Source organism: Chelonia mydas, chromosome 4 (assembly GCF_015237465.2).
Source record: "Chelonia mydas isolate rCheMyd1 chromosome 4, rCheMyd1.pri.v2, whole genome shotgun sequence".
NCBI classification, from domain to species: domain Eukaryota; kingdom Metazoa; phylum Chordata; order Testudines; family Cheloniidae; genus Chelonia; species Chelonia mydas.
Window position 1 is genome coordinate 134,127,911 of NC_057852.1, and position 247,388 is coordinate 134,375,298.

The window sequence follows — 247,388 nt, forward strand, 5'->3', positions numbered from 1 at the left end:
AAAGCACAAAAGACACATGCTAAAATAAAAGATTTTTAAATATTCTCTTTATGGTACAGAAAGGACAATGATTTTTCTCATTTTGTCAACAGAATGACTGCAAGCCTCAGCACCTTCAGAGCAAAATGCAAAACCCAGCCTTCCCTCAGTACTGAGAATGGTTCATTATAGTAATAATACCAACAAAATATCTCCTTCTGAAGAGTCCCTACAGAATGGAGGCTGGGGGAGTGGGTGGTAAGAATGAGAAAGACGGATCTTTTTGCATTCACTTTAATACCGTGGTAAGATGTTTAAATACCAGTGGTCAGTGCAATATAAGAACCCAATCAGCTTAATAGATTTTAAAACCAGAAAGGACCATTGTGATCAAAGAAAGATTATAGCAACTTGGATGCTACAGTACTTGGAAAAGTAATCGGTAAAACATTTTCAGATTGAAGTGTGATTTATAAATTGTCCCCTTAATATGGACAAGCAGAGATCGCTGATTAGATGGTTGCCTAACAGCCCTGAGAATAGAGCGATCCCTTGTAATAAACATAACTGGTGTTCTGTAGCTACAAAGCAGGTCATGTTGCCAAAGGCAAGATCCATTTTATTTTATAGGTGAACTAATGCTTCTTAATTCGACTAAATCTCACCAATACTTAGCAAAGGCTCAAGGTGCTTCATTCGGTCACCATGAACTAAGCATGGACTATCAGTTAACTCTAATTTTGCACTCCAGGCTGCCCACTTGAAACCCGTTCAGGTGAAGGGCTTGTATGGAACTCCAGTTATCCCTGCCCAGGGGCTTAGGGAAAGGCACAGGACCTGGGTATTTGCTTCCTTGCCATGATTTCATAGAGGACAAAGGAGTGAGGTTACCAGCGGCAGAATGTTATGCTTAGAGACTCCAGCCCCACATAACATTATCAAAAAGACAGTCGCTGCCCCAAAGAGCTTACACTCTAAGGGAGCACAGCGTAGGGGTCCAAAGTGAAAGTGAATGCAGGCGTGTAGCTTAACAGGGTGCTAGTGGGGGAGACGAGTGTAAACAAGGCGTGTAAAGGAGTTATCGTGGATGGAGGAACGATGCAGACACTAAGCGCTGTCAATTCAAACGAAGCGCTGCCGTCTTTAGAGCAAGCATTCAGGGCTGTGACGTTATCTTAGAGCAGGGGTGGCCAACCCATGGCCCCGGAGCCACATGCAGCTCTTCAGACGTTAATATGCGGCTCCTTGTATTGGCACCGACTCTGGGGCTACAGGTGTCAAGTTTCCAATGTGCCGGGGGGTGCTCACTGCTCACCCCCTGGCTCTGCCACAGGCCCTGCCCCCACTCCACCCCTTCCCACCCCCTCCCCTGCGCCTGCCGTGCCCTCGCTCCTCCCCACCACAGGCTCCTGCACACCACGAAACAGCTGACTGGGAGGTGCAGGGAGGGAGGGAGGGGAAGGCGCTGATCTGCGGGGCTGCCAGTGGGCGGGAGCTGATGGGGGGCTGCTGACGTATTACTGTGGCTGTTTGGCAATGTACATTGGCAAATTCTGGCTCCATCTCAGGCTGGCCACCCCTGTCGTAGAGCGAGGCTCTGCACTGAGGTGTGCATAAAACCAGCGCCTTCTATTCAGCCCTTCCCCTTGGCCGCGTTCTGGCTGATCTTCCGACTTCAGTGCCAAAAGTGAGTTGCGCCCCACAGAGCCAACACAGCTAAGGACGAGGGAGCTGGATTCTGCACCTCCTCCTTGGGCCTAGGATGCTTTATCCTGCTCCTAACACACTTACCTCCTTGCAAAGCTATTTAAGAAGACAGTGCTGGAGGGACAGGATTTGAAGACAATGGACTTGCACAAGTGTATCTAAGAGCATCATTGAGCCTGCAGAAATTATCACTAGTGATGATCTGGGATGGGGAAAGAACCCAGCTTGACTCAACTCCCAGGTTGAGTTCTCCGAGCTGCCAATTGGGAGGAAAAATTCTTCTTATTTATTAACGGAGCATCGTTAATCGGAAATTGCTGAGATGCAGTGAATGTGGCACCTCACCACGTCATTCTGAGCCAAGCCCCATTTAAGAATCGCTAAGAAAGGACACATCATTTAGTGGGCAGCACCTGGACAGCATAGCTGGGGATCCAGACTTCTGGGTTCCTTTCCCAGATCTGTCAATAATTCAGTGAGACTTTAGGCAAGTCACTTAGCTCCCTTATGTTAGAAAAAGGTCCATGGGTTGTTTACACCACAAATGTTCAGGACCTTGGTTTTCGGTCTCCTCGAAAAGACCCCATTCCACTTGCCCAGTGCTTTGTTGGGAAACTGGTTCTGAGCTGACTTGCAAGGGAAACCACCACCACCTAAAACACAGATATCACTTCTTGCAGCACCTAAAGGTTACTTGAAGGTCTCTCATCTGAGAACTGGGTCTCCTGAGCATAGCACCTAGATAGCACAGTGGGTGGCAGATATTGGGCAGGTAGAGTTCACGGGGTCACGGTCCCAGCTGATTGGCTGCAGAGAGAAGCCAGACTGTTCCCAGACCCCAGCTGCTTGCGCTATTTGTGTGAAGAGATGGAAAACACCTTAAGCTGCTGAACAGCATCTCCCCTTTGGCAAAGTAAGGAGCAGGTGTGACCATCTCTGAAAGAGATCCTGTTCTCTTGCTCTGAGCCAATGTAAAGCCTTGAAGGTGCGGCTGGTGCCAAACCTTACTAATGGCACAGAGCAGGGAGTTATCTGCAACAGGATATTCCCCATCCCCAGAAGGAAAATGGAAAAAAGACGCTCACTAGTACTGGTGAAATAGGCCTGCCCCTGGAATACGCACACAGTACTGGAGAAGAACACTCAGGTAGGCCTGTTCTTATCCCTTCAGAAAGTTGAGGATTACTGGGCTACTGAGTACCAGATGGATGGCCCCAGGGTGGCAGGTGCTGCAGATTCATGCGCTCCTAGGGGGAAATCCTGGAGTATGTGAGCAAGCAGCGAAATAGGAACCAAGATCCAAATGGGCAAATTTACTCCCAAGTGCCATTGCACAAGGGTCAGTGCAGCTACTGTCCATGAATTTGGCCCAGCGTGGAGAGAGATGGTCTCTGCAACATGCAGGAGTTCCAGAGGTGACATCAAGTCGTTTTCCAGGATGGCTTCGTGTGTACCTTTTGGGTATGGGAGTGGGCTGCCTGAGCTGTGGCTTGGCTTGAGTTGGAGGTGGCTGGGTTCTGTTAAGCTCTAGAGAAAGGGAAATTAAGAGCTATGTATGCTGGAATCTCCTAATGCCAGGGACTGTACCTTGGAGAAGACCTGAGGTGCAGGAGGCTTGAATAGTGCTGGATGGCTCAACTCATTGGAAACACAAACCTGTTCATGCCTGGCAGACCTAATGGGGTGTTTGTTGCCTCTGAATTTACTGAATTTGCATATTTTATTTTCCAATAATTTATTATTTACAGTAGAGTCCAGAAGTCTTGCTACAACAGATTATGTATTATTTTCTGATCCATATGGAGCTCGATTCGGATCTCACATCAGTTCAAACCAGGAGTCAGACTAGTTTAATGGTGATGTGAGAACAGTTTCACATCACCATTACATTGGTCTGACAACCCTCAGCAAATGGAGCTCCAGCGTAGATGTACCTTAGGATTACTCAGTAAGGATGCTGCTTGTAAGGTATACAAAGGGGTTACACACTGCTTGACTTGATCCATCTTAAAGCTGTACTACCCTAAAAAAGGGGCACAGGAAATGAGCCAGGGAAGTCGACTCTGACCATGACAATCGAGTGGCAGTATCAAAGTATGTATATTGTCCTCCTGGGAGAATTTTGCACCACGGCGCATGTGCAGAATTAGTATCTCCTGCAGATTTTTTGTTTCCCCTCAGAATAAGAGATTCTGACAGGGAAGCAAAGGGACACCAAGAGAGGGGTTATGTGCCCCTCCCCAGCAGTGGTCCTGAGTGGGCATGTTGGTTCGGGTGTGGGGTGTGACCGGTGTGGAGGGGCAGGCCTGGCCCTTGTGCTGTTAGGGTTGGATTCAGCCTTGCTGCCAAGCCTGTGTTCACGGGTAAGGGGAGGCTACTGGGTGATCCCCCATCTCCATGCAGCCAGTGGCCTGTGCTCCCCACAGGGAAGCAGCCCCAGTGTGCGCCCCTTGCAGTGTGCGTCACTGCACGTGCCCTGCAGAGGTGTGGGGCTGACACAAGCAGCTAGGGGAAATTGCAGGGAGCCTTGGCCAGGGGAGTCATTTAGGGAGGGTGGGGGTCACCTGCTGCCCCCTGGGTTTTGCACCGAGGGCTGCTTGCGGTGTACACCCCAGGCCCAGGCCGGGCGCTTACCTGCAACACTGCACAGGCAGGTCCCCTTCTCCGGGAGCCAGGGTTCTCCAGCTGCAGTGGTCAGTTTCCTCTGTTGCACAAAGGCCTCTAGGGGTGGGGCAGGCAAGGAAGGGGTCAGCCGGGAGGGAGCACAGGGGTGCCCAGCGGTTGTGGTGAACAGAGGGAGCACAGAGCCCCCAGGGATGTGGGTGGGTGGGTGTGAGAGAGAGAGACAATCTCCAGGAGAAGGGAGAGATGAGGGCATAGGGTTGTGCCCTGAGGGAGGGAGCAAGCAGTCAGTATGGGAGGAGCAGCTGAGGGAGAACAGTCACTGGGGCAAGGATCATGGGGCAAGGATCATGATGGAGGTGGAGCTGAAGAAGAGTGTGGGGCTAAGTGCTGCTAAGTGGGTCTTGGGGTCTGTTTGCCCCCAGAGAAGCAGGGAGCACCCTCACTTCTCCCTGGGAAGAGACTGGGGACAGATCCCACTCAGCTAATGCATTCTCTCAACTGACTAATCTGCTCTCTGCCTTCCTTCCCATCTCTCCTTTTTTAGGGTAACTTATACCTTGATCCTGCAGTGAGGATCCACGGGTGTGCAGGGGACTGCCCACCTAGAGTTCATGCCTTCATCAGATCGATAACGTGTGTGCAGCACTTCATGTAGAGTGCGCTAGCATGCTTTGTGGGCATCATCTTTTGCAGGAAGAACTGAGAATTTTCAGTACAGTTTTGTTCGATAGTGATTAAAATGAGCAATTTAAAACAACATTCTACTTTAATGTCGTTTTGCTGTTTGGTCTTCTGTAATGTAATTTAAATGAAAATCCAGGATTATAATTGAAATTCAGGGTATTGGTTACCAAGTATTTGTAAGTTAATTTTCATGTGTTTAGGTTTAGGAAATGCTGAATAGTTATTGTGACTTTTCTGTTATGTAGTTTAAATGAACTATTACTCAGAGTTCTGTATTAATATGCCTAGTACGGAATCTATTTGTCAAAACACATTTCCTGAAATCTTTTTTTTTTTTGGGCTGTATAGTTACAGACATATTTGCTGATAGCTATTTTGGAACAAAATTACCAAAATTGAAACTGGTGTGATTATATTGTGTTACATGCAGAATTTTAAAATAGTGTGTGCAGAATTTTTAATTTTTTGGTGCAGAATTCCTGTAGGAGTAATATTAGCAAAACCCTCCAATAGCCACTTGTTCCCAACATAGCCAGGCTATGCAGGTGACAAAGGGTATCTGAGTAATTTTCCTGATTGCCTTTTCTCAGCAGATACCTGTAAACTGCAGCCCCATGGATTTACATATCTGAATTTCAATTTTTGAAAGTCTGTATAGACTGCAGAGTAGGTTACTGTGATCACCCCTTGAAAATATAAGGCTCTGGGGAGAATGTTCCTTTGTATCAACTTGTTTTTTTCCTTCACTTTTAGACTGAGCTCTGAAAAGAAACTCAAAAGGCGAGATCATTAGGAAGATTCACAAAGAGACCAATTACAAGGCAGAAAAAAGTAACTGACTTTAACCATAATTTTATTAAGGCGTAAATGTCTATCAGCCAGACGGGAGCCGGTCCTGTCACATGACAAACAGAGTGACATTGTGTGTAATGCAATGGCTTCTCTACAGTTCGTATGAGCAGAATGAGATCATCATCAGAGTTACTTACGCACTAATTCCAGCTCCTCTTTCCATTACTTACTGGTCTTCAGAACAGGGGACCTGTGTGCTCTTAGCACCGCTGGGAAATTGCAGGGAGTGGGGGCAGGAAAGGGGAGAAGTCAGGTAGCTTGCATGAATTCAATCACAAGGACTTCACGTGGCCCAGGACTGAATGGCTACTTGTCAAATATTGAAATGGTTTTAAGTGACAGGGAAGCTAAACTCACAGTTCAAAAGGCACCTATGCTAACCACTGAGCCGGTGGAATGGTGAAGTGATGGTGCATGATTGGATGGATGTCAGTTTCATATAAATACATTTTCCTTGTTAAAGAAGCGTATGGCTTTATTATCCTTGTAACGCTTTGCTCTGGGGCGATGCTCTAACCTCCCCGCTACTTTGTAAGCATAAGAAGACAAAGTCCTCTTCAGAATTATGTGCACTCATCTGGCAAGCTCTTTAAAGGACCACGCCCTTGTACTATTCAATACAGGCAAGTAGAACAGCAGCGGCTCCAGCTCTCCCTGGGGCCTTTCAGCCAGCCATTTCAATAGCAGTGCGCAAGAAGTTAAAAGTGGACCCTCAGCACGTCATGAGCGGAGACTGACCTTTTACAATTCATGCACAGTATCGTTAAGGACTTCTGCTTTTCAGCTAAGCAAGGACGACACAGGAGGTGGCCGCAGGGAAGCTGGTAAACAGGCTCCGTTTTGAAATAAGAAGAAAATGTTCTATTACAGGACGCGCATCCTTGAACCGGCCGGCTACTGTGCTCTGGAAAGTTGAAAGAAGAAAGTTTTGTCAATGTTAATGCAAGTCAGTTGATCCTACAGCAACCGTGGCAACACGGTGCCTATTCCACACCTGAAACTCTGGCACAAGATGTTAGATGGAGGCTATCAACCCGATTCTGAGGTGAGGTGCACCTACAAGCAGCTAGAGCTGCAAGCGCTCACATTATCTTGGGAAAGGGCCCTGTTTTCCTTATAACAAGCTACCATGTCAAAACTCCAAGGATATTCCTCTTGCTTCCTAGCATTTCTGCTTGGGAAGGCTAGATCAAGGTGAAGTTTGGTACCACCAGAATTTTATTGAGGACGAAAGCTAGCAAAAGAATTCTTGCTTTTGTCTAGGCTAAAAATCACCCCTTTTCAAACACTGGCATTTGAGTACTGAACTCGGTCTCTGTCAGACACCTGCATGGGTATCATACTCCACTGTATGAAGAACTTAACATATTTCCTTAAATACCACTTTGCTTTTTGTGCCCATAATGCCTAGAGCGGGCTATTCAGATTCCAGCTCAATGGTGATAGCTGAACAATAGAACACACTGCTAGTGAAAGCAGCTCAGAAACCTGCATACACTATGGGAACTGCACGTGGTCCCCCGTCTCCTCCGATGGCACAAGTTAGCGTCTAGCATCTGATTTCTGACACAGAAAATGGGCAACAGCTTCACGCAGCGGATGAGGAAGGATGGTCTAGTGGTCAGAGCGCTGCCCTGAGATTCAGGTTCAATTCTCTGCTCTGGCACAGACTTCCTGTGTGACCTTGGGCAGATCACATAGTTTCTCTGTGCCTCGGTTCCCCATCTGTATAATGGGGATAATAGTACAGCTGTGCTTTGCCAGGGGGTTGGGAGAACAAAGCATTAAAGACTCGGAGGTACTCAGATGGTTATTGCTAAGTAAGGCTTCTCAGGAGACACTTTGGGTAGATTTACGAACTACTCTATGTCAAAAGAAGGGGAAAAAATGCACAATCCAACCTGTGGGAGTCCTTATTAAATTATATTAATACAAATTCTACAGCCTACCATTGCGCTTCTGAATGCCAAAAGTGAAACCAATTGGTTTGCTGCTTACCAGCTGGGGCATTTGCATTCCACGAACTGCTGCAGCCCCCCTCGCTATGCGGCTGCTGCTGGCCTTTTACCAACCTAGCTGTAAATGATGGCCTAGAGCTGAGTGCAGAGGTCAAGGCAATGTCCAAGCTTTCGGACAGCTTCTGTTCATGAGAGACTGGACCTGCAGAGAAAGGCATGAGATCTAGAAATAGCCGGGTTTTGCAGGGGGAGGCATCAAGGGACAAAATAAAAGCTGCTTTGCTACTAAACACATTCTTAATTTTGAAGGGATGGTCTGAACATAAGACAAAAGCCTTTTTATTTCTCTTCAAAACAGTGTCTTAGGGCTGAGTTAACACACGACAGGCCAGCGTGTGAATCTACAGCGCAGCTGCGCACTAACATCCCATGTGGTCACTGCTATGGCCCAGTGAAAGGCCCGGACTGCGACACGCAAAAGGACTTTTCAACTCTCATTTTACTTTTTCCCATGTCATGTGGTGGGTGAGTATGCAGCCAGGAGAGCTCAGTTCTGACTCTGCCATTGATTCACTCTAACTCTTCGTGCCTCGGCTTCCCCACCTGTGAAGTTGGGATACTGATACCTTGCCCAGCTGGGTAAAGTGCTTTGAGATCTATGGAAGACAAGCCCAACAGACATGCTACGATTTATTTACTTTTATTGCTTGGGACTTAAACAGAGGACTAAGGGAGTTAGGTGCCTGAATGCCATTGAAGTTTAGGCCCCGATCTTGCAAATGCTTATGTGCCTGCTTAAAGCCTGCACTTCAATGGCATTCAAGCACCTAATTCCTTTGGGCCCTTTTGAAAATCCCAATCACCCTTTCTTTACTTCTGCATTTCGCTCAGCTTGGCCAGCTGACGCTAGACTGTTCAGTTTCACTTTCCGGTCTTTAGGCTCTAGCTCAGCACCATGGGTTTGGTTTCTAACACCGATGGGGAATGTTTAAACCAAAAAGGAAATGCTGTTTGGGAGACTGGGAGAGTTCAGATCTGAACAGTGCGGCTTCAGCCCACCTTTGACATTTTCATGTACCTACTGTGGACGAACGTTCTCCATGTCACCTTCAGCCCAAATCCTATTTGGTTTACATTAAGCCTTTGCAGAATGTATTCAAGAAAATTCAACTCAGCTCTTCAGGGAGACAATCCTTCTGTGTTCAACACTCTCATGTGCTGTATGTGGGCCAGATTCCCTAAACTTCACTGCTTCCGTGGCTCTCCACTTCTCTTCAAATTACCCATGCCCACGTAGTCTCTTCTCCCTTGGTTATTCAACTTCATTTACCTCTCTTTATCTGTGATGTTATTAAATAATGCAGTAACTATAATTATGCCACACAACTGATAAGAAAGATGCAGAGCAAAATGGAAACGCATGCATATAAAGGGCTGTGTGTGTTCTGGAGTAAAGCCAGAGTTCAATACATTCTAGGTATTTCTGCACAAATGAGGAAGGAAATAAATATGCCAAGAAAAATGCTTTACATGGCCGAACATGCCTGGAGACAGCAGGCCTATCATCCCCCTTGTGCTAAGCTGATCGTTATAGGACAGAGACTGAACGCGCTACTTGTTAAGAGAATGAAAAAGCAGGAGCAGTAGGTCCCATTCTGGAGGAGCAGATGCATTTGTCTTGTGCTTTAACCACAAAGCGATCCTTCCCCTCCAACCAGTGTAACTGGCTCAGCAGTCAAAAAGCTTGAATGTGCTGTCAATCCACGATTGCTATCCAGCACCCCACGCCCAACTTTACAGGATGGGGAGCCCGAGAGGCTGCCTACATTACAGCAAGTGCAACCCAGCCAGAGAACCCACTTACAACATGGCTATCTCCTGGCTTGGTTGACAATGACAGCTTGTAGCACAGAAGGGACCTAAACGGCATGTTAAAGCCTTGGATGATCAGTGGGACTGCTCACCGACCCAGGGGTGCAAGACTGGGCCCATAGTTGGTGACATGACAGCTGGCAAATGATTCACGATGACGAGCTCATGCCCAATGGCTCTGCTCACAGACATTTTTCTAACAGAGCGGCCAATACTGAGGGGGGCGATACCAGTGTCAAACGGCCCCCCGGACACTTGCTACAGCCCATTTTTAGCAACTGTAAAGGCTTCTCCTTTGGAAATGTCCTCTCTGCCTTAATCACCCCCAGTCCATGGGTAGTACCTTCCCCTCCAGCCTTTCAAGCGCTGTCCCTTGGCCTCTAGAACTTCACTCTGATTGGACACACACACACACTTGCTCTTTCTGCTAGCCATTGGTTTTAAGGCTTTACGCTCCCTTGGCAGGGACATCCATCAACACAAGCATTTAGTGTTACTGACTGGGATGTGACAAGTGCTTCTCGAGCTGTGCTGTGTTAAGTAAATGCCACTTGTGGGAGAACGGTTAGGAATGTAAGCAGCAGAAGGGTCAGTAGAGCACATTTGTGATTGCCGTGACCTGTGTGAGCAGCCCACACATGATTCTACAAACCAGTTCATTCGGCGCAGGGAAGATATTTGAGAGTTTTCCCCATTATGGGGACGATGGGCCAGCACGCTGCGTGCCTGGGCTAGTAAAATCCCCATGATAATTTTTTTGCACAGGCTGCAAGAGATGATTTTCCAGCAGAGCAAAATTTGTCAATGAACTGAAAATGATAGGGACAAAGGAAATAAAAGACTAACGGAAAAATTAAGTGATCTGAACCAATTATGGGCAAATAAAATGGTGTAGATTGACACAGGCAGAACAATGAGGTCATGGACTGAAAAACAAAACAAAACAAGTAAAATCTGGCTATGAAAGAAAGAATGTGCTGGGTAGAGGAAAGGGGAAAGTCCGACATGAATGACACGCTAAAACCATTTCCATAATGTTTGGCAGGAGCAAAAGACAACAGCCTCAAAAAGCGCCCCTAGGTTTTGGTGTGAGAATCTGCAGGAGATGCGAGGATTAAGTAAAACCACATTTGGGATGGCGTGTGGGACTCTGGTCCTGGGAGATCAGCAAGGTGAAGAAACAGTGAGAATTAGGGAGGCGAGTACCTGTCGAGCAGTCCATTTGGGCCAAAGGCGAGTCACTCTCCGTTTTCATTTTTTTAGCACCGCTCTCGGAGGTAGACATGGCTAGTAAGTTTGTGGTAGAAAAATAAGAGGGTTCTACGTGGTTACTGTCATCAGGGCTTTGCTCCATACAGTCCATTTTCCTTTTCAGAGAAGACATGGTTAGGGAAGAAGGTGTGACCACCCCTAAGACCTGAGCCCTCCCGAGGAGGTTGGTGCCCGGGATGCTGTGCTGTAATAGGAAGTGGTCTATCCTCGCCTTTAGAGAGGGGTGAGGGAGGGGCTGGGAGTGTTGGCTAAAGGCAACCCCAGTGAAAGGATCGCTGGGCACCCGACCCCAGGAAGCCTCACTCCGGTTGCATTTATCCAGAGTGCTCTGGTCGATCACCTTGCCAGATGGCAGCAGCATTGGGAAGGGCATTATCTCCAGAGTGATGGGGTCCAAGAACTCTTCAGGGATATCCTGAACAACATCGACCAGCTTCTGGAGACTCTGCTGTTCGCAGTCGGAGTTGCTTAAGGGCACACACTCGCTTTCCATTGGGAACATGAAACCGGCACTCTGGATGCCCAAGCCCTGAGCCAGGCACGCAGAGGCCACTTGGAACACGCTGTCCATCACTTCCTGCGGGCATGACTTAGCTGGCTGCCCCCAAACCTCCAGTCTTTTAATGCAAGGGAGGCCACCTCCCGCTACGTGGGAGATGCAAATTTTTAAGTGCGATACATTGCTCAGTGAGGCAGGGCCTTTATTCCATAGGTCTTGAGATGCAGAACCAGGGTAGAAGACAGCTTCCATCTGATGGAAAGGAGGCCTTGGCTTGAAGCCCCTATGGCTGAACGTCACTTTGCTTTGATTTTTTAGAATGGCTTTACCCACTAGTGTGAAAACGTCTTTGTCCGACACAGGCTGACCAGCCAGACCTGAGAACTGAGACTCGGGGCTGTTCCAAGAGCTTTTGTTCAATGAGGTAGACGTGTAAATGTCCAGCCCCGTGAAATTCTGATACCCGCCCGATGAGATGTCTATGTTAATCCTGCAGATTTCTATGTTGAAGGGAAAGGAGAGAGTAACATGGACTGGGGGCTTGATGAAATATTCACTGCGAAAGCCCCGGTTTCTCTTTGCAAGGTCTTCAGAGATGAGGTTTTCAACTTCATAACCATCAGCAGAAATCTGTGTTTAAAGAGAAATGAGAGGATACTGGGCTTGATTTGACCCAAAAGAGGAAAGTGAGTTTGCAACCACTTTTACAGAATTTTTGAGGCATTAAATGATCAACTGCGAATAACAAAACTTAAAGGATAAACTGTGCGCTCTTGATTGTCTCCCCCAGGGCATGTGTTCCTGAGTTGTTAGTCTAGGGGTGCTGGGCTCTGCAAACCCATTTGGTACAACAGTGTTGCTCAAGACGTTAGAAGCATTCACCAATTATGACAGTGCAGCTTTAAGGAAATGAGAATTTAATTGAAAACATTTATTGTAAAGGATTTTGCCGTAAATTCATTTTAGACTAAAATATGGAGGAGAGGCTAAATTCAGCACTGATGTAAGAGCAGGCAACTTCACTCACTTAATTGCAGTCACCTTGCTTGTACAGACCAGCAATGTAATCAACCCCGTCTAGGAAGGGTTTTAAATACTGTGTAAATAAATGCTGCGTTTTTCACAAGACAAAACCCAGGTTCTCTATTGTTTCTGAGATGCAGTTTGGGCGGCCTTGCCATTCAAAATAGGCTTTGAATTAAGAACTAGGTAATCTCTAAGGCAAAGAGAAAAAGATATCTGTCTATATTAAAATGTTGACTGTGTAAGCACTTGAATAATGAAAACATTACCTACCACCTTTCATCTGAAGATCTCAGAACTAATTAACCCTCAGAACTCCCCTATGAGGTGTAACAGTGTTATAACACCAATTTTACAGAGAGGTTAACTGAAGCAGAGAAAGGATAAGGGCCAAATTTTTCAGAGTGACCTCCTAACTGGGGGCCCAACCTGAAATACCTTGGCACTGATTTTTAGCAGTGATGAGCACCCACAACTCTAAACGAAGTCAACAGGAGTTGCAGGTACCCAATACCCCAAATTACCAGATGCAGAAAAAGAACCCATGAGTCCTAACTCACCATTATACCACACTGCCCCAATTCTTTGCAATAAGACTGGTTAGCTTTGAAGATGAGTCTTGAAGACTTGAGGGGCTTTCACAAAAAAATGTTATAAATTAAAAATAAATTGTCAACACCCGCCCCCAAGCAATTCCACCCAGTTTTGCAAAATTAAAAAATCCTGTTGTTTTCGCTGTAACCTACCTGACCATGGCCCTTTAAGTGTGATGCCACAAGAGCATCTCTCTGCACATTACACGGAGATAATTCCAACAGACACTGCTCAGGTGTTTTCTGGGGGATTTCACCACAGAGCCTGGTGAGTGAAATTGGTTGCTTTTTCTTAGAAAGATTTGCATGAGCATCTGAGAATGCTCTTAAGCAAACATTATCTCAGACACAAATGGTGTAATGAATGAGCACTCCTTTGTCTACTCTGTCCAGCAGAGACAAGGACTGCTTATTCTCTCCACCTAACCAAGGGATACCAGAGCCGACCCTATGCCTTAAGCCGCAGAAAACACAATGCTTTTTTATTTTTACCTTGTTGCAGTGAATTCTTGGCTTGAACTGTGGGAGGCAGATGTTTATTACCATCTTTGCAGTTTGAGGACTCAACTTCCAAGCATCAGAGTCAGCTAGTAAAACTAAAGGCAAAAGCAAAACATAAATGTTAGTGAACAGTGGAAAATAGGAGGCTCTTGTGTAAACGGTTCCTGAGTCACAGGTGAATCGCAAGTCTGACTGCTCACAAAATGCAGTTCAAATTCAAGTGGGTGAAGCTTTTAGCAACTCAAGAGAAACCCAAGTGAGCGTGTCATAGGTGATTCTGGGTTAAGATGCAAGATCAAGTTAAAATCATTCACGATTCAAAGGAGAAAAATATCTGAGAAGGAAGCCTAGGGAATGAATGTTTTTATGAAAATTCTAATTTGTAAATAAAGCAGTGATTAGATGCAAGCCTTATCAAAGGGGAGTGTGCTCTAGAGAGGAAGGGTTTGGTAGGGACTTAGTCCCTGCCCTGCCATCCACTCAACCTGAGGGAGTTTTTCAAAAGATGCCTAACTCTCAGCAGCCTAATTCCCCTTTGTGTCTTTGCAAATCTTCCCCGCTAAGACGTTGGTCAAATTGCTTAACCACTCTGTGCCATAGCTTACACTATGCTCCTAGACGGCTAGGGCACTGATCTAGGAGTCAGAAGGCCTATTCTCGTCTCTGCCATCAACTTGCTGCGTGACCTTGAGCAAATCATTTTACATCTCTGTCCTTGTTTCCTCTTCCATCCTGTGCCTGTCTTGTCTGTTTAGGTTGTAAGCAAGCAAGCCGGGGGGCAGAAACTGTCTGGTAGTAAAAGGTCTAGCACAATAGGATGTGACATCTCAACCAAGGAATCTAGCTGTTACTGTAATGTAAATAAGTAACAATGCACAGTGGTTGCAAGGATAAATGTTTCTAAATGCTCTGAAATCCTCAGATGAAAGTTACTCTTGAATGCAAAATTAATAACCATTATTTAATAGCTGCTCTCTGTTATCCAACAGATCACTTGGTGCTTTTGGAAAGGAGTACTCGTGGCACCTTAGACACTAACAAATTTATTTGAGCATAAGCTTTCGTGACCTACAGCCCACTTCATCGGATGCATCGAGCTGTAGCTCACGAAAGCTTATGCTCAAATAAATGGGTTAGTCTCTAAGGTGCCACAAGTCCTCCTTTTCTTTTTGCGGATACAGACTAACACGGCTGCTACTCTGAAACCTGTCTTGGTGTTTTAGGGAGATCAACAAAATTCTGAGCACTGATCAAGTCAACTCTTTCAAACATGTTCAGAAAAGGAAGCCAGGAGAACACACAACCTTTTGCATTCAAAGAACTAAACAAACTGGTTAGACACGATTCTTTTTAAAAGTAAGAATTTTAACCTCTTAATGTGGGCGTAAACCTCATTGCTTGGAGCAATCTTATAACCACATACTTGCAAATTCTATCAAGAAAAAGGAGCCCTTTAAATGATTTCCAATTGAGGGTATTTGTTCAGCCTAACTGGATTTTTGCAAGCGCTTTTAGGTGTACAATGGGATTATAAAATGAACTGAAATCAGGTCAGTGTGTAATGCTTCTTATACCTGTCTAGTAAACGTACAAGCATAACACAGCCTGAACACTGATTAAGTGCAGATGTCAGAATACAGATAAATGGTGACGTTGGCTCTAAAGTCCAAATTCAACGTAAAAAATATCTCAAGTCACCCATGAAAGAGTGAGTTTGAAGCTTATGTTACAAATGCCTGTCTGATAGTTTTTGGTGGATCAGGCTGTGTTTGTTAAAAGGAGACCAGTGTGCTCACATATAATAAATGTCAATTTCACGTAAGATAAACAGAGAGGCATTTTCAAGTCTCTATTTAGGTTAAAAAGTGCAAGGTCTACAATCTATAGCAGTGCCAGGCTTGCTGCTGGAAATACCATCTCTCGAAAAGTAGAACTCTGTGTACATCTGTCCATTCCTGATCATGAAAGATCCCACCCCGTTCAGCAACCCATCTCTGGCAGGGACTAGCACTACATAATTGAGAGGAAGGCACAACTCATTCCATAGTGCAGAATTACGTGATAGCTTGCTCATAAGGGAAATTTCTTCCTAACCCCAGGCACTTTCCTGCTAGCTTCCATCCTAGGTTTAAATCCATTCAAAATATGTTTTAGCCCAGTGGTTTTCCAATTTTTTTTCCTGGGGCCCAGTTGAAGAAAATTGTTGATGCCCATGACCCAACGGAGCTGGGGCTGAGGGGTTTGGGGTGTGGGAGGGGCTCAGGGCTGGGGCTGAGGGTTGGGGTGAGGGCTGCAGCTGGGAATGATGGGTTCAGGGTGTGGGAGGGGTCTCTGGGCGGGGGCAGGGGGTTGTGGTGCAGGAGAGGCTCAGGGCTCTGGGCTGGAAGTGCAGGCTCTGGTGTGAGGCCAGGGATGAGGGGTTTGGGGTGCAGGAAGGGGTTCCAGCTTGGGGGGGGAGGGGGCTCAGGGCTGGAGATTAGGGCATGGGGTTGGGGCACGGACTTACCTCTGGCGGCTCCCGGTCAGCAGTGCAGCCAGGCTGTAGAGGCAGGCTTCCTGCCTGTCCTGGTGCTGTGGACCGCGCTGCACCCCAGAAGCAGCCAGCAGCAGGTCTGGCTCCTAGGCGGAGGCATGCAAGCGGCTCTGCGTGGCTCTCGCCCGCAGGCACCGTCCCGTCCCGCCCCCCAGCTCCCGTTGGCCGAGTGCAGAGCCCGTGCTCGGGGAGCCCCGTGGCCCCCCCGCCGAGAAGCTGCACCCGCTGCTGGCTGCTTCCGGGGCGCAGCGTGGTGTCAGAGCACGTAGGCACTAGCCTGCCTTAGCTGGGCAGCACCACCGACGGGACTTTTAACACCCTAGTCGGCGGTGCTGCCCAGAGGGACCTAGTGCCTGTCATGCCGTGACCCAGTACGGGGTGGCGACCCGAACTTTGAAAAACGCTGTTTTAGCCTGTCCATTGACAACACCCCTAGTACAGTGTAAGTGTGTAGGCTTTTTTTGAATTCTACTAAGCTTTTAGCCACATGGACGGAATGTTGTACAACTCACGTAGGTGACCACAGAATAACTGTTTCCACTGGAGTGATTTCTGACTGAGGAACAAAGTGCACTTCATAGTAATTTTGAAAAGGGGGCGTGGCACCAAAAAGTGCACAGCTCACAGCAACAGACACGTGTGAGATGTCGCTTAATCTTCTCTTCCCTTATTGAGAGGTGTAAGGAATATGCTGGTTGAGGGGCAATCCACTGTGAGGTAAGTGACTGGATAGAGCTGTGTGCGTTTTGGTCAATGGGCAGCTCATATTCTGCTCAGTTTAAGGACTGATTTCCTTCGAGCTGAAACATGAGAGATTTAAAATAAATGGTGCTACTATCTGAGATAAATGTTATTCAGCTCAATAGGGTATCAATAAGCTTCTCAGGCCTGTTAGCAGGCACTGTATCTTCTGTATGCAAAGGGTGAACTATACCTCCACTGAGGAGTGGGAAAAATTACAACAGAAGTAGGATGGGGGGGGAACCACACCCCCATCAATCCTTTTAAACCCCAAAGTAGTGATAGGTGGGACTGGTAATATCACTTGCTGTTAAGGTTGCCCATCATTTTGTGTCATAAGATCTTTTTCTCAGTTGCTTATAACTTTGTCCAACTTTAATCATTTGGTTTTCCATACTGGGTGTCTGTTTCAGGCTTGAATATTGTGTTTTAAATTTCAGCTGGAACAGTTCAGCTGTTTCTGAAAGCAAGACTGGGAAAAACTACGATTTGCACATGTTAATGGCTATGTTTTCTTTGAAAAGCTCTAGTGCCCCCATGCTTTGGAGCCAGGGACTCGAAGTTTGGCAGGGGAGTGGCCTTTGGGCCAGGGATGTGCTTTTTGCTGTTCTTGTGAAAATCTGCCCAAATGTAGCCAAATTAAAGCCTTTCAAAAAAACTTAAGTTCACACATGCTCAATACAGACTCTATTTTAGCAGCTAAATTCCACAAAGATTCCATCCACACTGGGCGTGCTCCAGCACAGAGATGGACAGGACATTCCCTGCTATTGCAGCTCTGGGCTGCTGTGGACTACGTTGGATCCAAGCACCTGAACTGAGAGCAGGAAGACTGTCTCTCCTGTGCTCTCAGGGCTCTCTCTGTTGGGCCCAGGGAACCTGACGAAGCAGGTTACTTGATTCAAATGCAGAGGGGACAAGAGCGAGTAGATTGGAGCAAGGAGCATGTTGGGATGTGGTGGGAGGAGAAGGCTTGGATTGGAGACTGGCAATGGAGTGGGGGGAGGGAAGACTGGAATTAGCTAGGCAAAGAAACTGGGAAAGAAACTGAGTGTGTGTGTGTGTGTGTGTGTGTGTGTGTGTGTGTGTGTGTGTGTGTGTGTGTGTGTGTGTGTGTGTGTGTGTGTGTGTGTGTGTGTGTGTGTGTGTGTGTGGCAGTGGGGGGGATGATAAGGAGCTAGTAGGTGGGGGGAGACTGGGATTGGATGAGGAGGTGGGAGGAGACAGGGACTAGCTGGACAAGAGGGGCTGAGAACCAGTGGGGTTGAGGGGAGGGGAGACAGATCCGATGAGGAGTCAGATAAGAACTGGGTTTGGCTGCACAACAAATCTAGGACAAAGAGACAAGTGAACACTGAGATTGGAATGAGGCCATGGAGGGAAATTGGAACAGGGATCCAGTGGGGACGGGGAACATGGGCAGCATGAGGGACAGAAAATAATCAGATGAGGAGCCTGGTGCGGAGGGAGAACTGGGAATGGCTGAGCAAGGAGACTGGGAGGAAGAGTCCAGAGGGGTGAGACTGGGCCTGAGGAGTGGAGACTGGTACTAGCTGGGTGAAGACATTGGGACATGGTAAGGTTGGAGGGGATGGTGCAGAAAGGATTGCACTTTGGGGGGAGGGAATGGGTTGCACAGGCAACCATAATTCTGACATTTGTTTGTGTGTGTAATATCACAGTAAGATCTACTGCCTCTACTCCACTGAAATATATCTAAGATTATATAATATTGCAGGATTGTCCTGCTGAAGCCTAGGATGTCTGATGAGTCAGTGTGAAATGATGGAATCCCCTACAACCATAGCTGAGAGCTCTTTTTGTTCAGAATATCACCAGTTTCAATCATTCAATCATCATATGAAAGAAAGAGTAGAATCAAATGAAGTAAAAACCTTAAATGAACCAAAGTATACCATAGAATCTGTATGGATAGTAATTCCAAGCTCTAACAAGAAGAATATAGCAGTAGGGATATATTACTGATCATCTGACCAGGATGGTGACAGAGACTGTGAAATGCTCACGGAGGTTAGAGAGGCTATCAAAATAAAAAACTCAATAATAAAGGGGAATATCAACTATCCCCATATTGACTGGGTACGTCACCTCAGGACGGGATTCAGAGATAAAGTTTCTTGACACCTTAAATGACTGCTTCTTGAAGCAGCTAGTCCTGGAACCCACAAGAGGAGAGGCAATTCTTGATTTAGTCCTAAGTGGAGCACAGGATGTGGTCCACGAGGTGAATATAGCTGGACCGCCTGGTAATAGCGACCATAAGATAATTAAATTTCACATCCCTGTGGTGGGGAAAACACCACAGAAGCCCCACACTGTAGCATTTAATTTCAGAAAAGGGGACTACACAAAAATGAGGAAGTTAGTTAAACAAAAATTAAAAGGTACAGCACCAGAAGTGAAATCCCTGCAAGCTGCATGGAAACTTTTTAAAGACACCATAATAGAGGCTCAACTTAAATGTATACCCCAAATTAAAAAACATAGTAAGAGAACCAAAAAAGTGCCACCATGGCTAAACAAGAAAGTAAAAGAAGTGAGAGGCAAAAAGGCATCCTTTAAAAAGTGAAAGCTAAATCCTAGTGAGGAAAAGAGCATAAACTCTGGCAAATGAAGTGTAAAAATATAATTAGGAAGAATTTGAAGAACAGCTAGTCAGAGACTCAAAAAGTAATAACAAAAAAATGTTTAAGTACATCAGAAGCAAGAAGCCTGCTAAACAACCAGTGGGACCAATGGACGATCAAGCTGCTAAAGGAGCACTCAAGGACAATAAGGCCATTGCAGAGAAGCTAAATGAATTCTTTGCATCGGTCTTCATGGCTGAGGATTTGAGAGAGATTCCCAAACCCGAGCCACTCTTTTTAGGTGACAAATCTTAGGAACTGTCCCAGATTGAGGTGTCATTAGAGGAGATTTTGGAACAAACTGATAAACTAAACAGTAATAAGTCCCCAAGGCCAGATGGTATTCACCCAAGAGTTCTGAAGGAACTCAAATGTGAAATTGCAGATCTACTAACGGTAGTCTGTTACCTATCATTTAAATCAGCTTCCGTATCAAATGAGTGGAGGATAGCTAATGTGATGCCAATTTTTAAAAAGGGCTCCAGGGGTGATCCTGGCAATTACAGATTGGTAAGTCTGACTTCAATACCGGGCAAACTGATTGAAACTATAGTATAGAACAAAATTGTCAGACACATAGATGAACTTAATTTGTTGGGAAAGTGTCAACATGGTTTTAGTAAAGGGAAATCATGCCTCACCAATCTACTAGAATTCTTTGAGGGGGTTAACAAGCATGTGGACAAAGGGAATCCAGTGGATATAGTGTACCTAGATTTTCAGAAAGTCTTTGACAAGGTCCCTCACCAAAGGCTCTTAAGAAAAATAAGCAGTCATGGGATAAGAGGGAAGGTCCTCTTAATGGATTGGTAACTGGTTAAAAGATTGGAAACGAAGGGTAGGAATAAATGGTCAGTTTTCAGAACGGAGAGAGGTAAATTGTATTTAACATATTCATAAATGATCTGGAGAAAGGGGTAAACAGTGAGGTGGCAAAATTTGCACGATACAAAACTACTCAAGATAGTTAAGTCCCAGGCAGACTGAGAAGAGCTACAAAAGGATCTCTCAAAACAAGGTCACTGGGCAACAATATGGCAGATGAAATTACGTGTTGATAAATGCAAAGTAATGCACATTGGAAAACATAATTCCAATTACACATATAAAATGGAGTCTAAACTGGCTGTTACCACTCAAGAAAGAGATCTTGGAGTCATTGTGGATAGTTCTCTGGGGGAAAAAAAAAAGGTAAAAAAAGTTAACAGAATATTGGGAATCATTAAGAAAGGGATAGATAATAAGATATAAAATATCATATTTCCTCTATATAAATCCATGGTACGCCCACATCTTGAATACTGCGTGCAGATGTGGTCATCCCATCTCAAAAAAGATATATTGGAATTGGAAAAGGTTCAGAAAAGGCCCAAACAAATGATTAGGGGTATGGAACAGCTGCTATATAAGGAGAGATTAATAAGACTGTGACTTTTCAGCTTGGAAAAAAGACAACTAAGTGGGGAGATGATAGAGGTCTATAATATCATGACTGGTGTGGAGAAAGTAAATAAGGAAGTGTTATTTACTCCTTCTCATAACACAAGAGCTAAGGGTCACCAAATGAAATTAATAGGCAGCAAATTTAAAAAAAAAAAAAAAGTATTTTTTCACACAACGCACAGTCAACCTGTGGAACTTCTTGCCAGAGGACGTTGTGAAGGCCAAGACTTTAACAGGGTTCAAAAAAGAACTAGATAAGTTCATGGAGGACAGGTACATCAATGGGTATTAGCCAGGATGGACAGGGATGGTGTCCCTAGCCTGTTTGCCAGAAGCTGGGAATGGGTGACAGGGGACGGATTTGATTACCTGTTCTATTCATTCTTCTGGGGCACCTGGCATTGGCCACTGTCGGAAGACAGGATACTGGGCCAGATGGATCTTGGTCTGACCCAGTGTGGCCTTATGTTCTTATCGCTGGGATTTATGGTCTGCTGCCATCCAATTTTTAAGTTCTCAGCCTTTTTGACTTTATGAATTACACCTGTTTGGTGTACAGCTACAGTAAGGCACATATCTATGCTATATCAAGAGTCCTAGACCACTGGGATGTCAAAGGTACTTTAGCTAATTACCACCTTTACAGGATAGCTACTTTGCAAGCAACAGTTCAGTGGTTGCAGGAGACAGACTGAAGAGATGGTGGATTGCTTGGTCCAACTACCGCAGCTGAGCACCCAAACTGCCACCCATGCAAATCTCCCAGCACAATGCCCCAGTCATCACAACCACCCACTCAATTCAACTGGCATGCACAGAAGCCCCAAACACACACAGACACTCACCTCAGCACACATTCGCCACCTGCACAAATTCATACATCTTCCACAATGGTCACTCAGAGGCCTAGAATGTCTGCTGAGTCAGTGGGAAGACATGGAAACAGCAATAAGGATGGCTGAAAGCTCATTTTGTGCAGCATGTTGCAAGGTTCAATCATACCTGGGCCCTGTGAGAACCAGATGGAATGCTGGAGACCAAAGGTTTGGTGGTGGTTGGACCGCAACAGCTGATGACAGGAAGTGGGACTAACAAAGAAGTGGTTGTGCTTCCAGCCAGAGGCCAATTCTTGGCACAAAATTTGGGGCACGCGTACAAAGGGCAACACTGCATCACAGCACGTGGAAATAAGAGCCCCCATATTTACTCACATAACTTTACCAATTACACACAGCGACAGCACAGGGTTTCTGCTGCTCGCATGGTTTATTAGTATGGGATCCGAAATATAACATGGTATAAAATAAGAGCAAGATGATAATTTACATACTGCATCACAGCACGTGGAAATAAGAGCCCCCATATTTACTCACATAACTTTACCAATTACACACAGCGACAGCACAGGGTTTCTGCTGCTCGCATGGTTTATTAGTATGGGATCCGAAATATAACATGGTATAAAATAAGAGCAAGATGATAATTTACATACTGCTCCAAAATGTGCTAGGACCTTTACAGAGCAAAGACCTATTCCCTGCCCCCAAAGATTTTACTATCTAATTTTAGATGTGACACAAATAAGTATATCAACTAAGGGGACGACGACTAAAACCATCTTTTAATCTACAGAATAGACATGCTAGACAGCAGCAGTACAAGCTCCTGCCACACTGCCTGGTCTCTGTGATTCAACCCTGACTTGTAGGAACCACTTAAGATGGATAGTTGGATTTCTAGGCCGTTCAGCCTTTACCTGTGAGAGTCAGACTGCCATCAACAGGGCTAATTAGTACCAACGTAATTGGGGGTTGTGTAAGGTGAATGCCTCTCCACTGAGAGTGACCCAAGACCTATGTTCCCTCTAAGGCTTTTTGTGTGTGCACACATGCATGAGAAACCAATGGCCAACAGAGCTCAGTCCCTCCCCACGCCCATCCCCCTCCTCTCCAGCACTCACGCGCTCAACCCAGCCCCATACCACTTACCAACTCCCTCACTTTCGCTGTGAGCCCAAGAAAGGGGAAGCCCTGGAATCCTTCCCATACATCCGCAAACTAGAAGAACTGGAAGGAGCCAGGGCACAGGGAAGCCTATTTCCCCAACACCCAGACCAGTGGCTCTAGGTGTGGTAGGTACCTATGGGCAAGAGGTGTCCGTAGCAGGCGACATGTGCACAATTTAGAATTCACTGATTCTTCTCCAGGCGTCCTGACTGCATTGATACATCATCCTGAAGGAGGGCAGGGTTTTCACACACTGAGCAACCAAACCCACCGGCTCTCGCTTGAAGGGAAAAGGTGTTGTGGATAAAAGAGTATGTTACCAGAGATTTTATTTGTAATGGAATCATTCTGGGATCTCCTTACAAAGCTGAACAAGCTTGGGATTTACAGCTGTAGATGAGGCAGCAGGATGAACCTGCTAACATGGTTGTCAAGTCTCTGCCTGCATGCTCTGCCTGCAAAGCAGCAACCAAAGCTTAAAGTAAGTTACTCTAAGAGAGGGGCCATTTTAAACAGTGATGAGAAACAACAGACAGGAGCATTTGTATGGCTATTTCACTCTCTATAGCCAGGCAGATTCCCCTACAGAACTTGATTCAAGCATTAATTTGTCAAACAGCTTTTTGCTGACACTGTGATTCTTAAAGAACCGAGTCAAACACTTTGTGGTGCAGGTAGCTCAGCTTCTCTGAATGGGTCCGTCTGAGCAAAGGAAACCATTCCCAAAAGGGCAGCTCGACTACCACATATCCCATTTTCTGTAGCTGCCTCCTTTTCAAGCTGTGCAGTCCCAACAACTGTTTAGAACCATAGCAATAGTGGTTCCTGTTTGACACCTGAATGGCTAGCTTCACGCCTCCAGGATGAGGCCTTAGCTGGGAGGGACAATTTTTAGGAGACGTCTTTGATTTGGTCAAAGCATTCAAAATGGTGTCAGTCAGAGGAACCTCATATGAAAATGCAGAATGATTCCGAATGGGTGGAGCCTGCTTCTGTTCTACTGCCTCCTTCTGGCTACAAGTCTCTGTCCGAGTTTTATTACCCCCAAGTGACTTGCCACTGGGCTTCCCCTTCAGCAGCTGATTCATTAAGTTATCTGTGAGATGGACTCCAATGTCTTGCAGTTCTCCTTTAGCTCTCGTGGCAGCTTCTAAGTTAAAAGGTAATGGCTTTCGGTCTGTGCCCAAGTGGACCTCCACATCATCTGATCTAGTGTGAGGCAAAATCATGTGGTTTTTGACATACTGGGGTCCACCTAACATTACCTCAAGTAGAGAGACAGCTTCTGTCACTTCCGGCTTTACGCAGATTTCCTTCTTCGCAAAATTCCACAGCATCTCAGTAACCTCTTGCCGAAACTGTGGCGTAAGGCGATTACCTTTGTAATCTGGGCACTCGATCTCTACACTGCCATCAAGAGTGAACAGGTCCTTTCTAAGCTCAAATTTACTCTCCCTGGCTAACTGAATAAACTCAGCACTCAGAGCGTAATCTATCAGGTCATCTAGGAAGTGCCCAGAAAATGCCAGAGCCAACAAACAGGTGAGGAGATGTTCTGGGAACTTCTCAAATTCATGCAGCTTTCTGTGCATCTGGTCTATGAGGCTGGAGTAAAACTTCTCTGCATTAGGCGGCTCATAATTCAGGTATCCGAATGACCACAAGAATTTAGCAATATCTTTGCTACGGCAATACATCACCCTGGAAGGCAACAAAGAGGCTACTGCATTCATAATCCCTTCATCAAGGTAATGCAAGGCTGAACAAGCAAGAGTTATGTGCATGACACCCTGGATGCCTATAGTACCAATCCGAGGAGGAACGACTTTCCCAAGTTGCTTCAAGAATTCTAAATGATCGACATGAGTATAGCGGAACATCTTAAGTACATTCACTAAAGCATAATTGCTCATGTCTGCCATCTGGCCTGACACCTTGTCTCCAATTTTTCTCATGACATGCTCAGAAAAGGTACTGTTGGACTTGAAGAACCCTAAGGAAATGGTGCCCACTTCCTCCAAGTTGAAGGAATCCAAATACTTCAACACTAAAGTCTCCAACTTCTGCATTAAATCTTGGGGCACTCTCCGGCCTTCACCGATGATATAAATCAGCTGAACCAGCTGAGGCAAGGTGAGGTCTTTCCAGTGCAAGTTAACATAGCTGAAGGAGATCTGTAAATAGTGAGGCACGCTGCGTCCCAAGCAGCGCCACAGGTCAGCCACCAGCAGTAGCTGATCCAGGCTCATGTCCCAGACCCTACGGCAAAATTCAGTCTCATACACATTCAGCATGGAGTGGGTTGGTGGAATGGCTAAACGGATAAAGGCCTTTAAAATGTCAGTGAGTTCTGAGATGCTAAACAGCTGGATGTTTTCAACTCCATAACGACACAGCATCATAAACTTAGTATTGGATCTCACCATCACATGCTGCTGCACTGGCGAACAGCTCAGCTTGCAAAAGTATTCCACAATAGTTCCTGGGATCAGGCCATTCTTAAGTACAGTTACTTTATGTAATATCAAGTCACGTTCTTCTAGAGGAAGGACCTGCAAGGTCTCAGACTTGTCATAACTTAGAGATTGGTATTCGGGTCTGTGCTGCTGAAACATTCTGGGATCTTCCTTAGTGTCATAGGCCTCCACATCAGCATCTAGCAATTTGTCTTCCTTGGGCTCCAGCGTGGCTGGAGGCACTGAGCTGGCCTGTGTGGAAAGAGTTTTATGGAACTCCAGATCCAGCAAGGTGTGTTTTGTGCTTGATAGACTTCGAGAACAGGTGATGCTGTACTTATTCTGAAACTGCTTAGCACTGATGGTGGAGAATTCATTTACAAGTGGCCCTTCACTATCTTCACAGTTTCTAGCAGCATTCTGACGGGATGCGGTTTTGGTTCCTGTGTAGGCTGATGGATTATAAAGTACTCTGTACTCCAGAGGGTTCAGCAATCTGATAGAAGCCGCAGCTTTAGCATCGGTGTTGCTCACTTCAGGGCTCTCATCCTCCTTTTGTTTTCTACTAGGAACTCTCTTCTTGGCCCCGCACTTGGTTGTAGTTGAAAATGCAACCATGCTGCGAACTCCGCCTGGAAATCTTCGGCATGTTATCATTGTAGCCATGGATCACAACTTACTGGGCTCAGAATTGTCTCCAGGTACTGAAAAAAGGGCAGATGAAGAATGAGTGGCTTCCATCTATCATGATGCATTTTTAAAAAACATAACCTTTAACAATATAGTAAGTTAGATGGTGAGAGAGACTTGGTTTCCCACATGGTTCAGAAAGAATTACTGAGTAACAGGTGTTTTCCTGCAAGTCAGCAGCTGAGTGTACTGTCCAAAACTACCACACGCAAAATCTACCCAAGATCAACGACCCCAGTTATTTTGCACAATGGAAGACCTGACGCATTATAGAATTGATAGGACTGGCAATGCAACTGTTACAAGTAACTTATAAAATGGCTCTCAGGTTAGGGGAAACATTTCTGTTTCTTCAGTTTGTGAAAGAACCTAAGGTACTTTTAACTCATTTTTAAAACTGATTAGATTTCAAGCTGACAGCATCCCTTTGACATTTTTATAACTCTATCGTCAAAGCTCTAATAATTCCATTAGATTGTGTTTCAAATGACTCAATTCTATTAAGAAGCACCAACCAGAACCCCAGTAGTTCTCAAAATGAGGCCCAAGGATAAGCATTGCTCCACAGATGGAAGTATTCTGAGACTATGTAACGTAAGGTTGGGGTATTGGGATGGGAGGTGGATACAGGAGAGGGTCTCTCTCTTACGAAGTGGTACACAGAATGAAAGCTGGAGTGGAACTACCCTGCCAGAAGGATTGGCACCCTACCGCCAAAACAAAAGTAAATGGCTGTTGTGAGTGACTGTTAACACTGGGAGGGAAGAAAAGCAGCCCTAGAATGAATGGAGGGCAATGAAAAGCACGAGAGAAACCCTCCAAAGTCACAAGCTGCTGTTACACTATCACACACTGAAAATCAGTACTTAGAAGAACTGTAAAGATACCAAAGAGAGTTCCATTCTTTAGGCCTGGGGAAGTTTTCTGCAGGTTTAGATGACGTAGTGCTTCAAACGCTAGTCACCACCTGGGGCCTTGGCTATATGAGTGCTCTCACCACTGCTACTGCAGATGGAAGGCAATGATGGGAAAACTGCCAAAACAAAAATCTAGTGTAGCCATCCTGGGTAAGCAGCCAATTTAGCCTCTTTAGGATGAGTCAGATGGTGATTAGTTACAGCACCAGGTCACTGCTACGTGTAATATATACTTCCCCCGCCTTGTGTGGCTCACCCTGAGGAGGTATTAGACAGCCATCTTCTAGCATTTTCAACTTCCTTAAAAGCTCACTCTCTCTCTTTCATTACTTAGAAGAAAGATGTGTTGGAACTCCAGGATGCCAAATAATTAGGGAAGCCAAAGCTCGGTGAAGACACAACAACAGCAACATGTATTAGCTTCTGTGCTCCTCTGCACAACGGCCTCCGTCCACAGGGAGGGTAAGCTGTTATGGATGCCTTTATGACTCTGCACACAAATAGAGCTTCCTGACTGAGGACAAGCACGTCAAACCCATGACAAGAAGAAGAAGAAGAAGAAAAGCCTAGTAAATGCTTAGCTGAGTTTTATGCAGAATTCCCCAGCGTAGCAGCAATAAAGAACAGACCAGTAGTGCCCTCTCACAATGCTTCATTTATTCTACTTTTATCATTTATCCTACTTTTCTTAGCCATGTTGCACAGGGTGCCTCACTCACGCTTTCTGTCCCAGAAAGAATGGCAACTTGGAGGTGGCAGGAGGAGGTATAGAATAGGAGAGTGAGAAAAGGTGAAAAAACAACTTGGGTGAAGAGATCGAGACCACAGGAGAAAGCAAAAGAAGAAGGGAAATGATTATCATACAAGAAATCAAAGCAGGCAAAAAAAAGATTCAAGAGAAAAAATTAAGGAAAAGATTGCTAGAAAAGAGGACAATTTATTTTTAAAAAATATATTGAACGGTAGATAAAACTCATTTGCAGCTACTCCTGTCCAATACCTTATCTGTGTCTAAACTGCATTGGTTAGGGCAATAACGATGTCTTTGTCCATGTCAGCACAGCACAAAGTTAGATGTCAGTGCTGAACCCAACACCAGCCTTCTTGTAGCAATTCATGCCTTTGGTAGCCCAAGAGCAGATCGGTGCTATGCAGGAGATCAGACACGAGAGCACAATGGTTCCTTCAGCTATGAATCATGGCAACGCACTGTGCTTGGGCCTTTGGCTAATGCTGCAGAAAGCAACATCTCATCCTATGTGTGAGAATGCCACCCAATCCCTGTAATCTATCAGATGCTCTGATAAAACAAACCAAACAACCCCCCCCCCCACCTCCCAGTACACGTACAATAAAAATAAAGCAAATAGCCATTACATATTGGCACAATGCAGGCCCCAGCAAATCCACTGTCAACAGTGAGTAGGACTCTTTTCTCTGGCTTTCCCTATCAATGCCTGCAGAACCCAAGATTTTGTTTAAAAACAGAAACATTTTTAGCTCTTAGGGTTGTCAGGGAATCTTGAGTTGACCGTAACGGACACAGAGCCATCCTCCCAGGTCTCCAGATAGATAGCCTGGAACGGTAGAAATATGATCTGTGTAAGGCCCAAAATCTGGCCCCAGGGCATAGCCTGAGTAGTTAGCATGTATACTGGGAAGCACCTTCTCAGTGGAGGCCCACCCATCTCTGAAACCACCTCCTCTTCCAGCACTCTGCTGGAGCTTGAATTAGGTGAGCTTTGTGGCCCAAAATAAGCTAGTCATTGACTGTCAGACCACTTTAAGTGCAGGATACGCAGGTTTCTTTGCAGTCTATTTTTTGGTCAATTCTGTGTGCTCCATATTAATGATTCCACTAACAGAACGCACACATTCACTGATGCAAGGGGTGCTATCTTTTAAAAATAAATTAATCTACTTTGCTCTTCTATCCAAGGATCTCAAAGCACTTTGCTACCGGTAGTGAACTAACCTTCGAAACTTTCCTATGAGATAGTTATCCCCATTTTACCCAGAGGAAAGCGAGTCACAGAACCAGTCACTATGTGCCCATGGTCACAGAGCTCACCAGAATCATGCTAAGAATCCTGTTAGAATGGTTTGGTATGAAGCTTTGTAAAACAAATCAGAAGTGCTTTGGGAGGTACTATGTAGAACTAAGAGTTTATTCATCAGTCCCTTGATTTCAAATCCATGGAACTAGCCCTCCAGAGAGCCAACAGAAGAACATGGAGAAGAGAAGGAAGGAGAGGGACAGAGGACAAGAAATGCCAAGTCTTGAGGGAAAGACACTTTAGAGCCTTTCTTGCTCATCACTCAACCTATGTTATTCCCATCTTCAAATCCCAACTATGTGCTAGATGAACTTTCAAGCTAGAGGTGTCCTTCATTTCCTCCTCCTCCAAATGTATTTTCTTTTATAGGTCCCTCTGCCCACCACCAGGGATACATGCCAGCCTCAATGCCCCCTTTATTCCTTTGTGCTGCTCACACCTTTGTACACTTTCCTATGCTCCTCTCCATGTGTAAACAGCCGGCCAACATCCCCTCTTCTCTCCATTCAAATCCCTCCTGGAAACTCACTTCTGCTGTGTCACATATGAGAAGCAAGTTAAAGAGCAAACATAACTGGACCCCTCAAGCTGCATGCATGTATGTCTTATGGAAGTCCCAAGAGACGACATTGTCTATCTTATCCTTCCTCAGCCCCTTCCTTCTGACCCTCATTTTGTGGGTCATGCCTAATACAGGCTCCAATCCTGCAAGTGGAGCTGGATGGGTGAACCCTTGTGGACAATGGTTCCAATTGTGCTGATTAAGTTGCAGAACAGGAGCCTCAGACTAGATGTTCTACGGGACAGGAACTGTACCTTTCTGGGAATCTGAAGCACCTAATGCACTTTTGGAAACTCAAAAATTACAAATGTACGCTTGATAACTAACATTAAGAAATCTTTGTATCGTTCCTGCTTGGAGTACATTTCCCATCACAGTCTCACTGCTATGTATCAGATAAGTTATGTGTTATACCAGGGCCCGTGGGACCATCCTGCCCAGCTCTTGAGCTCCCAGCAGGGGAGGCTAGCCCCCGGCCCCTCCTCCATTGCCCCTCCTCCCCCGCAGCTACGTCGCCGCACGGGCAGCAGGGCTGCGAGCTCCTGCTGCTCTGAGCGGCATGGTATGGGGGCGGCGGTGATGGGGGTTGGGTAGGGGGTTCTGGGGGGCAGTCAGGAGACAGGGAGCGGTTGGATGGGGCAGAGGTTCTGGGGCGGTCGGGGGGGTTGGATAGGTTGTGGGAGTCCTGGGGCACCTGTCGGGGGGTGGTGGATAGGGGTCGGGGGGCAGTCAGATAGGGAGTGGGATCCCGGGGCGGGGGGTCCTGGGAGGGGGCGGTCAGGGGACAAGGAGCAGGGCGTGGTTGGATGGGTCGTGGGTTCTGAGGGGGGCAGTCAGGGGGAGGGGGTGGATAGGGAGCAGGTGCCAGGCTGTTTGGGGGGCACAGCCTTCCTTACCCGGCCCTCCATACAGTTTGGCACCCCAGTGTGGCCCTCGGGCCAAAAAGTTTGCCCACCCCGGTATTATACACTATGCTAGCCCCATAAATTAAAAACGGAAGGGAAGATATTATCTCCCAACAAACACTAGGAAATTTGGACCCGTCTGTTAAAGTTCGGTGTGAAATTGCACATTTTATATGGGATTCAGGTTTGGTTAAGAGTAGGGTGACCAGATGTCCTGTTTTTAGGGGCTTTTTCTTACATAGGTGCCTATTGCCCCCCACCCCCTGCCCTGTTTTTTCACAGCTGCTGTCTGGGCACCCTCGTCAAGGGCAGGGCTGACGCCTGCAAACCGCGTTGAGGACGGAGGAAAGGCTGGGAGAGGCCCCTTCGCTCAGCAGAGCTGCCCCCTTGTGCGGTCAGAGCACCTGGGGCGGGGACAGCTCCGTGGGCTACCTCAGAGCCAGGGACCAGGGCGGGATTAGATACGGGGCCTGCTGCCCCCTGGCGTCCGACAAGGCAGGCACCGGAGGGAACTGGCAGGCAACGCTTTGGGTCCAAGCGCTCGGGCCCGGCCCTGGGCGGGGTCACCCCGGGAGCCCCTGGCCCACCCTGCGGAAGGCAGCGGGAGCCGGCGACCAGGCAGGAAGGACACACGCGGGAGGCGATGGGCCCCTCGCCCTGCCTTGCCACACGGGCAGCGCCAGCTCACGGCCGGGCTGCGTGCCCGGCCTGGGCGGGAATGGGGGCGGGGGGGGGGGGGCGGCATTCGTGCGCGTGCACCGCCCGGCAAGGGCGGCTGGACGTGCACACGCACGGGCCCCACGCGGGCGGCGGCACCTGCGCAATGGGTGTGCGCGCGCGCGAGGCACGCCCGCCCCGGCCCAGGGCACGCGCAGCACACGGGGAGCAGCAGCATCAGCAGCAGCGCCGCACACGCGCCGGGCGCCCGTGCAGGAGGCAGGGCGCGCCCCGCCCGCACCGTGCGCGCGCTGGCTGGAGGCGTGCGTCTGCCCGCGCACGCGGGGGCCCGAGAAGGGCCCGGCGGTGACAGGGGCACGCGGCGGTGGGTATCGGGGCCTGTCCCCCGGGGCCGGGTTCTCTGCCCGCACTCACCGGGGCCGCGCCGCTCGCTGTCTCCGTTGCCGGGTCTCGCCCGCCTGCCTGGAATCACCCTGCCCTGTCGCCGCCGAACGCTTCCGGTCACCTGACTCCTACGCACTTCCGCCGCGACGGGAGCCGAGCGGGGCCAGGCCGCGCCCGTCATGGGGAGCGCGGTGCCTGCGGCGTCGGCATGGGCCCAGCAGAGGTCGCTCGCTCTCCACCCGGCCGGCTCGGCCCCGCCCCGGCCCGCCCACGGCCTGCGCTTGTGCCCGGCCCCTGGGCGAAGACCGCACCGCGCGCCTGGCTGGGGGCATCAGCGCCAACGGGGGTCACGCCCCTGCCACCTGTTGTCATGCCAACGCCACCTCATGTCACGCCCCTGGCACCTGTTGTCATGCCAACGCCACCTCATGTCATGCCCTTGCCACCTGGGGTCATGCCAGCGCCACGCCATTGCCACGCTTTGTCACGCCTCAGCCATGTGGGGACGGGGTAACACCAGGGATCGGCACCATGTTGCAGAACGGACACTTGACAAAATGAGTTTACTTAGTGATGGGCATTGGGGGGTGGGAGGTATGCCATTGAGTCATTCCCTTTTTTGAAAAATTACCACGGACCTCAGCATTTTTACCATGGACCCTTGTGTCCGTGTACGGACACGTTGCTGACCCCTGGGTAACACCAGCGTCAGGCCAACACCACACGGTGTCATGCCCCCTCCCCCCCACCTGGGCTAACACTGGCATCACGCCAGTGCCACATGGTGTCACGCCCCTGCTCCCTGGGGTCATACCAGCATCACGCTGGTGCCACATGGTGTCACGCCCCTGCTACCTGGGGTCATGCCAGCATCATGCCGGTGCCACATGGTGTCACGCCCCTGCTCCCTGGGGTCATGCCAGCGTCACGCCGGTGCCACATGGTGTCACGCCCCTGCTCCCTGGGGTCATGCCAGTGTCACGCCGGTGCCACATGGTGTCACGCCCCTGCTCCCTGGGGTCATACCAGCGTCACGCCGGTGCCACATGGTGTCACGCCCCTGCTCCCTGGGGTCATACCAGCGTCACGCCGGTGCCACATGGTGTCACGCCCCTGCTCCCTGGGGTCATACCAGCGTCACGCCGTTGCCACATGGTGTCACGCCCCTGCTACCTGGGGTCATACCAGCGTCACGCCGGTGCCACATGGTGTCACGCCCCTGCTACCTGGGGTCATACCAGCATCATGGCACTACCACACAGTGTGTCACGTCATTCCGCCACCGTATGAGGTCAAAAATGTTATGAAAACTCCCATGTAATGTTGCTTCATTGATGTGTGGCTAGTATAAGTCATTGATCACAGGGTATATTAATTTGCAGCGATGGGGGAGGCCTGGACATCCATCTGATAGTCATAACACGCACCAACTACTGCCCCAGGGGAAACCAGCTGCTCCAGACAGATGTGTTGCCTTTTCTGGGGCTAGGACAGGCCGCATTAGCCTGGTGCAGATGTTGCCTCGGCCAGCGGCAAGGTCAGGAGGAAACGTCTAACGGCGGCTCATGCTGGGTCTGAGGCAGTCAGACCATGCCAGGGACTTCGGGGCTTTAAATAGAAATGGCAACGTCAGGCCTGACCGTTGCCAGTGTACAGTCAGCTGGGCAGCAGCCCCCTGGGCAGTGGGGCAGAAGGGGATATTGAGTAGAGCTGCTGCCATGTGAAATAACTATGGTAGGGAGCAGCTGTAACCGGCTGGAAGATGGCGGAGGTGCTCGGGTTGCTGGGAATTCGGTGCTACATGTCACCCGTTCACGTACAGTGTGACGTCCCAGCAGGTGTACGTGAGCCAGGAGCGGGTATCGGAGGATCAGAGCTGCTCTTGTGTGTGTGTTGTAACGAACCAGCTTTGTGTCGCTGAATGAGCATGCCAGCCCACAGGCAAGATAAAGGATCTACTATTGCTGTTATAGGGGAGTTCTCCTGTAGCGCAGGCTGGAGATGTGCCTGTGCAGGGGGTGTGAATCCCAGCTTCTTGTGTGTGTGAGATTTCCCCAGTCGTGTTCCACAACACGGGGCGGGCAAACGGACCAACATTTCAAATTCATTTCAGGGAGAACTGTGACCCTTCCCGATCAGGCCCCCCATGGCCTGTGCTCCCTGTCCTGCCGACCCTCTCCAATCCAGCCCCCAGGCCTGTGCTCCCCAACTTCCCCTGACTTTCACCGATCCACCCTCCCATCCTCCCGACCCTCACTGATCTGACCCCCCGACCTGGGCTCCCCAACCTCCCCTGACCTTTACCAATCCACCCCCCATCCTGTGCTCCTCCCCAACGTGCACAGATCCAACCCCCCCCATCCTGTGCTCCTCCCTGACCCTCACGGATCCACCCCCCCCATCTTCCCGACGCTCACCAATCCGAACCCTCAACCAGTGTTCCTCCTGCTGACCCTCACCGATCCGACCCCCCGACCTGTGCTCCTCTCCCGGACCCTCACCGATCTGACCCCCCGGCCTGTGCTCCTCTCCCTGACCCTCACTGATCCGACCCCCCGACCTGTGCTCCTCCCCCTGACCCTCACCGATCCAACCCCCCCATCCTGTGCTCCTCCCCCAACCCTCACCAGTCCGACCCCCCCAACCTGTGCTCCTCCCCCCGACCCTCACTGATCCACCCCCCCATCCTGTGCTCCTCCCCCGACCCTCAGAGATCCAACCCCCCCTCAGCCTGTGCTCCCCGTCCCTCTGACCCTCTCTGTTCCAGCCCCCAATCCTGTGCTCCCCTTCCCTGTGTGTTCGAGTCAGTGTTAGAATTCAAGGATTCCTGGCCCCCAGTCTTGTGCTCTGCACCCCCCATTTTTTCTAATTGCTTTGTTTGATGCACCCCATTCATTTACGTGAGTGTTGCTTCATGCTGTAAACACTGTGCCCACCTGGGACTCTGCATTTTCATGATGCTGCAAACCCCAGCCATGCAGAATTCCAAGGCAACACTGGGGACAGACCCCAGCTCCTCCAGCTCAGTGAGCACAGGCCCCTACCACTTGAGCTAATAGAGGGTCCCCATCAGCAGTATTGGGCTTATGAGACACAGTTGAGCAGTTCTTATAACCAAAAGAAGCTCGGTGGTACTCAACCTTTTCTGTACAGGGATCCCTCTCCCACCTACTTGGGATCTAGTCAGGATCCACCTTCCATTTAGCAGTAGAGGAAGAGCAAGATGGTTGCAATATCGATACCTCTTCATGTTGCCATGTTGATTACCCAGACAGTGATGGTGGCAAGTGGGCTGAGGCAAAAGAACCCTCTGCTAGCACCATGGGTAGAGCAAGAATATCTGATGGCCCCTCCAGGCGACTCTGGGAAACCCCTCGTCCCTCTTGCTCATCTCCGTGAATTGGGATTTGGAAGTTCTTGCCTGAGTGTGCTGGCTGAACCACAGCAGTAACCGGGGTGCAAGAACCTGTCGGCTTCAGTGACTTATCCCTTACTATAACCCAGCCTCTCCCAGCGAGTCATTATTCATCGTATGCTCACGAGCCCACGTTTCCAGAGCTGGCGCAGCTAGGACAGTGTAAGGCAGCGGCCGGGACACTGACATGACAAGCTGCATCCTGGAGTTTCTATTCAGCCTCTGGAACAACCAGTGTTCACTCTGTGTTCAAGCACCGGGCTCCCTCCAGCCCAATCTGAGCAAAAACAGGACTTCTGGCAGCTGTGGGGGAGAGGGGGGAATTTTCAAAGACATTCGGGGGATCGAAAATCACCTCCTCAAAACCTGAACAGAACAGGTGGGGCATCAGGCAATGGGGCAGCAAACTGATGGTGGCAAGTTGAGCAGCCCGTTCATCTGACCCCCTCACCTTTCCCTCCCCACTTCTCCCCTCCTGCTGGTCTATTGACGGAATCCCATCAGTTTAAGACCTAGTCAGTTTTACTCAAGGAGTTACAAGCGAGTTCAGATCCAACTTCTGCCCTTTGGTCTGCTGGGCAAATTTGGGGGTTTTACCATTGCATTTACCTGTACAGTTGTTCTCCCTCCCTCCCTCACACAGACAGCAGGGAATCTCATTAAGGTCTCGATCCTTCAGTTGGATCCACGCAGGCCTGGCCCTGTGCCCACCTGCAGCCATAAAAGGGGGTGGTCCTTTCTTCCCAAGGGCAGTGATCGCAGGAGGTTGTGTGTTACAGCTGTCAGACAGAAACATGCACTGAAGGCGTAGGGCCTCTCTTCAAGCCTGGTGGAGTGTAGCAAAGGTGGGAAAGGAATGGAGAAGGCAATAAATAACCCTATTGAAGTAAATAGCAGGCAGGAACCTCTCCAGAACAAACATTCCAGGACCCTCCCAGTGCTCGCAGCTCCACTCTCAGGCTCTCAGGCAGAACAGAGGAACAATGATCACTTTGTTAATCCCTTGGTGTCAAATCCAGTGACTTTGGCCCCTCACTACCTGTCCCCTTTTTTCCTTAACCACTCTGCTGAGACATTACTAGCAGCCTTCCCTCCCGGAGGGGTGGTCAGCTTGAGAAACAAGGATGGTGGCGCACATCAGACACGCCAACTGGGGCAGAAGCTGGAGCTAGGGCTGATTAGGATTAGCTCGACCTGGCCTGGATGAGCCTTCTCCTTGCTACAGGTTTCAGAGTAACAGCCGTGTTAGTCTGTATTCGCAAAAAGAAAAGGAGTACTTGTGGCAGCTTAGAGACTAACCAATTTATTTGAGCATAAGCTTTCGTGAGCTACAGTGCCCCTATCTGTCAATCAGGGAAGGACGGGGTGGCGGGATGCACAGACACAAATGGGAGATGGGGCTCCGCTTTCAATGGGAATTGGGTGCCTTAAGGACTCTCCAGTAACCAAATGGTTAATAATATACTCTCCCACCCAGTGCATGAAGGCCCCCTTCTACTACTGTTGACAAATCCATTCATTGAATGAAAGCCAGCAAAACCCAGACTGCCACAAGCTCAGAGCGAGCTCAGGCGAGAGTTTCTTTCTTCTGTGGTTTGTTTTTAAAACCTCTGCGACCTTCTCCCACCCCAGACACAGCTGCTGAGGTCTGAACGCCGAGTGCGTCTGTCCATTCGCTCCCACTGCCCCTTTCCATCTACGAAAATACAGACCAGCCAGAAATGCAGATTCTTAAAAGGAGCCTTTCTCCATTTTATTTTGCTGGAATAAAAACCCTTCACAGTCAGATATTGATCTAGAGAGATAGCTAGAGATACGTATACATATAGATCTTTACATATATATATACACACCTATCTCTATATGGACATATATATATATGTACACTGTAGAAAATCCAAAAGGCAGTGACTCTTCACAACATTATAACCCGATGGGGATGTACAATAGACTAGTCATTGATTGTGAAATGTGCTGGAGGTTCAACAATAGGTTTCTAAATGGATACATCTTTGCTGTACAAAAAGTCCAGGGTTTTTTGTTTTGTTTTGTTTTTTAATTTCTTTTCTTTCAACACATTTACCAGAGGCACAGTTAATGCGATGGTGTCTGAATGTGGACATGAGCCACGCTTAGGTTTGTTTTAATTAAAACTTATTCTTTTGAAAGTATATGTTTTCGTGGATGTTTTTTCCAAGTCTCACTAGATGGAGTTCAGAGAAACCCATCAAAAGTCAACACGGAACACAGGGGAACAGGGGAACTTCTGGTTTGAATTCACAGTAAGAGCAGATAGTGAGTAAGAAACAAAACACACAAGGTCAGGACTTAGCTGCAGAAGATCAGGACTTACATTTACAGTTGGGCCGTCCCAAGTGCTGCCTGCAGGTCTATGTGGATTCCAAAGAAGCCACCTGCGGCTAACCCAACCCCTACCACCAGCACGGCCAGGCTCCAATTTGTTCAGCGGTGGGGTTTTTATTGCTGGTGAACCCAGACAACGTTAGGCCAGATCCTCAGCTGGCCTAAGTTGGCATCTCTCCACCGAAGTCAACAGAGCTATGTGGACTGCCAGCAGCTGAGGATCTGGCTCACTGTTCCTGTAAAGGAACAGACACAAGACAGAGACAAGCAAATAAGCCATGGGAATTTAGTTTTGATTTAAAAAACCCAATGTAAATGCAAAGGCAGGTTGGACACACTCCTGGCAGGTCTCCTGTCAGGGTCCCACATGCTTGGGTGCTCCCAGTTCACAGTTTTTAGAAGAGCAAATGTCAGACTTAGAGAAGATCTGAGGAAGTGCAAATGAAAACACCCTTCAGAGGTTCCAGCTCAGAACCTGACTCTGTCATCACATAAGAAACTGCATAGGCATTTGGTTTGCTCAGCACACTACTAGGGTGTGGCATTTTGCACCAGTGGGGTAGAGCTGCCCATGTGGTTTTGTTCCTCCAGTCATCCAAAAGGAGCCAAGGTGCCATCCCTATAGACTAGAGAAATACAGTGTCTTCCTAAGAGATGGGCCCAAAATGATACTCTGGATCCAACCTGCCCATACTTGGATTCTGACCAAGTTTGGATCCCAGTCCAAAATTCAGAGCTGCCCCGGTCTCTGTTTGGATCTGAATCTAGCAAACTATGGCTGTAAAAGTATGGACACAATGGTTGCCAGTGGGGATCAAACTGGTACCTTCAATGCCATAAACACAAGCCCTCCCGCCTGAGTTAAAGGACTCCTTCTGGCAAGAAGCAGAAAGCTGTTATAGTTGCAGGGGCCAGCCCCTAGAGGGAGACAGGATCATGCATACTAGGGGATTCTGATTGACAGAAATCTGAATCACAGCCCAGGGAAGGCAATGGAAAGACTCCCACTTACTCAGATGGAGTCTGAACCAGGGCTTGGGCCAATGTATTACACAAACGCCGGGGAAACGCCAATCTCGAGTCAAACTCTGTAGCTTGGGCCCATCCCTCATCCAAATGTCATAGTCCTGGCTCCAAGGGAAGAAAGCTTCTTATACGCACCGTCTGAGATTAGGAGCATCTAAAGAAAGGCCCCATCAGAATGGATGGCTCTGCCTGACAGTATTTGGAGCAGGAAACAGCTACAGTTAAATCTTGCTCGACAATCAAATATCTTTGTAAGGGAAAGCCAAGATTGATTTCTTCTGAGAAAATAACCATTCAAATCCAGAGAAGTACAATCCTTGCTCTTCAGGTGCCTTGCCTGACACTGGGCCAAGCTATGGATTTTATTATATATTCAAGGATTTATGATCTAAACGAACAGACTCACCTACCAATTTGAGCCATATCCCCAATGTCTCCAATAGACCACCCTGTGTCTAACTTAGCTCCGGAGCCCTGTCTTCCATTTGATCTGCTAAGAGAGGTCTCCATTAACAAGCTGGCGTTTGCTAATAGTTCCCACATTGCAGTAGTCATGACCGTCATTGTTTCCCTCTTCCACTCAGATCAAGAGTGATCTGTGGGACCTGTGCGGGGGAGGGGGTGGCAACAGCTGTGTACATATGTAACATCTGGCAAATGAAGTTCTAAGGGATCCCTCCCCCACTTGCTGCTCTGCGGTGTGCATGAGGCATTGCACTGCGGCTTGCTGCTCTGTTTGGAACGGTTTTCCAGCACGGTTGCAGCCAGCTGGCTGCAGTTGTAACACTGTTTGAGCCCCCAGCTAATTCACTGACAAGCCATGTGACAATGGCGCATGCTAGGCAAATATAGGCAGAGCATGAGAACTACATTACTTGGGCACTAGTTCGGAGCATGTTATTGGCTAGCACAAGTTGTTCCAAGAAATATCTGCACACACTGGACAGGGAAATCATGGGGATCAATAGTTGTGCTGGAAAACAGGTGACAAGCATAGCTCCCAGAGAGGCAATCCTGAACTGGCCGTAGCTAGCATAGGTCAAGCTCTAAACACAGATGGGGATGACAAGGGCAGATCCTGCTAATAATTTCATGGCAAAGGAGCTGCCAAAGGCAGCTGATTACTAACAGAAGATGGTTCCTAAGAAAAGAAGGGCAATAGTTCCTTAATAGTGGCAGATCCAGGCCTTTCTGCGATCCCCTGTACAGCAGGCACTGAGACTCACCCTGCCAAGGGCTGACTCCAGCTGGCTTGCCAAGCCAGTTGCTAGGAGTTCCAAAGGGAAGGGGAGATGGAGCGATGGCTTGTAGGTGCGACATCTCTCAGGGGTGCTTGCACGGTGGTCCCAGGCAATGTGCTGGGGCAACTTCCATGGTGTTTGGAGAAGGGCCTTGGGGGCAAATGTCCTGGTGGGGCAGAAGTGGTCATGTGTGTGGATTTTGTCTTAGGCTACAGGGGTAAAAACAGGAGAATTCTTCGCACTGTATCAAATGTGGGGCCAACCAGGCCTTCACTGTTGTCACTGTGCTGCACATCCTGGCTGCTGAAACCTGCCCCAGCAGCTCGGTTCCTCACTCCTTAAGCTAATGGCCTATCGCCACTGGGTGCGAACAGCATAGGTCCTATAACGCAGTGCCAATTCCATCCAGCAGTGGGCAGTAGTTCACACACATTAGCCTGATCACTACAGAGCACCCTAGCATGCCCCTTGTGCCAAACCGTGGCCTGCTGGGGCCTTGAGCCCCGCATCAGTCGGTGAGACGTCGCTACCTCCAGGAAGTTTATTCTTTGTGAGGGACATTTAATAAGTTCTCTCCTATGAGGCGAGGGGCACAAGGGGGCAGGGGGGAAAGGCTGCTCTCTTTGTTCTCCCATAGCACTTTCAAAATAGGGCTCTCTCAGGCAGCACGTTATATTTATCTAACCCCTTTCAGATGGAGATCTCAGGGCATCTTACAAAGGCTGTCCCTCTCTGGGCATTTCTTCTGGGCATCCAAGTCTCAGAAGAAGAATGGAGGGAGCTTAATGGCCTTGTCTAGGTGGGCTTTGTGGAAGGCACGCGCCAAAGCAACAACAGGACGTCAACATCTCAGGTTCCCCACAGGACTGTCAATGGGTAGAAGGAACACACAGATAAGCAGGAGAGCAAGGGCCCAATCCAGGGAGATGGAGAACACCCCCCATTCCTATTGGAGTCAATGGGGGCTCGAGGATGCTGAGCACCTTGTCGGATGAGGCCTGTAGTCCAGAACTTAGCTCTTGAAAATGACTTCTGCTCTTACAGTCACCCACATAGAAGTCACAGAAGTTTCTTTTTTTGTTTTGTTTAATAATCATATATACAGAACTAGACCATTATTTACATCCAAGTACACTTGTCTCTGTATAATTTAGCAGCATATAGTATATGATTCGGTTCCTATTTCCGTTAATAAGCACTTCACACACAGAAAACCGTCAGTGATATTCCTACAGTTTTACGCTAGCAACGATATTGTTTGCTTGTCTGTTTGCAGCGATGCGGTTGATCGCCAGTCAGTAGATTGGTGGAGGCTAAGCAGTACTGGGCATAGCTAGGTGTGCAGTTTTAATCTCTAATCCTTTCCCGTACGGCTGTGAAGCCATTACACACCTGCTGCTCTGGAGACAAGCCAAAGCAACGCAGGTGTGACGTCTTAAAGCAATAAAAGCAAAATCATGGAAGAAAAACAAACACATAAAGAAATAAAGGATCCCATTCTTCCCTCCCTTACACGAGTGTAACTCATTTGAGCCAAATCTTCAGCTAACGTACGTCCGGGGCTCTGTGGCAAGGAAGTTATGCAGGTGCACATCAGCCAAAGATCTGCCCTCCTGACTTCAATGGCGTCGTTAAGGATCAGAACCTTCTGCTTGGCAACCCACCAGCAAGAGGCACCTCAGGGAGCTCGCTGGGGCATTAGCTCCGTGCTGACCTGGGAGGGAAGAATGCCCTTTCCTGAATCACCAGCCTAACTTCTGAGTGCACCTCGGGTATTCAGTGCGGCTCTCCCACCGAAGGAATGGAGGGCTCAGAGCTGCGTAGTTTAAGAGATCTGAGTAGATCCCAATCCAAGGTGACATATCTGCAGGAAGAAAGGTAACGACACACGACCAGAGGGGTGGGAACAGGCACTTTCCGCCTGTAAGGTGGAAACTCTCTGCACAACACTCTCTCCTGTCCTTAAGTGGCTCTGTGGTCCCTAAAATCGGCAGTGTGTCCAGCAGAATGAGTCCATTTTCCACCCAACAGTTTTGGTGGGGACTCAGGGAAAGGAAGGGAATGGGATTGTGCACTTGCTGGCATTTCGGCAAAACATCTGCCTACAGGATTCACGGGGTAAGTAACCTCAAAAGGGGGCAACCTCAAAAGGGGCCCTCAGCTACCCTCTTGTAATGGCAACACACGGGTGGGCGTCATACACAAAGAACAATCTGCAGCACCATCACCCTGTAGAAATGGTGACTTTGCTGAGTCTGGCTTGTTAAAGTGTCTGGCTAATTTGCATAGAAAACAGAGCCAGTTAAGGAAGGGGCGGTGGAGTGTTCAAGGTTCAGCTTTTTCTTGGATTTCCCTTTGCACTGGCTGATTCCTATCACAGCCTTAATGTCTCTTAAACATCGCCAGATCCTCAGCTGGTCTAGCTCCGATTTCAGTGGAGTGACACTGATTTACAGTAGCTGAGGTTCTGGCCCAGAATCTTCACCCCCTCCCCCCCCCGATCAACGGTGGACAATGGACATTAAGGGTGGTCTTAAAACACACCACCTGCCTGTTTACTCAAAGATCTGGGATGCTACAATGCATTGGATAAATATGCATTTAGGGGCTTTTTAATGCATGGATTGTTGGCCTCCCTACTCTGGGACACACCTAGGGTATATCTACAAAGCAACTAGACACCTCTGGGTGTGCCAGCCAACTCTGGCTCATGGGACTCGGCTCTTTCATTGCTGTATAGACTTCTGGGACCCCCACAGGGTCCTAGAGCCCAGGCTGCACCCCAAGTCCGAATTCTACACAGCAGTGAAACAGCCCCACAGCCCAAGCTCCCACCCCGAAGCCTGAGTCAGCTGGCACGGGCTAGCAGCGGGTTTTTCTTTGCTGTGTAGACATACCCTGAAGGAGCTTTCAGGAAGTGTACTATTGATCTCATTAGATCACTCTTTATTTAGGGAATGTTTCAAGCCTGCAGAACACGTAAATCTGCAATCAGGGTCTGTTCTGCACTTGTTAGGCATCAGTAGGAATCTCAGGTATGTATTGAGTGGGTAGACGGCAACAATGTGAACTGCTAGCTGATGCTAACACAGGTTAACATCAGGGGTGTGAACATTCTCAAAGGCTGATTGGGGCCCTTTAGAATGATAGGGGGAACTCCTGGCACCACTGAATTCAGTGGGAGTATTGCCATCGAATTCATTTGAACCAGAATTTCACCCCTAGTAATGGAGGAGCTGTAACAGGTCCTGGGGCTCATCCCATTCGGAGTGCGGATCCCGTTCCCCTAAACATCGTCTCGTTAAATGATGGCCTGAAAAATGACATGTAAGGTTGGTCTGAAACCTATTAAAAATATTTGTAGTTGCTCAGCCCTTTTCCCTTCCATCCAAGGAGCTCAGAGGCCTTTGGGAACAGGAATAAATTCATCCCTGCAAGGTAGGGAAGGATGGTTATCCTGGTTCAATTCATGGGGAAACTGAGGCATAGCAAGGTGGCTTGCCCCAGCTCACACAAACAGAAATCAGACCCCCCCCCCCATCGCTTAACTCATGAAGAAGCCTAACTCTGAGGGTTTAGGGCACTCAGCCCGTCACGCTGACTGATGGGGACTCAGGGTGCTCAGCACTTTGCAGGATCCAGCCCTCACAGGGTAGCCGGGTGGCCAGCTCCATTCAAGTCAAGGGAGTTACTCTGCTTTACGCCAGCTGAGGAACTGGCCCAGCTAATTTAAAAGGACAGAAATAGGGCCTAATTTCGTACACGCTTAATTCAGCCTTCGCACACAAACTAGGCATTTGCAGACCCATGTGGCCCAGGTATGGCTCCAACAGGCCAACATGCAGATTAGACACGCCCCACTCCGGGTGCACAGAACGTTTGCCTGTGGAATTGCACTGCCTGCTGCTGAAAGCCAGGCTGCAGCTCTCCAGGAACTGTAACTGCAGGCACCGGGGAGGGAAAACGCCCTGGCCTGGAAACGGCGCCAGGTCCAATGTTCTAGCTGAGTCCTAGTCGCTGGTGTCTGCATGCTGCTCTGTGCACACAGCCTCAGCCCTGTGCACCCTCAAGCAGCACTTGTTATGGCCAACTCTGCTGCCTGGCTGGGGGCGGATTAACGACTGGCACCTGGAAACCTGAGCAGGGACACGATTGCGCCACTAAAAATGGGCAGCACAGCGAGAAATCAAGCTTGCAATGCTAATGCCAGGTCTCGTCCATTGCTAAGACTGGAATGCAATAATGTGCCCTGCTGAAGCCCTTGTCGATGGATGGTGGCTGGGAAGCAATGCCCCCTTCCACACCGTCCTGGCTCTGTAGACAGAGATGACGGTGGCTAAGGTTGCTCCTCTTCATATGACTGGGAGCTTTGCCACTGATCTTGCTCCCACTGACGTCAATCTCCCTCCTACTGTAAGTGCTTCTGCTCCCATAACTGGGCTACAGGGAACACGGCCAGAGCCTGACTCCTCTCTCACAAGGATGTTATACTGGAGTCATTCCATTGACTTCAACGGAGCAGAAACTGATTTAGGGCCTCATCCAAAGCCTGTTAAGTCAATGAGACTCTTTCTACTGGGCTTTGCATCAGGCCCACCCGGTATATTCAGTATGTGAACCCCATCTCCAAGAGCCAGGCCCACTCCTTGTCCTACATAGCCCACCCCAAGACCAGGACAGTGCCATTTGGCCATCAATCAAAGGCCGTTTCTGAGGCAGCTGGCTTGGGTTCGTCTCTGGGACAGCCAGTTTCACAGGTATTTGCTTTAGTTTTTGCCCGAGTGATGCCATATATTTTCTTTGCCTCCCCTAGCACAAGAGCAGCAGGGGGAAAACTGAGGAGCCCTCAAGATCAATTGCTGTTTCCCAGGACAGGCTGCGACAGGTCATCCCGCTAGATGCCTTCACTTGTACAGCAACAGCGACCATTGTCATCCACCAGCACCACCCGTAGCCCATGCTGGTCCCTGCTGGCGCGAGCTCAAAGGGCAAAGTCAGCTGGGAAAACAACAGACAAACTCCCTGAGAACTGGTCAGTTTCCCCATTCTCCAGTGAGCCCTGCTTGCTGACTGCTGGGCTTTCCCCAAGATGTTCTAAATCCCAACCAAAGTTCAACCCCCCCCCACCCCCCCCGAGGAATTGTGAGCCACCAGCTCGTAGTGAGAGCTCAGCTAAGGGGACATATGGAAAATAAGCAGCTTCCATGCTTTTCTCGGCTGCTCTTTTCCCAGTGCTGAGCCTCTCATCCTGCCTTTCTCGCTCAGTACACGCTTGGGCCTGAACTCTCATTGAAATCACCGTGTAGGGCTTTGTGTCGCTGCTCATTCTACACCCTTTGTTCCTTCTAGCTCTCCCTCTGGAAAGGACACCGGGCCTCCTCCTGAGTTACACTGAGTCTCCTGCACACCACTGCTTCCGACTGAGTCCCACTTGAAGACCCCTTTACACTTCCGGAAGGGTGTGACACATCCTTAGTAGGAGACAGAATCAGGCCCATTTATGGCTGAATGCTGCCCTTGGGTCCAGGTGTGAGACTTGGCGATTGTGCACCTGCATCTGCAGGCAGAACTGGACCCCTAGGATTTTCCTACGGCCCCGACTCAGTATGGTTCTTAAGCACATGCCTAGCTGAGGCCTTTGTTGAACTGGGGCCTAACTTACTTCCTATGCGAGGGTCTTAACTCCTGCCACATCTATACAGGGTGCTGATGCTTGTTCACTAGCAGAGCAGAGTCTGCAAATGTGTGGGTGGTTTCCTGAGGCCCTTTTGTAACTAGGCCACCTCGACAGGGAACAACGGCAAGAGGAAATGCAACCCTGGCACCTTTCTTTGGGAATGGGATAGTGTCGCCACCTGGCATCCCCCACGCGTTAATTTCTGGTTTGGACAAACATGGAAGGAGTTTGAATGCTTCTCTGAAGCTTAGTCCAAGTTCTTTCCTCTGGGATCTCTCCTGAGGACTGGGAATTGCTGCCTGAATCACTGGGGATTCCTTATCTTGGCCAGGCCAGAAATACAGGAAAAACAGTGGGGTTTGCTACAATTTGCCATTTCTGCTTCTAGTCCTGGTCATTGCCAAGAAGTGGAAGGGGACGGGAATGTAAATAGCAAAGCGAAAGCACAGCATTTATTCGGAACCTCAAATGCAACTCTCGGGTCATTTTGGGCAGCGGTTGGTGTCGGCTCATTGTACCTCAACTGGCTTATTCTAACCCCTAGTGACATCATGGACCTTGGCAATTGTTAGCAATGCATTTGCTATAGAGACCTATCGGAATAGGGTCAAAGCCTGGTTTCACTGAAGTCAATGGCAAGCCTCCTACTGACTTCATTGGATTAGGCTGTCAGACAAGTATTGTGGAGATAGGATACTGTGACGTGCTGAACTGCACGGTTCTTCTGATCCCAAGAGCTTTGCTCTGTTAGCCAATGTGGCTAAAATGCCCTGAAAAACCCTGTCACTTTGCACTGTTTTGCTGCATGAACTGATAGGGAGGGGCGGGGGGGAGGAACAAATGCACAGGGCAGGGGAGTTGATGATGGTGGAAGGGATGGCAGCATATAGAGAAGTAACAGTCACGGCAGGTTCCAAAAGGGCCACTGGGCCCTTCCTAGCTGTACTAGGAGAAACTGATGTAGCATCATCAATAGTATAACAATGTACACCCACGGTTAGTTTACTTACAGAGCACTGAGGAAGAGAGTAAGGGTGGGGGGTTCTGTGCATTCACACCTCTGGTGAAAAAGCACATTATCCTTAGGAAGATCGCTGGCAGGAGTAGGCAGTACATGCACAGTAATAAAAATTACTTTTATTGACTTGGTCCCGTGTTAGATCTCAGTGGACTCTATGCGCTCCAGCCTGGATGGAGTCCATGGTTTTTTCTCCTCGGTGTAAGGCGGGCTGGTGGCCTTGGTGGTCATCTCATTCACCTTGTGCTCCAGGAGCTGGTTCTTCTGGTACATCTCCACGTAGTTCAGCTGTAGCTGCTTCTGGTATTTGATCACCTTCTCCTTCTCCTCCTGCCACGTGCGCCGCTCCTCCTCAAAGTCCATCACCTGCTGCTCCCGCTGCTGGCGCTCCAGCTTCAGCTCCGTCTGGAGCCGCTCCACCTCCTTCTTCAGGGCAATGACACTGTCCTCGTTCTGGCGCTTCATCTTGGCCTCATCGCTCTCACAGGCCAAGGGGTCCCTTAGTTTCTCGGTGAGCTCTGCATTGAAATGGCCATGGTGCCCCATGCTGGCCAGCGTCTGCTTCAGGCCAGAGACCTCCAGCTCACAGTGGTTGAGTTTTTCCCTTAGCATCTGCACCTCATTCATCTTTCTCTGCAGCTCATTCTCGCAGATCTCCAGGTTAACAGTCTTGGAGCTGTAGGAGTCTTTCAGGGTGGTGATCTGCTCCTCCTTCTCTCTCAGGAAGTTCTTACCTTCTTTGAGCTGAGTCCGCAGCCCCACTATCTCATTCAGTTTCTGAGAGACGTCAGCTTGGGAATCCTTCAGTTGTTGCTTGAGTAGTGAGATCTCACCAGCCTTCTGGCACACCTGGAAGAGCAAGCAAGAGCTATTCACAAGAGCACAACATGTGCAAAAGGCAATTTTCAGTGGCTTATAACTTGGCCAAATCAGAGTGGCTTTTCTTGGGGTGAGCAGGGGGGAACTCCTTGACCCCAGAATTATCCCCCTTCTAAATCTTTTTGTTCCCACTCCAGTGCATGGAGGTGATAGAACTCTTCAAAAAAACCCAAAGCAACATTAGGGCTCGGGTTGCTTATTTGGGTTGGACATATTCCTGGAGGTTTCATCACATGACATAATATTTAATTAAAGATTAAACTTTAATTCCTGGAGGCTCCAGGAGAATCCTGGAGGGTTGGCAACCCTAATTAGGGCAAATATGTTAACATTGGGAAAACTACTTCCTTTCGGCAAACGTTGTTCTTGGAAATGGCTGAAACTCACTTATAAAAATGAAGTCAGCCTGAGGCAGAGACCAGGAATGGAAAATTTCAGCCTGAACTGTTAAAATTTGGTAAACGTGTCAGCAACTGAAAACTGGGTCTGATAATGGAAAGGGTTAGGAAGCCTTAACTACAGGCATCACTGCCAATTCTCTCTCTCATAAATTAAAAAACAAAGCATATGAGCTGTGAATTCAAGGGTTTGTTTAAACACAGAAGTTCCGCCAGTTTAGTTGAAATCGGTTTAAAAACTGATTTACTTACAATGGTGCAAACTATGTGGACACACATCAGTTTAAACCTGACAAACATCAGCTTAGCTGCCACCTACCAGCTGAACCAATATAAACCAGATTTAACCCAACTAAAGAGAGTGCACGTACAAAGTTGCGTCGGTTTAACTAAAATCAGTTTAAGAAGAGGTCACAGCTTTTGTTAATCCAGAGCAACTCGGTGTGTGGACGAAGCCTTGGCTGTATTACCACATGCCATAGAACAGATCAGAAGAAGCCTCCAAATCCGGATGTAACAAGGATAATAATAATTTGCACCAGTTATTGAGGGTGGTTGTGCCATTCTCACAACCTCTCCGCCACCAACGGGAGTAAGGTAAAAGACGTTGACAGAGATAAAAGGCAAACGGGCACAATGGGGACCCCCATATCTTTTCCCACCAGTTCATGAACTTCTAAAATCAGAGGACCCCAAAATGCTTCATGAACCCTAGCTCAAAACATCCCCATGGTATTATCGTCCCACTGGGGAAAATAAGGTGCAAAGAGAGGTTCTATGACTTAAGGATAGGCAGGCTGGGAAGAGAACCCAGTAGGCTGGAGTCCCACTGTTCTGCTGTGGCCATAAGCACAACACGTCTACTAATCTTTGGTGGTTAGCAATTATTTATTCATGCCCAGATTGCTAACGTCTTTGGGCAAGGTGTCCTTCAGTCTATTCTACACGGAGGATTTTATCTGAGTTTGTTGTACTTGACTAACTAAATGTTTTGCTGCTAGGGCCTTGATCCAGCAAAGCACTTGATCATGTATTTGGCTTTAGGCATGTCAGAAGCCCCCCTGAAATTAGTGTTCTGGTGCTTTGGTGGATTGGGATCTGTGTTAACGCGGACTGATGCTTTCGCTCCCCAGGCACGGGTGTAACTAGTGTAATGCTGTTATTTTTCTGGGCCCTTACCTCCCACTTGGTTTCTTCAATCTTGGGAAGAAACTCTGCCTGTTCTTTCTTGAAAGCCACAAATTTTTTCTCCAGCTCTTCTCGCTGTTGGAGAAGTTGCCCCACATCATCCTGGAGCTTTTTTTTCTCTTGCTGGAGCTTGAAGATCTGGAGCTGCAAGGCCTGTTGAGCCCTCTGGGCCTTCTTGGAGACCTGCTGCAGTTTATTTGCATAATTTTGCCTGAGGTCCTCCATTTCACGCTCCCAGATTTTTTGCTTCTCCTCAAACACTTGGAAGATGGCAGCCTCGCTTTTGTCCAGGTTTCTTCTCATCTGCAGGACCTCCTGCTCCTTCTCCCACAGCCTGTCCTCCAGGTCCTGGATAACGTCATCTGTCGAGGGTGAGTGGAAAGGCATTGTTTCGTTCAGATGGTTGAGTCTATTGAAAGAAGAAGTACTCTTGCTTGAAGACCGTCCACTGTCTGAGGTAGATATTCCATTGTATCCCACTGTGTTCTTATCTACATAGGTTGTGCCAATGCGGTTTATGTGACTAGTTGAAGCACTCATTGGGCCAACGTGCTGACTGTAGCCCGTCCCGTAAGTGGGCAAGCTCGTCAAAGAGTTACGGCCAGAATCAGAAAGACCTCCCACTTGGTTTGTAGTCCTATTAAGGCTGGTCTTCTCCAGTCCGCTTTTGCCAGCAGACGGGCTATTGCTGTTGGTGTGATTCAAGCTCTTTCTGTTTTCGGTTATTCCATTGTTCTGCGGCGGGCAGAGATTCTGCATGGAATGGAAGTTTTTAGGAACTACTGGTTTAAAGGCTGAAGGTCTAACTAAGGGCTCATTGCTCTGCAAAGGAAAAAAGAATCACACATCAAACGTAGCCAGGAGGCTTTGTAACAATACACAAAAGATCACGGGCCGGATCCAGAACTGGGGTAAATCAGTGTAACTCTATAGGCTTCGTTAGAGTCAGTGGAGCAACACTGACTTACCCCAGCTAAGAATCAGGCCTCATGGTTTTCTACTGCTCAACTTTGAAAGACACTTGTAGATTTTTTGATTTCATATTTGATGGACATCATGAGTAACTCCTGCCAGTGCTGAGCTCAAAGCACTCCCCTCCCCCTCTCAATCTCTCTCGTTCTGTGACTGAACTGAATCAGGATTTATTCCAAGATCCTACCATTATCCTTTTACGCTCTATTCAGGTGATCACCATTTTCTTCTCTGTAAGAGAAAAAGGTGTCATCCTCCCATGGGTTGGAGTTGTTTAATAGCCCAGATAGAAATTGCTCTTTGTTGAGCGTTATCTTCAAGTTCCATGGTGCTATTTCTTGAGTCAGACTATGTTTTGAAAGACTTTTCTTTAGTCAATAAGGGTGTGTTTTTAAAAGGAATATACCCCCTTTGATTGAACACTAAAGTAAGCCCTTGGACTAGTATGGAAAAAACGTTAGTGATGGCAATTATTTGCTCTGATAAAGTCCAATCCAAAGCTCAGTGAAATTAATGGAAAAGGAGGACTTGTGGCACCTTAGAGACTAACAAATTTATTTGAGCATAAGCTTTTGTGAGCTACAGCTCCCTTCTTCGGAGGCATTCAGTGGAAAATACAGTGGGGAGATTTATATACATAGAGAACATGAAACAATGGGTGTTACCATACACACTGTAAAGAGAGTGATCACTTAAGGTGAGCTATAACCAGCAGGAGAGGGGGAGGGAAAAAACTTTTTGTCGTGATAATCAAGGTGGGCCATTTCCAGCAGTTGACAAGAAGGTCTGAGGAACAGTGGGGGTGTGTGGGGAAAATAAACAAGGGGAAATAGTTTTACTTCGTGTAATGACACATCCACTCCCAGTCTCTATTCAAGCCTAAGTTAATTGTATCCAGTTTGCAAATTAATTCCAATTCAGCAGTCTCTCGTTGGAGTCTGTTTTTGAAGTTTTTTTGTTGAAGAATTGCAACTTTTAGGTCTGTAATCAAGTGATCAAAGAGACTGAAGTGTTCTCCAACCGGTTTTTGAATGTTATAATTCTTGACGTCTGATTTGTGTCCATTTATTCTTTTATGTAGAGACATCCAGTTTGACCAATGTACATGGCAGAGGGGCATTGCTGGCACATGATGGCATATATCACATTGGTAGATGTGCAGGTGAACGACCTCTGATAGCGTGGCTGATGTGATTAGGCCCTATGATGGTGTCCCCTGAATAGATATGTGGACACAGTTGGCAATGGGCTTTGTTGCAAGGATAGGTTCCTGGGTTAGTGGTTCTGTTGTGTGGTGTGTGGTTGCTGGTGAGTATTTGCTTCACGTGGGGGGCTGTCTGTAAGCAAGGACTGGCCTATCTCCCAAGATCTGTGAGAGTGACGGGTCGTCCTTCAGGATAGGCTGTAGATCCTTGATGATGCGTTGGAGGGGTTTTAGTTGGGGGCTGAAGGTGATGGCTAGTGGCGTTCTGTTATTTTCTTTGTTGGGCCTGTCCTGTAGTAGGTGACTTCTGGGTACTCTTCTGGCTCTGTCAATCTGTTTCTTCACTTCAGCAGGTGGGTATTGTAGTTGTAAGAATGCTTGATAGAGATCTTGTAGGTGTTTGTCTCTGTCTGAGGGGTTGGAGCAAATGCGGTTGTATTGTGGAGCTTGGCTGTAGACAATGGATCGTGTGGTATGGTCTGGATGAAAGCTGGAGGCATGTAGGTCGGAATAGCAGTCAGTAATTTTCCGGTATAGGATGGTGTTTATGTGACCATCGCTTATTAGCACCAAAGTGTCCAGGAAGTGGATCTCTTGTGTGGACCGGTCCAGGCTGAGGTTGATGGTGGGATGGAAATTGTTGAAATCATGGTGGAATTCCTCAAGGGCTTCTTTTCCATGGGTCTGGATGATGAAGATACCATCAATGTAGCACAAGTAGAGTAGGGGCATTAGGGGACGAGAGCTGAGGAAGCGTTGTTCTAAGTCAGCCGTAAAAATGTTGGCATACTGTGGGGCCATGCGGGTACCCATAGCAGTGAGACTAGGAGTGGATGGGTCATTACACAAAGTAAAACTATTTCCCCTTGTTTATTCCCCCGCCCCACTGTTCCTCAGACGTTCTTGTTAACTGCTGGAAATGGCCCACCTTGATTATCACTACAAAAAGTCCCCCACCCCCGCTCTCCTGCTGGTAATAGCTCACCTTAAGTGATCACTCTCGTTACAGTGTGTATGGTAACACCCATTGTTTCATGTTCTCTACGTATATAAATCTCCCCACTATATTTTCCACTGAATGCATCCGATGAAGTGAGCTGTAGCTCATGAAAGCTTATGCTCAAACAAATTTGTTAGTCTCTAAGGTGCCACAAGTCCTCCTTTTCTTTTTGTGAATACAGACTAACACGGCTGCTACTCTGAAACCTGAAATTAATGGGAGTCTTTCAACTGACGTCAATAAGCTTTGGATTGGACCCACATAGAGCCTTTCACTGGAGCATCTCAAAATACTTCAAGTATCAGTTCGGCACAGCAAGGTGAAGGGACTTGTCTGAGGTTTCACAGCCAGGCCTGACCCATAAGAGTCTAGCTTCCCTGTTGCCACTAGCCAACTCTTTTTACATGGAGGCATACATCTGTGACACCTGCACAGGCTCCTAAGTGCCTAAATCCCTTTTGAAAATATTTCAGCTCCTAACTCACAGAGACATTGCAATGCTAAGAACGCCTAAATACCTTTAAAAATCTGGACCTAACTCTGACTTGGGTAGCCTAGCAGTGAAAGACTCATTACCAATCCCACGAGGTCCCAGAAGGTAGAGTTTTACTCTGCTTAGCCTCCTGAGACCACTGAGAATTACAGACCAAGACCTGTCCTGTTCTCTCTGCTTCACTCTCTGGATTTGCATCACTGGACTTACGCCCTGCAAGCGTCACAGGGCACCAAGGTATATCGGAATCTTACCTGGTCCAATTTGCCAGAGACTGGCAATATCTTTGGTGGGTTACTGGGTTCTCTGTACTGGGGAGGAGGTGGCAGGTTTTTCTCGTTGTTGGTGGTAACATTCCCACAAATGTCTGTCTTCATCTTCTCACTCTTGCGCAGGTCCCCATTGATGTAGAGGGAGTTGGAGATCTTCTCTGACTTGTAGGTCTTCTCCTCCCCAGAGTAACGGTTAGAGATCTCCCGCGTGGAACAGCCATTCCGTGAGCCATCAGCCTGCCTGCTGCTGCTCTGAGTCCTGGTTCCCACGCTCTTCATCGCAAACTCTTGCTCATTGGCGACTCCGCTGCCCACGCTTCCCATAGTGTTTTGGGAGGCAGATTCAGAGGGCCTGGAGGCAAACGAGGGGAAGGTGTCCTGGCTCTGGTAGCTTGGGTCACTAAGAGCAGACACCGTCTCTAACTTGGCCATGGCAACTCAGAGGTGAAGTTGAGGCATGAGTCAGTGGCACTGAAAGAGAGGAAAAGGAGAGAGTTACTGGATTGCCTTTATTTACTATTTCCCCTTCGCTGAGCACTGAACACAGAGGAGCAAATGTGTCTCTGAGCACTTGGGCTGTGTGCGCTGGGGCAGGAATACTCCCCCTCCCAGCCCGCGGAGCAGGACAGCTACTGGTCTGCACCTGCTCCTGTGACTGTGTTAACTCCCATGGCGGTTGAGACCCTGCTTCTCCTGTGGGAAGCAACGGCTGGTGGATTCCGCTAGCAGCAGATCCACTGACTCTGCTCCTCCCCTCATCTGCCCCTGCCCAGTTCTGTGTGCCTCTATGGGCAAGAGCATGCAGGAAGCCCTGCTGCATAGGCTCCCCAAATCCTGTCTGTCCCCATGCAGCAGAACGGCTCTGGTTCCTCTCCATCTGGGGATCTTGAGGTCTGTGCTCCCCGGAGCTGGAGGAGCAGGACGTGTGCTGTAGCAGGTATGTGTTGCAGCGCTGCCCAACAGCAGTCTACTGGGGTCTGATAGGTTTAAGGTGAGCCAGCTACCGAGTCACTGCTGCAATACTCTCAGGTCAAAACAACAGTCACTGGGGATGGAACATTCCTCCATGGAGGTCCCACCTGGTCCATCACAGGGCTTGGGTGGAATTGTTCCCTCCAGTACATTTTCCAGTATGGTTTGAAATGTCCTAAGCAATGGAACTTCCACCACCTCCCTGGAGAGACTACATGTGAGCTGTAGGAGGCTGTGGAATAAAAAGCTTTCCCCCCATGACAGTCATACTAAAATTTTCCTTTACAAATTTTTACTCTCTTTTTCCCTAAACATTCTCCCTTTGATCACCCTAAACAAGCCCTGTCCCCTTTGGCTGTTTACCCTTCATACGCTTGCAGATGCTTATCTTGTTCCTCCTCGTTATTGCTGAAGCCAAGCTATTGGTATTTAATTCTCTCTCTTTCCTCCTATGTCGGTTTCTCCAGCCTGGTAAACATTTGTGTGGCTTTCCTCTGAATTCCCTCATATGTACCAGCATCAAATGTAGCCAGAGTGTTTTAGGTGTGGATGCACCAGTCCTGAACCTCCAGCCCCAGGAGTCTATCTCCCTCCTCTCTTCAATGCAGGCATCTCACTTGGAACATCTTCATACTAAGTGATTGGCCAAAGAGGTGACCTCATGGCTGCATCCCAGGTCACAGGGGAAAATTCTTTAAATCAAGGCTTTGAGCCTCTGGAGTGATAAACTATGGCCTGTGTTTTCAAAAACAAATAGTGATTTTGGATCCCTCATTTTTTGGGTCCTCAACATGACAGATATTAAATGGGCTAGGTTTTCAGAGGGCAGTTGGTCAGCACTTTATGGAAATCAGGCCCTCTTTAAAAGTGTCTCAAATTGGGTACCCAAAATCACTAGTCATTTGAAACTTTAGGTTTATGACCTTTATTGATCACGTCTGCACTACACAAGCACCCGAACTATGCTAACTAAGCTCCCAAAGTTCTGCCCCATCATGCACGGGGTGTGTGTGTGTGTGTGTTGGTGTAAAGATTAGGATGTACTTTTTATCCTCAATCTCTGGTTATGGTCCTCGTCAGACATCTAGATGTGCGCCCCAAGGACATCGCAATCCATACTCAACCAGATCCTGAAGACATGGCCAACCCATAAAATACAAAGCCCTAGAACAGGTCACTCTAGATTTTGTCTGAATTGGGTTTCTGGGAGGATGACAATTTTTTTTTTTTCACTGAATGCATCCGATGAAGTGAGCTGTAGCTCACAAAAGCTTATGCTCAAATAAATTTGTTAGTCTCTAAGGTGTCACAAGTCCTCCTTTTCTTTTTGCGAATACAGACTAACACGGCTGCTACTCTGAAAAATGTTATACTTGATGACAACACCAGGTTTTCTATTCATTTCAATCACTAGTTAATTCAATAATGTTTAACTTAATCCAGCACCTCATCAATATGAAATCATTTCGATTAAAAAAACTGAAATTCCTTTATTTTGATCACCCTACTGGTTATTACTGGAGAATCTGATCCAATACTAGCTATGGGCGTTGTTTATTAGAAGAGAAGGCCAATATTCTGAATGCAAGGGAAGAAGAAAAATCACAAGGAAGAGCCGTGTGACAATAATCTGGGCCTGGAGATCCCACCCTGGAGATCCTCAATGGAAAGTGACATGTGCGTCTGATCTGTTCATAGCAGCTCGGACACAAAGGGTCAGACCATGCTGGGGGTCTCAGTGGGAGGTTTCATTCGCCCAGGGTGTCATTGCGAGGTTAGCCCTCCCCCAAGCAAAGTAGGACAATTGGTTTTATTTACTTTGGCGAGCCAGCTTAGGTCTAAAGGTCGGCTCCGATACAGCAACTCCTATGCTCCCAAGTGTCCCCTGTTATCACAGCATACTCACGGCTCTGGTTATTTGCACTAAAAATGGAATGGAAAAATAAAAGATTACAATGAGGTCCATGACTTTTGACTTTTATTTTATTCAACTGCATTTCTAGAGACTTTGCCCTTTGCGTTGCCACCACCCTCCCTGGATTCTTCTCTGAAAAGGTGACCTGATCAAACTGCAGCCCTGCAAGTTACATCACCTTGGGCTTGATCCTGCCTAGGGCAGGTGAGCAGAATTGTGCACCGAAGCTCAGTAGAGAAAAACTGATGAGCTGGGCAGGGGACCCATATCACATATTAGTGAGATTGGTGCCAGGTGGCTGTCAAGTCATGAGGCAAGGTCTTAGCGAAAAGCTTGATGCTCAAATCCCTGTCTTCACCCACACCCTGCCCATATTTTAACCCTGTGCTCTTGCGAGTAAGGGTACGAAGGCAAGCGGGGATTCCAACCTGGGGTTCTGGTTCAGGCCTGTCTCTCATTGTGTCCTGTTAGAAAAAGTTTCAGGTCTCCGCTGTAAATAATATCACCCTGATAGCTTTGAGCAAATAAAAGATCCCCAGCTCCTATACAGAAATCCAGTCTGACATTACAACAGGCAGAATATATTTCAAACAGAAAACCCTGCACAGGGGAGGTGACACAGAGTTAGCGGTAGAACTCCCACCCCTCAATGCGACTGCAAAGCAGTGAGGTGCTGTCACTTTTCACCCAATGCACAGTCAACCTGTGGAACTCCTTGCCAGAGGATGTTGTGAAGGCCAAGACTATAACAGGGTTCAAAAAAGAACTAGATAAGTCATGGAGGTTGGGTCCATCAATGGCTATCAACCAGGATGGGCAGGGATGGTGTCCCTAGCCTTTGTTTGCCAGAAGCTGGGAATGGGCGACAGGGGATGGATCACTTGATGATTCCCTGTTCTGTTCATTCCCTCTGGGGCAGCTGGCACTGGACACTGTCGGAAGACAGGAGACTGGGCTAGATGGACCTTTGGTCTGACCCCAGTATGGCTGTTCTCATGTTACCATACGCTACGACTAAAATGTAGCCCCTAGTACTCCTGGTCTGACAGGAGCACTTGTGCTGCAGAGAAGAAGGGCGAAGGACTGAAGAAAGTGTTCATTAATTAAGAAAGCAAGCCTGGTCAGAGATGCTTCTATGAAGTGCCACTTGCTGGAAATGTTAGTGCTTCATTCTAGAAGAACATCCCAGCTCTATCAACAGTTTAGGCCAGGGGTTCATCTTGTGCCACTTGAAATGCACCCAAGACCGAGGCACCCCAGGGAATCCTCCCAGGGAAATCATTATTTTAACATATCAGATAATGGTACAAGCTAGTCTAGGGGTTCTCAAACTTTTTTTTGCTGAGACCCCCTTCAACATGCTATAAAAATGCCAGGGCCCAGTGGGAGCGGGGGTTCGGAACTCAGGGCTGGGGGACCCTTGGGCATAGGCATAGTTCTACTTCTATTGCGGGGGGAGGGGCAAGAGCTGGCGGAGCTCAAGCCAGACCCGCCCAGCGGGGATCCAGGGAGGGAGCGCCACCTCCACCCCCTGACTCACTCAGGAGGCCACTGAGCATGTCTGGGCTGTGGGGGGAACGCAACCAAAAAATATAACTCAAAGGGGGGACTCAGTTCAAAAAGTTTGAAAACCACTCAGGGTGCAGGCAAAGAGTAGCTAGGGGCTGTGTGCAGGCCAGGGAGTAACTCAGGGTGCAGGGAGGGGGTAGCTGGGGCTGTGTATGGGTGGGGGGGTACCAGTGCTGCTTTGGCTTTGGAGAGGTTTGCCAGCTTCAGCCCCACACAACTCCTGGCTTCGGGGGCTTGAGGGGGTGCTGGTATCAGCCCTGCGCTGCTCCCGGCTGGGGTGTGGGGGGGCTGCCGGCTTTAGCCCCACACCACTCCTGGCTAGGGTGGGGGGGCCACCGTCTTTAGCCCCACACAGCTCCTGGCTGGGGCTGCCGGCTTTAGCCCTGCACCGCTCCTGGCATCAGCACCGGGGCTCAGGGCCAACTGTGGGGCTCTGCAGCCCCCCTGAAAGGGCTTGCAGACCCCCCAGGGGGCCGCGGACCCCTGGTTGAGAAGCGGTGATCTAGTTCACTGGAAAGGCAAAACACTTGCTCTGAGCCCCCAGGGACAAGTCATTTCTGGCAGGGAAGGCGTAGCAGTATTCAGAGAAGGCATGACTCCAGCAGAAGCAGGGAGCTCACCCCAAACCTCAATCCGTGGGAGTGCCCCTTGCTAGGACTATGGCACCACTGAGCCCTCCAGCCCATCACTGTTACTAATCAAATTATACAGAGTCACTTTTTAACGGAGTGAAATAAATTAGCACTCGGATCAGTCAGTCCAGTCCCTGGCACTTCTGTAACAGAAAGGCAATGACAAGAAGGTGGATATGCGGAAAATAATAGCCATCAAAATGAGTACTGGGCTGAAGGGTCTGGTCGAGCAGGAAAGATTAAGTTTATTGTGGGTTGCCTAGCTAAGGGACCATCCCTTATGGACAAAGCCTACAGAAGTGAATAGAGAAGGATACCCTCATTATCAGTGTTTAAACAAGCCTACATGAGTCTATAGTAGGGATAGAACACTCTAGGGATTTCAGAGTTATGTCTCCAGAACCCTATTGGTTTAATCTCCACTAAATCCAATGGAATTTTTTTCCATAAAAGCACTAAGGAGAGGTGTGAGCCGATGTAATTTCCAACCTGCTTTAAACCAGTGTCCACACACTGAGAAGACTCAAAGCTCACCCCCTTTCTTGGGTTTGTATTTAACAACAAAAAATTAACAATGATATAACAAACTTCTGCTCAAACCTTCTACCCAGGCTTGGCTGCTCCTATGGGTCCTCCCTCAGGACTGCTGAGCCCACACCCTAAATTCTCTCTCTTTAGGCAGCCAATCCTATTTCTTTAATATCTGGGCAAGGTAATAAGTCGCTGGCTTCAAGGAGACAGCAGAACCCGCACAGGAAAACACTGGTACAAGGGTTGGGGGGAGTATAACAGCTGCAACGCGCACATATGTTTGAAGGGTGTAAACTCCAAAGAGCAAGCAGTTATTTAGGGAAACAGAAGTTGGTATTCGGTGTAATGGGATGAAACTGAGCTATGGAAAATTTAGACTGAAGAGCAACAAAAACAAAAGAACCAAAAAAGCATCCAAGGAGTGAGGTGTACTTGACTGTGGATCAGCTTCCAAAGGCACACATGGAACCTCCGTTCTTTTGAGACAGGATAGCACCATGGAACATACACTAGGGAACAGACCTGCACCAGCAGGGAGAGCTGTGACAGGGCTTCTCCATTCCAGGGTGGGATTTTCACATGCAAGCTGCTCAGCATTGGTCTAACCCTGCTTGCACTGAAGTCAATGGGAGTTTCCCCTGCCTGAGCTAGATATTGGTGCAGGGAGTCTATGTAGCAGTTCATTGCCTTTTGTCCATTCACTTTCACACCGATAGCACTAAGGATTAGGGCCTTTCTTTTTCCCAGCTAGTCACCCTGCTTTTGACCTTGGCTGAAATGGCACCACAGGAGAAACTGTCTGAACAGCACTGGAGTCAGGGTTCTCCCCAGAGCTCCCTGGAGCACACGCTCAGCCATCAGGGAAGGGAGTGCGGGGGGGAGTAGAAGTCAGAGGTGTTTGTAAGTGAGCAGTCGCCCTCATGGCATGCAGTCAGCTCTGCGTTGCTCCGGCCGTGCTAAGACCAGCACCACATGCGCCCTGAACAGACCTGCAACTCCACGCCAAAATGACAGCGAGAGGCATGTCAGGCGACACGCACCTGGCCGGCGACACTCCAAAGCTCCTCTACTCGCGGCTTGTTCTTTTGCTTGATGAGCCCAGCAGCAGCGAAGTGCCTGCCAAGCCCTGCTGGGAAATAGGGGTTATCAGCTGCTGCTGCAACAAACTCAGACAGATGAGATCATGGCAAAGCGAGACAGCGACAAACCACTGCCTCGTTTCTTCCCAGCTTGAGTGCTCAGCTGACTGAGCAAGAAAGAGCTCAGTGGGTTGGTCCAGGGACAGGAGCCCTTACACCCCGGCGTTGCCAGGGATTTTAAGTGGTGACTGTGGGATGACAGGTTGGTGACCAGTGTCAAATAAGTTGGTAGCCTCAGTCCAGTGCACAGCTGCCCACATCACAAAAGACCTCCAGACTGGTCATAACACTGGTCCCCTTGGCTGTCCCAGTTTAATGACCGAAAGCTGAGGGACTGAGGGTGCAATTAAAAACCTGCGGCTGGCCCGTGCCAGCTGACTTGGGCTAAGAGGCTGTTTAATTGCAGTATAGCCATGCGGGCTCAGGTTGCAGCCCAAGCTCTGGGACCCTCCCACCATACAGGATCCTAGAGCCCAGGATCCAGCCTGAGCCTGAACATCTACTGCAAATAAACAGCCCCTTAGCCAGAGCCCGAGCCCGCTGGGACAGGCCAGCCACAGGTTTTTAATTGCAGTGTAGACACATTTGAGGTGGCCCTGCCAGTTCAGGGTGGGGACACTTCACGGTTAAGGCACAAAACATTGTATACATGAAATGAAAGAGAGCGCAAGTGTATTCAAGTTTCTCTTCTTTCCCCATCCGGAACCAGCCATGCCCAGCGTCAGTGAAGAATGCAATGTGTCAGCAGTGAAGAAGATGGGGAGTGCTGGGGACCCTGACCCTGCATTAATGAGAGCACTGCTGTGCAGACATCAACTTGTTCCAGCCCAGAAGCTAGGCTTAAGAGGGATGTCACATGATCATGATGAGGACCACACCTCAGACACTTCCATTCTATGCCCCCTTTTCATCCTGTGTGCTTCTGACTCCTTTGCAGTGGGGCTAGAGACCTCCTGCTGCTCAGTGCAAATTAGCCTTCACTCAAATGTTCTGGTGTAATCATTGCCCAGGTTGACTTGCTGTAGAACTTGAAAAACCTCTGGATTTAAAAGCATGAGCGTCTACTACTGAAGCCAAGGGTGAGCTGAGGCAGTAGCTGACTTAATATGCAAACTAGATACCATTAACTTAGGTTTGAATAGAGACTGGGAGTGGCTGTGTCATTACACATATTGAATCTATTTCCCTGTGTTAAATATACTCACGCTTTCTTGTCAACTTGTCTAAATGGGCCATCTTGATTATCACTACAAAAGTTTTTTTCTCCTGTTGATAATAGCTCATCTTAATTAATTAGCCTCTTACAGTTTGCATGGCAACTTCCACCTTCTCTGTATGTATCTATATATCTTCTTACTCTATGTTCCATTCTATGCATCTGATGAAGTGGACTGTAGCTCACGAAAGCTTATGTTCTAATAAATTTGTTAGTCTCTAAAGTACCACAAGTAGTCCTTTTCTTTTTGCAGACGGGGGGGGAGGGGAAGGGATAGCTCAGTGGTTTGAGCATTGGCCTGCTAAACCCACCCAGGGTTGTGAGTTCAATCCTTGAGGGGGCCATTTCGGGATCGGGGCACAAATTGGGGATGGGTCCTGCTTTGAGCAGGGGGTTGGGCTAGATGACCTCCTGAGGTCCCTCCCAACCCTGACATTCTGTGATTCTATGGTGTAGCCACTAGAAGGGGACAAACAACCACAAAGTGTTAGTGGAGGTTACACTGTTGTGTAACAGTTGCATCCACCTCACTGTGCATCACATAAGGCCTCAAGGAAGAACATGATAGGAACTCCATGACAGAGCTCAGCCTGACAATAAATCCAGCTGGCTCCCAGGCACTGCAGAGACTGGGGTTGTCTCTCTCTCTCTCACCAAGGAAAGTGATGTGTAAAAAAATCAACTGGCTCAAATAAAACTCATCCCATTCTGTGCCTGAGGATTATGCTAATCAGGGAAGACTTTTCATTCAGTTAATTACGTGTGTGTTTAGGAGTAATCTTTATTTCAATGACTTTGGAGGATTTTTGGTCTTTATAGGCCACTTGTCCTTTATGGTATCCCAGCTGCCGGTGGCTGATATCACAGAGTGACTGTAAGGTCCCAGTGCTAGGAAAGGGGAGAGAATGTTACAGACTTACATGCAAAGTTCTCTATCAAATGAGCAGGGTTTCAGGGAAGAAATCCAGTTTAGTGTTATCAGCTTTGTAAATTTCATGGTGACATTTACACTGACTTTTTGAGGGCAAGATGAAGTAACCGGAGAGACGCTTTTATCCTTTTTAAAAAAATGGCGTGTCAATTTAGTGCTGGTGAAAGGGACAGACTGTTAACACTCCCCAAGGCAGCTGTCTCGTGCCAGGCAATGTCTAACACAGAGACACTGAAAGCTGCCCTGCAAGGACCACCTTCACAGCCCCAAGGCCCATTCCGGACTTATGAGTCTGGGTACTTATGTGGCCCTCTTCCCTGTAGTATCTGAGCCCTGCCCTGGCCTCTTTACCAAGACTGCTAACAGCGTGCGATGGTTTTTGTGACGTGGACACTTGCCCACTGAGAACTGTCCTGAAATCCACCACCTGACCCCCTATAAGCTACCAGTCTGATGGCCACCACTTTCAATTACCACCATCCTGGGCTGGCTTCCAAAAGGCATCAGAGACAAGGGACAGATCCTCAGCTGGTGTAAAAACTGCCCAAGCATTAAGTTGAAGGAGCTACGGCAGCTTACACCAGCTGAGGAGCTAACCCAAAAGGCAGTGGGTCCTCGAAGCAACCCCCTGAGCCAGATCACCACGGCCATCAACAAAAGAAACCAGGCCCGGCTCAGGCTAAAGCCCAGGAATCAAACAACTGGGGAGCCCTGCCTCCCTAGAGACACCTGGCCTCTCTGCTCCTATAAAACTGCTTTGGGGCGGGGGGTCCTTTCTTTCCACTGAGTCCAATGGGCAGAGTGCTTGACTCCAAGGGCCTGATTAGGCCTTTAGCCTCCATCCCTACTTTGCATCTCTGCCCTGTCTACCTGGGTGAGGGCTAAACCAAGAGTTAACTCCTTGCCTGCTGGGATTCAGGTCGGAGCTTGACATCTATTTAGAAGCAGCTTTTACATTTGTTTCACACCATAGATCACGGATGGGCAACTGGCGGTCCGGGAGCTGCATCCGGCCCGCCAGATCATTTTATCTGGCCTGCCACAACCCAGCTTGGGGATGGGATCTGGTAGGGAGGGTTGTTGGGGGGCAGAGGAGGACCTTGCACATGTCATGTAGCACTGTGGTGAGAGACAAATGGGACAGAGTAGGGAGCTGGGCCCAACTCTGAGCGACAGGAGCCCTGGGGTGAATACGGGGTGGGCTTGCTCTCCAACTCATCCCAACCCCTGGACAGGACACAACCCATCAAAGCATTTTAGTGGATTTTGTGGCCTTCTCCCACCTTAAAGCTGCCCATCCTTGCAATAGAGGAAAAGCCAAAGGCCTTGTCAACACCTGGGCAGATAGCAGACCGCTGACCCATAACATGCAGCTGAACGACATCCCTTCAAAGTTACTCTCACCACCACTCTCCGCTCTGCGGGCACCCAGAAAGAAGCCAACACCCCAAGCCCTCACACATAGAGACTGACAGCCAGCCCTCGTTCAGAGCCAGATTCTGTGCCCTTCCTTCGGCAGTTCCAGTGACTGCTCCTGGCGTAAAGCGCTATTCACCGAATCGAGCCCTCTGGTTGGAAAACACAAACGCCTACTTCCTGAAACATTTCAAAATAGCCAAGATGTTTTTGCTCTAAAGGGTTTGTCTCCCCCCACCATACCTTTTTTTTTTAAAATGTTTATTTTTCCTCTGGAACTTGAATGGAAAACACGAAGACTGGTATCAAAATGGCTACTGATATATTTGTTTACTGAAAAGTCAAGTTTTGGCAAATGCAACATTTTGCAATCTCCGTCGGTAATCTTTTGCATAACAAAATTTGAAAAGGGTATAAAGAGCATGCCATTTTCCACAGAGAAACTGAAAAACTTCAAAAACGATGATGACTGTTTCTGCCCAATATTTTTTTGGGGAAAAAGTAATTTTCTAAGGGTTAAAAAAAAACCAAAAGACCAGCTCTGATTTTAGGTCAGTTTTTACCTCAGTCCTTCCTCAGAGACACTCCCATGAAGAGAAGACTGAGGTTAAAACTAATTACCTCACTCTTTGGCCCTGTTTGGTTGATTTGTCTCCTTTTGGGATTACAGATGAGTGTACAACGGTCCTTCCCAGAGAACACGCTGCTCATTAAATACCGCAACAGATGCTGTTCTTGCAGTGTTCCCTACCTCGCTGGCAAAAAACAGAAACACAGTTTACATGAGGTTCCCAACTTGATTTCTTAAGCAGAGAGGCTCAGATAAGCTTCAGATCAGCCTGTGACTCTTGGGATGGTTACCTCAACTATCCCAAACATTCACGCAACACAGCTTTGATGTTAGTCACTAAGGAGAGGATCCATGTGGTCCCACTCTTCTGCTCCAGACTGAAGTGCTGCTGGCTGTGAAAGAAGAGTATGATTGATGCATCCCTGGCCTCCCTTGAGCAGAACAGCATGCTCCTGGGAACTGGGCAGGGACAGGACTAGGAACATGGCACAGATGCACATAGCCCCTTTCCTCCAGAGTCAAGGCTACAGGACCTTTGCTCCTGAATGGATGGAAAACACCCGATTTCTAGGCCTGGTCCTGCAGGGCATAGCACGGAGCTACGAAAAACATCTGGAACGAACCTACCAGCTTGGGGACAGGTGTTTGTCATCTGCACGTCATACACATCCCTCACTAATGCTTTGGGGCTATGCCAGGCTCTTGTTGTCCGGCAAAACAGAATTTATTTGGCTGTAGCCAGTTCCCAGGGAGCCTGAGCACTGCCCGGCTGGCACCTTCCCTCCGCAGGGCAGCTCCCCAGAGAGAAAGTGGTCACAAAACTTCTCTCTTGGTTGAGCGGAAGGAGGAAAGATGAGGGTCCCTAGTGCACTTACTCTTGGTCACATTTCATGTACACCCAACGATATGCCATGGGGGCTGCACAAACCCCCAGATACATAGGGACAGCTGCTGTAACCACAAGGTCCGTGACTGATATTACAGCAGAGTCTAGAGGCAATGACTGAGACCAGAGTTGCATTGTGCTAGGCACCGTACATTCACGCGTTAAGAGATAGGTCTTTGGTGCAGGGACTGACAATTTAAATAGAGAACATGGGCCCAGGGTGGGAGAAGGGAAGCATGCTCATCCCCTTTAACAGATGGGGAATTGAGGCACAGAGATCCCAAAGTCACCCTGGAAGTCTGTGGTAGTGCCAGGAACTGATCCCAAGCCTCCAGAGTCTCAGTCCACTGCCTTTCTACCTTACTCTAGTCTCCTCTCAAAAGCTACTGGCATATAGCTGTTAGCTACATATTTACTGCTTCTATATCAGAGCCTTAACCACAAGACCATCCATCCTTCTCTTAGCACTTCTATTATCTTTTTTTATCCCATCTTTAAAACGCTAGATGGCTATTAGAAGCCACTTTTGGAAATGTTGGCCATGATTTTAGGTGCCCAAGTGAGACCCCTTCCCTCCACCAATGCTGCTCTGAACTGCGTTGTGCTGAACCCTACAGGTTTTAAACAAGAGTAGACAGACAGATGCTTTTCTAAAAGATCTGCTCTTGGAATTACTGTGGGGAAATTCTCTGGCCTGTGTTATGCAGGAGGTCAGACTAGATGATCACAATGGTCCCTTCCGGCCTTGGAATCTGTGATTCTATAACCCAGAACATTTCGCTTGTCTGTTTAGATTGTCCCTTCTGTCTAATAGGTTTTAAGCTTGGCCAGCTCTGGAACAGACTACCTTCCATTATACCATGATGGCAACCCACATGGCAGCCTGAAACAGTCTGAGTTACCCTACGGTGATGCAGGGGAGACCCAGGTGAGAAGGCATCAGAACATACCAGCCAGAAGTCATCTCAGACTGGGAATCAAGACCAGGCCTGGAGGGCAAAGCAACCGGTTAGCGACCGACCTGTCTCTCTGTTGTATCCCATCCGCAGCATACAACTGGACCAAGCATCGAGGGGGGAAGAGGTTTTCCATTCATTGCAATCCTCCCTTCTGTGTTATGTTTATCTTAACAGCAGGATGCATCCTACAAAAATGACTAAGACAAAAATCAATATTGAACCAGCTCTTCACCCCCTCCCCAAAAAGGGCATTTGGTTACTAAGGGGCTTTAAATGAAAACCTGGATTAAGAGGCTTTATGCAAACACAAAAGGAGGACAAGGGAACCTTTCCAGAATGAATGTTGATCTAACTTTCCATTTCCGAGTATTTCAATCTGAACTCTTTTTGTGTGTTTAATAAAAGCTGGAGAGGAATTCCTTTGTCTGGATGGATTATACTGGAGCGGGCTCCCCAGCAAATCCTTTTGCAAAAGTGCACAGACTCCAAATTAACTCTCTAATGTTGTGACAGAAAAGATGGCTCTAACAACATCCTACCGGCCCAATATCTAATTAATACAATCACCCTTCTATCTGCCTGGGAATATACTGCATGCCCATCGCTGCAGTAGGAGTGCCTTAAATTCTAAAAGTGGCAAGGAAATATCATCTTGTGGTTAAGATGCTAGATTGGGACTCAGGAGATCTGGGTTCAGTTTCTGGCTCTGCCACAGACTCACTGTGGGGCTGTGGGCAAGTCACTTAATCTCTCTGTGTCTCAGTTTTCTATCTGTGAACTAAGGATGATCAGATTTCTTATTGCCAACCTCTGGTTTATTTAGCACATAAACTCTTTAGGGCAGCAATGGTCTCTCAGTATGTCTTTTTGTGCAGTGCATGGCACAACGGAGCTCCAATCTCAGTTGCAGCTTCTAGGTGCTACAATAATAACAACAATTATGTTGATTTGATTACTCTTCTATAGTCAGATCTGCTTTAGCCAAATTCGTTTGCAAAGTCTAAAATTATTTGAATTTTTTTAAAAAAGCTTTCAGATAAGCAGTTGATCAGTGAACTAGGCCAGATTACAAAGACCTCACTATTTCTCATCTGATAGGTTAATTGTTAACACTGTAACTACAAACAAATTTGGAAGACATACATAGCCTCTGTGCCATTCCAGCTGCTGAAAGGAATCAACCCGTTGTCTGAGGAATACAAAATTCTAATAACCAGCCCGAAAAATTCAGTGAATTTGCATCAAAACTAAAGCATGGGGTCCCTGTTTGATTTTTATAGAATAGGGTTGTTGTCAAGGGTATTTGAAGGTCAAATATCTGCCCCATTTTAATAATAGTTATAATCAATGGAGAGAGTTCTCTGAGGCCTCATTAGCTAGATTTTTTAAAAAATCAAACATTCTATTACCAATAAACATGCTGGCCACATTTTTGTAGGACCTACATAAACATAATATTTAGTGCTTCCTCTGTTGGTTCTACAGCAGTAATTAAATAGATGACACTATTCCTAGAGAGTTGTTCCGCTTGGAGGAACAATGTCTCATTCTGGCATGATGATGTACTGTAGAAATAAAGGTAAGTGATGTTAAATGAAAAGGGCCATGTTAATTTCAGCTCCATTTGAAACACAGAAGTGGAGGGATGAGGGGGAGATAGATTACTATATGGAAGAGGACAGATTTAGTAGAGAACAAAGAGTCTAGCGCAGTATTAACAAATGCTGGAGAGGAAACACAGTTAAAAATCATGAAAAGTAATTTACTCTGTCCCTGCCAAAATGTCCTTAAAAGCCACCATGTAAATCTGAGATCCCTCTTCCCCCAGCACTGTTAGCGGTATCAGTTAGTGGGACCAGACATCGGCCAGTAGAATACTGTTGGACTTGCTTCTGTGTGTCTGTGTGTATAAACTTCCTAGCAGACAGGACACAGACACGAGTCATCAGGTAACCGTACACCAGGGACATGGGGAAGAGAAACTACAACCTCTAGCTTCAACGACGCATGTTCCCAGATTTCAGCTAAAGAAAGAGTCCTGCTCCTATTTCAACGGAATGGGCCCTGATGCGTAGAGGAGCAGCACTACGGTGTGCCATCGAGTAGAGGGAGCACACACACATCCATGCTCCGGGACAGGGTGCACTGGAGTTTAGCTGAAGAGTTAAGCCAAAAGAGTTAAGCCGCTCTGCTATCTCCCGTATTTCGTGGAAGCTCCTTCCTTGCTGGCTGCAGAACTGGGACATTCAGGCCTCATTTCTTTAATGCTCTCAGGTTCTTGTACAGAATGTGACATCTTGACAAACCTCCACTGGATCCACCCAACGTTAATAACACAAGGCTGACATGTACAAAACCTGCAGGTAATGAAGCGACTGCTACTTTACTAGCCTACTGTATGCAGGGATGACAGAGTATCTTGGACTCACTGCATGCCATTCCAGCTGTGCTCATCAGTCATTATTATGGTTAGAGCTGAATCAGAGCAAATCCCAAACGATCATCACTTAAGCTTAGTTACTATAGGCCTGATCCAATGCCCAGTGAAGACTCACACAGATTTCAATAAGCATTGGACCTGGTTCTAAACTGGGGGTGGGGAATAGCTGACTAAGGCAAAACCCCAGATACAACATGCCTCCCCTGAACTTTGGGAGCGTTTGGATAAGAACCTGAACGTGGTGGTTTGGGCCTCGTCTCTGGATTGAAGTGTGGTTCGAGGGAGAGGAAATTCTTTCATCAACAGAATTCTTTACTAAATTCCAATCAGTTACATCCATGCCAACCCCCAGGGGAAGGCAATGGGTTGCACAGGTGTCACTAAAGACATACTCTGAAAGCTTCACGTGACCTGTAGAACCTTTACAACTAGTAATGCTGCATGAGAAGTAAAGTTTCATAGAGTTTAAGGCCAGAAAGGACCATAAAATCATCTAGTCTGACCTGTGTAGCACAGGCCCTTGAATCTCACTGTTGGCTCTGCATTGAGCTCAATAAACTTGCGTTTGACTAAAGCCTCTTCCAGAAAGTCTTGATTTGAAGACATCAAGAAATGGTGACTTCCCTTGATAATGGCTAATCACCCTCACTGTTACAAAACTATGCCTTACTTTTTATTTGAATGTGTCTGGCTTCAGCCTCCAGCCACTAGTTCTTGTTGTGCCTTTCTCGACTAGATTAAAGAGCCCTAAAATACCTGTAATTTCTCCCCTTGAAGGTACTTATACACTGTAATCAAGTCACCTCTCAATCTTTAAGCGCAACAGATTGAGCTTTCTAAGTCTCTCACTGTAAAGCATTTTCTCCAGCCCTCAAATATTTTTGTGGCTTCTCTCTACACCGTCTCCAATTTTTTCAACATCCCTTTTAAGCGATGTGGGCATCAAAATGGGACACAGTATTCCAGTCTCAGCCTCACCAGTGCAGTCCACAGGAGATAAACATCCCCTCCCTCCTGCTACTCACTGCTCTCCTGAACCTGGCAGGGCTCTCAGATCCCAGGCTGAGGCTGCAGGGCCGGCAGCTGGAAAACTCATGGTTTTGCTTGTGGAGTGAGCACGTTTGATCGGGAACCACTGAGGCACAACCGCGGAATCCCACAAAAGCATTTTTACAGAGCCCCTTTTCAGAGCACAATTGTATGTTAAAGGGCAAGCCCAACCAAATAAGAGAACTGCATACGAGTAGGGAACAGTTAATCTTAGAACACAAATTATGACCTTTCTACAATTCTTTGCCCTCAAGTCTAACTGAACTGTTTTTGAGGTTGGAAGAAAGTTCTGAAAGGCAACAGAACCTATGAAAGCCATCATAGAACCACAGGGTTAGAAGGTACCCGCAAGGGTCATCTAGTCTAATCCTCTGCCATGATGCAGGATTTGTTGTGTCTAAAGCAAACAAACTCTGGGTGAAAGCCTGACTCCATTGAAGGCAGTGGCAAAACGCTGTCCCTGCTGTATTTTCAGCCTGCCTGCAACTACACTCACACCTGCAGTCAGCCTCAGTCTCCTGCTCTCCCCCACCAAGAGCTAGATGGCATTCCTGGTACATCCATCACTCCCAGTAGCTGCCATGGGCATTGAGCCTTCATTTCCTGCACACCTGAAACTCCCACTGAAGGAGCTCTGGATGTGCAAGGAACTCAGGATGGAAGCCCAAGTAAGGTTTTCCAATACTCAGCGCTGACAATCAAATCTTACCCATCCAGCTACAATACTTTCCCCGAGAGACAAATAAAAAACAGCACCCTGTTTCATCAATGTCCATTTTCAAAAGTGAATCCCAAGGAAAACAGAGCAAAAGCCCTTTGTAACAGAGCTCGTTGAAAGCCCACAGCCCAGTTGTATTTAGCAGGCTCTCCAAACTAACAAGAAAGGTCATGGCTGTTTGGTCTTTGGCTTTCACAGGGCAAAGGCAGGCAAGAGGGAGGGATTCCACAAACAGCAGCTAACTGAGAACCTGCTCATGTAAAAGGCTTACTGACGTTAACGTGCTGTTTGGAACAGCCAAGCAGCATCTTGCAGTTAGTGTTCAACAAGAAACCGTTTAATGGCAATTGGTAGCAAACTGTAAGCAGGTACATCTGAATTCATTGGCTAACATTTTGCCGTTCTGTGATCTTTTCATCTGAGGAGCTCAGAGCACTCTACATGGATGAAAAGACCTTCACAACACCCCTGTGCAGTACTGTAGTATTTCTACTCACATTTAACAGATAGGGAAACAGGCACAGACCAGTTTTGCAGATTTAGGTTTTCAGGTAGGGTCCTATATATCAGAACCATTCTGCCATTATACTGACAAGTCTCTCCTGTCTGGCACTGGTGAGAGAGACAAGGTGGGTGAGGTAATATCTTTTTTTGGACCCACTTCTGCTGGTGAGGGAGGCAAGCTTTCAAGTTTAAAGCTGAGACTTCTAACTGACTCTGTTTTATGGTTACTTCTTCCTCCCAATTCTCCTGCCCGTATCCTACATGTCTGTTTTGTCCATCTGTTTCATCCTGACACGTTGACTGCAAATTCTTTTGGGCTGAGACTGTGAGTTGTCTTTGCTACTTATCCATACAACACCTAGCCTGGATTCCTGGTTGTATTAAGATAGCACCAATGAACCTCAAACAACAAAACAGAAATTGAAAGCTCCTGGGAAAAGGGTGGAAACTCAGCTCTCTGCAGGAGGATGGACTCAAACAGGATATATAGTTCTGACAGCTCAAACAAAGTCCTGCCAAACAACCAAACTTCTGGGTGCTCATCTAAACTGACCTCCAAACCTTTAGAGAGGTTGAAGCATCAGTCCTTTTGCCAAGTCCTGGTTGGAACTACGCTGAGACTGAGCTGTCTCTTTCTCTCTCTTCACAGATTTGGATGCATTAGGAGTTACATGTGTAAAAATCCCATCGGTGCTCTTGAAACAGACTCTGAAAGATATAAAGAAGTGTTTTGTGAACCACAAAACTGGCTATTGAAACTACGCAAACGAAGTGCATCTAATCTACCGGGCCTTCCTGGGGCAGATATCCCAGTTACTGCCTAGTAGTAAAAGGGCAGTAATTTCCAGGGAGCCATCCTGCTCCCACCCGGGTGTATCAATCAGACTTATTATGTGTATTGTGGTTGTGCCTGGAGGTCACCAACCCGGGAAAAAGGCCCCATTGTGCTAGGCACTGTAGGGACACATACCACAAAGGTAGTCCCTGCCCCAAAGAGCTTACAACCTAAGTAAGTATTGTGCTCACCTGGGGTCTGATGCAAAGCCCACTGATGTCTCTAGGAGCCTTTTTGTTGACTTCAGTGGCCTTTGAATCTGGACTTTGATGGCCAGCCACGCTTCAGATCTGATTCATTATTAAAACTGGGGAAAAGGGGAATCAGGAGCAAGAGACAAATATTCAACAGACCAAGAATTCAATCCAACTCCAAATGAAACGAACCATACTGACTCCAGTCGGACTTGAATCAGGCTCATCTTGACTGACTAACTTGGGTTTCTCTGGATGGGCAGTGACTGGGTGAATCTCTCTTTGGAAAGGGGTGATTTAGAGAGAGTTTTGTAATGACCCCAAAAGACTCTTTGCCATTTACTCTAGTAACAAGTGAGCTGTGAATCTTAAAAATCCCCACTGTCATCTTAGGAGTAACTTTCTTGTGTCCTAAGGTTTTTCCCCTCTTGTATCATGTTTAGATAATTGCATTCAAACAAGAGAATTTCTCCCTGATACATCAGAACCCACTTAACACTTTGTAGAAGAGCCACTATTTTTTACAGGAGACAGGAGCAAGCCTTGAGCACTCATGGTAATAGTTCCCATGGAGCTTTTCGCTAGACTGAGGAGGTTAGCCCCAGATTCTTATTTCGGCACATTCTGTCCATCTAAGCTCCTCCTGAAGTCTCAGCTGGGCAAGTTATTTTTCACTTTCTGTCCTACACAGCTGGGTAGTGTTCAGCACCTCCCATGGCTGAAGGGGCAGCATCATAGTGGCAGAACTGACTCCTGTGTAGCTGTAGGGCGTATTGTAACCCTTCAGATGAAAGGTGCTACACACAGATGCAACACATGACCTCGGCCCTAAGGAATGCCACCCTGGAGCTGGATAATGATCCATCCAGTCTGGTATCCTCTCGCAAAAAATGGTCCATTGCTCAACCTTTCACATCATGACATCACTCTGGACCCTGCATTCAGAGTCCTTCCACAAGTATTTTGTACTTATTTGGGTTTGTTACTGGGTTTCCCTGGACTTCACGGTTGCCCGTGTGACACGCGATGGTCAGCGCTGAACATCATGGTGACAGCAGGGATAGAACTCAGCTCCTCTTATTTCAAGAGCACAGGCCTCCACCATCTAAGCTAAAGGAGACTCAGCATTAACGGTACACGGACTAAGTCACGCAGCTGAGAAATTCCGACTCTCTCCAGAGGGGGACAGTGATACAAACCACACGTGCTAGCCAGTTTACCCTCCTTTTTCCACAGAAAATGGATTTCTCACAATGCTTCCATTATTTTAAAGTTATTTAAAAGAAACAAAACAAGACCTGAAGATAAAAGGTTACTCCCAACCTCTGATGGCTCAGCGACCCCGTGGATACAGAAATCTGCTGCTCCAGGCAGACGACAAGCTTCTCACTCCTGCTAAGCTCTTTGCCTCACCAATGTCTTGGGGCAATGAGTTCCACAGGCTAGCGGTTCATTGTATATAAAATATTCCGTTTCCTCAACTTGCAAACTTGCCCCCTTTCAGTTTCATTGAATGTGCCTTTGTTCTTGTATTAAGAGGAAGGACAAATAGCAGAGGTCGATCCACCTTCTCGAGACCAATCGTTACTTTTTAATGCCTTCATCACTCTCTCTCAGGTAAACAGTGCTAGTTTTTTCAGCCTCCTTTCAGAAGGAAGCAGCTGGAGGAGGCCATCATAACAATGCTTTCCATACCATCGTAACAAACACTCTGTGGACAGGTCACAGCTCCCTTAGGAGACAATCTTGCTCACACGTACTCTCCTGGTGAATAAAATAAATCCTCCCACTCAACTGTTTTCCCTTCCTGCTCCCACAAGCTGTTCACAGGAAGGGCAGCCCCACATCCATGCTCCTTTCCCAGGCCACCCAGGAAGCAGGAGGGGAGAACAGAGGGAGTAGAGGAAGGAGGAAGGGTAAAGGGGCATTAGTGCACTTTTGCCTGGATTGGAAAGTGTTCCTGACAATTATTTAATCATACAAGAGTCCATCGTGCCGTGCAAAACACACACACAAATCCTATAGGGGCTACGTGATGGCAAGCTGGGGTGTAAAGGTTTTTATCAGCTTGATTCTGGATGGCTGCATTCCTCCCAAGCAGAGAAGTCACAAGTGTATTATCCAGATTCTACCCCTCCTGCTGCTCCAAGCATTCCCAACCAGCAACACTTGACCTGATTCTTGCCAGTTTCATAGCTGACCACACGGTTCTGATTGGCAGCAGTGGCAGCATGGGCGCTGTCAGCCTGCAGACTCAGGCAGACAGCACTGCATAAATTTACGCTGTGCTCACATACAGAGGGCCAACTTTGCAACCATGAGAGCTAGGTTTTGTTGTTGCTGTTTTTTAAATGGAAGCCTCCCATGACTCTTTCCCAGCTGCTCCTGCCTAGAAATGGGGAAAGCGTCACCTTCACTTAAGAAAACACGTAAGACAAAAGTCAGTTCAATTTTCTCTTCTGTGCTAGAACTGAGAGAGCAGATCAACTTGTTTCAAGGGCATGCACTCAGTTTTTCCTTATGTGCCCTTCGATCATCTTGCTATGCATCCCTTGGGTTGAAGATGCTTTACAATCACCCAGCCTGTTCTGTCCTAACTGTTGACTGCTGAGGATTTCCTGATCAGGGGAAGGTGTGGAACTGCAAGGGCTTGTACTTGGCTGGTAGGTTCATTGCTTGTACAGGACCACATCCAGTAGAAGGCTGAGACTGAGGCTAAAGTTGGAGAGGGGCTGGGGATGGTGTTCTCCTGGGCAAGTAACTATCTGTGTGCTAGCTCAGTCGCTCAAAGCCCACACGACAGCTACTCCAGATAGTCCACATCTTCAGATATTCCCATTTCTCACCCTGTCTTGGGGGAGGCAGTGCAGCCTAGCAGATAGAGCACTGGATTGGGACTTAGAAAACCCAGTCATTCGATTCCTGGCTCTACCACTGACCTGCTCGGTAGTCTTGGGTAAATCATGTTCCCTCACTGTGCCTCAGTTCCCCCATCTACAAAATGGGATAACAACACTGACCTCCTTTGTGAGGAGCTTTGAGATCTACTGATGAAAAGTGCTAGACAAGAGCTAGGTATTATTATTATGACACAAGAGCAACAGTTTAACAATCAAACTGAACCTAACAGCATAAGTCCTAAAGCACTTATTGATGGTGTTGCTTATTCAGCAGGTGGAGCTCTTCCCTTGGAAGAGATACTCAGACCAGGGCCTCAGGAGGACGTGGAAACATAAAACCAAGGTCCAGGCCACTCTGTACTCATCAAAGAGCCACAGCATGTCTGGCAAAAGTAGGGGTATTAACTTCATTCTCCTTGCTAAATACCAGCTTGGCTATTTACATTCTATCTCTCTACGGTCCCTATAAAATTTCTGTTTATTTTACTTGCTTCTTTCTTTCTTGTCCTTAACTGTTGTTTAGTGTTGTAGTGCGCTGTTCAACAGCTGCCATGTTCCACCCTAGAGGTGGCCACACTGGGAGATCCAAACCGTTCCTGGCAATTGTAAAGTATGGCTACCCTGCAGCTGGGAGGGTGCCTCCCAACCTGGGTAGACAAGACTCTCACCAGTTTTGCTCAAGCTATCACGTTAAAATATAGTAGCGGGAACACTGCAGCACGAGTGGATGGCTCAGACTAGCCATCCGAGCTTGTATCCAGGCGGTTCGCCAGAGCCACTGCGTTCACACTGCTATTTTTAGCGCGCTAACCTGAGCAAAGCTAGTGTGAGTCTTTCTGTCCAGGCTGGGAGGCATGTTTCAAGCTGCAACACAGACATATCCTAAGATGCTTTGGGATTGTCTGGATGACAGCCCTATACAAATGTAAGACTCAAACATTCCTCAGCACTCCTGGGGCCTTTGTGTGTTCCAAGCACTTGACGAACAACTAACTAATCAATAGTAAGGTCCTTATTCAGACTCTACTGAATAGCTAAGCTCTCATCAGGTCTCACACTTTGTTCTGTATGCAACTAGGGTAAGGCTCTAGGAAGGAGTTTCCTAGCTGAGGTCCTGCCAGTGAGAACGCCCACCCCAGGGAGCAAGTAGAAAAATGATATCACAGGGCACGGTCACAATCTCACTACGATGACTAACGTCAGTTATGCCTGCTGAATACAAACGTGGCACTGCCTTATTGCATGGGCCAGTACTGTATGAACCGCGCACACTCGCACAGAACATTTCTAGTTTGTACCGAGGACCTAATTCTACAACAGTGTGGTCCAGACGACGCAGCATTGGACTGGGAATCAGGAGACGTGTGTACTGTTCCCAGTTCTCCTGCTGGCCTGTTGTATGATCTTGAGCAAGTCACTTCACTCTGTGTGACTCAGTGTCTCCTCCCACCCCTTTGTGCCTTGTCTATTTAAATTGTGAGTTCATCAGGGGAGGGACTTTTTCTCACTAGGATATACGTACAGCACCTAACACAGTGAGGCCTCTAGGCATGCCTGTCACGCAAATTATAACTAATGATACAGCCCTTCCTCCCACAAGGGCTGCAAGTTCTGGCTTTTGGTTAACAGAGCTGGACACATTTAAAAAAAAAAAAAAAAAAAGTATCACACTAGCCAACTGAATTGTGGAGACTTTCCCGGGCTGTTCACCAACATTTCCAGACCAGGGCCCATTCCGACACCCACTGAAGACAATGGAAAGGTTCTCAACAACTTCTGTGGGCTTTGGCTCAAGCCATTACAGCACCGAGAAAATATCCCGTCAGCCCCAATGTGCTAGACTCATTTTTAAACACTGAAGCCAAGACTCACGCAGACAGTTTTAGAACCAGCTGCTTATGTTACACATTCTTAAGGAAGGTCAAGTAATCCAGCAAACAGCTCATTGCTTTCCTGTGTCGGCCTTCAACTGCTTTAATAAAAGAAAAAGGATAGCAGCACCAGAAGACTGAGTCGTGAAAGCTGGCTATCAAACTCTTACAGGGGTAAACGCGTTTGACCTTGCAGTAAGAATAGCCCTTCTGGTCATGTGGCCTATGCCCGCTGGGCATTTAATTACAAAAGTCTCCTGAATGTTTAAGGAGAGGGAAACTCTTCACGGGAGCATTGCAGGAACGACTGGGACTGAGACAGGCGTTATAGCAAAGCCCATCTACAGTCTACAGTGTGCCAGGTGAAGAGCGGTGATAGCCTATGTCACGTCAGGGAGATCCTGCTCTGTGCCAACAGCAACTGGACGGAGGCAGCATCTGCACAGTCCTTGGGACACATCCTTTACTCTCCCTGAAGACAGTGGAGCTGCACCAGTTTGCACCAGGGGAAGATCTGCCCTGTGGAGAGTCTAAAGAAATAATCTTACCCAGTAACTTAATTTTGTGCCAGGGTTTTATTTTAAAGCACTTAAAGAAACAAGCAGAAATTGGCAATGTTTTAAATCAGCCTGTATCACAAGGGATCTTGCAATGAGCTCAAAGCTCTGCTTCATGGCAGCTACAATGGGGCTGGGGCACAGGTCCATGGTCTCAGTGCTGCTAAGGAGCGGTAAACCAATCGCCAGCACGCATCCACACCTATTCTGATCGGAGTTTGGTGCACTGGTCAATAAGGCGCAGCCCCAATGAAGCCACCCGAGTGAGATTAGAATTGAGCCCTGGGGGGTGGTTATGTATTGAGTGCTGTCGATGGGCCCGATTCCCATTTCATTTACACCAGTGTAAATCCAAAGCAACACCATGAAGTTTGTGGAATTACACAGGGGGGATCAATTCACCCTTTTAAAAAATTTAATATAACACACAAAGGCCTGCCCAGCCACAGATCCCTATCCGGCAGCGAGGGAAGGAGAGGAAGATCCAGTCAACAGCCATTATCCCCGCTTGACTTTTAGAGTTTAGGGTTAGGGTAGATTGCTTAGTGGCTCCTGCTGTCCCTGAAACCAAGGGAGGGAAAGGGCCAAAAATGGCGGCTGACCCCTTCCCCATTCAGATACTTAGCCGTAAGTGTTATCTGGTGATGCAGGGTGGATCAGATCCCTGCTCTGTTCCCTCCATGCCCAATGTGTCGGGATGCGGGGTGGGCCCTGTGGAAAAAGTGGGATCATTTCCACCCACTCAGAAAGCAGGAAGCTGCAGCCATCGGGAAGCTGAGTTTCTCGTGCCTCACTCCCACATATTGGGAGCGAGGCAACAGCCATATTGGGTCAGACCAATGGTCCATCTAGCCCAGTATCCTGTCTTCTGACAGTGGCTAATGCCAGGTGCCCCAGAGGGAATGAAGAGAACAGGTAATCAACAAGTGATCCTTCCCCTGTTGCCCATTCCCAGCTTCTCGCAAACGGAGGCTAGGGACATCATCCCTGCTCATCCTGGCTAATAACCATTGATGGACCTATCCTCCTTGAATTTATCTAGTTCTTTTTTGAACCCTTGGGTCTTCACAACATCCTCTGGCAAAGAGTTCCACAGGTTGACTGTGTGTTGTGTGAAGAAATGCTTCCTTTTGTTTGTTTTAAACCTCATTTGACAGGTTTCAGAGTAGCACCCGTGTTAGTCTGTATCCGCAAAAAGAAAAGGAGGACTTGTGGCACCTTAGAGACTAACAAATTTATTTGAGCATAAGCTTTCATGAGCTACAGCTCACTCACGAAAACTTATGCCCAAATAAATTTGTTAGTCTCTAAGGTGCCACAAGTCCTCCTTTTAATTTCATTTGGTGACCCTTTGTTCTCGTGTTATGAGAAGGAGTACATAACACATCCTTATTGACTTTCTCCACACCTGTCATGATTTTCAAAACTTAAAAATCACGCATTAGGCCCCTTCCAAATTGTAAGATTGGCTTCGAACTAACAACTTGGTGGTGTTTGTATTTGCTTGCTGGTGTCTGAGCTTTTAAGTTTCATGTTTTCTGACTTTTCCCCACAACCACAGGACCTGGAAACCTATTTATTTTTTTTTAATTGCAAGCTGAGATTCTTTCCAATTTACATGATCCTTCGGCCCAGCAGAAAGATAAGAGATTTGCTGTCAAACCGTGAAATTACAACCCTTGGCACTTTAATCTAAAGTGTGACTAATGGAGACATTATTTCCTTGTGTGGTAGAAATGAGAAAGTGAAACAAAAAAATAAAAACAACACAGCAAGTGATCTCCAGTGAGGACAGACTTGCTTTTTTGCATAGCCAGAGAGATAGGACTTCCCTCACGGGTCACCAGCATGCATGAGCAGAGCAGTAAAGGGACTGCAGAGAAGTGGTGTTGGAGAACGAGAAGATGGGAAAGGGGGTAGGTGTGGGGCTGAAAGGCTGCTAATGATTGTGACTGAGCATCTGGCAGGATCTAGTCCAGTTGCGTTTGTTTTAAAACAAACATTCCAGTTTGCCCTTCAGAGCCACCATGTCCACTGGGGGTGAGGCTTTGATTGTAATCTGGGAGCAACAGCTTTGGCAAGATAGTGCTGAAAGCACCCCTCCCAGCAACACGAATCAATTCAAAAACGTTTCTTTTGGCTGGGTCTGCAGCCCCTTGTGACCTCTGCTGCCCCCGAAGCGCTGGCCACAGCTCACTAGAAACCAGCAACACAAGGCAGAGTCAGCACAGCTCACTTTGAGTCTGAACCCCACATCTCCCGAACGTCCTCCTCCTCCGTCAGCCAAGCGACCCAAAACTGGCCGAGGAATGAAAGCGCGCTAACGAACGGAGTCCCAGGGCCCAGTCAGTTCTCTCCTCCCTGCGGGGAGAAAAATACACACACACACCCCCCCGTGCTTTTCAGCTTTGGAATCTCTCTCTTACAGACTGGTGCTGCTGCTTTCCACTTGGAGATGCCAAGGGATCATTTTGCGAAGAAAATAGTCTTTAATCTGCACGGTTCCCTCCTGGATGGTTCTTAAATAACAACTAGGGTGTGTCTCACACTGCACCCTTGGGCTCAAGGGACTCGAGTTACGGGGCTGTGGTGTACACATGAAAGGGGAGGGTCCTAGAGCCTATGCTCCAGACCGAACCTGAACGTGTACACAACAATTAAACAGCCCCTAGCCCGAGCCTGAGTCAGCTGACATGGGTCAGCTGCGGGTGTCTCACTGCAGCATAGACATACACCTAGAGCCTTTGTCCAGGAGACTCTGGACATGCTAAGCCTCCGTTTTGGCCAGATCCACCCTAGAGAAGTGAACGAGCTGTAACCGAACCCATCTAAGAACGAACGGCTCAGTGAGCCCCCACTAGCCATGCTGAACCGCCCCCAAACCATTATAACTGCAGTGCCCTCTGGGTACCTATCCCACAACGCCCGCCTCGGCTCCCAGCAGAAGTGTATTCTGGGAGATGGTGCCAGGCCAGTAACAGGAGGACTAGCTGTACTGTTTCAGCTTGTTAGCATCCACACTGGGACTAAACTGGTTCAGAATGAACTGGTGAAGCTTTAACCAGGTATTAAACCTGTTGGAAGGCTGGCTGTGCTACCCAACTGTTAGGCCTCTTGGGGCATTTTAGTGCATAGGCACAAAGCGTTCGACAAGCCTTCCAGGTTGTTTATTGTCCCTAGTGTAGACAAGGCATTTGCTGGCTGGCAAATGACAAAGTAGTAATGAAACAACCTTCAATTTACTCAGCATGGGAAAAGAACACGGCCATGTACATGAGCAAAAAATAGCTGTCATTAATACAATTAAAAAGGTGATTTTATACTACCCTGTGTGTCCTGTCCATTACCGGAGAACAGTGATCAGCCAGGTAGGTTAGAAGGTTAAAGGTTCTATCGTGGCAGAAGGAGCCAGAGACGCACGGAACAAGGGTGGGGAGGTATCATTTCCCAGCAGCAATGGCTTGATTTTCAGAGACATTGATCACTGGCTTCCCCCTCTACAGCTCACTTCATCGGATGCATGTAGTGGAAAAGACAGTGGGGAGATTTATATACATAGAGAACATGAAACAAAGGGTGTTACCATACACACTGTACTGAGCGTGATCAGGTAAGGTGAGTTCCTGCTGCCTTGAAGAACTTACAATCCAACTGAAGATAAAGTGGGGTGTAAGACGATCAGAGGGAATGAAGGAGGGTAACAGAGATAGGAGACACATGCTTACAAAGACTAGCGAGGGACAAAGACTAGCAAGCCCTAAAAGTATCGGGCGTGGTTTGCAAAAGTGAAGTCCCACTGGAGTCAGTGAGAGCACAGTTAAGCCAATGGGGCGAGCTTTTGGAAAGCCCACGGTGACTACACAAGGAACGCATGCTACCCTTGATCTCTGTGTAAGCCCCTTCCTGCTATCAGCAGGAGCTCTGCAGTGGATCAAGGGGATTATCTGGTCCTACATCTTCTCTTGAGTAACACCCTGCTTTAGGATGCCGTGGGATTAGTTGTGGAGTAAAATGCTGCACAATGCTCTTAGGACTGTCAGAATCTGGTGCTTTGTAAACCTGGCCCACAGCCCATAATAAAAAATGTAAGATAGATCTTGCAGAAGCTTCCAGGTACAGTCTGATTCCTCCAGGGCTTAGTTTTTGGAGAGGCTAATCTTCATAGATGCATTACTATTTATTATTCTTAGTGTTATCGTAGTGGCTGGGAGCTCTAGTCATGGCCCAGGGCCCCACTGTGTGAGGTGCTGTACAAACACAGAACAAAAAAACGCATGGCCCCTGCCCAAAAGAGCTTCTGATCTAAGTAGAAGACAAGAGATGGGTACAGACAGATGGGGGCGATTACAAGGAAACAATGAGACAATTCCGGTCACCGTGACGGGCAGTGCTCTCTGCACACCAGCAGCCTAACCGTTGTCAAGTTTCTTGAAGGCACCACAGGAAAGGAAGTTTTAAGGAGGGATCTGAAGGAAAACAGTGAAGTGACCTTGTGGATGTTTACAGGGAGCACCTAGAGTTTAAGGTCAGAAGGGACCATTAGATCATCTTTCTAGTCTGACCTCCCGTAGATCACTGGACATTAAATTTCCCTTAGTTAGCCCAGTCCAGAGCCCTTCCTTTCTCCTTCACGAGGGTTGCCAATATCTCCTGGTTCTGTTGGCAAAGAGGGTGGGGTCTTGGCCTTGCTTTTCCAGAAGATCATCACTCTTCAAGCTGGTTTTGTGAAATATATGGCAATGGAGGGGGAGGGGCCAGAATCTCAGTGTACCCGTCTGCTATTCTGTGTCCGTACAATGGGGCGCCCCGGAGCACCCACAGGGGAAAAATGGTGGGTGCTGAGCACCCACCGGCAGCCCCCCCATCAGCTCCCAGTGCCTCCCGCCCACTGGCGGGCCTGACAAATCGGCCCTTCCCCATCCCTCCTGCCCACCTCGATCAGCTGTTTCGCAGCATTCAGGAGGCTCTCGGGGCGGAGGGGGTGGAACTGGGCAGGAAGGAGCGTGGTGGGGTGGAATGGGGGCGGGAAGAGGCAGGGTCAGGTGGCGTAGGGGTGGGGCCTTGGGGGAAAGGGTGGAGTGGGGGCAGGGCCTGGGGCAGAGCCAGGGGTCAAGCACCCCCTGGCACTTTGGAAAGTTGGCACCCGTAGGGATCCTTGGTGCCAACTGGTAAAGGGCACGGGGGTACATAGGGTTTTACAGGGAACCCCTAGGTCAGATGTCTGCATAACAAGTCATCAAAGGGTAGATGTGAGGTCTCTGCTGAGAGCCAGTAGCCCACTGGCCAGCATAACCATTGTGACATGTACATATGGGTACTATATAAAGAGTTCTGTAACTAGACTGAAAAAATATGTTCTTAAGGTCTTGGAGTTAAGAGCTTGTCTACACTTAAAATGCTACGGTGGCACAGCTATGTTGTTTGTCCTTCGGGTTCAAAGAGGACAACATCGGTTGGTTTGGTTTCTGTGAACACGTGAGTGGCTGACCAGGCCAGTGTGAACTACGGTGCTTCAGTGTAAACACTACCTATGCCTATGGGAGGGGTTCTTCCATCAGCGTAGCTAATCCACCTCCCCGAAAGATGGCAGCTAGGGTGATGGAAGAATTCTTCTGTGGACCTAGCATTGTCTACATGGGAACTTAGGTCGACTTAACTATGCCACAACCCAGGGATGTGGATTTTTTACACCCCTGAGTGGCATAGTTATGCCAACCTAGTTTTCTAGTGTAGACCGAGCGTAGGGCAGGTCAGCTGGAGGTGACATACCTTGGAGATGTTCCTTTCAGGTGAAGGTAACTGATACCTGGCTCCCACTCCGGCTATTTGTATATTGCAAGCTTATTTGCATACTGAGCTAGGTGCGAACAGAGAGTGGGAAGGGAGGGGCAGGGTGGACCAATGGGAAGACAGAGTTAAGAGACTTGAGTTCCCTTCTGAGCTCTGCCACAAAATCCCTGTGTGACCTTAGGCAAGTCCCCTGACCTGCTTGTGCCTCAGTTTCCCCCATCTGAGAAACAGGGATACTGCTTGGTGCTCACCTTGGTATGGCCCTTTGAGAGTTCCAGAGGAAAAGCACCACGTAAGTACTAAGCAGTACTGAATCCTTGGGGGCTTGAAGAGTTACCATGAAATGTTCTTGGCACAAGTCAGACCCATGTAAATGGAATAAAAGTTCTAGTGCTGAGGGACAGGTTAGAGAAGACTAAAGGCCAGATTCTCCGTTATGATCCAGCCCCTTTGTACCCAGCAGGTACCACAAGGGAGCTGGGCTGTGGCTGCAGACAGCCAGCGGAGATTTCCCCTGGCAAAGGGAGACTCTCTGCCTAGGGCATCGGAACGGGGGGGAGTCCAGGGGCCAAGGCCTAATCACTTTTTACCAGCCATAAGGGCGAGTGACCGGGGGGGGGGGGGGGGGGGGGGGAGGGGAGGAGGGAAGCAGGCAGAGAGGAGCAAGATCTTGGAGAAGAGGCGGTATGGGGCGGGGCCTCAAGGGAAGAGCGGGCGGGGCCACAGTTCAGGCACCAGTGGACCCCCCCCCCACCTTTAGGGAGCTTCCACCACGCCTACTCTCTGCTGGTATGAAGCTGGCAGAGCTGACCACCCTCACCCCGCAGCATAGGACGTGCAGCTCCTCCACTGGAATAGCATCCATAAGGCCCCTTGCCCAGTGGTGTAAGTAGGGCAGCCCCTCGCTGCTCTAACTTACAAACAGGCGATGCCGTGAGCAGGTAGCTAAAACCACTACCCCTGCTCCTGGGGGCCACCCAGAGACCCAGGGGAGATTCTAGCTCAAAGCCTCCAACACACAGGGAGTGAGAGGGGGCAGTCCAGCTGGCCATATTACCAGCGAGCCATGTACCACCCTAGATCCCTCTATGCTTTAGTCTGCAGAAGAGAAGAATGAGGGGTGATTTCAACTACCTGAACGGGGGTTCCAAAGAGGACGGATCTAGACTGTTCTCAGTGGTAGCAGACGACAGAACGAGGAGCAATGGCCTCAAGTTGCAGAGGGGGAGGTTTAGCTTGGATATTAGGAAACACTTTTTCACTAGGAGGGTGGTGAAGCACTGGGATGTGTTACCTAGGGAGGTGGTGGAATCTCCTTCCTTAGAGGTTCTTAAGGTCAGGCGAGACAAAGCCCTGGCTGGGATGATTTAGTTGGGGATTGGTCCTGCTTTGAGCAGGGGGTTGGACTAGATGACCTCCTGAGGTCCCTGATATTCTATGATTCTATGCTCAGCTTCTATCGGTATCATTGAGGCAACACCATTTGGTGGACTCCGCTTCCCAGCTATGGGCTAAGAGAGACTTATGAGCTCTTCCCCAAAGACGTGCCAGGTAGCGAGCTGATGCTACAGGCTTGGGCACAGTGCGCAAAGACAGACCATGCACATGACAGGATCCTTTACATCCAGAGCCCTCGGCAGTGGAATTCCCTCTCCCTTGTTTTATGCAGAAGCACATTAGTGGCATGTGTCAGGGCTACGTTCAAGGATTGATTTCTTGGTTCCAGAACTGCAGCGTTTGTATCTGGATTTGGATCCAATCTTTCCTGAAGTTCAGGGGAGTCCGGAACTGTGATTTTGATGTGGGCACCTCCCTGCTTTCAAATGACCTGATCCTGCAAGGTGCTGAGCACCTTCCACTCCACAATGAGAACTGAAGGGGTCCGTACCTTCCAGGATTGGGCCCTATGTTTGCATGGGGATTTCCACCCTCTTAGGGATTTACTCAGGCACGTTGCCCAGTTATGGTTAATTAACAGGCCTGATTCTGCCCTCAGTTAGAGAAGTGTGACTCACTGGATGTCCACGCAAGTCACACCCAGGAGCTATGGGCTGCCCAGCACCTTAGTGTTGTTTTGTTAAGGCACCGAGTGGCCTGGAAGGGCTTTGTTCTACAATCACACATGTTTCAGAGTAGCAGCCGTGTTAGTCTGTATTTGCAAAAAGAAAAGGAGTACTTGTGGCACCTTAGAGACTAACCAATTTATTTGAGCATGGTTTCTGCATTGCTCCAGGCTCTCGGTGTCCCTAAACCTCCGACTGCCAGAAGCTGGGATTGGACGGCAGGGGATGGATCACTTGATAATTGTCCCATTCTCTTCGTTTTCCCTGAAGCATCTGGCACTGGGCCAGACAGACCACTGACCCAGTATAGCTGTTCTTACATTCTAAATCAGTGGCTCTCAACATTTCCAGACTACCGTACCCCTTTCAGGAGTCTGATTTGTCTTGCGTACCCGCAAATTTCACCTCACTGAAAAACTACTTGCTCACAAAATCAGGCATAAAAATACAAAAGTGTCGCAGCACACTAGTACTGAAAAATTTCTGACTTTTTACCATATAATTATAAAATAAATCAATTGGAATATTAATATTGTATGCTCATTTCAGTGTATAGTATACAGAGCAGTATAAACAAGTAATTATATGACATTTTAGTTTGTACTGACTCACTAGTGCTTTTATGTAGTCTGTTGTAAAAGTAGGCAAATATCTAGATGAGCTGATGTACCACTTGGAAGACCTCTGCGTACCCCCAGGGGTACGTGTACCCCTGGTTGAGAACCCTGTTATAAATGATCCCTTTGGAATGCAATGAGGAGTCTATTAAACGAGTGAGTTGTGAAAAGCATTGGGAGTGCACGGGCCAGATGCTCAGTTGATGTGAATTGGTGTAGCTCCACTGAGGATCAGAGCCACCAGTCTCATCTCCTGTTCCACAGTGGGACGCGCACCCAGGGCCAGCTGGCTGATGTCTCTGGCGCCAGCAAGCTAAGGTGACCACCTCTCACTCCAGCCCCCGCAACAGTCTCACGGGTAGAGAAAGAAAAAAATTCAAGGTGTGTTTACAAACCATGCCCATTTTCAGATCAAGCCGCCGACATCTCCGCCTCCCTCGCCAAGGTTTTAACCACTCAGTATTGTGAATCCAGCCTCGGCTTATAATTAACTGGGCATGAGGAATTTCAAGGGCAGTGATACAGCTCCAACCTACAGCCCCGCAACACACCACGACCAATGGAAATATTCTCCTTATTCATTTCCCTCCTACCCCACCCTGGATGGGAGCGGCCTGGCTGGAGAATAAGCCAGTTCCTACGTTGCTTAAAAATCTCGCCACCATAAATATTAGACCTTATGGTTTGTATTGGGGTTGCCTGAATAGTTTGCATTTCTACTGTCAGTAAGAATGGCACAAACACTGCAAATAAAAGGCATGACACAGGAACGTGACTATTATCTAAGCCTCATACAACACCTTTCAAGCTGAAGGCTCCCAAAGGACTTTACAAAGCATAGGGTACATTCTCAGTTACAAACTTGCAACTCCTTTGCTCCCTACATGCGGCAGTGTCATATCAGACAGCTGTATGCTCCACATACTCAAAACTTCACTGCAACAGCTCCAAAGTCAGACCCTACTATTCCACCGCCCCAGTCCCTTACCACTTATGCCAAAGCTCCACAAGCTGCATAGGCCCTATGGTACACAGTAGAGCAGTTTTGATTCTCTCCAGTAGAGGGCAGTGGTGCACCCCCACAACACCCAGTTCAGTGCGGTATAAATACATACACACAACCCTACACTCATGTCTCAAAAAGCAGCCACCCCTGGAGTGAAAAGTGTCTGCTGTTTAGAATCATAGAACTGGAAGGGACCTCAAGAGGTCATCTAGTCCAGTCCCCTGCACTCATGGCAGGACTAAATATTATCTAGACCAGTGCTACTTGAAGTGGTGGTCCGTGGACCGGTGCTGGTCCGTGAGCCATCGGCTTCCGGTCCGCACGCACATTGGAAAAAAAAAATTGCCAGTCCCCCACATCAGATAGCTTGAGAAGCACTGATCTAGACCATCCCTGACAGGTGTTTGTCCCACCTGCTCTTAAAAATCTCCAATGATGAGATTCCACAACCTCCCTAGGCAAGTTATTCCAGTGCTTAACCACCCTGACAGTTAGGAAGTTTTTCCTAATGTCCAACCTAAACCTCCCTTGCTGCAAATTAAGCCTATTGCTTCCTATCCTATCCTCAACGGTTAAGGAGAACAATTTTTCTCCCTCCTCCTTGTAAGAACCTTTTATGTACTTGAAAACTGTTACCACGTCCCCTCTCAGTCTTCTCTTTTCCAGACTAAACAAACCCAGATTTTTCAATCTTCCCTCACAGGTCATGTTTCCTAGACCTTTAATCATTAGGCAGGAAATGAAAACAATACCATACCCAATCTTTCCAACTCCTTCACCGCACAAATGGTCAGAACAGCCGTAAACCTGGGGTATGTATTTCCTCTCTGTCCATCACAGTGTGGCAAGGCTGCTCCTGGTTAACACAATCCACTGAGTTGACTGATAGATGCTCTTCCCTTGTGCACACAGGACGGCAAGGCATTGCACTCCTTGTCCAGGCTGGCTGCTCTCTGCTGTTTCCACTCTTCCTGGGAAGCGTGCTCTCTAACAAAGGAGTGCCATAGTGACACCTCACCCAGAGCTTCCTTTAAGAGACTAAAGCAGAAAATGTTTTCAGCAGAAGTAAGCTAGCTGCACGGGTACCTCCACGATCAAGAGGTTTTTCCTTCCATGCTCTCCCAACCCCTGCCCTCGGTGCCTGAGGGGACTGGACAAAACTACATGTTGTAAACAACAAATCACCTGTTACCTTAGCACAGGCACAGAGCTGAACCTCTGGCCCCTCTGATTGGCTAATACCAGGGAACGGCTCCCGCCAAGCACTTAAATTTCATTAACTCTTTCCTTGCAAGACGCAAGCTTTGGAAAAAAAAAATATCAGTGTGGAATTACGCCATGCCCCACTCAGGAGTTAATGCCAAGATTTTACAGAGTGATTCCGAGTGCCTATTTCTGGGGGGACTCAACCTGAGACCCCTTATAGGGGCTTGATTTTACGTGCTCACACAGCCCCTGAAAATCAGGCAACCTAAACTCACTCCTCACGTTCGGAAAACCGGCCCCAAATCCACATAATCTATCGCCCACATATGAGCCACTCCCCTTCTCCCCCTCCCCCTCTCAATGTTACCATATACTCCAGCTGGTCCAATAAAAGACGTCTCTCTAACATCCTGGGGACCAACAGGGCTACAACACCGCATATATACTCCAGTGGCAGACCCACCAGAAAGGATGAAAGATGGCTGAAATAATTTTGGTCACTCATTAATGGATAGTGTAAAAGTACCATTACTTAATTTGGCAGAAAATTTTCAGTTATGTTTAAAAAGATAATTAATTGACGTACTTAAAAATCATCAGACGAGCTTTCTAATCTTAATGGGCCTCAATTTTCAAACTTGAGCACCTACTAAAGTTTGCAGGCACCTTCTGTAAGTTCTGATTCTGAGGCGGCCTAAAGATACATAACTTTAAAACTGCCTAATTTTATTTTCTATGTGACTGCATTAAAAAAAAAAAGTCTCATTACAATCTACAAATTAAACCTAGTCTGACATTTGAGGAATAATATATTTTCCTCATACTCAAATAACTGAAAACAGCTCCGTCGATTTAGCTACACTTATTACCCAGAAAAAATCCCACCCTTTGGGCATTGACTAAGTGTAGAGCAATTCAACCCAAAAAGCAATTTTGAGAAAGTTATGAACAACTGGGGGAGGGGGAATAAAGAGTTCAAATAAAAATAGGAACTTATCCTCATTTATATTGACCACTAGCTATATTGACCATTTGCTCAGTTTATGGGCAAATGTAGGGCTAGCGACAGCTCTTCCTTTAGGCATGCATAGAGAATGTGCAAACGGGTGGCAACTTTCAAAGTGCTGGAATTTCCTTCACCAATCACAAGGAGGTTTGTTTTAGCTGGAAGTGACTGGGCAACCCTTTAAGCAAAATAACAAAAACAAAAACAACACACACACACAGGCACACAACCCCCAAACAAACAAACTCCCTCCTTCAAACTGGCCATCTTTGATTGCAACTGGCTAAGAAAATTTAAAACACAGGGTTCTCTTCTGGAACCCCTCGAGATGGTCAAAGATGGAGAGAGAAGAGAGAGACCATCTCTGAAAGAACACAAAATAGATGGAAAACAGCAGCTTCACTGTATGACCATTTGCAATGACAGAAACACTGATCATGGAATCATAGAAATGTAGGGCTCGAAGGGACCCCACGAAGTCATAACGTCCAGCCCCCTGTGCTGAGGCAGGACCAAATAAACCTAGACCGTCCCTGACCGGTGTTTGTCTAACCTGTTCTTAAAAACCTCCAGTGACGGGGATTCCACAACCTTCCCTGGAAGCCTATTACAGAGCTTAACATCCCTTAAAGTTAGAAGAAAAGGAGTACTTGTGGCACCTTAGAGACTAACCAATTTATTTGAGCATAAGCTTTCGTGAGCTACAGCTCACTTCATCGGATGCATACTGTGGAAAGTGTAGAAGATCTTTTTATATACACACAAAGCATGAAAAAATACCTCCTCCCACCCCACTAGATAAGCTATTACCAGCAGGAGAGTGGGGTGGGAGGAGGTATTTTTTCATGCTTTGTGTGTATATAAAAAGATCTTCTACACTTTCCACAGTAATGCATCCGATGAAGTGAGCTGTAGCTCACGAAAGCTCATGCTCAAATAAATTGGTTAGTCTCTAAGGTGCCACAAGTACTCCTTTTCTTTTTGCGAATACAGACTAACACGGCTGTTACTCTGAAACCTTAAAGTTAGATTGTTTCCTAATATCTAACCGAAATCTCTTCTGCAGGTTAAGATGATTACTTCTTACCCTACCTTCAATGAACACAGACAACAATTCATCACCGTCCTCTTTATAACAAGCTTATCAAGTCCCCCCTCAGTCTTCTTTTCTCAAGACTAAATATGCCCAGCATGTTTTTTTTAACCTTTCCTCATAGGTGACGTTTTCTAAACCTTTTATCATTTTTGTTGCTCTCCTCTGGACTCTCTCCAATTTCTCTACATCTTTCCTAAAGCCTGGGGCTGAGAACTGGACACAGTACTCCATCTGAGGCCTCACCAGTTCCAAGGAGAGCGGGACAATTACCCCCTGTGTTTGACACATGACATTCCTGTTAATATACATCACATTGTTGACTCGTATTCAATTTGTGGTCCACAATAACCCCCAGGTCCTTTTTGGCAGCGCTACTGCCTACCTCGTTATTCCCATTGTGTAGTTGTGCATTTGCATTTTTTTTTAAGTGTAGTGCATTGCATTTGTCATTACTGAATTAAATCTTGTTGATTTCAGACCAAAATGTCTCCAATTTGTCAAGGTCATTTTGAACTCTAATCCTGTGCTAGCAGGAAAAGTGCTAGCAATCCCTCCCAACTTGTGGGGAGCCACAAATTTTATAAAGTGCACTCTTCACTCCATTATCCAAGTCATTAATGAAAATATTGACTAGTATTGGACCCAGGACAGACCCCTGTGGGGCCCCACAACATAGGTCTTCCCAGTTTGACAGCTAACCATTGATAACTACTCTGAGTATGATTTTTCAACCAGTTGCGCACCCACCTTACAGTAATTTCATCAAGACCACATTTCCCTAGCTTGCTTACGAGCAAGTCATATGGGACTGTGTCAAAAGCTTTATTAAAATCAAAATATAGCACATCTATAGCTTCCTCCTCATCCACTACGTCAGCAACTAGGTTAGTGTGGCATGATTTGTTCTTGACAAATCCATCTTTACTATTATTTATAACCCTATTATCATCTAGGTGCTTACAAATAGATTGATTAATTTGTTCCAGTATCTTTTCAGGTACAAAAGATCATCTGACTATAGGTGCTGGAACTAAGATTGCTGCTGTGCCCCCCAGCTTGAAGTGGTTTCCATTATATACAGGATTTACACTTTGGTTCAATGGCTCTCAGCACCCCCACTATACAAATTGTTCCAGCATCCTGCATCTGACTGTGCTATAATTCCTCAGGTCCTCTTTTTTTCTGCTTTTTAAAGATAGACAAACATAGTACCTTTCTCCAGTCATCTGGGACCTCCTCCATGAGTCTCGCCGATAATAGCTAATGGTTCCGAGATTGTTTCTGCTACTTCTTTAAGTACCTCAGGGTGCATTTCATCAAGCCCTGCCAATTTGAGTACATCTAACTTATCTAAATATTCTTTCACCTGTTCTTTCCCAATTTCAGCTTGAATTCCTTCCTCTCATTATTAATATTAATTGTGTTAAATATCTGGTCACAATTTACCTTTTTAGTGAACACAGAGGCAAAACAGGCATGAAGCACCTCAGCCTTCTTGATGTCGTCCATTATTAGTGGTCCTTCCCTGCTAAGTAATGGACCTACACTTTCCTTTGTCTTTCTCTTGCTCCTAATGTATTTATAAAACCTCTTTTTATTATCTTTTATGTCCCATGCTAAATGTAACTTATTTTGTGCCCTAGCCTTTCTGATGCTATTCCTACATGCTTGTGCTGTTCTTTTGTACTCATCCTTCACAATTTCTCCATTCTTCCACTTTCTGTAGGATTCCTTTTTGATTTTCAGGTCATTAACAAGCTCCTAATGGAGCCATAGTGGCCTCTTCCTATTCTTCCTATCTTTCCTTCACATCAGGCTAGTTTGCTGTTGCGCCTTTAATATTATCTCTGAGAAGCTGCCAGCTCTCTTTTTTTCCTTAGATTTTCTTCCTATGGGACCTTACCTTCCACTCCTCAGAGTTTGATAAAGGCTGCTTTTCTGAAGTCCATTGTCCTTATTCTGCTGCTCTTACCCCCTTTCCTTGGAATCATGAAATACAGATTTCATGATCACTTTTGCCTTCAACCTTTAGATTCACACCCAATTCCTCCCTGTTGGTCAGAATCAAGTCTAACCTGGCTGCCCCCTGGTTACTTGCGCCACGCTCTGAAACAAAAAGTTGTCCCCAAGGCATTCCAAGAACTTACTGGACATTGTGTGTTTTGCCATGTTGCTTTTCCAACAGGTGTCCAGGGCGTTGAAGTCCCCCATTACTACCCGGTCTTGTGTTTGAGCTATTCCTGTTCTTTGGTCTAGTAATGTCCCAGTCACCTTCTTTTCAATGGCTCTGATAGCTCAATGACACACAGGCATCCCCACATTCCTGCTGTGTGTAGCATGTGCGTAGGTGTGAATACCTCCCCTCATTCTGCTGCACAGGCCCTCGCAGGACCTATAAAGCCCTACAATGAATTCATACAGAAATCGCGACCTAAAGGGCTGACGGAAGGCCCATTATTTATTGCCACGTGTTACTGACCTATAACCTGCAAGTGGTGGAGTGAAGCTGTTTACAAACTACCCTGCTAAGGCTGATAGCAACAGCAGCAACTCTCCTGGGAGACAGCAAATGGGCCACTTTTACTTCTCTATATTTATTTGTAGAGGTGAATCCAGGGTCAAGTTTGGGCCCAATTTATCTTCCTGAATAAAACACGACCTGATAAAATAGTCACTCTCTGCAAGAGATGTGCCAAAGAGCGGCATCTAGCGTAATGGCAAGTTCTGGCCTCACTCATGGATGCCGGAGATGTCACAAAGGCTGTGTCATGGCATACTGACAACACCAAGAAGTCACAATGCAAAAGTGGCTGAAGTGGAGTCATCAGTCCCTTTCCTCAAAGCTAAAGCCAGGCCAGAATTCAAGGAGACACGAGACAGCAGCAAGTATCCCAGTGACGGTCTGGGAGCAAGTGAGCCAGAAAGGACCAAAGGGTTTATGTCCGGTCGCTTCAATAAAGAATCTTTTATAATCATTTCAACTGAGTCCTGCCTCTTTTCTAACCTGCACCAAAGACTAGTGATGTGCTGGCTTCGTCCAGCAGGACAGACATGTGGCAACTCTGTGTATGAACTGAAAGCTACTTCGTACACATGATAACCTGAATACAGTGAGTGTCTGCTACGTTGCAACCTCTTTAAGATGTATTTCTACCCAAGGTGCACCATGCACTTTCATGCATCTCTTGGCAGTTTTCTTCATTTTTTTTTGACTAACTAGTAAACCCCTTCATTAGGTTATTTCCCCACCACCTACTTTCCATTACAGCCCCACTGTTTTCAGAGTCATACCGTCAACGTCTCGTCGGATACAACTGCCATCCAAACGTTAGTACACAAAGGTGGAAACTTGCCCTGGATCTACGGTACTCCTGGGAGTAATAATACTCACAGTTTTTGCTTAGAATCATTGAAGATCAGGGTTGGAAGAGACCTCAGGAGGTCATCTAGTCCAACCCCCTGCTCAAAGCGGGACCAACCCCAACTAAATCATCCCAGCCAGGGCTTCTGCTCTTACAGCAAGTATAAGGCACATTTGTTATTTCTTCAAGATGGGTTTTATGCCTCAAGTTCAGAACACCTGCGGTGATGGCACTTGTATCAAAGAGGGGTGTGAACTCCAGTGTCCGAGCCAAATCTCAGTGATGGGAACAACCCTCTGCCAAATCCCTCTGCAACCTCACTTGGGCATGGCACTCTTCTTTCCTCACTCCCTTTCCTAACCTCTTGGGTAATGTTGGTGTTATACTGTTAACTAGATACTGCCCTACCTTCTTCTCTGCTGTGGTAGGTGGCGAGGGGCTGCAAGGGAGTCAGCTATGGCTCCCTGGTTCTCTGGCTGGCTCATTCTCAGCGTAGTTTAAAGCAGCCCGAGGGCTGCTCTAAACTACCCAAGGTCCACCCACCAGCTGAGAACTACTGAAGCACTGTATTTCTCCAGCCCCTAGCAGACCTCCCATGCTGGGCTCAGGGGTTGGCACTGGAGCAGGCTATGTTGGTTCTACACCATTTGAGGACTTCCTACAGTTTTGTGCAACACAAGAGGGCTGGAGAAGACTAGTCAATTTGCCCTGCTGTATTGTGCCCTCCGGTATGGCTGCTTTTCAGTGGTGAGTGAAGGGATTCCTGTGATGGATCAAATAAAGTCGGGAGGTCTTGATTTATGCAGATTAGTTGGAAAAACGGCTCGCTCTCTCAGGTATCTCTAAGGCACCTATTACCATTGTATCTAAGCACTAAACACAGCTAATTAACACTAAGCACATCCCCAGGTGCTCTTATCTCTCGGCCTCTCCTCAGTTCCAGAATGTTATTCTCCCCTCCCCCCTTTGTCTTCTCTCTCTCTCTCTTCTTGCTCTCCTGTCTGTCCCTCAGGGTCCCCCATCATGTACTAGCCCCTGGAAGGATTTTGGTACTGGAGGAAGGCTTAGCAAAATGAGATCATGCAATTTCATCACAAGAGAGTCAGGTTTGGGCTCACTGCAATCTCCTTTGGCAAGGCCAGGTACCTCCTGCTGAAAGTGCTATGGTGACTGTATTATCTGACTACCCTCTGGGGGCCCCCTGCCTCCTAGGAATATATTAACTAGTCCATTTCTGACTTCGAAGAGGAACAAACCTAGAGAACCAATCCCACACAGGAACACAGCTCATGCAGCATTGTGCTCTCAAATGCATTTCCTATTGGCATGAACATTACAAATCAAGGAAATCACCAGGTAAGGCAACATTAGTAACATTAGCGCTATTGTAATAATAGCAAGTAATGGGGTGTAAGATGCACATTGGTAGTGGGGGTAAGTTTAAGGAAATCTAAGGGAGTCTAAATGAATTTAAGGTGATGCAATATATACCCAAGGGGGCAGAAGAAAGGTGTAAACTACATTAAATTAGGTTCACCTAAACGATGTTGATACACTGAAGAGGGTTCAGGGTTCAGAGAAGAACCACAAGGATTATTAAACGATTAGAAAACATGCCTTATAGTGATAGACTCAAGGAGCTCAATCGATTTACCTTAAAGAGAAGGTTAAGGGGTGATTGATTACAGTCTATAAGTACCTCCTTGAGGAACAAATATTTAAAAATGGGCTCTTCAGGCCAGCAGAGAAAGGTAGAACCCAATCCAATGGCTGTGAGTTGGAGCTAGACAAATTCAGACTGGAAATAAGGCGCACATTTTTGACAGTGAGCGTAGTTAACCTTTGGAACAATTTACAAAGGGTTGTGATGGATTCTCCGTCACCAACAATTTTAAAATCAAGACTGGATGTTTTTCTAGAAGATCTGCTCTAGGAATTATTTTGGGGACGTTCTATGTCCTGTTTTACAGAGGAGGTCAGACTAGATGATCACAATGGTCCCTTCTGACCTTGGAACTTATGAATTTAGTCCTTACACTTTAGGAGTACAACATTTTAAAAGAAACGATTATTCCATATATTGCTGGAATATGTGGAAACTAAAATCTTGATAATGTGAGCAGAACGCTTAGCCTGTGCGCATGCTGTTGCTGTGCGCTGTCAAATAGCTAAAAGAAAAGGAGGACTCGTGGCACCTTAGAGACTAACCAATTTATTTGAGCATAAGCTTTCATGAGCTACAGCTCACTTCATCGGATGCATTCCACCTCAGGGGCAGTTGCATTTCAGCGAAAGATGAAGTAATTCTCCTGTAGGTTCCTTACTTATTCAAACCCATGTGGTATCGTGTGGCTTTTTGAAGCTCTCTGAGATCCTCAGATAAAAGGCATTATGGAAGTGCAAAGTATCCATTCCTTTAATGAACATGATTTCAAAGCTTTCCAAGCTTAATTGTGACAGCAGTTAATATATAGGTGTAGCGGCTTTAGGAACACACTCATTTCTCTCCTCAGGATTTCCATTGTGTCTTAGTGCTCTCCATCTATAAATAAGTCATAGAGGAAGATGTTTCAGAGAACACAGGAGACAGCACGGGAAAACCCTTTTCCCCAGGCTCCATGCCCACGTGGTTGAAAGACACAAACTTTTGAACTCTGAGTGGAAGGATTCTGAGCGTTCCCAGCACCAAGTTTCTCAGCAAGACTTTGATCGCTTGATTGATATACCCTTTCCCACAGTTGCACTGACTGCGCTCATTCAGACCCTGCTTCCCATTCACTAGAAATCTCGTGGAGTGGGTGGGTTTTTAAGTCAAACAGTTCCAGACTCAGCGAGTTAAGATTAAAAAGCTCCCCATCTCGTTCTTTTCCTGGAAGGTCAATTTGCACTGCTGGCAACGTAGTCCCAGTTTCAGCAAAGGCGAACCCAGACCTGAAGCTAGGTTTCGGAAAAGGACTCTTTCATCTAAGCAATGACATGATCATGGATTTGAACTTGTGCAGCTGAGAGGCTAGCTAGCAAGAAGTGACAGCCAAAGGGCAAAGCTAGCAAGAAGTGACAGCCAAAGGGCAAAGCTGTGACACCTCTTAGGGATTCATAAAGCTGCCTTCACGTTGCTATGAAATAGAAATAAAAGCTCTTGCAGCGAAGAGGTTTACATTGTACAAGAGCATTGTTTTTAAACACAACTTGCCGGTATTGATCCTCCCGAGATGCTGTCAGGTCCCTCCCCTCCACTCCCCTCCCCGGGGCCTCGTTTACGTGATGATTAGTTGGGAAGAGCATAAGCTGGAATCCCTGCCACATCAGTTCCTAGAAGCCCTTTAATGAGAGAGGCTTTTGCCTCATCCCCAGCCCATTAGATCATCCACCTAAGGCCTGGTCCACACTTAACTGAGACCGAACTAGCTGTGTTCCTCAGGGCTGTGAAAAAAGTTTACACATCCGAGCACTGTAGTTAGGCCAACCGAGCCCTTGGTGTGGGTGCGGCTAGGTCGACGGGAGAGAACCCCCGCTCGGGGAGGCGGACTAACTGCGCCGAAGGCAAACCCTTGCGTGGGCGCAGGAAGTGCCCACGCCATGGCACCGCAGCGGCGTAGCTGCAGTGCTGTCACGGCCGGTCACGGTGTAGACACAGCCGCAGCACGGGCAGCGAGCAGGAAAAACACCACACACTGATGTGCTGCTTGAATGAACGGAACTGTGCGAGTTGCTCTTCAGCGCTAGGGGGAAATTGTCTCCGTGCTACAGGAGAACGGGCCCGCAGCCAATCCAAGAATGAGGCGAAGTAGTCTCTGCATTTCTGCTGTCTCGACAGGCTCGATCCTGCAAGGTGCTGTGTGCTCTGCCCCTGACCCAGCAACACACTCAAGCTCATGCTCAACTATAAGCATTTGACTCGTGCCACTGACTTCAGTGGGGGTTTGGATCAGGCCCTCAGTCTGGATTAAATAAGAACCAATTCCCCACTTTCTTTTTGACTGAGACAGTTAAACCCCCACCATGTCACCGGAGCACCTTTACCCAAAATGTCAGCCGAAGCTCTTTGGCGAAGAGGCTGAGAATTATGGTTAGCATTACTATTTGTATTGAAGTAGTGCCTAGGAACCCCAGTCATGCACCAGGACCCCATTGTGCTAAGTGCTGTACATACGTAGAACAAAGACAGTCCTTGCCCCGAAGAGCTTACAATTTCTAATCCCCCTTGCTGCCTCCAAAAAAGAAGCATCTCTCATTCTCATGCCCGCTGCCCTTCCTGGGAGAAGCAGAGGTGTCAAAACACCAGCAGACAAACTTACCTCACTCTGCTTCCAGCCCAGCCAGAAGCATCACACGACATTCTTCCCAATTTTGCAAACTCAAGAAGTTTGGCAAAGCCTTTGACAAGCGTTCAACCTTTTGGGTGCTCATCTGATTTGAGCTACGCTACAAAGACAAGCCATGTCAGGGAATCTGGTTATACGTGTGGTCCCAAGTTATAGTATAGCTTTGGCCTCCGCATGTTTTCCAATCAGGCTTTAGCCTTGATGCTTTCCTGGTACCATCCTGCAGCATGATGCATTTCAATTGTTATCTGTATCAGAGTAGCACAATGCAACTCTCTTGTTCTAGAGTTCTGGAAAACTTTCTGGGATAGCCAGTTTAACCCTTTTATATCAGACTGATTTGTTCATCCTCCTGGTTTGATCATTATACCTGACTGCTCACCACATCCAGAGGGACATTCCCAAATCAGACGTTTACAGGAGTAAGATCTCTCTCTAGCAAAGTCACAGCAAGTTCTCTCAGGGCATTCCATGCCCAGGCAGGTGAGCCAGGTTCTAAGTTGCTCTAATGGGCATTCTTACAAGCTGTTACATTCTTCATCTGCAGCCTCCTGGTTCTCAGAAAGGTGAGACATTCTTTACTACCTCTTATAGTTTGCATGGCAACTTCCACCTTCTCTCTATGTGTGTGTGTGTATATATATATGTATATCTTCTTATTATATGTTCCATTCTATGCATCCGATGAAGTGGGCTGTAGCCCACAAAAGGTTATGCTCAGATAAATTTGTTAAGTCTCTAAGGTGCCACAAGTACTCCTGTTCTTTTTGTGGATACAGACTAACACGGCTACTACTCTAAAACTTTCCTACCTGGGAAATCATTAAAGAAATTCTGATCCTTAAGACTAAAAGCCCCATCATGAACTGCAGTATGGCACCACCCACGCTGATCACACTCTATAGGGTGAAGTCATCCTGACACTACAGAGAGTAAGACAGAGTTTGCCTCCTTCTATGCCCTTTCTCTGTCCGTTCAAACTAAGGCAACAAACTCTTTCTGAATCACATATGAGTGGGGAGTAGAAGCCATTCATAAGAGCATGACCACTACATGCATATGCAAAGAAGGGGGTGAGTTTCAATTCAAATAGCTCGGCTGTGAATTATTGAATAGTGCAGAACAGGTTTAAGTGCAGCAGTTTGCAGCTTTGGATGGAAGGAAAAATAGTACCTGCATCTTAAATAGAGAAAAGCTCCTTTCTCTGTTCAAGGAATACCCAGGACTGCCTGCTACAGGAGGGAGATACAACTGCTTTGGGTCAGAGTAACTAGAGCTGGACGAAATGTTTCGGCAGAAATTTTTTCAAAAGAAACTTTTCAGTGTCAAACTGGAAAAAAGTTTTCAGAATTAAAAAAACCCTGAAAAACAAACAAAAAGAAGTTACGTTTTTGGAAAGCAAAAAAAATTTTTTTTGTGGGAGTGGGATCCCCTCTGATCCCACTGAGGGTTACCAAAAGAAACTACATCATTTGCTCAAGAAACTCCCTGAAAAAGCACAAGAACAAATCCACACAGACACACCCCTGGAACCCCGACCTGGGGTATTCTATCTGCTACCCAAGATCCATAAACCTGGAAATCCTGGACACCCCATCATCTCAGGCACTGGCACCCTGACAGCAGGATTGTCTGGCTATGTAGACTCCCTCCTCAGGCCTTACGCTACCAGCACTCCCAGCTATCTTTGAGACACCACTGACTTCCTGAGGAAACTACAATCCATCGGTGATCTTCCTGAAAATACCATCCTGGCCACTATGGATGTAGAAGCCCTCTACACCAACATTCCACACAAAGATGGACGACAAGCTGTCAAGAACACTATCCCCGATAATGTCACGGCAAACCTGGTGGCTGAACTTTGTCCTCACCCATAACTATTTTACATTTGGGGACAATGTATACCTTCAGATCAGCGGCACTGCTATGGGTACCCGCATGGCCCCACAGTATGCCAACATTTTTATGGCTGACTTAGAACAACGCTTCCTCAGCTCTCGTCCCCTAATGCCCCTACTCTACTTACGCTACATTGATGATATCTTCATCATCTGGACCCATGGAAAAGCAGCCCTTGAGGAATTCCACCATGATTTCAACAATTTCCATCCCACCATCAACCTCAGCCTGGACCAGTCCACACAAGAGATCCATTTCCTGGACACTATGGTGCTAATAAGCGATGGTCACATAAACACCACCCTATACCAGAAACCTACTGACCCCTATTCCTACCCACATGCCTCCAGCTTTCATCCAGACCACACCACACGATCCATTGTCTACAGCCAAGCTCTACGACACAACCGCATTTGCTCCAACCCCTCAGACAGAGACAAACACCTACAAGATCTCTATGAAGCATTCTTACAACTACAATACCCACCTGCTGAAGTGAAGAAACAGATTGACAGAGCCAGAAGAGTACCCAGAAGTCACCTACTACAGGACAGGCCCAACAAAGAAAATAACAGAACGCCACTAGCCATCACCTTCAGCCCTCAACTAAAACCTCTCCAACGCATCATCAAGGATCTACAACCTATCCTGAAGGACGACCCATCACTCTCACAGATCTTGGGAGACAGGCCAGTCCTTGCTTACAGACAGCCCCCCAACCTGAAGCAAATATTCACCAGCAACCACACAACAGAACCACTAACCCAGGAACCTATCCTTGCAACAAAGCCCGTTGCCAACTGTGTCCACATATCTATTCAGGGGACACCATCATAGGGTCTAATCACATCAGCCACACTATCAGAGGCTCATTCACCTGCACATTTACCAATGTGATATATGCCATCATGTGCCAGCAATGCCCCTCTGCCATGTACATTGGTCAAACTGGACAGTCTCTACGTAAAAGAATAAATGGACACAAATCAGATGTCAAGAATTATAACATTCAAAAACCAGTCGAAGAACACTTCAATCTCTTTGGTCACTTGATTACAGACCTAAAAGTTGCAATTCTTCAACAAAAAAACTTCAAAAACAGACTCCAATGAGAGACTGCTGAATTGGAATTAATTTGCAAACTGGATACAATTAACTTAGGCTTGAATAAAGACTGGGAGTGGATGTGTCATTACACAAAGTAAAACTATTTCCCCATGTTTATTTCCTCAGACGTTCTTGTCAACTGCTGGAAATGGCCCACCTTGATTATCACTACAAAAGGTTTTTCCCTCCCCGCTCTCCTGCTGGTAATAGCTCACCTTAAGTGATCACTCTCGTTACAGCGTGTATGGTAACACCCAGTGTTTCATGTTCTCTGTGTATATAAATCTCCCCACTGTATTTTCCACTGAATGCATCCGATGAAGTGAGCTGTAGCTCACGAAAGCTTATGCTCAAATAAATTTGTTCGTCTCTAAGGTGCCACAAGTCCTCCTTTTCTTTTTGCGTATACAGCACTTGCTATTCTGGGCTTTTTCTCCTTGTAGGAAAGCCCTAAGGCAGACAGAGGTTAAGTGCTTGCTCAAGAACACACAGCAAATCTATAGTACAGATGAGACCCCAAGTGTCCCAATTCCCAGGCTTGAAGTCTAACTACTCACCAGCATTCCTTCCTTAAAAGCTTTGGGTGGTAAATGTTCAACAGAAAAATTCTTGGAAGTAGCAAGGGCCCCTTCCCCCCACCTCTATCAAAGATCCTTTGTTGAAAGTTTTTCAAAACCATTAGAACCAGGAAGACCCCCTCAAACACAGACTCATTGAAAGTGACGGCCCCTGGCCTGAAGATCTTACTTTCTAAATAGACAAGAGAGAGGTCCGTATGGAATTTCACTGCTTCACAGCCCTGCCCCACACAGCTACGGGCAGAAGTCTGTGGTGTCGATCTGGCCTCAGGACACTCCTGCTTCCAGAGAGATAACATTACATTACTTGGTCTTAGGCTTGGCCTACACTCAGTTTTTGTACTGCTGTAACTTTTTTGGGTAGAGATGTGATTTTTAACTGGAATAGCTATAAACCCCTTATCGTGGACCATATATACCAGTATAAAGGTGCCGTACATCGGTATAGCTTAGTCTTCTTCCCACACAGGAATACACACTTTTATACCGGTATAACCACATTCATGCTAAGGGCTTATTCTGCTTTTAATATATCAGTATAACTACAGCAGTACACCTTTGTGTTCAGACAAGCCTTTCAATTCTACTCCCAGCACAAAAGAAAAGACCTGATGGTCATTTACACTAAAGCCAGTTTACACTGCTCAGGTTGTAGAAAGGGGCCCTCGGCCTTGTCGACCCGCAAGTCATCCCGCTCTAGTTATACCAGTGGGTTCAGCCCCTGTGTGGACACAATTATCCTGCTATAAAAGTGTTTATACTGGGATAGTTTACTCCCATACAGGAAGGGGAACAAGCTAGTCACGTATAAGGCATCTTTACAGTGATGTAACTGCTTTCACACAAGTGGTATTCAGTACAACTGTTTGGGTAAAACACACCCCTAGCTGAAGCACTTATACCAGTACAAGTTGTGAGTGTAGACCCGGCCGTAGTGTAAATGATAACTAGGCCCCCGAGTGTCCAGCAGTAGGGTAATAAAAGCAGTGTATATCCACTGTAATGCGCAGAATTTATTTTTTGGCCAGGCAATCTAGGTCAGGTTTTAGTTACAGAAAGATAACTTGTGGAGGGTGCGCTGCCAAACTTCTGGCACCATCAGTCTGTTTCTAGAGTTCTGCTCATCATAATTTTCTTCAGCAACAGGGGGAAGAAACATTAAATCCCTCGTTTTCCCCTTCAACGTATTAGCAAAAAAATACATCCCCACTGTGAGATCAGGGTTTCCACTTCTTATTTCTCAACCACGGGAAATGCCTCCATGCGGACTCCATTAGGGAGGAGAGAACCAGTCTGGATTAAATTAAAATTGACCAATATTTTCATGCAAAATGTATGTAAGATCTGAAGAAGTTCAAGGAGCATCTTTTTGTTCTATTGTTCCTGCCGCATTTCCCTGCTCCCTGATGTTGGCTGGGACTGGAAGTACCAAAAGCCCACAAGAGGGGCTGTTCTGGTGACGTTCCAGACTCGGCCTCAGCACCGCATCTCTTGAGAAAACCTGATCTCACCAGACTTCCTGTCCAATTGCCAGCCCAGAGAGACTTGGACAAGCCTCCAGTTTTGGGATATCTATCCGGAAAAAATGGAGCCAACCTCCCCGAGTCAGACTGGAGGGAAACAGAGGGATGGTTCTCTAATCCAGCACTCCCCACAATCCCAAAGGACCCTGGCTGTTTCCGCTAACAAAAGATCAGCAGCAAAACAGTTGATGGTAAACTTTAAATTGCCCTCACTGGTCTTCAGCCATAACAACCCCTTTGCTTCTTTGGAGGCACCTCACTTCAAGCTACCATTTGTCTGAGAAGCGATAGGCTAGCACACGGCCAAAAACAAGCACTGTCCAGCTCCGGGGACTTCCTAGACTTTTGCTATGTAGCAGCAAAATAAAAGCTTTACTGCAATTTTTACCCTCTTTCATAGAAACTATACCCCAGACCACCTTTCAGAATAAGGTCTCATTCCTGCCAAACCTCCATACCTGGAGCTGGCACTGGACTTTAACCAGAGTACTGAGCTTAGAGGATTTGTAGAATTGGATCCTTAAGTGATACATAATAGCAGCCGGAGAGAGAACCTGAGTGACTTGGACCTGGGGGTGGGGGAAGTGGAGAGGATGTTTTCAGATGCAACCTGAAAAGAGATAGAGAGCGGATGGAAAGGCCAGAAAGGCTGTTCCAGACAAAAGTGCCCACAGAGCTAAAGGCTTTTGCACCAACAGTACAAATGCCAAGCGTGTGTGGAAGGGCCCTGAAGTAGGTGTGAGCACATGGACGTTTTAAAAAGAAATCTGGAGAGCTTTTGCCTCCAGATGCCCACACACTAAGGCCCCCGTTCTGCAAACATTTACACACGTGAGTAGTCCCATTCACCCGCATAGGCTCAACACACACGAGCAGTCACATTGAACTCAATGCGAGTGCTCATGTGCATAAGTGTTTGCAAGATCAGGAACTAAATGCACCCAAGTTAGCGCCATCCATATGATCTGTGAATTAAAGAATGTGCACATTAACAAAAGACTCCTGCTGTCATGTTTTGTCTCTCTGTGACAAAAGCTACATGCACACAGAGTCCATTGTGTGGGTCTCCCCTAAACACAGAACAAAAGTCCAAGAGGTTACACTGGTGACAGAACACAGACAGAATTGCTCATACAAATGCATCATTAAAAAGGAACATATTCCCATATGGCCAGCTGGGGTAAAAGACTTTCAAATAGTTCATTCATTTTCCTTCAGCCTCCCATCCACCCAACCCAACATCCTTTCCTCCTTCACATTCCCTGATTACAAGGGCTCTCCCTGGCACCACTGAATTCAAGCCCAAAGCGAGCTCAGTGCTGTTTAGTCATGTAGGAAGATACAGTCCCTGCCCCAAGAACTTACGATCCACAAACCTCTTTATGGATAAGACACTCTGTCCTGCTCACGCTCAGCTCCTTTCCTCGACCACTGAAGAAAGTCTGGTAGCCCCTGCCTCCTTTAATAAGACGAACAGCAGTGTAGGCTGGGGTCCTCAGTCACCAACCTGGGAAAACTGGTCAGGTCAGTTCCTAGCCCTTATACCAAAGCTCGATTTTCGGTTTTCTGTGACTAGAAAGTTGGCAACCCTAGGTCCACAGGGTCTCACCACCTCATAGTTCTCTGCTACAGCTACAGGAACGTGTCCTCCCAGCCCTGTTGGGCCCAGGCTTTCTCCTTTACATCCTCCAGCCCCAATCACCTCATGCTGCCCAGCTGGGTTGGATTTCCCAGCACCTATCTGCTTGCTTGTCTCGTCTTCAGAACAGAGCTGGCTGCTCCCTAGCTCACCCGGCCCTTAGACGGGCAGACGGCCCTGTTACAGGGAGTCAGTGTTGTCCAGTGGTTAATGCATGGCACAGCAACCCAGAACTCTAAGATTCTATTCCCTGCTCTACCATTGACCCCCACCCCCCCCAGCCAAATCATTTTCTCTTTGCCTCGGTTTCCCCTCCTAACCTTTGTGTCTTTAGTGCAAAGACCATCTCTCACTGTCTATACACCGAGTAGTACTTGGGGGCCCTGAAATTCAGTAGGGCCTCTAGCTGCTATGGTATTCAATATTAATAAAATATAATAAGACATAATAAATTATTAGGGTTTGGGGTGAAAAAAGAAGGGGAGCTACCAGAAAATAATGAGGGTGGTAGAACTTGCTCAAGGGAACATGCCTTCAAGGACTCAGATAATAAATTATGATATAATAATGCATATCTATTAAAATTATAATAACCATTTTATATATTCAATTATTAATATAAGCAGAAATCTATATTATAATCTAGTAACAATTAATAACAACACAGCCGTTGTCTTTTGTAATAGTCAGACCAGCATGGGTTGGAGGCAGAACTGAAGGGGGCTTTGATGAATGATATGGAAGGGGACAGGGAGGTTGCTGGGCCCAGGGGAAGAAATCAGTTCAAGGTTTGCCTGAGTAACAAGTGAGACTTTGAGCTGACTCGTGATTAACTACCGCCCCCATCTCCATAACCACCCCCATCTCCACCCCTGCAAGAGAAGTTAATCCCAGGCTACAGAGAGGTTTAGCCTAACATTTCCCAACTTGGCACTTAATTGTAGACACCTCCATAGGAGGGCTGATTTTCACACCACTGAGAGATTAGAACCTGGCCCTCATCTAGAGATTTATAATGAATTCAGCATTCGGTCGGACTGAAATGAAATCGCTGACCCTAAAAATCTCTGTCTGTGGTCATACTGATGTTTTAGCACTGGCGAGAACAGCCGTATCTGATTCTAAGGACAAAGATTTTGATTCTGACCTCACAGTGGCTTTACGCATCGGCTTCAACGGAGTTAATCCTGATTTACTCCAGTATGACGGAGAGAAAATTCAAGCCTCGATTTTAAAGATGAAACCCGCCAGAAGTGAATTTCAGCCCCTCCAACTCCAGGGCAAATCTCCTAGGGTTAAATCTGTTGTCCGCCTGCATCCCATGTCCTACACTGACACTTTGGAAAATAAGCCATGGCCTCTCCATGGCCCAAACAGCTATGGAGCTTCTTCCCTTCTCCAGGAATATACAGATGTAGAAGTTTCCTTCTTCCATCTTTGTCAGAGCAGCATGGCCCAACATGCTTTGAGGAGCAACTGGCAACACATGGCCAATTGTCCCAGCAATACATCTACTAAGTATTTTCAAAATTCAGGTCCATTTCCCCCCTGCCAGTTAAGCCCAAAACTCTTGAAATCTTTAAGGCAGATTCGACGTTTCAATCATGCACCCCTCTCCCCCCACCAAAAAAGAAAAACCCCAACAAAACAAATTGCCTTGGTGCCAATGCCCTCGACTGCTTACCCTGAGTGTATACAGAAATGAAATGGAACCTGTAAAATGCGGAGGATGATTCTCCACGGCCCTGTGTGGTCAGTTACGCCCGGGCACAAATCGTGCTGAATGGGAGGGAATGGCTAAGCAAGGAGCAGGTGGGTGCTCCCTCTGTGGGTGCATAAGGCCATAACCAAGGTGGTTCTGACACTTGGGGAGCAGTGGTGACAGACTGAGAGACTGTGTCGGGGCTTTGTGCCCCAGAGAGCTCTGGTCTGCAGTGCATCTCTCTGCAGCACTGCCGCAGTAGTGTGTGGGAGAAGCAGGGAGCGGCCAGTGGCTCTACGAGGACCCAGGAGCTGTTCCCTGCTGAGCCAGGCCACAAAGGGTGTGATATGAAACTGAGCGGCCAAGCCAGCCCTGCTGGGTCAGAGCAGGGTGAACATGGCCAGGCTTGGTGCTGAGAGTGAAGTCTTCCCCATGGGGGGCGGGAGGGATCTTTCCTGAGCTGAGCTGCTGCACCAGATGTGTAATGGGAGCTCTTCCTGCCTTTGATCCTTCTCAGGATAAAATGCGCACGTCTGATTTTTGCAGCTTCTATTCTTTCCCCTGCTTGGCGATATGGACTCACCTGCAATTAGGGACATGTGTCTGCCAAATGCTTCATGCAGGAAAGAGGGCTATAATGTATTTCACAAACTCCAGGCTTCTTGTTGTTTTTCGGTGCATGCCGGGAAATGAGGTGAGTGCCCAGTGCCTTAACTCTCAACACGCCTGCTTTAGCCAAGTGAATTTAGTACAAGTGAAAAGGTGGCAGAGGAACAGCCCTGGAGACCGAAGTCCCGTGTTTATCCTCAGATACGGCACAGCCCATGCAAGCTTCACCTCCCCTCCCCTCCAATGTGTCTCAGTTCTGATAGTAAAAACCAGCGTCACTTTGGCCCATTCTCCCTTTGGCCTAGCTGCTGAGGCTGCCTATGGATTAGCCCTAGAGCTAAACTGGGCTTTGGTGCGGTGGGGCTCTGACAAGAGTCAGACTTGCCTGTTCCGAGATTCCACCCGAACTCCAGGGTTTATTTATACATCGATGGAAAACAAGCCAGCTTGGTCCAAAAGCCACTTGGCACCAACCCAAGGCTCCAAGCAATATACATCCAGTGAGCGCGGGTTTGTGCGCACACACCTTAAACTACCAACTGCCACTTTCCAGATTATCCAAGTGCTTGAATGGTCATTCCCAACAATTTCCACCGGCTAGCTCCAGCCCTGGCAGTTAGCCAATGCCTAAGAAGCAGATAATCCTATTCCAGTACAGCGTTTAAGGAAGTTGTTTCACCCGTAGCTGTGTTCTCAAAGGTTTGTTCGCTACCATAGAACTCCCTCTCTCTCTGAGGGAGGAATGGTACGAGCTGTGAGGGACTGGAGGTCTCGAATCCAGGTCCGTAGGTCCCGAGACAGTGTTTGGGCTGCAGCTCCCTGGACCCACTTGAGAGGGGGCCACCAGAGCTCTAGCTCATCTTAGGCTTGTTGAACCCCCGTCTCCTGGCCAAATTCCAACTCCAGAAGTAACCGTATCCCTCTAGGAACAAAGAATGCAGGCCATACTTACAGGATGAGGGGGTTCTATCCTGGGAAGCGGGGACGACGAAAGAGATTTGGGAGCCGTGGTGGATAATCAGCTGAACACGAGCTCCCAGTGTGACGCTGTGGCCAAAAGAGCTAATGCGATCCTGGGATGCATAAACAGGGGAATCATGAATAGGAGTACAGAGATTTTACCTCTGTATTTGACACTGGTGTGACTTCTGCTGGAATCCTGTGTCCAGTTCTGGTGCCCACAATTCAAGAAAGATGTTGATAAGTTGGAGGCGGAATCAGAGAAGAGCTATCACAATGATTAAAGTATTGGAAAATATGTCTTTTAGTGATAGACTCAGGAAGCTCAATCTATTTAGCTTAACAAAGAAAAGCGTTAAGGGGTGATTTGGTTACTGTCTATAAGTACCTACGTGGGAAACAAATATTTAATAATGGGCTCTTCAATTTAGCAGAGAAAGGTTTGACAGGACCAAGTGGCTGAAAGTTAAAGCTAGACAAACTCAGACTGGAAATAAGGCACACATTTTTGACAGTGAGGGTAAGTAACCACTGGAACAATTTACCAAGGGTTGTGGTGGATTCTCCATCACTGACAATATTTAAACCAACATTGAATGTTTTTCTAAAAGAGACAATCTAGGAATTATTTGGGGAAGTTCTATGGTCAGTGTTATACAGGAGGTCAGACAAGCTGATCAAAATGGTTCCTTCTGGACTTAATGGATCCTTGCCATGAAACTTCAGAGCAGGAAACCCTGATGACAAAGCAAGATTTCAAGTGCTGCAGGTTTCCCGAAACCCTGGCTACCTAATTCAATCATTTATAAATTATACATGTTAAGTCTGTTGACACAGACAAATTAGGATCTGAGATGCAGGGCTGTCCTATATTCCCTGGGCCAACTGAAAGTTTGGATGGAGAATGGGAATAAGGTCAATGAAATGAAAACCAGGACATTAAATGTGAGTGAATTAAACAAACACCATCTCCTGCAGGTCAGTTCTCAGAGAGAGAACTCACCTCTAGGCACATCTGTTCTGATCCTATGGCCCAGCCCACAGAATGGCTAATGGCTACCACCTCTACCGCACGATAGCTATGCATCCCCAATGCACTTCACCAGCATTAATGAATGAATCCTCCCAGTACCCCAATGAAGTGGGTAAGCATTATCCCTATTTTACAGGTAGGGAAGCTGAGGCAAAGAGATCAGGGGCTTGATTCAAATCTCAACAAAACCAAAGGGTGTTTTTTCCACAGACTTCAGCAGGCTTTTGGTGAGGCTCTGTATGACTTGCCGAAGGCCAGAGAGGCAGTCCATGTACAAGATGAGGATAAGAATGTATGCGTGGTTGGACCACAGTCCAGTGCTCAGTGCATTAAACCAGTGGTTCTCAAACCGCTTCATATTATGGATCTGTTCTTAAGATACCTGCAGGCATGCCCTTGTGAACACGTCCTCGCCTAGCCGTTCCATCTCAGCTCTACATCTCCCCACCAGCAACCGTAGTGCTTGATTACAGAAAAAAGGTGTAAGGATGAAGATGATGTGACAGAAAAATTAATCTGCTTTGAAGCAATGGATCTGGCTACTTGGTTCCCCCCCCATTTCATATCTGGGCTGTGCGTGTCTTCTCCCTGGGTGTGGGACTTTATGGTCTTCTGCACCAGATCTCCTCCTGCAGCCCCTGTTGCTCTGATTTCTCCAGGTCGCTTTGCCGTTTGATTCCATTCTCCTGTGTATTTGCAACCCCTCCAACTTTATCATCATCATCCACTAATCTGCTCAGAGCTGTATTTACACCCACATAAAGGAAATGAAGCTGCAGAGAGAGACAGTTTTAGTTGACCAAAAAAGCCCTAAAAGGGCCATAGACTGGGCTAGAACTAGTCTGGTTGAAAGCATCTTTGTTTGGAGGCTGATGGACGTACCATCATTTTACTAACAGAAGCAGCTCTAGGGACCTCTAGTGGCCATGGCAGATCACAGCCTGACGTGTACTGCACTACAAGGAATAAAGGGGGAAAAGCAACCTGTGACCAGGTACACCTGCAATGATGCCTTAGGTGGGATGGATTTTTGGCTAAGGTTGCAGGATTCCAAGCCACCAGATGGTGGCTTGGCTGGGGGAATCTGCCTAGGAGCTACCACTTTCCAGTACTGCTCGTGGAAAGGCAGATGGGACCAGACCCCAGTCGCACTGAAATCAACAGATCAGGCCCAGAGAACGGTGAGAAACCAGACACCACTCCCAGTTACTGGGAACAGACGGAGGCCCTGGAATTGCCACCAGCTTCTCAAGCAGCTGCCTGTGCTTACGGCCGGGTCTGTCGCTGACCCACCAGACTCAACAAGATCCCATTAAAAGAAGCAACAGTGCTGAGTTTGGGATGAAAAGCTTGGGGCCGTGTGGGAGGGAAGGTGATGGGAGAGCGAAAATTTCCACAGCAGCACAATAACAGTAGATTACATAATAGCATATTGCCTCATCCTCTGCTGCGGCTGGCATCTCTGGAGGAGTAATTACAACTACGCCGCACATTTAAGTAAAATATTATCACATTAGCCTGAAAATCCTATAATTAGCTCTCTCCCAAGCATGTGCCAAGGTCCCTTATTATACTTTTTTTGCCCACAAGGAAAATATTGTGAAATTTTTTAGCGTGACAGACGACTCTAGGAAAACACAAGGAGATGGGGGGACTGCGACCAAAGCTAAAAAAAAAAAAATGAACCACTCCTGAATGGCCACAACTGTAGGGAGTGAGAAGGCGCGGGAGGAAAGAGAACACTATGTGAAACATTTTCATTATACGGATTTAAATGCCTTGCAGGGTTGGAAATGATCAGACTCAGGTCAACATTTGCAAACCTGGGACCTGATTTTCAGAGCACCCACAGCCTCCCATTCTGCAACTGGGGGCCTAAAGTGAGAGCCCCGAATCCCTATTTAAGCTGCTTCGTAAGTGATCCGATTTTCAGAGGTGCCGGTCTCATGGTTCTCCCATTCACAGGAAGGAGATTTGTGGTCTGCTCAGCCCTTCTGGAATATCAAATCACTTGCCTAAATATGGATTTAGGAACCTAATTTTAGGTACCCAGCGTTTGAATATTTTGCCGTAAGAGCCTTTGCAAATGGTACTTTTGCTTTTTAAGTTGACAGATGTGGTGCGATTGATTGAACTTGACTGATGCTTTTTAATATGACACCTAGATAGTACAGTGATGGATACATTAAAAAATGCCTGAAATAGAGCCATTAGACTCACGTCACCTGCTTTTTAAGTGCAGCCACTTTTAATGCGGGACATGACAGCTGGTCTGACAGGGCACAGTACCACAGTGCTACGGTTTAGGACAGGAAGTGAAGAAAAGTGCTGTGCTCAATTGTAATCTCCAGGGAAGGCGATGGGGGTGAACAGACTGGAACCATCTCAGCTAGATTATGGCCAGCCCTACGCCCTGACATTGCATCAGGAAGTGCCAGGAGAATGAGCAGAAGTGGTCAGGATGTCCGTTCTGCAGTTCACCCAAGAGGTGACTCCCTGGCAGTGTCAAGCGTCCCCTGACAGAATGCTGGCTCAGGCATCGGCTCCGTAATGAATCCGATGAAAGAGCATTGCTCAGAGACGCCCCAACAACACGTCCTGCAGTACCTCACTGTTCCTGAAGACACGCTTTCAGGCCGGAAGGGACCATCGTGATCATCTCGTCTGACTTCCTGCACATTGCAGGCCACAGAACCTCACCCACCCACTCCTGTAATAGATCCATAACCTCTGGCTGAGTTACTGAAGTCCTCAAATCATGATTTAAAGACTTCAAGTTACAGAAAATCCACCATTTACACTAGTTTAAACCTGCAAGTGACCTGGGCCCCATGCTGCAGAGGAAGGCAAAAAAACCCCAGGGTCTCTGGCAATCTGACCTTGGGGGAAATTCCTTCCCAGCCCCAAATATGGTGATCAGTTGGACCCTGAGCATGTGGGAAAGACCTACCAACCAGACATCTGGGAAAGAATTCTCTCTAGTAACTCAGAGCCAGGACCGGCTCTAGGCATCAGCAAAGCAAGCATGTGCTTGGGACAGCACAATTCCAGGGGCGGCATTCCAGCCACCCTTTTGGGCGGAAGGGGGTGGGGGGGGGGCAGTTGTGCTCTCAGAGTTTGGGGAAGCAAATTTTTTGCTTGAGATGGTAAAAAACCTAGAGCCGGCCCTGCTCAGAGCCCTCCTGAACTGGTCTCCCACCATGGGCCGTTAGAGATATTTTGCAACTAGCAGTTGCAGACTGGCTACATGCTATTGCAGGCAGTCTCCTCATACCATCCTCTCCATAAACTTATCAAGCTCTGTCTTGAAGCCAGTTAGGTTTTTTGCCCCCATTACTCTCCTTGTGAGGCTGTTCTAGAACTTCACTCCTCTGATGGTTAGAAATCTTTCTCTGATTTCCAGTCTAAACTTGTTGATGGCCAGTTTATATCCATTTGTTCTTGTGTCCATATTGGCACTTAACTTAAACAACTCCTCCCCCTCCCTGGTATTTGTCCCGCTCACGTATTTATAGAGCGCAATCATATCTCCCGTCAACCTTCCTTTGGTTACGCTAAACAAGCTAAGCTCCTTAGCTCTCCTCTCATAAGGTAGGTTTTCCGTTCTTCAGATCATCTTAGTAGCCCTTCTCTGCATCTATTCCAATTTCAATTAATCTTTCTTAAGCATGGGAGATCAGAATTGCACACACTATTCCAGATGAGGTCTCACCAGTGCCTTGTATAATGATACTAACACTACCCTGTCTCTACTGGAAATACCTCACATGATGCATCCTAGGACTGCATTAGCCTTGGAAGTCTCACATCCCAAATACTGAATCCAGTTTCACAGGTACGTATAATCTGAACACCTTTCTAATCTCATCAGACTGTGACCTGGAATAAAAGGTTTTGCTGGCATCTTGCTGAAAGGCATTGCTGGCATCTTTATGACATTTGCACTTTAGCGAGGAACCCAGTGGCAGAAGGTGTGACCCACTCAACTTGCCATCCTGATGTTATGCTGATTCAACAGCCAGAAAACAAACCTTACTGTAAACATTAAGGGCCAATTCTCTGTGTGCGCGCCCATTCTGTGTGAAAGATGCTGTGGAGAGTCCTATGGGCTGGAGCCATCTGCTTCTCCATTGAGCAGGTACAACAGGGCAGCCGCAGAGCAGGTAGGTCAGATTCGATGATCACGATGATCCCCTCTGACCTTAGAATCTGTGAAAAGCTTTGTCACATTCCCTGCCAGCACTTCTCGACCCTGAACTGCCGAGACCGCCTCTGAGGACTGGGGAAGGGAGAGGATTCTTCAGTCTCCATGGCCCACTTCCTTGACCTCTCTGCTAGGGCTGTCAACTGTAATGTGGACATTGTACACTGGGAACTGCACTACAACCACCAAACTAACTTCCCATAGGCCACAGAATGGTCAACAGACAGTGATAACTTTTGGTCATTCACTACATTCTTGGGATAGAGTTAAGAACATAAGAACGGCCATATTGGGTCAGACCAATGGTTCATCCAGCCCAGAATCCTGTCTTCCGACACTGGCCAAAGCTAGATGCTTCAGAAGGAAGGAACAGAACAGGTAATCATCCAGTGATCCATCCCGTCACCCATTCTCAGCTTCTGGAAAGCTCCTGAAGTTGAACCTTCAGCCTATAGACTTAAGGGTCTCTGTCCCTTTACCAATCTGGTCACAAGGGCTAGGTTCTCAGAAACAGTCACCTGAGATATGAATACATGCACCTGCAGTGTGACCAACAGGAAGCTGAAAGCGCAATGACCCGTTTTGTGAAGGACATGTCTTACAGGTGGATTTTGATGCCTGTTCTGGAAAGTTCCACCACAGTGTTTGTAAACATTCAACATGTTAAAACCCTGCTCTGTGCTGCAAGACCAGCTTTCCAGCAGGACAGACACTGCCGGCCGTCCCTATCACCACTGATATCATCAGCGATGGCTTTTTCTTTCAGTGAGATGAGCTCGTCATCACCAGCAGTCGAAATTTGCTTTAGACGAACACATTCATCAACAAAATCAAACGCTCACGCAGAAAAGGAACACAGCAGGGACACACACGGGACCGAAACAAATCCACTGAAAAAGTCCCAATTAATATTTGTGGAAATTATTTTTTTGCATTATTCACCTATTTCTACATCTCTAGTGTTCACACACCTGCCTTCTTTCTACTCCCTTTCCTGGCCCTTCTCTTTTCCTTCCTACAACTCATCATGGTTCGTGCAAGAGCCTTCTCCTCTGTAACTCTGGCCATCTGGAACAGACTTCCTGTAACTATTCCTTTCACTGATTTTCCACCTCTTTAAAAATCCCATGTAAATACAGGATGGGCCCTACTCAAAATGCAGGATCTGAGCAATCCCCAACTTGACTCATCTCTGTTGAAAACATCTCAAATTCCCTCCTCACCTATTAATAGCTTTAACTCTGAATGCTTTAATATATTCTCCATACAATGGCTTATGCCGCTGTTTCCTGTAACTTGTGCCCTTGATTGCCCACTCTCTGGAACTAAATTCAACTCTGTAAACCAGCTGAGAGGCTGCGTTTGTGTGAAAGATGCTGGGCCAAATCAAATTGCATTGTACTGTTTTTGGTGTGTCTGAGGACTGAGAAAGCTACTTGTGTTACACGTGTTACCCAGCTTTGCTTATGTTTGTTTTCATTTCACTCGGTGCCAAAGGACTATTCAGTTACAACAGTGCGAAAAGCCTTCAATCACATTTATGAGAGCACGGACAAAATTAACTGTGCAGATATCCTGCTATGCAGACAGCTCCCTGAGCTATTCCTGGACAAGGCAGCCCTCATCACTTATTGCTACTGAAAGGAAATACCCAGGCTAGGTAGCCTTAGTCAGTCACCAAGCTTCCTGGCAGGTAATATCTCATCAGACCCACTCCTTCTCCAAATCATTAACTCCACAGCAATCGCACGCAATAGATGGGTGATCGACTACGTTGGTAACTATAGGCCCAAAAAGTGCTCGGAGCTCCCACTGACTTCCATGGGAGCTGAGGATGATCAGCACCTTGCAGGCAGGATCTGTGGAAGTTCACTATTATTATCTGAAATGTATATTGCAGGAGTACATGGATGGAGGCCATCCGGATTAAGGACTCATTGTGCTAGGCACTGTACAAACAACAGTCCCTGCCCAAAGGGGAAAAAAATGAAATGAGCGAGACCGGCTGTTTTTCACTGCAGCGCAGTGCCTTGATGGTCTCATGTTATTTTGTCTCCATAAATGGCTCCCTAGGGGAATGGGGATTTGCTCAAACAGAGATATTGATCTTTATCTGCACACTTCACCGTGCTCAGCTTAGCGCTGGTTAGAATTTTTCATTCCAGAATATTTTTCAATGAAAAATGCCCCTTCCCATCCATCCCCAAACAAAAACTTTCTACAAATTCTCATTTTGTTCAACATTTTCAGATTTTCGGACTTAATCCCCGTCCTCCCCAAATCCTTTGTTGTTTTGTTTCCCCTTTTGTCTCCCTTTTTGATTTGTCCAATTTGCCATTGGAGGGGAGGAGAGGAAAGGAACAGAATGGGGGCGGCGGATGAAAAAAAAAATCAAACATTTTTGTGGAAGACTTTTAAAAAAAACAAAGTGTGTTGAAGTTTCCCATGAAAATCAATTCCTATTTTTCAAGCAGTTCTACTGAGCACGCCAGTTGTAGAGGCATGGCGGGAGAGGGGGCAGGGATTTTCCCACAGACACAGGCAGAGGTGGGAATAGAACCCAGGTCTCTGAGCCCCGGTCCAGTGCTCCACCCACTGGACCTTCCTGCACAACCGGACTTTCCTAAGACAGTCCCGCCCCCAAGAACTAATTTGCATAAAATGTGCATGCTCATTGCTATCTCCCTCATGTCTGCCTCCCGCCTTCCCCCCTGCCCCTCCCACTGTCTCCTGTAGGTTCTGACCTCCCCGAGCTCAGTGGGCCATTGGCTGCACCTTCCCTGCAATTAATCCTCTCCCTCTCCAACACACAAACCCACCTTCCCCCTCTATTGACTCTTAGGGCTCAGGCTCCACTTCCCCACAGCCAGAGCCACCCCCTCACAGTGGCCTCGCCTGCTGCCCCAGGGTGGGGAACTCTGCTGCCAGGCTGGCCTGGCTCTGCCCCAGGGAGGGAGGAGCTGGGAGGCCCCTGAAGGACTCTCTCAGCTGGTCCCTGGCTGTGTCTCCTGCCTGGCAGGTAGCCAGAAAGCCTGGAGAAGGCAGGAGAGCCAGAGTGAGGAGAGAAATGCTGGGGTGTCTTTTGGCCAAGAGCCGGAGTCTAGGTCAACCTGCGTGTGCAACCCAAATGCACAGCAATACAGAGCTGAGGTGACAAGTGTTACACAAAGATCAAATCTGCACTCAGGGCCTCAGCCAGGGTTTACATGGCTCAGAACCAGCCATAAAAACTTCCCCCCAGCCCTTTTCCCCTCCCATATTCCCCCTCCTGATGTTTCAGTTTGTACCCCGTGCCCTGCTGTTTTCCCAGATGCCCCCCCTTACCAGGGGAACCAAAACCATCAGCACCACCCATCTCCAAGATGCCCTCCCCATGCCCCCTTGCTGGACAGGGAGTCTAGGCAGAGTTTTGAGCAAACAACTGGATTTCGCATGGCTCTGGATAGCCCGACATTTAGTGCTGGAACATCAACCCTGAGACTGAAATCCTCGGTGTACCCAAAGAGCAGATGCAACACAAGGAATAGCCATGCAAGCTTCCCCGCCCAAGAGCTTCAAGCCTGAACTGGACGGGCCCATCTCTAGGGAGGAGAGGGGAGTCCAGTCTCTGTGGCACATGCAGTCTTTTGACCACCACTCCTCTGAGATTGCCAGCAAAGGTGCCAATCAGCCCCACTTCTATGCACTGAAGATACTTGTCCATTAGGAACCGGAATGAGTTTGCCGACACATTTCACACAGGCAACACGCTGCAACACTGCACAACTGCTAGTTGGGGCTGGATTTGAACCGACAGCCTAGAGGGGAAAACATCCATGCCTCATTGCTATTCCCACCCTGCTGTCCCCAAAACGTCTTTCCCAGCCTCAGTGTGGTATCCTATATCGCCTATGTACCCTAATTAGCGCAGTGGTCTCCAAACTGTGCGGTGCGTCCCCCTAGGGGGGCATGGAGGAACGTCTGGGGGGGCGTTGGGGTCCAGGCCAAGCCCCACGAGGGGGCGGGAGGGAGTGCCACCCAGCCCTGCTCTGTCCCCAGCTCTGTTCCGGCCCAATCCCCCCACCCTTGGCCACCGTGTCTTCCCCCCAGTTCCGCTCCTAGCCCCCAGCCCGGCTGCACCTCCACTCCTGGGCCGGGAGGAGGCGACCGGGGGGGAAGACACGTTCTATCACTGGTAAGGGGGAGGCGTGAGAGTAAAAGTTTGGGGACCACTGAACTAGCGACTGAAGGGTTGCTCAAGAGTGTTGGGCTGCTGCCACTGCATTTAAACCAACGCCAGCAAAATCATAAATAAACACGTTCACGAACTGCAGGCAGATACAAGCACTTGGGAAGACAGGTCAGCCCTGCCTGCATCTCTGAGCTGCTGTAAGTACATTTTCATGAATCTGTCTCTTTACACACAGAGTTCCCTGTCTCTCCTATTCCCAAAGCTCCAGAACTACTTTGTGAGAGACTTTTAACCTCTCGCTAGCTGGCATTTCAGACGTGTGTGGGTGGTGAAGCCAGCACAGCAGAAGACACTGACAACCTCGCAGCGCAGCGGATGTGCTGCAAGAAACAGGTTAGAAAGGAGGACTACAGATCACTGAACTTCCCTCACCAGACATCTCTTTCTCTTGGATTCAAATGCTCTGGGACGGGGTGCTACGTAAGTCTCTGGAGAGGGCGGGGGGTGGCTGGGCTGGGGCAAATGTTTTCTGAAACATACCTGTTATATTCATGGCATACAAGGAGAAGTTAGATAAAAAACAGTACTCTTTCTGAAAGGCTGCAACTTAACACTACTTTAACACACAAGAAAACAGGGACAGACAAAACAGGCTGCTCCCTGAGGCACAGAGGAACAACTCAAGCCACCTTGCTCTAGGCTGGCTCTTTGCAAACTGCCTGCTGAAGAACCAGATTTCATGCTTCCCTACAGAGCTCCCTAGCCTGCAGGCAGGCCCAGGAACTCCCTTAAAACTATAAACTATTACTTTAAGTGTAACACAGTTTTCAATACACTACAGTACTTCCACCTTCTCCGAGAAATCACAGGCTGGGGACAAAGCTGCTCAAATGCAGGTTTTACTGCAAGCAAATTCAAACAGATAACTGCTAGTCCTCTAGACACAAGCACAGGCAAACATTATGGGCTTCGGGCATTTGTTTTTAACAGTAGACTTTGAGAGCGACACCTTGGCTCAGGGGTTTGGTAATGGGACACGAGGCCTTTCAAACCCAGTCAGTAATGAGGAAGAGTTGTTACCAAGCGATGACTGTCCGGAGGCCCACGTGAACGGAGTTTGGGGCGTGGCTCAGTCCAATTCCCAAGTCACAAACACCATTACCACTGGTGCTCACTGATGCCCTTGTGCCCAGTCTCAACCAAGAGGTCAAGGACTGAGTGGGCACCTACCCTCTGCCCCACACAAGTGGTCCATCGAAGTCAGGGTTGAGTCACATGGGCAGAACATGGTGGGGAAAGCGGGTGTTGCTGAGGCTACCGGTGCTATATCTATTCTGTGACTGGAGAACTTCCTTCTCCAGGGCTGCCATCTCCAAGAAACACTTATCTGCTGCAGGAGGTGGTGTTGGTGATTAGGTAGGAGACAGTACTGAATCAACGCTCCCAGTGTGATGTTAGAGGGTGTGAAGATATGGAAGGTGCTGCCTGTCACAGTCCAGGGCAACTGCACCCGTATTTCCCCCTTGGGGTCCATCAAGGGCAGCCACTCTTAGGTTTCTGGCTCTCCAGCCATCATCTCTCTTGGGCAGAGACGTGCATCTCTCTCCCTCCTGCCTAGGGCTTTTCCAGGCTGCACAGTTCGCCTACACTGTGAAATCCCCCAAAATGAAGACTGCCTCAGCAGGCCTGTTGGTACACAATGTGTACTTACCAGCTGTTACAAAGTACCACATGGCCCTTTCTCAGCAAGCATATTTATTCTCAAGGTGAAAGCATTACCAAGGAAACATTAAAAACAATAAAAGAACCTACACACATGCTAATTAGGGTACCAGAGATCACCCCGTCTCCAACAAGGGCGCTGGCCAGTAAACAGCTCTTCAGACCCCACTCAGGGGTTTTGCATTGCTTATGAGTTCATAACTGCTTTGGCTCACAGTAAAGCATCCCCATGAAACTGAGTGTCACTCTTTAATCCAGTTTCGACTTTCTGGATCTGTCCTCATGTAACAGGTGATCAGCAGACAAAAGGTCCCCTCCGCTTTGAGAAGCTACGAAAGCTGAATTTTTGCATACCCAGAGGAGTTGACGTTTGAGTGTACTTCCCCCTTGAAGCTTCCTGGGAAACCCACTTAGCTTTAAAAAGCTCACATTGTTCCAAAGGGTCCTTTGAAGCTCATAACACTTCCCAGGGTTTACATTAGTCTTTGTTTCCTCCATAAAGAAGTTACATGCAATCCCACAATAATACATATACATTTGCATTTTTAATACAATGAATTCCTAAAATACTTAAATGTAATTCAAAAAAGTTTAATTCAATAAGGTTTGTCCAGGATATCCGTCACCCTGCCTTTCAAATAAGAGTAAGGGCATGAGTCCTGGTGTTCCAGCCAAATTTCAACTCAGATAATTACATTTGACTTCCTGCAGCTAAAATATTCCCTTCAGTTTCAATTAAATACAACATGTGCCATTTCCTGTTGTGTACTGTTAAACTGTCACCACTTTGCACCACAGAAGTGGCTGCATTTCAACAGCTGTTAAAGTGATCTCAAGCTTATATGTAAAGCTGTATGTAAACCTTGCAAAGTGCTTTGTGATACAAATGGATGATGTGAGTCATATGAAATGTAAGATACTAGATTATCTAAATTACTCTGTATTTGAGCCTCAGAACTGCATATCATATGTCTATTTTGTGTTTAGGTACTCATTAAAGGCAGTTTTCCCAGGTTGGCTATCGATGCTTTGTTTTTTATTTCTATTTTTTCCCTTCTCTTATAAAGAGATTTGAAATCAGTATGGACTAAGAAGTTGCAAAATATAACCTCCCTCCCCAAAACCCCCCCATCAGATTTCTTCTTACAGTATGTCTAGCATCTCTGGAGCAAATTGCAATTCAGATTCAGGTTGGCAAGGTTTATTGTTTCCCCTTGTAAACTGCCGGTGACCTAAAGCTAGTTTTCGACATTCTGCTATGTTTTGTCCAAGGAGCAAATCGATAAATTTGCAATGATTAATGCTGCCCTGCGTCTGTCCTTGAAATAGGTCTGTCTGCTCGAGAAGAGCCATTGTTTGTTTTAAGAAGCCTTTGATTTTACTTCACCTTGCTTTACCTCTTCAGAATTTGATTCAACAAATATGCAAAAACACCACATATCTGGGTGCTGCCAGATGACAGACTGTTCAGGGATCTTGGCCTTGCAGGTTAATTTACAGCGACGTCATCGGTGGTTGCAACCTAGTGAAAAATAACCAGGGTGCTCATTTCTGCTAAGGTAAACAGCAAGGCTTATTGAGCTAGGTTAATATATCATAACAAATCTGTGATCACCTTCATGGGAGTGCTATGCTGCATGTCATGGCCATTCAGAACTTCAAGTGACAGTTGAGATAATGTTTCCTGCTCCAAAAAGCAAAGGCCTCTGCCACCTAAGAATCTCCACCAGTTGACAGCAGTATAGGGCCTATGTGACACACAGTTGAGCACTACTGATTCCATTCAGCAGAAGACACACACATACACTAGCCAGGTCATTGCAATAGTCCCCAGGCCTGCTTTTCAGAGAACCCAAAACTCCTGTTGAAGTCAGCGGAAGCTGCAGATGATCAGCACTTCAAAAATCAGGCTCTCGTTATCTTCATGAGAAACACATGGCTACTGCTTTACCCCACCCATGCACTTCTCAAGTGTATCAGTGGCTTGTTTATTTGCTGGGAACATTTTAAAGAGGCCGTGAACCTAGAGGTCCAGAAAAATGGTATTCACCCCTGATAAGCGAATCAGGAAGTACAGATTTGCACATGTCCTTAGTTGCTTAACATTGTCCCAGAGTTCAGTAACTTCCTGACTCATCCCACGTCTGCTTTCAGTCATTTATAAGCTAGGGTTTTCTTCTTTTGGAACAGAATGTTATGGCACCAAGCACTAGCTATCAGTCATCATTTACCTCTCCTTGACCTCTAGGTAACATTCCTGCCTAGTCCAAGCTCTTCCCCTGTCGTCTTCTTGCCACACAGGGTACAGAAAACACCCTCGCCTCTCCACCGGTTTCTAATGCACCCATCATCATCGTATCCAGGTGCCACTGACAGGGATTAGCACACTAGGACCATATTCTCTGTCCTTCTTGCTGTGTTTCCGAAGGATCATTCTGGTAGGTTGTGTACATGAGAAAGGATGCTGGGGTTGCTTTTGGCCCCCTTTATTAAGGAGAGGCCTGTACAAAGAGAGGAGTCTTCCACTGAGTACTCTGAAGGTGGCAAGGCTCACACTCAGCCTCATCTCATCTCCAGTGGTAGGGCGCCAAGGACCCTGTATCAAGAATGCCTTGACCCAAGGAGAATTGTGCCCTGAGCTGCTAGCAGCATCATCCCTCCTGACTGTAATCCTCTTGCAGGGGGGCAGAGAGAGGGGGACGCCTAGAGGTGGCTGAAACTAGCTGTCTTCACCTAGCTACCTCCAGTAACCATATGAATGCAGCACCTTTAATAATTCCATTATGCACCAAGAGGATCTTTGGAAAGACAGGTAGTGGAGGACAGATTTTCAAGTTGCTGGGTGAAGATTAACCTGATCACTACCTTTCCCATATATATCATTGGCCGAGGAACTGCCATGGTTAACACCGCTCCCCCGCTGCACTCTGCCCTATATAGGCAGAGATAAGGCACCTTTCCCCTCTAGCGCAGGGGACATCCAAATTTTGCAACCCCCTCGAGTGCCATTTTGGCAACTTGCCAGCATCCTCAGCACTGACCCGAAGCGTCCTAAAACTGCACATAATTAAGTCACCCATCATATCAGCTGGTGCCTGGATCTCCCTTGATAGCAGAGTAGAAATCACTTCCTGTTTGCATATCCCAGTAATCAACACCTGGCCTTACTCACAGAATATCAGGATTGGAAGGGACCTCAGGAGGTCATCTAGTCTAACCTACTGCTCAAAGCAGGACCAATCCCCAATTTTTGCCCCAGATCCCTAAATGGCCCCCTCAAGGATTAAACTCACAACCCTCAGTTTAGCAGGCCAATGCTCAAGCCACTGAGTTATCCCGCCCCCCTTGGTCAGATTTGTCCTCTCATAGGGAGAGCATGGCTGGGGACCATGTATTATGACCCCAAAAACACTTACTTGGTTTGCACCTAATACTTAGGTCGACATAGCCACGTTCTCAGGCATGTGGAAAATTCACACCCCTGAGAGATGTAGTTAAGCCGACCTAAGTCCTGGTATAGACACTGCTAGTCTCTCAAGGGGGTGTGTTTACTACAGCAATGGAAAAACCCCTTTCTGCGCTGTAAGAGGAGGCTACAGTGGTGTAGCTGAGAGCTGCTGCTGTAGCATTACTGTGTGGACATGCTCTTAGACCAGTGGTGGGAAACCTGTGGCCCCTCAGGGTAATCCCCTGGTGGGCCGCGAGACAGATTGTTTACACTGACTGTCTGCAGGCACGGCCGCCCGCAGCTCCCAGTGGCCGCGGTTGCTGAAGATGGCTGCCATCGCACACAGACAGCCTACTTGGTGCTAGAGGTGGCTTTTATGAGGTGATCTATCTACAAAGGATTGTCAGAGAGTCAAAAATCACACACACAAAGAGGCAAAAATACAGTGAGAAACACTGCTCTATTGATTTGGAAACATACACGCTAGCCCCAGGACAGTATGGGATGAGTGAGACGCAGGATCCTGGGAAGTGAAACTGGTCCACCTAGTCCACTGTCCTTTCCCTGACCTTTCCAGTACCACCTGCTTCAGAAACAGGGCAAGAACCCACGTAGCTGGCAGAGGTGGGATAATGGAGTCCCCAGGCAATGTTTCCTCGTGACTCTCTTTAGTCATAACACCTAGGTCTTAGCATTTTTCAGAAGTAGATTTCAAAGTGCTTTACGAAGGAAGTCTGTATCATTATGACCATTTTACAAATGGGGAAACTGAGGAACAGACAGGTGACACAACTTGCCCAAGGCCACTTGCAGAGCCAGGAATAAAACCCCAGTTTCCCACGTCCCAGTCCAGTGCTATATTCCTCCTGCTCACATTGCTCTGAAGAGAAACCAGAGTATTTAGCAGTTGGTTTAGGCCCTGAACAAGGAAGAGTCATATCCCTTCCCAAGAGTTTGCTTATTCTTTAGTATTTGCCATTACAATTCCAGCTACGCTTGCTCTCTGTAGGATTAGACGTTTCTTTCTTGGGTCTGACAGCTGCATGGTGACATCTACGGGGGCCTGGGCTGGGAGGCCAATTTCTCATTTCAGCCCGGGGTCGGATATACTGCGAGGTCAATACAGCCACACTAAGTGCAGAGTTTTTGGTGCAGGCTGTGGGTTGTCTCCTTTGGATTAGACATTTCATTTGTCTGGACCAGCTCTCCCAGGTTGCCAGATGAAAGGAGTTTTTTAGAACTTCCCATGTTGTTTTAGGGGCCAATTTTAAATGATGTCATATGCCAGTGTAATACCGACAGACCCCAGTTGTCAGCAGGTGGGATTGAACCTGGGGCTTCTGGAGCTTAATGCATGAGCCTCTACTGTATGAGCTAAAAGCCAACTGGCTCTGAGCTACGGCTGTAGAGCAGCCTCAGTCGCTCTCAGTTGTCTCGGTGCCACTGGATGGGACAGACCCCCCCCCCCCGCCCCCAGGCGGTGTGTGGGTTACACCAGCTTCATTCTTTAATGCTCAAAGAACAGTCACATTGCGAGCTCTTTGGGGCACGAACCGACTTTTTGTTCTGTGACTGTACAGCGCCTGGCACAGTGGGGTCCTGGTCCATTACTGGGGCTCCTGGGTGCTACCACAATACAACCAATTAATAATAATCAGTGCTCACGTACACGGCAGGGGTATCAATCCAGCACCAAGATCCTTTTCTTGGCCGTGACCTCATGCCACTTATTTCAAAATGACTTGCCTATAGCTGCCTGCACTGCACTTGAAGGGGCCTGAGAGAGCAGAAGGTCTAGTGGGAAGAGCTGAGGAGGGAGCAGTGTTTAATAAAGCAATAAGAGGTCTTGAATTAGCTCTGCATGGGTCTTTAACTTCTTTAGCTAAAGAAAGGCACCTTCTGCAGTCCCACATGACCTCAAAATTAGCCTCTTGCTCGTGAGCTCTTTAGGGCTGGCCCCTGGACTCAGACTGAAAAGGCAATTTGGGCCTGTGCAGAGAACAGGAATTTGACCTCCCTGCGGTGCGGGGTGGACTACGTTTTTACCATCGCGCCTACTGGAGGGGGCAGTGCGGAGGTGTGCTGCCCTGGAGATATTGCAAAAAGGGTGTAGCATGCCTCCCCCCTTCCCAGCCAGCCAGCTCCCCTGGTGCACAGATGGGGTGGAGCCACGGTTCTGATTACTCTCCTTTCCTCAACCCTCTCCCTGCCCCCTTTATAGCAAGTCCCGCCTTGCTAAGGGGCAGGGCGGGGACTAACTTGGCAGCAGCCCCCGTAGCAGTGAGCTATTAGGCTGAATAGCTAGTTCCACCATGGAACAATTTATATTGCTCTGCATGTGTCGCCTGACCTCCAAAGCTTAGAACTGAATGAAAGGAGTATGAGCCAGGGGTTAGAGTGCTAGCTGGAGACCTGGGATCAATTCCCTGCTTTGCCACACACCAAGACCTTGGCAACAAAAATGATTAGGGGGCTGGAACACGTGACTTATGAGGAGAGGCTGAGGGAATGGGGATTGTTTAGTCTGCGGAAGAGAAGAATGAGGGGGGATTTGATAGCTGCTTTCAGCTACCTGAAAGGGGGTTCCAAAGAGGATGGAGCTAGGCTGTTCTCAGTGGTGGCAGATGACAGAACAAGGAGTAATGGTCCCAAGTTGCAGAGGGGGAGGTTTAGGTTGGATATTAGGAAAAACTTTTTCATTGGAAGGGTGGTGAAGCACTGGAATGGGTTACCTAGGGAAGTGGTGGAATCTTCTTCCTTTGAGGTTTTTAAGGTCAGGCTTGACAAAGCCCTGGCTGGGATGATTTAGTTGGGGATTGGTCCTGCTTTGAGCAGGGGATTGGACTAGATGACCTCCTGAGGTCCCTTCCAACCCTGATATTCTATGATTCTAAGTCACTTTTAGTTGCTCTGTGCCTCAGTTTCCCCACCTTTACCATGGGGATAACAGCACTTTCCTACTGCACAGGGGTGTGGTGATGACAAACACATTAAAGATTGTGAGAGGTTCAGATGTTTTTGTAATAGGCACCCAATAGATAGAATGAGGGGGAATAGAGATGGGGGAAATGAAGAAGCTATAATGCTCAGTAACAGCCAAAGCATTTATAAGATCTCTGAAGTAAGAAAGCATATGTGACTCAGCCAAAATTAAACTCGTGGCCTGCATAGTTTGATGGCCTAATTTTCTCATGTTGATTTAACACCTCTTGGCACAGTTCATGCCTAAATTCCCAGAAAAATCCTGAGTTAATCTATAATGAATTAATTCTCAACAACAAGCTCCAAAACTAAAAGAGTTATTTCCCCGACAGAAAGGGAGGTTTTGGTGACTCAGACACTTGCTGGCCATGTTAATGGTTTAAGTTTTACGTCTAACTGTCAAGAACAAGCAGATCACAACTATCAGTAGTGAGTCCTTCACTAGCACTTTGTATCTTCCAACCGCCGCATCACCGTCGTTTGTCCCCATTGTCGCATGAAGGGCTATAGGTTGGAATGATTATCTCTCATTTTACAGAGAAGACAAATGACTTGTACAAAGCCACGAATCAATTTAGCGGGAGCGGTGGGATTAGAATTTAGGGCTTTCGAACTCTCCAGCCTGAGACCATTCCCCTAGACAACTCTGCCTGAACAGTTGTTCCCACATTCGATGGCTACGGAAGTCAATGGGAAGATGCCCACTAAAACCAATGGGAAGGCATTGGATTGGGCCCTTTTTGATTTTCATTAGGACGGGGCAGATTAACTTTGAGAGGCATGGTGGCCTAGTGGAGAGGGTACCGTATTAGGGCTCAGGAGAGCTGCATTCTATTCCCAACTCTGCCACGGACATGTTGGGCACACCACTTTACGGCTCTCTGTCTCATTAGCCCAACTGTAAAAGGGGAATCATAATATTTACTTCCTTTGTGATCTCCGGATGGAAAGAGCGATGCAAAAGCTAGCTATTATTCACATTCCGGGTCTTCTACAGCCATGGCAGAACTTCACTGAAGTCCATGGAGCTCACCAGGGAAGAATTTGGCTCCTGGTCGTTTTGTATTTATCTGTGCTGGGTATTCCAATAACATACCAGAGCCTAAGCCAGACAGCAGTAATTATACTTGATGTTTGATCCAGATCCACCAGTGTGGGCTGGCAAGTTACCATCATGCTGGACAAACAAAAAAAAATACTGTCAGTCAATTTTTTAACCGTGTCCCCAACCCTTTGCAGGTTGCCCGCCTTCTTAGGGCAAAACACTTGGAAATCCAGGGGAATCTCTCCATTGACTTCAAAGGGCTTTGGATCAGAGCTTCAGACAGTCTGCTCTCAGGGACAGTGCCTGGCTTATTGTGGGGCACTGCTAGAATACAACTAAATAACAGTAATACATGTAAAAAAATTCACTGCTTGCTTCCTGTGGACAGCATGGAAGGAGTGAGCGGTTAACCATTCCCAGCTCCTTTCTGCTTGCTCAGAGCAGTGAAAAAAGAGGACGGATGGTTGGGTAGTTGGGGTGCTAGCCCAGGCAGCCCTGCGTTCAATTCCCTACTCTGCCCTAGAGTTCCTTTGGGACTGCGGGCAAGGCACTTAATCTCTCCGGGCCTCAGTTCTCCATCTGTAAAATGAGGATAATACCCAGGGGTGGGGTGAGGAGAAATGAATGCCAAATGGTGAGGTGTTCAGATACTATACCAGGAGTGGTGCAAGTGCCACAGATAGACGAGATTACATCTGGTTTTTAAACTAAGGGGTCGGGGAAAGCCGGCAGGTGTGGAGGAGCGTGTAGCCCTGACAGAGACATTCCTTAGGAGAGGCTCTATTCATGGGGAGTCTCTATATCCTAGCAAAGGGGAGAGGATAGAAGTTGATAAAGTACAGGTAGGCACTGAAGGGAAACAATCAAATGAAAAAGAGTCCCATTCAATTACATCCCATGAAGGCAGACAACTAAACATTGACAAATTTTATAAGTCCTTGTATACAAATGGTAGAAGTCTAAATACTAGGATTAGTCCTGGGGGAATTCTGCACCAAAAAAAAATTAAAAATTCTGCACACACTATTTTAAAATTCTGCAAAATTCTGCATATTTTATTAGAAGAACACAATATAATCACCAGTTTCAATTATTTTGGTACTTTATTTCAAAATACCTGTCAGCAAGTATGTCTATAACAATGCAGACAACAAAAAAGACCCAGGAAATGTTTTCTAACAGATTCATTACTCAGCATATTAATACAGAACTTTGAGTAATAATTCATTTAAATTACAATATAGAAACGTATTTCCAGCTCCCTTTAGAAAGAATTGTGGGGAGTCCAGGGTAACAGAAGAGCTGAGAGAGAGGGAAGTAATTGCTAGGAAGAAGCCTGGGAGTGAACCTGGAGGGCTGTTGGATGTGGATGGGAGAAGTATGGAACAGTTTATTTGTGGGCACGGAGGGATTGTTAGGGATTTGGGGAAATTCCCCAATGCATATCCTGGCTGACCCCTAGCCTCTCCCATTCAGTCAGGGAAATCTTCCCCATCCCTGAGTGTCCCTGCACTCCCAATCCCCATTTAGCCAGGCACATCTGTCCCGTCCCCACATGTTTCTTCACCCCCTTCCCCTGTCCTCATGTGTCCCTGTGCCCCCTGCCATTCAACCCATACCTCAGTGCTGTCACCCCACTAGCTCCTGTGCCCCCATGCCAGTCTGTCCCTCCACTAGCCCTTCTGTACCCCAGTCTATGTGACCCCCCCAGTACCCCATTGTGCCCTGCTCTGTCTGTCTTCCCCATATCCCATGTCTCCTTACCCGGCCCATTGGGCAGGGCGCTGTGAGGAATGAAGACTCTGACCCCTCCCTCTCCCCTATCTGCAGCTGGCTGCTCAAGCACGGAGCCAGCTGCGCTCTCTTCTGGTGTCCCAGCTACCCCTGGTGGGCAAAAGGTGTAACTGCAGCGCCTCTCCAGCAAAATCTATTTTCTGCAGAGAAAAAAATCTGCAGGAGACATGAATTCTGCGTTTGCACAGTGGCAAAGAATTTCTATGGGAGTATAAATGGGGGAACTTTAGTGCCTGGTATTAAATGAAGACATTGATGGTAACAGGAAACATACAAACTTGGTGGAATGATGATACTCAATGGGATGGTAATACCGGGGGTGAAAATATATTGGAATGACAGAGTAGGTCACACTGGGGGGGCACTATATGTGAAAGAAAGCATAGATTCAAATATAGTAAAAATTTTAAATGAGTCAAACAGTACTATAGAATATCTATGGATAGAAATACCATATTGAATAATATGAGTATAGCAGTAGGAATATATACTATCAACCACCTGACCAGACAGTGATGGTGATTGTGAAATACTCAGGGGGATTAGAGAGACTACAAAAATAGAAAACTCAATAATAAAGGGGGATTTCAACTATTCTCATATTGACTAAGTATATATCACCTCAGGACTGTCTGCAGAGATAAAGTTTCTGGACACCATTAATGACAGCTTCTTGGAGCAGCTAGTCCTGCAACGTACAAGGGGAGAGGCAATTCTTGATTTAGTCCTAAGTGGAACACAGGATCTGGTCCAAAAGGTGAATATAGCTGAACCACTCAGGAATAGCAACCATAGTGTAATTAAATTTAACATATGTGTAGAGGGGAAATATCAAAAGAAACCCACCAGAGCAGCATTTAGCTTCAGGAAAGGAAACTAATCTAAAATGATGATGCTAATTAAACAGAAATTAACAGGAACAGTCACAAGAGTGAAACGCCTGGAAGCTGCATGGAAACTATTTAAAAATACCCTAACAGAGACTAAACCTAAACTTATATCCCCATTTCCCCCCAACAAAAAACAGCAAAAGGACCAAAAAATGCTACCATGGCTAAACAGAGTAACAGAGGAGGTAAGAGGCAAAAAGGCATCCTTTGGAAATTGGAAGTCAAATTCTTTGGAGGAAAACAGAAAGGACCATAAACTCTGGCAAATGAAGTGTAAAAGTATAATTAGGCAGGCCAAAAAAGAATCTGAAGAGCAACTAGCAAAAGACACAAAACTAACAGCAAATAAATTGGTTAGTCTCTAAAGTGCCACAAGTACTCCTTTTCTTTTTGCGAATACAGACTAACACGGCTGTTACTCTGAAACCTAACAGCCAATGTTTTTCTAAGTGCATCAGAAGCAGGAAGCCTGCCAAACAAACCATCAGTGGGGCCACTAGATAATCAAAGTACTAAAACAGCACTCAAAGAAGACAAGGCCATTGTAGAGAAGGCCATGCTCCTTTGCTCATTACCATCCCATTACTCCTATTATTGTGGCAAAACTCTAATATAGAGTCAGAGCCGTACTGCGCCAGGCGACCCGAACCTGACTGCAATTGCTGAGTCTGGGTTGGGTGGGAAGACAACCGGACCCGCTCGGGGCAGCTGACACTTCTGTGCTCCAGCAAGTCCTTCCATCCCGATGTGTGAACTACCTAAGAACCTGGGAAGTCTCCTCTTGCTTTCAAACCTCAGTACTTCAAACCCCGTTAGAAATGGAGCCCGATGGGCACGAAACTGCAGCCCCGTTCTCTGGGCGAGGGAGGAGTACTGGTGGACCCAGAGGGGGGAATACACGGAAGACAAAACCTAAACAATCGCCGACATCCTCGCTTGTGCGGTGGAAGAATTCCACTTGGCTGCCCTCCAGAACTCGCTCTTGCCTAGACAGTCTCCTCTAAAAGCCACTGCTAGTCTGACAAACAGCTTAATGACCTTCAAAATGCACTTCAGAGCTGGGCAATAGGAGGAGCTCAAAAGGTCTAGCCTGAAATTGGTGGGCGAGGGGGCAAAAATCAATGGTGTTTATTCCAGTCGATCCAAATGTGATACATGCTCCTTGCTTGGATGCCAGTGGCCAAAACCCTGACCCTTCCAAGCTGACAGCTGCGCTTCACAGCTCCAGCTGAGCTGCATGGTGTGGTCTGAATCCAGGCTCTGGGGCTATGCCTAGGTCTCCATCCCGTCAGTCCTTGCTGGGGGGGTTGGCAAGTTTGCTCTGTTGCATTGGAAGAAATGGTGGGAGTTGTGTTTTGCGCCAGTAGGGGTAAGTCCTCTGTACTCAGCAGTTTCAAGGCTGCATGCCTGCTCCCTTACCAGGTAGAAAAGGGGCAGGGCATGGAGAGGAGCGGGCACGCCTGGCATAAGTGTGATTCTCACTGTGCTGATAAGGTACCATGGGCCTCTCTTCACCCTCATTCCCGCCATTAGGCACCTCTCTCGCTAATGAAGGCACAGGGCCGCCCCCGGTCACTTGCATTCCCTGTCCTACTCCTCACTTTTCACCTTGTGCTCACAGATGCAGAATTCTGCCCCTGCCCTGTGCAGCACCCAGGCCCACGTCCCTACTCTGCCTTCCTCCACCAGCCACAATAAAGGCTCAGAGAGGATGTGCCAGAAAAGTTCTACGGAGTCAGACGTAGGATCTTCTCCCAACTCTGGTACGTACTGACTAACGTATTCCTAGGGAGGAGAGTGTCAGGTTGTCCCTCACAGCCCCAGCCGCAATCAGAGCCTCAGGGCTTGTCTTCACTACCGCACTGGTGCAGCAGTGCCAAGGAAGCGCGTTTGGCAAAGAAGCGCTAAGTCGACAGGAGAGCGCTCTCCCATTGATGTAATTACTCCACCTCAACAAGAGGTGGAAGCTCTGTCAGTGGAAGAGCGTCTCCCACCTACATAACATGGTGTAGACAACTTTTTAAGTAAATGTAACTTACATCACTCAGTGAGGTGGTCTTTTCACACTCCTGCACAATGTAAATTACATTGACATAAGCCATAGTGTAGACAAGCCGTCAGTGTGCCAGGTGCTGTCCACACACATAGTAAAGGACAGCACCTTCCCTATGGAACTTGCAGTCTCAACAGGCAAGACAGACAAAGGAAAGATGATCAGAGCTGATCGGAAAGTTTTCGTCCAAGGAGTTTTCCATCCAAAAATGCCATTTCAACAAAACCAAAACTATTCAGGAAATCTTATCAATTTCAACACTTTGTGTTGGGAGCAGGGGGAGAAACCCTGCATCAGAGAAAACTGACATTTTTGGATGAAAGAATTATATTTTTATATATATATATATATATATATACACACACACACACACACACACACACACACACACACATACACACACACAATAAAGATCAAACTCAAAATGCAATGTTTTGACTGACCCGAAGCAAATTTTTCCCCCAGAATTTTGTTTTGCAACATTTTTTCAAAATTTCAGCTTTTTGTCCCAACGTGTATTGTGGGATGGAAAATCCGTTTTCTGACCAGCTGCAGTTATGATCCTCATTTCCCAGAGGGGAAACTGGCAGAGAGAGATTAAGGCTAGGCCCCCGCTACGAAAAAAGGGTGTTTAATGTCTTAACAAACACATGTGAAAATCCTTGTGGAGACAACACAGATTAGCTGGCTGAGGGAACATGTTAACAATGCCTGCTTTTTCTGAGTGTGGATGTGGACTAAAGCCCAGCTCCTCAAAGATATTTAGACTCCTAACTGCCATTGCAACCAGCTTGCCCAAGCTTAGATAGGAAGCCCGTGGCAAAGCTAAGAATGGAAGATCTGAATGCAAAGTCCCAGCCTGCTCTGTTAACCACCTTTCCTCCCTGCCTTACACACGCAAAGCACATTAATGGAGCCCCCTCCAGTCCTGAACTGCCACCAGCCCTGTCCCCTGCCATTTGTTCACTTCTGCCCCACTCCTTTGCATTTCCTTCCACTGGGCCTGCCCTCCTGGCACTAATTCATCACACCGCTCTCCTGCCCCATAGGGCCTCAGGTCAGCAGTGAGGTGGGGATGGCAGCAGTCCAAGGAGCTGGATAGATGTGCCCAGATTCATCCTACAACCTCTGGGACAGTTAAAGAGCCCCAGGAAGTAATTGGGAAGCAGCTGCACACAGGGCCCAAGAAACCCAATGAAGGATCATGGGGTGACGCTCACGAAATAAACTGGAAACTCGCACAAATGGGAATCTCTGCATGTATGTCTCCCCCCAGGTTAGTCTCCCTTTGATGAGCACCATGTCCTTATCCAAATCTTCCTTCTCTCCTCCCCTCACACATACATCATCCTCTGCAAAATTGTTCAGCAGTAGACTTCAAGGAAAGCAAATGGTGTCTGTGCTGCTGTGAAACTGGCCAGACGGCATCTGTGTCTGAACTGGACGCTCGATCCAGTGTAGATTAGAAACATCTGGGGGCGGAGACTGTTGTACAGCACCCAGCACACACATGGCTCTCAGTAAATCACAGCCTGGCTATTCCCCAGATGAGATCACATCTGCTCATGGCCTGATCCTGCGTTTCTTCTGAATCCAAGCTCACGTTCCAATGGGATTTTTGAGTGTGCAAAGAATGCAGCATCCAACTGCTGCCCAGTTTTCACCTTCACCAGCTACTCTCAGAAGGTAGCAGCAGGGTCCAAAGGGTTCTGGAAACGTCAGACTAGCACTTACCTGCAAACAACTGGCTGCCACAGGTGAACTAGGTGATATCTGCCAAGGTGACGCAGATGAAAGCCACTCCTGCTATGTACTACAAAGCAATTGCATGGGGTGTAAACACTAGCCCTAAAAACTACTCCTACTTGCCCTGGCTCTCCGGAGAGGTGGGTTAAATCTCTGAAGAGCAGCCCTGCAAGAAGCTGAACCTGTATGGAAACAGTGTGACAGGATATTTCCAGGCATTGCTGAGCCAGAGTTGCACCAGGGAAAATCAAATGCAGAGGATTTGAGAAGGCATTAGTGACTCATGCTATCTACGACCTCGCTGCACTCACTCGGAGCTATTTTCAGTTTAAACTGGTTCCCACACATGAAGCTTCAAGATTCAGGGTTTGCTACTGATGCCTGCATGTTTTTCTCACCATTTAAAGAGACACCCAAACACACCCTTTGTTTCCACCAGTGCCAGAACAGGCCAGTAACAAGGGGAGGGAATTTTGTTGTGTGTTTGAAGAGGGAAAACTAAGGCACCTGCCTGGGGATGTAGCTATCTCAGAAGAGAGCGGTAATGGGACACAGGGCTTCTCACTTACAGGTCACTGGGTCAAATCCCACCCAACTGCTAGTGACCTAAAGTGGCTAGCATTGGGTGGTGGCCTGTGTGAAATGTGGTTAGTGTTCTCTGTCCAATGTGGCCACCTGATAATTAGCAATATTGCTGGCAATTTTGACAGAGGGACCAAGGACTGAATGGCCCATAAGGACTACACTCTATCCTTTCACTCAATGTGCAATTGCTTTTTCGCACAACACGGAAAGAGACTGTGGAACTAACTGCCACAGCATATCATTGAGACCTAGAATTTAGCAAGCTTGAAAGAGGGATGGCCGTTTAGAGGGATAACAAGACTATCCAGAGTTATCATCAGTAATGCTAACAATAGTATTGCTCATGTTTCAGAGTTTAAACCAATCTCTAACCATTGGGGAGGAGGACGAGATTTTCATAGCAGGCAGATTATCCCACATCTATCTATTGCTGGGTTCTTACATCTTCTTCAGAAGCATCGGGGGCTGGCCAGTGCCGGAGACAGCACCCTGGACTAGACAGACCATGGCTATCCCTAAATTCCACTCCGCAACGGGATCTGTCTAGGTCAGAGCTGGGGCAGTGTGGGGGAAGCCAGTGCTGCTGCATCTGGCCTGTGGATAAAGTCTATATAGCTGTCCACCGAGCAGCTTTCCCCCAGCACTACAGCAACATTCAGGGGCAAACACTGCCCCCCACCCAGCGCTCTAAGCGAGCTGAGAAGCTCCTGAGAGAGAGCTGGTCCGTTGGGAGGTCTCACAGTGCCACCGACCCGCTGCGGGATCATGTTCTCTGCTGCCTCAATTTCCCCTCTCAGGCTCCTCAGTAACTCACACAAGGTGTTCACATGTCCAGTAACAGCTCCCCCAGGCTTCTTTGGAGGCTAGTTTATTAAGGAAAACAGAGCCCCCCCCCTTTTTTCAGCCTGCTTACTCCCTATGCTCCAGCCTTTCTGCACTCCACAGCCCTGTCCTTGGGAGCTAAGAGTCTTTCTGTAGGGCTGCTTGCATCACCTTTCTGCTCCCTCTCAAGCAATATGTTTCTACCTGGAGTCTCTCCTCTCCCTCTGGAGAGGACTCAAGGGCTCCTCTGCCCTCTCTCTTCATCTCCACAGGCTTCTGTTATCTGCCCTGCCCGCCCGGGTCTGATGTAGCCACCTGTGGCATTACTCATTCTTTCCACCTGGGGAGGCAAGGAAAGTGCATCACAGGCAGGGCTGGGACCCATCACCTCTTAAAGAGGCCAGCCACCCTGATACAGGAGGGTCAAGGGCAAGTCTCTTGGTGCAAAGTGGCTCTATGGTGCTAAGGCCCAGCTAAATCATGTTCCTTAGTAGATGATCCCAATGTGCTTTAGAAATTAGACACGGGTGTTGCCAAAATGCAGCCTCCCTCTGGGTAGGGGACACAGCAGCTGTTTATAGTGCTGTTAACTCCCTGTGATCTGCGGGTTTTGAAGCTATGGTGAAGTTTTCATTCTAAAGGGAAATCCACTTCTGATTGGCTGCCCTTCCCTGGGAGGTGGGACAATGCAGAAGGCAGCCAATCAGAGCTGTTTTTGCTCAGGGGAGCCTCCTTCCTTCAGGCACATGCAGCTGGCTTGCCATACCTCTTCCCCTGGAAAAGAGCTGGAAAGCTCCTGAAATGCTCCAGCCTCTCACTTCAAAGCTGGGGGAACCGTCTCCCGTCCCTTTCAGCTCCAAGCACTGTTGTACTGCACCTTCCATCAAGGATCTCAAAGCACTGTATTAGCATTCGTCCCTCAGGCAATCCCAAGATGGAAGATAAGGGGTTACAGCCCCTTTTTACAGATGGGGGAAATCCACTCTGACAGGGTGTCATAAATATAAAGGGAAGGAGCTGTTAATTATCTCATAGCATTCCCCACCTCAAACTGAAAGCCTAAGGTTTACCATATTAATTCTCTAAAGCCCTTTTATTCCAGAGAATTAAAGGTTTGTCAGTTTACAGCCCAGGGAGGAGATGACGCTGAGTGGCCTGAAGGTGTCTACTACGAAGGGAAAAGTGCTGGTGGCGTGGAAGAGGTGAACCTCTCCATGACCTTGGACATACGCAGCGACAACAGATCAAGGAGCTGTGCACTAGCTACGCGCCGACGTTCTCAGCCACCCCAGGACTGACTGAACGGGCATACCACTCCATTGACACAGGTAATGCTCACCCAATTAAAGTCCAACCTTACCGGGTGTCTCCTCAAGCTAAAACTGCTCTAGAACGGGAGATCCAGGATATGCTACAGACGGGTGTAATCCGCCCCTCTGGCAGTGCATGGGCATCTCCAGTGGTTCTAGTTCCCAAACCAGATGGGGAGATAACGTTTTTGCGTGGACTACCATAAGCTAAATGCTGTAACTCACCCAGACAACTATCCAACGCCACGCACAGATGAACTATTAGAGAAACTGGGACGGGCCCAGTTCATCTCTACCTTGGACTTAACAAAGGGGTACTGGCAGGTACCGCTAGATGAATCCGCCAAGGAAAGGTCAGCCTTCACCACACATCTCGGGCTGTATGAATTGAATGTACTCCCTTTCGGGCTGCGGAATGCACCCGCCACCTTCCAAAGACTTGTAGATGGTCTCCTAGCGGGATTAGGAGAATATGCAGTCGCCTACCTTGACGATGTGGCCATATTTTCAGATTCCTGGGCAGAACACCTGGAACATCTACAAAAAGTCTTCGAGCGCATAAGGGAGGCAGGACTAACTGTTAAGGCTAAGAAGTGTCAAATAGGCCTAAACAGAGTGACTTACTTTGGACACCAGGTGGGTCAAGGAACTATCAATCCCCTACAGGCCAAAGTGGATGCTATCCAAAAGTGGCCTGTCCCAAAGTCAAAGAAACAGGTTCAACCCTTCTTAGGCTTGGACGGTTATTATAGGCGATTTGTACTGCAATACAGCCAAATCGCTGCCCCACTGACAGACCTAACCAAAAAGAAACAGCCAATGCCGTTCAGTGGACCGAAGAGTGTCAGAAGGCGTTCAAGCAGCTTAAAGCGACACTCATGACTGACCCTATACTAAGGGCCCCAGACTTTGACAAACCGTTCCTAGTAACCACTGATGCGTCCGAGCATGGTGTGGCAGCAGTTTTAATGCAGGAAGGACCGGATCAAGAATTCCACCCTGTAGTGTTTCCCAGCAAGAAGCTGTCTGAGAGGGAAAGCAACTGGTCAGTCAGTGAAAAAGAATGTTACGTCATTGTCTACGCTCTGGAAAAGCTACGCCCACATGTTTGGGGACGGCGTTTCCACCTGCAAACCGACCATGCTGCGCTACAGTGGCTTCATACCGCCACGGGAAATAACAAAAAACTTATTCAGTGGAGTTTAACTCTCCAAGATTTTGATTTCGACATCCAACACATCTCTGGAGTTTCTAACAAAGTGGCTGATGCACTCTCCCAAGAAAGTTTCCCAGAATCTACTGTTTAAAATCATCCTTGAGATGTGGAAAATACTGTTAGTCTTTATATACTTGGTAGTATATTTAGAGGTGCATGTGTATTATTAACTCTGTTTTCTCCTAGAGCTCCAGGAAGAAATCACAGCCAGCGTTTCACCCTATCTGTGATTTGGGGGGCGTGTCATAAATATAAAGGGAAGATAAACACCTTTAAAATCCCTCCTGGCCAGAGGAAAAACGCTTTCACCTGTAAAGGGTTAAGAAGCTAGGATAACCTCGCTGGCACCTGACCAAAATGACCAATGAGGAGACAAGATACTTTCAAACCTGGAGCCGGGGAGAAACAAAGGTGTTCTCTCTCTGTCTGTGTGATGCTTTTGCCGGGAACAGAAAAGGAATGGAGTCTTAGAACTTAGTAAGTAATCTAGCTAGATATGCGTTAGATTCGGTTTTGTTTAAATGGCTGATAAGATAAGCTGCGCTGAATGGAATGGATATTCCTGATTTTGTGTCTTTTTGTAACTTAAGGTTTTGCCTAGAGGGATTCTCTATGTTTTGAATCTGATTACCCTGTAAGGTATTTACCATCCTGGTTTTACAGAGGTGAGTCTTTTACTTTTTCTTCAATTAAAATTCTTCTTTTAAGAACCTGATTGCTTTTTCATTGTTCTTAAGATCCAGTGGTTTGGGTCTGTGTTCACCTATGCAAATTGGTGAGGATTTTTATCAAGCCCTCCCCAGGAAAGGGGGTGTAGGGTTGGGGAGGATTTTGGGGGGAAAGACGTTTCCAAGCAGGCTCTTTCCCAGTAATATATCTGTTAGACGCTTGGTGGTGGCAGCAATAAAGTCCAAGGGCAAAAGGTAAAATAGCTTGTATCTTGGGAAAGTTTTAACCTAAGCTGGTAAAAATAAGCTTAGGGGGTTTTCATGCAGGTCCCCACATGTGTACCCTAGAGTTCAGAGTAGGGAAGGAACCTTGACACAGGGTGAGGCCACAATTGCCAAAGCTGGCTGTCTCCAGTTGGGCTCCTCAGTCCATATTGGGGCACTTTTAAATAATCATTTACAACTTGACTCCCACAGTGGCACTCCCCCATCTCCCTTTGAATTCAGTGGAAGTTGAGGTTGTCCAAGCCCTAAGAGATCATATTTTATAGAGAAAGGGTGATCTTTGCACTGAATTAGGATGCCTGAGATCTGAGACCAATTCCCAGCCCTGCCACGCTCCCTCTCTCTGTGACTCAGCTGTAGAATAGGGATAATTGTGGGGCCGGAGAGAAGGGATTTGAGGTGTAGGAGGGGGCTCTGGGCTGGGACGGGGGGTTGGGGGCCCAGGATGGTGTCAAGGGTGCAGGCTCCAGGCGGTGCTTACCTCAAGCAGCTCCCAGAAGCAGTGACATGTCCCCCTTCCAGCTCCTATATGGAGGTGCAGCCAGGCGGCTCTGCGTACTGCCTCGTCTGCAGGGACTGCCCCAGCAGCTCCCATTGGCCACGGTTCCCAGCTAATGGGAGTGGCAGGGGTGGCACTTGGGGTGGGGTTAGTGTGTGGAGCCCCCTGGTTGCCTGTAGGTGTACATGTCAGCTGCTTCCCGGGAGCCTGCCAGCCCCAAAAACCAGACACCTGGTTACCCTAGCCTATATGCAGCTGTTCTCCAGTTTGTTTTATTAAAGTTTTATTCCTGTCTCATTCACTGGTTTGTTATTTAATGAACCCGAAGATCATTACACTGTTCACATGGAATAAAGCTCTGACTCCTTCCACTAAGAGATTGGGAAGAGAGGGTTTCTTTTTTGGGATGGACACTGATATTCTGCCTCCCCCAGGGTATGGCCTTCAGACCCCAATCAGAGGTAGTCTCTTTTGTGGGTGTCCTGTGGGAGATAATCCAGCCAAGGGATGTGATGTTACAGAAAACCTCTCAGAGACTTTTCGCCAGGCTTCCTAAAACAAACAATCCAGCCTTTAATCTGAGCCCCTCGCCACACTGCTCCCCCGTGTGCTTGTCCAACATGCTCCCATCTGTTGTGACAAGGGCAGGTTTTCCTTTGGCCCCAAGGGCAACCGCTCACGGAAGTTAATTAAGAGGCAGGCATCCCCCTCCTTCCCTTCCCCCAGCCCCAGTCGCTGTGAGAGCCGGAGCTGCGGCTGATGTAAGCAAGGCCAGGGACAGAAGCAAGGAAGCAGATGAGAATTATGCCTGAGAGCTCCATAGCATTATCTACGTCTGCTCCAGAGAGCAGGGCTGGGTGATGACAACACAACTGACAATTGAGGAGGGTAATTTATTGGCCGACCTTCAGTCACTCATCTTTGCATGCGGGCCGGGAGTGGGCAGCTTCGCTCCTACCCACCCGGGAAGAACGGGGAATCTGGGAGTTTAGACAGATGGACCAGCCGGAGGAACTGAAGTAAGAGCCCTGCCTCCAAGCCAGTCACGTACTGGAGCATCACCTGAGCTCGGAATGCTTCAGGCAGGGCCTATCAGGGAATGGAAGAGACAGCTATTTTCTGCCAGCTGGTAAATAATATTATATAAAATCAAAATCTTGCTGATTAACCATCAGTACGGTGCTGGGCACTAAAGGCATGATTCAGAGTGCAAATAACCCAACGTTCAGCTTTGCCAAAGCTGGCAAAGACCCATCGGATAACCCCGTCAGTCTACCCTGAAGACAATGCAGGATGGCTCCCTCCAGGAGATTATCTAGGGATCTGTCCTATCTAGATTGAAAGCTATACATAAAAGTTACACAGATTTCCACCACTTGTCCTGGATTCCGTTCCTCATCCTTATACAGCTCGCAGCCAGGGGATTCCAGCCTCTGTTTCCCCAATCTTGATTTTATTCCATTACTCCTAGCTGTTGCACTAAGCAATTCCTCTTCTTCCTTGATGTTTACGCCCTTCATATGTATGGAAACTTATCAAGTCCCCCTTGCCTTACTCCATCAGTTGGTACTTAGGCTAAGTAGCTTCTCATAAATATGGGGCCTAGTGGTTAGAGCACTGGACTGGAATTCAGGAGAACAGGGGTCTATTTCTGTCTCTGCCACTAGCCTGCTGGGTGACCTTGGGGAAGTCCTGCCCCCTCTCTGTGCCTCAGCTTCCCCATCTGCAAAATGGGGATAATGGTACTGACCTCCTTTGTAAAGATCGCCTGCTGCAAAGCACTAACTAACAGCTAGGTGGTATCATAAGTCAGTCCCTCAAGCCCCGATTGCTTTCAGTGCCCTTCCTGTTCTTTACAGGTTACAACACAATTACTCCACTTTGGTATTGGCTAGGCCTCCACCTTAAATTATTAGTGGTATTACATTAACACCTTGAGATCTTGTCTTTTCAGGCACTGTGCAAACACGCAGTCCATAAGTATCTGTGAAGATACTGGAACAAATTATTAAACGATCAATTTGTAAGCACCTACGGGATAATAGAATTATAAGTAATAGCCACCATGGATTGGTCAAGAACAAATCATGCCAAACCAAACTAATTTCCTTCTTTGACAGGGTTATTGGCCTAATGGACAGGAAGAAAGCTGTAGACATGACATACATTGGATTTTAATAAGGCTTTTGACACAGTCCTACATGATATTCTCATCATGAAATAGGGAAACATGATCTAGATTAAATTACTAGAGAGTAGGTGCACAACTGGTTATCGTAGAAGATTAGGGTTGGAAGAGACCTCAGGAGGTCAGCTAGTCCAATCCCCAGCTCAAAGCAGGACCAACCCCAACTAAATCATCTCAGCCAGGGCTTTGTCAAGCTAGGCCTTAAAAACCTCTAAGGATGGAGATGGTTGAAAGACTGTACTCAAAGAGTAGTTATCAATGGCTCGCTCTCAAACTGGGAAGATGTACTTAGTGGGGTCCCACAGGGGTCTGTCCCGTGGCTGGTTCTAGTCAACATTTTCATTAACGATTTGGATAATGGAGTGGAGAGTGTGCTTATAAAATCTGCGGATGACACCAAACTGGGAGGGGTTGCAAGCACTTTGAAGTCAGGCTTAGAATTCAAAGTGACCTTGATGAAACTGGAGAATTGGCCTGACGGAACAAGATGAAATTCAGTAAAGACAAGTGCAAAGTACATGTCAGGGAACAGCCTGCAGCGGAGCCAGTCTCCTGGTAACCCAATGGGCACAGGTGGCCTGTCTGATTGACTGAGCCACCTGCTTGGCTGCACGACTCAGCAGGCTGATACTTAAGCTCAGTAGCAGCATCAGTCCAGAGGCTGCTCAATGTGCTCCTTGCCTGTAGCTGTGCTTGGCCCTATCCTTTCTCCACCCCACCCCTGTCTGCACCTGCTCCCGCCCAGCCTATACCTGTTCCTGCCTCCGTACCCCACTCCATCCTGGCTTCGGATTCCCAGTTCTGACCTTTGGCTTTGCTCCAGAACCTGCCCCAGCTGGATTCAGCTTTCAATGGTAGGCTGGACTGTTGCTCCAACCAGTAGGAAAGACCACCCACGACTTGGTCACTGACGGTATTACTCTTAGGAAGAAAATCCAATGCAGAACCACCCCGTAGGGAATAACAGGCGAGGTGGTAATACTGCAGAGAAGGATCTGTGGGTTATAGTGGATCATAAATTGAACACGAACCAACAATGTGATGCAGTTGCAAAAGGGGCTAATATTATTCTGGGGTGTGTTAACAGGAGTGTTGTAAGACAGACATGGAAGGTAACCGTCGCACTCTGCTCAGCACTGGTGAGGCTTCAGCTGGAGTACTGTGTCCAGTTCTGGGTGCCACGCTTCAAGAAAGAGGCGAACAAGTTGGAGTGTCCAGAGGAGGGCAAAAAAAAATGATAAAAAGTTTAGAAAACCTGACCTCTGTGGAAAGGTAAATAAAACTGGGCATGTTTAGTCTTGAGAAAAAAAGACTGAGGGAGAACCTGATATCAGTCTTCAAATATGTTTTCAAGTATCAGGGGGTAGCTGCGTTGGTCTGTAGCCACAAAAACAACGGGGAGTCCGGTGGCACCTTAAATACTAACAGATTTATTTCGGCATAAGCTTTTGTGGGTAAAAACCCAGTTCTTCAGCTGCATGCAGCGTTTTTTACCCATGCAAGCTTATGCCCAAATAAATCTGTTAGTCTTTAAGTTGCCACTGGACTCCTTGTTGTTTTCCAAATACGTTAAGAGCTGTTATAAGGAGGACTGTGATCAATGGTTCTCCATGTCTGTGGAGGGTAGGACAAGAAGTAATGGGCTTAATCTGCAGTCAGGGAGATTTAGGTTAAACACAAGGAAAAACTTTCTAACAGGCTTCCAAGGAAGGTTTTAAGAACACGTTGGACAAACACCTGTCTTGGATGATCTAGGCTTACTTGGTCCTGCCTTAGTGCAGGGGGTCTGGACTAGATGACCTCTCGAGGTCCCTTCCAGCCCTACGTCCTACAATACCGGACCCTGAAGAGGAAGGGAAGGTTGGCGAGCGAGATTCTCTCTGCTTTAGATTGTAATGTAGTTTAACTCCTTACAACCCCTCCCCTCCCACCCCCAAATTGCCATGTGTGGGTCCCGAGAGTTGCGACTCACTGGTGGAGAAACACCGAACTAGACCCTGCTGCCTCTTGCTTGCCTGGGAAGCCCCTTCTCCCTCCTCCTAAATCCACTTCACTTTGTACCTTCGACCAGTAAAGTCCACACCTGCCCTTCTGCGAGCTGTTGCTCCATGTCTTGTCTCGCTTTGTCTAGCCTTTCTCAGCTATCTAGGGCAAGGAATAAGGCTGCTCCTGTAGTTTAGGCATCAGGCTGTCTCAGGAACCAGAGGTTCAAATCCTGACTCTGCCACAGGATCCCGTTTACCAAGGAGCAACGCAAGTGTACATGGATGGTGGAGAAGTCCTGGTCTCCCAAATGACCATGGGCAAGCCATTTTGTCCCAGGTTTTTAAAGGTAGTCAGGCATTGCTCCACTCAGCGTTTCAAGGCCTAACTGACTCAGGAGTCTAAGTCATTTTCAGAAGTGACTTAGACACTTAAGACCTAGATCCTCATGTGTATTTAGAGGTAATCACTGAAATCAATGGAAGTTAGGAACCCAGCTACCTTGGAGGATCAAGACCTTAGGAGTCTAAACCTCACTGAAAGTTAACGGGACTTATGCTCCCAAACCATTTTGAAGAGGAGACTTTGGCATCAAAGCCAGCTGAGCCTAGCAATACTGAGCAGAGCAATGCCGGAGTATTTTTGAAAATCTTGGCCACTCTCTTTGCATGCAAAAGGGGGACGATCTCCCATCCCTACCCTCCTCTACACTGAGCAATCTGCAGCCATTAGATGCGTGAGCAATGGAGGGCCATATAAGAACCTAGGTAGATGTCTCTGAACAGCACTGTATAAATCAGGGGTGGCCAAACTTACTGACCCTCTGAGCTGCATACGACAATCTTCAGAAGTTCGAGAAGCGGGGCACGCCTGCTGGGGTCAGAGCTTCAGCCCCGTGGGAGGCACCTGCCCAGGTTTGGGGCTTCAGCCCTGCTACAGCCCTGGCAGTCGCCTCGCTCGGGGCTGAAGCCCTGAGACTCCTCCCTGCTGGGCAGAAGCCAGAGCCGATGTGTGAGGGGGACACGTGCCCCCCCCCCTCAGCAGGCACCAGTCATCTTTAGAGAAAGCCCCTAACCCCACCACCCTGTCACAGGGCAGAAGCCCTGAGCTACTCCCCCCAGTCTGATGGACAGAGAATAGGACGGGGTGGGCCCTCTTTTAACGATAAAAGAGCCGTATGTGACTCATGGGCCGTGGTTTGGCCACCCCTGGTATCATTGTTTAGAAGCTGTAATCTCACACAGAACGGGACATTTCTGCCTCCCCATCATCGTTATCATGGAGCCAGGGGCCACTGGAGACCTGCTGGTATTTATAATAACCAAGGTAATTTATTCCAGTTGCTGCAGTCAGGAAGCAAGCGATATCAGTATGCCACGAAAGAGACATCTTGTAGGAAAAGCCCCCCGAGGTTTAATAGAGGGATAAGCAAACTGGAAAGGGTTCAAGAGAGAGCAACAGATGCAATTCAAGTATGAGCATAAAAAGCTTGTGAGAATTAGGAGGTGTGTAGTCTGGAAAGCAGATGACAAAGGAAGAGAGGGATAACTGCCTACAAATAAGCAAAAGCTGCCAAGGATCAATTATTCTCACGAGTCCATGAGGATGGAACAAGCAGCAAGAAGTCAGAACTGCAGCAGGGCAAACATGGAGCTCGTTCCAAGAGACACCCCCTCACAACTGTACGGGTAGTTTTGGGGGGAACAGAATCCATTGACAATGTGCCCAGATCCCCAGTGATGGGCCCAGTATAAGAAGCTAAATGGAACAGAAGGCAAGGTTTGGACGCACCAGCACAGGAGGTATTCATGAGTGGATAAGACACCCCCTCCATTATGGATTAGGCAATTGATCCTGCTGCAGTGTGGAATGGCCTGGATGGCTCTCTAGACTTTTCTTCCCACCCCTCTGATCTCATGGTCCATTCTGATGGCCAGGAGAAGTTCTATAACTAGAGCGTTGGCCGCCCCCAGAATAAAAGAACTTTGCAAGGAAATGGTGTTATGGGCTTGGCGCCGCTATTGGTTACACCGGTGCAAGTCAGCAGTAACTCTGGATTTACACAGAGAGCAGAATCTGGCCCAAAGGACCAGACGCGGGGATCAGAGCCAGATGGGACTGAAAGCGAGGGTGTGGATGGTGTATGGGTCAAGATCAGGGATTTCCACTGACCAGCGGGCACCAAGCTTCAGAAAAGTATTGCTCACTTGTCCATTGCCTTAACCCTCACCATGCCGTTACATCCAGCATGTCACGTTAGGAGAACTGGAAGGGTCAGCACAACGGAAGGGGGACTGAGCATCCCATCAGAAATTAACAACCCTCTCATTTGTAATGGTGGCTTTGGTGGCCTGGGTCCTTTTCCACGAGGAACTGCGCCAAGAACTCATTACACACTAGCCGTCGGACAGTAACAACTCCCAGTCACTGACAATATGGCATGGAAGTCAAACCACGGAGCTCGAGGTGAAAGGCTCTCGTAGGTCATCAGATCAGGAGACAGGGCAATCTGTCCCCTATTATCCCTCTTTCTGCTCAGCGGGGGGGATGTGACAGACTGATGACAAGCCATTTTCTTCTCCTGAGGGGGAAAGGAAGCTGCACGCCCCCGGCCTCTGATCTCTACCACCCAGGACCGGTCTAATACCTGCAGCACAGAGATGGTATTTATCTGTCCCCCCTCCCCCCACGACCATTGCCACAGTATCAGAGGGATTGTGAGGATCAATACGCAGTGCTATTATCCCCATTGTACAAATGGAGAAACTGAGGCACAGAGAGCTAAAGTGACTTCCCCAAGGCCACACAGGATGACTTTATAGGTGACCCTTACCCCTCTCAGAGCAACAGAGATTTGCCGGTCCTGCCGCCAGCAATCCCCATTCCCCTCCCTTGGAAACGAGATGCAAATCTCCAAAGGCTCCTGGTAAAATGATTTTAAAATCAAATTCAACTGAAATAAAAACATACATGCTGAGCCCAAGGCAAAGAGCAAGTGAGAGGTCTTACTCTTTGCCTCATTGGGGTTATAACTAAAGAGCTTGAGCTTTTGCTTCACCCCCCACAGCCGCCCCAGGAGTGGCTAACGAAGGAGCTGGAGAAAGGAGCTAAGGGAGTTGACTGAGAGTTTGGAGGGGGGGGAAAGGGGGGAGAGGGAGGAAGAGAAATCCATCCTAAATTCCTGAGGGAGAGAGAATGTTGGCTATTCAGCTAAATCTCCCCTCTGCTCTCACCATCACCAGAGCCACCGGAAATACCAGGGCTCTGTCTGTCTAGCCACGTTCTTATATGGCCCCCTTCAATCTAGCAGTGAGGCAGAATTACCAAGTGGTTAGAGCACTAGCCTATGACTTGGGAGACCCAGGTTCAAAGCTCTTATCCACATAGTCAGCCTGTGTGGCCTTGGGGAAGTTGCATTAGCTCTCCCTTTCCGCATCTGTACAATGGGGATAATAGCACTTCCTTATTTAACAGAGGGATTCCATATGGATCCTCACAACCCTTCTGGTACTATGGCAATGGGGGGGAGGGGGGACAGATAAGTGCCATCTCTGCACTACAGATATTAAAAGACTTGTTCCGAAGTCCATTGAAATCCATGGGAGACTTTCCATTGGAAGAAGGGGTTTGGATCAGGTCCTTACTGGAGAAGGGACAGGAAGGTTATGGCAGAGTGACATGACACTGTACATTGGAACAGCTGGTTGGGGGGGGGGGGAGTTACAGCCAATTGTTAATGGAGACTAAGGTTTTATTCCTATGAAAATTCGGAAATAAAACCATGCAAGTTTGTTTAAATAGGCCCCTAAGAACTCATGATCCAAGGATAAAGTGAGCCAACAGGAGGATTTAGCAGACAGGTGGACACAGCAGACAGCACAAAGTGACAAGGAGATGGTACTAGCCAGCATGAACAGCGGTGGTCAGAGTGCACCAGCTGCCTAACCCTGGGCAATGTTTTTTCTAGCCATCACAGCAGAGGAGAGTTTGAAGGAGGGATTGGAAGGCGGACAAGGACATGGCTCTGTGGATATTTACTGGGAGCTCTTTCCATGTGCTGGGGGTGGCATGGTAGAAAACAGAGGTTTCTGTTCAAAAGGGTAACAAATGGGTGATGAGTAGAGGCCTGTGTTGATACAAAATTTGTATCCACATCTAATCTGTGATCCGCAAACATGGTCTGTTGCAGGGCTCTAGTGAGGACGGCAGGCATCACTGGTGGAGCAGAGCTGCCATCTCGATAGCGTATGAGGGAGGCTATACGTCAGGTGCGGACAGGCAGTGAGGAGCCCGGAAAGGGACAAGTATTTGGGTTTGATGCGACAGGGAACGTGGGGGCCAAGGAGTGATGCACAGAGAGGGGCGATGTGGTCACACTGATGAGCCAGGAAAGCAATCTTTGTAGCAGCAAAGATATAAGGGAGGTAGGATGGGATTTGGCATGGCCAAAGCAGAAGAAGTTGCAGTAGTTGAGGTAAGGGATGGAGGGCCCAGATGATTCATTAAGCTGCGTGCACTGTGCCAATCCAGCAAATGAATACACAGGCTTTGCGTAGATTCTTCTAACCTACCAGTAGCTACCTACTTAGGGTACGTCTGAGGCACTTGGCCCCTTTATATCTAAGCGCTGGATTCTTGGGACATGAGAAATGGACCAGATCAGTTCTACACTGAAATGGAGGGGCTCTCTGATCACAGATGTTTCCAGGTACTAGCAGGATGGGGCTGGCTTTCAAACAGGTACAGCCAATTTAGAAACCAGGTAACTTGATCTGAGCAGGGCCAGGGCAGGCAGGGATTATGGCAGATCAGGCATACAGAAGGAAAGTCAGGCCCCTCAGGAGGTGATGTAGACAGACTGCTCAGACCTGGAGTTCTTTTTCATTACTGCTTGGTGTCAGACAATAGAACCGAATTCAGCCATGTAATGAAATCCACAGGAAGCCTCTTTGGGATTAAGTGAGAGGTGCTTAAATTTTTATGGACAAAGAAATTCCTTTGGGAAATGCAAGCACAAAGCATAGGCTGGTGGCAGCAGTCCCCCCACCACACCCGGGGGGGGTGGAGGGTTAACGTACTTCACAGCTGGATCCAGCTCATGGCGGGGGCGGGGGGCCTCATGCAGCCCAGTCTCCTGGGGAGCAGTGACCATGCTGCATGCAGCCCAGTCTGCGTGAAGCAGTGATGTGCTGTACGCTCACATTTCCGGAAGCCAAGGATGAAGGGGTAACTCTCATCACATACATTCCCTTCACAGGTGCTCGTCACAGGGCCGGGACAGAGACAAACACAAACTCTCGCCCTCTCTAACCAAGTGTAATTGAACTGTAATCACAACCAGCGAAATTCCCTTGGCTGCTGGCAGCCAAGCTGGCAATCTGCCTGACGTCTCTATTCTGCTCGCTTTCCTCTGCACAAAAGCCTCGTTTCAGCTGGAGAGGCTGCCTCTTCAGTACCGCCGTAGGGCCTGTTCTCTGGGTCGTAGGTCGGCCAAGAGCCTCTGCTTTCTCTTTCAAAGAGGGTTTCAAGGCTTCCCACCAAGATGCCGGCTCTCTTTAACCGGATCTCCCTTCACAGCCGCCTGAGCGTTCCAGTCCTCGCAGATCTGGGCTTCCCGGGGCAGACCGGAGGCATCCGAAGAGAGGGATCTGTGGGAGGCGGGGGGCATTAACCACCATCTGTGCAAGTAAATCAGGGAAAGAGGCAATGCTAAAGGTTAAACAGGGAAAAGTGGGATGAAGTTGTGAGCTGGAAATTTTGGCTGAGCAACAGGATTCCTGGATGAAATTTGCACCCGAGACGGAGACCAGCACAAAGCTTATATAGGCACCAGTTAATCCCTGTCTAAGTCCGGTTTTGATGATTTAAGTGGCGCCCAGGACTTGCACCAGTGAGACTAAGATCCTGGAGGACAAATTCCCAAAAGAAGGAAGGGTGTTTTCCTTCCGGGAGACGTGCAAAAGGGCAGTGGGGAACATATTAGGGTTTTTTGCTGGTCCCCAATGCAATGGGCGAGATAAGCCAATATTGCTATATTTTTTACTATTCTTCCAGGGAAAAGACAGGCATGGCACTTCGAGAGCGAGCCGGTTTCACTTCCCGGCGCTGCTGCTCCTCTTGGTTTTACACATGCTGCAGGGCGGCGCTGGTTAGGTCATTTACACCTTTTTATTAATGTTCGCCGTGGTAAAAAAGAAACTCCGCTGAATGTTCGCGACCTGAACGCAGTCCTTGCACACCCCCCTTCCTGGAGGACCTGCTGTGCAGCCCAGAGGTTCAGCTACACAAACCAGAGTGCAGATGAACGATGTTCTCCTCACCTCAAGAGATCACGTCCACATGTATGGCGGCTTTTTACCATTCGCTTCTCCTGAGCCGCTGGCTGAATTGAGGAGCTTCGGTAAGAGGCCAATTAAAAAAATGGTTTTTATGATTTCACGGGGAATGCGTGAATCGGGTGGAATTTTCAAGGCATCTCAGCGCCCGATTCTTGTTCATCCGAAAGGGAATCAGGCATCTAAATCCCTCTGGCAGCTTGGAGAGCTCAGCCACAGTGTCTTTAAAATGACACATACCTTCTAAACATTCAAAAAGCAGCTCCTCCATTATGTAATGCCAGCGGGGAGCAATGCCTGTTAAACAATCAAATTATGTGCCGGCAATGGGCCCTATTCTTAGCATTTTGCTGTCTCCCTGCGTCCCACATTGCAATATAAAGCAGCAGATTTATAGCAGGCTCAAGGAGTAAATTCTCTAGCTTTCCTCATATGTACCTCTCCGAGACTCCTCCTTACCAATCAACCATTAGCATGCACGACTCATGACAGCAGGAATCACGGGGCCACAAGGTATTCTACCCAGGAGCGGGTTACAGATCTACCCCACAGAGGGAGAAGTCTGATTTTCCCTCCTCACCAACTGTTCTCCTCTTTTCCTCAGTGTCTGCAATGGACCAGACCTCAGTCCCTTTATTTGTGCATAAAATACTGCTTGGTTGCTTGGTTTTTTGTTTGTATGAATTTTAAAGCTAATTGAATGCTCTTGAGAGATGACACATTGCATCTGTTACAGCCTGGCTCCTTAGCTCGAGCTGTGTACTCATGCTCTGGAGGTTGCCAGTTCAATCCCTGGTGTGTTGGCCAAAATGGTGGCTGTCAGACATGTTTCTGCCATTTTGGCCCCACAACAGCTCTTGCCTCTGACCCGGAGGGGTCACCTGTAGGGATGAGAAAGGAGTTCAATCCACAAGCTCTGTTCAGTCGTTGGCCTCTCTCAGTACTGCCAGCCTTACATGTTTAAAAAACATGAGTCAAACTGCAAAAAATCATGAGATTGAAAAAAACAAAACCAAAAAAACCCCCAGCCAATTTCAATGCACTTTGGGTTCTCTGTCTTCTGGCTTCAGAGCCAGTAGAGTGCACCTGGGTCATGCTTTCAGTCTTTTCTCTGCAACCAAGAGGGCTAGAAACTGGATTAAAAAATGACAGCTGAGATTCTCCTCTGTTCACATGACTCCAGGAGCTAGGGCTGTAAGGAAAAAAAAACCTGCTATCCTGAGACTCATGGTAAAAATCACAGCGATTGGTAACACTGCCTTTTGCTGAGACAGCCAACAAAGGAGCCAAGGAGCATCCTCAACAGGGGTGGGTTTGGTCACATGGACGCATTCGACTAGAAATCTGATGGAGAACATTAGCTCATAGGGGCCACTGAACCACCATGCGATAGGAAGGACTCATGTCATGCCTTGGCAAGCCTGGACTGGATTCAGAGAGATGACCCAGAAGAAAAAGACACCGTATCCGATTGCTATTCCCCCAAGCTTGTTGTGGAATCTATTTCACAAGCATTCTCTGATAGATAAGAAATGGCAACACCTCCCTCTCACACATTCCTGAGGATAGGAAGAAAGGAATACCAAGGGAACGGGAGGGTAACTGCTTTTTTAATTCGGTGACTTTCAAAAATACGTGCAGCTTTAACAAGTAACTAACTGTAACTCCCCAATTCAGGTTCTTTAAGTGCTATAGACCAAAACACATACAATAAAATACACGTGGCAAATATCTGAAGTATGCAAACAAAGGGGGAAAAGAATTTATTTATTATTGGTCAATACAGGATAGAACTTTGTCCTTTAATTCACAGCCCCCAAAGTGCTTATAAACATTGAGTTCCGCCTTACAATGCCCTGAAGACATATTTCAGTAACTTCTCCGAAAGACAAAGGTTTTGTTGTTCAGTTGCCAGTGTAGACATAGCCTTAGTTTCATTTTGCAGGTAGGGGAAACTGAGGCACAGGGTGCTTAGTTTACTGGCCCAAGATCACATAGCAAGTCTGTTGTAGGGCCTGCAACAGGAAGCAGGGGCCCCAACGCGCAATCCCCTTTCCTGACCAGAAGATCAATCCCCCCTAAAAGGGAGATCTTCAGCTGGAGTAAAGTGCGGGTAATGCCATTTAAATCAACAGGGCAATGTCAATTTACGCCAACTGAGGATCTAGCCCATTGTGCTCGGCTCTGAGGCCAGCTACTCCAATGACTCTTGAAATCACCTTGGAGGCTCACCTAACGCAAGAGAAAACCAAGTGGCCTCCCTATAAAACACCGGGGCCAGATTCTACTCTCATTTTTAGAGGAATTTCAGAGTAGCAGCCGTGTTAGTCTATATCCGCAAAAAGAAAAGGAGGACTTGTGGCACCTTAGAGACTAACAAATTTATTTGAGCATAAGCTTTCGTGAGCTACAGCTCACTTCATCGGATGCATTCAGTGGAAAATACTGAGTAAACCCAGAGTCCATTCCTTCAGAATTCGGACCTGAACAAGGGGAAGAAATTCCCAGTGAAGCCAAGGAATGCTCGCCCTTGGGTCCTTCCCGCGATGCCAGGGAGAGGAAACCATGGTTAAAAATAGCAGGAAAATGGGACTGAGGTATCCCTTAGAACCAGTTTAGCCTTATTTTACTTAGCAGTAAGGAATAGGCCTACGTCCTGTAAGACACTGGCTTAAGCAAGTTACCATAAGCGAAGCATAGGCCTATGACCCTGAGCACAGATAAAGTGGCCCAGCACCCACCCTAGATTTTGGGGAACTGGGAATAACTTGCTTACGAGGCAAGTTGGCATAAAAATCAAACTAAGCAACCGCTGGAATATTGAACCAATACTAAACTTGGATATTTTAGGATAGGATTGTTGGCAGATGCCTCACCACCAACTTGCTTTAGCAATATGGTAATGAGTAAACAGGCATTAATACGTTAGCCTATCAGGTAAAGGCACTCCAGTATTATGAGGGTGAGGAAGTTGGATATGGACAGAGGAAGTGGGGTGTTTGTATGAATATTCATGGTGATTCCCAGGCCCTATAGAAGCAAGAACCCAGATGAAGAAGCTAGCTAGCCCTCCATTCTTCAATATTTTAGTTCTATAATCTATCACCTATCTTCACGCACTGGGGATCTGGACCATCAGACCCATTTGGCATGCCAGAGATGGGGCTGGTCCTTTGTCTCTTACCACCAGATCTCCAAGAAAGAAGGGGTGAGTAGATGAGTGTATGAGCATATGCTATGCAAGGTATAATAACCTTTAAGATTTCTCTAATTCTCTGTTATTACTATTTGCTGATGTGGTTTGGAGCTTTCTTGGCTCTATTAATTGTATTAATAAAGACGGTTAAGGGGGTATTTTGCCCTCCCTTGCCATACGTCCCGGGGTTCCATACAAGATAGCGAACTTGTCGGTTTTGACTCCGTTGTGTCGGATTCTGGGGCAAGAACCTTAGCACACTCCTCTCACTTGCCGAGTACCAACTGGCATTCATTATAGCCTCAGGCTACACTGGGAAACCCCAGACTGTCAGGGAGACTCAGGGGCAGGACCTGAAAGGATCTTTGTTGTTGCAACTGACCAGATTTCACACGAACAGCCTCCCTGCAACACAGCAAACCCGCAGGAGTGCAGAGGTAAGGCCAGTCTCAACAGAACTACCCAGGGAGGAAGAGAGGAATGCACATCCCCACCAGGCCTGAGGGTATGTAAGTGTGCGGCAGGCTATAAGTGAGACTGGCCCTTTGCCATCTCCGGAGGGTGATGATTTGTTATTTGCATTGTAACAGCTAGCCTGCTCCAGGTCTCACTGTTCAAATATATTGTAAGAGGCTGCCCCTGCCTTGATAACTTTACTTTACGGTCCTGATCCTGCACAGACATACACACATACTTAATGTGTCTTATGTGAATAGTTCTATTGGCTCCAATGCGGCTGCTCAGATAAGGGAGGCGAAGCATGTGTGTGAGAGTTAGCAGGCTCGGGTAACCAGGGTTAAAATCATAGAATATCAGGGTTGGAAGGGACCTCAGGAGGTCATCTAGTCCAACCCCCTGCTCAAAGCAGGACCAATCCCCAACTAAATCATTCCAGCCAGCGCTTTGTCAAGCCTGACCTTAAAAATCTCAAAGGAAGGAGATTCCACCACCTCCTTAGGTAACGCATTCCAGTGCTTCACCACCCTCCTAGTGAAAAAGTTTTTCCTAAAATCCAACCTAAACCTCCCCCACTGCAACTTGAGACCATTACTCCTTGTTCTGTCATTTGCTACCACTGAGAACAGTCTAGAGCCATCCTCTTTGGAACCCCCTTTCAGGTAGTTGAAAGCAGCTATCAAATCCCCCCTCATTCTTCTTTTCCGCAGACTAAACAATCCCAGTTCCCTCAGCCTCTCCTCATAAGTCATGTGTTCCAGTCCCCTAATCATTTTTGTTGCCCTCCGCTGGACGTTTTCCAATTTTTCCACATCCTTCTTGTAGTGTGGGGGCTAAAACTGGACACAGTACAGCCCAAAATGCCATTGGCCTTCTTGGCAACAAGGACACACTGTTGACTCATAATGCCATCCTGCAAACACTGATTCACATTGAGGAACTTCATTCACACAAGTAGCCGCATGGAACCTCTCCCCCAGCGTCAAGCTATGTAGGATCAACAGTGTTTGCAGGAGTGGTTCCTAATCCTGTTAGAAGGTCTTTGGCGGCAGCAAGAAGAAGCAGCAGTGTCTCACATGCTCACAGGAGTTCGAAATTTAATGACAGCCAAAACAAAACCAAAATAATCCAGATCACTAACAGATGCAGAAATGACATATTTGATCACTGCACTATTTAATAAACATTCATCTCCTAATATTTTGTTTTCAAACATCAACAAATTTCAATGCCTTGCAAAATTCCTTATGAGACACGTTAGCACACACATGCACATGCTTAGTAGGCCTCCAGATGCTCGTTGGGGCCCCCATTCAGGAGAGCACTCAAGCACATATTTAAAGTTAAGCACATGCTTAAGTCCCATTGAAATCAAGCATGTTCTCAAGTGCTTTCCCTGAATCAGGACCTAAAAGTGGACCCAGAACACTCTCTCCATGTTAGGTTTTTGGGGCAGCGACGGTGTTTCATGATATGTTTGTACAGCTCCGAGCACAATGGGAGCCTGATCCCTAACGTGGGCACCCTGGGGCTACTGTGATACAAGTATTGAACAGCATCACTATGGCGCCCATCATCATGAAACCTGGGATGTTAATTAACAACAGAACTTCCCCCCCCCCTTTCTGTAGAGAGAGATTTCAAGGAGATATTTGCCAGTTCCACATGTCATTAAACCCTGTGCAGGGGACCCAACACCAGGTCTGTCTATAACTTAAGTCTCACTTAAGCCCTCAAAATAGTCCTGACGTGGGAGCTAAGGGTACATCTACAGTGAAACAAAAGACCTGCAGCATGGCCGTGGCTGGCCCATGTCAACTGAGGGGCTTGAGGGGCTCCGGTTGTGGGGATAAAGATTGCTTCAGGCTTGGGCTCTAGCCCAAGATCGGAGGCCCTGGGAGGGAGGAAAGTCCCAGAGCTCAGCTTCCAGCCCAAACCTGAACGTCTGCACAGGAATTTTGCAGCCCAAGCCCTCCAAGCCTGACTCAGCTGACCTGGGCCAGCCATGGGCATTCAGTTGCTGTGTAGACATACCCTAAGTGGCCCTTGCACATGGGTGAGTTTCACTTGCCAACCCTAGTTTTAGTCATGCCAGTGGGACTGCACTCTTACAGTAAGCAGGATTTGGCTCACGCGTTGTAAAGGATTTTGAGATCCTTTGTACCTTTAAGTCCACGTATGCCCAGGTAGTCTATTATACCTGTATTTATTTTAAAGGAAATGTAACAGGACTCCTTGGCACTTGTTCAGATACACAGATCTTCTGGGAAGGGTCAGCAAAATGCTCTGGAAGAGCACAGAAATAGTTTCTACAGGTACCTAGAGGCAATAGTTAGTCTCCATGGCTGGCACTCGTCATTCTGGGATAGGACGACAGGACCACACATCAAGACAGTGGGTGAGAAGAGGACTGTGATGAGGCACTGTGAATGTTGCTGGGTACTCGGCAGTTTTGAAAATCAGACCAGTTATTTAGGCATCTAAATATGAATTTAGGAGCTTGACTTCAGTCATCTATATGTCAAAGCCTGGGCCCCCAACAAAAATGTACTGAATTTGCAAATGAGCCTGGATAATGCCTTAATAATTTTCCTCCACCGGGGACACTTTACTCTTCCCCTACAGCCCGCATTAGTAGCAACTTAACGGAAGTCGACTCAAAATAACCACCAGCAACTCTCTCACCAAACAGAACTCTACACACTTGCAGGGAGATCACCTTATGCACAACTGGGTGAAATTCTGAGGTGATCCAAGCTGATGGACCAATTTGAAATTTTGTGCTTGGATCTCTTCAAAGTGATGCAAAGTAAAACCTTCACACTTGGCTTGTTTGGAAGATTTCAGAGACTTGAAAAAAATCAAGTCACAGTAGAAGAAAGTTGGTTTTCAGTCATTTTAAAGATATGAGTTTTGAAAGTTGCCAATTTGGGCCATACATGGTAGGATTTTCCTCAGAGGTATAAGAAATTCCAGTTTCTATCATATTTTATAAATTGTAGTGTTTAACAGATGTATATACAGAGAGAACACAGGTTAAAGGCACTAGAGAACAGAGTTAAGGATGCACATCCAACCTTAACTCTGCCCTCCTAAGTATGCAATTTCTCAGATATTTTGGCATGAGGGGCCACAGAGGAACCTGGAGAACCAGAATCCAAATGTTGCATTAACAACAGCTCTACTTTAAAGGAGGATGCTTTTCTTGCCACCAAGCATCATCTGCTAATGTTTTGACTCCTGCCTCACCTAAAGTTTGGTCTCCTGCCTATAACCCTGTCTTGATTGCTTGTAAAAGTGCAGAGTCTCAAAAGTGCCTGGGTCACCCTGGCTGCCTCTAGGAACCAGTGAGAACCCCTAGGAACCTGTGTCACCTCTCAACCCTGGTATTAACAGCAAATCAGCTCTGACCTTCAGCACAGGAGGCTGGCAAAGCATGAGCAAGTCAGCTAAAGAACTGCTTCCTAGTCTAACAGGTGGGCAATCCCCCTGGTACCACTCCTTGGCTATGTCTCCTCTACTCCCCAAAGAACACACCACATCCTTGGCTGCCAGTGACAGCCCTTTGGAAATCTACAGTACTGCTCCCTCCAGGGAGAAATCCAAACGCTCGGTGCATCTGGGCCCTGACTTACCCCTGCGTTGGGGCCAGAGTGAGAGCAGCGATGGGGAGGTGACATGTGCCTCTTTTGTCAAGGGCTTGCTGGGGCCGGGTCAACACCTGGCATGGACTAGGGCAGAACTAGCTTAGACCCTCTTGCTATGGTCACTGTGACCTCCCCCTGGCTGCAGGGGTGCTGAATGGCCGTGGCACCGGTCTGCCCAGGAATGGCCCCTTTTTCTGGGGCCAGCCCAGCATCCTGGTTGGTTTTACAGGATCAGATGTGACGGCTTGAGTTTTAGGTCACCCCTGCAACTGCCAGCCGCCGGCCAGCCGAGCTGGTGAAACTGTCAGCATGCGCTTTTCTGGCTCCATCCCCCACCAAGCCTGCCACGTTACAGGCATGCCCAGCCCCTCTCCAGAGGGCAGGGTAACCAGATGCCCCAGACAACAGGGAATCTCTCGTGCTGTCCCAGCCTCCCAAAAGCCATTCTGCTCTCCCCTCCTGCCCTGGAGGGTGCAAACCTGCTTCAGAGCCACTCCTGGCCCTGCTGCACTACTGAAGGAAAGGCAAGGACCCTCTTCCCTCCCCCAGAGCTGCTAAAACCCACCCATGTGCACCCCCCTGATTCCCCACCTCTCGGCAACCCAGCTCCTGCTTTGAAAATCCGCTCGCCCTTGCCTGGAAGGGGCCACGGCTGCATGGCTCCGAGAGGGCTTCCGTGGGGGTTGGGAGCTGCCTGCTTGACGAAGCCTGCCTGGCTTCTCTGCCCTGGGTTACTCCCTGCCCTGCACTCGGGGAGCTGCGCGGGCGGATCGCTCGGGATTGCCACCTCCTGCTCTGGAGCGATTCTCCCATCGGGGCCCCAGCACTGCACCACGGCTGGCCTGGCAGAACGTGCATGGCCGCAGACCAGTGAACAATGACCGCGTCAGCATGCAGAATTCCCAGCCTCTTAGTCTCCGTGCGAGCATCTCCTGTGGCGAACAGGGCCGGAGGAGAAGGAGAGCAAAGCGCAGCACTCCGGTTACAGAAGCAGGAGGTGAGGCATGCTCTAAAGGCTCATCAATCTGACACACACATTCCCCCAGCTATTCACCAGCGCCTTTGCTGCCCTCTGGGTCCTCCAATCCCCCAGCACAGTGACTAGCCAGCTTCTGTAAGGCCGCCTGGGTCTGCCAAACCCACAGCCCTGTAAAGGAGAGCACGAATACTACAGATAAAGGGGCTTCTGGTTAAAGGTCTCAGGAGATCTGAGTTCCTTTCCCTGCTCCGCCACTGACTCCCTGTGAGACCATGGACAAGTCACTTAGTCTCGGTGTGCCTCAGTTCCCCATCTGTACAATGGGGATAACAGCACATCCTTCTCCTAGCCGGTGGACGTCTCGTCTGTTTAGACTGTAAGCTCTATGGAGTAAGGAGCCTCTCTTGCTACGTGGCTATACAGTGCTCAGCAACCAGGGCGCCTGCTCTCAGTTATGGCCGCTCGGAGCTCTTGTCACGAAACAGATCACTGCAGCACTGGAAATCCTAAAACAGAGAGGAGAGGAACCAGGCTGGCTGGTGCTCAGTCAAGAGATCTTTGTGCTGCTCTCTTGCACCGCCTCGTGTGGCAATTGCTCTCCCTCCAGCGCACCTCGGCAGCAGAGACACGGGACCCCTTTGCTGGATGCTGCTTGCAGCTGTCAGTGGCTGCCTGTCCTCCACAGCGTTCCCTTATGGCCAGGGGGGCCCTGCCTCAATTTCCCTCTCAGGTCCCTGGCGTTAATCCAGAAAGGCTTTCTTGGAGCTCAGAAGATCCCTGCCTGGGGCTGGTTTAACAACAAACACTTCAGAACAATCCTCAAAATCCCAAAGTAAAGTCCAGCACCACAATACTCACTCTCTGCCAGTCCTGGGACTTTTCATCAGTCAAGCAGCCACCCTCAGGCCTTTCTACCTGGAGTCCTTCCTTCCTCCCAGGAGAGGATCCAGCACTTTCCTGGGTTGTCCTCTCTCCGGTTCAGAGAGGGCAGCAGGCAGATCCCCTCTGCTGCTCTCTTGACAGCTCGGGATCTCCTGCAGGACCCTCCCTCACTCTGCAGCCCTGAGCTGCCTTCTCCAGGCCTGCGCTGAAGTTTCTCTCCCCCTCTCTCACTGATCCCAGCGGTCTGAACCCAGGACCCATTTCATCTTGCCTACCCAGGGAGGTGAATTCTCAATGTCGCTTTTCCCTTTAAAAGCACAGCCATGCCGTGACACTGCCCACACGCAGTGGGGCTTTCCCATTAGCAATGCTTAGAAATTAACCAGGAGGGCAGGAGCCCAATCTGCTGAAGACGGTACTGCTTGAACACTACTCGGCACTCGGGGCACTGGAGAGGTCAAGCTCAGGGGTTAATCTGTCCTGGGATTCCCCTGCTACAGCTCTTTGGTTTTGAAGTCTTTTTGTTGTAATATTGTGACTTTTAGGTCTGTAATCGAGTGACCAGACTACAACGGGAGACTGCTGAATTGGAATTAATTTGCAAACTGGATACAATTAACTTAGGCTTGAATAAAGACTGGGAGTGGAGGTGTCATTACACAAAGTAAAACTATTTCCCCATGGTTATTCCCCCTCCCCCCCCCCCCCCCCCCCCCCCGCCACCTTCCCTCACAAGTTCTTGTCAACTGCTGGAAATGGCCCACCTTGATTATCACTACAAAAGGTCTCTCCCCCCCCTCCCCCCGCCCCGCGCTTTCCTGCTGGTAATAGCTCACCTTCCCTGATCACTCTTGTTACAGTGTGTATGGTAACACCCAGTGTTTCATGTTCTCTGTGTATATAAATCTCCCCACTGTATTTTCCACTGAATGCATCTGATGAGGTGAGCTGTAGCTCACGAAAGCTCATGCTCAAATAAATTGGTTAGTCTCTAAGGTGCCACAAGTCCTCCTGTTCTTTTTGCGGATCCAGAGTAACATGGCTGCTGCTCTGACACCTGCTACAGCCGTGATGCAGCAAGGCAGGCAGGGCTGGGAAAGCGTGTGGTTCCTGTAATCTCACCCCCACCGGGAATCTTTGCACAGCGCTCCCACGAGAGTCCTTTGCATTCTCCTGTGGAAGGACAGATGCTGTGGGAAGCCTGAAGGAGCCGAAGAGAAGGTTTCTGTGCGGTAGCGGATTCAAGAGCGCCTGTCTTCGACCACTTGTCTGTCCCTAACAGGAAGATAGATACTGACTGGGGGAGTTTGTGCCCAGCCCATAGCCGGTGCAACTGCACCAAATCCAGTGGAGATCCACCAGGGATGAGTTTGGCCCAGTAACTCAAAGAAGTGGCTGGCTCATTCCAGTCCACCAGGGGCAACCAATAGTGAAAATAACCAAAGATTTCGCACCCCTCTCAGAAACGCCATAGTGGGCCAGATCCAGACTCCCTGGGATGGAGCGACTCCTGATTTGCACCAGTGAGAGACCAGATTCAGGTCCAACAGGTCTAAAGCCACGTGGGATGGGCCGACTGCCAGCAGTGACTGTAAAGTCTAAGCCCCGGAGAGGGACCCATTGGCTCCTGGAGAGCCGGCTTCCCCTCCTCCCGCACAGACATGCTCTTTGCGAATGCGGCTTCTCAAAGGCAACAGTCACATCTCCTTGCAGGGCTCCCCACACGCCCTGCGTTGAAGGGAAGGGGGTCAGAGGAAATGTCACAGCTCAAGGAACCATGCCTGAATGGTGGAGCGGAGCGGACTATGGTGAAGCAGCTGGATGGTGATGAAAGCAACTTGCCTGGTGCAAAAATCCAAAACCTGCAGAGAACCACCTTCTGGAAGACAAAACGCCCTGCTCCAGCAGCCAGAGATTAGTATTAGACAGCCAAGAATCCACCATCTGGGCATCCACAGGCCAGTGTGCTCTCCACAGCTGCCTCCTCCCCACTGTGTTTACAAGCGCACCGACTTGTTTGCGGATGCAACACCTGTCCCCTTGTTGCAAATGAGCATGCCAGTATTTTCAGACAGGCTATGGAGCTGCTCTGTAGCATCCAATCGGAGTTGCAGTTTATATTGAAATCCCCTGATGTTAAGCCCTGTGGAAGTATTCATCATCCCTGAGGAGAAGGACGGTCTTTGGATAAGGTACTGACCGGGGATTCAGGAGATGCGAGTTCAATTCCCAGCTCTGCAACAGACTTCCTGGATGTCCCTGGGCAAGTCCCTCTGTGCCTCACTTCACCATTTATAAAATGTGGCTAATGGTACTTCCTTTCTACTATTTGATTTTGATTGCATGGTCTCCAGGGCCGTACTCTCTTACTGTATGTCTTTCTGTACAGTGCCTGGCACAATGGAGTCCTGCTCTCAGTTGGGGTCCCTAGGTGCTAATATAATACACTTGATAAAACATCCCTGTGAGTTCTACCTGTTTTACAGAGTAGGCAGCTGAAATACAGAGTAGTTTAGATGAGAGACGGTGGCAGAACCAGGGGCACGAGTCAAAATGACTAGCTGCCTGCTCTAACCACTAGACAAGACTAGACCCAAATGTCATGAATACTTCCTGCAGTGTTCCATCCTGCTTGGATGCTATCAGATGTGGAGTGGAGCATGGTGGAACACACCAATGGACTGCAGAATAGAAGGCCCCAACTGGAGGAGGGATCTCCCACTGCCTGGAAATTCATTTACCATTTGTACTATATTCCCAATCAGGAATCAGGGACCCATTGTGCTAGGCACTGTACAAAATGTGCAATAAAAGACTGTTCCTGTCCCAAAGAGCTTGCAACCCTATCATGTGGCAAGAGACAAGGGGTTCCAACAACAACAGTGGGGTGGGGTAGGGGGGCAAGGCAATAGTGACACTAATCTGGAGAACTCTGCAACAGGAAATCCCTACTACTTGACCTATAGGAGAATCTCCTAGCAGTACAGGGCCTGTGACACACAGAGTCCAGCGCTTCTGAGTCTATCCAACAGAGTACAGCAGCAGCATACACATACATGCTAGCCAGTTCACTACAATATGAAATTGCGTCTACTGCATCAGGGCTTCTTCTATTACCTCTCTTACAAAACTAAAGCCATTCCTAGTGGTTTATACCCCAGCAGATAAGGATCTTGTAGAGGTTGATCTGTTTGCATCACCAGCTGCATGGAACCAATTTCCACCGGCTTTCACTAGGTGACGGACACAAAAGAGAAGAAATTGCTGATCCTTGTTTTTCCTGGCTTGGATCATTATTTCTGCTGTTTTGATTCCACAGGAAAACATGTCACTGGGCCACGTACCAATGGAACTGGGTAATTCATGACACATCTAGTTAAAAGCTTCTAGCATTACCTAAACTGGCTTTGGCGCTGCCAAATAATTTCGCCAGCTAATAAATATTTGTAAGATTGTTTGTGGGAAGAGCAGAGTGTGTTAATAATAAGATCACATTTCTTCCCAGTTGGGTACAAAGTAAGACAAAGGGGCTCTGTTCTATCAGTGACAGAATTACTTCAGATCTGCACCAGCGTAATCAAGATCAGGATTTGGCTCCGAGAATCTAAAAGAAGCCGGGGCTACTTATCTGTTCATACACTGCTGGCCTGTACTGTCAGCAAGAGTAGCGAGAGCTTTATCTTTGCCCCAGTGAATCTCAAATGCACAGTGCAGTTCAGACTACCTGCCAGCATCTGCTAGAAGCAGCCTTGGGGAGTTGCCCTGTTGAAGTGAAACAGAGGTCGGCTCTTTGGCGGTGAAGCTCAGTTTAGCTATCGAAGACAGTATGATGAACCTGTGGCTGCATCTCTACAGGCATCCTGGTTTTAAGCGCTACTGCACACATGCTTCATGAGATGTGCAACCCAAAGCATTCCGCTCCAGCGATTCAGGACCCTGCTACTTGAGCTAAGAGAGGTCCTTGAGTAGCTAGGAGTAATACTGGGGTAATAGATTCCTTGCAGGCCTCCACACACTGGAGGGCAATGCAGATTAGATTTGACCTTCCATCCAATGGAGAGCCCTGGGGCACATGAAAGCTGTGATCAGCCTTTGTAAGAAAATTCAGTCTTATTCTCCACCCGTAGTCCCAGAGCCATGCCTTTCCCCCCCATCTGCTATTCCAGAGGGTCTCGAGCTGTGGTCCATAGACCAGGAAATGCTGGCGGGCCAAAAGGTGCTAATGTCCTTTTTATATGCTGCTTCATCACATTAAAAGACAACTAAAAATATCTCCTTTTCCTACACGGTGTTGCCAACTCTTGCAACTTAATCAGGAGCCTCACGATTTTTAGCGTTTTTCTGGAAGCCCCAGCGGTTTGCATGCACTAGCAGGATTCCACGTCAGCTTTCATTTAAGAAAGAGATAGCCACAAGGGCGAGTAACTGCAGAAAAAAAAGCTCGAAAACACAGGCAAGCAAGCACATCCTAAAGGCGGGGGGAAAGAAAGGGGGAAAAATGGGCAAAGAAAAGGCCAACCTTTCTGACTGAAGACGATCTCATGAGTGTGGGGATACGGACTCACAATTATTAAACCTGCTTCCATGTGAGAAATTATTGGGATTGGGTCAGGGATGTTATTTGATCTCAAGAGGGGGGAGTTGGTCTACTAAGCATTCTCTCTAGTAAGACGGGCTCCATGCTAGGAAAGAGTTTGTGAATCATTCTGTCCTATTCCACTGAGATAGAAACACTAATGGATATCAGCCACTCTCCTCCGTAATTTGTTGGGAGTCCTGCTATCCTCTCTCAGTGACCATTCAGCTGTACTGAAATCTTTCGTCATCTTGCAACACCTTCCACAGTACATGTGCTCGGATTCTCAGTAGAAGTTTCTGCGGGGGAGCATGATCGAATTGCAGACATTGAAAACTCAAGGTAGGATCTGGGAGTTGAGTTGTGTTTTTCCTGGTGTTAGATTTAGATGGCAGAATTCAGTCCAACAAGTTACCAGGGCGTTCTACACCCTCCTTTGTATTCAGAAGGCCTAAGAACCATCCGGGATAGCTTTTTGGAAGGTCTGGTGGGTTTGGAAGAGAGATCTGGGGAGGGGAATGAAGGAAGGCTGGCATCCCTAAGGGGCAGAGTTAAGGGTATGGTGTGTGGCCTTTGGGGTGCTGTTGCTGCAGTGGTATGGACTCTTATGTGGGTTAATTTTTCATTTCTTTGCTTTTGTCTCAGGTATGGTGTGTGTCTCAACCTTTACTGCTGCATCACAAACTGGCGTGGATATAACACACACACACACACACAAAATCATTTCACCTACCACCAAAAATGCAGCCATTTCTGGGGTGGAACACGGCAGCTGTGTAACTGCACACAGCAGCTCTAGGTCATACAGAGGCCAAGAGGAGAAGAATGCCGCATCCCACTGAAACTGTGGGAAGGGATTCCAGGAGGCAGAATGGAAAAACCCAGAGTGGCCATGCCGATAGCCTACCCTTGCAACGTATCCCTGGGGAGTCTGGATGTCCATTAGGCTTTCATTCCCCAGCTCACCCAGCCATCAGCAAGAGGTCACTGCGAGGGGCACGGCCCCTCGAGCACAATGCCAGCTGTGCTGCAGCTTCACAGACAGAGGGAAGAGCACCACCGAGCGAACCGCCCAGACCACTTCCGGCAGCACCTGGATTTCCCCTTAGAAGACCCCCAACCTGCCACCGAGCGGGCCTGACACAGCAAGCAGGATACGAAGCCATCTGATCAAACGAATGTTCCCCTAGTCGCGGAGGGGCACTGAAGATCCACGGCCGTAATCCTCCCTTTAAGGCTTGTCATGTTCACTTTCCAGGGAGCATCGGGGTCAACATGGATGGAGCTAAATGGAGAAAATCCCTTTCCTAAACGGCCTCACACGAGAAGCCCACCGAACACTGATCAGTTCAGCATCGCTGGGATACCTTTGCTTTCCTTCTCCTGGAGCACCGAGCCACGACCGCCACAGCTAGGGCAATAATCTGTTCATCTGCATCTAAAATTCCCCACCGAAAGCTCCTCTGAGCACCGCAGGGGATCTGACGGCTCTTTGCTGCCAGCAGTCTCTCAGCTACACGCAACAGACAGGCCTCATCCTACAAGGTGCTGAATTGCTTCCGGACTCAGGGCCGCTTTAACTTGCGCCCAGCTGCCTGCGGCCCCACGAGGCCATTTCATCAACTAGCCAGAGTGCAAGGGAAAGCCCTAGCCACGTCCACTGTACTAGAGCGCCAGCAACATGGGGCTGCTTTGGCCAGCTCTAGGCTACCCAGGGATTCTCCTGCCCCCAGGGGGATTGCCTGGGAGCTGGTTAAGCCAGCGGAAGCTCTAAGAAGATGGAGCGGAGTGGGGCCGAACTCTGGGCCCTGAACACTCGCTGACTTGAGGGCAAACAGCTTGTAATGCAGCCCTGCGTTCAAGGAGCAAGAGCAGGGACTCCAGGGCTCTAGTCCCAGCTTTGAGACCCAAACGGCTTTGATTCATAGATCCAGAAGGGACCAGTGTGCTCATCTCATCTGCTGTATAACACAGGTCAGAGAACTCCCCAAAACAATGCCTAGAGCAGATCTCTTAGGAAAACCATCCAGTCTTGATTTAAACATTGCCAGTGATGGGAAAGTCACCACAATCCTTGGCAAACTGACCACTGGAACAATTACCTTCAGTGTTAAAAAAAATTGCACCTAAATTTCCCGTCTGAATTTGCCTGGAGCAGAGCCAAACTGGCTGGGTTTGGCCCTATGGGTCCCAGAGCAAGTATAGCATCTCAGATCCTTACCTGTCTGCTTTGTGACCTGGGGGACAAGTCATTTCACTGCTCCAGGCCTCAGTTTACCCTCAGAGATGTGAGAGAATTGAAGGGACCCCAACCCAGAATTTACACTTCCCACCGAGAAATCCAATGTGTATGTGGCGTGGGGAGAGCTCGGGGGTTTGCGGGAGATCTCATTTTAGTTTAATCATTTGGGGCAGGGGCACCCAGAGTCTCAGAGATGTGCCCCTTTTCATATTTTGGACACATCTGTTATTAAAATTTACCTGCTATTGTGCCAAGTAACAAACAGGATGACTGTAACGGAGCATGATTAGAGGGGAAAAAATATCCCTCTCTTCCCCCCCCCCACCCCATTTATTTCCTGGATGCATTTGACAGCTCTTTGCAAATCGTCAGTGTCTGTGCTTCCCCTCAAGAGTCCGTGCCCCTTTCTCCTCCTATTAAAACCGGTAAAATGTCACCCCTTCTAACAGCTCCAATGGTGCAGTTTCAACCCTGGTCTTTCCCTGTCGTGAAGTTGCTCAGTTTAGAAGTTCTCAGCCCCTTTTCCCTGGGATGTTCAAACCACCTGCATTTCGCACCCCCTCCTCCTTGGAGTTTGCAAGCCACGGACCCACTCCTGCAGTCCCAACTCACGGCAAGAGGGCTGCAGGATTGGACCCTGGGATGGTGACATCCCCCTGGAGAACCAGGTCTCTCTAGCAGTTCTATCAAGGCCAGATCCCCCAACCCAGCAGAACTCCCCTCAGGAGGTCACTCCGTTTTCCCCTCAACGCCATTCTGGGATATCCCCACCCACAACAGAACAAGCCATGTGACTCCGTCCCAGCAGATCCCAGGGTTCTGCAGTAAATAAGAGCTTGTGATGCTGTACTAGCTTCTGTGGCCCTTAGAGCCAGCTCCGCTCCAAGCCTCACTTCCAGGGTTCTCTTGGTTATGGGGGCCCATGGGACTGTCCTCACAGGGGGCTTCCTTAGCATGGAGACGCCGTAAAAAGCCCTCTCAGGATCATTGCCACAAGGCCCCGTGAGGGTGGGATGAAGAGTGTACAATGTGTCCAGCCTCACCCTCAGAACTGCCCATTCTCCACCCTGGGCTTCCCTTGTCTTTGCTCCTCTCCCCTGCCCACACCCAGACCATACAAAGAGATCCCTTTGTGGAGTCCCAGGAAGCGGAGGGCAGTGGTAAGGCCTCCCCCCACATATGGTCCCCTCCATATGCTGTTCCACACCCTTGGGCTTCACGGTATTCACAGGGACAGAACTCAGATCCACTTGAGCTAAAGGGGAATCTCTGCTAACAATCAGCAAGATAGGGCCTTGGATAAAGTGAGCAATTCCAAGTTCATCCATTAGGGGGCAGGTACCCACTAGCTTGTTTGTTGCATGATGATTTTTATCTGGCCAGTCTTAAAATTAAACATCCACTTTCAACTATCAAAGTTATAGTTACTCCCCTCCAATTACTCTGAATAATGCCTATTTCTAATCTAGCACCTTTTATCAGTAAGTCTCAAAGTGCTTCATAATCTTAATGTATTTATCTTCATAACACCCTTGTGAAGTAGGGCACTGCTATCACCCCCTTTTACAGATGGGGAAACTGAGGCTCGGGAAGGCTAAGTGACTTGCTGATGGTCAAACAGGAAGTCCATGGCAGAGCAGGGAATTGAACCCCTCTCTCCCACACCCTTAGCAAGTTTCCTAACCTCTGGACCATTGAACCAGGTCTCTCCACCTGGATAATGTATTTGTGAATTTACAGGGCCTACCAGAGAAAGAAAACATATGAGCCCTATCCAGCATGCCTCGTTGACATGAGTAAACCTTTCCTTACCCAAATAGGAGCCCTGGTGTCACTGATGAAGAATTACTCATGTGTAAGAGGGTTGCAGGACCATGGCCTATAACTGTACCCTCTGTTTTCCAAAGAACGGTCTTCAAATGTTTCAAGGAAATAATTCCACAAGTAAGCTGAACTCAGATGATATTGTCGCATTCTATATAGGGGCATGTGAAATCATATCGCCACTAGCACTGTGCGCATATATAAACAAGCAACAACACTACGCTGCATACACAATTCTCCCCCTGGGGAGAGGACAAGAGAGAGAATGAACCACATGTGACAGATGTTAGTCACATCGCTTAATGCGCTCCTGGAAGGTCCTCAGATACCATAGTGATGAGCGCAGAAGGAGAACCTACATAGAACAGACGAGCTGAAATATCGACACCATTCCACTGCTTGGCGGGGAGTCGATCGTCCTTTTATTAACAAATATTTGATACCACCTTCCATCTGCAGATCTCAAAAGCAAGTATTAATTACAATGCCTAGTGCAATGGGTCCCTGATCCTTGAGTGAAGCCTCTAGAGATTTCTGTACTACAAACAAATAGTAACGTTACACCCAGAAGAGGTAGGTAAGTATTTTATGGATGGTGAAACTGAGGCACAGAAAGGCAAAGTGACTTACTTAAGGTCATACAGTGAGTCAATGGCGGAGCTAGGAATAGAGCCCAGGAGCTCTGATGCCCAGGCCCTTGCTCAAATTTAGCTCAGTTACTCCCAGTGTTAAATAAAATACATTGCTAGCATAATCCCTCCCGCCCTCAATTAAAGGGGCCATAGGATTCTGTGTAAATACAGAATAGCCCCATTTGCTGAGATCAGGATCTGGAACACAACCTGCCTGTTCTCATTTATCTACTTATAACATAGGGTAAAACCCCCCACCCCAGGCTGTAAGTGGCCCACGATGATGGAAGACACACCTAGCATACACCCCAAAAATGGCAATCGTACACTATTCTCACAGCCCTCTTTCCTCGGGATCGTCAACAGCCCTAAATGCAGGATCCTAAAGGCAGGATATTCGTAAGTGTCAAGGATTCTTTCAACTTAACAGCTCAAGATTTGCACCTATCAACAGCGTGCGCCCCAGTCGTGGGCTTTTGATCATTTACTAGTCAGTGACAGCATGCACAGGTCACAGAGCAAGGCTCAGTCCCTGCCTGAAGGAGTTTACAAGCCAGCTGGCCAGACAGACCGTGATCTGTAACTGTAGGAGGCCTTTCCTTGATCTACGCCTGCCCTTATTCAGGCTAGATGGGTAGTTTACCAAAGAGTCTAGCTCCCTTTCTGAATGTACCTTCTGCCCCGTGGCAGGAGAACGTGAGCCACTCAGGATGGTTTAAAAATCGGTCAGGTTTTCCCCTCCCCCACCAAGGCACTGATGCTGGCTATGAGTGGCAGCAAGGTGGTACCAAATCCTGCTTTTGGTGCTTACTACACAAGCCAGCGGTGCTAGATCTGGGGAGATGAGCTGGCTGCAGCAAGCCTGCATATTGACAGGAGTGATCCCCAGCTCCTCTTTCTCTCATAGCCACAGAGATCGCAGGGCTGAAGGCCCTGCCGTCTGGCATTAAGTCGTCGTCCGTCCGTCCTCCCTCCCCCAACTCCCCCCCCCCATCCCATGTGCACTGGGAACGCCAGAAGAGGGGGCTCCCCTCTGCTCATCTGCAGCTGAACCGGGTGCCCCAGCCAGTGCTGACATCATGCAGGGAGCCAGGGGTGGCGTGAAAGCGAGCAGGAGCAAGCCACAGCAGCGCTCGCTTCTCTCTCTGCCTGCTCCCCTGCAGTCAGGCTGCTGCCCTGCTCTCTCCTGGGGAGATCAGCTCTGAAACCAAGCTGGGAACTCATGCCAAGCCCAGCCACCTGCCCATACCAAGCAGAGCAGCGGAGACATGGAAAGCAAGCATCCGCTCGGGGCAGCAACTTATATTTCTTCTCTTTGACACGTAGGGGATAAAGGGGAGGGGAGCTGGAACTAGGGGGTGCAGCCGCAGCAGCACCCCCTGGCTTGAAGCAATAATAGCCATCGAATGCATGGCTCCCATCATCTACAGGGTTTACAGTTTTGTTCAATGGCTTTCAGCAACCCCACTCTACAAATTGTTCCAATGCCCCCATATAGGGCCAGATCCAGAACTCCATGGATTGACCCCAGCTGCGGAGCTCGCTGGTTTCATACAGGACTACGAGGGTGCAGGTGCTCCCATGGTCTATTGGGGTTCCCAGTAGGCAAGGGATTAAAAAACTAGCAGACCCGACACCCAGACTATTAACTGGACTAGTAAGGCAGAGATCAGAGGGGTTTGGGGTCCTCCCCAAATCTATATTCTAGAGCCTTGTTAAATCATCCCTGCTCTGCCGGATTAAAATACCGTATTGCAAAACGAGCAGGCCCTGAGCGCTCCCCCCCCCCCCGTACCCCCCGCTGCTGCTAAAGTCTCACACAGTGCACAAGAGGCAGATGACACAATTCACAGTTAGCGCATGTTAATCACCCGCATGCCAGCATCTCACTTGCTGGACTGAACCCCACTCGTGACATCATCGCAAACACGGACACCAACCACCCCTGACAAGCAGTCCCCCCCCCCCCCCACCCCACACACTTTATATTTTGGGTGGCTGGTTGTTTCCAAATGGGCCCAGCAGAGTAGAAAAAAACAAACCAACCCACGATGTGTTCCCTTAGCCACACACCAACCTTTCGCCAAAGCAGAAACCGCAGCTGGTCCCCAAATCCTCCCCACCCCCCCCCCACCCGCCCGCTCGCCCGCCCCCCCCTTCCAAAGTGTTGGATTTGATGGCTACAACCAGGGTGCTGCCCCATAAATCCATCCCCCCTTATCCCCCCCTTACAGGTTTTCCAAGATGCACCAGATTTGCACCCCCCCCCCCCACGCAATTTTCCTGGATGCACCAGCGACTGTATCGAGGTGCCTTGCCACGGCCAGCCCACCCCTCTCCCCCCAAGGCACCCCCCAAATGCACGCGCGTGGGGGAAAGGTAGGAGCCCCCCCTCCCCCGCCTTACTCTTGGCAGGCAGGCTGCGACGCTCCCTGGATCCGGGCTCCGGACGGGTCACTCCCTCCCTGGCGGAGCAAGGGCCGGACGCGCCGGACCGGCTCGGGGAGCGGCCGCCTCCCACGAACCAATGGACCGCGCTGCGTGCAGGGCGGCAGCCGCTCGGCCGATCCCGGCCGGCCCCCTCGCAGCCCGAGGGGGGTCTCGGCGCCTCTCCCCGCGCGCGGCCGCGCTCCCCCCCTTCCTGCGGCAAAGAGCCGCCAGCCCACCCCCCGCCAGCCCGCAGCCTAACAGAGCCGGGGAGAGGCGCGGAGGGTGGGACGTGCCCTGGCTTCCTCCCTGTAACTCTTCCCTCTCCGGCAAGCCCCGGCCCCCCGCCCCCCAATTAGCCGCGGTCCCTTTTGGCCGCGGATGAACCCCTCCAGCCGCGCGAGGCGTTGGCGTGGGGCGGTGCAGCTGCCGCCTCGAACCGGCAGCGCCCCGGTTCATCCCCCGGGGGCCCAATGCGGTTTAGGGCACGTGACGGGGATGCGGGCGGCCTGGATTCGAATCCTGCCGGCGCCACAGAGGCCCCGGGCAAGTCGCTCCTTCGGGGCGGTCTCGGCTGCCCTGTAAACCCGGCTCTGGGGGACCCAGGCTGGGGGACTTCGTTTCCACTGCTGCATGGTAAACCTGGGCTTTCCAGGTGCTGGAGCCGGGTCTGACACCTCTAGGCTGCAGCTACCCCGACCTTCTGCCCCCAGGCTGCGGCTTGGGCCCTGTCCACCCTGCGAAATGACAAGGCTGGGCCCAGAGTCTCAGCGGGACTGGGGCTCTGCGCCACCCTCCCCCTTCCTTAAGCCCTGTGTGCTTGCTGACCCAAGTTAGACAGATGTGCAGGTGGATGATTGGGGGTGGGTTGGGTGCAAATCTGAGTCCAGGTTCACCATGCTGTGTAGACATACCCTTAGCACTCAGTTTTTATTTAGGAGCCTACAAATGCGGATAGGCACCCAGCGGGATCTTCAGCTGCACCTCGCTCCAATTGATTTGACCTTAGCCTTTCTCAGCCTCAGTTCTGCAGCTGTAGAATGGGGATAATAGCTCTTCCATGCCTGACAAGCATGAATTAAGTGCACCCAGATCCTAAAGCATTGGGGCTTTTATCGGAAATCACATTTGACATGCACTGAAAGTTGATCGGAGAGGATAAGGGCCACACTAAGCTATTTGTTTTAAAAAAACAGCTTTATAGGGATACCACCACTATGTTAGAGGCAGGCTTGGCTATTGATTAGAGCAGAGGACTGGGATTCTATCCCCAACGCTAACCGTTGGCTTGGGTTAATCTTAGGTTTCTAGGGCACCACTCACATGTGTATAGGCAGAGTGGGGTTTTGACCCTGCTGCATATAGAATCTCACCCAGGTGATATACGATGCTGCTTATGCGCCATGGCTGGGGTTCCAGAGGTGCTCATAGGGATGTAAATGGTGCAGAAGAACATGCTAGCCCTCTGCATGGAGGTGAATTTCACTCCCCCGCACCCTCTGTCTTTTAAACTATGAAACTCAGCTAAGTTCTTCTCGCGTTTGCAGTGCTTGCCGGGTCACCCAAAAGCAGCTGCATCAACAGAATGAAGGTCCTTCAGGCCACCATGAAATCTAGTTAGTTGACTCGGTCGTCAACATGCGCCATTGCCTGATGGAGGCACCATTGACTAAGTGGGTCATCACGCCGACCTCATGTGTAGAGGATACCGGAGCATATTCCTTGGCTAGTTTGGAACCTGTTCAGCAAAGTCCAAAGCTGACGTGGAAAATCAAATCCTGGTGGTCGAACAGTCGGATCAGCAGTGAGGAAACCATTCCAAATGTTTTTAGCCAACCACTCATTGCTGCGGGCAGTTGAGACCACAGTGGATGCCCCAGCTCAGCTAAGTCAAAATGGATTTTCCCACAAGCCCCTGCAAGGCACATGGATGACAAACCAACTCCCTGACAGATTTCAGGTTTCTTCCATCTGAAATGGTGCTAGCACTCTAAAAGAGGCATCACTGGGGCCGTGTAGTCATTTTCATTGTCAAAAGGGGGTCGTGGTGCAATGAAGTTTGAGAACCCTGGCCTCACCTCTTTGAAAAGAGTTATAACCAGCTAATTAAAGGGGCTTTAAAATGGAAACTCTAGGGTAACCTTACCAATAGGTGTTGCACCACGCTCGACCTCTAGCATAGGTAAGAACACAAACTCAGTGCAGCGCTGTTGTCCACCGTGCAACAAACATTTGTGCACACACTGATCGCTATATCTTGGTAGGTTCACAAATAGCTGGTTTTCAATGTAACAATTCAGTCATTTTCTCCACATGCTGCTGCTGCCGCCGCCACCACCTCTTTCAGTGAGCACAACCTTCTGTGCTGATAAAACCTCTCATTTATTAATAGTAATACTAAGTAGATTTATAGAGCTCCTTCCAGAGGCTTTAAACTCCTTCACAGAATTACAGATTGTACAGTTTCACAGTGGTAGCCGTGTTAGTCTGTATCAGCAAAAACAACAAGGGTCCTTGTGGCACCTCAGAGACTAAAAAATTTATTTGGGCATAAGCTTTCGTGGGCTAAAACCCACTTCATCAGATGCAGCTGATGAAGTGGGTTTTAGCCCACGAAGTCTTTTGCCCAAATAAATTTGTTAGATTGTACAGTATACATCAGAATATTACTCAGGTCTTGTGTGGTACCTTTCCTCCTGTGATTTTGAAGGGCTCTACAACGTTATCATCTTCATTTTACAGATTGGGTAACTAAGACAGTTATCGGCAAAGGTCACACAGCAGGAGCAGGAATGGAACCCAGATCCCCAACCCAATATACTGGCCTACTTCCACCTCACCACCAACTGACAGGCACCTCGGTGGGAGAAGTCACAGGACACTCCCTGCGGGCACACACAGGAAATTCTATGGGCCATGATATACAGGAGGTGAGACTAAGTTGATCTAAAGGTCCATTCTGGCCTTAGCATCAATGAACACAGCAAGACTGCCTGACAGTTTAGGACTGGAAGCGAAGAACACACAACCAATTAAGCCAACAGAGGAACTGTTTTCTCTCTACAGGAATTTGGCCAGGGTTTTATGAGAAAGGCCATGGAAACCCGAGGGCTAAATCAACCTGTTTTGTGGAAAGATAGTAGAAAGGGAGGCTTATCTCCAGAAGCCAACAGGTTGCTTTTTCCATATTATCCTCTTGCTTAAGGTAGGGAATGGCAGATTCACGGAAGCAGCAGGAGTTGGGTCTACAGGGCATGGATACACAGGTAACGCTAATCTCACCCTGTCTCTGACTTAGCACATGCAGCCCAAGTCTCTTTGTGCTCCGTTCCTGGGCCCCTTCCTTTCCACCCCCATCATAGCCAAATAAGTTGCAGGACCACACTGCCATTGGTTCCCCCACAACAAGTGTATCTCCTACCCACATCACAAGGAGTTAATGCCACAGCGAGAGAGTTAAGGCTCCCCCAGGATATTTTAACTAGGGTAACATTGCTCTAGAAGATATTAGGTAGCCTTAGGGACTGGTCTAGATGACCGCTTGAGATCCTTCCCAGTCCTACATTTCTGTGATCCTATAAAGGGGAGAAGAGGGCATAGCTGCAAGGTGATGAGAGGGACAAGGATACAATTCAGAGGTCCTGCCCAGATGTTTGAGAAATTGTATGTCAAGTATCACCAATGGCCAAAGATGGGTCACTAGGTGGGGAGGGCTCTGAGTTACTACAGAGAAGTCTTTCCCAGGTGTCTGGCTGGTGGGTCTTGCCCATATGTTCAGGGTCTAACCAATCACCATATTTGGAATTGTGAAGGTCAGCTTAGCAGAGAGGATGGCTTTTTTTTTCCTTGCCTTCTTCTGCAATAGGGGGCAAAGGCCACGTGGTGGTTTGAACTAGAGTGAATGGTGGATTCTCTGTAACCTGAAGTCTTTAAATCATGATTTGAGGACTTCAATAGCACGCCAGAGGTTATGAGCCTCCTAGAGGCAGTGACGGATTAGCCACTGGGCTAATGGGGCCCATGCCCAGGGGCTCTGGCCAATTGGGGGCCCCCGGAAAAATGGGTGCCCTTGCACCCTGACCTACTCCGCCCATCTGGCACTCCTGCTGTGGAGTGAGGTCAGGGCGCAAGGGCTTTCCAGCAGGAGAGCCAGGCGGGCGGAGCAGGGCAAGCCCCCGTGCCCTGATCCCATTTCCCCGACAGGAGCACCGGGGGGAGGGGGGCTAGGAAAGGAAGGACAGCAGGTAGAAGGGGTGTGGAAGGGCCCCCAACTTGCTCTGGCCCAGGGCCCATAAAACTGCCATCCGCCTCTGACTACAGGAGTGGGTGGGCCTGCGATGTGCAGGAGCTCAGACCAGATGATCATGATTTACCCTTCTGGCCTTAAAGCTTATGAGCTACTTAGATTTCTCCTACCCCCATTTAGAGCATAGGGGGATGCTCAGGTTAGTCGCATCTCTGCACTCGGTGGAGTGGATGCACTCAAAAGATAGTGAGTCAAGTGAGTGTCTCCTGCTTTGTAGCCTAGAAGGGAATAGAGTGATTACTCCATCTCCAGTTCTCCTCCTCCCCCTCGAGTCTCGCTCTGTGCACAGCACTCCCGAAGCGGGTCTCAGGTTTCATAAGGCATTGTGTCAGGCAGAGCATTTCAGGCAAGGAACGCTGATTATGTACGCAATTTACCCCCTGCAGTACTGTCCGTATTATGGCACTCCATGTGAGGGAGTTAAAAACACCCCATAAATTATACAGCGTGTTCTCTATTTGACAAGGGCATTATTAAAAGGCAGGCAGAGGTAGCGCAAACAGATACTTTGTAAAACACTGTTTACTCATGGAAATTGCGTGCAGCACATTGCAAGAGGTTTTTTGTGGGGGTGCTGTTATAGCTCATTACCTGTGGGCAAAGGTCTCCCCAGCCAGCATGGCAGGCTAGGACTCCCATAATGCACTGTAGATTTTCCATGGAAGTGATGCTCTAAGACGATCATATTGAGGCGAAGGTGTGAGCAGCAACGGACTCGGTCCGGTGAGTGCGCCTCCGTGGCCATTCAGCACGTCACAGGATCAGAAGCACAGGCCTCAAACCTGTGAGCCTTAAAGCCTAGCTTCTGCCTTCTTTCATAATGGTTTTGTCCAGTGGGGAACAAACATTATAATGCACTGGGTGTTTTTGCTTCTTGAGCAGTGTAACAGGGTGGGACTCCCCCTGCTAGGTCTTGCTGCTGGTCACCTTGCGGATCAGCTCCAGAGGTCGGTACGCTGACTTTCAGTGGTGTCGAACCTGCCATCACCCCTGCTCCTGGGCCCATGTCATTCCAAGGACTGCTGCGTCCTCTTCAGAGCACAGCCCTCCGGCTGTGCCGCAGTCTGTGCTCCCCCCTTTCAGGGGACAGTACCACAGTCCAACCACTTCCTCAGTGGCACATGGGGGTGGGGGGACCCAGGCCTGCCCACTACTCTGGGTCCTGACCTAGGGACCCTGTAGATGACAGCCACATGCTGCGTCCCCTCCAACCTCTCAGTCTATTTTCCTGGGCCACTTCCCCACGGCCTGAGCACCTTCTTCACCCTTGCCTCAGGGCCTCAGTCTGCAACTCCCAACCACCAGCCAGGAGCTCTTCCCTAGCTCCTCAGGTCTCTGTCAGGGTGTTGGCTTTCTTCTGCCTGCAATGCAGCCAGTCCTTCCTCCTTGAGCTCCAAAGAGCAACTGAACCTCTTCTGCCCTGCAACTCTTCTTATATTGACCTGCCCAGCCCTGATTGGCTGCTCCTTGCAGCCTGTCTCCTATTGGCTGCTTTCTGCACAGCCTCCAAGGGCTCCATTAACACCTTACAGGCCAGTGTGGGGTAGAAACCCCATCACAAGCAGCAAGTGCCCACAACAGAGTGAGCGAGCTGCCAACGTAAGGAGACTTTGGCAGCAATGAGGACAGCTAAGTGCCCTTATTTTTCATTTCCATTATTTTAATCAGTTTCCTAGCCTGAGATTAGCTGCCTACATTTTGAACGTCCTAAAACTGAAGATGGAAGGCCTAGCCATGTAAATTCTGTAAAACTCTAGTTGGTAGAGACTTGGCATTTTACAGGCCAAGCATTTTAAAATCTAGGGTGTGGTCTACACTACAGAGTCAGGTCGACATAAGGCAGCTTATGCCAACCTGACTCCGTAAGCGTCTACACTAAAATGTAGCTCCTTCTGATGTAACTCGCCCACTACACCGACTTAACTCCACCTCTGCGAGAGGCATAGCACTTAAGGTGATGTAGTTAGGTCGAAGCAGTGTCAGTGCAGACATGGTGTTGCTTACATCGACTGCTGCTGTCTTTCAGAAGCCTTCCCACAATGCCCCACACTGGCAGTTAAATTGGTGCAAGCACTCCTGGTGAGGACGTGCACCGACACCAGGAGCGCAGCGCGGACGTGTAAAACCGATTCATAGATTCATAGATATTTAGGTCAGAAGGGACCATTATGATCATCTAGTCTGACCTCCTGCACAACGCAGGCCACAGAATTTCACCCACCACTCCTACAAAAAAACCTCACACCTATATCTGTGCTATTGAAGTCCTCAAATTGTAGTTTAAAGACCTCAAGGAGCAGAGAATCCTCCAGCAAGTGACCCGTGCCCCATGCTACAGAGGAAGGCGAAAAACCTCCAGGGCCTCTTCCAATCTGCCCTGGAGGAAAATTCCTTCCCGACCCCAAATATGGCGATCAGCTAAACCCTGAGCATATGGGCAAGATTCATCAGCCAGATACTACAGAAAATTCTTTCCCAGGTAACTTGGATCTTACCCCATCTAAAACCCATCACAGGCCATTGGGCCTATTTACCATGAATATTTAATTACCAAAACCATGTTATCCCATCATACCATCTCCTCCATAAACTTATCGAGTTTAATCTTAAAGCAAGATAGATCTTTTGCCCCCACTACTTCCCTCGGAAGGCTATTCCAAAACTTCACTCCTCTGATGGTTAGAAACCTTCGTCTAATTTCAATTCCTGCGGTGGCTCTACGTCGACATAATTTAGGTCAACTTGATTTTGTAGTGTAGACTTGCCCTTGGTTTAAAATCTAAAGGCTTACCCCGCTCTAAACCTTATCTTCCAAGCTTGGTCAGAGAGGCTGCACTGGGGGCTCATAGCGCCTCAGAGGTGCTAGGCATGATGGCAGCCGAGGGCTGGTCTACACTAGAAAATTAGGTCAACCCAATGATGTCACTCAGGGGTGTGAAAAATCCACACCCGAGAATGACACAGTTAAGCCGACCAAAGTCCGGGTGTAGGCAATGCTAGGTCAATTGGAAAATTCTTCTGTCGCCCTAGCCACTGCTTCTCAGGGAGGCGGATATGTTACACCGACAGGAGAACTCCCATCGGCGTAGGTAGGGTCTACACTGAAGCAGCAGTGCTGCCGTGTGCCACCGTACCAGACTAGATGATCATAATGGTCCCTTCTGACCTTAATATCTATGAATCTATTTTAAGTGTAGACAAGGCCTGAGTAAATCACTTGTTAGTGATACTCCTTGATCAAAGGGACAGCTTTTAGAGACCAGGACACGAGTAATCCATAGGAGGTGGGAAAGGGGTGTGGCCTAGACATAGATATAAATCTAGAGCCCTCCTACAAAAGCCCCTTCTCGAGCACAGCTGCCCGGGGAGGAGTTTATTGTGCGTAGGCCAACACATCTGATTCCCTGCCTCAGGGACAGGTGGCATATGTGGGTATACAGTGCAAGCAACGCATTGCCCGCGGAGACCAAGTGCGTGCTCTTGAGGCCAGAGCGGCCGAGCTGGAGGAGGAAAGGAAGACGGAGGTACGTAGAGGAGACTTTCAGGGACGTGGAGCAGTCCCACCTCCTGCCTGACAGCTCCTCTGCTGTTAAAAGAGCATGAAGGTCTCGGGGCAGGAGAGCATCAAGCTGCAGCAGAGCGAAAATGATCCCGTAGTTGTGACTCTCCTTCTAGATGATGTCATGGTATCCTCTCACCCTGCGGATATTCTTTTGGGGGTGGAGACCCCAGTTATTAGGAAGAAACAGACAATAGTAGTGGGGGATTCAATTATTAGAATTATAAGTAGTTGGGTTTGTGATGACCAGGAGAACCACATGGTAAATTGCTTGCTGGGTTCGAAGACACAAGACATCTAGATAGCCGTATACGTAGGGATGGGGAGGAGCTGGTTGTTGTGGTTCACGTGGGTGCCAGTGACATAGGGAGAGAGATCCTGGAGGCCAAATTGAGGCTGCTAGGTAAGAGATTCAGAGAATAGGTAAATGCTTCCAGTTTCACACGCGGGGCCTGTTGGACAGCCAGAACCGCGGGTCTCAACGTGTGGATGAGATGATAGGGTAGAGAGGAAGGATTTTGATTTATTCAGAACTGGGGAACTTTTGGGGAAAGGAGCAGCCTATACAGGAGGAATGGTCTCCAGCTAAACCAAAACAGAACCAGATCGCTGGCATGTAAAATTAAAAAGGATGTAGAGGAGTTTTAAAACTAAGTGTTGGGGGAAAGCCAACAGGTACAGAGGAGCACAAGGTTTGGACTGAGACATCCCTTAGGGATGAATGAATTAAAGGGGGAACTCTAGATCCTAGTAAAGAGGATAGCAAAAGTTGTTAAAAATTGGCAGTTAAATCCTACTGAGGAAAACAGAAAGGAGCAACAACTCTGGCAAGTCAAGTGTAAAAGTATAATTAAGTTCCTCAGAAGCAGGAAGTTTGCCAAACAATCAGTGGGGCCACTGGACAATCGAGGTGTTAAAGGAGCACTCAGGGAAGGCCATTGCAGAGAAGCTAAATGAATTCTTTGCATCAGTCTTCACAGCAGAGGATGTGAGGGAGGTTCCCACACCTGAGCCCTTCTTTTTAGGGGACAATTCTGAGGAACTGTCCCAGGTTGATGTTTCAGTAAAGGAAGTTTTGGAACAAACTGATAAATTAAACAGTAATAAGTCACCAGGACCAGATGGGATTCACCCAAGAGTTCTGAAGGAACTCAAATGTGAAATTTCAGAATTAACAACTGTGATATGTAACCTATTGCTTAGGTCAGCCTCTGTACCAGATGACTAGAGGACAGCTAATGTAACACCAATTTTTAAAAAAGGCTCCAGAGGTGATCCCAGCAATTACAGGCTGGTAAGTCTGACTTCAGTACCAGGCAAATTGGTTGAAACTATAGTAAAGAACAGAATCATTAGACACATAGATGAACATAATATGTTGAGGGAAGAGTCAACGCAGCTTATGTAAAGGGAAATCATGCCTCACCAATCTATTAGAATTCTTTGAGGGGGTCAAACAAACATGTGGACAAGGATGACCCAGTGAACATAGTGGATTTTCAGAAAGCGTTTGACAAAGTCCCTCACCAAAAGCTCTTAAGGAAACTAAACAGCCACAGGATAAGAGGGACGGCCATTTCATGGGTAAGTAACTAGTTAAAAGTCAGAAAGCAAAGGGTAGGAATAACTGGTCAGTTTTCACAGTGGAAAGAGGTAAATAGCAGGGTCCCCCAAGGATCTTTACTGGGACTTGTGCTGTTCAACATGATCATTAATGATCTGGAAAAAGGAGTAAACAGTGAAGTGACAAAGTTTGTAGAGGATATGAAATTGTCAAGATAGTTAAATCCAAAGCCAACTGCGAAGAGTTACCAAGGGATCTCACAAAACTGGATGACTGGGCAACACAATGGCAAACAAACTTAAATGCTGATAAGCACAAAGTAATGCACATTTGAAAAAATAGTCCCAACTATACATATAAAAGAGGGGATCTAAATTAGCAAAGATCTTGGTGTCACCATAGACAATTCTCTGAAAACTTCAGCTCAGTGCATACTAGCAGTCAAAAAGACTAATAATGTTAGGAACTGGGAGGAAAGGGATAGGAAATAAGATGAGAATATCATAATGCAACTATATAAATCCATGGTGTGCCCACACCTTGAATACTGATTCCAGTTCTGGCTGCCCCATCTCAAAAAGGGTACAGTGGAACTAGAAAAGATTCAGAATAAGGGCAAAGGAGATGATCAAGGGTTTGGAACAGCTTCCATATGAGGAGAGACTACAAAGATTAGGGCTATTCAGCTTAGAAAAGAGATGACTAAGGAGGGATATGATAGAGGTCTACAAAATCATAAATCGTGTGGAAAAGTGAAGAGCAAATGTTATTTACCCTTTCAGACAATACAGAAGCCAGAGGTCACCTGATGAAATTCATAGGCAGCAGGTTTAATACAAACAAGAGGAAATATTTCTTCACCCAACATGCAGTTAACCTGTGGAACTCATCGTCATGGAATGCTGTGATGGCCAAAACTGCAACTGTGATCAAAAAAGAATTAGGTAAGTTCATGGACGATAGGTCCATCAATGGCTATTAGCCAAGGTGGTCAGGGATGCAACCCCATGCTCTGGGCAACCTCAAACCTCTGACTGCCAGAAGCCAGGAACGGAAGACAGGGGTGGGTTACTAGATAACTGCCTGGTTCTGTGCACTCCCCCTGAAGCTCTGGTATTGACCACCGTCAGAAGACAGGATGGACCCTTGGTCTGACCCGTTGGCAGCTCATATGTTCTTACATTCTAAGCACTCACTAGTTACTGCCTCCAAAAAAAAGCCATCAAGGGAAAGCCACCAGGAAGTCACGGCAGCCAGCCAAATACAGTTAGTATGGCTGTGTATTGAAACTAGGGAACAATGATACACTGGGGTGCCTGATGCCCTGGGAATAGTCCAGGGGGTGATGAGTGCTACTCACACACCATCTGGGGATGCTTTCATTGAGCACGTTTGCTTTATCCACCCATATGAACAGGATGAACACACTCAGTAGATCATAAGCTTTGTAATGAGACTTTACAAGAGACCTTTTGCATGAAGCGTATTCCAGCTCCATCATATTCACACTTACACACATATTTTTATAACGCATATGGAGAGTAACTGCAGAATTCATCCCTGTAGCCCCTTAAACGTCCATTCAAACACCTCTTAGGCTTCACTACCTCCAGCTTAGGACAACTCACCTCAGTCCCCAGGCTTCATCGCCCTGAGCCTCTCTGGCTTCCTCTTGCCCCAGGACCTTCTAGTTTGGCTCTAGGCCTCCCATGCTTCTCTCAGCCTTTAGCCCAGAGAGGGAAACTCCCGGCTACCTCTCACCTAGGTCCCCTCCCTCATAGGTGCCAACTTTCTGATTTCCCCGGGGTGCTCGATCCCCCGCTGTGCCCCAGACCTCGCCCACATGCCACCCCTTCCTCCAAGGCCCCACCCACATGCCACCTCTTCCCGCCCTGTTCTTCCCCCTCTCCTGGGCATGCCCTGGTCTCGCTCTGCCTCTTCCTGCCCCCACTCCTCCCTCTTCCCCATCAGTGCCTCTTGCCCAGGGGTGCTCCAGCCCCGGAGCACTCCAGCCCCAGAGCATTCCATCTGGGCTCCTTTCTTTCTGAAAACCGAGCTCCTCCCCAGCTGGGTTTGGGCCTCAGTTATGCCTCACACCCTATAAGAGTGCCACTTAAGAGTGGCTTAATTGGCCTCAGGCTCCTGTTAACCAGCATGGAGTTTACACAGCCCATCACGATGAGTATATAGACAATGGGCTGAATTCATGGAAACGTTCACAAGTGCTGGAAGTTTCATGGGCTGGATTCTCATACACTTATGGCCCCATTTCACTGCTCTGCCTGTGGGAAGGGACCGGGTAGTGGGTGTAAATGTTTGCAGCCGCTCTGAGGCCCCTTCGCTGTCCAAGTGTAAATGGGAATCACGTCCTCGTGAACGTTAGCATCATCCCCAATGGAGTGATTCTGGATTTGCTCTGGTGTAGCTGGGATCAGAAACTGGAGCCAGGCGCTTGCATAGTTAGCTATCCTATGAGAAACACTCTCTAGCCATTTTGATTCAGAAAGATGAAGCAGCCAGGAACTGCAGCACTGTCTGGTATGTTGTTCAGTTCTGCACAATATGTAAGTCAAGGCTCTTCTTACCAGCCTCACTAGAATCTCTAGTGGACTTTGTTTGCTTTTATTTGTTTAATGTTTTGTGCATCAGGATATGGTTATCGCATTCCAGCGTCAGATCTTAACAAGTCCCAGGGAAGATGCCAGCTTTAACATATGCCCCAACAGTTCTTTTCAAACATATACAAACTGGAACAATGCCTGGCTGAGAATCTGCTTGTTGATGGGGTTTACCAAATCTGCTCTCTTCAGCTATTTGTAGATGGGGCAGAATCCAGGGTTCGACAGGCTGTGACAGGCCTCCCCAGGCACCGAGGAGCCAGCACTGAAAATAAAAGGGATGCATCATCCACATTTAGAACAGAGCTCAAACCAAATCGCTTTCAGCATCCTAAAACATCCAGATCCTTTTTTTTTTTTCATGCCTCTTTGTGCTTGGTGGCTATGCCCAGCGCTGGAACCAGGACAGCAGAAAACCACAAGAAAATCCACATCAACCACGGGACAAATTCTCTCACCTTCCAATTTCAAGCTACACCTTCATGGCTCTGCCCAATTCTGCCGTCACCTCCATCTCCGCTCTGATTTCTCAGCACTCTCTCGCTCGCCGGTTGGTTCTGCCTCCTCACTTCTCCTTGTATCGCCTTCGCTCACGGTCAGCGTTGGGCCTTCTCCCATGAGCTCCACAATAAAAGATGAGAAGTCAAGTGAAAGGCCAGGTCTTGCTAATCCCACCCCCAGGAAATTGGCAGCAGCTGTGCCCCTTTCTAGATAGGTTAGAGAAGACTCCAGATTGCTGTTGAGTGTCTAGGTGACTCGTGAGAGGTTTGGGCCCCAGTTCAGCAAAACATTTAAGTGGATGGATAAGTTCCACTGAGCTCCACAGGAATTGCGTAGCAAAGCATTTAAGCATGTTTAGGGGGGGTATATGCCACCTGGTTTGCCCATCTCTGCTCTCACCTTCACTTGGGATCCACAACATGCAAACTCTTCTTCTCCTGGCATCTCTTCCTCCTGGATTTCAGGAGTGCCTGTGTGTTCCCTATTAGTCATTGTGGGAGTTAAAAAACCCCCGCACGGTTTGCCTGCATCCAGCAGCCTCAGTTAAGAATCAGCTTTGTGTTCAACAGTCTGGTCTCTTCAGTGCTGTGAGAGACACGAGAGATGCTGTGGGGCTGGAGGAGGGGTGAAAATGACTCCAACCCCCAGCTAAAGCCCATCACACCGATACACACACCCCGGCATTTCCATCTGTGAGCTGTTGATCTCAGGGCAGTTGTCCTGGGCTGTAGCCCTGCTGGAAGCAGGGACTCTGTACAGTATGTAAGTAAACGTATCAGTTCTGCTCTCCCTGGGCGTTATTAGATCTAAAGCTGGCCCAGACAGAGCAGCGCACCATCAGGCATCCCCGGATGTTTAGGCGTCCCCAGACTTTCATAGCCCATGGTCCAGTATTCCCTTCACCCCGGCCTAGGAAGAGCAGAAAGCATTCATCTCATGCGTTCATCATGCCATTCCTGACAGTCACGCTACAATCACCTCCCAGCTGCATCCCTTCGTGGTCCCCCGCTGCATCCCTCCTGCCTCACTGGTCTCCGTTTCACGCTCTCCGCCTGACACTTTTCATCACGCTCCCTTCGACACTTGGCCACATCTTCCACTGCACATCGGCCGAGATGCTCCGCTTGCCTCCTCCGAATCCTTCCTTCACGCCCACTTTTGCCCCGGGGTAACGTGTGCAAGAGCCTACAGGAGGCGGCATGTTCAGCGGGACTCAGGCTCCTTACTCCAAAGTTGCTTTTGAAAATGGGAGACCCGGAGCTGAAGTCACTGGGACACTTGAAAATGTCCGTCATGATGCAGCGGTGAGCTGGGACTTCCACAAATCACGACTGTCGCATTGTGCTCACCCTGCTTGCTTGGGGTCTTATTTTATAGTCCAGCTGTATGTTCAGGGACTGTTTTGTTACACGGATACAATGGGGCCCCGATCCCTGGTTTGGGTCCCTTGACAGCACCAGAATATGCAAATAACCATAAAGGGTGAGGACAATGACAAAAGGAGAATTATTCATCATTTGGATTGTGGAACCAGATAGGAGCCCACGTCATGGATCAGGATCTCATTGTGCTAGGTGCAGTACAAACAGAACAAAAAGACCGTCCCTGCCCCAAAAAGCTTACAGTCTAACAAAAGACAGACAACAGCTGGAGCCAGACACATGGGGGACTACAAGGAAAAAATGAGACCATGCAGAGTAGCCTGATAGGTAGTTGGTGTGTTACCACCACTGCCTATCCATTCTCCAGTTTTTTGTAGGCATCACAGCAAAAGGGAGTTTTAAGGAGACGTTTGGAGGATAATGATGTGACTCTGTGGAGGTTTAGGGGGAGCTCCTCCCAATTGTGAGGGGCAGCCTTGGAGAAAGTACAAAAGTGATCGTTGGAAACTTTAGCAAGTGGGCGATGAAGGCCGGTCTCCCTGGCAAAGCAGCGGCGGGAGCGGACATCTCAACAGCTTTCATTAGGAAACCGCTCTCCGGTGGCCTTGGTGTCTGTGTTGTCTGCCTTGGATCGCAGACTCTTTGGGGCAGGGACCATGTCTTGCTGTGCCTTTGTGAAGTGTCATGTGAGTGTATGGGGTCACGCAGAGTTTTTGATTCATAATAAAATACAATAATAAGCTCATCAGTTGGAGCGTTGGTACTTGATCCTAGGCTTCCCTTGGTAGGTCCCCAAATGCACATTTGTTTAAGGTAGCAAATAAGTAAGAGACTGTAATTCATAGCAACCTCAGTGAAAATATCTCTTGCTGGCTGTGTGTGCTGGGATCCAGTTTGGCAATGGGTATCCAGCACAAGTGGGCGATCTCGCACTTTCTCAGCGGGAACCTCCTCCTCATAGGGACCCAACCAAAGAAAGAAACACAAGCAGATGGCTTGAGGGCTCAGAGACTTATGCCAGGGGCTGCCTCATCTCTTGCTAACCATAAGGGACTCCCACAGAACATGGAGGGATGATCATCCTGCCAAACACGCTCCAGCCATGGAGATTGGTGCAACAGCAGACTTGGGGTGACCTCCAATCACTTTGGGTGATGTAGATTGTTTTATCAGTGATTGGTGAGGCATTGGGGAGAATCAGTAGAGACCAGAGATCTTGGGTGGTATATTCAAAGCACAGAGCCCAACTATTCTCGCTGGAGTCAATGGATGTCAAAGGGAACAGCATGCAATGCTGAATGCTTTCAGAAGTCTCATCCCTAGAACTTGGGATTGAGGATTGACTGCAGCTGCTAGGTTAGGGGATGGTGGCTAAAGCATTTCAGGAGAGCAGGCAGGCAGAAGTTTTAAGACTTCCACTGAAATCTTTGCCTTAATTCTGCACGCACTGAAGTTTTGTCATTTATTTCCATCGTATTTGGCTGCTCCAGGCATTTTGTTTTCTCACTCCCAAGGCTGCATGAATCTGCCAGAATCACATGCAGTGACACGGTCTCCTACACACCTAGCATCTGAAGGAGAGATGCTTCCCACACAGTGTCTTTCACCCAAATCACACGGCTTTCAGCTGAGCTTGCCTCCCCCACCAGCCACCAGCGCCAGCCTCAAGTCAGAGTCTCGTGCTCACAGCTTTTTATGGCCTTTTGTGTCACATTTAGCCATAGTGAACTGGATTTTATGTAATGTGCAGTAAAGTGAGTACTGGCCAGGACACCAGGAGGACAGCCTCTGCCTTGGGTAGGCAACTCCCCATTGAAACTGGTAGGAGCCCCTTGCAGACTTAGCCCCACTGTAATTACTGATAGAGGCCTATTGGGTGTAGGTGCCCTGATGCCCTGCACCATGGAAGTCAATGGCAAAGCTCTAATTGACAGTAGTGGGTAGAACTACTACAGAAGGGAAGAGAGTGGGATCTATCACAGGGGGCCTGTGCAGGGCTGCTCCTTCCAGTGCTTTAGCTTTTGATATCCCAAACCACAGGGGTTTGCACCACTTCCTTGCGAGACGCCTCCGCAGTCAAATACACCGCACTTGCCAGAGGCTTTTCCTCCTAGATTTCCTTTGCTCCGCTTCCCCTGGTTACTCCTAGTGACAGGATGGTCTGGCTCCAGAAGAGGCCTTTTCTCCCCAGCCCACCCTAAGGATGTTACTGTTCTGCGGTTTCTTGTCCGGCAGGACAGGAGCGCGGGAAGGGATGGGGTGGGAAGAAGGTGTGCAAGGTAGTGCAGCCAGCGTGAGTGTCTCTTTCTATCCCAGGCCACCAGCAAAGGACAAATAAGCAAACACATGCAGCTGCAGGCAAGCACCAGCTGGTGGTCATAGACGTTCACGTGCAGGGGCCCCGTTTCCAAAAGGCTCTTCAAGCACACGTGCAAGTCCACCCCTGCTCAGCCATGTACCGATGCCCATGCTTTACTGAAGGGGCTGGGAGAGTTGGATGCAACAGGTTAGCAAGGGGCAGTGTGAGTCACAGGAAATGGTGTTAACCCCCCCCCGAAATCAGAGAGAGCAGTGGAGGAGGCCTGCTCTGGAGCAGACCAGCGACGTACGACCTTGATGCTGGCATGGACAGAACCAAATGGGGAGGAGGGGTTGTTCCAGCCCCTTTCCCCAAGGGGAGGATGACAGATAAATGAAATCGATTTGTCCTTGACTGGAGCAGCAGCCTACCCTTGGCTCAGCACTTCCACAAGCCCCTTGGAGCACCCAGTCAGATGTTTCGATTGCTTATTGGGGGATGAACTGAGAGGCTTTTACTTGCCAGGCCCCTGGTCAGAGGTTTCTCCTGCAACTGTTCATATCACTGTCATCTAAGAGTGTGTACGTGAGTGCACCCTCCCACCCACCACTGGTTTGGGTGGTAGTTATGTAATCACATGCAACAAAGATGAGACAGAAGCCTGAATCCTGAGCTGATCTTAGCAGGTGTGTGAAGGAAGGTTTGATTTTCCCAGCTATTTGGTTGCAAGACAGCTGCCATTTTCGAGTCTCTGCATATTTTGGACCCATCCTTGCATCCACTAAGTCAACCGCCAAACTCTCACGGAGTTCAGCTGGAGCAGGATCAGTCAGAGATTTGGGATCTTAAGGTGGATCTCCATTAACTCACGTCTGGTGAAATTGACCAGAAAGCCAGCCAGCTAAAGCCCAGCTGCCTCCCACTCCCATGGAGAGTGCGCAGTTGGACTCCCCTCCCAGCTGGGGGCCAGAGCGAGAAGCCTGGGTGGCTCCCCCCGCAGCTCCCAGCTGGGAATGTTGGCTGTCTTGTCAATGTCATGGTTCCAAACTGGAGCCATGACATTGACAAGGCTGCCTGGCTCCAGGCGGGGAGTGGGTGGTGGTGGTGGGGCTGATTCCACGAGGGGATTCCATGAGGGGTGAGGAGAAGGCAGCCCCCCAGGAGCCTGTGGGGCAACCGGGCTCCAGCGGTAATAAGAGACTGAGTTCTCAGCTCCTCACATTACCCCTCTTAGGTCGGTGAAAGTGCAGCTGGTGAGGACGCGCACCACCGACCCAAGGAGGGCAGTGTGGATAATGCATCACCGCAGTAATTACTGCAGTGGCTGTAAGTCGACCTAACATAAGAGGATTTAGGTTTGTAGTGTAGACATACCCTTAAATCTTAAACTTGTATTTTCTGCTCACCTTTCAGTGCTGGGGCCTAGCCACACCCAAGAATGTCTCCGGTCCCGCAGAGCACAGGCTCCCTGCTGCGTGCTGGACAGGCTGCAATATGAGGAGGAAACTTCAGGCTGCACAAAGAGCATGAATGAAGTGCCTGTGAAGTGACTCAAACCGAGAACTCCCGGTGATGGAAACTGCTTCCCTGGGCCACATCCACTTGTGCAGGGCAAACAATGGTCTAATTGAAGTCAATGGCAAAACTCCCGTTCAAGTCGCTGCGGCTGAGACTTAACCCTGGGAAATCTGATGTATTTTTTTTTTATTTAAGGGATCTTACATTACCGAAAGCAACAATTATCCCTGAACAAAACCCTTGGATTCAAACGTCCTTACAGGATCAGACCTGTTTTTCCCACTTCCTCAGATGAATGGGCTTGGTGGCACAGCCAGAGTTCAGGTGTGGGAAAATTTATAAGCCTATTAGGTCTATGAATCTTTTCCCAGGAGGGGCGTTCAATGGAGGGTTGCTTATCCCGCCTGTGCCTCAGTTTCCCTCTGACGATAGGATCATTTAGCCCTCCAGCTGAACCCAAAGTCTTTTCCTTCCAGGGCAAGGAATGTCCAGCAGCAGTAGAACCAGACCTCGGCTGCGAGGGTGTCAGCTCACCACCTCCCAGCAGCTCAGCTGAGGCATAGAGGTGCCCATTCCCTCCTTCTACTACAGACTTCAGCCACAAGGCCCTAAAAAGCATAGCAGCCTTCTGCTCCAGCCTCCGATAGTCCATTGCACTCTTCCCCCAAGCCAGTTACTTCCCACCCTGTCTTACCTGGCCCTTTGGCAGGTTTCTTTCCTGGGTCTCTCTCAGCTGATGTCCTCATTGGAGAGGCCCATAATGAGCAAAGTGGCTTGCCTTTATTCCACTTCCTCTCCCAGCAGGCCTTGCTCTCAGGTCTACAACACTAATGGTGCTGAACTACAAGTCCCAGAAGTCCCTAGAGCTGGGTGGGAAAAAGGCACAGGTCCAAACTGGGACTTGAACCCTTCTTAGAGACTCGGCTTCCCCTGTGTCAATTCTTCCTCACATCCCACCTCAGCTTGGGCTTCTGGCTATCTTCCTACCCCTGAGGAGAGCTGGATGAGGGTCCCCTTCATAGCCATTCACGCAGTTCATATTCACTGCAGAGCAGTGTCACACGCTCTCTTCCTCTAAGGGCTGAGCACACAAATTGCTCTTGATAGCTGGGTGAAGGAGACACCAGAACTCCAAGTCAAACCCAGGTGGAAAGCACTAAGCACCCGGTCACCCATCATATACCTCCAGACGGGCCCAGGCCAGCTTCTCACCTTGGGTGAGTAGCGGCACTGTTTGACACTCATTAGTTTTGCTCTAAGCGATCTGGATTCCTTGGCGAGAAGGGCTCATTTTAAATAGAGCCACATGCAAGGTCATATATGTAGGAACAAAGAAGGCAGGTCACACTTCCAAGCTGGGAGAAATATCCTGGAATGCATCCACACTAAAAAGAACTGCAAAGTCCTGGTGGATAACCAACTGAACATGAGCTCCCAGGTGATGCTGCAGCTAAGAGGGTGAATGCAATTCTTAGATGTAAAAGCAAAGGGACGATCAAGTAGGAGTAGGAAGGTTTTATCACCTCTGTATACAGAATTAAGGAGACCATGACTGGAATAGTGCATCTAGTTCTGGTGTCCACATTTCAAAGAGAACGCTGAAAAATTGAAAAGGGTTCAGAAGAGCTCCTAGAGTGCTCCGAGGTCTGCCTTAGAGCAAGAAACTTAAAAAGCTCAAGCAAAGGGTAAGAGTCTAATCACAGTCTATCCATATCTATGTGGGGAAGAGATTTCTGACAGCAGGTGGTTCTGTAACCTAGTAGAGAAAGGCATCACCAGACCCAGTGGCTCGACGATAAGCTAGACACATTCACAGTAGAAATACATTTCAAATTTTTAACAGTGAGGGTAATTAACCATTGGAACCAAATACCTAGAGGTGCGGTGGATTCTCCATCACTTGAATTCTTTAAGTCAAGCCTGGTTATTTGTTAAATGCTCCAGCTCAGGGGTTCTCAGCTTTTTCTTTCTGAGGCCCCCCCCAACATACTATAAAAGCTCCATAGCCCACCTGTGCCACAACAATTGTTTTCCTGCATATCCAGGAGATTAAAAGCTGCATGAAATTGCTGGTTATACAGTCACACACACACACACCATGTATATATCTCAAAAAAGGAGAATATAGGTATAAAAATAAAAAACTGAATATCATTTTTGTTTTAACTTACCCAGTGTGACACTTGTTGCTGATGCTGACCCACAGGCTGGGTGAGTCACACAGTGGGGGTGGCACTCCCTCCCCAAGCCCCGTTGCCCGGGGCTGAAGCTCCGTTTATTTTGGTGGATTCCCTGAAACCTGCTCATGGCCCCGCAAGGGGCTGCAGACCCCTGCTTGAGAACCGCTGCTCTTGCTCAACCAGATGTTACGGGTTTGATGCAGAAATTACTACGTAAGGGTCTATGGCCTGCATGATACAGGAGGTCAGACTAGATGCTTATAATGGTCCCTTCTGACCTGAAAAATCTATGAATCTACAAATTTATTAGCAACGTGCGGCAGGACATTTTAAGATGTGTATTTGTGCAGTGCCTAGCGCAATGGCGTTCTGGTCAGTAACTGGGGCTTCTAAGCACGAGCACTCTCTAACTAATAAGATGCTTATCTGACAGCGCCTGTGCTCAGAGCTAAACGCCCTTGGGTATGCCACCTGGGGAACTAGTTTTACTCCTATATGTAAACAAAAATGGAGTGCCTTGTAAATCTAATCAGCATAAAACGATGTTCTACTAGGTTTTCCTGGGCACCCTCTAGGGGTGACAACGTTATTTTGCCTACTGTGTAACTCAGACAAAGCTCAATAAAGGTCAGACACAACCGGGCTATCTCCTGAATGCAACATGGTGTCAGCCTAGGCTGAAGACACAAGCCAACTGGAGAAACAGAGTGTCTCTTGAAGCTAAACCACATGGGAAATGTTGCAGAACAACGCAGGAATTGCAGGCAGTGGTGGCTTGTTTATTGAGTAGCTAGAACGTCAGAGGAAAACCACACTGCAGATAAAGAGGCCCCTGTTCCCTACATGTGGTGGAAGGAGTACCGCTGGGGGTTAATAATTCACTCTCCTTTGAGAGAAGGTAGGAAGTGGTCTTGTGGCGACAGCACTTGACCGGGCTTCAGAAGATCTACATTCAATTCCTAGCGAGGTGTGACCTTTAGACGACGCCTACACTAGGAGCACGCTGCCGGTCTAGGATCCCCAGGGTACGATATTGACCAAGTGCTCGTGGGGATGCAGCTGAACTGGCAAAGCTGTGCTTTGTACTGGTCTAGTAACCTCCCTTCCCCTCACCCCAAGCAAAACAAGCTACACTTTTACCAGTAATAACTGGGCCTACCCAAGGGGCTTCTGCCAGCACAGCCATGGTGGTGAGGAATCACACCTCTTCCCACCCGGACCAACAAAGCTATGCTGGTAAAGTCCATAGCATGAACCTGGCCTTAGTAGCTATCAATCTGAGGGTTTTATGCTGACTCCTATCACCGTAGTATCTGAGCACCAATAGCAGAAGCGAGGTTGCTAGTGGACGCTATGGAATCTCTGTGCCTCAGTTTCCCACCTACCAGCTGGCGATTGTAATACTTTCTTCACCCTACCTCGTGTCTGTCCTCTCTATTTCTATGTGGTTGCCCAGCACCCAGCACCAGGGAGCCCTGATCTTGGTTGTGTGGTCTAGGTGCAACAGTAATGCAAATAATAATAAATAGTGTGCGCCCTGAAATAACGGAACATCTGGGAGGCATCGGTTAGGGAATCCTGAGAAGCTTGACGAGCAGCTGAGGAATGAAATGGGATGGCAACACAGTCTGCTGCATTGTATTATTTTGATCTAAACAAATAGGCTGAGCTGCCAGCAGATGTCTCACAAAGCAGACGTGGGCTGCGTTATGGCAGTTTAGGGCCATGATTGCTTCTGCTTCTAGGAGAGTGACTGAAACTGCACCCAAAGACAAGAAGAGACGCACGCTGTCCTGGTTGTCTGGCAGAGACTTAAACCGACACCGTTATGGTAAAATATTTGGGACAGAAACGAACCAGAAAATCCTCTGACTCCATTGTTAAAAAGCCTTTGGATTAGAGAGGGGTTCTCAACCTTTCCCATGCCAGGACCCTCTTTCACGCTCCAGGCCCCCCCGCCTTCTCACCAGGATACCCCCTCCTATTGCAGGTTAACTGGGGCTCTTAGGTTAAGAACCTCTGGACTACAGCATTACCTAGAATGGAAAGACTGCTGTGGAGATTCAGAAGGTAACTGCTTAATTAGGCCCTGTGCCATCTTAGCTGGGTCAGATATAAGAGCTAAGGCACATTTACCAGGAGTTCAGTGTAACATGGAAGGTGAGGTTAAAAACAGGAGTGCCTATGTTTACTGCAAATGTACACATCTCTGTGGATAAACAGATACGTATGTTCCTGAGATGGTTGAAGGGATTTTTTGCTGCTTTGATGTACTGGCTAGCTGAGTTAATTCTTGATTTGTAACTGGTTTTTAGAAGCTGGGTGGTCCTCAGTGTGTTTGTAAGTCTAGTTACCGGTTAGGGGCCAAGAGCTTTTTACATTGGCATTTGTAACTCTTATTTACATTTATCTGAGTATAATACAGGAACTGGAACGAAAAGCATGTGTAACTGCAGAATTGCACATTCTGGGACCAGAGGCTAAGAGAGAAATCAAGCTAGCTTATTGTTGCTGGTCTGTTTGTGATTAGTTCGTGGTTGTTGATAATGTCGTTCTTAACCTAGAAAAACAAAACAAAACTGTGATTCCATCCAGCCTGGAGAAAATTAATGTCTGTCTCATTCTTGAAGGAAACCTAGGAGTTTGGAATTATGCAGAGAGAGGAAAATCTTTACCGGCCTGGTGTAAACACTCAGGTTGCTGATCCGGTACTGAATTGTGCAGGGTGTCATGTGTTTTGATCACAATGGGCTAAAAAATCATGACATCCCCAGCAGTGCCAGAAATGCTAGATGAGCAAATAACTCACGAGCAAATCCTTTAGTTGTTGCACTGCATTTTCTCCCCCTTTTGCGAGCAGATGCCAACGCCCTCCAGTTAGTTTAGATGATTGAAACTACACATGGATTTCTGGAGAAAATGTTTTCATATGAGCCCAAGCCACCTCCTCTTCCTTATTCAAATACACCCTGGAACAGAACCCACCTAGCTGTAGCACTGGTCCTTTAACTGGCTTCATTCCCTAGCCTGCTGTAACTTACACCTGGGCTGGAGGTGGGTCAACCAACGATTCAGGGAGGCAGAAACAACTCCTTGATGCCCCTACCCCTCTCCTGTGCTGATCATTTCATGGCCAAGTATTGCAGCAGGCCTGCTGACTCCACATTCCCAGTGTGGAAAGAGCCAGCAGAATGAATTGTCAAAAAAACAATCAGCAAAGCAAAGGAGATTAATCAGGGTCCCTATTTGGCTATAAAGAAATACCAGCCCACAAGACCAATTTGGAACACCTTCATGATTACTTAGGAGCAGGTGCAAAGGAGGAGCCAAAATTCTGCTCTCTTAGACCAAGTCAATGTGGAGTAATTCCATTGACATCCACTCCTTAGGTGTCTAAAACAAGATGGCCACTTGCAACTAACTCAGAAACAGATATGGAAAAACAGGAGAGCAAAGCCCCCCCCTTTCCTGGAAGACTGGTGCAATTTGAAGCCAATGACCATTGCTAGAGCAGGTGCCCAAAAGAAATACTCCAAGGGCGTGAGTCACACAGGTATTTAGGCACCTCATTCCCAGGAGTCAGGTGCCTGAATACCTGCGTGAATCCCACCCCTCGATCCTAAGCAGTGCAACTGTCTAATGGATGAAGGAATTGGAAAGATGTACTGAAGGAGTCAGATTCCAAGTTAGAATATCCTGGTGAACAATGGAATATGCTTCTACGGACACTGTACCACACGATAAAGTAAAGAGCCCAGGCGATGCGAGAAATGCAGAAACAAAACCAAATACTTTGGAGGGTACCTGAAGCCACAGGTATTTTTCCCAGATGGGTGCTCCACCCCTGCTTCGTCCCAAGGCCCCACCCCCATTCCGCCCCCTCCCCCAAGGCCCCGCCTTCGCTCCGCCTCTTCCCGCCCCTGCTCTATCCCCTTCCCCGAGGTCCCCTCCCACGTGTTGCTCGCTGCTCTCTGTCCTCCCTCGAGTGCCTCCCGCCAGCTGCCCAACAGCTGATCAGTGGCCTTGCCCAACAGCTGTGGCTGATGAGCACCTTCTAGTTTTTTTTCTGGGGGTGCTTGAGTCCTGGAGCACCCACGGAGTCGGCGCCTATGCCTGAAACAACCTATTCAGTTGCTGGAACTACCTACCATGGTCAACTAATTCGAAGGCTGTCCAGGCCTTGTGTACTGCGGTGACCAGTGCTCTATATAAGTGTCAAAAGGTAGACCGAGAGCCAGCAGTAGTGTAAGGCAGAAAAGCTAATGAGTCTAATCCAGACCATCTTTGAATTAGTAACCTAGGGACAGACAAGATCCCAATCATCTGAGCTGTCTTCACTCCAGCCCCATTCCCACCGCCATCGCCAAGCCCACTGTGTGACACACACTTCTGGGGCCACTTTCAACGAGATGACCCAGCTTCCCATTAGTGCTGACTTGTAGAGAAAAGCTCCCTTTCCAGCAGCACGGACCTGCGTGCTGGCTGGAATAGATTTCCCAGGACTCCGTGCCAGGAGATGCTTGCAGGTTGCCACAAGTACTCCTTTTTTTCAAACAACACAGTGTATTTCTTTCCCCCTGCCCTGTTGCCTTTGGGAACCTGTTCAGTTTGGTTTAACCTTGCTGAGCGGAGTTTGAGAAAGGAGACGTCCAGGCAGCCACATAGACTGATAGACTCATAGATATTAAGGTCAGAAGGGACCATTATGGTCATCTAGTCTGACCTCCTGCACAATGCAGGCCACAGAATCTCACCCACCCACTCCTGCAATAAACCTCTCACCTTTGTCTGAGCTACTGAAGTCCTCAAATCATGGTTTAAAGACTTCAAGGTGCAGAGAATCCTCCAGCAAGAGACTCGTGCCCCATGCTACAGAGGAAGGCAAAAAAACCCCAGGGCCTCTTCCAATCTGCCCTGGAGGAAAATTCCTTCCCTACCCCAAATATGGTGATCAGCTGAACCCTGAGCATGTTGGCAAGATTCACCATCCGGATACCCAGGACAGAATTCTCTGTAGTAACTCAGATCCCACCCCACCTAACATTCCATAACAGGCCATTGGGCCTATTTACCATGAATAGTTAAAGATCAATGAATTGCCAAAATCATGTTATCCCATCATACAATCTCCTCCATAAACTTATCGAGTTTAATCTTGAAGCCAGACAGGTCTTTTGCCCCCACTGCTTCCCTTGGAAGGCTGTTCCAGAACTTCACTCCTCTGATGGTTAGAAACCTTTGTCTAATTTCAAGTCTAAACTTTCTGATGGCCAGTTTATATCCATTTGTTGTTGTGTTCACATTGGTACGGACTTAAATAATTCCTCTCCCTCTCTGGTATTTATCTCTCTGATATATTTATAGAGAGCAATCATATCTCCCCTCAGCCTTCTTTTGGTTAGGCTAAACAAGCCAAGCTCCTTGAGTCTCCTTTCATAAGACAGGTTTTCCATTCCTTGGATCATCCTAGTAGCCCTTCTCTGTAGCTGTTCCAGTTAGAATTCATCCTTCTTAAACATGGGAGATCAGAACTGCACACAGTATTCCAGATGAGGTCTCACCAGTGCCTTGTATAATGGTACTAACACCTCCTTATCTCTACTGGAAATACCTCGCCTGATGCATCCCAAGACCGCACGGCCATATCACATTGGCAGCTCATAGTCATCCTGTGGTCAACCAATACTCCAAGGTCCTTCTCCTCCTCCGTTACTTCTAATTGATATATCCCCAGTTTATAACTAAAATTCTAGTTATTAATCCCTAAATGCATAGCCTTACACTTCTCACTATTAAATTTCATCCTATTACTATTACTCCAGTTTACAAGGTCATCCAGATCGTCCTGTATGATATCCCGGTCCTTCTCTAAATTGGCAATATCTCCCAGCTTTGTATCATCCGCAAACTTTATTAGCACACTCCCACTTTTTGTGCCGAAGTCAGTAATAAAAAGATTAAATAAGATTGGTCCCAAAACCGATCCCTGAGGAACTCCACTGGTAACCTCCCTCCAGCCTGACAGTTCACCTTTCAGTAGGACCCGCTGTAGTCTCCCCTTTAACCAATTCCTTATCCACCTTTCAATTTTCATATTGATCCCCATCTTTTCTAATTTAACTAATAATTCCCCATGTGGCACCGTATCAAACGCCTTACTGAAATCTAGGTAAATTAGATCCACTGCGTTTCCTTTGTCTAAAAAATCTGTTACTTTCTCAAAGAAGGAGATCAGGTTGGTTTGGCACGATCTACCTTTTGTAAAACCACGTTGTATTTTGTCCCATTTACCATTGACCTCAATGTTCTTAACTACTTTCTCCTTCAAAATATTTTCCAAGACCTTGCATACTACAGATGTCAAACTAACAGGCCTGTAGTTATCCAGATCATGTTTTTTCCCTTTCTTAAAAATAGAAACTATGTTGGCAGTTCTCCAGTCATACTGTACAACCCCTGAGTTTACAGATTCATTAAAAATTCTCACTAATGGGCTTGCAATTTCATGTGCCAATTCCTTTAATATTCTCGGATGAAGATTATCTGGGTTGATTTAGTCCCATTAAGCTGTTCGAGTTTTGCTTCTATCTCAGATATGGTAATATCTATCTCCATATCCTCATTCCCATTTGTCATGCTACCATTATCCCTAAGATCCTCATTAGCCTCATTAAAGACTGAGGCAAAGTATTTGTTTAGATATTGGGCCATGCCTAGATTATCCTTAACCTCCACTCCATCCTCAGTGTTTAGCGGTCCCACTTCTTCTTTCTTTGTTTTCTTCTTATTTATATGGCTATAGAACCTTTTTCTATTGGTTTTAATTCCCTTTGCAAGGTCCAACTCTACTTGACTTTTAGCCTGTCTCACTTTATCCCTACATGTTCTGACCTCAATACGGTAGCTTTCCTTGCTGATCCCTCCCTTCTTCCACTCCCTGTATGCTTTCTGCTTTTTCTTAATCACCTCTGAGATGCTTGCTCATCCAGCTTTGTCTACAACTCCTGCCTATGAATTTTTTCCCCTTTCTTGGGATGCAGGCGTCCGATAGATTCTGCAGCTTTGATTTAAAATAATCCCAGGCCTCCTCTGCCTTTAGATCCACAAATTCTTCAGTCCAATCCACTTCCCTAACTAATTTCCTTAATTTTTGAAGGTCACTCCTTTTGAAATCAAAAACCCTAGTCGCAGATTTATTTTTGTTTATCCTTCCATTCAGTTTGAACTGAATTAGCTCATGATCACTTGAACCAAGGTTGTCGTTGTCCCCTACAACCATTTTTTCTATGGGGTCCTCGCTACTCACCAAAACCAAATCTAAAATGGCATCCCCTCCTGTCGGTTCAGCAACTACTTGATGAAGGAATCCATCAGCTATCGCATCTAGGAAAATCTGAGCCCTATTTTTATTACTAGCACTTGTCCTCCAGTCTATGTCTGGGAAGTTAAAGTCTCCCATGATCACGCAGTTTCCATTTACTTCATTAAAAACATTAAAGAGGGCTCTATCCATATCCAAATTAGATCCTGGCGGTCTAGAGCACACCCCAAGCACTATCCCAGGGGAGGCTCTAGTAGTTTTCTTCCCCAAAGTGATATTTGCCCAGACGGACTGTCTTATCCATTCCATCTCTTCTTATTTCTTTACATTCTACCTCATCCTTGATATACAATGCTACTCCATCACCTTTACCTTTATTTCGGTCTTTCCTAAACAGCACATACCCTTCAATAGCTGTAGTCCAGTCATGACTACTATTCCACCATGTTTCTGTTATCCCTATAATAGCTGGTTTCACTTCCTGCACCAGTAGCTCTAGTTCCTCCATTTTGTTACCTAGGCTCCTCGCATTGGTGTACAAACATCTTAATTTTTGCTGTTTGGCCTCGCTCACATTCTTTACCCGATTAGGCATGGACATTCTACAGCCAGTGTAACCTATTAGACTGGTATCCACACTGCCCTTCCTCCTTATGTCCATTTTCCTACCCATGGCTGTATCCTCTCTTACTTGGTTTTCTTCCCTCTCAATGTTAAAATCCGGCGTGGCAATTACCTGGACATCTCCCAACCATCTCCCCCAGATTCCTAGTTTAAAGCTCTCTTAATCAGTTGTGCCAGCCTCCATCCTAGAAGTCTATTTCCTTCCCTACTCAGATGAAGTCCATCCCGAGAGAACTGTACTCTGTCCATGAATGTCTCCCAAAGCCCTCCTTATAGCACCACTGCCTGAGCCATCTGTTGATAGTCATAGTCTTGTCACTCCTTTGTTGCCCTTCTCTAGGAACAGGCAGAATCCAACTGAAGATCACCTGAGCCTCGATTTCCTTAAGCATCTTCCCCAGCCTGGCATAGTCTCCCTTGATACGTTCCAGCGAGAATCTACCGGTATCATTTGTTCCCACATGAAGGACGATCAGTGGATTCTTTCCCACTCTCTTTAGGATCCTCTTCAACCTCAGGTCTACATCCCGTATCTTAGCACCTGGAAGACAGCACACCCTTCTATTCTCTGGATCAGCTCTGGTTACAGGCCTGTCCATTCTTCTCAGTAAGGAGTCCCCAATCACGTAGACCTGCCTTTTCCTGGTGACGGTGCGATTCTCCGGTCTATCCCCTGTTCCCTCTGGCTGCAAGTTCTTTCCATTCCTATTCTCCCTTGTAATCCTCATCAACCCATCCTGTATCCTCCTGGGGCTCATATTTGGTGTAGTCTCCATTGACTCTTCCCCTTTTCCTATAGGACTAGCAGCTCTTCTCTTCTTCGTTGCCCTTCCACCTTCAGTGACTACCTGCTGAGCCCCTTTTACATTTTCCAACTCTGAAAACCTGTTCTTGAGCTCTATTTCTCCTTCACTAGCCCATCTTTTCCTCTGCCTGGTTCTCTTAGTCACATGCTTCCCATGTCCATTTCCTTCACCCAGCAGTTTCCCCTCAGAATTCTTCAGTCCTGCTTCCATCTGCAAGTCTGAGCTTTTCCCTTCAGCCGCGTCATGTCTTTGCTCCATAGTCCGCTCGAACCCCCTTCTAAACTCAACCAGACTTTCCACCTGCATCTCCAGTCCTCGGATCTTCTCTTCCATCAGCTCTATCAGGCGGCACTTCATGCAGACGAAACTCTGTCCAGGTCCCCCCTCCAGGATCATGTACATACCGCAGCTTCCACATCCAGTCATCTTCCTTGTGTCTTCCATTACTTGGGTAACTCCCGCTGCTGCCTCTGGTCTGTCATAGCCTTCCCACCTAAATCCTGTTCATCTGGGAAACACAAAACACCACCCCCCACAGCAAAACAAAGCCCAAACAAGCACCACAATATAAACTCCCCTTGCAAATTCCCACTCAAACTCCCCTGTTTACAGCTCTGTTTGCTGGCTCCTGTGCAGATTTATAGAGTCCAAGGCCAGAAGGGACTATTGTGATCATCCAGTCTGGCCACCTGTATAGCACAGGCCAGAGATCTGCCCCACTGTAATTCCTAGAGCAGAGCGTTTAGAAACAGACAAACTTGATCTGAAAATTGTCTGTGATGGAGAATCCAAGATGGCCCTTGGTAAATTTGTTCCAATGGTTAATTACTCTCAGTAATGTTAAAAATGTAGCCCTTATTTCCAGCCTGAATGTGTCTAGCTTCAACTTTCAGCCACTGGATCCTGTAACACACTTCACATGCAATATCTTTGCACCCCCCCCCCCCCCCACACACAGACACTTGTTTTTACACAGTGCAAACAAATGTTCCCCACATAATGATGGTTCAGCCAACAGGTCAAGCCAAGCGTGACAGATTTCATTTTCATGCAGCGGCAGGCGGTAAATTACTTTAACATTGCTGACTTGGAGATCCCAATGCTCCGAGGCTTTGGCAGTCACACACCCTGCAACACCATCCTGGACTCCACATCCAAACTTTGGGAAAGTTCACACCCAGACCCCAGTACTGCAGCCTGGCCCTGTCTGTAGCAGGAAGAGACGAGCTCTCTGTAAAGGTCCTGGAAACCAGGGATGTTTGAAGCTTTACCTCTCTCTTATGCACTCCTGGCTTCTGATCTTCCATCCTGCCTAGAACAGCTTCCCACTTCTTGTCTCCCAAGTACACGCTCTCTGCACTGACAGACCCCTCTTGAATACTTAGTTCTTCAGGGAACATTTCCTACCATCTCTCCACAGCCCTCCTGAGCTATCGTTGCATGTCCGATCATGTGTTCACGCCTAGTTTAAATGAGGGTTTAGCCTGACAGACGCTGAGCGTCCGTCTCTCCCACTGCAGTCCACAAGCCTCAACAGGGCCAGCAAAGCACTTAACATGACTAGTCCCACCAATGTCAATGAGGCCACTTACATGTATCCAGAGAAGTCCATACTTAAGTGCTTGTTGGATCAGGGTCCAGGTGCATGGGGCGTATCCCTCACACTATCAACTCTTTGGGACAGGGACCGTGTCTGCGCTGCAGTCAGAGGTGTGACTGGAGACATGTAGGCTAGTTTTGATCAAGCAGGCTCGAATCACAAGAGCAGCGAAGCCCCAGCAGCATGGGCTAGCCACTCGAGTACCTACCCAGGGTCCCCGGTGGGCTTGTACAGCCCCACTGGTGACTAATCAGCTGCCACCACAAGTGATGTGTGTGAGGCCAGGAATCAGTGCATAGGTGCAGGTCCCCTGAAGCTCAATGGGGACAGAGAGATGCCCAGGAGCTCTGTGGGTGGGGGGAAAAGGAGCCAGGTTTACCTGTTTTGGGACATAAGCCCATCCCTTCAGAAAGGGACTAAAATTCCTCCCCTGGAGGGAGCTTTAGAAGATGACCTGGCCAGTAAGTTGGCCCACTGGATAACAGAGTAGGCTAGAAATTTGCAGACAGGCTGTAAATGCCATACTGGGGAGGAGAGGGGGCCTAATATTATGAGGTTGTGAGCACCTCCTGCATTGACTTCAGTGGGAGTAAAGGCCCTGATCCAGCAAGGCACTTACACACGTTTGACTTCCAGGGCATGACTCGTGCTTAGAGTTAAGCGGGTGCTTAAGCGCTTGGCTGGATGGGGATCTACAGCCTGTTGACACCTGATCAGTTCAGACCCTGTGGGAACAGACGTGCTCATGGCATTTTGCCACCTCCACTTCAAGGGTGAATCCTGGGAGCTCCAAGGCTCAAGCTCCCTGGTGTGGACAGCCAATTCCAAGTGACTGGACTGGTACCTGGACAGACGGGCACTACAAGGGACCATCATTTTAAAACATTAACTCAGTTTTCAATCATATAAAGAAGCAGGTTCACCCATCCCATGTCTCTGTAGCACCAAGGCAGGGAATAAAACCTAGGTCTGATTCCTAACTCTGCATCTATTTTATTGGTGTGATCATTAGCCTCTTCCCGTCCATCATGACTTTCCAGTTGGAAACAATGAATTTCACTTATGGCCCGGATTCCTGATGTGTCCTCTTCCCCCCAAAGTTTTCTGCGTCACTCGAGACTCCCCAGCTGGGGGAAGGGTGGTGGGACGGGGGCGGAGGTGAAGCATCCATGCAAGGTAATTAACCTCCTCATTTGCACAGGCATATTTTAGTAGCCCAGCATACTGCCTGACTCGTTAGTCCCTAGGACGGAGCGTGACCCCGGTGAGTGGCGCTCAGAGTAGTTTGAAACACGTTGCTGCCTCCATGGTGAGGAGTGTTCGTCTGAAATTGTGTCAGATACTCTTCTGGGCTTTCAGTGAAAGGCAGCAACCTGCTCTGATGTGCCAGGCACTTGCATGCAGCAGCCAAAGACAGAGACAAGCTGCCGACAGCTTGTGTGAGGAGTCAGTATCATGCAGACAGTGCTTGTTTCTCAGAGTCCGTCGCTCCCTGCAAAGACCTAGATTTTTCAGGTATTCACTACTGGACCTCAGCGATAGAAATGAATTCACACTGTGGAACTGGCTCCCCCCAAATCACCAAGTTGGGCCTGGTCTTCAATCAAAAGCAGGCAAAGCCACTGAGTTTTGTGCGGTCCTGATGCTATCACTCAGCACAGGCCCACTGGAAACCCACCTCGCTTTCTGGACTATTGCACGCTCTGTTCTTGCATTCCTTAAACAGAAGTCTGATTCCATATGACCTGGATTCGTCTCGTGCTAGTATTTGAGTCCAAGGTCCTGTACAGACGTGTCAGACTGGGAGCCTGATGACGAACTGTAACGTGTCTGGTAGACATCTGACTGTGCTGACAGATGCTGGACCGGTGGCTGGACCACAGCTTAGTCAAGGGATGAACCTGAGCTGGAGCTATGATGTTCGGAGCCAAACTGCCCCGCTGTTAGAAGGGATTTGGGATCCATCATGTTGATGCCTCTGATTTTCATCTGCTGTGCCACCTTTATTCCCCCCCAGGAGGCACCCAGCCTCCTGCTGTGAATGGATTCTCTCCAGCCACCATCCAGAATTGCCATCCCGGAGACAAAAGGTATAAAAAGGGAGCTGGGGGGCGGGGGGGGGGGGAAGATTCTGAAAGTTCCATAAACTTTTCTTTTGAGTCAAAATTTGGATGAAATTTGTCAAAGTGTAAAACAAATTTCAACCCCTTTCCTAAAAAAGATTCCAATTTCCCCCTTCCCCCAAAAATAATGGTTAGATTTGGGCAAAATTCAAAATGTTGATGAAAAATGTAGCTGAAAAATTGAATTTGGGAAATTTTCAAAGAGGTCGAATATTAAGCTGCCGTAGAGGCTATGTCAGCAAATCATTGCATATGGAGCCTTTGAGGACTTACCACCCAGGTAAGAATTCTCCGAGTGCATGCGGATTTCTCCTCTTAATCTCCCTTTGGAACATCATAGTTGCTTGGGTCTCTTCTCATTCATGCTCTCCCTTAAGAGCTCTCTCTTGTGAGCCCGCAAGCACTAACCCATGTCAGTCCAATTGCCCAAAGACTAGAGGAATCTGATCTCAAATACTCTAAGATGTTGCCACCCTCTAGCTCTCTCGCTGTGTCCTGCCTATTGACAGTGTGTTCTAGATGGTGAGCTTTTTGAGGCAAGGACTGTCTGTATTTGTTCCTTGCAGAGTAAGAAGCACATTAGCAGCGTGGCAACTTACCAGATCAGATCAGAGGTTCGTCTTGTCCAGAATCCGGTCTCCTGGCTGTAGCCAGTACCAGATGTGTCAGAGGAAGGTGCAAGAAACCCTACAATAGGCACTTATCAAACCAACTGCCACCTGAGAAAGTCTCTTCCTGACTTCTTAATTACAGCATGAGGATATCCTTCCCAAAACGTGGGATTTTTGTTTGTGTGTTTCTGAGATCTTTGCTATCATAACTCTGGTGGTTCTCATCTATAGGAGATGATTCCAGAATTGTCACAGTCTGTGTTCTGCTCTGAAGCCTAGATTGTCTGTAGAGACAATGTGAATCCACGGAAGCAGCGACAGGCGTGGTAGAGGAGCTCTGTTTGTTCACAACAGCACCAGGGTGACGATCACTGGGTTTCACTGGCCAGTTTTTAAATTCTCAGCAATTTTGAGTTTGTGAATTACACCCGTACAGTGTACAGCTGTACTTAGGCATGTATCTGTGCCATACCAAGAGCCTAAGATCATTTTGATAGCAGAGGTAAGTCAACCAATTTGCATGCAACAATTTATTTACTGTATGAGGGAGACATAAGAACAGCCAGACTGGGTCAGCCCAATGGTCTATCTAGCCCAGTATCCAGTCTTCCAACAGTGGCCAATGCCAGGTGCTTCAGAGGGAGTAAACAGAAAAGGCAGTCATCGAGTGATCCATCCCCTGTCCTCGTGTCCCAGCTTCTGGTAGTCAGAGGCTAGGGATTCCAGGAGCATGGGGTTGCGTCCCTGCTCCTCCTGGCTAATAGACATTGATGAACCTATCGTCCATGAACTTATCTAGTTCTTTTTTGAACCCTGTTATAGTTTTAGACTGCACAAATGATGGATTATTTGGCCCAACTGCCACCCACACAAATCTCTCAGCACAGTCCGCCGAGACACAAAGCAACACAACTGCCCACCCAAAAACACAACCAGGACACACAATAACCTGAGACAAGCATAGCCCTGTATCGCAGCACACACCCTTCATTTGCCACCCACAGCAATCCACACAACCCTCCCAGCACAACCCACCCGCATTCGACAACACAACCAGCACCGGCAATAACCCCAAGCACCACTCTGCAGCCTGAGTCAGTGTGAAGCGAGGGAAACAGATACAAGCATGGCCGACAGCAATTTTTGTTCAGAATATCACCAGGTTCAGCCATCAATGAGATTCACAGCCTGTTATTGTCCAATTTTTAAGGTCTCGACCATTTTCAGCTTTTTTTTTTTTTTTTAAAAACACACAATTTTACAAATTACACCTGTGTGACAGCCTGGGCTTTCAGCTACTAATTATACATATAAAAAGCCCAGTGATGTGTTAATACATTATTGGCTCAATGCCATCATGTGGCAATGAGTTCCACAGGGCAACCGTGTGGTGTGTGAAAAAAAGCAATGCTTGAAGTGTGGTTGTACTTGGAAGAGTGACGGTATTAAAACAATCCTTTCTTACTCAGCGGATCTACTCCCTGTGCCTACCCAGGAGTCAGATGTGTTTATGAGAGGGTCAAAACACGACCGTACAGCTTTAGGCTCCTGCCAAGCTAACACAGCTACTGGATTTTAGTCTGCCTTGCACAGCATCGGCAGACCCACTACGTTGCAATCCTTTACACCCGTACCAGTCCAGTGAAGACACTGCGATGGCACTGAGGGTCCAGGCCTGGAGAAACTTTAGTAGTGGTGGATAAGTGTGTGAGAACTGCCAGGCCATTTGGGCCTCTAGCACAGAGGTGGGCGAACTATGGCCCCCGAGCCACATCCGGCCTGCGGAACCATCCTGCATGGCCCTTGAGCTCCCGGCCGGGGAGGCTAGCCCCTGGCCCCTCCCTTGCTGACCGCCCTGCCCCTAGCCTCAGCTGGCCACACCGCTAGCGCTCTGGCCCGCTGCTCCTGCTGGGCACCGCGGCGGCATGGCTGGCTTCAGCCAGGTGGCGGGGCTGCGAGCTCCTGCTGCTCTGAGTGGCATGGTAAGGGGGTTGGGGGGAAGGGTTGGATAAGGGGCAGGAGGTCCCGGGGGGAAGTCAGGGGACAGGGAGCAGGGGGCGGTTGAATGGGGTGGAGGTTCGGGGGGGGGGCGGTCAGGGGACTGGGAACAGTGTGGGTTGGATAGGGGGTGAGGGTCCTGGGGGGGGGCGGTTGGGGCAGGGGGTCCCAGGAGGGGGCGGTCAGGGGACAAGGAGCAGTGGGGGGGTTGGATGGGTCAGAGGTTCTGAGGGGGGCAGTTTGGGGGCAGGAAGTGGGAGGGGGCGGATAGGGGGTGGAGGCCAAGCTGTTTGGGGAGGCACAGCCTTCCCTACCCGGCCCTCCATACAGTTTCGCAACCCCGATGTGGCCCGAGGGCCAAAAAGTTTGCCCACCCCTGCTCCAGCACCTTAAATTCTTTTGAAAATTCCAAGCACCTAATCCTGGTCCCCTTGACATCAGTGGGGATATACCCTGGTGCTCGTACTCCAACCAGAGGAGCATAAGAGTTTTTACTTCACATAGGGTGTGAAACCTGTATTCTTGGCATTAAGTCAAGCTGCTTTCAGCTGAATTCCTTCCATGGCCCCCCATTCTATGAAGGGAAACAGGGTTCAGTGAACCAGCCGCTCCCCCAGGCCCTAGAATCCTTGAGCGTCAGAAGAGCTCTTATCCGAACTCGGCGCCGTCCTGAAGGCTGGAGCTCAGTTCCCGCCCTAAGTGAAAGTTGGTACTGGCAGCCGAATAGAATAACGGAGGCCCCTGCAGCACTAATGCTGAATCTTGGAGATGTGAAATTTTCTGCTCCCTCGTTTCCTGTGACAGGCACGTCCACCTCATGGGCCCGATTCAGCCCGACAAGTCATGTCAGACATGAGGAGGCAAGAAGCTGAACTGTGCCTCCCGCAGAGCTCCTGCCAGGAAGAAGAATCAGCTCGCGGAGTTTTGGTTCTGCCATACAGCGCCTGTGACAAAACCCAAACCGATGAAGCGTTCGTGGCTACCCAGGGATCCAGGGCTTGCAGGACAGGTAGCGCTGCCAGTGAGCTAGGAAATACACGCGTAGAAATAGGAGACTTTAATCCTCCTCCTTCCCACCCAAAAGTTCGCTCCAGAGGCCCTGTCTGAACACACCTGCCAGAGCCTTGAAGAGCTTCTTTTAGCAGGACTCCAACTGCTGGGATCTCTCACTGGAGTAGTTCACTGTGACGGCAGCAGCTCCCCGGATCATAACGGAGGGGTCTGCCAGCTGATGACATTTTCTGTGGAAAGGCATAGCTAATGTGCAGAGAGTGAAATGGTTTTAGTCCCCCACCGTGCAATAGAGCAAAGTAAAACAATCGGGAAAATCCAAAGAAGGAGGGGACATGCTCTGATCTAGGCAGAAGGAGGTGGCAGCATGGGCAGACCGTTGTTCTGACTGCATTTGTCTCGGTATCAGTTTAAAAATGGAAAGTGCACGGGAAGGTTACAAGCTGAATTATATTAGTGTCCTCCACCCAAAGAGCACCCTCCGGCCAGGAAGAAGTGAAAATGCCCAGCCCCCTCAGGAGCGAGGGCTGGGTTATTTATTATCTCACTTCTTCTAGCTAGGGAAACTGAAGAGGAGAGAGAGATGACTTGCCCAAGGTCACACAATCAGTCACACAGTCAGTGTCAGAGCCAGGAACAGAAGCCATATTTCCTGGCCCGCAGCCCTGGCCTTGACAACACTCCTGGTTTTCCTCCATCTGGGCCCAATCCAGCTCCCGTGGAAACAGAAGTCAACGGGAGTCTTTCGACCAGCCTCAGTGGGAGATGGTTAGGGGACAGGTTAAAAGGGAGGGATGGGGGATCCTGCCCCTGTGGAAGGAGCCCCAGCTCTATGGCCTGCTCCCTCTTCTCTCTGCCCACGCAGAGCACCTCTGGGGAGATCATGGCACCTGGAGGGGTAGACTGCAAGGGGATGGAGCAGGACGGCCGGCTGGGCTCCTCTGGATAGTTTTCCCTCATGCCCAGCAGGGAAGTGTATGTAATTGAACAGAGCCTGGGACTGCACTATCTTGTACAGGGCCTTCCCACTGCTTTGTGTAACGAATCCCCATCTGGCTCCTCTGCACGGTTAAAAGATTTCAGCCTGGGACCTTTGGCCCTGTAGCCCAGACCTTTACTTCTGAGTTAAAGGAACGACCAGCAGCCCCCCCGATGCCATACTGCTGGGCGACTTTCTACAAGAGAGCTTGGCTGTTATCCTCAAGTGGATGAGTGGGATGCAGCATACTGTGTTAGGATGGGTTACATTCACACTGCACCTGCCTTTAGGGGAGCCCTGGGAAGTCCAGCTCCAAGAGGATCCAGGCTCTCCCAGGGCAGGTGAGATCCTGCTGTTCCCAGGGGGGTTCTGAGCTGTGGGTTGCATTCAGGCTCCTCTCCATCTAAAGGGGACGAACCACACAGATTTGAACGATGTCAGACTGGGAAAAGAATAATTCAGCATGTGTGGAAGGTGCTGCAGGCGGCCCTGGAAATGGAAGGCCTCTGTTTCTTGGCAGAAGAGGAGGCTACCCGCAAAGGTCCCCCAACCAGCTGCGGGTGTGCTTCAGTGCCACGTGCACCCAACACCCCTTCAGGTCACAATACCAGAGTTATCGGAGGTATTTACATAGCCCCCTGACACAGCCGCACCCCCTGCTGGCCAGGCAAGGTGCTGCCAGAACTGCCTGCCCCAGTTTCCTTCCCTGAGGTGGGTCTCCTCCGCTCTCCACACCCCAGTCTGTGCAAACAAACAGAACGCCTTCTGGGGTAGCAAGAGTCCAACTCAAAAAGCCCCTACAAACAAAAAGGTCCTTCTACCCTTCAGCAGCTTTTCTTCAGCCCGCTCTCTAGGACCTGTTCCCAGCTCCTTTAGGGACTACCTGAGTGTCTTTCTGGCTCTGGGGTAAAGCTCTTGGCCCCCAGGCTGGTCCTACAGAAGTACCCCATTCTCAGCCCCTTCTGGGCTCCATTCCTTCATTCGGTATAGAGCACTGGGCCCCTGAGGTACCCAGCCTCCTACAGACCCTGGCTCAGAAGCCAGCCCACTCACTCTCACTCCTTTTATAAGATCCTGGTGCCCATTAACCTGTCACCTGACCTGCCTTAGCCCCATGCTTTCGGGCTGGGAAGCTGCAAATTAATTATGGCCTAGTTGTGGCTGGCCCCATCTCCCCTTAAAGGGGCCGGTCACCCTGTGGCAGCCCCCATCATCATAGCACCTTATCCAAACACAATCTTTAATGTCTATATCCCCCCCAACACCCAGGCAGTTCCATTACCCCCATTTTACAGGTGGAGAACTGAGGCACAGATTTTAAAAAGGTATTTAGGTGCCTAACTCCCATTGACACCCAAGAGAATCCATAACAGCACAGAATTGAACCCAGTTCCCTCATAACCCAGGCTAGCACTTTAACCACTGGACCACACTGCCTCTCCATCCAGAGCCACTGCAATGTTCACGAGACGGAAACCTACAGTAATAATTATATGAAGCATGGTAAAAAAGATAAATCCTCTTCTCTGTGTCTTCTAGAGCAAAATCATTTTGGGGCATGGACTGTCTCTATTCCTTTGTTCTGGTGTTGTGTACAATGCCCAGGCATACTGTCAATGCTAAGCAAATGAACACAATTAATAATTATGCTATGTCAATTCCCTAAGAAAGACCCACAGATACCACCGTGCTGAGCGTGGTCTAGATACCTAGATAGACAGAACAGCCCCTCTGGGCCCTGTAATTGCACAATCGAGTTATTTCTATCAACTGCACTTTAAACACATTACATTTAAATAGCATCATTGCTGAGCTAAGCTATAATTACTGACAGCTTCTAATTCTGGAGAACAGTTTTAATTCACTGCAGTCTACGGGTTATTATTATAATAATCTTTTATTACCACACCTCCTTGGTTACAAATTCCCCTTTCTTTCATTAGAAGTGAAAATATTCCCTTAAATCGCCATTGTATTGTGCTGGCTTGTGGCTTGTTGATTTCCAAATACCTTGTCAATGAGTTGGTTAGCATGTGTGCAAACCGCTGCCCTCTACTGGATGGAATCAGAACTGTGTCTTGCTTGGCCCTGTACTGCTAAGTAATGGAGATTTTCCTTTGCTTCAGGTTGGGAAGCAGGATGGAATGAGTTCTGTCCCTGCTGTCACCATGAAGTGGACCTGATGATAATCACCAGGTTCCTAGACTGCCATGAGTTTATTACAATCTATAACCCCACTTCCCAAATTTTAGCCACGCAGCCAAAAGAGCAATCGCACCTTGCCCCAGATCCACCAAGGAGCCTCCCAACTCCCACTGATCTGAAGGGAATTAGGACCTTTGGTGGATCTGGGCCCTTCTCACTAATCAGAGAACTGGATTTGCATATAGACATGGTGACCTGATAGACAAACTCCAACCATAAATAAGGTGCACACTTAACAGTGAGTGTAATTATCCATTGGAACAATGTACCAAGGGATGTGATGGATCCTCCAATCACCTGTAGTCTTTAAATCAGGACTGGATATCTTTTCAACAAGAGACAGTGTTGCTCAATCAGAAGTTATAGGGCTGATGCAGAAGTTAGTGGATGGGGTTTTTGGCCTGTGTTGTGCAGGGAGTCCAACTAAATGGGCATAGTGGTACCTTCTGGCCTTAATCTAGGACACACTCCAGTCCTTATGGCCTTTTTCATCTATGTCTATTGCCTGCACTAGACATGCAGATTCCCCTCCTGGGTCCCTCAGATCCAACCCCCACCCCTGGAGCTTTGGGAAGTCCATACTTGGCAGCTCCAGTTCATCTCCAGCTTGTGTTTCCTTTGGACCTAGGTCCAATCCCCTTACACACACACTGAATAGGACCTTACCTCTCAAGTAGTCCCATTGGTTTTCAATGAAGGATGGTATTCTGAAAAGTGTGTGAGGGCCTGCATAGCAGAATCTGGCCCTTTATCAATGTTCTGTGCTGTTCAGTGAACATTGAAGGAGAAGGCACCTGAACCAAGATGAAGACATGGGGCAGGAGAACAGAGTCAAGGGAAGGTAAATGTGGGCTGCATCAGGACCTTCCTGATAGGAGGGAGCTCTGCTAGACTGGGGCAGCATCTTCTGAGCAAAATGGGGGAAACACCATCACTTGGGTTAGTCTAAAACATGGAGACCTGGGTGAAGGGTTGGGATCGGGGGTGAGGTCATGGGCAATCACAGCAGGGACAAAGGTGAGACAAGAGGGAATATAGAGGGTTAATCTAATGTCTGTATACTAAGGCAAGAAGTATGGGGAATAGACAGGAAGAACGAGAAATACTAGTGAATAATCACAACTATGACACAATAGGCATCACAGAAACTTGGTGGAACATGACTGGAATATTGGTATGGAAGGATACAGCTTGTTCAAGCAGGACAGGCAGGGGAAAAAAGGGAAGAGGTGTTGCCTTGTATATCAAAGATGTTTACACTTGCACTGAGGTTGAGAGAGAAGTGGGAGGCAGACCTATTGAATGTCTCTGGGTAAGGATGAAAAGGATAAAAAACCAAGGGTGCTGTCATGGTAGGGGTCTACTGCAGACCACCAAACCAGGACAGAGAGGTGAACGAGGTTTTTTTTCAAACAACTAACAAAATAATCCAAAGCACAGGACTTGGTGGTGGTGGTGGAGGACTTCAGCTACCCAGACATCTGCTGGGAAAATAATACAGCAGGGCACAGATTATCCAACAAGTTTTTTGAATAAACTGGAGACAACTTTTTATTGCACAAGGCGGAGAAAGCAACTGGAGGACAGGCTGTTCTAGATTTGATGCTGACAGATTGGGAGGAACTGGTTCAGAATTTGAAGGTGGAAGGCAGCTTGGGTGAAACTGTGATCAGGAAATGACAGAGTTCATGATTCTAAGGAATGATAGGAGACAAAAGAGCAGAATAAAGACAATGGACTTCAAGAAGGCCAACTTTAGCAAACTCCGGGAATTGGCAGGGGAGCAAATCTACAGGAAAAAAGTTCAGGAGAGTTTGCAGGTTTTTTAAAGAGAGTTTGCAGTTTTAATTAAGAGCACAAGAGCAACTATCCCAATGTGTAGGGTAAGAGAGGACCCTGGCTTAACCAGAAGATCTTCAATGACCTAAAACTCAAAAAAGTCAGACAAAAAGTAGAAACTAGGAGAAGTTACAAAGGACAAATTTATATGTAAAAAAAGAACCACAAGCATGAAGGGACAAAATTAGAAAGGTCAAGGCACAAAACGAGATTAAACTAGCGAGGGACATAAAGGATAACAAGAAAACATTCTACAAATACATTAGAAACAAGAGGAAGACCAAGGACAAGGTAGGCCCAATACTCCGTGAGGCGGGAAAGACAATAGCAGAAAATGCAGCAATGGCCAAAGTATTAAACACCTTTGTTTCAGTTTTCACCAGAAAAGTTGGTCATGATTGGATGACTAACATAATGAACTGCAGTGTAAATAGGATAGTATCTGAGGCTAAAATAGGAAAAGAACAAGTTAAAAATTACTTAGACAAGTTAAATGTCCTCAAGTCACCAGGGCCTGATGAAATATATCCTAGAATACTCAAGGAGCTGTCTGAAGAGATCTCTGAGGGCTTGTCTACACTTAAAATGCTTCAGTGTAGACAGCAATTATGCTGAGGGGAGTTGCTGTCTACACTGAAGGTGTTAGCTAGGTTGAGTGAAGAATTCTTTCATAGAATATCAGGGTTGGAAGGGACTTCAGGAGGTCATCTAGTCCAACCCCCTGCTCGAAGCAGGACCAATCCCCAATTAAATCATCCCAGCCAGGGCTTTGTCAAGCCTGACCTTAAAAACTTCTAAGGAAGGAGATTCCACCACCTCCCTAGGTAACGCATTCCAGTGTTTCACCACCCTCCTAGTGAAAAAGTTTTTCCTAATATCCGACCTAAATCTCCCCCTCTGCAACTTGAGACCATTACTCCTTGTTCTGTCATCTGCTACCACTGACAACAGTCTAGAGCCATCCTCTTTGGAACGCCCTTTCAGGTAGTTGAAAACAGCTATCAAATCCCCCCTCATTCTTCTCTTCCATAGACTAAACATCCCCAGTTCCCTCAGCCTCTCCTCATAACTCATGTGTTCCAGTCCCCTAATCATTTTTGTTGCCCTCCGCTGGACTCTTTCCAATTTTTCCACATCCTTCTTGTAGTGTGGGGCCCAAAACTGGACACAGTATTCCAGATGAGGCTTCACCAGTGTCGAATAGAGAGGAATGATCACGTCCCTCGATCTGCTGGCAATGCCCCTACGTATACATCCCAAAATGCCATTGGCCTTCTTGGCAACAAGGGCACACTGTTGACTCATATCCAGCTTCTTGTCCACTGTAACCCCGAGGTCCTTTTCTGCAGAACTGTTGCCGAGCCATTCGGTCCCTAATCTGTAGCGGTGCATTGGATTCTTCCGTCCTAAGTGCAGGACTCTGCACTTGTCCTTGTTGAACCTCATCAGATTTCTTTTGGCACAATCCTCCAATTTGTCTAGGTCCTTCTGTATCCTATCCCTACCCTCCAGTGTATCTACCTCTCCTCCCAGTTTAGTGTCATCTGCAAAACTTTCATCAACCTAGCATTGTCTACATGGGGACTTGGGTCAGCTTAACTATGCTGCTCATGGCTGTGGATTTTTCACACCCCTGACTGACATAGTGAAACCGACCTAATTTTCTAGTGTAGATCAGGCCTGAGCCATTAGTGATCATCTTTGAGAACTCATGGAGGACTGGAAAGACCCAGAGGATTGGAAAAGGGCAAATAGAATACCTACCTATAAAAAGCAGAACAAGGACAACCCAGGGAATTATAGACCAGTCAGCTTAACATCGGTATGCAGAAAGACATTGGAGCAAATAGTCAAACAATCGTCTGTAAGTACCTAGAAGAACATAAGGTAACAAGTAACAGTCAATGTGGATTTGTCAAGAACAAATCATGGCAAACCACCTTAATCGCTTTCTTTGACAGGGTAACAAGCCTTGTGGATAGGGGGGAAGTGGTAGACGTGGTATATCTTGACTTTAGTAAGGCTTTTGATACTGTTTCACATGATCTCAAACAAACTAGAGAAATATAGCCAAGATGAACCTACTATAAGGTGGATGCACAACTGGTTGGAAAAGCATATTCAGAGAGTAGTTATCAGTGGCTCACAATCTAGCGGGAAGGACATATTGAGTGGGGTCCCACAGGAATCTGACCTGGGTCTGGTTCTATTCAATATCTTCATATATGATTTGGATTGTGGCACAGAGAATACATTTATAAAGTTTGTGGATGATACCAAGCTGGGAGGGGTTGCAAATGCTTTGGAGGATAGGTTTAGAATTCAAAATGATCTGGACAAACTGGAGAAATGGTCTGAAGTAAATAGGATGAAATTCAAGAAGGATAAATGCAAAGTACACCACTTAGGAAGGAACAATCAATTGCACAAATACAAAAATGACAAATGACTGCCTAGGAAGGAGTACCGCAAAAAGGGATCTGGGGCTTACAGTGGATCACAAACTAAATATGAGTCAAAAATGCAATGCTGTTGCAAAAAAAAAAAAAAAAGCAAATGTCTTTTTGGGATGTCTTAGAAAGTGTTGTAAGCCAGTACAAGAAGTAATTCTTCCACTCTACACAGCACCGATAAGGCCTCTGCTGGAATGTTGTGTCCAGTTTTGGGCACCACACTTGAGGAAAGATGTGGACAAACTGAAGAAAGTCCAGAAAAGAGCAACAAAAAGGATGAAAGGTCTAGCAAACCTGGTCTACAAGGAAGATTGAAAAAAACTTGGGTTTGGTTAGACTGGAGAAGAGAAGTCTGAGGGGGACATAACAGACTTCAAGTATGTAAAAGGTGGTTATAAACAGGAGAGTGATAAATTGTTCTCCTTAGCCACTGAGGACAGGACAAGAAGCAATGGGCTTAAATTGCAGCAAAGGAGGTTTAGGTTGGACATTAGGAAAAACTTCCTAACTGTCAGGGTCATTAATAAATTGCCTAGGGAGGTTGTGGAATCTCCATCATGGGAAGTTTGTAACAGCAGGTTAGACAAACATCTGACATGGATGGTCTAGATAATATTTAGTCCTGCTTCAATGCAGGGGAATATGACCTATCAACGTCCCTTCCAGCCCTACATTTCTATGATTACAACTAGCCTGGAGAGATCACTAGAGAACAGTCCAGTAGGGCACAGCACAAAATTGCCCAAGAGAGACTGGAGGGTCCACTAGATCAGTGGGCTCCCAATCTTTCCACACCCTCACTCCATGTTACAACAGAAAAGAGTTTCAGGACCCACCCATACGTTTCAAGATCCCACCCTCTTCTTCCCAATCTAGTCATGAAAGAAATGGAAGCTAGTCACAGCCCCCTGAAACCTGTTCACAACCCCAGATCACCTCCCACCCCCAAGACTGAACACCCATGCAATAGATCATGTCCCTCTGTGATTGCCCATTGCTCACAAACCACTTGAGGCCTCAGACACTAGCTTGCCACCAGCTTACAGTAGCTCTTCAAGATAGACATGTTTTATTTGGTCATTGTTCCCCACCCCGTCCCAAGCCACTGGGTTAGAGAGAACAGACTCTTGCGAGAGGGTCTTCTTTTGCTAGGATCACCATAAGAGCTAAATGTGCAGAAGATTTTATTAGCGAGCCCAGTGTGCACTCTGGAAAAAGCAAAATGTATTACCTCTTACACGTAGGAAAGTCCAGAGCTGGGTTCTTCTGCCAAGTGCAGCAATTACTCTGCTGCTGAGCCACCAAGCAGCCAGCGACCAGTTCTGTTTTTTGCCGTCAGGCCTTGGCAATATGCAGAATTCATAATTCCAGACATTTGGGTAATGATCCTTGGTAACTCATCGTGGTTGCAGGAGATTAACAACCCGCTGCGGAGGGGCAACCTTTTAGGAGAGATGTGAAACCAAGGTCCTGTGCACCTGTGGTCATTAAAGATTCCATGATAAGCCTCATGCTCTGCTAGGAAAGTATCATAAATATTTGTGGTAGTGTCTGGAGGCCTCTTTCAGGGATCAGGGCTCCATGGTGCTAGGCACTGGACACACACCAAACAAAAAAGACAGGCCCTGGCCCAAAGAGCTTACAAGGTAAATACTATATAAAGCCTACAAGTGACCATAGGTGGACACAGGCAGACAGGGGTGCACGAGGTAGCGTGAGACAATTATGATTGGCATAATGAGCAGCGATCACAGCAATCACTATGAGCCTGGTCCAGCTCTGCTCCTTAAATTCATTTCACTTATATGTGGCACATTTCAGTCCTCACTTCCGGTCTTAAACTGGTACAGGTGGGTGCTCTGCTGTGTTAAACAGTTGCTGTGCTTCCCCTGCCAACCCCCACCCCAGAACTGTCTTCACTTCTGCAGCCCATGGAATGATCTCGGTGTCCCCTTCATATACCAGCGGGTTTTGGTTTTTAAACTGTTGAGGTGTTTTGGGATCCTTCAGAGTGAAAGACGCTGAGCAGGGCCTTTGTTGTGCTAGGAACCCACCTCCGGGAGAAAAGAGGTACCAGCAAAGTGTTCATGTTTAACTTGGGTTGAAAAGGTGGTTGGATGCTAATTTAGATTTGTTTCATGCGTTCTTCAAATGCTGTCTCTAACAGGCCCATCCCCGGGTATCTGTGTGCCATAAAGCAGCAGTCAGTCATGAGGATGATGTACTCTGCCCCGTCTTTGAATCACGCCAGCTGGGAATGCAGGGAAGTGACAAGCTTTAAGGGAACGGGAGAAAGCACATTAGATACCAGCTGGAACAAGCATGTTCTGCCTTGGCCCAGAAAGCTGGCAATCATCCCAAACTCCCAGCCAGGTTCACAGAAGTCATTCTCCCCCAGCCTGGTTGTTTATTAATAGGCTTGGCAGAATCTGGGTTGTATTATTTATAATTTTGTCAGATAATATAGCTTTTTTAAAATTAATAAAAAAATCTTTAAAAAAATTAAATGTTCACAGTTGTGGGAAGTTATGAGTTTTATACATTTTTCTCTCTCTAGTCAAATGTTCATAGTCACAGGAAATCATGGGAGGGGCAGGTCACTATTTAACGGCAGTAGGCATTGAGACGGAAAAAATGAAAGCTTTCTAAACTGTTAAACCACAGCTTGTCAATATCACGTGTCAAAAATATACCAAGTAAATGTCCTTAAATCCACAAATCAGCCTGTTTGTACTGTTCATTCACTAGCCCATTCGTAACAAGCCTCGTTCAAGAGGCTAAATCACTGGATTTTGACACTCATAAGTTCACAAGCAGCATTCTTCTTACTTTGCCTACCTGTAAATTTCCATTATTATCAATGTAAATATTTTGTCATCGCGTGCACGCGTGTGTGAGAGAGAGAGATGAAATGGACATTTACCAATAAAAATCGAATCCTTCCAAGCCTAGTTTTAAATCTGATTCAGATTTCCCTGCTGGCCTCACTATACTCCCAAAGGAATGGAAGAAGGGGGCAAAGCTGCTAAAACCCACCCACATCCACCTTCCCGATCCCCCATCAAATTCCCCTGCTATCCACTACTGTCCTGCATCATGGGCCCTGCTTATTCTGAGTGGTGCTAACAGGTGCAATCAATGGGGGGGTCTTTGCTCCAGAGACAATCATGGATTTCATTAAAACCAATGGGTATGCCAAACACTCTCTTCAGGCTCAATGGAAGACGCAATTAAGCTCATTTACGTAGTGAAGACCGCTGCAAACAGAGAGGCAATAGGCCACAGGGCATCTAATTGTATGGGCTGAGGGATTTCCCCGATTGCAAACTCAGGGGCTAGGGTACTGGTTTGCAGGCTGTGTGTTGGAGGCAGAGAGCCATCAGGAGTTGGGTCACCTTGAGAGGAGCAGAGAGACAGAGTTTCTTTGCACAGTTTGCTGGAGTGGCAGACTTGAGGATTTCGGCACAAGGACACAAACAGCCGCTGGCAGTTTCTACAGTGTCTAAGGAAACAGAACTTAGTAAAAGTGAACAACAATATCCCTGACTTGTATGATCAATTTCCCTTCCTAACAGATGCAACCTGCAGAGCCCTGAATATTGGACAAGCACTCAGGCCAAAGGGGCAATGATGTTTACCCGAGCAAGAAACTCCATGAGCAGAAAGAAAAGGAGGACTTGTGGCACCTTAGAGACCAACGAATTTATTTGAGCATAAGCTTTCGTGAGCTACAGCTCACTTCATTGGATGCATGCAGTGGAAAATACAGTGGGGAGATTTTATATACATAGAGAACATGAAACAATGGGTGTTACCGTACACACTGTAGTGAGAGTGATCAGGTAAGGTGAGCTATTGCCAGCAAGAGAGAAAAAAACCCTTTTGTCGTGATAATCAAGGTGGGCCATTTCCAGCAGTTGACAAGAACATGTGAGGAACAGTGGGGGGCGGGGGGGAATAAACATGGGGAAATAGTTTTACTTTGTGTAATGACACATCCACTCCCAGTCTTTATTCAAGCCTAAGTTAATGGTGTCCAGTTTGCAAATTAATTCCAATTCAGCAGTCTCTCATTGGAGTCTGTTTTTGAAGTTTTTTCGTTTAAGAATTGCAACTTTTAGGTCTGTAATCAAGTGTCCAGAGAGATTGAAGTGTTCTCCAACTGGTTTTTGAATGTTCTAATTCTTGACGTCTGATTTGTGTCCATTTATTCTATTATGTAGAGACTGTCTAGTTTGGCCAATGTACATGGCAGAGGGGCATTGCTGGCACATGATGACATATATCACATTGGTAGATGTGCAGGCGAATGAGCCTCTGATAGCGTGGCTGGAAATCCTGGACGCCCCATCCTCTCAGGCATTGGCACCTTGACAGCAGGATTGTCTGGCTATGTAGACTCCCTCCTCAGGCCCTATGCTACCAGCACTCCCAGCTATCTTTGAGACACCACTGACTTCCTGAGGAAACTACAATCCATTGGTGATCTTCCTGAAAACACCATCCTAGCCACTATGGATGTAGAAGCCCTCTACACCAACATTCCACACAAAGATGGACGACAAGCCTTCAGGAACAGTATCTCCGATAATGTCACGGCAAACCTGGTGGCTGAACTTTGTGACTTTGTCCTCACCCATAACTATTTCACATTTGGGGACAATGTATACCTTCAAATCAGCGGCACTGCTATGGGTACCCGCATGGCCCCACAGTATGCCAACATTTTTATGGCTGACTTAGAACAATGCTTCCTCAGCTCTCGTCCCCTAATGCCCCTACTTTACTTGCGCTACATTGATGACATCATCATCATCTGGACCCATGGAAAAGTAGCCCTTGAGGAATTCCAACATGATTTCAACAACTTCCATCCCACCATCAACCTCAACCTGGACCAGTCCACACAAGAGATCCATTTCCTGGACACTATGGTGCTAATAAGCGATGGTCACATAAACACCACCCTATACCAGAAACCTACTGACTGCTATGCCTACCTACATGCCTCCAGCTTTCATCCAGACCACACCACACGATCCATTGTCTACAGCCAAGCTCTACGACACAACCGCATTTGCTCCAACCCCTCAGACAGAGACAAACACCTACAAGATCTCTATCAAGCATTCTTACAACTACAATACCCACCTGCTGAAGTGAAGAAACAGATTGACAGAGCCAGAAGAGTACCCAGAAGTCACCTACTACAGGACAGGCCCAGCAAAGAAAATAACAGAATGCCACTAGCCATCACCTTCAGCCCCCAACTAAAACCTCTCCAAAGCATCATCAAGGATCTACAACCTATCCTGAAGGACGACCCATCACTCTCACAGATCTTGGGAGACAGGCCAGTCCTTGCCTACAGACAGCCCCCCCACCTGAAGCAAATACTCACCAGCAACCACACACCACACAACAGAACCACTGACCCAGGAACCTATCCTTGCAACAAAGACCCCTGCCAACTGTGTCCACATATCTATTCAGGGGACACCATCATAGGGCCTAGTCACATCAGCCACGCTATCAGAGGCTCGTTCACCTGCACATCTACCAATGTGATATATGCCATCATGTGCCAGCAATGCCCCTCTGCCATGTATATTGGTCAAACTGGACAGTCTCTACGTAAAAGAATAAATGGACACAAATCAGACGTCAAGAATTATAACATTCAAAAACCAGTCAGAGAACACTTCAATCTCTCTGGTCACTCAATTACAGACCTAAAAGTTGCAATTCTTAAACAAAAAAACTTCAAAAACAGACTCCAATGAGAGACTGCTGAATTGGAATTAATTTGCAAACTGGACACCATTAACTTAGGCTTGAATAAAGACTGGGAGTGGATATGTCATTACACAAAGTAAAACTATTTCCCCATGTTTATTACCCCTCCGCCCCACTGTTCCTTACACGTTCTTGTCAACTGCTGGAAATGGCCCACCTTGATTATCACGACAAAAGGGTTTTTTTCTCTCTCCTGCTGGTAATAGCTCACCTTACCTGATCACTCTCATTACAGTGTGTATGGTAACACCCATTGTTTCATGTTCTCTGTGTATATAAAATCTCTCCACTGTATTTTTCACTGCATGTATCCAATGAAATGAGCTGTAGCTCACAAAAGCTTATGGTCAAATAAATTGGTTAGTCTTTAAGGTGCCACAAGTCCTCCTTTTCTTTTTGCAGATACAGACTAACATGGCTGCTACTCTGAAACCTGTTTCCAGAGCTGCCCAGCTTCCTGCTGTACCCACTAGACCCTGCTGCTTCCTTCCTCTTCCAAAAGAACTTGATGAAAAGAGAATTAATGCACCCGACTGGGAAATGACAGAACATGGCTAACCCCTGCGGCTCTGATTTGTTCCAGCATCGCTCGGCTGTTACCACCTGCCATCCTCCTGAACTTACAAAGATGCTCTTCACACTCCTTGAGGCGGCAGCTTCTCTGGGTAACCGGCACTGAAACCATCTCGGCGAGGGGACAGCTTCATTAGTACAAAGAGCAACAAGGTTCTGGCTGGTAAATACTTCTCGTGCACTGATTTCGTAATAGAAATGTGTTTCCCTTCCCCCCTCCCCCCCCCCCCAGGGTGTGCTAACTCTTTCAGGAGCTGTCAAGGGCACCTGACAAACAGCTCCGGTGGCCCTGTGGAATCAACAGCCGGCTCGGCATTCCAAATGAGCTACTGGGAGAAGCTTCATTAAATGTCAAGATCTGCAGCTTTTCAAGCTGCCTAGAGATAGTCATCGAGAGCTCGGCTGGTGCCATGTGAAGGGGGAGAAAATAGAACAGAAAACAGGCAGAGCCCACTGAGTCTGGGCCAGGAGCTTCCCTGCACGGCTGCAATGAGCAGCGGCACTGACTGTATGCAGGCTGTGCAAAATCTCCCAGTGCAATTGTTTTCCCCCAGCCAAAAATTATCATCGTGTTTGTTAAATGCAGTAGCAAAAAACCCCGTGACATTTTGCACGTTTTCTTACTGTGCAACCAGTATGCTCAAAAATGTGCCAGAAAGGCAACATATTTAAAACTGGATCGCAAAGATTTTCCACTGCATTTTTGCACTGAAAAGGCAAAATGTCACCCCAATGGGTCACCAGCAGGGTCTGGACCTGCGACTCACTAGAAGGAGCAGCCGCAACTGTCTGAGCTAAAGGACCAGCTCCTCGAGGCCATGTCTACACTGCCACTTATGTCGGCAAAACTTACGTCGCTCAGGGGTGTGAAAAAAGCCACCTCCCTGAGCGACATTCGTTTCACTGGCATAAGCGCTTGTGTGCGGGGGAGCTTCTCCCCCATCCCGTCGGCATAGAGTGGCCACACGAGTGATCTCACAGTGGCACAGCTGCATCGGTTTGCTGGTGTAGACATGGCCTTCCCACAAGCAGTAGCAGACTCATTAGTGTCCATATGTGGGCTTGTTACCAAAGGGAGACAGGAAGTCATTCTGGGTTAGCATGCGTTGGCCAGATAGGTTTCAATACAACAAAGCACACACTGATGCTTGCAGCTGGAACGACCCTCAAAAGAAGACCGAAACAAGGAAGAAAGTCGAGTCTCCATGAAAACACAGCATCTGGGCATCTCCCCTGAATTCAGCACAAAGCACACATCTACCTCGGCATCCGGCACGGTCCTTAGGAATTTGAACGTGTGATGTGCAGACAACGAAATAGCAACATAGTCCTATCGCTAAATATGCACTAGGGCCAAAATTGAATTGGCAATAAAATGTGGTAATGCTCCAACCGCCAGCTTTCCAAACTTCAGCGAGACTGTTCTGCACATATCTCGGATTCACACAGTCCTTCACTGGTGTTGCTGTGGGTAAATTAATGTAGGATTTGGCACTGTGTGTCCCTGCAAGAGGTTGTTCTATCAGAGTGCATGGAACAAAGCTGAGATCACAGTGTCTACATCCCTTCCTCACAATGCAAGCGCACAGGGATAATCAATGAAACCAAACGGCAACAAAATTTAAAACTAATAAAAGCAAACACTTTCTCCCCTCAGCACTTAATTAACCTCTGGAACTCATTGCCACATGAGCTGGGCAGGAATTTTCTGTCTCGTTGATTTTCCCAACAGAAAACGCAATTTCAATAGAACTGAAATTTTCACCAGGAAAATTTTGATTTTGCTGAAGTTTCTGATTTTTTTCATTGGAAAAAAACCAAACAAAATATTTTGCTTCAGGTTGGTTTGACTTGAACCAAAATATTTTGGTTCAGTTCAACATTAACCTGCATTTTCCTATTGAGGCACATTGTTTCTTGGGAGTTGTAGTTCAGGCCCCCATTCTCTCCTATGGGTCAGGCTCCCTGGCTAGAGTACATCTTTCCTCTAACTGGGTGGCATGGTGCACTGGGAAGTCACATGGTGGGAGATGCATCATAGGAGGGGTGGAACAGATGATGGGTTCTCCATCCCTCAGAGATCTTTGGTGGTCCTGTGAGTCCATACGCTTCAGAACAGCATTCCTAAGCTGCAGCACAGATGTGACCTGGAACCGAAACAACGGGGACTGTTTGGATCATTCCCCTCCACCTTTGATACTGAAAGTGGGGGCTGAATTTGGCCTCTCTCTCTAGTTTGGGAATAACTCATCTAGGCTTTGGGGACTTCTCCACACTGAAGTGCTAACTCTGAGGTTCCCCATCCCTAGCTCTAACCCACTGCTCTGTCAAGCCCTTTAAAACATCGCCCGTGAGAAATGGCTAACGACTGTAACCAGTGCAGAATAAGATACATTAGATGCTCTCATGGCTCTTAGCCAAAGGGCTGGATGCCATATGCTTTCATTCCCAAAGCAGACGTTCAGCTGTTTCAGTCCAGTTTTGTCCTCCAAAATAGTACTGACGCGGCTTGCGGGGCTTAATGAGGCTGGGGCAGCGTGCTTGGTAAGGCACGGGCAGGAATGTGGGACTTGCGGCAGGATCCGTTCAGGAGGTTCCTAGTCCCTAGAATAGTGGATCATGCTAGGAGAGCGGTGAGTGTATAGAATCCCTGCCAACTGGCAGCCCGCTGCTGAATGTTACAGGTTTCATGCTGGTCTCACACCCAGTTCTCCAATTAAGAGCCTGCATGTTAGATCCATTCCTCTATGCAAGCACAAACATAGCCAGGGTGAAATGGTCCTAGGAAGGTGCTCTGTACAGTGCAATAGGGCACAGGTAACTAGCACCCTGCATTCATGGATCTTGGCTCTGCAGAATCTGCAAGGCAGTAGGGTTCAGCCGTGCTTACAGATTGCAACCTCCAAGGAAAGAGCCTCCCTACTACAATGAATAAAGGGGATTCTTTTTGGAGGCTGCTGGATACAGATACACCTTGTGATTCTCCCAGGCTCTGGACTGTTTAACACAGCCTGGGCCAGCCAATGGCACCACATGGGGGAGCCCCAAGTCTTGCCCTAGACACACAGGCCTGCTGTGTGCATAAATCAAAGAAATTCTGCCCTGATTTTCTCTCCATGGACTCCCCCTCCTGAAATCAAGGGGCACAAGTCAGGATATAGTTGGGCCCTGGGTGTCTGAAGTGGAGCTGATGAGGGATATCTACATGGAACCATATGTCACTGGAATATGTGGCTCCATTGACACCGATGTTTCACAAAATCAGGTGGATTTTGCCGGGATTTCATTTGAAAAGGTGAAAATCAAGCAAACAAAAAAACAACATTCTGATCAGTCTGATTCTCTCTGAATTCTCCTTCGTGGAGAATTCTGAAATTTCCCGTTCTCACACGGATTCTGAATGAAGCCAGAATTTAAAAATCTCCAAATCCTCCATGAAACAGAACATCCATCTCTGCACAGCTCCACTGTGAAGGGCTTTGATCGCCTCAGAGGGAAGGTGTTAGATGTTCTGAGCAGGCAGGGATGGGCACCTGGTTCAGATCAGAAAAAGACCCACCCCCATCTCCCCAAACTCAGATTGAACCTGGAGTGTAGAACGGGCCACATCTTGCTCTTCCCTACGTTCGGTGCAAAACCCCTCAGCCCCAGCTGATTCCCTTGAGGGAGGGTGGGGTAGGAAGAGTGGTTTCAGGGAGTTTAAATTGGTCCCCAGGATGTGGGAGTCATCAGGTCCCGAGATGGAAGGGGTGGCTGGCCAATGGGCTCCTTTTCAGTCCAATATCTACGATTTGCTAACTGATATTTTCACATGGCCAGATTTGCTCATCCCCTGAAGACAGTTTGGAAACAGCTCAGACAGATGGGGCGGGGTGGGGTGGACTTAAATTCCAGGGATGATATTTTATCTCAGGAGAAACAAATTCTCCCTTAGATGCTGAGCTTGTGTGGGGAGGGTGAGGAGGGTGTCAGGCCCCTGGCACCCCAAGATTTGAGCTGATGACAGAGCACGTTTCCCTTTTATACAGCTCCATGGACTGCTTGGGTCTGAACTAAACAGTAGTTGGGGAGGTCTACGTCATCTTGTTTAAGTACCAAGCACGTTGCTTATTGGCAGTCAAGGCCACTTCTCAGCACTGCTCCATGCTCTCCACTTCTCTGATTCTTGGTCAGAAGTCCCTTGGCTCAGCCCTTCGTGGGTTTTGCAGATCTCAGAGGTCACCTCTTTCTCCATGACTCACCACAACAGCTGCTGTTGAAGGGACACCAGTTGACGGTCCCATGGATGAAGGTCTTGGCGGCCACAGTTATGGAAGGACAGAACAAGCCAAGGCTTGCCACTGTCTAGCCCATCGCTTCAGCTTGGCCTTTTCCCACTAACACAATGGCTTCATGGAAAAACATCTCCAAGGAGCAATCCCATAAAGAAGGAAGTTTCAGAAAGAGAAGAGACTGCTTACAGACATATATAACTGTTCCTGCAACCTTAATTTTGTCCATGATGCCAGAGGTGATGCACTGGGGGAGAGGGGAGGAAGGAGCATGCGGGGTCATGTGCCCCCCTCCAGATTTGCTGCTTGGCTTGTACTGAGCATGCTCACTACAACTGCTGAAGCCAGCTGCCTTCACTCTGTCCCCCGACTCTTGGCAGGCACGGATCGGCTCTGCGTGATGTCTAGGCACCACGTGGTGCATTAGCACTATGTATAGTTTGATTAATAACATAAGACCAGAGGTACATAAGACAGAAGGTGGCGGTGTTGCTCGTACGTCTCTGACACAGTCTCCTCCTCTTCCAGGATTGTTCCAGTCGTCAGGTCTCAGAAGGGCTGCTACGTGATATTGGATAACGCTGGGTAAAGGCAAGGGGCACCGGTTTGTTGGCTCCCACGTCCCAGCGATGGGATCCCTTTGAGATGACCCCAGAAGGCTGCAGTGGTTTGTTTCCTAGAGCATGTATTATGACATAACTACACTAGTCCAGGTTAATTGACTCCTGCTCACACTACAGGGCTAAATATAACAGTGTAGCTAGCCCCTGTGGTCATGGAGAAACAGCTTGAAAACACAAGCCCCAAGTTTATTATTGTTTAAAACTTCATGATTTTAAAAGCCAATCTCATGAGTTCTGACTACTGACTCAGGATTTTGTAATGCTTGGGGTTGCCACTATTGGGAGGTGTTTAAACCTCCCCATATAAAGCCCTGGTTTGGGTTTCCAATTAGGAGAACCCTTTTTTACTCGTGCTAGCTTTTCTTTCTTTTTGATTGAATTTGGGACCTAAAGTGACAGCGCTTCTGAGCGTCCCTTTTGACAGCTGATAGGGGTACAGATGGATCGCTGCCTCCCACCCAGTCCCCTTGTTGCTGATCCATTCAGAGTTAGGATGGATTGTTATGCGGAGTGACAACGGTCTGGTTTCAGAGAATACAACCCCTAATCTTCACGCTTATGTAGCTCAGCAAAGGACTGGGGCCAGGAAGGCAGAGATCTCTTTGTACTGGCACAGCTGCCAAAGAGAAATAGGCAGATCCACCCATATCAGCAGATTAGACCCTGGGCATGTGGAGGAAGGGCTAGATCTGCTAGCCTGGGGATTTTCCAGGTTGGAACATCATTTCTCCTGTGACTTTTCCTGCCCGCGGCTGCCCTTTACCTGTAAAGGCTGTGAAAGCTTCAGGGCAGGGACTGGCTCTCACTATGTGATTGTACACACTGCAGAGGAAGGCAACCCCCCCCCCCCGGGCCTCTGCCAATCTACCCTGGAGGAAAATTCCTTCCCGACCCCAAATATGGCGATCAGCTAAACCCTGAGCATGCGGGCAAGACTCACCAGCCAGACACCCAGGAAAGAATTCTCTGCAGTAACTCAGATCCCACCCCATCTAACATCCCATCACAGGCCATTGGGCATATCTACCGCTAAGAGTTGAAGATCAATTAATTGCCAAAATTAGGCTATCCCATCCTATCATCCCCTCCATAAACTTATCAAGCTTAGTCTTGAAGCCAGATATGTCTTTTGCCCCCCAGTGCTTCCCTTGGAAGGCTGTTCCAGAAGTTCACTCCTCTGATGGTTAGAAACCTTCGTCTAATTTGAAGTCTAAACTTCCCGAGGCTGGAATGTATGACAGGATTCCCCACAGACATAGGTTTATTTGATTTATGACATTGTCGGCACTGGGGTAGGGGAAAACATTATTCGGATACTCCCCAGCCTCCCAGAGGTGTCCCCAATCCGTCTGTGAATTTCAATTGCATATCCCCATTAAACAACACACACACACTGGTATTTTTAGCTCAGCTACCCAGCGGGAGTTGCCTGGGAAGCATATGTTTCCCGCTTACTGCTGCACTTGCCGGCTGAACCTTTCAACCCTGCCTTTGCCAGGGGACACAGCACAGGCAGGCAACTGACCTGGGAGGTAAAGCATCCCGCCACTTCAACAGGTGAACAAGAGGAAACGCTAAAGGAAAGTCCAAAGGACAGCAAAGCATTTCCAGGGCAAACGGCCACCATCCCTGGCATGCCAATAGCTGCAGACTGACAGGGCTGAATTAAAGGAACAGCTGATCGTTTTTTAAGAAGTCTGGGGAAGAATGCTGTTCTTGGATGTGCCTCAGTATGTTATACCTATACACAGGCTATAGGATAGAGTGACCAATAGCAAGGGTAGAGCAGGCACTTCCATTTACCCTCTCATTACACAAGGACAAGAGGACATTCGATGGAGATGAAAGGGAGCAAATTTAAAAATGGAAGAGGAAGAAATATTTTTCCACATAATGCGCAAATAGCCTGGGGAACTCATTGCCACAAGATCTCATTGAACTATCCTGGATTCTAAACAGTGCTGGACATTTATATGGATAATAAGAACTTGCACAGTTCCAGTAGTGAGGATTAAGACACGAAACCAAGTGTTTTGGAAGGGATCTAAACTTCCAGACTTCAGTGCACAAGATCCACAGTATGAGGATCCACTGGTCCGGAGCCCGCTGGTTCTGTGACAGCTACTGTGTCCACGCTACCATGGGACAGTTCCATTGGCACAGGGAACAACAGCCTTAGGAGTCCGATGGACTCAGGATTCCCTAGATGCCCTGATTGGCAGTTTCTACTGAGTTCCCAGTTGGCTCAGGCATGCTATTTAAGGCCTGGGGGTGAACACCTGGACGCCATCTGTGCAACTAGGTGGATCCCTGACTCGCTGCTGTAAACAGACCCTGTTGCATTCCTAAGACATTGCCTGGGATCCAAGTCCCCTTGCCCCGCTCCTGGCCCTTCACCCTGCCTTTGCTCCCCTACCCCAACCTCTGCTGACGCATTTGGTTTCTGACTCGGCGTGGCTCATCGACTACAGCTCCAACTTGTCCCTTCAGCGTGACACCAGCGCAGACCGCGGCTTCCGGCCTCAACCCACATCCCATGGCTGGGATCCTGACAGTCTCTAACTAATGGGGGCTAGGACGAAGCTTCCCATGGGGGCAAGTTATCCCAGAACTCCCCGCTACAGAGTTTCCTTGCACCCGCCTTTAAGGCATCTGGGGTTCTGCAGCTGGCCACTGTGGGAGATAAGCTACTAGACTAGCTGGACTTTGGGTCAGCCCCACTCTGACAATTCCTGTGTTCCTATGAAGAATTATTGTAACTAACAAACTCTGTTCCCTTTAGGATAGAAGTGGATCATACAAAATCTCACAGCCAAACTTTGGAGAAGTCCGGAAGCAGGATTTTACAACCTGCTGCTTTTCAGCGATACAACTTTTGAACAGATTTTAGGCACTCCAAGAACCACCACCCTGGAATAAAAATGCAGTCCCATAACCTCGATGCGAGAATCCTCGTAAATGAACAGTTTACAGATTAAGGGAAGACGCTGGTGTTAGAAAGAAGACAGCCTGAAATGACTTGAAAGGGAGTTAAATCCTATACTGAGTAAAAATATACTCGCAAGAGCAATATAAGTCTATAGCTCTGGTACACCACCCTAGGCACCGGTGCACCTTAGCGCTGCGCAGGGAACAAGGGGAGGCCTGGCCCCTGCTTATGGAGTCACAGCCACAATTAGTCACAGGTGCAAAATTAGACTGGGGAGGGGCATATAGCTTAATTGAGAGTCTGGCTAGGACAATAAACCTGCTCTTTATGGGGATTAGGTGGCTCCCGATATCTGGAGTGAGGTACTGAGGCCTACTCTACACAAACGTGCACTGGTGTAAACTGAAGGAGTGGTTTTAAACTGTTTTAGTTAAGCCAGTGGAAAAACCCTGGGTACATGAGATGGCTGCCTGTGGGCTGATACAGCAGGAATTGAACCAAGGAGCTCAAGCTATGAGCTGCTCCAACTTGAACTAAAGCCCCAAGCCTTGAAGGATGGGGGCAGAATCTGTAATAACTCCTGTGCTCTGTGGACTGGCACACAGGAGGACCCATAAAACAAACAAATACACACCAGAGCGGCTTCACTGTGGGCAGGTCTACACGACAAACGCTGCATCGGCACAGTAGCAACAATGCAGCTGATGGGAGATGCTCTCCTGCCGGCACAGCGCTGGCTACGTGGAGGGGGTTTCACATCCCTAAGCGCTGTAGTTATACCCAACTAAGCATGTAGTGTAGACCTGACTTGAGTTCACTTAAACAGGTTTCAGAGTAGCAGCCATGTTAGTCTGTATGAGCAAAAAGAAAAGGAGGACTTGTGGCACCTTAGAGACTAACCAATTTATTTGAGCATAAGCTTTCGTGAACTACAGCTCACTTCATCGGAATGTTTCAAACGAAATCAGACATCAAGAATTATAACATTCAAAAACCAGTTGGAGAACACTCCAACCTCCCTGGACACTTGATTACAGACCTAAAAGTGACAATTCTTCAACAAAAAAAAACTTCAAAAACAAACAGACTCCAATGAGAAACTGCATAACTAGAATTAATTTGCAAACTGGACACCATCAAATTAGGCCTGAATAAAGACTGGGAGTGGACGGGCCATTACACAAACTAAAAACTATTTCCCCATGCTAGTTTTTCCCCCTACTGTTACTCACACCTTCTTGTCAACTGTTTGAAATGGGCCATCCTGATTAACACTATAAAAGTGATTTTTCCTCCTGCTGATAATAGTCCACTGTAATTGATTTGTCACGTTAGAGCTGGTAAGGTAAACCGCATCTTTTCATGTTCTCTGTGTATATATATATATCTTCCTACTGTATTTTCTACTCCATGCATCTGATGAAGTGGGTTTTAGCCCACGAAAGCTTATGCCAAAATAAATTTGTTAGTCTCTAATGTGCCACAAGTACTCCTCGTTCTTTTTACCTATAGGACAGGGACTCTAAGCCTACCACTAACTAGAGATGGGCCTAAGTGGAGAAGTTTGGATTGTGATCAGTACTTCTCCAAGTGTGATGGGGTTTGGGACGGGTGCTCTTGATTAACCCCCCTGCTGGAGGTTGGTGCTGTGTGGTAACCTGTGCAAAGTGCTGTAGGAAATGGGCTGACAACTACCTCAGGGATGGGAATTGATATCTGAAAAGCCACCTTCCAAACAGGATCCCTCATTGACAGAGTCAACAGAAGGGCCCAGGATGGACTGAACCATGGTGACTGAGTGCCCCTAGAAGAGGCTTCCCCCTGACAGTAGAGAAGCACCAGAAGCAGCTGTGTCAGAAGACTTGGTCAGTTGCTGGACACAGCTACGCATGCATCATGGACAAATGACCCAGTATGAATCTCACTGAAATCAATGAGAGTCTCTGATCAGACTCATACAGAGGCCATCAGCTGGTCATTTCGGCACCTCTAACCACCACTACAGTCTCTCTATTGCTCTTGCTAGGAGCGACAATAACAAAGCATAACCCTGAGCAATATGTATTCCATCGTAATAATCCGAGATAAATAAACTATTGGCTTGCTCTTAAAGATCCTTTCATCTTCTGCAGTGGATGCTAGTGGCATCAGGACAGAAACCCGGTTTAAGTAAATCGCCTGTTCCCCCATTCAATTAGACATTTGGAGAGCCTGAAGTTCTAGCAACCCTTTAATTTACACAGCGATGGCGATCTGAAGGGTAAAGAAAGTAGGAAAGCAACACAGGAAGGGGGCAAAGCCGTGAATTACAGGGTTGCCACAGGATGTCTTTATGTAATAATTCATGCAGTCATGCTGGCATAATTCAATTATCCCGTCCTAGACATTTAGCATAACAAGAGGAACGAAGACGAGCTAACACCGGTCGCTCGTAGCTACCACTACGTGACCAGATGTGGATCTTTCAGACAGGCTCGAGCAGTGAGCCCGTATTACTGGGGTTAGTTATAACTTTGATACCAAACTGATTTTCCCAGCTAGCTCCCGTTTCAGTGATTTGTAACAACAGGTTTATGGACAAAGGTTATAGACAGTAAGTTCTTTGGGGTAGGGATCATCTTTTTGGTCTGTGTTTGTACAGCACCAAGCACAACGGGGGTCCTGGGCCAAGATTGGGGTTCTAATATCACATCAGTGCCATCCTCACTGGCCTCTTCTACTGCAGTTGAGGACCCCGTTCCCTATGACCCTCCATGGAACTGCCTCTAGCTCATCTCAGAGCTCGGATCACGTTCAGCCCTAGCCGCATTGCTGTTATGGTAGGTGTCACCAGGTGGCGCTGTTACACAGTCTTCCGAGTTCTTTGGGGCTGGTCTACACTACAAGGGGAGGCTGGTTTAAACTGCATTGCTCAGGCTGTGAACAATTTCACATCCGGTGCCTCGCAGCTAAGCGGACATAAGCCCCAGTGTAGACGCTGCTAGGGAGACAGAAGAATTCTTCCCTTGACCTAGTGGCTGCATCTCAGAGAGGTGGATTTATTACAATGATGGAAAACCCCTTCCATTGCTGTAGTGAGTGTCTATGGTACAGCAGCTCAGCTGCTTTTAGAGCCGTTGGTCCCCACAGATGACCCAGTCAGGGGCATCATATCAGGAAGAGATGAGTGGCTGGAAAACAAAGTGTCGCAGGGCACTCTTCAAAGCATGGGGTTGCCGAGCCATTGACTGTGCTCTGATCTGGTATTGGCTTGCAGCACTTGGCATAGGTGGGGTGGGGATGGGGGGGGCGGCACGGCACAGCTCCTGATCTTGGGGTACCAATCTGGCCCCAACATGCCACTTGGAATAGCCTAAAGGCTGCTCTAAGTTGTGCTGGTTGCACACGGCTCTGAAGGAGGATACCCGGGGCACAAGGATGCGAACTCTCCCCTGGGGGCTGGAAGGAGGGTGGTGGAGAGCTGGTGCAGATAGGCCATACAGGGGTCAAGAATCTAGCCCTGGGTGTCCGAGCTATAAAGGAGAACGAGGCCTGGAACGGGGGTTGGGTGAGGAGCAGAGAAGGCGACAGAGCCACTGCCCAGCAGAAAGAAGCTCTGTCTCTTGGCAGCAGCCGGAGTGCGAGCTGGAAGCAGAAGGGGAATCCTGGCCTAGCTTCATCTCAGAGAAAGTGGCGTTCTCCTCAGGCCCTGAGGATTTACTGACGACAGGAGAGCAGCAACTGTGTGTGGGAGACAGCACGTGAGTGAGAGACAAATGACTTCTAGTTCTGTTCTGGTCGTCGCCGGCCTCAGCTGCTACCTGTTCCCATTCAGTGCACCTGACAGCAAATACCTGGCAGTGTTGCCATGGTAACCCTCCCTTGCTCATACACAGCCCCGAATTGTCTGTACCAATGGGGAAGATGGGTAGCCCACCCCTCGCCCTTCTGCCAGCCCACTTTAACAAGACAGAGACACACAACCAAGTCAGACTCATGAACCTAGCAGCAAATCTAGCCTTAAATAGATATGATCCCCTCTGTTTGTTATACCCACCGGGGAAATTTCTGATCTCAGTTCCAGCAGGGTCAGCCCAGAGCAACTCTAGTGATTCCCACTGCGTCACACCAGGTGTATGGAGGGATAGGAAAGCAGATTAGAACTCTGGGAACTATGTGGGTTTACATCAGTTGAGGATTGTCCTACAGAGATCACTCAGGATATGTCTACACGAAAAAAAACCCAAACACATCTACTGCCACGCGTCTCAGAGCCCAGGTTAATTGACTCCGGCTCACACTACAGGGCAAAATATAGCAGTGTAGACATTCCTGTTTAGGATGGAGGCTACGCTCTGAGACACCCCCCCGCTTGGTTTCAGATTCCTGGAACATATACACTGCTATTTTTAGCCCTGTAGCACGGGCCCCAACCAGACTTGCTGCTCCAGGGTGTGTGTTCATTTTTTATTTTTAAGTGTAGACGTACCCTCAGGCTCTTAGTCTGGTGTTGCCCCTAACCGCCGTCCTGTCCACACGCAAAACCATCTTACCTGAGTTTAGTGTTGGCTTTAAAGCAGGGCTAACTAGTGGGCTGGGGGTATAGGCTAAAGCTTGGTTGCTGCTTTCACTCAGGCTGGTAACCCGCCAACTTTGCAGCGAGGATACAAGCTAAAACCACTCAAGTGCTGAGTCCTCTGGTGCCTTCCCCCCCAGGCTGTGCTTCGTTTGTAATGAAAGAGGGCTCAGTCCTGGCAAATTAAGCACTGCTTTCCTGTGCCCAGAAGACCAAACAAGTTATCTCACCATTCACTGGGAAAGAATCATAGAGCGGCTCATCTTACTCCAGTGCAAAGAACCACCAGATGTGCCCCCAGAAGCCAAGGAATCATAGATATGTAGGGCTGGAAGGGACCTCAAGAGGTCATCAGTCCAGCCCCCAGAGCTGAGGCAGGACCAAATAACCCTACACCATTCCTGCCAGGTGTTTATCCAACCTGTTCTTAAACACCTCCAGTGACGGGGATTCTGTAACCCCACTAGGTAGCTAGCCTGATTCTTCCAAAGTTTTTCCTAATATCTAATCTAAATCTCCCTTGCTGCAAAGACAGACAATTACATCTGGTCCTACCCTCAATGGAATGGAGAACAATTGACAACCATCCTCTTTATAACACCCTTTTATATATATTTGAAGATGGTTATGTCCCTACTCAGACTTCTCTTCTCTAGAAGGAACATTCCCAACTCTTTCAACCTTTCCTCATGGGTTCTGTTTTCTAGACCTCTTCTCATACTTGTTGCTTTCCTCTGGACTTGCTCCAGTTTCTCCACATCTTCCTTAAAGTGCAGTGCCCAGAATTGGACACAGTACTTCAGCTGAGGCCCCACCAGTGCCACAGAGTGGGACAATTACCTCTTGTGTCTTACGTGCGCCATTCCTGTTACTACTCCTCTGGATGATATTAACCTTTTTTTCTTTTCTTTTTCTTTTTTTTTTGCAGCTACATCACATTGTTGATTCATTCCATTTTTGACCAGTATAACCCCAAGATCCTATTCAGAAGTGCTACTCCCTAGCCAGTTATTCCTCCTTTTGTAGTCGTGCATTTGATTTTCCTTCCTAAGTGTAGGTTTCAGAGGAGCAGCTGTGTTAGTCTGTATCTGCAAAAAGAAAAGGAGTACTTGTGGCACCTTAGAGACTAACAAATTTATTTGAGCATAAGCTTTCGTGAGCTACAGCTCACTTCATCGGGTGCATTCAGTGGAAAATACAGTGGGAAGATTTATATACACAGAGAACATGAAACAATGGGTGTTACCATACACACTGTAAGGAGAGTGATCAGGTAAGGTGAAAAGAAAAGGAGTACTTGTGGCACCTTAGAGACTAACCAATTGAACACGGCTGTTACTCTGAAACAGGTAAGGTGAGCTATTACCAGCAGGAGAGTGGGAGGGGACGACCTTTTGTAGTGATAATCAAGATGGGCCATTTCCAGCAGTTGACAAGAACGTCTGAGGAACAGCAGGGGGGTCGGGGGGGGGAACATGGGGAAATAGTTTTACTAAGTGTAGTATTTTGCACTTGTCTTTAAGTGAGATGAGACCCTATTTGTGGTAAGCAGTGTGCACAGTCCCCGCCCCAAAGAGCTTACCGTATACATAGAGAAGACATGTAATGGGTGGGAGATGAAACAAAGAGAGGAAGTGATTGCCAAAGGTCACACAGCTGGGAACAGAACCCAGATCACCTGAGTACTAGCTCAGTGCCCTGGGCCACCCAGCCCCACTAAGAAAACACAGGGCACTTGAGAAATGCAACAGGCCAATCAGAGCCAACACATGCCAAGATGATGAGTTAGAGCAAGCCACTGGGAGGTTTGCTACACAGACCAGTGTGCTGCTGCTGCTTCCTGGAACCTGTGCTCGCACAGACATATTCCTTCCTGACCCCTGCAGACTGAAGCCCTGAAGCTTAAGATTTGATTATAGTCATTGTCTTAATACCGAGCTGCGAGCGTAGCTGCATTTCAGTGGGTTGCCAAGTGATGACTATATCTACTGATTTCAGAGTAGCAGCCGTGTTAGTCTGTATCTGCAAAAAGAAAAGGAGGACTTGTGGCACCTTAGAGACTAACAAATTTATTTGAGCATAAGCTCCCGTTTCACCCTCATTTATACCTGCACAACCCCACAGAGTCCATGATAGGGAGGGGCGAACGTTCCTGTCTTGAAGTAAGTGCCCTGCGATTTTTAAGGATCACAAGAAGGGAATCAGCAGACATTACCATCAAGAGAACGGGTTGCAGAAAAATTGCTCCCCGAGCTGTAACATGCCTGCAGGTCTTTCAGGAAGAGTCAATATAAATGTAGATGTTCAGTGTCAGACTACAAGGCGGTAACATAGTCTAGTGGTTAGCGTATGGCACTGGGAATTTGTACACATGGAGTCTACTCCTGGCTCTGACCTTGACGTTGAGGTAAGGCATGTCACCACTCTGTGCCTCAGTTTCCCCAATAGACTAAATAAGGCTAGTCAAAAGTTGAGCACAGTTTTCTGGACAAAACCAGAAAATGTTTAGATTTTCCAACCCAAAGTTTAAAGTTTAAATTTTCTAAGAGAAATGTTGATAGAAATGAAATAATTTTCTCACGCTCCTTGAAGTTGTCCACAGCGGGAAGCTTCTTTTCCCACCAGTTCTAGTAAGCCCTGCCTCCTGGGTGCATTGTGACATGTCACCTGTTAGTGCGTGGGAAGCTCTGAGCATCTCAAAGGAAGGGGACCTTTAAATATTAAGGGTTATTACTCACTGTTTCTATGAGAGGTAGACAGGACATCCAGAAATGCTGAGCTCAGCTACCATCACAAGAGTTGATACAGGAAAAACTGGCAGATCCAGCCCCCTGAGGTGCACCAGCTGTGACAGGACGTTCTACTTTTCTGACTCATAGGAAACTGAGCAGTACACAATGCCATTTTCTCACCAGTTCTGCTAGGGCAGGCAACCAAACCGTTAGGAATTCAACAGCCAGGGAGCTGCTGCAGCTGGGGATCCTTTAAGGTACAGGCCCCAGCTGTCAGCTATAAAAAGGAGGATGAGGGAAGCTGTGAGAAAATGCTAGAATTGGATGGGAACAGTGCTGGTGTTATTTGTATTAGTCTAAGCCAAATCAGGGCCCCGTGGCACTGTCTATTCCCCCAAGGGCTTACAATTTAAGACATTGATCCTGCATGATGATAGGATACAACACGCCTTGAGGGCGGGGGGCCGGCGGTGCAGCAGTCCACACACAGGGATCAAAATGCAGAGGCAGACACAGGATAGGGGGAATGGATACAGCATATGAGGTGGGTGACCATAGAGACGGTAGAGAGACACAGTGGGCAAGGTAACATCTTTTACTGGACCAAATTCTGTGGCTGAGACTAGAGGGACAAGTTTTTGAGCCACACAGAGCTCTTCCTCAGGTCTGGGGAAGCTTGTGTCTCTCACCCAGAGAAGCTGGTCTAGTAGAAGATGTTACCTCACCCACCTTGTCTCTCCAAAATCCTGGAACCAACATGCCTACAACAACACTGCAGACAGAGAGATGGTAGGCATGTGAGCTTATGAGGGCCAGCTCCTCAAAGCAATACACCTAACTCCCTTTGAAATCAATGTGAGTTAGGTGCCTGGCTCCTTGGAGGACCTGGGCCATAGGTAATTCTCCCTTGGTGGTTGGTTCCTTTTCAGCTGATAGCCGCCCCCTTCCTCCTCACCACTTGTCTGTTGTGTTGGCTTTGTATTTTGACATCACCTCCCTTCTTCCCTTGACTAATTTCTATTTTTAAATCAGTTTTAATAATTCCACATCTACCTGTTTTGGGCTGGGGGCGGGTGTTGGTCTTTAAGAATCATTTTTCCTTGTAAAAGTGTATAAAACTCACACAAACAAAACCTTCTCAGCTTCCCCCTCCCCCCCACAGAGCAACAAAACCTCCCTCCCAATCACTCGTGATCTGCTAGGAGCAACACATGCAAGATTGCGAAATGTCACTCGTGATTCTGGGGGGCCCAACTTGAGACCCATGGACAGGTCTGATTGTCATTGAGCAGTGAGCACCCACCTTCTGAAAGCCAGGCCCCTTTAAGGTGTGTCAGGGTGAGCACCCAGATTGCTAGCTGCTTTAGAATCTCTTGCCCTAAAAGCTCACAAGAGCTCTTGATGGGATGACCAGGCCTGTGGGCTCAAGAAGACTGGCCCACTCCCCTCACACCGCTCCCAGATTCCTTGGTCTTGGGATGGTCTATTACAAGCTGGCCTCACAGAAGTGCTGTTACATGATCTTACCCCGTTTCTCCAATGGGGCCACCTCACATGCATTAGCAGGAGGGATGGAGGAAAGGGACCTGGTGATTACTTGTGTTTCCAGTGTAGGGTTCCTGAAAAGTGCCAGGGCACAAAGCCAGGAGACAGCAGCCATCTGTTTACCCACAGGGTGGGTATGGCACAGGGCACCAGCCATGCCAGCTTATGACACATCACCCTGCCAACTGGTGCCAGCACTGACCTGGGGTTCAGTTTCCAGGACCCACTCACTCCTTTGCCTCTCAGCTGAGCCCATCAACAAGGGGGTTAACGAATGCGAATTGTTTTTGCCTGTGCGCTCTTGGCATCTATCCACTAGCACCTGGCCTGGGATGAAATCATCATTCCAAGGGGGTGGGGGGAGAGAAGCTGATTCATTTTGTCACAAGTCATAATTAGACCCAACATGCCGCTGATTAGTCTGTTTATTGGGCTAAAAACACTAGAATGTTTGATACGCCACAAATGCACAATGCGCAGTTGCTCGTGAACTCTGTGGTTCCACACACTCGCTGGAGGCTTTAAAACCTCTCTACACGAGACCGGGCACCTCTCCCTTCAGATGGGCCAGCCAGGGATTAATGACATCATTAACCCACCACCGCTAGCATATTTACTACCGTGCGCTCGAGTGTCAGCATAAATACGGTGAGCGCTGTTATTACGCTAGACAGAACTCAGTCAGTCTTCCCTTGTACACCTGGTTTGTTGTGCCCACAAGCTGTCTCTCATTTCCCACTTAGTCAGAGACGGTCTTTCCACTAGATACATGTGGAGCCCCTAGCACAATGGGGTCTGGATTGGTCGCCTTAATAATAAATAGTTGCACTGCACAGGGATTGGGTGTGTCCTTGGTTCTCAAATACTTGTTTCCATTGTGATTATTTTTTCACAGCACCCAGCCGTCTGCAAGGCTCTATGCCCAGAGGCTCACAGATAGTTAAGCTCCTAACTTTCACTGAAGCCAGTGGAAGCTTAATACTTTTGAGAATCTGGGCCTTTATACTACAAGTGAAAAGACAAAGGGCCCCCTGAAGATACATCCTTATCTCTAGGGCATCCCCTTCTGCCTGGGCACAGTACTGCAGCCTTACACACACCCACCCCCGGTGGCCACTTTCTCAGCCATGCTGGACAGTCCCTGCTGGTCTCTTCCCTGGACACTCTCACTGGGATTTCTGTAGCTGAGCCCTCTAGCAAAGTCACATACCTTCAACTGCAAACCAAAGGTCCATCACTCCATCCTGGGCTTGACTTCACACACAAAAGGTCCTTCACCCCTCCTGGGCTTGACTTCAATTGCTCCCCATCCTCAGGGTACTAACCCTGGAGGCTTTTCCTTGATGGGAGCCCAAGCACTACTTTTCCACTCCCTCATGAGTGTCTATCTCATTCCTGGGTCCTCACAGGCCCTGGCTCAGGGGTGCTCTCCGCCCTGAGGCCCTGCCACAGAAGTTAGCTTTGCTGCCTGGCCACAGCCAATTCAAAACCACCAACCCTCCCTCCAGGCCCATCCCAGGAAGAGAGAACTCTCCCTAACTCTTCCATTCTGGTTCTCTCCTCCCACCTGAGCTCCCTCAGCTCCTTATACAGCCTAGCTCTGCCGCCTCTGGTCAGGAGGCAATTAATCACCTCCCAGATGCAGAGCATTACTAATTAGGTTCCTTCTCTGGCCTTACAGGAGGTGGGGTTAAGCCCCATCACAGGCCTTGAGGTATCTTTGCTCCACTAAGGTGGTCTAAAGGAGGCTTGTTTAGACGATCACGATGGTCCCTTCTGGCCTTGAAATCAAGCTGTCCTAAAACCTGCTTAGGCAGCCCTTGTATGGTTCCCTCTCTGTCGGGGGAATCCATGGAGTGGATGGGGGCAGGGGGCATGACCAGGGCTCCCTCATGCCCAGCTGCCAGAACAGCCCCTTGGAGCCACTGTCAGTGGCTGGGCTTTTCAAAGGCTCCCAAATCCCACTGAAATGCAATCATCTTTGGGCACCTAATTCTTCTATGCCCTGCAGAAAATCCCAGGCACTGGGGCCTAGATTTTTCCATGGATTTAGGCATTGCTGAGCTGAGTGGAGCAACACCTATGTGTTAGGTGGCCTGACGCAAGTGTCCCGTTCAGGCGTGATGCCTCGGTTCCCTATTGAGTGTGGGGCCAGTTAAGTACCTATGAAAGGGATTTTCAGAAGCCGGACAGCTGAGCAGGAAGATGGGGTGCAATGCCAAGGAGAGGGGTAGGGAGAAGGAACTGACTAGGTGTTTAGCATCTAGCATCTCCCCCTGCTCAGGATCCTCAGCCACAAATCCACTCCTGGAGATAGGCCTCTAAACCAGGTCTGGCTGAAACTCTCTATCTGCTGCTCTCCCACGCAGTACTTCTGTCATGCTCACCCTACATTTCCCTGGACCCCCGGTTGTCTTTTAACAGGAGCCATGTTTCCTTTCCACCCTATCAGTGGCCTGTATTGGCCCTCCTGCTGCAGGCTCTGACAGTTATCAGGTTTCTCCGCTGATGAGATAGACGTTTCCCTGGGGGGGCTTCCGCTTGAGCCAGGGCTCAGAGCAGTTCATTAGCTGTGGGGTGGCTGCAGAACGCAGCCTGCTTTGAAAATGCCAACTGGCGGAAACTTAAGTGCCCAGGTTAGTCCGGCACCTATAAGCTTATGCAGTGCCTGAGCTGCGGCTTGGAAGATATCAGCAGGGCCTGTGTGGTGGATTTAGGTGCCTGACTCCCTTTAAAAATCTAGCCTGGGGCGTAACTTAGAGCAGCCTTCACGCTGGTGGCTCGAACGCAAACCAGGCTCTGGTCAGGTGCAGCATCTGGAGAGGACAAAATGACGTAAAACCACCTTTGCGCGCTCAACCCCGCGCTGGGTCAAATATTCCTCAGCCACCGGCCAGGGTCTGGCTCGAGTGCCTTGCCCTGAAGAATTTACAACAGAGATTGAGATGTGAGTATAACAGCCAGTGATGGGGAGGGAGGGAGAGCAGTAGAGTGGTGCGTGATTGTAGCACTTTTATTGGTACTGCTTGTTTATCCCAGCTTTGGAAATTATATCTATTCTAGGTTTGGTCAGGAAATGTTTCTCCCACCTGGTGAAACATTTAGACCAAAAAAAAAATAATGGATTTTTATCAAAAGCTTTTCATGGAAAATTTGGGGGGTTTCTCAAAATAAAATAAAATTAAATTAAAAGCTATAAACCGTTCACGTTTTCTGGTTTATGGAAACCCACATTTTCAACTGAAACTTTTTGTTTGTGCCAATGTAAAAGCTTTGTGCTGAAAATGTTGGGACCTGCGCTGGTTTCGGTGCTTTCCTGCTGCCTCTTCACACGCCCAGATGTGCACAGGGTCCCCCTGGGCTTAACGTGAATCAGGGCAGTTGGATTGTATTTATTCCGCCCCTTCCAGCTCTGCAGCTGGTTTGGGTTCGGAAGGGCCAGGGCTTACTCTTGGCTGGAATAGCCCGGGTATTGCGCCCGAGGTTGAGATGGTGTTTTACTCACTCTGTTCTGACTTGCCCCTCTGTTCATTATAATCATCGCCAACTGGGACCAAACCACAGGCTGGGCCTATGCTTACGATCGGGACTCTCTGGAAAAACACGGCAGCATCCAACGCTTAGAACTGCAGGTAGCAAAGTTGCCAGGAGCTGCAGCAGCATCAGCGGCGATGGCATTCCCGAGTCCGTGAGCCGGGCAGAGAGGCAGGCAAAAATGTTACTATGACAACCAGCAGGCGGTTCAGGTGTCACAAAGGGGCGAGTGGTGGGGGGAGAACAGAGGGCGACTTCTTCCCGAAACCAAAATTGCTTGGGGAGGAGATGGGAAGGAACAGGGCTGCCATGGCTTCGGCTTATTTGCTTCTCCCGCCACGCTGGGAAGAAGGCAGCCAGAGAGCCTGAAATCTCCTCTGGCAAATGTCAAAGCTAAGCCGGGAATAGTCTTAAACAGCTTGTTTTGTTTGGCTAATCTAAGCAAGTGAGCTCACGTCTCCTGGAAGCCTGAAGAGATGATGTGACAGGAGCCAGTGCAGCTGCGCAGACGGTGCAATGCAAGCACCCTCCTCTGCCTCCACCCAACACAGACCCTGTTCGGTTACTGGAGAGAAGAACAAACAGGGTCTGGGCTGAGCCTTCCTGGGAAAATCCCACTGCTCCCTGTGATCACACGGTAACGTGTTGCCTCTCTATAGCAGCTTCCAGCCCAGCCCACCAGCTCAAAGGCTTTACTCAGCGCTAACCCTGCAGCCTCATGCTCCCTACCTGAGCGGGAGGAGCTAGACCCATTTCACAGAGGGGGCAAGTGAGGTACAAGGCCTCTAAGGGCACATTTTTCCAATGTGGCCTGATTTTGGATGCTTCCATTTTTCACAGCCCAGCTTTAGCTATGTAGGCCTTGATTCTCATAGGGACTGCACACCCTCAGCTCCCACTGACTTGTGCTCGGTGTGACAGAGGTGGCCATTTCCTGCGCTAGCCTTGAAAGAGCTTAGGCTAGTAGGTTCATGTTTTATTGTGGGCCAAGACTGTATATAACTTTTTATGGGGGAGCTATGACAGATATTGCAACCCCTTGTAGCATCTTTGGGGTCCATTTTTTAAAATGAACAGTCTATGTATGATTGTGTTCTACTCCATGGGGGGGTCGGGGGGACCTACCACAGCTCCTCCAGGAACTAAAACCAGAGGGTGGTGATTACGGCAAATCATCCAGGTTATAAACCCTGCTCCCCCTCTCACCCCTCCTCTGAGAGGTACCACCTCCTGGAAGGCTCACATATACTAGTTCAAACTGGGTCCTCCAGAGACCAACAGACAAAGATGGAACTTTGGTATAAATAGGCGGAGTTTAAACTGACTCAGGGCCTTATTTCTGATCCAGAAAACAGGACCTTCTGCCCCAAAGGGGGACCCCAATCCTTAGGGAAGGGTTTGAAGGACTGAGACCTTATTGGCATTGGGGAGGGGGGTGCAGTTTGGGGATGGGGGGTGAGCTCTGGTAAGCTTACTAGCATGCATGTAGGTTCTTTTATTGGTTTTTATTTTCTGTGTAATACTTTTACCTTAAGAATAAATGTGCTTGCTTAGAAAGAGCTCTGTGGTAACTGGTAAATGCTGGCAATTACAGCTGTTCAGAGCCTTTGGTGCACAGACACTGGCCTGTTTAGGCAGGCTGGCTTGCTGGGAATATCATGGCGTAGGCAGGGAGCTGTGCAGCCTGGAAAACCCCCCTTCAGGATGGAGAGTGTTGCAGGTCTCCACCCACGAGAGGTGATGGCTGGAAGCCTAGGGTGGGTGCATTTTAAGGACCACAGAGGGTGAATGCAGGTGCAACTGCCTGATCTGTGACACTCGGTACCTCTGAAAATTAAGCCCTGGGCTTTGAAAGATGGGCAACCAGCAACCAAAACTTGAGGCCACTTTTAGAAAATTTTGGCCTAAGCAATTTAATCACAAACCAGTGACTCAGGGACATTACCAGGAGGAGAACGCAGGTCTCCAGGCTCCTAGTCCTGAGTGGTAACTGCCAAGCCATGCATCCTAACCCTTGTTTACTCACCAAAGGCATAGGGGTTCTATTTAAAGAGGAGAACTATTGCCTGGGAGAAAAGGCCCAGGAGCCCAGGTGGGGCCATCCTATGTAACATGCCTTTTGTTCCCCATTTAGTGTGTACGTGCCTCTCAAAGTGGAACGTGGAGTGCTGGATTCGCCACACCAGAGCAAACCATAGATACCACTGTGATGGGTTGGACCCCCCTTCCGGGATGCCACCTGATGCATTGGGGTCCCACTAAGCGCACCTGCTCCACCAGCCTGGGCTCCCTCACCCTGTCCTGCTGCACGCACACACACAGGTAGGGACACACTCAGCTGTAGAATCACACAGAGTCTGCAATCAGCTCTGTGTGGGGAGATTCAGCTCGGGGAATTGCCCAGAGCTCTGGTGCACACGCCCTCTGGAGTGTAAACCCAAAATTATATTGTCTTGAGCGGTATAGAGATCTATACAGCGTAGACTCATGAAATTCGCTCCCTCCCTCAATGTGGAGGAAGATATGCAACAGCTTTTTGCCCCCCACCCAGTTATGAATTGCACAAACTGGGTTTTAGAATAAACAAAAAACAAGTTTATTAACTACAAAACGTAAACTTTCAGTGATGATAAGAGATAGCAAACAGAACAAAGCAGATCACTGAGCAAATAAAACAAAACATGCAAACTAAGCTTATTATATTAAAGAAATTGGCTACAGATAGTAATTTCTCACCCTAAATGTTGTTTTATGCAGGTTGCAGAGTTTCTTGAAGGTAAACTGCACTGCTTGCAGCTTAAATCTCCAGGTATACCCTTCACAGGCTGAACTTTCTCGCCTGGGCTCAGCCCCTGCCCCCCTCCCCAACTTAGTTCCTTTGTTTCTTCAGGTGTTTCAGCAGTCTTCCTTCTTGGGCAGGGAGGCAGTGGAGAAGAGCCTAGAAAACTCAGTCCCCAGCTTTAAATAGGATTTGCATATGGCAGGAATCCTTTGTTTCCCAGTTTGACCCCCCGCCCCCTTCCAGTGGAAAAATACCACAAGCCCAAAATGATGTCCAGTACCAGAAGACAGGATCACCTGACCCTGCAGTGTTAAAGCAGCATTCCAGGAAACTTCTCAGGAAGGAGGAAGATTAGTATCTTCAAAGTCCTATTATCCTTCCTAATGGCCCATCCAGGCTGTTTACATACTGTCTGGTGGGCGTTCCCCAGGTGAATACACAGTTGTAATGGTTACAAAGTCAATATTTCTAACTTCAGATACAGAAATGATACATGCATACAAATTGGATAATCACAACCTTTCCAATGATACCTCACCTGACCCATCTTGCATAAAATAGATCTTAGTTATGCCATATTCATATTGGCATATTTCTATGAAGAATAGGGAGTGTAATGTCACAACCGCAAATCCAGTATCCTGCCTCCGGCACTGGACAAGACTAGATGCTGCAGAGGAAGACACACCCTTTGTACTCCCGCAATGCCCTTTGAGCATTATGGGGGAAATTCCCTCCTGACCTCTGTATTGATGCCTTGGAGCCTGAGATTTGATGACCCTCATTTTTACTATGTATAGCTGCAGATGTCAGGCCTGAAGCCAGGAGGACTTTGTGTGAATAAAGTCGACTGCAAAAGGCCCCTTGTTCAAAGTCCACCAGTTATGCAGTGCCCTGTTCCCAGTAAACTTGCCTGGTACTAGGGTTGGGTTGGCAGAGACTTGCCCGATGTCATGGCTAAGGTGCTGAAGGCAGGTCGAAGAAGCGGGTCTTGCACTTGGAGTGAAAGGCAGGGAGGTTTGCGCTCGGCATTAGTTCCTGGGGTGTTGTTCCAAAGTCTCTGACAGACCCCTGAGAAAGCTCTGTCTCCTGCACAGAGGAGTGTCACCCTCACCACAGACAGTCCCACTACGCCTGAGGAGCGGAGCTGTCGACCACGCTCCTCATGCTGCAGCCTCAGAGGTCTTTTAGGTATGTCTCCCCCTTTGGGTGTTTGGCCCTTTGCTCCTGCTCCAGCCGGAGGTGCAAAATCAGGCTCAGGGATTGCTCCAAAAGCATTGCTGGTGACTAGGAGTCTCTCTGCTCCTGAAGAGGCTGGGTTTATTGGCTCCCATCCTACTGTTTCTGGATCTCTCATGGTGTGAACTGGTGCCCAAGGATGGAACCCTGATGCTCTGGGAACAGTGTGTCCAGGGGTGGGGGTCACTCACATGACCCCATCACAATGTTAGAAACCGGGGTAGCTGTACCAGTGCAAGTCCTGTGTTACACCAGTGCAGCATGTCTACCCTAGGGGTGAAATCTTGGCCCAACTGAAGACAATAGAAGTTTTGCCATGGACTTCAATGGGACCAGGATTTCACCCTAGGGGTTTGCACTGAGGCAGCTACATCAGTGCAGAACCCTGCCTCCAACTGCCCTCCCCATGTAGAAAAGGCCCACTACATTTCATTCCTACAGCACCTTCCCCTCCAACGATCTCAACGTGCAGACATTACTTAATCCTCACCTTGCCCATGTGAGCTATTTATTTTTTACTGTAGGTTTATGTTAGGCCTCAAGACCTTGATATGCAGGCTAAGGGTTTTATAAGACAACTGAATTATAAATGAGCCTCTGCTAACTCCGTACAACCCCTTGTCCCTGATGTGCCTGGAAACTCTGCAGCCTGGTGGTGACCAATCAAGTAAATATTAATTAAGGGCCTGTGAAAACTAAAAATGTCTTGCAGCATCTCTGCAAAGTTATCAGATGAGCTCCGGCAGACCTGCTTGAAGGATGTAGTTCTAAAGACAAGGGCCCTCAGCAAAATGAGGCCTACTGAAGGAGGAAATGCTCTTGGGAGATCAGCGCATGGGGCTGGGAAGCAGGAGACTTGGTTCCGTTCCCTGCTCTTTCGCTACCCAAGCTGGCCAGGACATTGCCTTGCTATAGGATCCTTTAATGAGCACATCCGGTCAGGACCTTGCCTTTACATTTGATCCAAAAGACAGCATCTCCAGTAGCACAATGCCCAATGGCCATGCAAAAGGAGGATGCCATCTAAGGTCACCAGTCACACCCTGCTTAGCTTGTGAAATCTGAGGATCAAGATCAAAGCTGTTAAAGTCAAGCTAAACAGGGGGAAACCCCCCTCTATAGTTTAGCAGGAGACTTCTAAAGAAAATCCAGCTTGCTACCAGTCAATAAGGAGATTGTAATCGGAGACAGGAAAAGAACAGAAATGATATCTCCTCTAAAGCATCGAGGTAACGTCCATTTTCTGTGGACATGTGTTTGCTGGAGCTGTTCGCAAGGTGGGACTTCAAACCCCAACAATTCATCAGCTGGCACTGGAACTAGAAAAATGTGAGAGATGCCCACGTTTCTGTGTCAGTTGCTGTCATGATGTGTGTGACAATCACGATCACAAGAGAGAACGTGTGATCTCGTGATTAGTGAACAGGCCAGGAAGGCAGAACCGCAGGGCTCAATTCCCACTCTCTGACCTTGGGCAAGTCACTTAATGGCTATCTGGGTCACCTTTTGGCACCCGTTAATAATACCAATCATGTTTTAGATAGGGGGTTAACACTGCTTGCTCACCTCATCAGCCTGTTGTGAGGAATCAAGCTTTGTAAAGTGCTGTGAGAACTTCAGATGAAAGGCGCTAAAAGTAAAATGTGGATATAGCAGAGTGGTTAGAAAACATATTAATACTAAAATTCTACTTCTGAACATTACTACTACCCTCGTTGGACAACCGTTTGAGTTATGCTCGAGCTGACAGTTGGAAACAGTGGCATGTTCACATCAGGTCAACTTCAATGGAGTTGCAACTACTTACACCAGATTGGAATGTGGTCCCAAGAGGGCTACCCTCTGAAGCACGTGTGCCTAATTCCCCACAGATGTTAATAGTTTGGATGAAAGTATATCAAAGGAGTAGACCCCCAGTGACAACTCAATGTTACATTGGCTTCTAATTGCAAAAATTCTGCATGCAAATTTATGGAAACAGCCATAATGATTTTTCGCATACAGAAACTAGATTTTGTTAATATGCATGTTAGTGCATGCTAATTAGCTCCCTCTACTGCGCCTTCCATAAGCTTGAGGAAGGCTTATTCAACACGTGTTAAGCAGCTTATCTGGGGTTGTAGCATGTTGGAAAGCAGAAAGAAAACAGCCAAGTTCCTAAATGCCTCCGACCAGCTCTTTATGAGCAGCGTGAATGGCCTAAGCTGGTGGATGTAGAGCAGCCCCAGACACTGCCTGCAGCTGGTTAGTAGGCTGGCTGGAATTGTTGTATGCACTCTCCCCATTTTCTTTGCTTCACACACCTAGGATCGTGGATCGGGGTCACTGCCTCATGAGGATCCTTTCCTCAACCTGCTCCCCCCTCCCACCCCCAAAATAGTGAATCAGTAACTCTGGATGATTAAAGAGTCATCAAAATACCCAGAGGTAGGTCCACTGCCTCGTGTTTTGTTTAAAAGTAAAAAAAAAAGAAAAGAAAGGGAAGTTTGTTTGTTTTACCATCAGCAAAAGCGTGTTGAGAAATCAGCGGTTTGCTGGGAAGCAATGGATCTTTCTGTAACCTTGCATTTACCCTCTTGCAGGTTTCTCCCTGGTGCTTGTCCTCTGTTGCCATAGAGATGCTAGGCAAGAATAGGAGCTATGTCGCTGCCATCTTCTGGGCAAGTGGGGGATTGCCTGGTACTTTGGAAAAGTCCAAAATGTCTGCCACCTGGAGACGTTTAACGTATACATCACAGGCCCATTTCAGATATGCCAGAAGGGACCATTAGGTCATCTACTTTGACCTCCTGGATAACACAGACTGTAGAATTTTATCCACTTACTCCACCCATAGCCCCTGATTCCAAACTGAACAACGTATACGCTTGAATATTATTAATTCAAATGGATATTATCCCACAAGCACCCTTAAAAACCACCTTCATTTGTTAAGTGCCTCCCCCACTCCGGCCTGCTTCTTTGTCTCCTCCCCCTGCTAGGTCTCATCTATTTAGATTATAAACTCTTTGAGGCAAGGACTATATGTTTGTACAGCACCTAACACAATAGGGTCCCAATCCTGTTGGCCTCTAGCTACCACAGTATAAATGTTCTATAACAATAACTTTGTGTTCCAAGCTAAGAGACATTCTAGTGCTATTATCATGTATGATTATGTCTAATGGCACCTCCTAAAGTAAATAAAGAGAGACAGCCCCTGCCCTGAGGAACTTACAATCTAAGAGCCTGATCCTGCAAGCACTTAGGCATGTGAAAAATATTCTTTACCCGTTGTTGACTTCAGTGGAACTACTCAGAGGAGAACAGTTACTCAATATGCAAGCGTCTGCAGGAGCAGGCCATTAATTAGACATGATGTAAGCAGCTGGAAGAGAAGGGAAGGGAGATATGATGCATCATCATCAAGATTCTGCAGCTGCCCAGGTCAGAGAGGGTTAGTACAAGGGATAATGTAGTAACAGGGCCAGCCTTATGGGTGGGCCACCCAGGGTGCCATGGTCACTCCCCCATCCCATACACACAACAAGTCCAAGGCCCCGTTAGCCTCCAAGCTCTAGGACCAGCACTGGCAAGGGGCAGGGCTAGGAGCACCCCAGCTGGGGGCTCTTACCGTGTGCTGGGCTCCAGTAGCTAGTCCCGGTTGGGTAGGGGAGAGCTGGGACTTCCTCTTCCCCTGCATGGGTCAGACCCACCTCTGGGAACCTCTCCCGGTTGCAGGCAGCTCTTCACCCCTCCCTGCCTCCATGTCCTGCCCCCATCACTCCCCAGCCACAGGGGGAGGGGTCACTGTACACGGAGCGGCTCCCCATCTGCCCAAGGTGCCATTTTCCCTACAACCAGCCCTGTGTAGTAAAGAGGGAGATATTCGCTCTTAAGTAGATGAATGGTTTAATGACTCCTTTTGGATAGTTTCTGTGCCACACTGGGTCTTACCAGGGAATTTGAAGGATGGGTGAGGGCCTTGGAGATCAGCACAGGAAAGGCCTGTAGGAAGTGACATGGAAGAAACTGTTTGTGGAAGAAGCGGATAAATGAACCATGTGACAGATATTAGTCACATTGATCACTTAATGCACTAAACTAATGGCAGAGAATGAGGTAAGAGGGTTATGAGTAGGGTGACCAGATGTCCCAATTTTATAGGGACAGTCCTGATTTTTGGGTCTTTTTCTTATATAGGCTCCTATTACCCCCCATTCCCGTTCGATTTTTCACATTTACTGTCCGGTCACCCTAGTTATGAGGGCAGTGCAAGATTCTCTTTGCAATGGAGTCGAATCAAACAGGATTTTAGGCTGGTATCATTGGCAGATCAGAGCGGACGGGGCAACACAAACAAGTTCATCGGGGCAGGTGAGGGGTAAAAGCCAAGATAAATGTTGGAAGTTCTATAGAGAATGGAGAGCAAATATTATTCCTCAGCACAGCAACCAAGAACTA

The 247,388-nt window shown here is 48.0% G+C and overlaps 3 protein-coding genes across 9 annotated transcripts; all 3 read right to left on the bottom strand.

Moving 5' to 3' along the window:
- Nucleotides 1-5,831: 5,831 nt before the first annotated feature.
- On the bottom strand, nucleotides 5,832-31,790 carry UBOX5 (U-box domain containing 5). Of its 3 annotated transcripts, XM_043544907.1 has the most exons (6): nucleotides 31,616-31,730; nucleotides 27,800-27,801; nucleotides 13,557-13,651; nucleotides 10,884-12,078; nucleotides 7,846-8,007; nucleotides 5,832-6,751 (listed from the first exon to the last, which is right to left on the bottom strand). In XM_043544907.1, exons 3-6 carry the CDS (start codon nucleotides 13,608-13,610, stop codon nucleotides 6,546-6,548), a joined length of 1,617 nt encoding a protein of 538 aa, XP_043400842.1. In that variant the 5' UTR covers nucleotides 13,611-13,651; nucleotides 27,800-27,801; nucleotides 31,616-31,730; the 3' UTR covers nucleotides 5,832-6,545. The 3 variants fall into 3 exon arrangements, with proteins under 3 accessions (XP_043400842.1, XP_037754274.2, XP_007067201.3); XM_037898346.2 differs by lacking the exon at nucleotides 27,800-27,801 and having other exon boundaries at nucleotides 13,557-13,660; nucleotides 31,616-31,790; XM_007067139.3 differs by lacking the exons at nucleotides 27,800-27,801; nucleotides 31,616-31,730 and adding an exon at nucleotides 22,919-23,038 and having other exon boundaries at nucleotides 13,557-13,660.
- Nucleotides 23,578-31,722, bottom strand: FASTKD5 (FAST kinase domains 5). Its single transcript, XM_037898344.2, has 2 exons — nucleotides 31,616-31,722; nucleotides 23,578-26,096 (listed from the first exon to the last, which is right to left on the bottom strand). Exon 2 carries the CDS (start codon nucleotides 26,056-26,058, stop codon nucleotides 23,578-23,580), a length of 2,481 nt encoding a protein of 826 aa, XP_037754272.1. The 5' UTR covers nucleotides 26,059-26,096; nucleotides 31,616-31,722.
- A 5,805-nt stretch (nucleotides 31,791-37,595) lies between the features above and the next one.
- On the bottom strand, nucleotides 37,596-169,070 carry LZTS3 (leucine zipper tumor suppressor family member 3). Of its 5 annotated transcripts, none has more exons than XM_043544908.1 (5): nucleotides 168,849-169,070; nucleotides 55,523-55,627; nucleotides 52,715-53,203; nucleotides 48,783-49,613; nucleotides 37,596-47,175 (listed from the first exon to the last, which is right to left on the bottom strand). In XM_043544908.1, exons 3-5 carry the CDS (start codon nucleotides 53,162-53,164, stop codon nucleotides 46,465-46,467), a joined length of 1,992 nt encoding a protein of 663 aa, XP_043400843.1. In that variant the 5' UTR covers nucleotides 53,165-53,203; nucleotides 55,523-55,627; nucleotides 168,849-169,070; the 3' UTR covers nucleotides 37,596-46,464. The 5 variants fall into 5 exon arrangements, with proteins under 5 accessions (XP_043400843.1, XP_043400845.1, XP_043400844.1 ...); XM_043544910.1 differs by lacking the exon at nucleotides 168,849-169,070 and adding an exon at nucleotides 86,772-87,167; XM_043544909.1 differs by lacking the exon at nucleotides 168,849-169,070 and adding an exon at nucleotides 70,735-70,867.
- Between the last annotated feature and the right edge of the window lie 78,318 nt (nucleotides 169,071-247,388).

Bases quoted from the DNA above. Each gene is read 5' to 3' on its own strand.
- UBOX5 (XM_037898346.2), bottom strand. From the start codon at position 31,766: ATGACGGGCGCGGCCTGGCCCCGCTCGGCTCCCGTCGCGGCGGAAGTG. The intron at 13,661-31,615 runs GTGAGTGCGGGC...TTTTGCCTTTAG, and splicing joins CAGCGAGCGGCGCGGCCCCG to TTTTACTAGCTGACTCTGAT. The intron at 8,008-10,883 runs GTACTCGCCTCC...CTTTCTCTGCAG, and splicing joins CCAAATGGACTGCTCGACAG to GTCCAGTCTCTCATGAACAG.
- FASTKD5 (XM_037898344.2), bottom strand. From the start codon at position 26,058: ATGGCTACAATGATAACATGCCGAAGATTTCCAGGCGGAGTTCGCAGC.
- LZTS3 (XM_037898347.2), bottom strand. From the start codon at position 53,164: ATGGCCAAGTTAGAGACGGTGTCTGCTCTTAGTGACCCAAGCTACCAG. The intron at 49,614-52,714 runs GTAAGATTCCGA...TTTCCTTTGCAG, and splicing joins TCTCTGGCAAATTGGACCAG to AGCAATGAGCCCTTAGTTAG. The intron at 47,176-48,782 runs GTAAGGGCCCAG...TTGCTCTTCCAG, and splicing joins TTGAAGAAACCAAGTGGGAG to GTGTGCCAGAAGGCTGGTGA.